At 30.6% G+C, this 286,999-nt stretch overlaps 13 protein-coding genes and 2 long non-coding RNA genes across 20 annotated transcripts; 8 read left to right on the top strand and 7 right to left on the bottom strand.

The window, feature by feature from the left end:
• The first annotated feature begins 20,468 nt into the window (after positions 1–20,468).
• spdi (sperm antigen with calponin homology and coiled-coil domains split discs) lies at positions 20,469–42,164 on the top strand. Its single transcript, XM_075302658.1, has 10 exons — positions 20,469–20,624; positions 26,190–27,135; positions 27,214–27,357; positions 33,543–33,719; positions 33,780–35,064; positions 35,157–35,305; positions 39,875–40,009; positions 41,070–41,274; positions 41,362–41,636; positions 41,705–42,164. The coding sequence occupies exons 2-10, from the start codon at positions 26,416–26,418 to the stop codon at positions 41,792–41,794; spliced, it is 3,180 nt and encodes a 1,059-aa protein (XP_075158773.1). The 5' UTR covers positions 20,469–20,624; positions 26,190–26,415; the 3' UTR covers positions 41,795–42,164.
• Positions 42,165–47,572: 5,408 nt separating this feature from the next.
• On the bottom strand, positions 47,573–48,522 carry Vlet (COMM domain containing 10 protein valette). Its single transcript, XM_075302657.1, has 2 exons — positions 48,389–48,522; positions 47,573–48,321 (listed from the first exon to the last, which is right to left on the bottom strand). The coding sequence occupies exons 1-2, from the start codon at positions 48,418–48,420 to the stop codon at positions 47,706–47,708; spliced, it is 648 nt and encodes a 215-aa protein (XP_075158772.1). The 5' UTR covers positions 48,421–48,522; the 3' UTR covers positions 47,573–47,705.
• A 3,811-nt stretch (positions 48,523–52,333) lies between these two features.
• Positions 52,334–110,936, bottom strand: PhKgamma (phosphorylase kinase gamma). 3 transcript variants are annotated; one of them, XM_075298756.1, is made up of 9 exons: positions 109,859–110,936; positions 69,494–69,672; positions 69,138–69,422; positions 68,985–69,075; positions 68,783–68,919; positions 65,176–65,273; positions 63,215–63,634; positions 53,128–53,286; positions 52,334–53,048 (listed from the first exon to the last, which is right to left on the bottom strand). In XM_075298756.1, the coding sequence occupies exons 1-9, from the start codon at positions 109,948–109,950 to the stop codon at positions 52,914–52,916; spliced, it is 1,596 nt and encodes a 531-aa protein (XP_075154871.1). In that variant the 5' UTR covers positions 109,951–110,936; the 3' UTR covers positions 52,334–52,913. The 3 variants fall into 3 exon arrangements, with proteins under 3 accessions (XP_075154871.1, XP_075154872.1, XP_075154873.1); XM_075298757.1 differs by lacking the exon at positions 63,215–63,634 and adding an exon at positions 64,529–64,612 and having other exon boundaries at positions 109,859–110,935; XM_075298758.1 differs by lacking the exon at positions 63,215–63,634 and having other exon boundaries at positions 109,859–110,935.
• A 2,116-nt stretch (positions 110,937–113,052) lies between these two features.
• LOC142231497 (uncharacterized) lies at positions 113,053–113,543 on the top strand. Its single transcript, XR_012720809.1, has 2 exons — positions 113,053–113,293; positions 113,361–113,543. It is a non-coding gene; the product is annotated as an uncharacterized LOC142231497 (long non-coding RNA).
• A 3,075-nt stretch (positions 113,544–116,618) lies between these two features.
• LOC142230121 (decapping and exoribonuclease protein Rai1-like) lies at positions 116,619–118,310 on the top strand. The gene is made up of 3 exons (XM_075300756.1): positions 116,619–117,370; positions 117,441–117,672; positions 117,727–118,310. The coding sequence occupies exons 1-3, from the start codon at positions 116,703–116,705 to the stop codon at positions 117,955–117,957; spliced, it is 1,131 nt and encodes a 376-aa protein (XP_075156871.1). The 5' UTR covers positions 116,619–116,702; the 3' UTR covers positions 117,958–118,310.
• A 1,050-nt stretch (positions 118,311–119,360) lies between these two features.
• LOC142230299 (E3 ubiquitin-protein ligase PHF7-like) lies at positions 119,361–121,426 on the bottom strand. Of its 2 annotated transcripts, XM_075300950.1 has the most exons (4): positions 121,087–121,426; positions 120,895–121,032; positions 120,226–120,838; positions 119,361–120,077 (listed from the first exon to the last, which is right to left on the bottom strand). In XM_075300950.1, the coding sequence occupies exons 2-4, from the start codon at positions 121,024–121,026 to the stop codon at positions 119,533–119,535; spliced, it is 1,290 nt and encodes a 429-aa protein (XP_075157065.1). In that variant the 5' UTR covers positions 121,027–121,032; positions 121,087–121,426; the 3' UTR covers positions 119,361–119,532. The 2 variants fall into 2 exon arrangements, with proteins under 2 accessions (XP_075157065.1, XP_075157066.1); XM_075300951.1 differs by lacking the exon at positions 121,087–121,426 and having other exon boundaries at positions 120,895–121,073.
• Positions 121,427–134,848: 13,422 nt separating this feature from the next.
• On the bottom strand, positions 134,849–193,567 carry Septin1 (Septin 1). Of its 2 annotated transcripts, none has more exons than XM_075298149.1 (5): positions 193,380–193,567; positions 192,912–193,209; positions 143,216–143,667; positions 135,769–136,134; positions 134,849–135,699 (listed from the first exon to the last, which is right to left on the bottom strand). In XM_075298149.1, exons 2-5 carry the CDS (start codon positions 192,927–192,929, stop codon positions 135,453–135,455), a joined length of 1,083 nt encoding a protein of 360 aa, XP_075154264.1. In that variant the 5' UTR covers positions 192,930–193,209; positions 193,380–193,567; the 3' UTR covers positions 134,849–135,452. The 2 variants fall into 2 exon arrangements, with proteins under 2 accessions (XP_075154264.1, XP_075154262.1); XM_075298147.1 differs by having other exon boundaries at positions 192,912–193,380; positions 193,457–193,541.
• Positions 193,568–196,302: 2,735 nt separating this feature from the next.
• Sirt4 (Sirtuin 4) lies at positions 196,303–197,733 on the top strand. The gene is made up of 2 exons (XM_075300442.1): positions 196,303–196,564; positions 196,892–197,733. Exons 1-2 carry the CDS (start codon positions 196,384–196,386, stop codon positions 197,638–197,640), a joined length of 930 nt encoding a protein of 309 aa, XP_075156557.1. The 5' UTR covers positions 196,303–196,383; the 3' UTR covers positions 197,641–197,733.
• Positions 197,734–214,225: 16,492 nt separating this feature from the next.
• Positions 214,226–241,685, top strand: AANATL7 (Arylalkylamine N-acetyltransferase-like 7). Of its 2 annotated transcripts, none has more exons than XM_075299842.1 (4): positions 214,226–214,288; positions 237,136–237,377; positions 240,721–240,990; positions 241,052–241,685. In XM_075299842.1, exons 2-4 carry the CDS (start codon positions 237,180–237,182, stop codon positions 241,223–241,225), a joined length of 642 nt encoding a protein of 213 aa, XP_075155957.1. In that variant the 5' UTR covers positions 214,226–214,288; positions 237,136–237,179; the 3' UTR covers positions 241,226–241,685. The 2 variants fall into 2 exon arrangements, with proteins under 2 accessions (XP_075155957.1, XP_075155956.1); XM_075299841.1 differs by having other exon boundaries at positions 214,238–214,381.
• On the bottom strand, positions 234,759–235,441 carry LOC142228372 (uncharacterized). Its single transcript, XR_012720147.1, has 3 exons — positions 235,178–235,441; positions 235,030–235,084; positions 234,759–234,957 (listed from the first exon to the last, which is right to left on the bottom strand). It is a non-coding gene; the product is annotated as an uncharacterized LOC142228372 (long non-coding RNA).
• A 5,746-nt stretch (positions 241,686–247,431) lies between the features above and the next one.
• LOC142229426 (uncharacterized) lies at positions 247,432–249,504 on the top strand. Its single transcript, XM_075299988.1, has 2 exons — positions 247,432–247,569; positions 247,629–249,504. Exon 2 carries the CDS (start codon positions 247,700–247,702, stop codon positions 249,230–249,232), a length of 1,533 nt encoding a protein of 510 aa, XP_075156103.1. The 5' UTR covers positions 247,432–247,569; positions 247,629–247,699; the 3' UTR covers positions 249,233–249,504.
• Positions 249,505–250,011: 507 nt separating this feature from the next.
• Positions 250,012–250,434, bottom strand: LOC142229427 (uncharacterized). The gene has a single exon (XM_075299989.1). The coding sequence runs from the start codon at positions 250,338–250,340 to the stop codon at positions 250,116–250,118; it is 225 nt and encodes a 74-aa protein (XP_075156104.1). The 5' UTR covers positions 250,341–250,434; the 3' UTR covers positions 250,012–250,115.
• Positions 250,435–250,963: 529 nt separating this feature from the next.
• eIF3f1 (eukaryotic translation initiation factor 3 subunit f1) lies at positions 250,964–252,200 on the top strand. Its single transcript, XM_075299676.1, has 3 exons — positions 250,964–251,131; positions 251,201–251,347; positions 251,434–252,200. The coding sequence occupies exons 1-3, from the start codon at positions 251,020–251,022 to the stop codon at positions 252,012–252,014; spliced, it is 840 nt and encodes a 279-aa protein (XP_075155791.1). The 5' UTR covers positions 250,964–251,019; the 3' UTR covers positions 252,015–252,200.
• A 6,166-nt stretch (positions 252,201–258,366) lies between these two features.
• LOC142230397 (uncharacterized) lies at positions 258,367–259,106 on the bottom strand. The gene is made up of 2 exons (XM_075301044.1): positions 258,962–259,106; positions 258,367–258,858 (listed from the first exon to the last, which is right to left on the bottom strand). The coding sequence occupies exons 1-2, from the start codon at positions 258,971–258,973 to the stop codon at positions 258,568–258,570; spliced, it is 303 nt and encodes a 100-aa protein (XP_075157159.1). The 5' UTR covers positions 258,974–259,106; the 3' UTR covers positions 258,367–258,567.
• A 13,526-nt stretch (positions 259,107–272,632) lies between these two features.
• LOC142230810 (large ribosomal subunit protein P1-like) lies at positions 272,633–273,007 on the top strand. Its single transcript, XM_075301435.1, has 2 exons — positions 272,633–272,735; positions 272,811–273,007. Exons 1-2 carry the CDS (start codon positions 272,633–272,635, stop codon positions 272,990–272,992), a joined length of 285 nt encoding a protein of 94 aa, XP_075157550.1. The 3' UTR covers positions 272,993–273,007.
• The last annotated feature ends 13,992 nt before the right edge of the window (positions 273,008–286,999 follow it).

Here is a 286,999-nt window from a genome sequence, read left to right as displayed (position 1 = left end):
AGAAGTAAAAATTTAGAACTGGAATATTGGGAATTTACAAAATTATATAGAAAAAGTGAAGATTTTAACAATCTTAAAACAATGATTTTATTATTTTTTAAAAAAACTTTTAAGTAATTTTCCAAGTATTTAAAAACGACCCGAAGCCCCAAAATTTTGTTAAAATTTTATTTCTCTAGAAAATTTTGTCAAACTTTTATTTCGATAGAAAATTTTGTCAAAATGTTATTTCTATAGAAAATTTTGTCAAAATTTTATTTGTATAGAAGATTTTGTCAAAACTTTATTTGTATAGAAAATTTTGTCAAAATTTTATTTCTATAAAAAAATTTATTTCTATAGAAAATTTTGTAAAAATTTTATTTCTATAGAAAATTTCATCAAAATTTTATTTCTCTAAAAATTTTGTCGAAATTTTATTTCTCTAAAAAATTTTGTCGATATTTTATTTCTATAGTAAATTTTGTCAAAAATTTTAATTCTATAGTAAATTTTGTCAAAATGTTATTTCTATAGAAAATTTTGTCAAAATGTTATTTTCATCGAAAATTTTGTCAAAATTTTATTTGTATAGAATATTTTGACCAAATTTTATTCCTATAGAAAAATTTTTCAAAATTTTATTTCTATAGAAAATTTTTTCAAAATTTTATTTCTTTAGAAAATTTTGTGCAAATTTTATTTCTATAGCAAATTTTTGCCAATATTTTATTTCTATAGAGAATTTGGACAACATTTTATTTCTACAGAAAATTTAGACAAAATTTTATTTCTATAGAAAATTTTGTCCAAATGTTATTTCTATAGAAAATTTTGTCAAATTTTATTTCTATAGAAAATTTTGTAAAAATTTTATTTCTATAGAAAATATCGTCAAAATTTTATTTTTCTAAAAAATTTTGTCGAAATTTTATTTCTATAGAAAATTTTGTCAAAAATTTTAATTCTATAGAAAAATTTTGTCAAAATTTTATTTCTTTAAAAAATTTTGTCAAAATTTTATTTCTATAGCAAATTTTGTCAAAATTTTATTTCTATAGAAAATTTTGTCACAATTTTATTTCTATAGAAAATTTTTGTCAAAATTTTATTTCTATAGAAAATGTTTGGCAAAATTTTATTTTGATAGAAAATGTTGTCGAAATGTTATTTCTATAGAAAATTTTTGTCAAAATCTATAAATATTTTGTCGAAATTTTATTTCTCTAAAAAATTTTGTCGAAATTTTAGATATGTTTGTATTATTTAGGCATAAGCCGGCTATCATGCAAAACCTTTTTTCGGAAGGTTCAAGTGTGGTTCATTGTTGGGTTTAATGAACTGCCTGAATTTATTCTGATAATTGGTTGATAGTTTTGCTGTAAATAGAGGATGCTGATGAGGAATGTGGTAATTCCGAAACGTGCGTCCATCCAACCATCTTGCAGTCAATAGCGCTTTGCCCAAATAAATTTGACAAACATCCTTTTCATCTGTTGGTTAAGCTACACTTGTAGTTTAGTTAATGTATGGTTTTAAGCTGAAATCAAAAAACAACAACAATGCTTAAAGAACAAAACCAACAATAATAAAACAAAACGAAATTTTATTTCTATAAAAAATTTTGTCAAAATTTTATTTCTATAGAAAATTTTGTCAAAATTTTTAATTCTATAGAAAAGTTTGTCAAAATTTTTAATTCTATAGAAAATTTTGTCAAATTTTATTTTTATAGAAAAACTATGTCAAAATTTTATTTGTATAGAAAAATTTTGTCAAAATTTTATTTCATCAAAGAATTTTGTCAAAATTTTATTTCTATAGAAAAACAATGTCAAAATGTTATTTGTATAGAAAAATTTTGTCAAAATTTTATTTCATTAAAGAATTTTGTCAAAATTTTATTTCATTAAAGAATTTTGTCAAAATTTTATTTCTATAGAAAATGTTTGGAAAAATTTTATTTCGATAGAAAATGTTGTCAAAATTTTATTTCTATAGAAAATCTTTGTCAAAATTTTATATCGATAAAAAAATTTTGTCAAAATTTTTAATTCTATAGAAAATGTTGTCAATATTTTATTTCTATAGAAAATTTTTCGTCAAAATTTTATTTCTATATATAATTTTGGTAAAATTTTATTTCTATACATAATTTTGGCAAAATTTTATTTCTATACATAATTTTGGCAAAATTTTATTTCTATAAAAAAAGTTGTCAAAAATTTTTTTCTATAGAAAATGTTTGACAACATTTTATTTCAATAGAAAATTTTGTAAAAAAATTTTTGTCCATGAAAATTTTGTCAACATTTTATTTCTTTAGAAAATTTTATCAAAATTTTATTTCTGTTGTTTTTTTGATTTCTATTCCTCTGTTGGTTATGCTACACTTGTAGTTTAGTCAATGCATGGTTTTAAGCTGAAATCAAAAAACAACAACAATGATTAAAAGAAAAAAAACAACAATAACAAAACAAAACGAATGAAAACAAGTATATACAGCAGTAAATTCGGCCGGGCCGAATTTTAAATACCCACCACCATGAATATAAGTATAATAGTTTACTATGAAAACTCTTCGTCGTAGTGGGTTACTTGATAATATATAGAATTGTAGGGGGTTTGATGACAAATCTTCTCCCAAACGAGCTAGCTCCCGAAGACAAACTTTAAAGATTCTACCTATGAAGACCAGATAAGATTCTGGATTTATGAGAACCAATTTTGTTAGAGTTTTAAAGAAAATATAAACATATCGTTGAAATTACGCCTGGATTTAAAATCTTAAATCTGTAGATTTTTCCGCATTTATTTAAATACGATGAGTAAAATCTGGAACTTTTACTTTCAGTTTGAAGCAATTTTCATGATCAGTGCGTCTGCTATACCCTGAAAGAAGTGTATTCTTTTTTGAGAAACGTAATTTTAGACAAGCAAAGTTTTCTTTTGACACAAATTTTAGAGACAATCGTTGAATAAACGAAAACACTTAATAAGAAAAAGAAATTTCGTTTGTCTAAAATTTTATTATAGATTACTAATTTCCAGCAAATCGGATAAAAACTACGGATTCTAGAAGCCCAAGAAATAAATCCGGGAGATCGGTGTATATGGGGGCTATACCAAAACATGGACCGATAGGCACCATTTGCTACTCACATATTTGTGATCTTAAAATATCTCCAGATTTTCCATTTTAAACAAATCGACCAGAAAATATATACCTCAATTTCGGCACTCTTATTTGTAATCTAAAAATACCTCTAGATTTCGAATTTCAGGCAAATCATGTAATAAATACAGTTTATTATAGCTCAAGAATTCCAGGCAAAGCGGATGGTAAATATAGTTTCTAGAAACCCAAGAAGCAAAATCGGGAAATCAGTCTCTATGGGGGCTATATCAAAACATGGACCGATGAGCACCATTTTCGGCACACCTTTTTATGGTCCTCAAATACCTCTAGATTTCCAATTTCAGGCAAATCGGATGGTAAATATAGTTTCTAGAAGCCCTAAAAGCAAAATCGGGATATCGGTCTATATGGGGGCTATACCAAAACATGGACCGATGCGGACCATTTTCGACACACCTCTTTATGGTCCCAAAATACCTTTAGATTTTCAATTTTATACAAATCGGATAGAAAATACTGTTTCTAGACGCGTAAGAAGCAAAATCGGGAGATCGGTCTATATGGGGGCTATACCAAAACATGGACCGATATGGACCATTTTCGACACACCTCTTTATAGTCCCACAATACCTCTAGATTTCCAATTTCAGGCAAATCGGATGGTAAATATAGTTTCTAGACGCCCAAGAAGCAAAATCGGGAGATCGGTCTATATGGGGGCTATATCAAAACATGGACCGATATGGACCATTTTCGACACACCTCTTTATGGTCCCAAAATACCTCTAGATTTCCAATTTCAGGCAAATCTGATAAAAACTACGGTTTTTATAGGCCCAAGACCCCAAATCGGGAGGTCGGTTTATATGGGGACTATATCAAAACTTGTACCGATATAGCCCATCTTCGAACTTGACCTGCCTGCAAACAAAAAACTAATCTGTGCCAAATTTCGGGACGATAGCGCCATTATTGAAGGCTGTAGCGTGATTACAACAGACAGACAGACAGACGGACATGCTTATATCGTCTTACAATTTCTCCCTGATCAAGAATATATATACTTTATATAGTCGGAAATCGATATTTCGATGTGTTACAGACGGAATGACAAACTTATTATACCCCCGTCACCATTTTATGGTGGTGGGTATAAAAAGAGGAAGCAAGCTCAAAATAAACCCATCCAACTGCACTCAAATCGATGATTTGACGGTGGCAAAGGAAAAGAGATATGTTTGTACGAATTTATTTCGGCATAAGCCGGCTATCATGTAATGCGCTTTACAGACTATCAGTTATTCCGGACGGAATGTCGGTGTTTGTAAAGAAGACTAAATAATCGGTAAATGTGTTATAGATCCTATAAACATGCAGCAGTATCGATTATGCCTTCGGACTTAACTTATAATGTGCACAATATATGAGATATGTTCGACAAGAGCACTGTCGTCCGGAATAACTGATAGTCTGTAAAGCCCATAAAAACTTTTTTTCGGAAGGTTCAAGTGTGGTTCATTGTTGGGTTTAATGAACTGCCTGAATTTATTCTGATAATTGGTTGATAGTTTTGCTGCAAGTAGAGGATGCTGATGAGGAATATGGTAATTCCGAAACGTGCGTCCATCCAACCATCTTGCAGTCTATAGGGCTTTGCCCAAATAAATTTGACAAACATCCTTTTCATCTGTTGGTTAAGCTACACTTGTAGTTTAGTTAATGTATGGTTTTAAGCTGAAATCAAAAAACAACAACAATGCTTAAAGAACAAAACCAACAATAACAAAACAAAACGAATGAAAGTTTTATTTCTATAGAAAATTTTTGTCAAATTTTATTTCTATAGAAAAATTGTATCATAATTTTATTTCTATAGAAACATTTTGTCAAAATTTTATTTCTATAGAAAATTTTGTCAAAATTTTATTTCTATAGAAAATTTTGACAAAATTTTATTTCTATAGAAAATTTTATCAACATTTTAATTCTATAGAAAAATTTGCCAATATTGTCCAGTCTAACTTGTTTTGAGCTCTTGCACTTTTTGGAACTTGAATATCTTTAGTCCAAGCTCATTTTTCAATATGTGTTGCATCCGTTCTCGCATTATGTTCAGTTCACGACCATGTTTCCTACCACTGCGGCGTTAGAATATCGGCTATATATGATAAAGGGGTTAAGTTTATATGTCAGAAACTACAACAGATAAATAAACCAAATGACATTTATTATAAATTATTCTTATTCGGTGTTACCAATACCATAGTCATACTTATTTCTGTTTAAGTTTGTTGTTGAATGGAACGACGTAGATGTTATTTTTATGTAGTAAAATACTCGTAGTACCTTGACAAGCAGTTTGATTTAAAATTTTTTATGCTAGTCTTTGAAATAGAGGAAATATAGAGATATCGTTGAGATGATATTCCACACTCTCGAATGGTTGCTTTTCCTCATTCATGATGCTACAGTTGATTTACTGTTGTAATTCTGTTTTTTTATGATGGTTATCGCTATTGTTACGATTCTTTCTAGGGTCGTCACATCTTTTATTCTTTTTTCATCATCGTATTGATTGATCATTTTGATCGGATTATGGATAGGTTTTGTTTTTTTGTTTACTAACGGCAATTAAAAACTAATAGTTGTGGACGAAAGAAGGCTGAGAATGTTTTCAAGTTTTTTGTTGTTGTACTAAAGTTCTTTGGGGCCTATTTGAAAGTTTTAGTGTTTTATGTTATCTCAATTAAAATTTGTAGAATGCCTGTTTTTTATGGCCAAAGAAAAATATGTTTTGGTTTCGATTCCAGAAGATTCGAGAAGACAATGTTTAACAAAATTTTTTTTTTTAGGAAACATTCCATCTTTAAGTTAAGGGTTTTGAAAATCGGTATACAGCTCTCATTACCTAAATGTTCCATATTTCCATTATATACGACTGAAAGTTCGGTCCTTAATCGTGTATGTACCCTCCCCATAGATGATTTTTTTCTGGAGAACCGCAAGGGGCTATCGTTTGAGAATGGATGCAAAAAAAAAATTCTCTCGCTCTATAGCCATTGAAGTTCTCCGATGAGAAGCCATTCCAAACTGAGAAGTTTGTGAACAAAAAAATAATCGTGTTTACTTGCCAAAGAGTAAAAATCTTCAATTGGCCACCCGAGCTCATGCGCCGGCGATGGTAATGGTGAGGTTCGCAGCAACGGCCAACGGTCGGCGCGACCGTATTTATCGAGGTTCCTCGCTTCATTTCTACCGTATAATGGCCACCACAATATGTGGATTTCAATCCGTTGGATTTTTGCTCCTGGGGTATTTTGGGGAGTAAGTTCGGCACAAAAAAACGCTAAAGTATTGATCATCTCGTATTCAAGAGGATTATCCTCGTCTCATTACTACCACACAATGCCTACCAATATCTGCGGATCTCAATACGTTTGGGCTTTTGCTACTGCAGCATTTTGGAGTTTTTCGACTTTTGACAAAATTTTCTTAGAAATAAAATTTTGACAAAATTTTCACAAAATATTCTATAGAAATAAAATTTTGACAAAATTTTCTATAGAAATAAAATTTTGACAAAATTTTCTATAGAAATAAAATTTTGACAAAATTTTCTATAGAAATAAAATTTTGACAACATTTTCTATAGAAATAAAATTTTGACAAAATTTTCTATAGAAATAAAATTTTGACAAAATTTTCTATAGAAATTAAATTTTGACAAAATTTTCTATATAAATAAAATTTAGACAAAATTTTGTATTGAAATAAAATTTTGACAAATTTTTGTATAGAAATAAAATTTTGACAAAATTTTCTATAGAAATAAAATTTTGACAAAATTTTCTATAGAAATAAAATTTTGACAAAGGTTTCTATGGAAATAAAATTGTGATAAAATTTTCTATAGAAAATAAATTTTGACAAAATTTTCTATAGAAATAACATTTTGACATCTTTTTGATAAAATTTTCTATAGAAATAAAATTTTGACAAAATTTTCTATAGCAATAAAATTTTGACAAAATTTTGTATAGAAATAAAATTTTTGATAAAATTTTCTATAGAAATAAAATTTAGACCAAATTTTCTATAGAAATAAAATTTTGACAAAGGTTTCTATGGAAATAAAATAATAAAATTTTCTATAGAAAATAAATTTTGACAAAATTTTCTATAGAAATAAAATTTTGACAAAATTTGCTATAGAAATAAAATTTTGACAAAATTTTCTATAGAAATAAAATTTTGACAAAGGTTTCTATGGAAGTAAAATAATAAAATTTTCTATAGAAATAAAATTTTGACAAAATTTTCTATAGAAATAAAATTTTGACAAAATTTTCTATAGAAATTAAATTTTGACAAAATTTTCTATATAAATAAAATTTTGACAAAATTTTGTATAGGAATAAAATTTTGACAAAATTTTCTATAGAAATAAAATTTTGACAAAATTTTCTATAGAAATAAAATTTTGACAAAATTTTCTATAGAAATAAAATTTTGACAAACTTTTCTATAGAAATTAAATTTTGACAAAATTTTCTATAGAAATAAAATTTTTAAAAAATTTTCTATAGAAAAAAATTTTGACAAAATTTTCTATAGAAATTAAATTTTGACAAAATTTTCTGTAGAAATAAAATTTTGACAAAATTTTCTTAGAAATAAAATTTTGACAAAATTTTCTATAGAAAGAAAATTTTGACAAAATTTTCTATAGAAATAAAATTTTGACAAAATTTTCTATAGAAATAAAATTTTGACAAAATTTTCTATAGAAATAAAATTTAGACAAAATTTTCTATAGAAATAAAATTTTGAAAAAAGTTTTCTATGGAAATAAAATTTTGACAAAATTTTCTATAGAAATAAAATTTTGACAAAATTTTTTATAGAAATAAAATTTTGACATAATTTTCTATAGAAATTAAATTTCACAAAATATTTTATAGAAATAACATTTTTACAAAATATTCTATAGAAATAAAATTTTGACAAAATTTTCTAAAATAAAATAAAATTTTGACAAAATCTTCTATAGAAATAAAATGTTCACAAAATTTTCTATAGAAATAAAATTTTGACAAAATCTTCTATAGAAATAAAATGTTCACAAAATTTTCTATAGAAATAAAATTTTGACAAAATTTTCTATAGAAATAAAATTTTGACAAAATTTTCTATAGAAAAAAAATTTTGACAAAATTTTCTATAGAAATAAAATGTTTACAAAATTTTCTATAGAAATAAAATTTTGACAAAGTTTTCTATAGAAATAAAATTTTGACAAAGTTTTCTATAGAAATAAAATTTTGACAAAATTTTCTATAGAAATAAAATTTTGACAAAATTTTCTATAGAAAATAAATTTTGACAAAATTTTCTATAGAAATAAAATTTTGACAAAATTTTCTATAGAAATAAAATGTTGACAAAATTTTGTATAGAAATAAAATTTAGACAAATTTTTCTATAGAAATAAAATTTTGACAAAATTTTCTATAGAAATAAAATTTTAACAAAATTTTCTATAGAAATAAAATTTTTAAAAAATTTTCTATAAAAATAAAATTTGTATAAAGTTTTCTATAAAATAAAATTTGTTTAAAATTTTCTATAGAAATAAAATTTTAACAAAATTTTCTATAGAAATAAAATTTTGACAAAATTTTCTATAGAAATAAAATTTTGACAAAATTTTCTATAAAAATAAAATTTTGATAAAATTTTCTATAAAATAAAATTTGTATAAAATTTTCTATAGAAATAAAATTTTAACAACATTTGCTATAGAAATAAAATTTTTCATAAAATTTTCGAAAACAATTTTTGACCAAATTTTCTATGGAAATAAAATTTTAACAAAATTTTCTATAGAGATAAAATATATATAGGAATAAATTTTTGACAACATTTTTCTATAGAAATAAAATTTTCTATAGAAATAAAACATTTTCTATAGAAATAAAATTTTAAAAAATTTTCTATAGGAATAAATTTTTGACAAAATTTTTCTATAGAAATAAAATTGTAGCAACATTTTCGATAGAAATAAAAATTTGAAAAATTTTTCTATAGAAATAAAATTTTGACAAAATTTTCTATAGAGGTTAGAGGACGCATACTGATATCATATGCTGATCAGTGGCAATAACGGCGAGAATTAAACCGTCGATATGTTTTGAAAATTTTGTGATGAAAAATACATCACTATAACAATAGGTTTTTTTAGGCTAAATACGTATTTGGACCACCCTCGTGATCTTTGTGGTTATATTATATTCACTAAATAATATTTTAATGTTTTTATTGTGACTTGGTCTCAAGTATGGCAAAGAAACCACAAAGCCTTACATGTACTTCTGGTTGTAATGGATAACGTTTATGTTTGACGACATTATACATGGTGGTTCTTATTATTTTGCCTACCAAACGCATTCCCTCCCTCTATGGTTTCCTCCCAGAATGGATTGTGTTCATATGGTTACTATGACTATGGTATATGTTACATGAAACAAACAATTGTACATTTTCGCAAAAAAAACTGTACATTTTCCCTCCTTTGATTGTCACATTCCTAAGACTAAAAATAGTATTCTGATGGCTATGGGTGGTGAATCTATTGTCCATATTTAATTTTCCTATGTTGTACTATCAACATTATATCTATCTATTCTACATTACTATCTGATGATTGCTTTGAATTGTACTAACTATTCACAGTTTGATGGTTGTACAGTTTTGTAATTGATATGCATGTAGTTTGCTCATAATTGTACCCTGTTCTGACACGCAAAACAATAAATGCTATATGCTGCTATAACTACATTAACCAACTACTACATATTTATATCATGTTCTGATATAGAAATAAATGCAAAGACATAATTCAACAACAAAATAAAGACGACCACTCTTTTTGACCATCTATCGCACAGTAGCTTGTGAAAACAATACCAAAATAAGGAGATCTGAATTTGATAAATTTGTAACAACTTTAATCGGTGTTACCGTTGAGAATTTCAAAAAGGTTGCAAATACAGTGTCATTCGCTTTAGAGCGTGGCAAAAAAGTACCACACTTTTACATAAAGCAAAAATGCGATTTCATCCATTTTTATGTTATACCCTTTGGTACTTCAGATTGTAGCCAGATCGAGGAACTTTGCGACTTAGGTGGGGTGTGTCCAGAGTGATCTGGTGGTAAGTTAGGTTGGTTTAGCCGGACAAGAAAAAAGATGACGCGTGTCATGTGGCCCTTGGCTGCAAATTGGACACACGTCACCTATGCTGCCGATAGGTAGGAATTGAGGCGGCTGCACTTGCCTGATCTTAATTGGGCTAAAACTACCCTAATCTGCCGTGGGAGGTATCTTTCCTCCGGCGCTATGGGCGGTGGTCGGACTCCGAGAACAGGATTAACCTTGTAGCTTGTCACCGCTTCAGCTACAGTATCTTCATGAATCCTGTTCAAACCTGCCTTGTACGCTGCTTTATCTAGAGGCTTTATCTAGTTGTCTCCACGCACAGGGATGATCTTTGTCTCCACATAAAGCTGATCCAGGGGTGTGCTGCGGAGACTCCCAGTCGCAGTTCTAAGGGCAGCGTTCTTGTAAGTATGTATGTTATTCCACTGCGTATAGCTGGTCTGCGGTGTCTACACTGGAGCTGCATAGTTTACCGTTGATCGGCCAATTGCCTTATAGGTAGTTAATAAGGTTTCTTTGTCCGCACTCCAAGTGCTGCCGGCAAGTAACTTGAGGACCTTGTTTTTACCGCGGAACTTATTAAAAGTTGCAGTGGAATGGGCAGACGACCTGGCGCCCGCACAGATAATTAGGAACCCAACGCTTAATTCCTGCCGGTGGCGACGTGTTCTCGATGTCCTCCAAAAATCTGGCATGGTAGGAGTATCTGAGGACCAATCAGATATCATATCTTCCACTGACTCTTTCTTCTTCCTAAAGGTCAAAGAGGCTTTTAGGGTGAGGCTGAAACTAGAGGGCAAAAAGGGCAAACTTTCCGAGACGGAGACCGTGCCTTACTAATATTAGAAAATTGGTAGAAGAATACGAGAGACGCAAGGGGAACCCTATACACGCAAAGAAAAAAAACGTTTGGAAAACGTGTACCGAAAACGTTTTTCTTTTGTTAGAGTTTTTTGAATTGCTTCGGAAATTTTAAACTTTTATCACCAAAAAAATTCGTTTGTTACAAAATTTTTATTTTTTCAATAAAAAAAGTTATTTTTGAAACAACAACAGAGTCCATTTCGTTTGTATCAAACACTGTTCTTTTCTGACTTTAGGTCTTTAATAAGACACATTTTACAGTTCAAGATTTAATATAGTACAATGTAATGTTGAACATTTTTTCGGAATCTTCCGAACATATGTGGAATGTATGTAAAAAAAAAAAACTTTGGTCGCAGCAGGGATCGAACCCACGACCCTTGGCATGAGAGTCGGACGTAGCAACCACTGCTCCACGGTGCCAAACTAAATGTTTGTTTCTGTTAAATAAACTTTGTTTATTCGGTTCGTGGGCGCCGCAAGCTATGCTATATAAATATAACTTATATGGATATTTATCTATTGATGACCATAACAGGTACATAGCTCAGTGGTTAGTGTGTTGGCTTACAAAGTGCATGGTCCGCGTTTCGATTCTCCATCCAGGCGAAAGGTAAAAAAATTTTAAAAATTTATAAATTCGTATAATTTCTTCTACATTGTTGGTATTACAGAAAAAGTTGTTAAGAACTAAAAAACTTCGTGGAATTGAGAAAGATGTGAGAGGAAAATGCAATTAGCCAAAAAAAATTTTTTTGAGTTAGTCTTTGTAAAATTGTTTTTACATCCTGGAAAAGAATAAACGTTTATCACAAAAAGTATATACTTTTCTTCCAAATACACTTCCTTACAGCGAAAAGCAAATGAGAAACGAACTTTGTTTGTCTAAAATTTCGTTTGGGAGGAAAGAATTATTTTTTTGCGTGTAGTACCGACCAGTGATAATTGATCGCCTGTGGAAGCCATGCGGGATGTAGGAGTATCTGAGGACGAATCAAATGGTATATCTTCCACTGACTCCTTCTTCTTCCTAAGGGCCACTGACTCCTTATTCTTCCTTCTTCTTCCTAAGGGATTTTAGGGTGAGGCAGAAGGTAGAGGGAAAGACGGATATGTCTGAAGATGACGGAAGACGCCTATTTAAGGAGAAGGAGACTATAAAAAACTTGGAGGTCACAATCAAGGAAATTCTGAAAGGTTATGAGCTTTCTAAAGTGGATAGCAATTTGAAATTGAACTTTCGACCAACCTCTTGCGCCGATTTAACCATAGCTAAACATGGTGCAACATGGAAGGGATAGATGAGCCAAGCTCATATTCTCGCTCCCAAGGGAAAGAAGGCAGCACGGAGATATTTTGTGCGTCCAGCGACCTCGAAGGGAATGCCGAGCCTAGTTCGAAATCCAGCCAAGCAGTCTAGTGGTAAAAAGATTCCGGTAGATGATGTCTCACGTAACCCTGATTCCAAAAGAGGAAAAGGACAAAATAAATTAACAATGATAAAAGTGGCTATTGTGGACGACTCAAGTGCGGATCGAAGAATAAACTAAGAAAATTGGTCTCGGAACAGATATGGCATGGGGCGGATGAGGCACCCTACTTTGGGATCATTTATACTGAGCGGAGACACAAGATCTTGCACTGTAAGACAACAGAAACCCTCGCTTGGCTATGAAGGACCACAAAAGGGCTGAAACTATGGGAAGGAGCCAAATTGATGGTTATTCCCGAAACGGAACTTAAGAGACAACTCAGAGTGCGAGTCTTCATGACGGAGCCCATTCTGCCGCATATTTGTGGTTCTAAAATACCTCGAAATATTCATTGTCTGGAAAATCGGATAAAATTTGCGGTTTCTAGAAGCCTAAGAAGCCAAATCGGCAGATCGGTCTATTTGGGGACCATGCCAAACCATGGACCGATAGACAACATATTCGGCACAGGTATTTTATGGTTTGTAATAACCTCTGGATTTTCAATTTTGGGCAAATCGTATAAAAAATACAGGTACAGTTTGAGCAAATAGGTAATAACTGCGGTTTCTAAAATCACATGATGTTTGGTCTGTATGGGAATTGTATCAAAACATGAACCGATACACACCCCACATTCGGCACATCTATTTGTGGGCCTAAAATACCTCTAAATATCAATTTTCAGGACAATATGATAAAAATTCCGATTTCTATAAATCCAGGAAGTAAAATTGGACGCATCTATCAATGCAGAGTCTATACCAAACCATGGACCGATACACACACACACCATATTCAGCTCCTCAAATACCTCTAGGTGTAAATTTTCAGGAAAATCGGATAAAAGTTGTCATTTCTAGAAGCCCAAGACCCCAAATGATCGGTCTATATGAATGAATCATGAATCAAATACGCCCCAGAGTTACTCCGGTACATTTCTACTCTACTTTATACTAATAGTGACATCTGTCGTCTCATTTGTACAATGACAAAGCGGAGTCGTGTAGCCATGGTTGCCACACGAGCCAAACATAATCTACTAAAATTTGGAGAAAATTTTACCAGAAAACTACCAAACTACCAATTTTATTTCTATAGAAAATTTTGTCAAAATTTTATTTCTATAGAAAATTTTGTCAAAATTTTATTTCTATAGAAGATTTTGTCAAAATTTTATTTCTATATAAAGTCTTGTTAAAATTTTATTTTTTTTTAGAAAATTGTTGTTGTTGTTTTTTTATTTCAGCTTAAAACCATACATTGACTAAACTACAAGTGTAGCTTAACCAACAGAAAATTTGAAAATTGTATCACAAATTTTATTTCTATAGAAAAATTTTTCAAAATTTTTATTTCTATAGAATCTTTTTTCAAAATGTTATTTCTATAGAAAATTATGTCAAAATTTTATTTTTATAAAAAAATTTTATCAAAAATGTTATTTCTATAGGAAATTTGTTCAAAATTTTTTTTCTTTAGAAAATTTTGTAAAAAATTTATATCTATAGAAAATTTTTTTCAAAATTTTATTTCTATAAAAAAATTTGTCAAAATTTTTATTTCTATAGAAAATTTTGTCAAAATGGTATTTCTATAGAAAATTTTGTCAAAATTTTATTGTTATAAAAAATTTTATCAAAAATGTTATTTCTATAGAAAATTATGTCAAAATTTTATTTTTATAAAAAATTTTATCAAAAATGTTATTTCTATAGGAAATTTGTTCAAAATTTTATTTCTATAGAAAATTTTGTAAAAAATTTATATCTATAGAAAATTTTTTTCAAAATTTTATTTCTATAAAAAAATTTGTCAAAATTTTTATTTCTATAGAAAATTTTGTCAAAATGGTATTTCTATAGAAAATTTTGTCAAAATTTTATTGTTATAAAAAATTTTATCAAAAATGTTATTTCTATAGAAAATTTTGTCAAAATTTTATTTTTATAAAAAATTTTATCAAAAATGTTGTTTCTATAGAAATTTTTGTAAAAATTTTATTTTTTTGGATAATTTTATCAAAAATTTTATTTCTATAGACAATTTTTTCAAAACTTTATTTTGTCAAAATTCTATTTCTATAGAAAGTTTTATAAAAAATCAATTTCTGTAGAAAATGTTGTCAAAATTTTATTTCTATAGAAAATTTTGTCAAAATTGTATTTCTATAGAAAAATTTGTCAAAATTTAATTTCTATAGAAAATTTTGTTAAAATTTTATTTCTATAGAAAATTTTGTTAAAATTTTATTTCTATAGAAAATTTTGTCAACATTTTATTTCTATGGAAAATTTTGTCAAAATTTTATTTATATAAGAAATTTTATCAAAAATGTTATTTCTATAGAAAATTTTGTAAAAATTTTATTTCTTTAGAAAATTTTTTCAAAAGTTTATTTTGTCAAAGTTCTTTTGCATAGAAAGTTTTATAAAAAAAATTTATTTCTATAGAAAATTTTGTCAGGATTTTATTTCTATAGAAAATTTTGTCAAAATTTTATTTCTATAGAAAATATTATTTCTATAGAAAAATTTGTCAAAATTTAATTTCTATAGAAAATTTTGTTTAAATTTTATTTCTATAGAAAAATTTATTAAAATTTTATTTCTATAGAAAATTTTATCAAAATTTAATTCTATAGAAAATTTTGTCAAAGTTATATTTTTATAGAAAATTTTGTTAAAATTTTATTTCTTTAGAAAATTTGTCAAAATTTTATTTCCATAGAAAATTTTGTCGAAATTCTATTTCTATAGAAAATTTTGTCAAAATTTTATTTCTATAGAAAATTTTTTCAAAATTTTATTTCTAGAAAATTTTGAAAGTACCTCTTAGTTGGAGAGGTATATTTAACAAAATCTACCAAATCATCAAGAATTCTACCAAACAGTAAAAAAATTACGATATTTGGTAGAATTCTACCAACTGTGGCAACCGTGCGTGTAGGTCAAAAGTCTTCGTTTCTAAGGATAAGTATCCAATTTCTCTCTATCTAGAGCTTTACTAATTGTCAAAGCACAAAACGCAAATGTTTCATTTCTTTTTAACTTCGACCACTTCTCATTTCCCTCCAATTTTGTGGTTATTACTTTCCAATAACATTTGCTCTAGCAACATAATAGCTAGAGTGAGTTCAAACCAGAAATCCATTAAGAATTTCCCATTAAGTATGCAGTTCAAGTTTTTGCCGCTGATGGCTCACACTTCTTTTTCTTACATTCAATTATAATTCAAAGCTTGTCTCATATCACATTGGTAAAATTATTCGCTATTATAATACACTTTGCTATTCCTTCTCGGTATTGTTATATTTGTTCATCTCTTTTCTAATTCGTTATGAGCAATTGCATTCCAAGTTTATATACTGAAGAAATCGGAGCAATAGAATACACTTGAATCAAATTGACTTTAATTTCAAAAATGATGGCTGTCATTTAAAAAGTTTGTTATGAAATTCCGAAGGTCCTCAAATGTTTTTCTCTACGTATAAATATTTCTGTGAAATATAGATATTTTTGATTATACTCATAAACGGACTTTCAAAGTCTCTGAATATGAAACTAAAAGACTTTATTTCTTGGTTATATCCAAGGTTTTGTTGTATTTCCATTTTCTTCCAAATTCTATTTAAAGCTATTTTTCTTCAATTTTTGTCCAACCATTAAAATTTTAATAAATAAAAGGAAAATATAGAATTCCCTCTCTGATTGCAATCCCCCAAATTGTTTGCAAAAAGTCATGTAAGTTTATGAAAATAGTATTTTCTTTATATTAATATTGTCTTTTTTTATAACAATTTATGTTTGTAAGTCACAGTCTTCTAAAATTATTATTATTATTTATATCATAAATTTGGAATATAAATAATAAACATATTTAAGATCATATTTAATCCCATTGGGAATTAAAACCCGTAGCTGTGTTTCATATGATTATCTATTGTGAATGTAGAGTTGTATCCGAATATGCAATATCTTTGTTATTGTGAATGTGGTAAATGTTTTTCTATCCCTTTCAAGTTGAGAGAAACCCGGTGTCTTACTCTTTGGCATTTGCTCTTTCGCTTTCATTCGCTATTTGTTTATTTTGTTTTATATTTTCTTGCCTCCCCCTCCCCCTTCTGGGGTGGAGCACGAAACCCCTCCATAGCTAGAAAAAGAATTTTGTCGTGACAGTATTAGTCACATTGAAAATAAATAGATTTGTTTTTGCTTGCTACGAATGCACATGCATACAAATGGCCATGCAAGTACATAATTTGTTTATGCCGTTTTGCCTGTAAAATCATGTTTTCCCATGTGCTGCTTTTCTTTTGGGGTGTTGTCCCCTACCTTTTCCATATTGCTGTAAAATTACATTGCATGTTGTTTTTCTGGTTATTTTTTTTTTTAACACGAAGTTGTTCTGTTTTTATCTTATTTCATTTTCCCTTTTTCCACTTAGGTTGTTGATTCAGTAGCTCACGTGAGAGAGCCATGTTGCATTGTTGTTGGGCGAAGTTAACGCTCAGTTGTTGGTAGTTTTAGAAATGTTGCCAGATGCGTTTTTTTGAGATCAGGAGATAATATTTGAAAATATCATCGGTGCCAATAATTCGATGAGTTTAGACGAAGAAAGGAAAGTTGAAAATTATGTTATATGATTTTAATGTTTTGTGTGAGGTTATAATAATATTGTTAATATTTATAACAATTAGTGAAAAATTTAATTAAGTGATTACAGCCTCGATTACAAAGGGTTATGGGTTCATTTGTAGTTTCGGCCGAAGCACACAAACACGCCATTCGGACTCGGCTGTAAAAATGAGGTTCCTTGTTATTGAGCTAAGCATAGAATCGGACCCCACTCAATGATTAGAGAGTTCGCCAGCTCCTGTACTATGATGGACTTTATAGTCTGAGTGGGCCAAAAATATTTAGCTGCGTTTTTTTCTTCACATGCACATAAAAATAATTGAACCCTCCAGGGCACTAAAGCCAATTTAAATCTTTTTTTTATCATGAAAATTATTAAATTTTTAGTTAAAAATGCTCCAATACGAAAAACCAACAAATCAGGGCTGTTATTACATTTAAAATTGTGAAAGATATATTGGTGAAAAGTTGTCGAAACTAGAAATGGAATAAAGATATACAGTGGGGAGCAAAACCGAATGCATGTTTGCCACATACGAGTATGTTTTATTTGCTTAATAAAAACGTCTTATTTCCTGACAAACAAAACTATACATTCTGATAAAGTATGCACCTATACTATTGCATTTATTAAAGTAAAATACAAACAAACCTGCATCCAGTTTTGTATTGTTCTCATAATACATTAACCCCCATTTTCAGGAAGCTCCGTCCGTTAGTGCTACGTTAGCTAACGAACTTTTAAACCGCACTATGGACATGTCTGTCATCTTGTATATATTCCATATATCAGGTAGGAACTTAACTGCAAAAAATGTTTCAGTTAAAGTTAAACGGAGAGAAGATATTTCGATTTTACTTTTTGTTAACTGGGAGTTAAAGTCTAACGGAGATACATGAAAATGGCCAAAAAAATCAAATGTTTTAGTATTTAGCCCATAGACCTTTGTTTCTAATTACGGGCTTAACTCGTCTTGACATACCTTCTCTAGAGCTCATCGCTATATTTGGTGCTCTTTAGTGTAATCTCAAGCTTCTTTTAACCAGAGACTTTTTGGTGGCTATTGGAGCATTTGAAAACTTTTCTCCGACAACCATTACTTTACTATTTGGGAGCCACCGTGGTGCAATGGTTAGCATGCCCGCCTTGCATACACAAGGTCGTGAGTTCGATTCCTGCTTCGACCGAACACCAAAAAATTTTCAGCGGTGGATTATCCCAACTCAGTAATGCTGGTGACATTTCTGAGGGTTTCAAAACATCTCTAAGTGGTTTCACTCAGAGATGGTCTGTATCAAACATTTTAAGGTTTGCGACTGTCGCAAAGTTGCAAACGTCACATGTCGTAAATGTAGAAAAAGTAGCAAACGTCGCAAACTCCAAATACTTCAGATAGGCAGCGAATGATATCCAAGATGATGATATATGCGAAGAAGTTTCATAAAATTATTACGAGTTTAAAAAACTTGAGAATATAGTTATTTCTATTAAACACACGAAGCCAAAATTACTATAAACTACTCGATGGTGCAGAAAACGTGACGGTCGGTCATAGTTAACCTTTCACAAATTACTGCAGAAACTGGAAGGAAGGAAAACTACTTAAGTCTTATATAAGTGAATTGCTGTTTAGAGAAAATTTTATAAAATCACTTTTTGGCTTATTAGAGCCAATTTCCATACTAATTAAAAATTTTCAAAATTGTAGCTAGTCATTCGTTGATGCAGCTAAAGCTTGGACCACGAAAACCAAGAATAGATCAAAGTTGTGAATGAGAGATGTAAATCTAGAAGAGTTTTGAATAAATACAATATAAAACATTTTTTGCAGACCTTTTATCGACGAGCTTAACTAAATTAAATTAAAAAATATTCACAATTTCTTTAATTCCAAATTAGGTTTTCTACACTGGGTTTACGACTTTTGCGACATACGTATTATACCGTCGTAAACGTATGTCGCAAAAGTCACATTTTGCAACAGGCCAACCCTGGTTTCACTGCAATGTTGAACGCCGTTCGGACTCGGCTATAAAAAGGAGGTCCCTTGTCATTGAGCTTAACATGGAATCGGGTAGCACTCAGTGATAAGAGAGAAGTTCACCAATGTGGTATCACAATGGAATGAATAGTCTAAGTGAGCCTGATACATCGGGCTACCACCTAACCTAACCTAACTATTTGGAAAGGATTCTTGCGTTTGCCGTCTTGTAAAAAACTTGCTCCTCAGGATAATCTTCTTTTTTATGATTCCTTATTATTAACCAGCGGCCAAGTGTGCCACCATCCCCATACCATGAGGCGTCTCCCTTCATGTTCAATGGTTTGCCCGACGTGATGTTTTTGGGGATTTTGTCGTTATCAGGTCATAACCAGTAATATTCTGAAGTCCTTACCGGCAATGTTCTTTTGCAACGGATGGAAAACGGGTTGTTTTTGTTTCATCTGGCCATATAACTTATTTTCAGTCATCAATGGTCCCATCTTTGGGGGTTTAACTACATTTTCTATTTAATAAATATTGCAAAAAGTGAAAACATGCACTCAGTGTGCTCCCCACTGTATATTCAAAACATACTGCCCTGATCAAGGATACAAACACGGGTTTGTTCATCAGCATCGCTAGGAAAACGAAATTAACTGTTGTTGTGATAGGGGTATGCTAAGAAAATAAAATGGCTGAAATATGACTTTTATAATAATTTGCCTGAATTCCATAGTTTTAAGGGCGTGTGTTATGTGGCAGCCCGATGTATCAGGCTCACTTACGAGTATTCAGTCCATTGTGATACCACAGTGGTGAACTTCTCTCTTATCACTGAGTGCTGCCCGATTCCATGTTAAGCTCAATGATAAGGGACCTCCTTTTTATAGCCGAGTCCGAACGGCGTTCCACATTGCAGTGAAACCACCGTGGTGCATGCTAACCATTGCACCACGGTGGCATCATGATTTTTCTTTAAAAATTGTGTTGTTTATTTAACCTAACCTATGATGCAGTCAGAAAGATGCATTTAATATTAAAACAAACAATCCAATCTCAACTCTAAACATTATCCCCCATTTTGGGAATAAATCTCCAATCCGACAACTCTGTACATATATGTGTATGCTGTCAAGGCATTTTGGTCATGTTCAACAGTGAGACTTCTCACCACACGATTTGTGCGAGCGAAGTTAGTCGGATGTGTGGCGCGGCGGGTGATCGACAGTAGTTTTTGCGTGTTGTTTTTAACTTTTCTCCCTGTGTAAATGGAGTTTGGTGTGATTTTGGCTCGTTTTTATTTTCCAATCTTCAACTTTTACAAAATAATTGGTGCTGTATTTGTGTTTCGAATTACATACAAAGAGTTCCTCTTTCCTTTACAAAATAAAATGCAGAATTTCCCCTAGGGCAATTGATAACAGTTTTTTGTGAAATATATCTTGAAGATAGAAAATTCCATAGAAATATTTTGGAAAAATTATAATTGGCATTCAAATGTCAATCAATTAAAAAAATTGTGATGCTGCTGACTGACTGGTTGGTTGGTTGGTTGGATGGTATAATATGGTTTCTCGACTTCAATAACAGTGGCAACCTTTGTAATAAAATTAACTACATAACTCACGATCGCTTACATCGGTGTTGTTCGTGTGTGTATGTGTGTGCGTGTTTGTTACTTGATGCCTGCGTGTATGAGATGAAGAAAAAAAAAATAAGAAAAAATTGTCTTTTTTTTGTAAGGCCATCTCTCTCATTCTCTCTCTTGTGTTTGCTCAGTATAAAATGAAATCAACAAAAACACAGTGTTGTTCAATTTGATGTGACGCGTCAAATTAAATTAAACTATTATGAGAAGTTATGCATATCACCTTAACAAAAACCGATGTTTTTTTTTAATTATAGACACAATCACTCGATCCGTTATATTTACTGTGCTACATGTTAGAGGTCGTTTAAAACAAAACAAGAGCTAATAAAGTTCAATGAAATCATATGTTAAATTATACAACCTACATGCAAACAAAACCATTGTTAAAAATTATGATGTGAAAACTAAAATAACTCGAATCTTCCGATAATGATGCATATCTTCAAAGACTATAGGAGTAATCTTGCTTGAAATTTATGGTTAGACAGGAAATAAATGTCAAACATATTTCTATAAAAATATCTATGAGATGGATGCAACAGTTCGATGATATGAGGGCCAGCAACAAAATGAAAGAACATTGGTGATTGGATGTGTTCTGGGTTTCACATGAAGGGCTGAAGGGTAACTTTTCCCCTAAGGGTCTTCTACAAGCTGTTTTTCGCCTCACAAATGGAAATACAACTCATATAATTTTCATGGAGGCGAAGGAAATCTTTCTTATTTGCAAAGAGGATAATTTGAACACCCAAAAAAATCGTATGTCAAACTTATTTCTATAAAAATATGAGATGGATGCAACAGTTTGATATGAGGGCAAGCAACAAAATAAAAGAACATTGGTGATTGGATATGTTCTGAGTTTCAAATGAAAGGCTGACGGCTTTTCTTTTTTACCCTAAGGTTCTTCTACAAGCTACTTTTCGCCCCACGAATGGAAAAACAAATCATATAATTTCGATGGAGGCAAAGGATATCTTTCTTATTTGCAAAGAGGAGGATTTGAACCCCAAATTCTTTTAACCCAAAGTCTTTTAATATTAATTTTTTCATAAGTTTTTTTCTACTTGCTTAACATACTTGATAAGTATTGTATGATAAAAAAGCATAGAAGCCCACTAAAAATAAGATAAAAAATATACCACAAAAGATTTTATTTTAATTTGCTGCTAGAAATTGGGGATTAATTAAAGACCTCTGACACATAGTATTGTAAGATTTTGAGATTTAAAAACGCATTCAATTGATTTAAAAAAAAGTTTCATATAAAGTGAGAAATGTTTGTAAAATTTGTGTTTCTACTCTCCCTTTTCTTGTTTTGTGAAAGTAATGCGTAATTGCTTTTACATATGATACAATTACCTCCTTCCCAACAACCACCACAAACCCACTATGGAAGATAAATACATAGATAAAATTTGAAACAACAATACGCAAGCAATCTAAATCGCAGAAATGTCATTACTACTTGCGTTTATCGCTTTTGTCCAGCCAAACAAGTTAAGATTAATTTATGTACGTTTTTTTTTATTTTGTCTACATTCCTATTGTGGTCATAATAACACATATACGTATTGTTGTCAATTTTTTTTTATTTATATTAAAGAAAAACTGGAGTTTTATACATATAAGATGGCTAATGAAGGCGTTAGGAACGAAATGTGGACAAAACCATTTCCTTTATGAGGGTATTGGATATACAATAAATTTATGATATAAAATAAATTGCGAAATTGATTAAAATGTAACATACAATCCTGTCATTATCCATGTTTAAGTAAATAAGGGAATACTTAAATTTTCATTTTATTGAACATATTTGTAATATGAAGCCAAAATGGTCAATAATATGTATTAAAATAAACAACAATATCTGAGTTATTGGATATATCTTAAATAGCTAGAATAAAGCAAAAGGAAATAAAAATTATAATACTAAACTTGATTCAAGGCTCCCCAGCCATTAAAAAAAAAGTAAGCAAGAAATCATAAAAAGGCAATACCTATAGTTTGTGGTCCACGAGCACAGAAACTCCAGGGTAATAAATATATATATATATATATAGAACTATGCAAGATCATCATATTGAAATAACAAGACTTCAGACGAAAAGGCTTGAAGTAATTTCAAGCGGAACACATTGTTAGTATGGAAAAAAATTCTCAAAGCATAAGGCAGAACATTCCAACTTCTAGCCACTCTCACCAAAAATGATCTAGCATATATATTGTTCCTAATTCTAGGAATAAAAATTTGTGGATTCCTAACCGATCTCGAAAAAATAAACGAACTCCTGAGAGGAATCGACCTGGTACTGGTTATTAATGTATAAAAGAAGGATAAATTGCGGTAATCAACAAAGTTTCTAAATGAACAGCCAAGAAAATTCCTCACAAATTCCGAAATATGAATCCTTCGACGTACCCTGTATACAAAACGGATAATCACATTGACTACACGCTTAACCCTATCTAGGTCCATCCTAATACATCCCGAATAAACCTCAAAACGATAAAGAACTTGGGACATCATTAGGGCATGAGCAACTATATGTCTGACGGCAAAAGGAAGATATAACAGGTTGGCTGATAAGTCCCCGGTCTAATAGAGAAGAACACATTTTTTGTCAAAATTCTTTTTTATTATTCAACATAGTTCCCTTCAAGAGCGATACAACGATTATAACGACCTTCCAATTTTTTGATACCATTTTGGTAGTACTACTTCGGTTTTGCCTCGGCGATCACCTCTTCATTACAGCCAAATTTTTCCCTGCGAGAATCCTTTCGCTGGGGGCCAGATCTGGAGAATACGGTGGGTGGGGAAGCAATTCGAAGCCCCATTCATTCATTTTTGCCATCGTTCTCAATGACTTGTGGCACGGTGGTGATCTGCGTTGCTTCTTACCTAACATTAGGGCCTTACATTTAGACAAATTGACAGTGAGGTAGTTCTCTGTATTTACAATTCATTCATCTATCTTCTTATATATATAAAAATGAAATGTCCTCGATGCGCTCCTAAACCACTGATCAGATTATTATGAAACTTTGGTAGGGGCTTCTCAGGACATCCGAGGTGATTTATGGCTCACAAAATATTTGCTCGGACCAAGGGTGCGTGGTACCTCCCATACAAATCGCAAATAAAAACTCCATTACTTCACTTCCTATTGCCTGTATTTCAACAAAATTTTGTTTGTCGCTTTGGTGTGAATTTTCGAAGTTATGCTGCAAATATGGGCGGGATTGTACAAAGGAGCGTGGTACCTCTTATACAAATCTATATATATAAAATTTAATCTATGTTTGTTTGTTTATTTGTTTGTATGTTCCGAGTTGGCTCCGAAACGGCTGAACCGATTTTCTTGAAACTTTCAGAGATGGTAGGGGGCGTTCATGTGGTGAAATAGGGTACCTCATTTTTTGACACCTGTTCGCGGAGGGGGACCTCCCCTTTGTTCGACTTTTTTTAAAGTACAGTGAAAAAACTAAAATTCTCTAAATTATCTGAGATTTACAGAGAACATGCGGTGAGGTTATGGAATTAATATGGGGTACCTGATGATTTCATATGTGCAAGGGGAGGGGGACCTCCCCCTTGCCCTACTTTTTGAAAGTTGGAACAAAATTATACGATTTGCTTGACATTTTCATTGAATGTTGGCGTTGGCATCTAGACAAAAATCAGCTACATTATTTTTCGATATTTGGTCGGGGAGGGGGACCACCCCTTTGCCCGACTTTTTTTTAAAGTACAGTGAAAACAAAACTAAATTCCCCCGACTGAAATTTTACGGAAAAGAATGGATGAGGTTATGAAATTTATATCAGGTTCCTGATTTTTTTAATAAAAATAAAAGGGCATAGGGAGACATCCGCTTATCTTAAGTACATACAGAGAAACAATTAAACTTTACCGAATTACTTGAAATTTACAGAGGACTGGGGAGAGGTTACGATATTAATAGTTGATACCTGATTTTGTGATATTTGGACGGAAGAGAGACCGCCCCTTTAGGCTTATAATTTGCTTGACATTTTCTGGGACGTTTAAAAAAGATGCGCTACATCACTTATCTATACTTGGTGTGGGAGGAGATCCTCCTCTAAAACTGCAAAAAAATCTTAAGTTTTCTTGAAATTTATACCCTATTTATACCCTGCTCCACACTATGGAACAGGGTATTATAAATTAGTGCATATGTTTGCAACGCCCAGAAGGAGGCGAAATAGACATATGGTGTCTTTGGCAATATTTCTCAGGGTCGGCCCCAGAATCGATCTAGCCATGTCCATCTGTCAGTGAACACATTTTTATACCCTGCGCCACACTGTGAAACAGGTTATTATAAGTTTGTTTGCAACACCCAGAAGGAGACGAGATAGGCATGTGGTGTCTTTGGCAATAATGCTCAGGGTGGGTCCCTGAGTCGATCTAGTTATGTCCGTCTGTCTGAGAACACATTTTTGTGATCAAAGTCTAGGTCGTAGTTTTAGTCCAATCGACTTCAAATTTGGCACAAGTATGTGTTTTGGCTCAGAATAGAACCCTATTGATTTTGGAAGAAATCGGTTCAGATTTAACATATTCGAATATCGAACGAAATTAAACTTGAAATAATGAAAATGTGAGGTGGTTACTAATGATTTTGCTATTAAGACATGGGAAAACTTAAAATCGACATGTAACATAACACATAATTATTTCTTTGTCTCTTATCATGTGTTGGTAAGGAAATAACAACAATGAAAACAATTGTCTTTCTTTGATCGCCCCCCTCCTTCCTCCTATGAATTTAGGTTTTCTTTCTAGATGTACTTCATGTTTAAATATAATCCAGTGACGATCTGTTTTATATGCATAACACGTTGGTGTTGAAACCAATCTATCTCAATATTATTTCACTGTTATATTCTTATCCAGTACATTCATCGTATTTACATTTTGTGGAGATTTATTTTCTTTCGCCCATTGCCTAGTTTACAATAAGAAACAACTATAACAATATTCTCATAAATTTGTTAACAAATATGATAATATCTGAAAGAGATTTGGAAATTCAGCCTTTGTTCTAATCTGTTTTTGTGACGTGTAACAATTTAAAGATTTAGGCATGTATTTAGTTTTACTGGGGAAATTAGCTTAAATAAAATACAAATGTTCTAATCCCCACCAACCAACCAATCACGCACCGAACTCAGTGAGCATGTTTTATTTATTTTATGATTTTTGACAAAAATAGATGAATATTTACGATGATGAACTTAAATAAACAAAAAACATATGTTTAACGAACAATAAAATTGAAATATTCACAAAAAAATATTTTGACATCAGCAAAAGCTACGCATATCAAAAGCGTAGACCAACGAAATCGAACCATCCTGGGATTTTTTTGTTTTATAAAAATTTTCAAATTACAACGAATTCTTTAAATAACACCACAATATCAACCACAAATTGCAAATATGATTAAATTAAAATCACTATTTCGCAGAGGACAAACGCCCTCGTCGCAATCTTCATCAAAACATTCCAGCAATAATAGCAGTAACAACAATCGCAACAAATCCCAATCAACACAATCTCTGAATACTGCCATCGAAAACGAAGACAAAAAACAACAAACTGCCACTGGATCATCAACAAAGTTCTATCCCAATGTTCCAAATCCTCCGTCCATTGTTCAAATCGAAGGATCTTCGAGTGAGCGTGGTGTAGATGTGGGTGATGATCACTTAAGCAACAGTTATCATAGTTTGGAAACAAATCAATTGGCCCAAGCTAGCAGTGGTCTTCCATCGGGACAACAACAACACGCTCATACCTTACCCCACAAGAAAAATAAGGGAGCCGTTACGAAGAAGGGACAAAAACAACCAAAGCCTTTACCAGTTGTTCCAAAGAGTGCTGCACCAGCGGTTATTGCTCCTCCTCCACCAGGTGTTGGCGGCGATGTAGTTATGTCTTCAATGGCTGCTGTGGCGCAAGGAACTCAAAGTTCTACTGTTCAGCCAGGCTCGGCCACTTCATTATCAACATCACACTCTAATCCGGCATTGTCAGGAAATTCGGCTAATGCCGCTGGCAATGCCAATGAATTGTATGCGCTGAATCCTGCATTTATGGCTGCAGCGGCAGCGGCCAGCTATCAATTTATCAACAACGAACAGCAACAGATTTTAGAGGTACACTACTTCCCATTTGTTTTTTTTTTTGTTTTAATTTTTCCATATTATAAAATATTTTGTTTTATTTTTTTCAAGGCTTCAAATATTAAAATGCAAGAGCTCCAATCTCAAATTGACCGTTTGGCACGTGACAAAATGCTGGCAGAATCTCGTGTCACAGAATTACTGCCCTATCAAAATGAAGTTAGCAAACTAAAGAACGATTTAGTAAAAATGCAGGTAAGAATATGCTAGAATAGAAATAAACAATAATTATGTCTATATCATCATCGAAAAAAAAGAATGATAATTTCATTAGGCCTTAGATTGGAATTTACGAAACTTTTTGAAATATTTTTATATACTGCCAGAGTATAGCATATATTTTGGCTTACATATAGGAGGGATCTGGAAATAGGATGAATTGGTAAAAACTACAAACTTCTTTACATATTCCATGGGTTCTATAATCTATGTAAGAATGCCGGATAGGGAGTTTGTAAAAGCTAACTACAATATTTAAAAGATATGGTACTATAATTTTTTCCTACACTAAAATGAAAATGATGACATGATGGTTCTCCTAATTGATGATAGCTTAGGTTAGGTTAGGTATAGTGGCAGCCCGATATTTCAGGCTCACTTACGAGTATTCAGTCTATTGTGATACCGCAGTGGTTCTGTCTTATCGCTGAGTGCTGGCCGATTCCATGTTAAGCTCAATGACAAGGGACCTACTTTTTATAGCCGAGTCCAAGCGGCGTTCCACCTTGCAGTTAAACCACTTAGAGAAGCTTTGAAACACTCAGAAATGTCACCAGCATTACTGAGGTGGGATAATCCACCGGTGAAAAACTTTTTGGTATTTGGTTGAAACTGGGTTTGAAGCCACGACCCTGTGTATGCAAGGCGGTCATGCTAACCATTGCACCACGGTGGCTGCCTATGATGGTAATCATTCCTTCAATTATTCAGTCGAGTCCAGTTTTCAAGTTATTGTTAAACCCAGCTTAGCCAAAAAAGCAATAAAAATGTTGTTTTTGGATTCTGAAGTGGTGCAAAATTGTCTCCGAGGCAATGAATTTTACATGCGCTTGTTATAGAGAGGAAGTCTTCTTTTTTTTCATTTTTTATAAATAGCTTAAAAATTTAATTGTTAAGCATCCTCTTCATTATTTCGGTATTTCGGATGTCATTTTTAAAAAATTAATTTATTTGTTTTTATTTTTTTTACTTTCATCTCTACGTAAAGACGTTTTTTATACCCTCCACCATAGGAGGGTTGGAGAGGGGGGTGTATATTAACTTTGTCATTCCGTTTGTAACATTTGTAACATAAAATTACTCTAAGACCCCATAAAGTACATATATATTCTGGGTCATGGTGAAATTCTAAATCAATCTAGTGAGGTCCGTCAGTCCGTCCGTCTGTTGAAATCACGCTAACTTCCGAACGAAATAAGCTATCGACTTGAAGCTTGGCACAAGTAGTTTTTATTGATGTAGGTCGGATGGTATTGCAAATGGGCCATATTGTACCACTTTTACGTATAGCCCCCATATAAACCGACCCCCAGATTTGGCTTGCGGAGCCTCTTGGAGGAGCAAAATTCATCCGATCCGGTTGAAATTTGGTGCGTGTTGTTAGTATATGGCCTCTTACAACCATGCAACAATTGATCCATATTCACATATAGGCCCCATATATACCGATCCCAGATTTGACCATCGGAGCCTCTTGGAACGGCAAACTTCATCTGATTCAGTTGAAGTTTGGTACGTGGTGTTAGTGTATGGTCTCTAACAAGCATGCAAAAGTTGGTTCATATCAGTCCATGATTATATATAGCCCCCATATAAACCAATTCCCAGATTTGCCTTACGGAGACTCCTGGAGGAGCAAATCTCAACCGATCCGGTTGAAATTTGGTACCTGATGTTAGTATATACCTTCTAATATCCATGCAAAAATTTGTCCATATTGGCCCATATTTAAATATAATCCCCATATATACCGATCCCCAGATTTGACCACCGGAGCCTCTTGGAATGGCTAATTTCATCCGATTCGGTTGAAATTTCGTACGTGGTGTTAGTGTATGGTCTCTAATAACCAAGCAAAAATTGGTTCATAAATATATATAGCCCCTACATAAACCGATCCCTGGATTTGCCTTAGGGAGACTCCTGGAAGAGCAAATCTCATCTAACCCGGTTGAAATTTAGTACGTGATGTTAGTATATACCCTCTAATAACCATGCAAAAATTTCGGTCTATAATAATAAATAACCCCCATATAAACCGAACCCGAAATTTGACCAACGAAGCCTGTTGGAAGAGTAAATTTCATCCGATCCGGTTGAAATTTGACCTTTTAATAGCCATAGCCATACATAACTATTTATAGACTCCCTTATATAAAAAACGATCAAGAACTAGAGAGGCATACATATGTAGTATATATTCTGCCATTATTTATCTAACGTAGATTCCATATGGACTAACAAACAATTTAGGAGAAAATGTTAAGGAGGTTTAATAAACCTTGCCATCGGTAACTGTTACTACAACCCTAGTAATTCGATTGTGGTTGACAGTCTTTAGTAGAATTTTATATGTAATCCATGGTGGATGGTACATAAGATTCGGCCTGGCCGAACTTAAGGCAGTATGTACTAGATTTTGGTGATTTGTGCACCCAGGGGATTACAGAAAAGTTCAAAAAAGGCCGCGGAATGTATGTTCGTGGAATGTTTAAGATCGTGGATTTGTTGTGAATAGTAGAAATGAAATTGAAGCAGTGTTGCCAGGGAAAATTTTCGCTTTACCCTACAAGGACAAAAAAGTTGCCTACATTCCCAAAAATCTTTCCCTACAATATTTTTCGTTAAATTTAAATAAAATTTACAAAACAAAAATGGTTCTATGCGCTTTATTGAAAATATATTTATTAAAATATATGAAAATGCAACGTATATTTCGTAAAAATAAATTTATATTACCACCACGATTGCCACAGTTGGTAGAATTCTACCAAAAATAGTAGATTTTTTTCTGTTTGATAGATTGGTAGAATTCTTGATATTTTGGCAGATCAAATCTCTATAGAAATAAAATTTTGAAAAAAAAGGTTCTACAGAAATAAAATTAAAAAAAATATAGAAATAAAATTTTGACACAATTTTCTATAGAGATATTTTTGTCGGCTAAGCCGATATAAATTAGTTTATTCGGCGGCGGGCAATTATTCCTTATTATTATAAAATAAATTTGAAGTTATGCGCCTTGCACGACCAGACAATGAAGCCGACCCATTTTTGTCGACGGAGGCTGACACTAAATTTTTGACTCCGGCGGCGGCGGCTTGACGGCTAAGCCGATATTTATCCATTCGGCGGCACACAATTATCCATTATAAAATCAATTTGACGTCATCGAAATGGTAATTAGATTAATTGTACAACCTAAGCTTACAATCAAATTTACATTTCATTAAAATTGTCGGAGCTAAATTTTTGCAAAATTATTATAGCAATTTGATACTGATCAATTGTGGGTGGAAAGTTCAAAATTTTAGCAAAAAATACAACAATTATTAATAAATTTCTCTGATTTATATCAATATTCAATATTTTTGGTGGCCAAGTTTGAGTCGAGATGAGCCGACGTATTCAGCAGCGGCGTCGACTCGCAAAAACTGGACGGTGGCGGCTAGAATTGGCGGCGCGACTCGGCGGCTTCATTCTCTGTGCACGAAAGTGGTCATGTCGAAGAAATCCCATATATTGGCCACATTATAAGTTAAGTCCGAAGGTATAATCTATACTGCTGCATGTTTATGGGATCGATAACACATTTACCGATTACTTAGTCATCAACGAATTGTCGTATCGATTGGACACACTGCAAGATTCTTCCGTCCGGAATAACTTCCCAGAAAAAAAAGTGTCGCCAAAAAAGTAGTGAAAATATTCTATTTGGATCCGGAAGTGTTGCAAAATTGGCGCAGAAGCGATGAATGTAACATGGACTTGTCATAGGACGGATCTCCACCATTTCAACAGGCGTTGCACTGAATTTGCACCACTTCATAAGGTGTAGTCCGAATTGAATGTTTCGGTTGTGAATTATAAAATTGTGTCATATTTTGCCAAATAAATAATTCTTAATTTTTTTTTAAGATTTTTAGTGCATTGTGCAATTTTTCTACAATGGATTTTGAATTATTTAGAATTGAGAATTGAAATATGGGGGTCGCTTATATGGGGGCTATATAGAATTATGAACTTGATATGGACCAATTTTTGTATGATTGTGGACCAATTTTTGCATGGTCATTAGAGACCATATACTAAATTTCAGCCGGATCGGATGAAATTTGCTTCTCTTAGAGGCTCCGCAAGCCAAATCGGGGGATCGGTTTATATGGGGGCTATAAGTAATTATGGACCAATTTTTGCATGGTTGTTAGAGGCCATATACTAACACCATGTACCAAATTTCAGCCGGATCGGATGAAATTTGCTTCTCTTAGAGGAATCGCAAGCCAAATTTGGGGGTCCGTTTATATGGGGGCTATACGTAAAAGTGGACCGATATGACCCCTTTGCAATACCATCCGACCTACATTAATAACAACTACTTGTGCCAAGTTTCAAGTCGATAGCTTGTTTCGTTCGGAAGTTAGCGTGATTTCAACAGACGGACGGACGGACGGACATGCTCAGATCGACTCAGAATTTCACCACAACGCAGAATATATAAACTTTATGGCGTCTTACAACAATATTTCGATGTGTTACAAACGGAATGACAAAGTTAATATACCCCCATCCTATGGTGGAGGGTATAAAAATATGAAAAAAGCGAGTTTTAAAAAAATTGAATCAAAAGAACTTCCTGTGTAGTTAAAATAAAGAACATCTTTGGGAGGGCATTTTTGGAAGTGCTTTTAAAGTAGGGCCTTTAGAAGAACTTCCAATTTTTTTGCTGGGTTATAGTCTGTAATGTGCTTTACAGACTATCAGTTATTCCGGACGGAATGTCGGTGTGTCGGATCGATACGACTTATCGGCGATGACTAAATAATCGGTAAATGTGTTATCAATCCCATAAACATGCAGCAGTATCGATTATGCCTTCGGACTTAACTTATAATGTGCACAATATATGGGATATGTTCGACACGAGCACTGTCGTCCGGAATAACTGATAGTCTGTAAAGCGCATAAGAAGCATTACGCGAATGGCAATCAGATTAGTTGTACAACCAATCTTACAATCAAATTTCCATTTCATTCACATTTTCTGAGCTAAATTTTTGCAAAATTATTATAGCAACTCGATCCTGATTGATTGTGGCGGCTAAATTTAAGTCGAGATGAGTCGACATATTCGGCGGCGGCGTCGACTGATTCGGATCATACCTTAAGAAGTGAGGCAAAATTTTCTCACTAACCTTTTTTGGCGACGATTTTTTGCTGGGTCTTTGATCGATCCCTCACACGAGGGGTAGACATAAGAAATAACTTCTTATCACAGGACCGCAAGACCTCCCACTGATGGCATATGTTTTTTTCGGATAAATTTCATGATAAATAGAAATCGAGCAGATTTGGTCCCACACAATTAGGGGTCTCTCTACCAAATTCAGTTATTTCAAGACCTCCCGCTGAAAACATATGTTTTTTTGTTTATAATTTTTTTCTAATAAATTCAACGATACATACAAAAAAATAAAATTCTATTAAGGGTAGCATAATGGTAGATTTTTATTTTTTAACAGAGATCATAGAAATTATATGCCAAGGGATTTTTACTATGCGAAAATTGGCCATAGTACTTGAGATTGAGATTTCTGAATGATTCACCACGAGGTATTGGAAAACAAAAATTTCCACTTAGCTATTATTAAATAAAATATATGCATACATATGATGATATTTAATGCACATGCTGTGAAAACGAGACATGTGTTGTACTGGGGTTTCCTCAATCCCTTGCTACCTCCCGTCACATCTTCCGGCTCATAATATACAACACATTTGTTATGTTCAATCAGTCATAAAACCACAAAACGAAAACATTTCATTTGAGATCAATGCAAATTTAGATCTATATCTGTCTGTCTGTCCGTCTACCTATCTATCTTCGAATCAGCTCAATAACAAATCAACCACAAATCTATCAAGAATATTGCAGCGAGGGAATTAAACAGCGACAACGACGAGCATACAGTTATTTTTCATCCCATGCCAATAGCTCAAAATGGAGGAATGTATCCTCCCAGTAATATTGGCCTTATACAGATAATAGTTAATAATTGTTAGTGGCATATGAGGGTTGGACAACATTCCCTTTGTTGGGGTTTTCAATTACTTGTTTTTTTAATCTTATGTTTGCTGTTGTTGTTGTACATTTTTAGAGTGCCCAAGAGAAGAATCAATTGGAAATAGCCAATTTGAAATATGAAAATGAGTCTTTGAGAACACGTTTGAGAGACGTTGTCAATTCACCATTATCCGATGCGGAAAAGCATCAAATCATACAAGATTCACAGCGTCTACATAGTTCAGCGCCAGCCTCTATTGCATTACCAACAGTAAGTTATAATGATATAATGACGTTTTTTTTTTTTGGTTAATCATTAATTTCTTTGTAGTCCTCAGATAATGATAATGGTGGAACGCCTTGCCTCACACCTGACTGGGATAAACATTCCTCGTCTAGTGAAATATCTGTAGCTTGTCTACAAGATAAAATCATACAAATGGAAGAGACCCACTATTCAACCAATGAAGAACTACAAGCTACTCTCCAGGAACTTTCCGATTTGCAAGCCCAACTAAGTGATGCCCAAACCGAGAATGAGCGTTTGGCTGAAGAAAAGGATGTCCTATTTCAATCGTTGTGTCGACAAACTGAGAAACTCAATGATTCTCGCACACAAATCAATAATCTCCAAGAGCTTTTGCTAAGGGATGCTAAACAAAATACCGCTGAAGAGGCTGTTTCCTCCGAAAGGGAAAAGAAATTAATGGATCTTATTAAAACTGCTCAAGATGAGCGAGAAGCAGCCTTAGTCAAACAGGAAGAACTCAATGCTGAACTTCAAGAACTAAGGCAAAGCAACGAAAATCATACCATAGAACAATCACGTTTAAGAGAACGCATTGCTCTCCTGGAGTCCTCTATAGATGCTGAACATGTTCAGCGTAAACAAATGGAAATACAATTGCAAGCAGCCAAAGAAGAGATATCCCATGGAATCATCGAAATTAATCGCTTGACAACTTTACTAGAGAATGCCAAATCGAAAATTGAGGAGTTGGAACAGGATCTGGCTCGTGGTGATAAAACCGATTTGAGTGATCTTTTAGATGCAGCACGCAAAGAAAAAGATTTACTCGAAGAAAAAGTAGCCGAAATCCAAGATCAATGGTCTCGCAGTCAAGCCGAAGTTCGACGCCTTAAAGACCAACTGGCCGATTTAAGTGAAGAACTTAAAGTTTCCAAAAACAATTCAAAATGTGCCCTCTCCCATCTCGAATATCGTCTCGATCAAATGCAACAGGAAAAGGATAAACTATCGATGGAACATCAACAACTCTGTGAAAGTACCAATGAATTACAAGTGCAATGCAAATGTCATTTGGAGGACAAAAATCAACTTCAGTCATTGTTGAGTGAAAGTCAAAAACATTATGCTGACGTAGAACGTAAGCTAAACGAAACACAACAACAACTGGAGGATTTGCAACAATTACGCAAACAAGAAGCCGAAGAATGGCAACAATTCCAATCGGATCTATTAATGACCGTGCGGGTGGCAAATGACTTTAAGACTGAAGCCCTTAGTGCTAGAGAACAATTAGTATTGGATAATAAAACGCAAAAGGAAAAAATACGCATGTTGGAACAACAAATTGAGAAATTAACCAAACAACGTAAGTTTGCTTGTTTGTTTTTTTTTTATGCGATTTTCTTTACAGTTCTTGCTTGCAAATAATGTATAAAAAATATACACAATTTTCTATAGAACAACAACAAACTGAGACACAGCAATCGGTATTAACGACTGTCCAACAAGAAATGGCCTCAAGACGCAGTAAAGTAGGCAGCTTTTCCAGGCAAGATTCACGTTTGTCTGTTAAAACTTTAATTGAAAGTATAGAAAATAATAAACAGGTGAGTAAAACCCCAACGATAAGATTTAATTTTAATTATAGCGCTTGTAGATTACAAAAAAAAAAAAACAATCTTAAATACCCAACACCATAGATTTTCGTCTTCACTGCAATCGAGACTACAGTCCGGGGTGGACTAGGGGTTTTAACGCTGTCCCAAATCTGCAAAGCCCATTTTGTGTATGTTTATGTCCTGAAAAAAATCGAAAATGCAACAACAACCACAAGATTTTTTGTTAGAACATCCTCTTTGTAGCGTATTACATGACCGTTATACGACTAGTTTTCCAACGCAAGTGGTGGTAATCTGGTCTCTATTTAATTTTGGAGCTTTATTAGAATATGGGCTAATATTAACCAAAATTTCGCATGGTTTTTTATAGACCTAAAATACCAACATTTGCAGTATTGGATGCTCAAGAAATCAAATCGGGGGCTGGGTTTATATGTTCGAAATTGCTGCTATGCTTGAAAGCATAAAAACGAATATGTGCTAAATTTCAGCGCGATAGCTTCATTATTGAAGACTCGCATAATTACAACGGATATATACCGACAAGCCGACTTCGTTACACCATCTTGATTTTCTACTCTCCATATTCACTGAAATTCGTTCATGAAATTATTTCACTAGCATAAGTCATGGTAAAAGCTAAATTATATCAAATCGGGGGGCTGGGTTTATATGGAATATGTGCTAAATATCAGCTCCATAGCTTCATTATTGAAGGTCGATAGCTTCATAATCTCAACGGACATATAAGGACAGCCGGACTTTATTACACCATCTTGATTTTATACTCTCCATATTCACTGAAAATTTTCATGAAATTATTTCACTAGCAAAAGTCATGGTAAAAGCTAAATGATGTCTGTGATGAATGCATATCGGGTTAGAAAAATACTCACTAAAGGAATTTGTTAGCTTTTGTGTATAATCCATGAGTTAAAAAAATATTTGATTGAAAATAATAAATTAAACAAGTATATACAGCAGTAAGTTCGGCCGGGCCGAATCTTAAATACCCACCACCATGAACCAAATATTAGGAGTTCTTTTGAAATTTCAGGAGGGCTTGAGGACTTGAGGACACTTCCCGAAGATAAATTTAAAGATTTCACCTATGAGGACTATATCAGATTCTGGATTTATAAGAACCATTTTTGTTTGAGTTTTAGAGGAATCATCAACATCTCTTGTGAGTGTGCAAGAAAATTATAAAATAATGTCTTGATTTGAAATCTTAAATCTGTAGAAGTAAAATCTGGAAATTTTACATTGAGTTTCAAGCAATTTTCATGATCAATGCGCCTTCTACACCCTCAAGAAGTGAAGTCGGTCTATATGGAGGCATTACCAAATGGGCCGATAAAAACTTAATCCGATACACGTTTTTGTGAGCCTAAAATACCAGAATATTGACAATTTCAGGCAAATCAGATAAAAACTACGGTTTCTAGAAACCCAAGGAGTTAAATCGGGAGATCGTTCTTATGGGGGCTATACTAAAATATGGACCTATACTCACCGTTTTCGGCACACCTCTTTATGACCCGAAAATACCTCTAGATTTCCAATTTCAGGCAAATAGGATAAAAACTTCGGATTCTAGAAGCCCAAGAAGTAAAATCGAGAAATCGGTCTATATGGGGGCTACACCAAAATATGGACCGATACTCACCATTTTCGGCACACCTCTTTATGGTCCTAAAATACCTCTAGATTTCCAATTTCAGACAAATTGGATAAAAACTACGGTTTCTACAAGCCCAAGACCCCAAATCGGGAGATCGCTCTATATGGGGGCTATACCAAAATATGGACGGATACTTACAATTTTTAGCACACGTATTTGTGGTCCTACAATACCTCTAGATTTCAAATTTCAGGTAAATTGAATAAAAACTACGATTTCTATAAGCCCAAGACCCCAAATCGGGAGGTCGGTTTATATGGGGACTATATCAAAACCTGGACTGATATAGCCCATCTTCGAACTTGACCTGCCTGCAGACAAAAGACGAGTTTGTGCTAAATTTCAGCACGATTGCTTCATTATTGAAGACTGTAGCGTGATTACAACAGACAGACAGACGGACATCGTTATATCGTCTTAGAATTTCTCCCTGATCAAGAATATATATACTTCATATAGTCGGAAATCGATATTTCGATGTGTTACAAACGGAATGACAAACTTATTATACCCCCGTCACCATTCTATGGTGGTGGGTATAAAAAAGAACTATTGAGATAGTTCATTAAAAAGGCGGGATTTTTTTGTTTTCAAATTAAGAAATTATTCCGAAAAAATTGCAATAGACTGATCAATCGAAGAATTGTCCATCGCTAGCCTCTACTTTTTCCAATCTATGTGGCAACATACGGATACCGTGACGAAGAAAAACACATGTCGTTTGGATTGGCCCAATTTTTGTCTTCCTCGGATGAAAATGCTAAAATCGATAATGCTGATCAGCCCTAAGAACTAAAATGCTAATCAGCCAGGTCATATGCCAACGAACGGAACAACTGGTAATCTGTGCTAAACAGCAGGTGGGGTAGGACTTCCCACATGAGCGTTTCCAAATACGTTTTTATGGGTTTCACAACATGTGGGCCGAGCGTTAGTTATTGTGTTGCAAAATCAGCTTGTCGTACACTCATAGAAAATAGTCTGCTAAAAACAGCCATCGATATCTTCTGTTATATTTTTGTACTTCTGGGTCTAACGAACAACAAATTATAAAATTTTTAGGTTATACATTTTTCCCCAAAGCATATTTAAGAACCAAAAGTAGTTTTTGGTAATATAATTACAAGCTTCTAGAATTTGATAAATTTTCCGAATTTTGGGCAAATACTATAGATATTCATAAAATATTGTTTGGATTGTGTTACGATAGCCCCTAAGTTGACATTTTTATTTGTTTCAGCCAAACTAAAACAGCTTAAAAAATAGCAGACAATGTTTGCCATTTCAGCGAACAGTGCCGGATTTCCCTTTTTCAGCAGACTTTTCTGCTGTTTCTACTAACAAATTTCTTTGGGTGTATTTTTCAAATATTATGACCGTTTATAACGCAATTCTAAGCACGAACGTATCTATTGAGTTCGATACTAATCACATTTGGTTGCTCCACTCGGTAGCTCATAGTACATCACACCACACTAAGCTGGCTCCACTAAATACACAGCATAAACTTCTTTCTATGGATATTCCGCATTGCCGTCTATGTTGAGGCATGAACGGGGTTACCATAAGATTTTTTCTCTTGGAATTGTAGTAGCTCCAGTTTTTATCACCATTAACGATGGGATGCAAAAAACAACTTTTATGTATTCGTGTATTATTTTTTTCGAATTTTGTCAAAATTTTCTATAGAAATAAAATTTTGAGAAAAGTTTCTATAGAAGTGAAATTTTTAGAAAATTTTCTATAGAAATGAATTTTTGAGAAAATTGTCTATAGAAATAAAATTTTGTCAAAACTTTCTATAGAAATAAAATTTTGCCCAAAATTTTCTATAGAAATGAAATTTTGACAAAATTTTCAATAGAAATAAAATTTTGACAAAATTTTCTATAGAAATAAAATTTTGACAAAATTTTTTATGGAAATAAAATTTTGACAAAATTTTCTATGGAAATAAAATGTTGACAAAATTGTCTCAAGTTTCAACCGTGACTGTAATGGTTCGCATTATTTTAGTACGCAATCCATAACTTCTTATCTAGAAAGTGTTCGTATGGAAGCGTAATATAGAATCTCATGTCTTTTCCGACCAAAAACATACTTGAAATTGAAGAAAATCGTGTTTTTGACTTTAAAAAATCGACTCACGCGTGAGTCACGACAATTTCGTATCACGTGCACACCTCCACTACCAAGGGTGGGTATAAAAATAAATCCACATAATATTTATCCGTACATGTAATAGAAAAATCATGGGGCTATGTTTGTATGTCCGTCTTGCAGATGATCATTCCAACTCTGAGAAAACAAGAAAACCTGTTCATGAAAGGATAAACCGTGGGAGAGGAAAAATTAAAAAAAATATATATATATATATATATATATATATATATATATATATATATAATATGAGATATAAAATAACGTACTGTGCTACCAAAGGCCATCCTAGTCCCTCGGGGAAAATTAAAACAAAAAATGTTGTATAATGGATATTTTCATCAAATATTAGTTTTTTTCAATATAAAATATAGTAAGTATACTAAATGTTAATATGTATTTAACATTTAGTATACTTACTATTTATAAATATATTTTATTATTAATTCTGTTTATAACACCGTTGTCTTTAAGATTTTTATCTACTTTTTTGTATACCATTGTTGAAGTTTATAATTTTATTACAATTTTGTGTGATGCAGGATTTAGGTCTATTTATTGACTTTTGCATCACTTTGTACGATAATAAATGAAATGAAAAAAAATATATATTATTATAATTCTATATAAAAATAGATAAACCTAATTAATTGACCTAAAAGAAAAACAATTTTTAATATTCTAAAATTTATAATTTCCTATTTTACTTTTAGACTTCAAAGCCAGAAGAACCAGAGTCTCGTTATAGCTCGTCATCAAGCTTAAATAGTAGTAGTACACCGGAAATAACACCCAGTGCTATACCTTTAGTCACTACAAATACCGGCAATCCAGACTGGTCTGAAAATGTGAGTAATGAAAAAAAGAATACAATGATTTTCAAACTCAAATAGGTTTTAATTAATTTATTATCCCTAATTGTCGAGATATCGATGCCAACATATTGTATGAAAAATTCGATTAAATTCAAATTTTCTATGAAAATTCGAATAAATTTAAATCTTCTATAAAAATTCGAATGAATTCAAATTTTCTAAAAAAAAACGAATAAATTCAAATTTTTTATGAAAATTCGGGTAGATTCAAAATTTTATAGAAAATTCTTATGGATTCAAATTCTCTATAAAAATTCGAGTAAATTCAAAATTTCAATAAAAATTCGTAAATTAAAATTTTTTATAAAAATTTTCGAATAAATTCAATATATTCAAATTTTCTATAAAAATTCGAATAAAGTCAAATTTTCTATGGAAATTCGAATAAAATCAACTTTTCTATGAAAATTCGACTACATTCAAATTTTCTATGAAAATTCGAGTACATTCAAATTGTCTATGAAAAATCGTATAAATTCAAATTTTCTATGAAAATTCCAATAAATTCGAATTTTCTAAGAAAATACGAATAATTTTTTTTATGTAAATTCGAATACATTCAAAATCTCCAAGAAAATTAATATGAATTCAAATGACAGTTCGAATAACTCCAAAGTTTCGTATCAATTCAAATTTTCTATGAAAATTCTAATAAATAAATTTTCAACTTTACAATTACTATTAATGTATTACTATTTTTAAGAACAATACGATTTATTGGCCACGAAGGCTTACTGTATTGTTAAATAAATGAAATGAAATTCGAAAAACTCCAAATTTTCTATGAATTTATTCAAATTTTCTATAAAAAAACGAATGAATTCAAATTTTCTATGATAATTTTCCAATAAACTCAAAGTTTCTATGAGAATTCGAATAAATTCAAATTTTCTATGAAAATTCGAATAAGTTGAAATTTTCTAAGAAAATTCGAAAATTTGAATTTATTTATCAAATTTTCTAAAAAATTAAAATATAAAAATTTTAAAATGTTTTTTGTTGTTTTTTTTTTTCATTCCATGCATGTATCCAGGTTTCTAGACTTACACCTTTAATTGGCAGCTTAAATACAACAACGACGGCAGCTTCATGTACACCTAGTAATACCACAACACCTATGGTATCCTCATTAACAACAGCAACCAAAGGTCCATTAAGAGAACAACAGCAACAACAATCTGTAGTATCCAATTTACACATCAGTAGTCTCAACAATGTTTCCAAATCTTTATTAAGTGGTACGCCCTGCAAATAAAATAAATTCCTGGACTGTAATCATTGAAATATATATATATATTTTTTTTTTTGTTATATAAAAATTACAGGAGAACGCAAAGATCCTTTGAATATGTTAGCAAAGAATGGTGGTTCAAAACGTAATGCTCTACTAAAATGGTGTCAAAATAAAACTGTTGGTTACCGCAATATCGAAATCACAAATTTCAGTTCATCCTGGAATGATGGCTTGGCATTTTGTGCAATTTTACATTCCTATTTACCGGATCGCATTCCTTATGATACTTTAAGCCCAGCCAATAAAAGACGTAATTTCTCTTTGGCCTTTGCCGCAGCTGAATCTGTGGGAATAACCACAACTTTGGTGAGTATGACAAAGAAAACGCCCTTGTCCGCATTGTTGTAACTGATGATCTCTTTTTATATTTTCAGAACATTAACGATATGTGTCAAATTGAGCGTCCCGATTGGACTCAAATAATGTCTTATGTTACAGCTATTTATAAATATTTTGAAACTTAAGTACATCGCATATTTAGCATTTATAATTTTTTTAATTTCATTTTTATGATTACTATTTTAAATAACTGTTGGCTAATATTTTATTGTTAACGAAATGAAAATGTTATTATTTTTTATTTAGGGAATCCCAATTTATTTCCACGCGTATATTTTTTTAAACCTAGAAGCCAAATTTTCTTCATTTAATTAATGTTTATTATTTATTTTTTTCCTTTACTTTTAATTTCCAAAATACAATAATAACATACAATAAATTCTCATTTAAGAATATGTAAATATTTTGCAAAACAACTCCCATATAAGCTAATAATAAAATAAACTATTATTTATTTTTGATAAAAAAATATGAATATATATAAAAAAAACAAAATGTTTTTTTTGGGGTAATTGGGAAAATAAAAGAAGGCGAAATGAAATAAATTGTTTAGTAAATGTATGGCGTTCCCGTTATATAATATTGGGAGTATAATCTCCCAATAAGATATAAAGTGGGATATAGTGATGTAGCACGAACAGGAACATTGTGACGCCATATAGAAAACAGTTGCTCTAACCATATAGTGGTTAGAGAACTACATTTTATAATATTGACGGTGTCGAATCTTCCAAAAATTGTTATAGCCGCCGCTTTAATACCAATTAGTGAGTATGCCAAGTTGGTAAAAGGTCCTCCACACTGCATGAAAAATTGGACATACTCATCGATCGTTGCTAAAATAAAAAAATAAATATAATATATATTGAGATAAATTAATATATTCACCTATATCGTTATAGACCATTTTTTTCAAATTCATATTTTGCAAAATTTGAATTTAAAAGGTTTTGCATTTTTCTTAAAATACCCCGAACCTCTTCTGTGTGGGATTGATAATTGACAATTTCTGGGGAGAAAAACTCTCTATTAAATGAATATGTTCCCTGATTTTTGTCGTAAAAATGTTGAAAACGTCCACTAGCAACTCCATATTTTAATAGAAATCTCTCAGGCATTATATTCGCGTCAATGAGGTCTTCAACAATATGCTTTCTTACTAAATTAATACTATGTATTATATCAAAAAGGCATATAATTGTATGGCCTAGAGGATTTATTTCTGAAATAAATATCAAATTAAATAAGAAAAATTGGAAATAAATGAATATATATATATATATATATATATACCTACCTGGTCTTAATTGAAAGATGTGGGCTTCCTCAATGCAGGCAGCTCGGATTTGTGATAATATATCACTACAATAAAACAATGGATGAAATCCTGCCTTGCCCTACCGCTTGCAGAACATCTTTAATTTGTTCTGGATTTAAACCAGCTCCTTCTGACCTTCTAAGTGCATAGTAAGCCACCACTATTGACCACTGTCCCTTCATCGCAACACTGCTCATGGAGAAGACCCTTATTCTCTCTACATGATTGAAAGGGCCCCCCAAAGCATTAACAGTCTTTTCATCAGACGCTATGCATACCCATTTTTCAAATGTAGCTAAATTTCTTGCGAAATAAGCCAAAAAATTTTTCATGCGTATTGAAATTCCTTCTTGTGGAATTCTTTCAGGAGCATGTCTTAGGTTAGGTTAAAGTGGCAGCCCGATTAAGATTCAGGCTCACTTAGACTATTCAGTCCATTGTGATACCACATTAACTAAAAGTACCTATTACATATGGGCACTTCTAGTTTTAACCGCTGAACCTTCTTGATTATTTTTCTTTGTTGAACCAACCAGATTGTTCCAAAAATATTAGCAGGCTGCTTAAGTTAACGTTTTCCAGATCCGCCAGTAATCTGAAGCTATATGCTCCTAAAAGTTGCTTGCGCTTTACACAAAATGCAGGACACTCACACAAGAGGTGTTTAATTGATTCTTTTTCCTCCGCATCATGACAGCTCATACAATAGTCATTATACTTCGCGCCAATAGTTTTTGCAAAATCTCCTATCAGGCAGCGACCCGTTATAGCAGATATCAGGAGTGATATCTGACGTCTCGAGAACATTAGCATATCTAGTGTGCGGTTTAAGTTGAAATGGGGCCATATTTGCTTGGTGTCGTTACAACCCTTGCAATTCTCCCATCGAACATTTGCCATCATAACAGCCTTCTCACGCAGCATGAGCTTGCAGGTTGCTAGGGGCATACCAACAAATTCTAGTTCCCCTGGAATATGTAAGGTAGTCCCTAGCCTTGCCAACTCATCCGCTTCGCAGTTCCCCGGTATGTTCCTATGGCCAGGCACCCATATTAGGTGAATATTGTACTGCTCAGCCATCTCATTGAGAGATTTGCGGCAATCGATGGCCGTTTTCGAGTTGAGGAACACAGAGTCCAAGGATTTTATTGCAGGTTGACTGTCTGAGTATATATTAATGCCCACATTTTTTGGAACATTACTTCTCAGCCAATTCGCCACCTCTCTTATTGCTAATATTTCAGCCTGAAAAACACTACAGTGATCAGGTAATCTTTTCGCTATTCGAAGTTCCAGATCTTTAGAATATACTCCGAAACCCACTTGGCCATCCAATTTGGAGCCATCAGTGTAGAAATCTATATATCTTTTATTCCCCGGGGTCCGTGTACACCACGCCTCACTGTTGGGAATTAGAGTCTCAAACTTTTTGTCGAAAAGTGGGCTCGCCAAAGTGTAATCCACTACGTTAGGCACATCTGGCATTATTTTGAGGACCGAACTGTGACCGTAACTTTTTTCCGACCACAGCGATAGCTCGCGCAACCGCACAGCCGTTGTTGCAGCTGACTGTTTGGCCAAAATGTCTAAAGGCAATAGATTCAGTATGACATTAAGGGAGTTTGTTCCTGTCTTGCTGAATGCACCTGAGATACACAAGCACGCCATACGCTGAACTTTGGAGCATGTCTTAAAAGGGTTTCAACAGATGGGCCTTAAAAATACATAGTATTATCTTATTAGCATATTGAATATTTTTATGAAACAAAAAATATTTCAAAATACTTATAAATACATACCTGATAAGTTGAAGCTAATATAATCATTACTTCCATGTAAATAGTACTGACGTAGCATTGAAATTATTGAGTTGTTGTAAGGTGGCGGTCTGCTCCCTTCATTGTGGTGACTAAGGCCATCGGCTGTATGGAAAAGTTTGATGAAATTTTAAATATGAAATTAATAATGTGACTTACATGAGGTTGAACTGCTATTGGTCGTCAAATCCATTTGCTGTGGATTCATACCTGCAGCGTCTGGATTTCTACGGACAGTTGCTGACGATGTTGCTGTCGGGAAATAAAAATTAGTCCAATATACTATGTATTTATAAAATATATCTAACTTACATGGACGTACATCAATATCAGCCTCGTCTTGATGCAGTTCTGCCTCTGGATGCAGTTCTGCTTCTGGATGCAGTTCTGCCTCTATATTTCTACGGACAGCCGCCGCTGAGGATGTTGCTGTCGGGAAACAAAAGTTAGTCCAATATACTATGTATTTATAAAATATCAAACTTACATGGACGTTCATCAATATCAGCCTCGTCTTGATGCAGTTCTGCCTCTGGATGCAGTTCTGCTTCTGGATGCAGTTCTGCCTCTATATTTCTACGGACAGCCGCCGCTGAGGATATTGCTGTCGGGAAACAAAAGTTAGTCCAATATACTATGTATTTATAAAATATCAAACTTACATGGACGTACATCAATATCAGCGTCTGGGTTGCTGTGAGCTTGTCCTGTAGACCAAGTTGGACCAGCCTGACGAGACAACTGTATGTACTGCGAAAAAACGCAAAAATCACTCCTACATAGAAAATTTTAAAAGAAAAGTAATACTCTTACCAGCCGTTATTGATGGTTTATATATGATATATCCCTCCATTAGCAGCGTCGGTGTCCCATATGGTTTCATTTGGTTCCTGTGCGGTTTCAGTTGTGTGAAATGTTTGTCACATATTTTATAATAGTGCGGAACTTGAGTTGGATTTAATCCAAGTACCGCACAAATTTCGTGATAATTTTCCAATTTGTTTAAAAGAAACAAATTGCCTTGTTTTTTCTTATCACGGCAAATTACGCACATACGGTTCATGTTGCTCAATCTGTGAAAAAGAAGTATATTATTTATACTTATAACTTAACTTAACGGTATTTTCAATTGAAAATCAGTTTACTGACCATAACTATATTAGCTGCTTGTTACAAATAGAAAACAGTACCAGTGAGATACTAGATGAACAGTTTTGCAGATTTGATTATTACAAAGTTGGAGAGTACTTCGATCAACATATGGGATTAAATGTGTCTATATCTGACCCAATAAAAATTTGTAATGAATTTGTTGAATGTTTTTCAGAAGCTCTCGGTGTATGGCCAAATTTTGGAAAAATATATATGGAACTCATACATATATAAGGGGTAATTTTTTTCTCGGTGTATGGCCAAATTTTGGAAAAATATATATGGAACTCATACATATATAAGGTGTAATTTTTTTCTCGGTGTATGGCCAAATTTTGGAAAAATATATATGGAACTCATACATATATAAGGGGTAATTTTTTTCTCGGTGTATGGCCAAATTTTGGAAAAATATATATGGAACTCATACATATATAAGGGGTAATTTTTTTCTCGGTGTATGGCAAAATTTTGGAAAAATATATATGGAACTCATATATATATAAGGCGTAATTTTTTTTTCTCGGTGTATGGCCAAATTTTGGAAAATTGGGTCATACATATATATGGGAGCTATATCAATATATATTTATATGAGATATGATGGTGATGGTAGGTAAGTAAAAGTGTCATTCGCTATCAAGATATCTAAGTGGAAGGATCTACCAAAATTAAAATCATTCGCTATTCTGCTTTCAGGAGAGAAGGTTTAACCATGATGGTAAGTAGTATCAATTATTATTATTACACAATTTAAGTATATTAATATATTTTTAAATATATTTTTTTCAGTCTCAAGAAGTACTTAAAAAGGTTTTAAAAATAAACCAGATCCAGTTGGACACGTTCAACAAAATCAAGGACGAGACGGCCCAGTTCCTCCAGCAACAAGCATACAAATTGAGTAAAATTCAATCATACAATTTAGCAAAGTTGCTGGGAAGAGGAGATGGTGGTGCGGTTGTCGGTGGAGACTACAACGCTGCGACTCCAATGGACATTGATGTTGAGGATCTTGGAGATTCTCAGGAACCTGAGAAACCTCAGCTACCTGAGAAATCTCAGGCTCCTGAGAAATCTCATGTTCCTGAGAATTCTCAGGAGCCTGAGATTTCTCAGGTTGCTGAGAAATCTCAGGAACATGAGAATTCTCAGGAGCCTGAGATTTCTCAGGTAGCTGAGGTTTCTCAGGTTCCTGAGAGTTCTCAAGCTCCTGAGAAATCTCAGGCTCCTGAGAATTCTCAAGATCCTCAATATGCCGCGCTCATTGCCAAATCATGTAAGTTTTTTATTTATTAATTATTTATAATAATTTATTATATTTATCATATATGTATTAACATTTTATTATATTTTATTTATATTTATTTATTTAGTTTATTTTAGTTATTAATCTAATTTATTTTTTTTATTTGCAGTGTCTATCCGGAATTACCCCATGTGGCTCCGAGCAATAAATTTGTTGGATGAGGAGCCCGCTATCTCGAACAAGACAGCACACTTCTCCACTTCCACACTTCTTCTTAAAATTGCCAAATACCTTTAATAAAAACATTTCTCCTTGAATAAACTATCCATTCGCCCATTCGTAAATGCATAAACCGAAAGCATGGTAATTTCCTATATGTAAATTTATTAACATACAACATGCAGCGTATAATATATTTAATAGTTTGTTAATCTAACAATAATTGTAAACTCCTATCATCTTAATACTGTATGCGTTAAGCATGCCCATCTTCAATTCTTTTATTGTGCTTCAATTTTAGGCTGGACATTCATAGCATCTAATTCATTTTGAATGCACTCAAACTGCTGGTACAACTGCAACAGTTCATCATGATTCATTTCTAAATTGATGTCCTCTCCAGCTCCGGTTTTAAGTTGCAATACCGCTAATGCTGTCTTTTGCCTTTGCTGACAATGTGATGATATTTCAACATTTAATTTCCATGCTACATCGCTAATTTCGTTCGATTCATAGCATTCTCGGGCCAAATTATTCATAATTGGAGATGTTTGTCGAACCCACAAACGAACTATGGCATCGATTTTTGCTTCGTCTTCCAATTTCAATTTGTCCCTTAACTCTGATTGAAGCAATGAGGGTTTAATGATATATGTGCTTGTACGACGCAGTATGTAGGAGAAGGTTTTAATCAATAGCAAAAAATCTGGTCGTGGCACACCCACAAGACGTTCCAACTCTTCTAAAGCATTCTCGTTTTCGGCACTCGAAGAAACATTTTCACCTTTGGAATCGCCTCCACCCCCTGTTGTGACCATTTGCCTATGGACATATTGAAGCACGGTACTGAATGTATTATAGGGTAGGGCATTAATAATCTTAATCCCTTCGCGTGCTCTGTAAAATACGTATTTTTTATTAAAATAATTTATTTAAATAAATAAGCTAATATATCCATACACACCTATCGGTTATTTTTATCCAATTTATACTCATTGTCGTCCTTTATGGAAATCTAGTTGAAAAATAGCAGTAATAATAGAGAGCACTAGCAGTAACAGCTGATCAGTGATGGCAATATAACAGTAGTGGTACAAAATCTGTTTACAAAACGTACTTTATTTCAATGGTAGATATTGGGGATGTTCGTGTAGCTACAAAGCAAAAATTAATAACCGGCAAGTTACACTTACAAATATTTTTTTTGTTTCTGTTTAAATTTTGGAAAACGCTTACATGATGGGCTATTTGTTTAAAAATAGACGATTTTCGTGTACATGTCTAAATTAAGATCTCCTTAAGCGACAAGAAATGTAAAGAAAATATGTCATTTTTATTAAGGGTCATGCTAATGTTGTTTCTTCGATGCCTTAAGAAAAGCATACAAGAAAAAACGACGCTATTTGAATTTCCATTTTCTTAAACGTTATTCACATTTGTTCCTTCTTAAGGTGGGTATTAAGTTCGAGTTTAGCCGCTAAAACCGTAATTTTTTCATTATTACTTTTCGGTAATAATCCATTTTAAGGAATAAAAACTTTGTGAAAATTTGCTTTGGGCTATTCCCCATAAAATTATAATAACATTTGCAACAAATATGCCTTTTTATGTCTTGTTTTACTGATTTAGTTTTCACTTTAGCGGCTAAACTCGAACTTTGTACTCACCTTTAAAGATATATTAATTTATATAAATGAACTTATCTTAATAATCACAATGGACTGAATAGTCTAAGTGAGCCTGAATCTTAATCGGGCTGCCACTTTAACCTTTTAACCTTTAATAATTTCAATAAATAATGTAATTTAAAAACATATCACAATGGACTGAATAGTCTAAATGAGCCTGAAAATAAATCGGGCTGGCACTGTAACTTGACCTAATTTAAAAACAACAAAAACAATGTAATTTAATTTGGCAATTTCCAATGTTGTTGCTGCATAGGCAACACTAGTTTTTCTTTTTGAAGTTGGTAACATGGGTTCATCGAATGAATTGATGTCGTTTGGGATTAATACAACTAAAGTGTAGATGGCGCTTGTCGTAAGTTCTTGACTCTTCTCCAATAATCGTAAATTTGGAGACTTTCTTAATTTCAACCTGTTTTCAAATATTTTTCAAAGCTTAAAGACGTCATTAACACTGTATTGGATGCACGGTTGCTACACGTGCCAAAAATAATCTACCAAATTTTGAAGAAAATTTTACCAAACATCTACCAGATTTAAAAAATTTTATTTTGAAATGTTTGATCAAATTCTTGTGGTTAGAATAAAAAAATGTTTTTACTTTGAAAGAAATATTTTATTTTTTTATTTTAGCAACAATTTTTTGTATGTATAAATACCCCTTGAATTGTGTGTCGAATTTTAAATGTTTTAACGATTTTAGATTGCATCAACAAGGGAAAGAAACTATTTCTACAAAAAAGATGGGTATTAAGTTCGAGTTTAGCCGCTAAAATCATTTTTTCACGATTACTTTTCTTAATTAATCCACTTTAAGGAATACAAACTTTGTGAACATTTGCTTTGGGCTATTCCCCATCAAGTTATAAAAATTTGCAACAAATATGTATAACTTTATGCCTCTTTTACTGATTTAGTTTTCACTTTAGCGATTTTAGCGGCTAAACTCGAACTTAGTACCCACCTTAAGGTAAGATATATGTTCGCTTTTCGCGGTTGAAATTTTCGCGGTTAAATATATAAAGCAGATCTCAATTGATGAGCAGTTTCTTGTTCATCTAGATTTCGGCAAGACTTTACAGGAATATGTTTGTTTTCATTTCATAATTTTGTTTATTTAAGGAAAGGTAATCGCGAAAATAAAGCGGTTATCAACTCGGAAACCGAACATAGTACCCACCTATAAGGGACCATTTACAATGGACTTTGATAGTATGGCCGAAATTTAAAAAGATATTTAATTTTTTTATTTGTATAGAAAATTTTGACAAAATTTTATTTGTATAGAAAATTTTGTCAAAGTTTTATTTCTTTAGAAAATTTTGTCCAAATTTTATTTCTATAGAAAATTTTGTCAAAATTTTATTTCTATAGAGAATTTTGTCAAAATTGTATTTTTTTATTAATTTTCTTTTTATTCGACCTTTATCAATTTATAATGAAATGATTAATCAAGCTCGAGGTCTGTGTGTTTTTATTTATTTATTTGTCGACATTTCGCCTTAAGGTAAGTACTATATTCGACTTTCGCGTTGAAAATTCGTGGTTCTTTATCTTTTGAATCTGTTGAATATGAAGTTCTATGCAGTATTCATGATAATTCGTTTCGGATGTTTGGAATAATAATTGAGTAATCTTCCCGAAGATGTAGGTTTCTGGCACCAGTCAATTAGTATATTGTTCTTGTCTCTTGTCAACCGCATATCCAAATACGGTAGGGAGCCGTTTCCTTCTTTTTCTATTGTAAACATAAATATTATTTGCGTCAAAACTATTGAATGTCGTCAAAATTTTATCTATTGCACTATTTTTAATTATTCCAAAGAGGTCGTCCACATATTCGACCAAAAACAACACCAAAAAGTTTTTCAGCGGTGGATTATCCCACCTCAGTAATGCTGGTGACATTTCTGAGGGTTTCAAAGTTTCTCTAAGTGGTTTCACAGCAATGTGGAACGCCGTTCGGACTCAGCTATAAAAGGGAGGTCCCTTGTCATTGAGCTTAACATGGAATCGGGCAGCACTCAGTGATAAGAGAGAAGTTCACCAATGTGGTATCACAATGGACTGAATAGTCTAAGTGATCCTGATACATAGGGCTGCCACCTAACCTAACCTAACATGGGCAAATCCTTCTTTTGCATGTAAATATTGTTATTGCATCGAAAATAACGGTTGTCCTTTATGCAAAAAGTGAGTATTTTCAGGAAATAGAAAATTATGTCAAATTTTATTTCTATAGAAAATTTTGTCACAATTTTTTTTCTATAGAACATTTTGTCAAAATTTGATTTCTATAGAAAAAATTTTGTCAAAATTTTATTTCTATAGAAAATTTTGCCAATATTTTTTTTATAGGAAATATTGTCAAAATTGTTTCACTAGAAACAAATTTTACTTCAATATAAAATTTTGTCACAATTTTATTTCTATAGAAAATTTTGTCAAAATTTTATTTCTATAGAAATAAAATTTTGTCAAGATTTTATTTCTATAGAAAATTTTGTCAAAATTTTATTTCTATTCTATTATTTCTGAAAATTTTATTTCTATAGAAAATTTTGTCAAAATGTTATTTCTTTAGAAAATTTTTTAAAAATTTTATTTCTATAGAGAATATTCTGAAAATTGTATTTCTATAGAAAATGTTGTCAAAATTTTATTTCTTTAGAAAATTTTCTGCAAATTTTATTTCTATAGAAAATATCAAAATTTTGTTTCTATACAAAAATTTGTCAGAATTTTATTTCTGTAGAAATTTTTGTCAAAATTTTATTTCTATAAAAAATTTTTGTCAAAATTTTATTTCTATAAAAAATTCTTGTCAAAATTTTATTTGTATAGAAAATTTTGTTAAAATTTTATTTCTGTAGAAAATTTTGTCAAAATTTTGTTTCTATAGAAAATTGCCAAATTTTATTTCTATAGAAAATTGTGTCAAAATTTTATTTCTATAGAAAATTTTGTTAAAATTTTATGTCTATAGAAAATTTTGTCAAAATGTTATTTCTATAGAAAATTTAGTCAAAATTTTATTTATATAGAAAATGTCAAAATTTTATTTCTATAGAAAATGTTGTCCTTAATTCATATATTTGTATTTATTTTTTTCCTATTTATTACTTTTACAATGACATCCGAAATACTGAGATAAACCGTGAGAACCAGATCGCCTTAAGCGCTTAGTTAGCAATGCCAGTTTCCATTAAAACAATATGTGATTTGATACAACAAAACATTTTATTTTATTTGTAAAATAAATAGACATATTTATAGCATATTTAAAGATTGAATTCTATTTTTTTTTTAATTCTATAGATATGGTCGTTGATTTTAACAAACAACTTTTATAAACTTAAAACTAAAAATTTAAGCCTTAAGAATTCACTCTATTTCAAGGCTAATTCTAATGATAGAATTAAAAAACAAAAAAAAAATGAGAACTAAATAAATCTATTATTAAACAATAAATTACAAGTAAAAACTAATTAATAATTTTGTTTTGCAGTTTAAACAAAAATAATCTCTTATCAACAATAGGATTTTTGATCAATGAGTTGCCGAGCCTATAGCGTTTCTTCAATATTTGTAGACATAAAATTATATAAATATTTTTGGATTTGTGTTTTAATATTCATTTATATATCTAAGTGAACAAAGTGAACAATATTGTCAGGTCTTTTTGTGTTTTTTTTCTTTGTGCATACAAGTACAATACAAAAAATATCAAACTAGGAACAGAAACGGATAGCATGAAATCGAAACATGAATGAAAAAAGAAAAAAAAGAACATGCTATAAACTATCGACTTAAATTATTGATATACAAAGCATGTAATTCAGTGCGGGGAGTGTTTTCAAAGAGGGCGGCACGATTTTGACCTTCACCCTTCTTAACCCAATGACCATAAACTCTAAAGGCACAGCCATCAATAACCTGCAAAAAGATGCAAAATTTTTGGTTTTGTTAAAATGCCATAATTTAAATGATTTTTCTCAAGATTTTATTTACTTACTTTACGTAAAACTTTAACTCTATAAGGATCACGTATAGCCTCTTCAACATGCAGTGGTTCTGCGGTGTATCGTAATCTGCGAATACGTATAACTGCTCTTATTACCAATATGGCAAATTGGAATTTCTTGCGGGCATTAAAACGACTCTGTTTACGAAGCTGTAGATTAGATAAAAAAATTAAAGAAAAATAAATTAATTAAATTAAGCATATATTTCAGAAAAACAAAAAAAACTTATCACACTGACTTAACACTACACATACAACATTGCACAAAAGCCAAGGAAATATTATGGGAATATTTTTTATATATTTTTATAGGTAGGTAATTTGTATATATCGTATATTGTTCTTTATTAATTCTAGATTAAATTAGCAAATAATGTTATATAATAATAAAAAACTGACTGCTGAAAATTCAAAAATTGTGTTTTGTCTAACTGAAACCTGTAATCGAAATTTTTCTTTTATCGAATTAGAATTGTAAGAATAAAAAAATTTCCATATTTAATTCACAATACATGCAAGGCAATATCGGAATGTTTTCTTTCATATGTACTAGAATAAATATCAGTGGACTTTTGACAAAATAACATAAATAAGTCTATTCATTTGACAAAACATTTTATTTCATATTTTCTAAAAATAAATTAAAAGTAAATTATTTTTTTTATGAGATCTTACTAGAGACTATGGAAATGTCGATTAGCCAACACTGAAACATATGTATAGTCAGGCTTGTAAGATGGGTATCTGACATTTTCTTTTCAATAGCATAATAATACCAATTCCTTAATTCTCATGTCCAATGAGCTCTCATTTAAAATTGTAATTAATGTAAAGTAATTGATTTGGAGGAAAAACCAGCCTGCGTTGATATCAGGCTAACATAAAAATAGTATTTTTTTTTGTAAATCAGAGCTTAAAAAATTATGATATTAATATTTTACCATTTCTTAAATGAAAATACATCTAAAAAAATCCTTCAAAATTATAGCATGGGTCCTTCCCTTCGCATCAAAAAAATGAAAGCCATTTCTTTTTATGTTCATAAAAAATGCTCTTCTTCAGATGGACTTATGGTTATCTTCACATGACGATCTTTTGAGATGATTTATAAAAAATCGTTGCAATAAATTTAAATATTCTGAATTTTACTGCACAGAAACAATTTTCATCAAAATATTTCCAATTAAAATTTTTAAAAATATTCAATTAAAAATTTAATTGAGTCAACAATTTTTTTTAATTAAAACAAAAACCAAACACAAAAATTAATAGTAGAAAATAATTAAAATAAATTGGATCACTTAATTTTTTAATTGACTTCGATGATTGATACAATATAGTATGATAACAATATCATTGCTATGATTGAAGATATTTCAATTAAAAAATAATTGGTACAATTAATTTCGTGATTGAATCTAAAAATTATTTTTGTGCGTGTGTATAAAGTGCACTAAGAAAAAATAAAACAATGAAAATTTCCAAAAACAAAAAATAAAAAAGTTTACCGATCCATTTCTCAGCAAACATGGAATTTGCGAAAAAAAAACTTTGTTAGTATTATTCTAAAACTCTTTACGTAGAAATAGCGATCAAAAAATTAAAAAAATACAGAATTAACATCGCATCTCAAGAACTAATGCGAAAGTAAAAGTTTACTTTCGCCCTATGACATGTCTACACATAATTTTTTTTTTCAATAACGAAATTAATTGATCCAATTAATTTTTTAATTGGAATTTCTTCAATCACGAAAATGATCAATTGCACTAAAAATTAGAAATAAAATATGTACTTGTTTCAAAAATTTATTGATTTCTTACAGCACTTTCATTCAATAAACTTTTTAATTGGTTCAATTAAAAATTTAATTGATTTTGTTGGAAAAATTCAATTAGTTTTTAAATTTAATTTTTTTTAATTATTTTTTATTTATTTTTATATTTTTATTTTTTTTTATTTTTTTTAATTATTTATAATTATTTTTCCTTTAGAAAATATAATTTACTTGTAATTTTACAAGAGTTTATACTTTCTTATGAATTTTCCGGCTATAATTATAGTTGAATTTTCCAACCAATAAAATTAATTATTTACGAATAAATTAGTTTAAAATTATTTTATTTTTTTTTAATTGGAAATATTTTTTTTGTTTAGTTAAAATTTTAATTGGGTTAACTAATAATTAAATCAAAAATGTAAAAATTTTCAATCATTTTCTTAATTGGCTTTATTTTTAAATTTGATTAAAAAGTTAATTGTATCACTTTTTTATTTTCGGGTTATAATTATAGTTGGATTTTCCAACCAATGATACTAATTTTTCCAAATATTTTTTTTAAATTAGTTTTTTAATTGGAAATAATTTTTTTATTTAGCTAAAATTTTAAGTGGGTTAATTAATAATTAAATTTGGCTTTATTTTTAAATTTGATTAAAAAGTTAATTGTATCACTTAATTTTTTTTTTAAATTTCGGGTTATAATTATAGTTGGATTTTCCAACCAATGATACTAATGTTTCCAAATATATATATATATATTTTTTAATTGGAAAGAAGTTTTTTGTTTAGATAGAATTTTAAGTGGGTTAATTAATAATTAAATTAAAAACGCAAACATTTTCAATCATTTCCTTAATTGGCTTTATTTTTAAATTTGATTAAAAAGTTAATTGTTTGTTAAAATTAAGTGATAATTTTTTAATTGATTAATTTTTAATCTTCGATTAACTTTTTAATTGGAAGTATTTCGGTGATATTTTTTCTGTATATATAAAATTCATAGCTTCTGATCAAATTTGGCACCACTTCCGGATCCAAGTTATCAGTTTTTTGGTGCGTTGTTATCCGGATAATTTCTAATGAATTTAACAGAAGTACTCAATTTTCGGATTCTCTTCATTGCTTTAAAAGACATGCCTTAAATATGTGTGATATTAGTGCCATCAAGGCATAACATTCTAAGTACTTTTCGAAATCTTCTTTATTATTATGAATAAAAAAATAAAAACGCAGTTTCAAACCTTACCAGGATTTATTATTATTATTTGTTTAAATAATTTTTTTTTACGCTATTAAAAGTATTTACATTGAAAAAAAATATTGGACTAATATGAATGATTATGCAATCTAAATTTCAAAACGATTAACTTGCATAATATTGAGGATAATATTATTTAAAATAAAGTTTTATTAATTTACATATTTATTATAATTAAAAATTACAATAAATAAATATTTAAACACTAGCAATTGAAGCTATTGACAAAAGAAAATTTTCATTAAAAGAAAATTCATTAAAGAATTTCAAAGTTAATCAACAAACTTAGCAGTTTGCGTCACTTCGCTAAAGTCGTATGTCTTTCAAGTAATGCAAAATTTTCTTAAAGTAATGAAAACATTATTGATTTAAAGAAATAATATTTAAATTAACTGAGATATATATTGAAGGTAAAAAAGCATTAAATATAGACTAAGACTTATTTTGAGGATTTTACATATTTGGTTTAGTTTTTTTTTTAACTGTGAAAACATTTTTTACATTGAAGAAGTGTTTGAAAAATGAGGCGAAAAAAACATAAAAACCCTTTTTTATTTGAGAACCGGAGCACACATGAAGATCGGCACTTTTAAAAAAGAACGGGCAGACGTGACAGCTCCGCTCACAAGTGCCAATGAAATGAGCAGGAGGTTCGGAGCCACTTTGAAGTATCTGGTATAATTTTAAGTTTTAACCTGACATTTATTTTTAAGTGAAAAGCTTTTGTAATATATATAGCAAAGAGGGAATGAAAGTTCGATAAATAAGGTCGATATACTAATTTTAATATTATAGAACCAAGATTTAAAATTAAATAGCTCCCCAAAAATGTATTTTAAAGAGATTACATTCTTACACAGAACAATTTTTTTTGATTGAAATTAATTGATCCAATGATTTTTTTGTTAAAATGTCTGCAAAAAAGTGTTGTTCCACCAAGACAACGCACCGTGCCACAAGTCATTGAGAACGATGGCAAAAATTCATGAATTGGGCTTCGAATTGCTTCCCCACCCACCGTATTCTCCAGATCTGGCCCCCAGCGACTTTTTCTTGTTCTCAGACCTCAAAAGGATGCTCGCAGGGAAAAAAATTGGCTGCAATAAAGAGGTGTTCACCGAAACTGAGGCCTATTTTGAGGCAAAACCGAAGGAGTACTACCAAAATGGTATTAAAAAAATTGGAGGGTCGTTATAATCGTTGTATCGCTCTTGAAGGGAACTATGTTGAATAATAAAAACGAATTTTGACAAAAAAATGTGTTTTTCTTTGTTAGACCGGAGTGTATTTATAATTTTATTCGGATCAGCAGAAGAGCTCAGCACACGGCTAACATTTCAGCACTATGTTTGTTTTTCCAAAATAGCAGATTGTTTGCTGTTTTAGCAAAAAAAAACTGTTTGTTATTAACAGCAGCCTCCCAGCAAAAAAATTGGAGTTCTTCCAAAGGCACAACTTTAAAAGCACTTCCAGAAGATGCACTCCCAATGATGTTCTTTATTTTAACTACCCAGGAAGTTCTTCTTTTTTTATAACTTACGTTTCTTCATACTTTTAATGGGTAATTTTAAGTTTTTTTTTGTTTCAAATACGTTAAAAACGGAGTAAGAATTCAAATTTTGTCGAAAAAAATGCTAAATCCAATCTGAAAAAATTGTGAATTTTTGAAGATATTTGAGGTCAAACGTTTCCGACAAGCGTTATAATCCATTAAAAATTATAAAAATTATTTATTTGACAAAATATCACAGAATTTTTTAATTTACATCCAAAACATTGTATTCGGATCACACCAAAAGAAGTGATGCAAATTCAGTGCAACGGCTGTTGAAATGGAGGACTTTAGTCCTATGACAAGCCCATGTTAAATTCATCGCTTCTGCGTCAATTTTGCACCACTTCCGGATCCAAAAAGAACATTTTCATTACTTTTTTGGCGACGCTTTTTTTGCTGGGCTAGGACGGATGCCCACCATTTCTGTAGCCGTTACACCGAATTTGCATCACTTCTAAGGTGTGATTCGAATTCAGTGTTTTGGATGTGAATTAAAAAAATTTTGTAATATTTTGCCAAATAAATAATTTTTATAATTTTTTTATGATTTTTAATGCTTTCTAATGTTCGTCTGAAACGTTTGTTCTTAAATATTTTCAAAAATTCGCAAATTTTCTAGACTGGATTTAATATTTTCACACTCTGTTTTTAACCTATTTGGAACAAAAAAAGTTAAAATTACCCATTAAAAATATGAAAAAGCGAGTTATAAAAAATTAAATTAAAAGAACTTCATGTGTAGTTAAAATAAAGGACATCTTTGGGGGTAATTTTTGGAAGTGCTTTTTAAGTTGTGCCTTTGGAACAATTTCCAAATTTTTTTGCTGGGAATCTTTTTTCTATGATTATGCTATATTATATGATATTCAAATAAAATACGTAACATAAATTGTAACTAATTAATTCATTTTCGAATACTATTATTAATAATTAGAATTAATAAGTTTATTTATTTTAGTTTAAAGTTATTTTGTACTTTGTTATTTATTTTAAAAAAATGTTATATTTTATTTATTATAAATAATAATCTATATTTTTGCACGTTTACTTTATTTCTATGATGTTTATTTATGGACTGAATAGTCTAAGTGAGCCTGATACATCGGGCTACCACCTAACCTTTATTTTTTATTATACTTTATATAATTTTAAGCGTTAGGGTCTCATCGACTTTGTTACTTCCATAAAGAAAAAAAGAAAAAAAAAATACTAAAATAGCTCTCCTGTAAAATAAATGTTAATGTTGTTTTGTCAAAAGCCATTTTTTACCATGTGCATAAGAGAGCAAGAGAACCACTTTGTAAGAATTCCCATATATTTCTTTTTTTTAGTTGGGCATTATTAATAATTCAACAAATAATTGCAATATTTTTTTTAGTATGTATATATAACGTATGATGATAGCACAGGGAATAAAAATTAGAATTGGTAGTATTATAAATATATTTACAAATTATTTCACGTGCAAATAGTTATATTGTAGTAAAGCAATAGTTGCAATATTGTTATTTTTTGCAAAATCTAATTTTGTATTTTTAGTAATTTTGTATTTGTTTGTGTTCAGTTAATAAGTCAGTTAGTGTTAGATTTTGTACTTTTGTTAAGCACTTTATCCTCTGATCAATATAAAAATTTAATAAAAACTATATAAAATAAAATTGAATTATTTAAGTCTTGTAGAAGATAAAACAATTTAATACACACAAAAAGAAAATGTCTCACTTAATCACGAAATTAATTGAAAGTTAATTGATCCAATTAAAAAATTAATTAATACTATTAATTTTTGTGATTGATTTTTGTTTCAATTAAAAAATTTGTCGAATCAAATAAATTATTAATTGAATATTTTTTAAAACTCAATTAAGACTTTAATTGGAAAAATTTTAGTGAAAATTTTTTTCTGTGTACAAATAATAAAGGAAGGCTTCGAAAACATCGTAAATTCGTTATCGAATCTTATATAAATATATACCCCCATAATAAAATTAAACTTTAAACCTACTTTACCCGTATAAATGCCATTCGATAAACTGTTAATACATCAGTCAAGAAAAAATCTGAAATAACAAACAGCCAGTGGCTGCTTCCACGCAATTGAATCTATTCATTGATTCTGATTCAATCACGAAAGTAATTGATCCAATTAATATTTTAACATTCTATTGGAATGTCTTCAATCACAGAAATGATAGTATCAATTAAAAATTAATTGAAAGTCAATTAAAAATTAATTGATTCAATTAAAATATTAATTGATACAATTAATTTTTGTGATTGATTTTTGTTGCAATTAAAAAAATTGTTGAATCAATTAAATTTTTAATTGAATATTTTTTAAAACTCAATTAAGACTTTAATTGGAAACATTTTCGTTATTTTTTTTTCCGTCTAGAGCAAAAGAATTCGAAAAATTTTGAGTTTTTATCAGATTTTGTTTATTTATTGAGTTTTCATAAACCAAAAGATATTTTTTTTATTCTAGATTAAAACTTCACTCACAATACTTTCGCTATTAATAACAGACATAATCTGCTGAATTTTCAGCATTTTTTTTGTTATTTCAATTTAAAAACTTATTTTCGTAGATTAGTCGAAAAATTTACTTTAAGTCGAAAATTCGAAGTCCACTGTTTGTAATATTCAAATCACCTTATCGACTTTTGAATTTTTTGAAACCCGAATCATATCGATTTATATTGTGACTAATCGAATTCTAACGAAAAAAGTCGAATTTGAATAGAAAGGGGAATGTGATTAAGCTCCTTTTATGCTGAAATATTACCAAAAAGTTAAAAGGCGTGACTTCAAAAGTTGGCTTTCCAATAATGACAAAACTGTCGACTTTATCAATTTTTTAAAAAAGTCAAATTTTGAGTTAATTGGGAGAAGGACCATACACTGTGTAACGTTCAAAAATAGGTTGAGGAATAACACGAAAATTAAAAATTTTAAAGATATTGAATTAAAAAAAAATCTTTTTATAGAAAATTTCCTCAAAATTTTATTACAATAGAAAATTTTGTCTAAATATTATTTCTATAGAAAATTTTGTCAAAATTTTATTACTATAGAAAATTTTGTCAAAATTTTAATTCTATAGAAAATTTTGTCAACATTTTATTTCTATAGAAAATTTTGTCAAAATTTTATTTCTATAGAAAATTTTGTCAAAATTTTATTTCTATAGAAAATTTAGTCAAAATTTTATTCATATAGAAAATTTTGTCAAAATTTTATTTCTATAGAAAATTTTGCCAAATTGTATTTCTATAGAAAATTTTGTCAAAGTTGTATTTCTATAGCCAACATTTTATTTCTATAGAAAATTTTGTAAAATTTTCTTTCTATAGAAAATTTTAGCCAAAATTTAATTTCTCTAGCCAAAATTTTTTTCTATGGAAAATATTGACAAAATTTTTTTCGATAGAAAATTTTGTCAACATTTTATTTCTTTAGAAAATTTTGTCAACATTTTATTTCTTTAGAAAATGTTGTCAAAATTTTAATTCTATAGACAATTTTGTCAAAATTTTATTTTTATAGAAAATGTTCTCTTAATTTTATTTCTATAGAAATTTTTTTTTAAATTGTATTTCTATAGAAAATGTTTGCCTAATTTTTTTTATTTCTACAGAAAACTTTATCAAAATTGTATTTCTATAGAAAATGTTCTCTAAATTTTTATTGTCAAAATTTTATTTCTATAGAAAATTTTGTCAAAATTTTATTACTATAGAAAATTTTTTCTAAATTTTATTTCTATAGAAAATTTTGTCAAAATTATATTTCTACAGATTTTTTTTGTCAAAATTTTATGTCTCTAGAAAATTTTGTCAAAATTTTATTTCTATAGAAAATTTTGTCAAAATTTTATTTCTATAGAAAATTTTTTCAAAATTTTACTTCTATAGAAATGTTTTTTAAAATTTTAATTCTATAGAAAATTTTGTCAAAATTTTATTTCTATAGAAAATTTTGTCAAAATTTTATTACTATAGAAAATTTTTTCTAAATTTTATTTCTATAGAAAATGTTGTCAAAATTTTATTTCTATAGATAATTTTGTCAAAATTTTAATTCTATAGAAAATTTTGTCAAAATTTTATTTCTATAGAAAATTTTGTCAAAATTTTATTTCTATAGAAAACTTTTTTAAAATTTTATTTCTATAGAAAATTTTGTCAACATTTTATTTCTATAGAAAATTTTATTTCTACAGAAAATTTTGTAAAAATTGTATTTCTATAGAAAATTTTGTCAAAATTTTATTTTTATAGAAAATTTTGTCAAAATTTTATTTCTATAGAAAATGTTTTCCAAAATTTAATTCTATAGAAAATGTTGTCAAAATTTCATTCTATAGAAAATTTTTGCCAAAATTTTATTTCTATAGAAAATTTTATCAACTTTTTATTTCTATAGAAAATTTTGTCAAAATTTTATTTCTATAGAAAATTTCGCCCAAATTTCATTCTATAGAAAATTTTGTCAAAATTTTATTTCTATATAAAATTTTTGCCAACTTTTTATTTCTATAGAAAATGTTGTCAAAAGTTTATTTCTATAGAAAATGTTTGCCAAAATTTTATTTCTACAGAAAATTTTGTAAAAATTGTATTTCTATCGAAAATTTTGTCAAAATTTTATTTCTATAGAAAATTGTGTCAAAATTTTATTTTTATAGAAAATTTACTCTAAATTTCATTTCTATAGAAAATTTTGTCAAAATTTTATTTCTATAAAAAATTTCGCCAAAATTTCATTCTATAGAAAATGTCAAAATTTTATTTCTATAGAACATTTTCTCTAAATTTTATTTCTATAGAAAATTTTTTCAAAATTTTATTTCTATAGAAAATTTTGCCAAAATTTCATTCTATAGAAAATTTTGTCAAAGTTTTATTTATATATAAAATTTTTGTCAAAATTTTATTTCTATAGAAAATTTTCGCTAAATTTTATTTCTATAGAAAATTTTGTCAAAATTATATTTCTATAGGAAATTATTGCCAAAATTTTATTTCTATAGAAAATTTTGTCAAAATTTTATTTCTATCGACATTTTTTCCCTGAGTTCCATATACAGCCTATAAGGAAACGTTAGGTTTCTCTCACGACAATCAAACGTTTGGACCTCCTGAAGCTATGGACGTAAAAATCTAATATTGTATAGAAAAATTGTTTGGTGTATTAAACTTAAGCCTTTAACATGCTTTCCTATTCTAAATTATTTTTTTTTTAATTCAAAGATATTAGTAAAAAAAAAATTATATACATATATATACAACTGAAAAAGCGTACAAAACATACGCACATACATGGACAATATATACACACACACATACACACACAATACAAATAAAAGGTGCATATAGAGTACTTTCTACTTTTTCTCCAAAAGTAACAACAACAAAAAAATTGTGCCGCCAAAAAATTACAACTTAAAACTAAAATTTAGATAAAGAAAAGAAAAACCTGCCTGGGGTGTATAGAAAAAATCTTGATGGGAAGGACATTTATGTAATTGGGAGGACAACTGATGATATGCTGACGTTTGATGCTGCAGTTGTTGCTGTGATAATGGATCCGGCGCCGGGATTTGTGTCGAATTTTGACAATAATCCATGTATCCACTATGATTTTGGCAGCCATATAAATTGTTGTTGGTGTTATTACTTGTATTGTTATTTTGACTGAAAATAATCTGCTTTTCTCTTTGCTGCATATTGCCAGTGGGGTATGAGGGTTGTCCAGGATGATAATTATTGGAATTCAATAGGTTTGTGTTAGTGGAATTAGTTTGATAGAATTTGGAATATTGTCGAATTGCATGGATGCTTTGTTCGCGCAGATGATAAGTGGTTTTTTGGCCATCAAAAGAGGGTTCGGGTAATAAAACCTAAAAATGTTTTTTATTTGTTGGATTTTATAAAAAAAAAATAAAGAGAAATTGATGTTGTATTTAAAAAAAAATAAACCAAAAAAATTAATAATAATTTTCACTAGGAAAAATCAATGAAGAATTTTTAGCAAGGATGGCAAAAATGATCTATATCAAAATCTAATGACATTAGCTATTTATTATGAGGATGACTTAAATAGTAAATGATAGGAGGAGAAAAACGATCATGAATTGTTTAAAAAAAGCAATGATATATAATGAAGACGAATAGGAAAATATTTTTTATATATTAGAATGGAATGGCAATCGTCAATTCCGAAATTTAGCTGAAAACTTCTATATGTCTTTTTTGATTAACCCATTTTGTTTTTTGAATTCGAGAAAAACTTCCCTTCCCTTACCAACACCATTAAGATAGTCCTCAATGACGATGATGATCTATCTTATCACAAACATCATATCCATGAATAAAAATTCAGAATTAATTTTTCATGATTTGAACTCGTTTTTTCAAAAAACTCAATTTAGTTTCCTATATATGCACCTTTGTATTAAGTAAAAGAACAGACATAAACAAAATTCAATGCTTCTTGTTGGAGGAATCAGGCACAAACATGCTTATATATACATATCCTTGATAAGATAACATAAAAAAACACTAAAAAAGGATACGTAACATAAACAAAAGTAAATGGGACAATAAACAAACAAAGGATAATAATTTGTATAAAAACAAAACGGAAATTAAACAGAATTAAAAAAAAAAAAACTTTTTAAATTATTTTGGACGAACGGAAGGAGTTAAGAAAATTAAATTATAAAGAAAACAATCACTCGTTGCGTATTGAGACAGCAGTGACAGCTTTTGTTAACCCAAAAACAAATCTTTACCATTGTTATCTCGGCAATGCGACTCATTCTCCTAGATTTGGTCGAGAGACTGCGCTTGAGACCATCGATATTTTGCTCGAACAACTTTAGTGTGTGATTGTTGTGTACATCATTCAAACAATTTGATATACACATAAATATTTTTTTTTATTTTATTTTTTTTTTTTATTTTTTTGTACGAAAACAAAAAATAAAGATATTGGAGAACATCATCGACAAACGAGGAGAAAAAGAATAAAAAATAAATATTAGGAAATTAAAGTCATAAAAATATAAAAAATAAATAAATGATAATAGAAAGATCGAAATGAAAGTGAGTGATTTATAAAATTCAAAAATATATGTATTACAAAAAAATGGACGAAATGTTGAAGAAAATTTATTAATTTGGAATGTTTGAACTAATAATGCTATACAAAACTACTGAAATGAATATGATATCTATATTTTACAGAGAATAGAATTTTTTATATATGTTTACATCCAAATGCTTTTCACCATTTGGAATCGAAAAAAACTATAGCAAGAAATAATGATTGTGGGCTATTAAGATTGATGTGGGTTGATTCGTTTGTTTTGTTTTTTTTTTATAAATTACCAAACAATCCACAACCGATATTTGTTTCTAAAGATGTAAAAAAACTTACCATTTGATTGAAGAAGGGATGTTGTAATACTTCATGGACTTTTATTCTTTGGGCAGGATCAACGACTAGGCATTTTCTTATTAAATCTTTTGGATCCTCTGTTTTGGGAGAGAAATTATACACAAAAGAATGTATAAATATTAAAGTTTAAAGGGTTAAATTAAGAGAAACGATATTTTATTTTAAATATTTTAAAATGCAGTGCTAAATATTTGCTATGTTTTAATCCAATCGACTATCACTCGAAGTGATATAAAAACCATTAAAAAAAAAGCTATTATAAAAAGGCAAATGAAGTCAAAAGCAAAATTTGTTTTTGTCGGTTTTATTGTGTGCGCCTTGCATAAAAATAGTTATGGCTTTTTGTTTATGCCTCATGAACACTTAAATCTTTCTTAATATTTATAATTAATAATTAATATTTTTCCCTTTAACAACTTCCCTGCTGGGATTTCGAGAATACTTAAGATACTTTTAAAAATTGATAAGTAAAATTGTTGATGCCTTGGGCATCTCACCACGCTGTCAAACAATTTCAAAGTACAATTTCCGCAGCAATTAAAAAAATTCTGTTCTGTTCAAATTTTTAATTCATACTGCTAAAACCATTATTCAAGAAAATAAATCCAATATTATTCCACACATCTAAAATTCATTTTTTTTTTGGCTCATGAGATCCTCCCTGCATCAAATTGGTCATGCTCCCACATACATAAATAGTTCTAATAAATGAGTTCTAAAACCGTTTCGGCCGAACACCAAAAAAATGTTTCAGCAGTTCCTTATCTTCCCTCAGTAATACAGGCGATATTTGGAATTGTATTGGGGACTAAAAATTGATTTTTCGATATTATCAAAATTTAGAAAATTTAGTTTTATTCTTTTTTGAAAAGGTTGATTTTTAAAATTTTTGTTTGTTTTTTCCAAAAGGTGACTTTTAAACTTTTGTGACTTCTGACTTATGTCAACACTTTAGTGTTGTTAAAAAAAATAAAAATCGATTAATCGAATTTGAAGATTTGTTAAAAAAAAACTAATAAACTATTAGAAAAATTTGTATCCCTATTCAAAAAAAAAAAAACAAAACAAAAAGATCACCAAAAACTTTCCAATATGGAATTCTATTGATTGAAAACCTTTTGAAAATATCACCAAAAAATGTTCCAATTAGAAATTTAATTGAATTTTTAAAATAAATAAAATTTAAAATGAATTGATTCAACAAATTTTTTAATTAAAATTAAAATCGATCGCAAAAATTATTTTTATCAATTTGTTTTTCAATCGACGTTGGTGATTGATACTAGAGGTCTGCACAATTCCATTTGTAAATGCAGAGTACACGTGTACTTGCTACATGAGTACATCTATTTGAGAGAGTCGCAAAATAATTGGTACACATTTTGATGAACACCAAAAGCCACGAGTAACTTCTTGTTGCTACTCTCATGTCTTCATGTGAAAATGTGACATACATACATATCTATGATTAATAATAACGGAAAGTTTTCCTTTGCACATAACTGAGAAATACTTGTGGTACCACGTGAAGTGAAGAGAATCCATGTTGTACTTTTTCTCAAGTACTTACATTTGTATTGTTCCTTTTTTTTGGAACACATATTGTTTCGGATAAGTACTTGGTGGTATTTGACAAGCAAGTGTTCTCTTCACATCACTACTTGCGCTCTGAGAGAAAGACAGTGTATGTACTATATTCGACAACGAATTGCATACATGTAGTGAAAAGTTATTCGATGCAGATTGATACTATCATTTCGGAGATTGAAGAAATTTCAATGAAAAAATAATTGGACCAATCAATTTCGTGAATGAAGACAAAAAATATTTTCCTGTGACATTTCAGAGTATTTCAGAAACTATCTCTTTATTTTATTTATTTCCAAATTTATTATAATTAAAATTACAATAATAAATAAAAAAAAGATTTAAGCACTAGCAACTAAAGTCATCGGCTTAACCCTTAAATGCACACTGTATCTTTTAAAATACAACCAGAAAAAAAATCGTACGCTTTAAAAATTTGACCGAATCAAGTTTGTTGGATTTAATACATCATAACGATATTTCTAAAAATATGGGTTTCCAGAAAATTTATTGTACTTCTGAGTAATCTGCAGTCAAAATTAAAAATCAAATTTTGACCAAAATTCAAAAAAACTACAAATTGGAAGTTAAATAATATTTACCAGAGATGAAAGTAATGTTGGTAAAAAAACTGTGTAGTGTAAAAATATCTCTATTCTCTACTGAAATCAAAATGTTTATTTGTAAATATAAACTTAATTTAATGCGCACTGTTATTTTTAAGAAACAACCACTATTTTTTCAAAAAAAAAAACATATTTTTTTTTTTAAATGTGGTAGGCAATGTTCTTTATTTACATTTTGCATATTATATACTTTTTTCGGAGGAATCAATCTTGTGCATTTAAGGTTTGAACTATCTTTTTAGTTTCACATATGATAGTCTGACTCGCCTAAAAAAGAAGATCCTAAAATTTAATATAGGATCGACCATGGTTTTACGAAATAAAATCTGTACCAATGCTGCCAGTATTTCCCAAGCTCTTGTCCCGAAATTTGTATGCTTTCTTTCCCAAAAAATCACAAATTTATGTCTGCTGTAAAAAACCGTAATAATTTACAAATTGAAAAAAAAATCAAATCGGTTCATCCGATACAATCCGTCTTCAGAATTATTTAATGTTAGATCTCGTCGTGCATGGAATTATACATAACCATATCTGAAGGGGCCAATTTTGAGATCTAATCATGCCTATTTGGATCCCCCAACAAGGGTAACATCAAAAGTCGATTTAACTCGATTTTCCCAAATTTCAAAGTCAAGTTTAAACTTTACGAAAAGTCGACTTAGAAATTTCAATTTATTCTATTACTGGCCAATTCGATCGATTTTCGACTTTTGTATTACTAGATCAAATGAGTCGATTCACGAGCTCCTTAATATTTTAAGTACATATTTAAAATTTCGAAAAAATCTAATATTCGAAATTTCTTGTATAATGTGTAGCAAGTTGATTTGTTGATTTAAAATAATTAAAAAAAAATCGTCCAAAATTTCATGTTATGGGTCAAGGAAAGTCGACATCTGCTATCTTATTTTTATAAGTCGATTCGACTTTTGTATCCCTAGATATAATCAGTCGATTTAAAAGTTTTTTAATATTTTGATTATTTAAAATTTCGAAAAAATTGAATATTCGAAATTTGGGATCTTTTGTAAATTTATCTATTCACATACGGTAAATAACTTTTAAAGAATTCTTGTATACACATGTTAATTTACCATATTAAGACAAAATTGATCAAAATTGATTAGTTGATTTAAAATCATTTTTAAAACTCATGAAAATTTCATGTTGCAATGTCCCCCTATTGGGAGGAAAAACTTGTATTTTAAGTCCTTAAACTTAGTTTTCTAAATCAAATAGTTTCAATGTAAAAAATATCAAACGCAGAGGGTCTTTACACTTTAGATTTAAATGCCTACATAAAAAGCCCAAAAATTAAAAAAAAAAACTAGCAGTAGTTTGGCCTAATTAATTTACAAAATTTCAATTACCAGATATGTCCGCCCATTCGGGTGATGTAAAACTATATTTGCCTTCCATTATATTGCGCAGCATTACCATTTGCTTGCGATGCCAAAATGGTGGACATCCAACAAGTAAAGTAAACATTATAACACCACAAGCCCATCTAAAATAAAAAAAAATATTTTTTTTTAAATTCAATTCATAGGGAAGTTTAAAATGAAAACTTACATATCTACTTCTTGACCATATCCAGGAGAACCCTCAAACATATTGCATTTAAGGGTTTCGGGAGCCAAATAACCAGGCGTCCCACACAGATCTAAAATAAAAACAAATTAATATTTTTGTTTATTTACATGATTGTTAATTTCATGAACCAACCCGTTAACTTTTCTCCATCCTTCAACTGTCTTGCAAAACCGAAATCGGTTATTTTTACATTATGATTTTCATCCAAAAGAATATTTTCTGGTTTTAAGTCTCTATGTACAATATTTTTAGCATGTATATACTCAACACCTTCAAATATTTGTCTCATAATTGTGCGGGTCTTCTTTTCCGAAAGTGTTACAACGGATGTTAGATAATCAAAGAGTTCACCTTTGGGACACAATTCGAATACTAAAAATACAAAGGCATCCGATTCAAAGACATCCTGTAAGTCAACTGCAATTTGAGAAATAATATATTAATAATAAAAATAAAGATATATATTTTTAAGCAGAATATGGGCTTACTGATATATGGATGACCCATGACTTGTCTGAGTATTGAGATTTCTTGTCTAGTAGCTTCTAACATATGATGTGGATTTGTATCACCGCTCTCTGTGCCAGCACCTAAATCGATGATTTTTGCAGCAAATTCTTTGCCAGTTTCTTTTTCGATACATCTTCGAACTGTGGAACTAATACCTCTGAAAATAAGAGAAAAATAGATAGATATAAAATTTTTTCAATTAAAATGTTTATTTTATATGTGGATTTTGAATCATAAGTTACGACTAAAAATAATACTCCATTGTCCCTAAAAAGAGTAATGCACGATAAAAGGACTTTATAACAAAAAATATTTTATTTAAAAACAAAAATATTTTGTGTATAATAAAATTCTAAAATTCAAATTATAGGTGGGTACAAATGTTGAGGTCTTCCACCAAAACTCTAAATTAAAAGTTCAAAAATATATAAGACAATGATTGTATTTTTTCCAATCTTGTCAAAACTTGGATGGAAAAGTTCTAAACCATTGATTGTGTGCAATTTCATATTTTAAAATTAATAAAAGTTTTTCTGTTTTTTCGAGCTTGAGATCTAAACCACCACCAATCTTATTTTAGTATATTTTATAATTCCATCAGCTCTTTTGCTTTTTAAGTTATAGATTTTCAATTATAATTTTTTTATGAATTCTCAAATCAATTGTATCGTCTTAAAAACCTAAGTGGAAAGTAATTACCCATATTACTGATAATAAATATAGAGACATTTTCCCCCGTCACATTTCATAGACATTTATATAAATGTTATTTGCAATAATTCACAGAACAAATAAACAAAATATCTTTATTGCTCTAGTTACAACGTAATTAGAGATAAGCGTTTGGTAAATAGAAATTTCAAAAATGATATAAACTATGAAAGTAATTTCGCCATTCATAAATGGAGTAAAGGCAAAGAAGATCTATCTCGAAAATCATAATTCAGATCGTAGTGGCAAGCTTAATACACCTCATTTGATATAGGACACTGCTGTTAGAAGGTCTAAAGTGAGTGATTAATGAGCAGTACCAGTACCACCAGTTTTTTTGGGCTCTTGTCCTTAAATTGGGACTTTTGATGTCCTAAAAAATTCCACACTTAAATTAAACTTCCTCACAAAAATCCCCAATACATTGACAACTTTTTATAAAAGATTATCTATTAACATTTACATTCATGGAACAAGCGAACGTTAGAATTTATCACTTGAAGGAATAAGCTCTGCTTCAGAAAATTCTTTCTAAAACAAAATTTGGAAAACTTGGAATAAAGTCATTCGCATGGCAGTTTTTCAATAAAATCGACATTTCAGAACACACAACTAGGAGACCGGAGATCAAAATGTCATAGGATACAAATCGTCATAAGAGTACGAATTTATGGAAAACCTTTTTTCTGATTCAATCACGAAATCAATTGATCCAATTGTGGTTTCTCAATTATAGTTCCATATGTATTACTTTCTAAAAAAATACAATTTACGCTATAACATCTAAAGGATTATTATCGTGCTGACGCACGTTTCATGTTTTGTTTCACTGTCAAACATCTTCATCCACACTGCATGGGTCGGTCAAAAAAAAATCAAAAATCAAAAAAGTAAACAAGTAATCAAACTAGTTTATGATCCTTCGTTGACGTTATTGCAACCAATTAATGCAGTATAGATGCATGAAAAGTAGTGCTAGTTTTCTTCATACTAACAATGCTATAAAATATGCAACTCCGTGCAATTATACTAAATCGAGCATCTTTTTTACATGTATAGGCTGCACTAATGTACCATAAGCCTGAAAACGCAAAATCATTAACGAAAAAATAAGTTACTGATTCGGTTGTGCCGTAGACCTGCATGTATCGGGTGCAATAACGTAAGACAAAGCGATAAAACATTTCGTGCTTATTTTCTGAATGCAAACGATGACGAAAATTAATAAAAAAAACATTGGATTTACTCTCTTTCCAGTAATTTTTTGTAATATGGAATGTTTAAATCCCATATGAAATACTTTAGTTTTTGTTTCATATAATCTACACATAGATTTCTTACTACAATACATGTATAATAGGCCTTCATTGGCTTCTTTTTTATTGATGACTGAATAAATAAATACAATATTTTTATTTCTATAGAAATAAAATTTTAACAAAATTTTCTTAGAAATAAAATTTTGACAAAATTTTCTATAGAAATAAAATTTTTACAACATTTTCTATAGAAATAAAATTTTTACAAAATTTTCTATAAAAATAAAATTTTGACAACATTTTCTATAGAAATAAATTTTGACAAAATTGTCTATAGAGATAAAATTTTAACAAAATTTTCTATATAAATAAAATGTTCACAAAATTTTCTATAGAAATAAAATTTTGAAAACATTTTCTATAGAAATAAATTTTGACAAAATTTTCTATAGAAATAAAATTTTAACAAAATATTCTATAGAAATAAAATTTTAACGAAATATTTTATAGAAATAAAATTTTAACAAAATTTTCTATAGAAATAAAATTTTAACAAAATTTCTATAGAAATAAAATTTTAACAAAATTTTCTATAGAAATAAAATTTTGACAAAATTTTCTATAGAAGTAAAATTTTGACAAAATTTTCTATAGAAATAAAATTTTGACAAAATTTTCTATAGAAATAAAATTTTGACAAAATTTTCTATAGAAATAAAATTTTGACAACATTTTCCATAGAAATAAAATATCGACAAAATTTTCTATAGAAATGAAATTTTGACAAAATTTTCTATAGAAATAAAATTTTGACAAAAATTTTTATAGAAATAAAATTTTGACAAAATTTTCTATAGAAATAAAATTTTGACAAAATTTTCTATAGAAATAAATTTTTACAAAATTTTCTATAGGAATAAAATTTTGACAACATTTTCCATAGAAATAAAATATCGACAAAATTTTCTATAGAAATGAAATTTTGACAAAATTTTCTATAGAAATAAAATTTTGACAAAATTTTTTATAGAAATAAAATTTTGACAAAATTTTCTATAGAAATAAAATTTTGACAAAATTTTCTATGGAAATAAATTTTTAAAAAATTGTCTTAAAAAAAACTTTGACAAAATTTTCTATACAAATAAAATTTTGACAAAATTTTCTATAGAAATAAAATTTTGACAACATTTTCCATAGAAATAAAATATCGACAAAATTTTCTATAGAAATGAAATTTTGACAAAATTTTCTATAGAAATAAAATTTTGACAAAATTTTCTGTAGAAATAAAATTTTGAAAAAATTTTCTATAGAAATAAAATTTTGATAAAATTTTCTATAGAAATAAAATTTTGACACCATATTCTATAGAAATAAATTTTGACAAAATTTTCTATAAATATAAAATTTTGACAAAATTTTCTATAGAAATAAATTTGGACAAAATTTTCTATAAAAATAAAATTTTGACAAAATTTTCTATAGAAATAAAATGTTAACAAAATATTTTATAGAAATAAAATTTTAACAAAATTTTCTATAAAAATAAAATGTTGACAAAATTTTCTATAGAAATAAAATTTTAACAAAATTTTCTATAGAAATACAATTTTAACAAAATTTTCTATAGAAATAAAATTTTGACAAAATTTTCTACAGAAGTTAAATTTTCTATAGAAATAAAATTTTGACAAAATTTTTTATAGAAATAAAATTTTGACAACATTTTCCATAGAAATAAAATTTTTTCTTGACAACATTTTTTATCATACTTGTTGTTTTTGATTTCTGCTTAAAACCATGCATTGACTAAACTTCAAGTGTAGCTTAACCAACAGAGGAAAATAATGTTTGTCAAATTTATTTGGGCAAAGCCCTATAGACTGCAAGATGGTTGGATGGACGCACGTTCAGGCAGTTCACTAAACCCAAAGTGAAAAGCACTTGAACCTTCTGAAAAAAGGTTTATATTAGCCGGCCTTTGGCGAAATAAATTTGTACAAACATATCTCTTTTCCTTTGCCACCATCAAATCATCGATTTGAGTGCAGTTGGCTGGGTTTATTTTGAGCGTGCTTCCTCTTACTTCATTCGTTTGTACATTGCATGGTTTTCAGCTGAAATCAAAAACAACAAAATGATTGAAGAATAAACCAACAATAAAAAAACAAAACGAATGAAATAAAATTTTGACAAAATTTTCTATAGAAATAAAATTTTGAACAAATATAAAATTGATTTTAAATTAAATTAGACATTTCAATAGTCATTACTTATAATATGATCTGTTTTAGTGATGTAGCTATTTCAAAAGGTATAATAAGTGTCAATACTACACGCAGAGAATGAATATGATCACCCCAAACATGTTTCAAGAGCAAAATGTTATTTTTGGATGGTGACCATGTAACATGTTTCTCGCAAAAATGTTGTTTTCTCGCCAAACATAACATGCTCGCCGAAAACAATTAATAATTTCCTAGAAATAACATGGTTGCGACAAACATATTACATGGTTACCATCCAAAAATAACATTTTGCTCTTGAAACATGGTTGAGGTGATCACATTCCTTCTCTGCGCTTACACTCAAAAAAAAGTGAACTCACTATTTCACTAAAGTCAATTTAACTATATTTTAGTTCATGAAATTATCATATTTGGAGAAAGTTTCATTTACTCTAATAATTTTTTGCGTACGTTAGTTAAATGAACTAAAAGACGGGAAAAAATTATATACAAATGAAGTAAAAAGTTTTACTAAATTCGTACTTCTCAAAAAATAGTTCATTATTTCTTTAAATTTGTAAATTTTACTACAACAGCGTCCATCATGAACTTCGTATGTCACTAAAGACATTCTTGCAATTTTGAACTCCAATTTTTTCCTACAAACTACAAAATTTTCTTTAAAAAGTGAAAAAAATCATTTATGTCTAATAAATTTTCTTGAATTTTTCGAAAAAATTTTACTTATTTTTGTGATATCGGCGTGACGCCAGCGCTTGTAATACTGTTTAGTTAAAAATTTCTAAAACTATTCAAAATTTTCTAAAATTAATCAAAAGTTTTCTTCCTGGTGGGTTCACTGTTTTTTCAGTGTAATATCTTAAAATCTGTGCTTTAAAGTAGCATTTAAATCTACGCTGTCTCTAAATGTGCTACTGTTAATGCCTCTCTCCCTTACAATCCTGCTGAAATAGTGCTTCTTTTTTGCTGGGAGGTTGGTCTATAACACTGTGACGCAATATTCAACTTTTTGACTCAAAACAAACAATTACTTATCCCAGCCGAAAGTAATCTATGCTAGGAGGAAAGTAAATTCAAGATTTTTCTAGATTGGCTGCCATTCTTTTTTTTTCTATGAGTTTCATAGTTTTTTCTCCGAATTCGATTGTAAGCACTTTTTATGCAATTTTCTTCTATTTTTTGGATGGTTATAGCTTGCAAGATGTTGTGAATTTGTTTTACAGTCTTCAACAATGTTGTAGCGCCTGGATCGTGAGATTTTGTGCCTTTAGACTATATTTTGTTGGGCTGTTTTAAATCTCATATCTATAAAGACAAGCCCGCTTCAATTGGCGCATTGGAAAAGAACAGGAAATACCGGCCGAAATGTTGGAAAGAGTATGCCAAAATTGCATTGGACCATTTGAGCACAGTAGCGGTCAACATTTACATGACAAACATTAAATTATAGTACGATCCATAGTACTATCGATTCAAAAAAAGATTTCATGCGTTTTTATGCATTTTATGTATTGTTGTTTACTCTCATATAGCTCTTAAAAGATCAGCCTATATTTCACAAAATGTATGTCAAAACAAAACGCTTTCATTTAAAAATTAGGAAATCTTTATTACCACTCACTTTGATTGAGAGTGTCTACTTTCATAAACCCCATAACCAACATTTCCTCATTGCCATTTTTATCATCGGTCATTCACTTATCTTGCGTTTGTACTTAACGACTTCTTATCAAATTGATAATGAAAGTGACGTTTTATACCCCACGGTAAGTAGACAAATTTTAATAAACAAATAATATATACTAAACAATTGGAGATAACTTTGTATTATTATGATTCTATGGAATTCCCAATTTCATATTATTATTAATGCATAATAATTGTTAGGTTACAATTTAAGAGAAATTAGATAAAGGATAGTTTCCGGTCAAATGTAATGTAGGTAAACTATATCCTAAGAAATGAGTTTCTCTTCACATCAAATTGTTTATAAAATTTACCAACTCTATGCACTCTAGCAATATAGTCTTCTAAGAACAAAAAAAAACTTATTACACCCCAATCACCATTCTATGGTGTTGGATATAAAAAGAAAAACTCAAAAAAGAAGTTGGCCAATCTCCACAAGACATGCACGTTCCATGCCACAATCATTAACAAAATTAATTTGTTTACAATTAAGTTAATTTTGCTAACTAGACGCAAAACTGTAAAACAACCCTCTAGTTTTTATTGTTTGCTTTTTGTGTTTGTAAACAATATTAGTCATCACGCTTGACTTTTTACCATGAAAAAGTTGATCAAAAAAATATTAATAATGCATATAAAATATTTAAACAGATTACATACGTTGTTAAAACCGTTGTTCCCGGTTTTAACAACGCTTTATGGAAATCTCAAAATGTGCAGTACAATTTAGTTCAATTTTCGCACGAGGTAGTTCCTTCTTCCTATAAACATTTTCATTAATAATGAATAATATGATTTCATTAATAATGAACAATTGTTGAGTTGTATCCAAGTGTACCAAAGTCGAATGAGAGGGTGTTTAACCCTTGTGTATGTGATAACACTGGAAGCGATACCAGCGTGATGAGGTCCCGTGGGACCTACAATAAAAAAGGATGGTAGAGAGGTTATCCCTACGATATTTGTCGATCATTTACTGTAGGTGGACTCTTCTATGATGCACAAATTGCAAATATAAATATTTCGTTGTAAATATAGAGTTTTATTTAATTTTTAATAGGATACAGCTAATGTTTAAAATTTTGATAAGTAACATATACTAGAGGCACTGATGTTCGTCGCAGGCATGGTACCTATAAGTATCCTTATACGTACCAAGCAACAATATATTGTTTTGGTAGTTGAATGTTCTTTACAAACTTTTTGAAGGAAAAACAATACGATTTTTTTTAGTGGCGTTCGTTTTGTTCGCAGTATTATGTGCATAGTGGTTGTTTCAAACTTGGTCCAAATTGAGGCACATCTTGCCAAATTCCAGGAGCTGATTGGTCTGGAACATGTATAGAAATATAAAAACTTAGAGCGACCAAGATTTCCATGAAGTTCAAATAACTTTTTTTGCACTTTTAGTTTCACTATAGTGGATATATCCACGGAAGACATAAAATTATGTACTACCAAGCAACGAAACCAATGGAAACTTCAAAAATGACAGATTCTTCCAAATAACTGTATTTTCCGAAAAGAATGTTAGTGTTATTAATTGTTCCAAATACGAAAATCGCAATATCTTTACGCTGCTTTTTAAACTGTGCTAAAACCACTAATGTAGGCAGTGTTGTTAAGGGATTTAGGGGATTTTTTCCCCAAACTGGGGATTTTTTCCCGTAGTTGGGGATATATTTTTCACTTTGGGGATCTGGCGATTTGACTGGGGATAAAGTCGTGATTTTGGGAATTTTTCTAGGGATATTTCCACTTTCAATCACAGTATTAAATTTGTTATAGAAAGTATAACAGCGAAGTACGATAACGTTTAAGGGCTTTGGTAGATTTTGCAAAATATTCCTCTCCAACTAAGAGGTAATTCACAAACTTTCTATAGAAATAAAATGTTGACAAAATTTTCTATAGAAACAAAATTTGGATAACATTTGCTGTAAAAAACAAAATTTTTAATTTTCTATAGAAATAAAAATTTGACAATATTAGCTATAGAAATAAAATTTTGACACCATTTTCTATAGAAGTAAAATTTTGACAAAATTTTTTAAACGTATAAAATTTTGACAAAATTTTTTATAGAAATGTAATTTTGACAACTTTTGCTGCTATAGAAATAAAATGTTGACTACATTTTCTATAGAAATAAAATTTTTACAAAATATTATATAAAAATAAAATTTTGATACAGTTTTCTATAGAAATAAAATTTTCACAACATTTGCTATAGAAATAAATTTTTTAAACATTTCTTATAGAAATAAAATGTTGATAATATTTGCGATATAAAAAAAATGTTGACACAATTTTCTGTAGAAGTAAATTTTTGAAAAAAATTTTATAGAATTAAAATATTGACAAAATTTTGTAAACGAATAAAATTTTGAGAAAATTTTCTATAGAAATAGAATTTTGACAATATTTGCTATAGAATTAAAATTTTCTATAGACAAAAACAACAACAATGAAATAAAATTTTGACAAAATTTTCTATAGATATAAAAGTTTAAGAAAATTTTCTAAAGAAATAAAATTTTGACAAAATTTCTTATAAATAAAATTTTGACAAAATAATTTTTGTTTGGATTTTCTCCAATTTCTGTAGATTATTATTATATAATTATATGAATTTTCCTTTGGGGATATTTCATGGGGACACATATTTCAGTTGGGGATTTTTTGGGGATCTCTTTCGAAAAAATCTGGCATCCGTGGTGGTGGGTCCCATTGGACCTTATCACGCAGAATCGCACTAAACTTTTTCAAATACCTATAAAAACCGATTTAATGATTCAATTAGATAAAAATTTAAAGTTTTCAACTTAAAACAGTTCAGTACAAGAAGTCATAAACCATCAAGCTGCAAATCATATAAAAGATAAAGTACTCGGAATTACTCCCTTAGTAGTTCTATACCTATAAGCCTGACTTGGGTCAATTGGCCCATTGGCACGGTTGCCACAGTTGGTCTACGAAAAATGGTAGGTTAGGTGGCAGCCCGATATATATATCACTTAGACTATTCAGTCCATTGGTGAACTTCTCTCTTCTCTCTTACCAAAAATGCTAAATTTTTTACTGTTTGGTAGAATTCTTGATGTTTTGGTAGATGTTACGAAACATTCCTCTTCAATAAAGAGGTACTTCAATTCTCTATAGAAATAAAACAAAATTTTCTATAAAAATAAACTTGTGACAAAAATTTCTATAGAAATAAAAATTTTCTATAGAAATAAAATTTTGACAAAATTTTCTATAGAAATAAAATTTTGAAAAATTTTCTATAGAAATAAAATTATGAAAAAATTTTCTATAAAAATAAAATTTTGAACAAATTTTCTATAGAAATAAAATTTTGACAAAATTTTTTATACAAATTAAATTTTGACAAAATTTTTTATAAAAATAAAATTTTGACAAAATTGTCTATAGAAATAAAATTTTGACTAAATTGTCTATAGAAATAAAATTTTCTATTAGACATAAAATTTTGACAAAATTTTCTATAGAAATAAAATCTTGACAAAATTTTCTATAGAAATAAAATTTTGACAACATTTTCTATAGAAATAAAATTTTGAAAAAATTTTCTATAGAAACAAAATGTTGACAAAATTTTCTATAAAAAAAAATGCAAAATTTTCTATAGAAATAAAAATTTTGACAAAATTTTTTATAGAAATAAAATTTTGACAAAATTTGATAAATTTTTCTATAGGACAAATTTTTCTATAGAAATAAAAGTTTGACAAAATTTTCTATTGAAATAAAATTTTGACGAAATTTTCTATAGAAACACTCGTAAAATATTGACAAATTTTTCTATAGAATAAAAAATTTTCAAAGAAATAAAATTTTGACAAATAAATATTGAAATTCTATTGAAATAAAATTTTGACAAAATTTTCTATAGAAATAAAATTTTGACAAAACTTTCTAAAGAAATAAAATGTTGACAAAATTTTCTATAGAAATAAAATGTTGACAGCATTTTGTATAGACTCTTCTTCTTCCAAAGAAAAAGTTGACCAAGATTATAATTATATAATATAACCTTCTTTGGAAATCAATAGAAACTGGAAATGGAGATTTTTATATAGAAATAAAGCATGCGTTCCAATTTTAATTTCCTGCTATATTACATTGCAGTTTATTATTTTGCTTAATCTAATTGGAGAAATTTTGTAATCTACGTTATGTATGTTCGTAACAAACATGTCGTACACTCAAGGAAAAATTAATCCATTCGGTAACGATAATGAAACATCTCTGTATGGCATTAAAATCATAAAAGTTTGGTTCATAACACCATTTTTTTTGCTGGTGTACCGTATCAATGTTATATACTAATTTATTTGAAATCCCCATCATATACAAAACAATTGCAGATTAAATTTATTTATTGTTTTTATCAGGATCATGAAATTGTCAGACATTTCTCACGAGACTTTAATTTTTTTGTTTAACCCAAAAACACTAAGTCAATATTAATTTCATTTATTATTATTCTTCTTCTGAGTTCAATGCAAAGAATTATTGCTAATAAAATATTTGAATTTCTCATGGAAATCTAGCACATTCGACATATATTTACTTATAGTGGCACTGTATTAGTTACATTACTCTCAACTTTAGTGATCTCAATTCCTTTTCCGATATTTTTTCACGAGCATTGTTCTATTGACAAAGACAGCTTTCACTGTCAATTACATTCTTTGTATTTTTATATTAAAATCTATTGACATCGTTTGAATATCATCGGAAGAGGTTAAACATGAGACTTTGATCTTCCCCTGGTAATATCCCCCCCTCCTTTTGAAATCAAAAATTGCGTTTTAATTAATATGTTGTCAAGACAAAAAGGGCCATAAAGAATATGACAATATTTCAAGTGTCCCACAGAAGGTATTCAAGTATTATTGGAAGTGTCATAACAATAACTTATTTATCAACTTAATTTATTAGTTTGGGTGAGTGGGCTAAATCTCTTGATTTGTTTCTTCAATTGCAACTACATTGAAATTATTGTGAATTTATTTGAAACAAAGGTCTTACCAAATCGAAAGTGGAGTACCATCCATAAATGACTGATAACAATATTGAGTTTCACAATATATTGGGAAGACGTAAGAATTTTTAAAAGTGGCTTCAAGAGCCAAAATAATTTTTTTATATAAAACATTAACATTTTTCATATAAAATATTTAAGTTGCATTAAAAAAAAAAAACCTTTACATGTTACAATTAATATCAACAAAAATACCTAAATATACAACAGCGCCTCTAATGGAAAAACTAAAAAATTAATTAGATACCGGGAATCATAAGAACTCAACAAAAAAACAATGAGCTTCCAAAAAAGTAGTTTGAATCCCCAATTTGGGATCCAGAAGTTGTGGAAATTTGGATCGTCTCCAATAAATTTTACATGGGCTTGTCATACACAGGGAAAAAATATCACCAAAATTTGCCCAATTAAAATTTTAATTGAATTTCAAAAAATATCCCATTAAAAATTTAATTGGTTCAACAAATTGCTTAATTGAAACAAAAATCAATCACAAACATTTATTGAATCAATTAATTTTTTAATTGGAACAATAAAATTTTTAATTGACTTTGCTGATTGATACTATCATTTCTATGATTGAATACATTTCAATTAAAAATTAATTGGATCAATTAATTTCGTGATTGAAGATACAAAATTTTTGTTTTTGTGTAGGATTGAATATTATTTTTTTTTCAAACAGGCATATATTTTTTCCATTTAATCTCAACAAAAAAAATTGAAAGTTCTCCTAATTTGCAAAACCTTTTCAAAAGAACTTCCATGCATTTAAACAAGTCAAACGGCACAGATTCAACCCCCAGCGGGTGAAAAATTTTTAATTTTATTATCATTTTTTTTTTAATTGTCTATTCTTTTCTATAAAAATCGCTTCTGTAACATATGCCCCAAACACATTTTCTTCAAGCATATATATTTTCAGGATTGGTCCAAACAAAATATTGTTTGTACTGTTAAAACATATTATGCTTCACCTCAGGCATACACTGGTAGTAACAAATTTTAATGAAATTTTCTTTGTGTATATATATTTTTAAGGCGCCAATTGGTTACATCCATTATTTTACTTGCAGCATACTCTCTAGGTCTCTCTTTCTAAACACATATATATTTATAGGCTATTTCTACATTCATATATTTTTGCGTCCAAGCATATTATATTTACAAACATTTTATGTCCCAAACTTAATATGTTCTGACATATTAACATATATGTCCCAAACATGTCATGCTAGTTTATGAACATTATATGCTTGCACTTAAAAATATTGTGTTAAAAAAATTGAGTTCCAAACATATAATTTTTACACCCAAACATATGAAAAACAGTCTTTTTCGTCCGTGTAGCATCTTGCCTAAAAGAACTTCATCGGAAGTGGACAACAGTTCATGGAGGATCCCGGGATGCCAAGGGAAGTAATGAGGGTCTCACAATGGTCAACATATGCACAAGGATTTTCATTTCAGATGCTCCAAACTGAAGCTCTGAGTGATATTTAACGCCCAATATCGAGAGACATAAGAATAAATGATAACCTTCCTTGGAGCCCAAGTGAAATCAACAGACGGATTTGCCATAAGAACGTCTAACGAATATTTTAAGACTTTTCATCACCATAGAAAACTGTTCATAAAATCGTGAACGACCGTGAACATTCCGTTTTGATTTTATGTGAACTTTTCCGTTTAATTTTGTTTCCATCCGTTCACGAATTTGGAACTTGTATATTCACACAAAAATTTTTTTTTGATTCAATCGCGAAATTAATTGATCCAATTAATTTTTTAATTGAAATGTCTTCAATCATAGAAATGATAGTATCAATTAAAAATTAATTGAAAGTCAATTAAAAAAATTATAAATCCAATTAATTAAAAACTTTGTTGAATCAATTAAATTTTTAATTGAATATTTTTTAAAACTCAATTAAGAAATGGAAAAATTTTCGTGAATTTTTTTCTGTGTATGCATTATCGCCTAAGGTTATCCTAGCTACAGAATTGAATGAGGATTAATTCCTGCCTCCACACTGAAAAAATATTGTCGTGAGGCCAAAGATTTCATGTCTTTAAAATACGAATGCAAATGTTGCTTAGAATAAAAGACGCATTTTTCTAATTTAAAGTTTTTTCTTTATCCAAAAGTCGATAAACTTTTCAATGGAGTCATATTGTCCTTATAATTAAGTGATTTGACTTAAAAATGGGTATCATAACATGAAAGAAACATTTTTTGGGGTAAGGTCAACTTGACTTTAATAATTCAGAAAAATTTTTTAAAATTAATGAAATTGTCTTTAAATTTGTTGTCTTTTTGCATCTTGACTATAAAGCAAATAATCGTTCAAAAATAGCGCATGTTTTTCAACACTTTATTTTAAAGACGTTTTTTTTACTTGAAACATAGCATAATTTCTAGTGGGAGTCGAGTCTGAATTTGGAAAATAAAGTTGCCGTTAACCCGTTTTTACGAGGGCAGTTCGGAAACTTCTTAGCCTAGCACAAAAAGCGCAGTATAAACAGAAAAAAGTTAAATGTTTTGGAAACTTCCATTTCTGTTATGAACACATGTTAAATTTTGTTTCGACCTGGCAATTCCTTCATATAGTAACAGGTGTTCAAAAAAGACGCATCCGCAATTTTTTTGTGCTGTCATTGAATATTTACATAAAAAAGGTTTATCGGGACAATAAATCCATAATGATATGGTGAATGTGTTAGGTAAAAATGCTCCTTCATATGCAACAGTAAAAAATTGGGTTGCTGAATTTAATTCAGCAACATTGAAGATGAACCACGTAGTGGACGTCCAAAAACAGCAACAACAACAGAAATTGTAGCCAAAGTGCATGATATGGTATTAAATGATCGACGAATAAAAGTGCGTGAAATTGCTAATATCATGGGCATCTCAAATGATCGAGTTCATTTAATTTTGCATGACGAACTACAGATGAAAAAGCTTTCTGCAAGATGTGTGTGCCGCATTTGTTAACATTTTCAAGCTTGTTTGGATCGTTTTAAGCGAAATAAAATGGATTTTAAGCGTCGTTTCATAACTGTTGATGAGACATGGATCCACCACTATACTCCAGAGACAAAAGAACAATCCAAACAATGGACTGAAGCTGGAGGAAGTGCCCCAAAGAAGGCAAAAACAATTCAATCGGCTGGTAAGATTATGGCAACGGTTTTTTGGGACTTCAAAGGTATTTTATTGATTGACTATCTGCAAAAGGGTAAAACAATAAATTCAGAGTCCTATTGCAACCTTTTGGATCAATTAAATATACAAACTTGAGAAAAACGTCCTGGCTTACAACACAAAAAAATAATTTTTCATCAAGACAACGCACCAGCGCACAAGAGTGTTTTAACAATGGCTAAAGTCAACGAGTTGCTTGACCACCCACCTTATTCTCCTGATTTAGCTCCCAGTGACTTTTACTTGTTCCCAAATCTAAAAAATTCCTTGCTGGCAAGCGTTTTACCTCAAATGAAGATGCAATTACAGTTGTAAACCACTATTTTGAAGACCATGAGTAAAACTATTTTAATCAAGGGATAAAATTGCTAGAAAAGCGTTGGACTAGGTGTATTGAAGTTTCAGGAAATTATATTGAAAAATAAAAATACTTTCGAAAAACTAACTATTCTCTTTCATTGATAGGCTAAGAAGTTTCCGAACCGCACTCGTAATAGCTTAATTTCTATGTGAAATTTTAGGTTGTCGTTAACTCGTCATAAAGGAATCTGGTTGCACATGAAGAAAAAATCAGCAAAAATAAATTATATACATTTTGTCTCCAAGTATCAAGTATTCAAAACTCAAATTTAAAAGATAATTGTGTCATTAATAAATCCTCATATAAATTTTGGAATCAATAACAAAATCATTAGTCTAAAGATAAGAAACCAGATTATATCATTTACAAAACTATTTTAAACTATTTATACTGACGTACAGCGAATGTGTAAAACTATCCGGTATAAACGAAGTTAATAAATTACAAAAATTGATTTTTCCAAATTCGTCGAAAGAGAGAAAAAATCAACCTTTCCAAATTAAACAAATAAAAATAAAAAATTTTTCACAATTAAAAAAATCGAAAAATTTAGCTATTTCTTTTATCATCTATTTCAAGTGTGGTGGGATATTAAGCCACCATGCAGCGAAATTCCAAGTCATCCACTGGGTTGCTAACTTCAGGGCCCAGTGGACGGGTATCGACTGGAGTTATAAATCTGGGCAATGACCAAGAGTTAGGCCCAATTAGTCGAAAGGGATCAAAAGATCGTTTGCCTCAGTTGCTAAAGATAGCCTTGTGATGGCTATCATTAATAAAGGAGCATTGGACGGTATGGTTCCAAAGCAAAAATGGGGGGAAATTGAGAATGCTCTGTCTGTCGTCTACTCACAGGTGCTGGAAAAGTTTCCCGGCCCAGATCCTCGACACCAAGAGGCTGGTTGGTATCAAGGACGATTTAAGCTAGTCGCATTTGAGGACCAGAGGTCTATAGAATGTTTTAAAGCTGCTCTGATACTAATTGGTGAAGTTTGGGAAGGAGCTGCTCTAGAGTTAGTCGAGAAGAAAGACATACCGGCTAGACCTAGAGCACATGCCTGGATACCTGCAAACCCTTCTGACCCTGAATCTATTTTAAATAGACTGAAACGATGCAATCCAGATCTTCCAACAGCTGATTGGAAGGTTGGCCGTTTGGATGAAGTGGATGGACCAAGACGGCATGCAGTGTTTATATTGAACACTCAGTCTTTGCCACATCTGGCAAAGTCCCAGGGCCGTGTATGTTATGGCTTTCATTATATCCAAATGAAGGTGTATAAAAACGATCAGCTAAAGGATTCAGAAATGGACAAGCCTCTGTCTGAATCAGAAGTAAGCGGATCCTCTTGCGAAGTCGAGGGAGATACCAAAGTTGAAGACATGGATAGATACCGTATGCGTGAGGAGGCTTCTAATGCCTCAGAACTCACCAAAGTCGCACCTATGGTTATTGCGAGAGTCACCGATATCTCTGAAGAGGACATTCTTGATGACTCGATTGAAGCGGCTGATGTGACGGTTGTTGAAAATCTCGATGGTCCTACGGATCCTCCAGATAAATCTTCATCATTGTAAGGCTGCATGTGCTGCCTTAAAAGTTCTCCTGATGAAAGGGGACATAGACATAGTTCTTATTCAAGAACCATATGTTTATAGAAACAAAATATGTGAATTAAGTACTCCGGGGTTCAAACTATTGCAGTATACTGGTAATGATGTAATTCGAGCCTGTATAATTGCTAAAAACGAGCTTAACTTGTTTCTGCTTCCCTCAATGTGCAATGCAGACACTGTCGTTGCCAATTTAGAAATAGCCAAATGCAAATATTGGGTATCTTCGGTCTATATGGGACATGACAGGGAGATGCCTCCATGTGCCGTTAAGACCTTAGTTGAGGAGTCACTGAAAACAAAGACGAAACTCATTATGGGATGCGATGCGAATGCGCATCATAGTATATGGGGAAGTAGTGATACTAATGCAAGGGGAGAGTCGCTAATAGAGTTTATTTTGCGTACTAATCTGGTAGTTTGCAACAAGGGAGATGCCCCAACCTTTGTCACTAAAAACAGGCAAGAGGTTTTGGACATCACCTTGGCCTCGCAAGAACTGAATGAAATGATATCTGAGTGGCATGTTTTAAGTGAACACAGCTTCTCAGATCATCGCTACATCAGTTTCAAATTTGATGTTCATATCACCAAGACCATATTTTCGCCAAATGTTAGGAAAGCTGACTGGAATAGGTATAGGGAATCGTTCAATATGATGATACCGGAAATAACAGAGACAAATATGAGAAATGTGCAAGATATCGAACACGCAGTGGAGCGGATTACTAAGGCCTTCAACATCTCACTGAAAGCTGCATGCCCTAGAGGAAAGCCAAGGGGGAAACATCGACCACCATGGTGGTCTACGGAATTAAGTAATATGAGGAAATCCTGCAGGAAGCTCTTTAACAAGGCAAAGTCCACCAGAGCCCCTGAGGACTGGGACGCTTACAAGAGGAATCTGAGAGGATACAAGCGAGAACTGAGAAAGGCTCAGCATAACTCTTGGAATGACTACTGCAGCAGTATTGAGAATACGTCCGAGGCTTCCAGACTACGGAAGGTTCTAGCATCCACCAACTCCGCTCCAGGTTTCATTAAAACATCGGAGGGAAATTGGACAACGTCCAGTGAGGAGACGCTGGAGGTACTATTGGACACACATTTTCCTGGAAATCAGACGGTTGAACCATGTACTGGCGGTGCCACAGTTGCTCAGCGGTCGTTTCCTGTCGAGGAAATTGTATCGGAAACTAGAATAAGATGGGCGCTAAATAGCTTTGGACCATTCAAATCCCCCGGACCTGATGGAATTACTCCGGCGGAGTTACAAGCTGTAACTGACAAAATTATCCCCTGGTTGTCAGTGATATATAAAGGATGTATCAACTTATCATATATCCCAGGAAAGTGGAGGGAAACAAAAGTCGTTTTCATACCTAAAGCGGGAAAAGCCTCTCACTCGAGGGCGAAGGATTTCCGACCAATCAGCTTATCCTCATTCCTACTTAAGACTCTGGAGAGGATGATAGATATTTATCTTAGAACTAGCATCGATTCACGGTTGTTCTCGAAAGGACAGCATGCATACTCGAAGGGCAGGTCTACTGAGACCGCACTACATGAACTAGTCAGCTTTATTGAAAGCTCACTATCTGTCAAAGAATACACAATCGTGGCGTTTCTAGACATCGAAGGGGCGTTCAATAATGTCCATCCGAGCTCGATATTAAATGGACTGACAACTCTGAATGTTGATCCATGTATACTCAGGCTGTTAGACGAACTGCTAATGAAGAGACGTATTTCAGCCACACTAGGACAAGCAAACATACAAAGGTATGTGAACAGAGGCACTCCCCAAGGAGGAGTTCTATCACCTCTTCTTTGGAATGTTGCTATAAATAGCCTTCTGGTTACTCTAGAAAAAGAAAGGATAAAAGTGGTGGCATACGCAGATGATGTGGCTCTGGCAGTCAGGGGAAAATTCCCATCCACAATCAGAGATATTATTCAGAGGGCCCTCCGGATGACTGAGAAATGGGCGAAAGACAATGGTCTTGGGGTAAATCCTGCAAAGACAGAATTAGTCATGTACTGCAACGATCGCAAAACTCCCACGGTTAGGCCTATTTCCTTAGGGGGTATTGAAATTCCCTTTGGTGAATGTGCAAAATACCTTGGCGTTATTTTGGACAGGAAGCTGAACTTTAAGCTTAATATTGAAGAAAGGGCGAGAAAGGCAACTGTAGCTTTGTACTCGTGCAAAAAGGCAATAGGAAAAAAGTGGGGACTGAAACCAAAAATTGTGCATTGGTTATACACGGCAGTGGTTAGACCTATAATGCTATATGGTGTTGTAGTCTGGTGGCCGGCACTTCAGAAACCGACATGTTTAGATAAAGTTCAGCGTATGGCGTGTTTGTGTATTTCAGGCGCATTCAGCAAGACAGGAACAAATTCCCTTAATGTCGTGCTGCATCTATTGCCTTTAGACATTTTGGCCAAACAGTCAGCTGCAACAACGGCTGTGCGGTTGCGCGAACTATCGCTGTGGTCGGAAAAAGGTTACGGTCACAGTTCTGTCCTCAAAATAATGCCAGATGTGCCTAACGTAGTGGATTACACTTTGGCGAGTCCACTTTTCGACAAAAAGTTTGAGACTCTAATCCCCAACAGTGAGGCGTGGTGCACACAGACCCCGGGGAATAAAGAATATATAGATTTCTACACTGATGGCTCCAAATTGGATGGACAAGTGGAGTTCGGAGTATATTCTAATGATCTGGAACTTCGAATAGCGAAAAGATTACCTAATCACTGTAGTGTTTTTCAGGCTGAAATATTAGCAATAAGAGAGGTGGCGAATTGGCTGAGAAGTAATGTTCCAAAAAATGTGGGCATTAATATATACTCAGACAGTCAACCTGCAATAAAATCCTTGGACTCTGTGTTCCTCAACTCGAAAACGGCCATCGACTGCCGCAAATCTCTCAATGAGATGGCTGAGCAGTACAATATTCACCTAATATGGGTGCCTGGCCATAGGAACATACCGGGGAACTGCGAAGCGGATGAGTTGGCAAGGCTAGGGACTACCTTACATATTCCAGGGGAACTGGAATTTGTTGGTATGCCCCTAGCTACCTGCAAGCTCATGCTGCGTGAGAAGGCTGTTATGATGGCAAATGTTCGATGGGAGAATTGCAAGGGTTGTAACGACACCAAGCAAATATGGCCCCATTTCAACTTAAACCGCACACTAGATATGCTAATGTTCTCGAGACGTCAGATATCACTCCTGATATCTGCTATAACGGGTCGCTGCCTGATAGGCGATTTTGCAAAAACTATTGGCGCGAAGTATAATGACTATTGTATGAGCTGTCATGATGCGGAGGAAAAAGAATCAATTAAACACCTCTTGTGTGAGTGTCCTGCATTTTGTGTAAAGCGCAAGCAACTTTTAGGAGCATATAGCTTCAGATTACTGGCGGATCTGGAAAACGTTAACTTAAGCAGTCTGCTACTGTTTTTGGAACAATCTGGTTGGTTCAACAAAGAAAAATAATCAAGAAGGTTCAGCGGTTAAAACTAGAAGTGCCCATATGTAATAGGTACTTTTAGTTAATGTGGTATCACAATGGACTGAATAGTCTAAGTGAGCCTGAATCTTAATCGGGCTGCCACTTTAACCTAACCTAACCTTTATCATCTATTTAATGAATGCTACAATAGCGGTAGCAGCTTTTATAAAGTGAATGTCATATCTTTTATTTTATTTTCTATTATGCATTCAAGTATCTAGTATAACAAACTTTATTATTAGATAAATTGGAAGACCAAACAAAATATTTGCCAAGAAATTTTTAATGGACCTACATTTTGATACTATTATTGTTGTTGACATTTTTTTTAGCAAACGTCCGACCTTGACTGAGAATTTAAACATAATGTAGAATTTTTGCAAATAGTTTGTGAATATGTATTTATGGAAAAGTCAATTGAATATAAAAACCATAACCATAAATTAAACAAGGGAACTAATAATGGCCTTGAGGAAAAACAAATAAGATGCGAATACTGGTCAACATATTTTTTAGGGAGATGTGTGTGTTTTTTTTATTTTTTTTTATTTATTATTTTTTTTTTTGGTAAGCTATTGTGGCTATTGTCCCAATAATGACACACAAGTTTAGTGACTTCTTAAAAAGTGACACATTATTTACAATGTTCTGTAGAAGGGGACAAAAATCTATACACAGTCTCACAAAACTTTACATACAATTTAAATAGTCAAATTTTAAAAAATATGCATATATTTATATCCTTTCGTTTTAGTAAATTAATTTGAAAAAACAAAGTATTTGTTAATTTTCAAGGAGATTTTTTTGGTGTGGGTTATAAACAGCAACAAGAAACATGTTTACTTAAGAGGTAAAAAACTCAGGGGTATGTAAACTTATGTGAGACTGTGTATAACATGTCGGCCAGATTGTTTTGTCATCTGGGATTCGAATATTGACAAACATTAATATCGCAATGTGCTTGTTTAAAAAAAACCATTCAATCTATTTCTTAGGTCAATACACTCACAAAAAATAAGCAAAAAACAGCAATCTGCTGTTATATTATTGGATTTCATTCAGTAAACAACAATTTGTAAAATTTTTCAAATTTAAAATTTTATTTAAGTGCTAAGGACTAAAAATATTTTTTTTTTCTATATTCCAGACCTTTAACACAGAAAAAAAATTCACGAAAAAATTTCCAATTAAAATTTTAATTGAGTTTTAAACAATAGTCAATTAAAACTTTAATAGAATCAACAAATAATTGAAATAAAAATCAATAATAGTGTAATAGTATCAATTAATTTTTTAATTGGATCAATTCATTTTTTAATTGAATGTCTATTAAATTTTTCTTTAAATTTTTTCATTTCCGTGATTGAAGACATTTCAATTAAAAAATTAATTTGATCAATTAATTTCGTGATTGAATCAGATTTTTTCTTTGTGTGAATATACTTACAAAGTCAAATAAAAGCCTATAAAAATTATTGCATCAGAAAATAATCTTGAGTCGTAGAAAAGCATGCAATTAAAATTACAATAAATATACAATTGCAACTAAAGAAGGAAAATAAGAAGAATTAATGTAAATCAGAATATAGGACCTGTATATATTACAGATTATTATAAAACCAAGAATTCAAGAGAATAAAATATTAATATATGTTAAGCAAGACATTTTTTATGACAAAATTGCATCTAGTATTGTTTCCAGAAAATTAGAAATATTTATAAAAATATAATTTTATTATAATATAGCACACGTGGTGCTAATAAAAGTCAATGGCCGAGTTCCATTGTAAACCACATATGTCTATAAAACTACTATAAAACAAGAAAACTGTACATATTCCAAAAATATTATTGTTTCTCTTGGCGTACAAAGTTTTTAATGATTAACAATTATTTGACGTACTATATATGATGATAAGATTCATGACGTATTGCATGTACGATTTGAATCTTAGACTTTCAGAAATTTTACAGTCTCATTATTATGAGACTATAAAATATATTACAAAATTACGCATAACATCAAAGCGATTATAAATATTGTTCTAAACATAAATTATACTGTGGAAGCCTTTCATAAATTAATTGGTATGGATATTGTGGAAATTTTTAAAAAATCCAATACAGTAGATAAAAGATGTAAGGACGTCAGAAAAACACAAAAATTGTTTTGTGGAAGCATATAATGTTCATAAATTAGCATAATATGTTTGCGACATAAATGTTAATATGTTAGAACATATAATGTTTGGGACATAACATTTTGTTAAATATAAGATGTGTGGATGCAAACATATATTAATTTAGAAATTGCCTATAAACGTATATATGTTATGTTTCGAAAGAGAGACCGAGAGAGTATGCTGCAAGTAAAACAATGGAAGTAAGCAATTTACGCCTTTAAAATATATATATACACACAAAGGAACTTTCATTAAAAGTTTTTTCTACCACTGTATACACGCTCACAAAAAATCGCTTCTGTAACATATACTCCCAAACATATTTTGCTTCAAGCATATATATTTTTGGGTATTGCCCAAACATTTATATGTTTGATCTCTTCCAATATATAATATGTTTGAAAGCATATTGGTCTAAACAATATATGTTTGGGTAGTCTAAGCTCCAAACATTTTGTATTTTTGCATCCAAATTCAATAATGTTGTCTTCCAAAAAACAATATGTTATTATGTGAACATATAATATGTTTGGAAGCATTTTGCACCCAAAAATATTATATCCTTAAAAAAAATCTCCCAAACAATATTGTGCTCAAAATTTTATTTATTTATTTATATATTTACAATCATAATGAATTATGAAAATAAACAGGTAATATAGGTGCTAACAACAGAGGTTTTCGACCTGAATGCTCAAAATTTTGTTTCTGCCCAATTGTATATTCCCCCACATCTTTCTCACTTCCACGAGATTTTTTAGTTCTTAGCACCTTTTTCTGTAATACAAACATTGTAGAAGAAATTATTCAATTGTATGATTTTTTTATTTTAATTTTACCTTTTGCCGGACGGGGTTTCGAACAGCGGACCACACAGTTTGTAAGGATCAAAGCAGTAGCTGATCAATTGCCCAAGGAAAAATAAAATGTTAATTTTGTAATAACAAGCAACAACCACCAACTTATTTCAATATCGCTCCCTGTTAAATAGCGCTCCAAGCTACTAAACACATATATGTTTATAGGCTATTTCTAAATTAATATATGTTTGCATCCAAGCATATTATATTTACAAACATTTTATGTCCCAAACATAATATGTTCTAACATATTAACATATATGTCCCAAACATGTTATGCTAGTTTATGAACATTATATGCTTGCACTCAAAAATATTGTGTTTAAAAATTTGTGTTCCAAACATATAATGTTTATAGCCAAACATATGAAAAACAGTCTTTTTCATCCGTGTACCTAAGATGAAACATAATATGTTTGAATAACACAAACAATTTTTTGTTTGGACCAATCCTACTTGATGCAGAATGTGTTTGGGAGTATATGTTACAGAAGCAATTTTTTAATGTTTTTTTATGTGAGAAGTACAAATTTAGTAAATCTTTATGCTTCATTTGTGTATAGAGTAAAGGAAACGTTCTCCAAACATAATGATTCCATGAACTAAAATAAATTTAAATGGGCTTTAGTGAAATAGAAGTTTCACTTTTGTTTGAGTGTTGAAGTCGGGTCTGATGCCACGTTTCTGTATATCGAACGAAAGCTTTCTTTCATAATCCAAACGAAAGAAAACTGATTTTGGTTCCTCTATTTCGAAAGGCAAATCACTTTACATTTTGTTGTCGAGTACGAAAGGAAAATATACAATATGTGGCAAGAAAAAAAAAGAGAAGAGAGAAGAGTTAGAATTTTAATGAATTCTCAGGCCAAAACTTTGAAAATGCTCATTTCTGACAATCATACAATACGATCTTTCAAAAAAAAATTGATTCGAATTCGAGTGTTTTTTTTCTTTCGTTTTCATTCGATATACAGGAAGGCAAAGGGCATTAATTTCGAAATTTAAGTTGTCGTTAACACGTTCTTAAAGGATTTTGATAGCACATGAAGAAAATGGCTAAAAACCGAATAAATTAAAATTTGTTTCCTAGTATGTAGTACGCAAAACTCAAATTTAAAAAAGGCTGTTTTAAAGACATCCTTACTCCAATTCTCCGTTTCTTTGGCTCGTATTCAATACCAAAATTATTAATGTAAAGACAAAAATCATTGGAAACGGGAATGCTTTTAGATAATTGAACTATCGAATATAATATTGCCTTACAGTGATTCTGGGATTATCGCCAACAATTTTTATGGAAGTTAAACAACTGATCTCTGGAGGTGATTCATTTTGTCATTTGTTTTTGTTTTTTTGCAAGATGGCAATCAAGAAAACAATTCTTATCCGATCTTCATAAAATTTGTCATTGATTTTTTTACAAGGAGAAACATCGAATTTTATCCAATTTATTAACTGATTTTCTTCGTATTTGGTACAAGGTAAAATTTAATAGTTTTACTCATATTTGTAAAATGTAACCAACATACTAAGATCATATATTGATGTAGCACCCATTAATTAAATTATTAATTATAATTGTAATTATAAATGAAAAATTATCCAGATTTTCATAATTATTGTACTTATTTTGAAAAACTCGAAAAGTAGACCGTAGAACTTTCCAAATCTCGATAAGTTGAAAGTCGACTTTTACAAAGTTCCAAAAAGCCGGCTTTTCCAAAATTTAAGGATATCCAAAGGTGGAAAAGTTAAATTTTTGTTTCTAATTACCATTTCTATGGTTATTATTAAGTTCATTTATTTACCGATTTTTTTAACATGCAAGATAACTTTTCAAATTTTGTGTTCATAGTACTCTGCTGATATTGTCTACGTGATTTTAAAAACGTCTTTTATTGTGTCTGCGACAATACACGCATGTATCAAATTGTTCACCATTCAAAGAATTCAAATATAAGCGATTTATGTCAGTTAAATATTTAGTGTAAAAAGTCTATTTAATTCCTAGAATTGCCAGTCATTACGCGTAAATTTCTTTGTCAATGTAATAAAATACCCAGAAAAGGTATTTAAACTTTATCATAAATATGTTGTTTTTGGCAAAATGAAATATGGACAAAAAAATTACTATAGTTTCTTTTGCTGCTTTTGATATCGTTTCTTTTTTGCAGAATATGCTTTACACTTTTGTAATAATAATGACTATATTTAGAATACAGTCATAGCTTGTTTTGATAATAATTTAAATATGACACCGAAAATTGCAATTCCACAGAAATCAGGAAATGCCTATAGATTTACATTAACATTTCTCCAAAACTGCATATTGTATTCCTCCTAGGTACCCAAAATGTAGTGATTGTTTTGTTTTGTTTTTTTTATTTTATAAAGTTTAGTCTAGTCAATAATACTTCCAATTTATATTGGTTATCAATAAACTACAATTACAATAATAAAGGACAGTGACCTTCAATTTTAGCAAATTAACTAAATAAAAAATGACTAAAAGAACAACAATTCCATAGAAGCCCAACTGTAATCGAAGTTCAATAACCCAAAAGCTCTCACGCTATGGTGAGACCAAAACAAATACTCAAAATATTACGAAATTTGCAAAGTTGGCTAAAGTTTATAATATTTGTTAACATAGTTACTATTTACTCCTGCTATTCGATAATACTCATTTTTATTCCCATATAAAATATTCGTTCAGCAAGATTTTCATTCATGTTTAACTGATAAAAAAATGTATTTAGGTTGATGACATTTTCTTTTTTAATGGCAGCTATCAAATGATTGATTTTGCATATTTCCCATATTTCACAGATGTTTTCCTATATGAAAAAAATCAGTGAAAAGAAAATCAGAAATAAAATTCAAGTTATGAAAAAATATTCAGTTTAAAATTGAATTTATTGCAGATCGGATGAACAGTTAAAAAGGCAACTATGAATGGTTAAGCCGGACTGTAGCTTAAATACTTTCCACTATGGATTTTTAGAGATTAAAAATTAAAATGTAATGGAATCTGGTAATGCATGTTGGATAACCGAATTCCGGTTATAGTGAATTTTTTTTCTGTTCTGTGTATATTAATAAAGCTATTCACATACAAATTAATGCCAATTTCAAAATCCAAATTATAACGGATACTTCAAAGTACAAAATCTTTTCTTAGTTAAAAAAAATCTTTAAACGAAAGAATCCTCAAAATAAGTCTTAGCCCACACAGAAAAAAATATTATCAAAATATTTTCAAATAAAAAGTTTATTGAAGTTAAATTTTTTTTTCAATTAATAAGTTAATTGATACAATTAACTTTTTAATCAAGATGGAAACATTAAGCTGATTAAGTCAATGATTGAACATTAAAAAATTTTTAATTTAAAAATTAATTGAAATAATTTACAATTTGAAAATCCAAGTTATAACGGATACTTCAAAGAAAAAATGTTTTCTTAGTTAAAAAAATCTTTAAACCAAAGATGCTTAATCCTCAAAATAAGTCTTAGCCCCAGGGTTGATAAAGTTGCCACTTTTGTGCTTAATATATCAAAAATATTATCAAAATATTTTCAAATAAAAAGTTTATTGAAGTTAAAATTTTTTTTTTCAATTAATAAGTTAATTGATACAATTAACTTTTTAATCAAGATGGAAACATTAAGCTGATTAAGTCAATGATTGAACATTAAAAAATTTTTAATTTAAAAATTAATTGAAATAATTTACAATTTGAAAATCCAAGTTATAACGGATACTTCAAAGAAAAAATGTTTTCTTAGTTAAAAAAATCTTTAAACCAAAGATGCTTAATCCTCAAAATAAGTCTTAGCCCCAGGGTTGATAAAGTTGACACTTTTGTGCTTACATTTCGACTGCCAAAAACACCGCAGCACAACCGTGAGCCATTTGGTACTTTTTCATCACAATTACTCTCTTTAGAGTCATTCTGCCCTAAATGTGAACGTTTCTCAGATATCAACTCAACTCTAAAAATTATAAATAGCGGACATTGAAGAAATAAACATATTCCAAAATGAGGATATTTTAGTTTTTATTACAGGATATCAAAGTTTTTGAGAGGAATATTGTCTATACCACATTATCCGACAACTATGTGAAACGTGAAAAGTGATTTTTTTCCGCCACACTGAGGAACAGAGTATTATAAGATAGTACATAAATTTGAAATGCCCAGAAGGAGACCAAATACACACACGGTGTCTTTAACAATAAGGCTCAGAGCCGTCCCCTGAGCCGGTTGCCACATTTGGTAGAATTCTACAAAAAATTATAAATTTTTTACTGTTTTATAGATTGCTAGAATTTTTGATTTTGATTGATTTTGCAAAGACATATTTCTTCATATATTTTCTATTGAAATAAAATTTTGCTATAGAAAAAAAAATTGGAAAAAACTTCTATCAAAATAAAATTTAGAAAAAAATTTCAGTAGAAATAAAATTTTAACAAAATTTGGTATAGAAATAAAATTTTTACAAAATTTTCTATAGAAATAAATTGTTGACAAAATTTTCTATAAGAACAAAATTTTTCCTATAGAAAAACTTTTCTATAGACTAAACATTGGACAAAATTTTCTAAGGAAATAACATTTTGACAAAAACTTCTATTAAATTTTGACAAAACTTTCTATAGAAATAAAATTTCGACAAAATTTTCTAAAAATATAAAATTTTCACAAAATTTTATATAGAAAACAATTTTGACAAAAATTTCTATAGAAATAAAACTTTGACAAAATAAAATTTAGAAAAAAATTTCAATAGAAACGTTTACAAAATTTTTGTATAGATATAAATTGTTGACAAAATTTTCTAAAACAAATTTTCAAACAATTTTCTATAGAAATAGAATATTGGCAAAATTTTCTATAGAAATAGAATTTTGGCAAAATTTTCTATAGAAATAAAATTTTGGCAAAGTTTTATATAGAATTAACATTTTGACAATATTTCCTATAGAAATAAAATTTTGACAAAATTTCCTATAGAATTAAAATTTTGACAACATTACCTATAGAAATAAGATTTTGACAAAATTTCCTATAGAAATAAATCTTTTACAAATTTTTCTAATAAGATTTTGACAAAATTTCCTATAGAAATAAAATTTTGCCAAATTTTTTTATAGATATAAAACTTTTACAAATTTTTTTATAGAAATAAATTTTTGACAAAATTTTCTACAGAAATAACATTTTGACAAAATTTTCTGTAGAAATAAAATTATAGAAATGAAATTTTGACAAAATTTTCTATAGAAATAAATTGTTTACAAAATTTTCTATAGAAATAAAATGTTGACAAAATTTTCTATAGAAATAAAATTTTGACAAAATTTTCTAAAGAAATAAAATTTTGACCAAAAATTTCTATAGAAATAAAAATTTGACAAAATTTACTATAGAAATAAAATTTTGACAACATTTCCTATAGAAATAAAATTTTGACAAAATAAAATATGGGAATAAAATTTAGAAAAAAATTTCAATAGAAATATTTACAAAATTTTTATATAGATATAAATTGTTGACAAAATTTTCTATAGAAATAGAATTTTGGCAAAATTTTATATAGAAATAAAATTTTGGCAAAGTTTTGTATAGAATTAAAATTTTGACAACATTTCCTATAGAAATCAGATTTTGACAAAATTTTCTATAGAAATAAAATTTTTACAAATTTTTCTATAGAAATAAAATTTTGACAAAATTTCCTATAGAAATAAAATTTTGACAAAATTTTCTATAGAAATAAAATTTTGACAAAGTTTTATATAGAATTAAAATTTTGACATTTCCTATAGAAATAAAATTTTGACAAAATTTCCTATAGAAATAAAATTTTGACAAAATTTTCTATAGAAATAAAATTTTGACAAAATTTTCTGTAGAAATAAAATTTTTGATAAAATTATAGAAATGAAATTTTGACAATATTTTCTATAGAAATAAAATTTTGACAAAATTTTCAATAGAAATAAAATTTTTACAAAATTTTCTGCAGAAATAAAATTTTTACAAAATTTTCTATAGAAACAAAATTTTTACAAAATTTTCTATAGAAATAAAATTTTTACAAAATTTTCTATAGAAATAAAATTTTTATAACATTTTCTATAGAAATAAAATTTTTACAAAATTTTCACAGAACTAAAATTTTTACAAAATTTTCACAGAAATAAAATTTTTACAAAATTTTCGCAGAAATAAAATTTTATTTAGAAAACCTAAAAAAATTTCCAAATCGGTCTGCATTTAAATATACGTATACTGTTACAATAGTCTTTAAATTTGATATGTAATTTTGACAACTTTTAGCTTCGAAAAGTACAATTTTAATACATTTTTAGTACTTTTTCCTCAACATCATTTATCATCCCGCTTAGCCCACACAGAAAAAATATCACACACATATTTCCAAATAAAAAGTTGATTGAAGTTTAAAAATATTTTAATTTATAAATTGATACAATTAACATTTTAATCAAGATATAAACATTAAGCCAATGATTGAACATTTATTAACCCCCATTTTCATGAAGCTCAGTTATTGCTACGTTAGCTAACGACATTTTAAACCATACACTCAAAAAAAAGTTTCCTTGGATCCAAAGATTTTTCTTTAAAATGAAGACATTTTTTAGCGACCTATCTGGCTTTAAATCTAGGACCAATAAAATTGAAATTAGGATACAGATCTCATTTATCAAATTCTCTTTTCGCGGTTTATTAATAAAGGTACTCACATAGAAACAAATGTCAGTTTAAAAATCTAAACTATAATGGATACTTCAAATTAAAAAAAACTTTTTCTTAATTCCAAAAAAACTTTAAACCAAAGACGCTAAATCCTCGAAATAAGTCTTAGCCTATATTTGAAGCGTTTTTATCTTAAATCTAAAGTTTCAATATTGCAGTTAATTTAAGGACAATTTCTTTAAATCAAAAATGTGTGTTTTTACTTTAAGGAAAATTAGCCTTAGTTCAAAGGCATGCGACTTTAAGGGAGGGACGCAAATTTACAAAATTTGTGTCCTAAATTTAATTTAAAAAAATTTTAAAGCAAAGATTATAAGCTTTATTTTAATTAATATTTTATTATTTTAAAGATATTTTATTTTAAAGAAATTTGTCCTTAATATTTTGTACATTTTGCATTCTAAAATTTAGGTTGCGAAATCTTTAATATCACGTAAATATTTTTTACAGTGTACTATGGACATATCTGTTATCTTGCCTATATATTCCAAATGGCTAAAAAATTTTCAGTTAAAGTTAACCCAAAGCTTCTATGAGTGGTTTCACTGCAGTGTGGAACGCTGTTCGGACTCAGCTATAAAAAAGGAGAATCGGGCAGCACTCAGTGATAAGAGAGAAGTTCACCAATGTGGTATCACAATGGACTGAATAGTCTAAGTGAGCCTGATACATCAGGCTGCCACCTAACCTAAAACTAAATGTTCATAATAGGAGCTAGATGTACATCTGGACGTACACACAAAAAAAGTCCAAAGATTTTTAAGGATTTTGGTATTGATTCCGAGCCAAAGATGCTGTTTCTTTAATATAAATACATTTTGAGGGATCTATCTAGCTTTAAATCTAGGCTCTATATATTTAAAATTAGGGAAAGCCAAATCTTTGGATACAACTTTTTTTTAGTGTAGGACCAATATTTATGGTAGGAAAATGCGGATCTAAATCCGTTTTCCTTCAGTGATTGCTGGCAATTATACATAAGTTTGGTTTCAAAGGACATTGGAGTTATCTAAAAAATAGACAATCCTACACCCTCATAAAAAATCGCTTCTGTAACATATACTCCCAAACATATTTTGCTTCAAGCATATAAATTTTTGGGTATTGCCCAAACATTTATATGTTTGATCTCTTCGAATATATAATATGTTTGAAACCATATTGGTCTACACAATATATGTTTGGTTAGTCTAAGTTCCAAACATTTTGTATTTTTGCATCCAAATTCAATAATGTTGTCTTCCAAAAAACAATATGTTATTTTGTGAACATATAATATGTTTGGAAGCATTTTGCACCCAAAAATATTATATGCTTAAAAAAATTCTCCCAGACAATATTGTGCTCAAAATTTTATTTATTTTTTTATATATTTACAATCATAATGTATTATGAAAATAAACAGGTAATATAGGTGCTAACAACATAGGTTTTCGACCTGAATGCTCAAAATTTTGTTTCTGCCTAATTGTATATTCCCCCACATCTTTCTCACTTCCACGAGATTTTTTAGTTCTTAGCACCTTTTTCTGTAATACAAACATTGTAGAAGAAATTATTCAATTTTTTTTATTTTAATTTTACCTTTTGCCGGACGGGGATTCGAACAGCGGACCACACAGTTTGTAAGAATCAAGAAGTAGCTGATCAATTGCCCAAGGAAAAATAAAATGTTAATTTTGTAATAACAAGCAACAACCACCAACTTAATTCAATATCGCTCCCTTTTAAATAGTGCTCCAAGCTACTAAACACATATATGTTTATAGGCTATTTCTAAATTAATATATGTTTGCATCCAAGCATATTATATTTACAAACATTTTATGTCCCAAACATAATATGTTCTAACATATTAACATATATGTCCCAAACATGTTATGCTAGTTTATGAACATTATATGCTTGCACACAAAAAAATATTGTGTTTAAAAATTTGTGTTCCAAACATATAATGTTTATAGCCAAACATATGAAAAACAGTCTTTTTCATCCATGTAAAATGTTTGCATTTTGTTTTCCTAGAGCAGATATTAGTAAAACACCATCAATAGTTCAAAACGAATGAGCAAAATGAACATATATCGGTGTATGGATATTTTTACTGCTTACTGGCGATTAATGAATGAATAATTTCCACTTTCAGATATCGGTTGACCAGAGATTTTAAGACTTTTAATTAATTATAAATTATTTAATGAACAATAAAATTTTCTCTATACCATGTGGTAAAAAAAATCAAGAAAGATTTGTTACTTGTTTTTGTATAATATAATCAATTCTCCCTCCAGGCTGTCTTTCTGTAGATAATATATATAAACAAATGATTTTATACCACAAATAACCCCATTTCCTTTCAGTTTTTCTTTTGTATTTTTAATTTTATTATTCATTTCAATTCGAACAAATACTGTTACTTGTTAGGATGGGTCAATGTAAAATCTGTATACTGAATTCTCCTGTGCCATAGTTCAGTGTTTCCCAATCCATTTGCGGCTCCTCCTCGATCCAAAATGCTTAGAGTAGAATTAGATACAATGTGTGTGTAATTGTTCAATGCTTTATTAAACATTAGCACTTGGGCATAGTGCATTGTTTTCCACCCACCTGTAGGGAATCACTGCTATATGGCGAACGAATTATATAAACATATTTATATACATGGGATGATGGGAGAACGATAACGTTTCCATTGACTGATTATGGAATGTTATACACACGCATATTTTTATTGTTCTCCCTACAAAAGTCCAAGACCTCTTGGCTTTATCCAGAAGTTATATTAATGTCCAAAAATTATTATTGTATAATGCATACCGAAATTTGACCATTAACCGTAAATTATTTATTTGTTTTTTTATGTGACGCATATTTTTCGACAGGGTCAATGAAATATATTTCTGTGGGGTTAGTGTCCATTGTCTTTGAAGCACATATAAATAACACAAATCATTAATATAAATCCTTATAGAAAATTTTGTCAACATTTTATTGCTATAGAAAATGTTGTCAAAATTCTATTTCTATAGAAAATTGTATTTCTATAGAAAACTTTATTTCTATCCAAAATTTTGTCAAAATTATATTTCTGTAGAAAATTTTGTTAAAATGTTATTTCTATAGAAAATTTTGTCAAAATTTTATTTCTATAGAAAATTTTGTCAAAATTTTATTTCTATAGAAAATTTTGTCAAAATTTTATTTCTATAGAAAATTTTGTCAAAAGTTTATTTCTATAGAAAATTTTGTCAAAATTTTATTTCTATAGAAAATTTTGTCAAAATTTTATTTCTATAGAAAATTTTGTCAAAATTTTATTTCTATAGAAAATTTTGTCAAAATTTTATTTCTATAGAAAATTTTGTCAAAATTGTATTTCTATAGAAAATTTTGTCAAAGTTGTATTTCTATAGAAAATTTTGTCAAAATTTTATTTCTATAGAAAATATTGTAAAAATGTTATTTCTATACAAAATTTTGTCAAAATTTTATTTCTATAGATTTTTTTGTCAAAATTGTATTTCTATGGAAAATGTTGTCTAAATTTTATTTCTATAGAAAATTTTGTCAAAATTTTATTTCTATAGAAAATTTTGTCAAAATTTTATTTCTATAGAAAATTTTGTCAAAATTTTATTTCTATAGAAAATTTGTCAAAATTGTATTTCAATAGAAAACATTTTCAAATTTTTATTTCTATAGAAAATTTTGTCAACATTTTTTTTCTATAGAAAATATTGTCAAAACTTTATTTCTATAGAAAATTTTGTCAAAATTTTATTTCTTAAATAATTTTAAATCTTATTTCTTAAAAAAAATAAAAAAAACTGCCAAAATTTAATTTCTAAAGAAAATTTTGTCAAAATTTAATTTCTATAGAAAATTTTATTTCTATAGAAAATGTTTTCTATAGAAAATTTTATTTCTATAGAAAATTTTGTCAAAAGTTTATTCCTATAGAAAATTTTGTCAAAATTTTATTTCTATAGAAAATTTTGTCAAAATTTTATTTCTATAGAATATTTTTGTAAAAATTTTATTTCTATGGAAAATTTTGTCAAAATTTTATTTCTATAGAAAATTTTGTCAAAATTTTATTTCTATAGAAAATTTTGCCAAAATTTTATTTCTATAGATTTTTTTGTCAAAATTGTATTTCTATAGAAAATTTTGTCTAAATTTTATTTCTATAGAAAATTTTTCAAAACTTTTATTTCTATAGAAAATTTTGTCAAAATTTTATTTCTATAGAAAATTTTGTCAAAATTTTATTTCTATAGAAAATTTTGTCAAAATTTTATTTCTATAGAAAATTTTGTCAAAATTTTATTTCTATAGAAAATTTTGTCAAAATTTTATTTCTATAGAAAATTTTGTCAAAATTTTATTTCTATGGAATATTTTTGTAAAAATTTTATTTCTATAGAAAATTTTGTCAAACTTTTATTTCTATAGAAAATTTTGTCAATATGTTATTCCTAAAGAAAATAGTAGAGGAATATTTAGTTGTGGAGGAATATTTTGCTAAATCTACCAAAACATCAAAAATTCTACCAATTTACCAAACAGTAAAAAATTACCATTTTTGGTAGAATCCTACCAACTGCGGTAACCGTGGTTTTGTATCCTAATTTTTGATTTAATTGATAATTGAAAATTTCTTTGTTTTAAAGAAGCCACATCTTTGATTCGGAATTGATACCAAAATCCTTAAGGATAGTTCAAAATCTTTGGATCCACGTAAACTTTTTTTGAGTGTAAGATTTTGTCGTTTGATTAAAAAAATTAAATTGAATAGAAAAAAATAAAAGCGTGAAAATAAAATAAGCTACTTTTCGGAGTATAAACCAAACATAGTATTAGTGAAGAAAAACACAGTCATCCCAAAACATTGTCCGACTGACGTTAAGCAACCAGGTCATAAAGACATCGACCATTGAGGTTATTGTTCTCAGTTGTAAATTGTTATCTCAGATTTTTTTTTGTTTTGAGGGCCATATAAAAATTGGCAACTCTCTGAAAATCTCTTTATGATAAATAAAAACTTCTTTCGAAACCGGAAAAGATTTGAATGGTATTTTCAGCAGTATGTACGCCAGTATGTCAGCGCTCTTACGGCAACACATTATAAATTACAAATGAACCCGTATGGACCAATTTTTGTGTGATTGTGGATCGGTTTATCTGGGACTATATATAACTATAGATCGATATGGACAAGTTTGGCATGGATGTTAGCGGCCAAATACTAGCACAATGTACAAAATTTCAACCGAATCGGATGAAATTGGCTCTTTCAAGAGGCTCCGGAGGTCGGTTTTTATGGGGTCTATATATAATTATGGACCGATATGGACTAATTTTTGCATGGTTGTTACAAAATTTCAACTGAATCAGATGAAATTTGCTCCTTCAAGTAACTCCAAAACCAAATCTGGGGATCGATTTATATGGGGGCTATATATGATTTTGGACCAATATGGGCCAATTTTTGCATGGTTGTTAGAGACCACATACTAACACCACGTACCAAATTTCAACCGGATCGGATGAAGTTTGCTCCTCCAAGAGGCTCCGGAGATCAAATCTGGGGATCGGTTTATATCGGGCCTGTATACTATTATAGACCGATATGGACCGATTTTTGCATGGTTGTTAGAGACCACATACTAACACCACGTACCAAATTTAAACCGAATCGGATGAAATTTGCTCCTCCAAGAAGCTCCGGATGTTAAATCTGAGGATCGGTTTATATGGGGGCTATACTATATAATTATAGACCAATATGGACCAATTTTTGCATGGTTGTTAGAGACCATATACTAACACCAAGTACCAAATTTCAACCAGATCGGACGAAACTTGTTTCTCTAAGAGGCTCCCCAAGCCAAATCTGGGAATCGGTTTATATGAGGGCTATACGTAAAAGTGATCCGATATGGCCCATTGCAATACCATCCGACCTACATCATTAACAACTACTTGTTTCAAGTCGATAGCTTATTTCGTTCGATAGTTAGCGTGATTCCGACAAACGGACGGACGTGGCTAGATCGACTCAGAATTTGACCACGACTCAGTATATACTTTATAGGGTCTTAGAGCAAAATTTCGATGTGTTACAAACGGAATGGAAACAAAGTTAATATAAATGTATGCCAATTTTTTAGAAGTGCGTTCGGAAAAACGTTGGCATAAGGTTAACTTCTTCATTAGCTGCACCATATATGTGACATCTCACTTACTCAAATATGGTCATATTCAAATGTCAAAATGTTGCGAATGTCATCTATGGTCATCTATGAAATGGGATAAGCGCCTATATTTCCAATTTTTGTAATAAGCAGATTTGTATTATTCGGTCACTGAGAAGACACGTGTACACGTGCTTCTCTCAGCAACTGTTAACAGCAACTGGATTCTGGGGTAAAATTCCATTGATTTCATCAAATAATTGTCTATGCCAAACCATTGCCGGTATAAGAGTGTTTTCTATGGTATAGGACTACTGCGCGTCTGATGTAAACAATAAAAATTCATTGACATAGTAGTATTGCCATATTTATAAAACACTTGGCAATGTCGTCGGTTTGTAAAATGTCGGTGTTTGTGGGTTTGTACAACTTGACTCTAAATTTTCGATGTTTGAATGTTTTAGTGCTAGAAGATATGCATGTATGTATGCATGTGGTTTTTAGCGTTTTCGTTTCTTGTGTTCAAGATTTTTAAATTAGAGGGGCCTGTCTTCTTTTCATTATATTGTGGGCTCGTCGTAGTACAGCAATGGGTTGGTCTTGCTTTATGGTTGTCTGTGTTTTATTTATAAATGATTTGCGCGGGTTTTGGCACGTAAAGTTGTATGACAACTTACGAAATCATTCAATTAAATGGCAAGAGAACTGTAAAGGAATATTATAACTACAAACAACAACAAAAATCAATTAATAAATTGATCATAAAACTATAAATATGCACCCAGCTCCAGTAAAGAGAATCAGACTGAATCAGGTCGAATCTGAAGGAAAACGTTTAAGAAAAAATGGTTTGGTAATATTGACAAATTCTAAGAAAATGCCTATCTTTGTCAATTTGGATAGTAATGGGCACATTTGAGAGGCATTTTATAAAATAAGACTTTGTGCCGTATAGGCGATTATTTATATTTAAGAATATTATGTCTAACTTGAAGAAGAGCGGATAAAAATTGCAATAATAGGGAAATTGTTAAAAAGGATGATGTATGACATTATTCAGATTTAAAAGATATTAATTGCTCAATAGGACCGCTTCTGTACAAATCGGGTGAAACCACGTATGATCTATATCCAAACATACTGGGATGGTTTTTGGCAACTTTAGCATTTATACAGAGGATTACCTTCCGCCACATTTAAAGAGTTCGCTTAATAAGTATTGATTATGTTGATACATGTATTCAACTAGAAGATTTTGATAGAAAATTGTGTATAGGAGCAATATTTAAACTGGTTCTGATATATTTCCAGTTCAATAGCGTTTCAATAGGGTAGTACCCTAACGATTATTGTTAGTTGTGAAATAATTTTATTTTAAAAATATTTAGTTTTAGTTTTATAAATAAATTAATTTTTTTTAATATAGAATTATCCCAAAAATTTGTATGATAATAGACAAAAAGTATAAGTAGGTATTTTCCCATGTGGTAGAAATTTAAAGCAATATAAAGCTTTTATATTAAGTTAGGTTATATTAAGTTAGGTTAGGTGGCAGCCCGATGTATCAGGCTCACTTAGACTATTCAGTCCATTGTGATACCACATTGGTGAACTTCTCTCTTATCACTGATGCTGCCCGATTCCATGTAAAGCTCAATGACAAGGGACCTCCATTTTATAGCCGAGTCCGAACGGCGTTCCACATTGCGGTGAAACCACTTAGAGAAGCTTTGAAACCCTCAGAAATGTCATCAGCATTACTGAGGTGGGATAATCCACCGCTGAAAAACTTTTTGGTGTTCGGTCGAAGCAGGAATCGAACCCACGACCTTGTGTATGCAAGGCGGGCATGCTAACCATTGCACCACGGCGGATCCTTATTTTATATTGAAAATCGGGGTCTCATACCGAAAATTTCCTATTTTTTAAAGAAAAATTCTGCATTGATGTTATAACTATTGAATTCTAAAGCTGCAAGTCATAAAACATTTTTTTTTTCAATCACGAAATTAATTGATCCAATTATTTTGTTAATTGAAATGTCTTTAATCACAGAAATGATATTATCAATTAAAAAATTAATTGAAAATCAATTAAAAATGTAATTGATCCACAATTAATTGACGTTATTAATTTTTGTGCTTGATTTTTATTTCAATTAAAAAATTTGTTGAATCAATTAAATTTTTAATTGAATATTTTTTAAAACTCAATTAAGATTTTAATTGAAAAAATTTTCTTTTTTTTATTCGATGAACTCATCAATTTATCTGCGTTTTCCATTTCATCCATTATATATTAATAAAAATACTTTAGCGGCATACAATTGATAAAAAAATATTAAATCGGGAAAATACCTCGAAATGAAGAACACATTTTTCGTATTGTATTCTTACATTAGAATTAGGCAACCTTAAGGGTGATACTAAATTCATAATTCATATATCCTGGAAGGAATGGTTCCAGAGCATGTGTCCATATATTCGAAAAATTAAAAGGGGCGTTCGGTCACCATGTATTTATGGACAAAAATTCAAATGCTTCATTTGCACCGTTTTGTATTTTTATTTATTTATTCTCTTAACGAATCCAAGCCGCAAGGCCATATACGGATTCCAAATCTACAAAAACACAGCAACAATTATAAATTATAAAAATTATGTGCTTAAAAACTATAAAAAAGTAAAATAAATAGTATTAATAACTTACTAACTGAATTTAAAACAAACAGATACACAATAATTAAAACAATTAACAAAAATATTATAAAAAGTACGAAAAAATTATTAAAATTACGAGAAAAAATATGTAAAAAATATAAATTTAATTAATTATTAATTTAAAAAACTAAAAATAAGAAACAATAAAAAAATAAAAATAAAACATGAATATAAAACTAATCCGTGAGTAAGACAGAATTACTAACATAAAAAGCTAGTAATGAGACTCAATAAATAAATAAAAAATAATTGATATAACATAAAGCTGAGTACTATGTTCAGTTTTCAAGCTGAAAACTAGCTTGTTTTCACGGTTACTTTTTTAATTAATTAATTTAGAAATATAAAATTATTTGCAATCAATTACTTGGGTCTTTTCCATCCGTTATTTGGCAAGACTCGATCAAAATATAATCGTCTTCATAAATATATTTGTAGTTTTAATTTAGTGTTTTGGTGAAAACCGCGAACATTGTACTCACCTTAATACATAACTAAATAAAAACATATAAATAAATAAAAATTAAACAAATGAATTAAGGAATTTAAAAATACTCATAGTAACTAGTCTGCTAACACAACGTTAGGGATGAGACAATTCATGCAGCATAAAAATGAAATTAACATTTAAAATAAAAAAAAAAAAAAAAAAAATAATATGTAAATTAATATTTGACATAAATTATATATGACTTAATACTTATCACACATTTGACTCATGAATTAGAAAAATTAACGTATAGTCTTTTACGAAATGTAGTTGTGGAACAATTAAATATCTTGAGAGCAATAGGCAAAGCATTGAAAATGCGAGCAACTCGGACAAAATATGAATTTTCTAATGAAATCGTTAAACTAGGTATAAATATTTACGGGTTCCGAGCTGACCTGCAGAAGGTGAACAATTCCACAACGTATTTAGGCAAATGCAACAAAACAAGTATATCCACAAATTTGCGAAATTCACACCCCAAAAAGTCAATGACACATGGTGTCACATGCTCACGAACATTGAGAGCATAAACAAATCTAATAATTCTATTATAATAAGAATTCTGAATACTCTTGAAGAAACTTTCTAACGTCCCAGAAAACATCTCTAAACAATACAAAATGACAGGCATCAACAAGGCATAAGCTACACTCTTCCTAATCACAAAGGGTATATGCAATTCCCATCGGCCCAAGCACAGACACCTGTGGAACACCACTAACTTAATATGTAAAAAAAAAACGAAGTATTTTAAAGTCATTATTGCAACCTGATTTATTATACTGAATGAATGTCGAGAAAAACTCCAAATGTATGGATATTTCCCACCAAATCTCCAAGTCTCCGACTCAAAATTTTCGTCTCCATTCACGAAAAAATATCCCCAATACTGGCAACACCGCCAACTGTTTCCAAATTTGGCTAAATAGATTTTCCCTTTCAATGAAAATTCGACTTTTGCTTTAAAGTTCGCTTACTGAAAGTCGATTAGTCGGATTTTACCTACATCAAAAGTCTTTTAGTCGATTTTTTTTTTCCTAAAAATTCAAAAGTGGATTATTCGATTTTCAAGATTAGAAGAAGCTGATTTCAAGTTTTTTTTGCAAAAACTCCAATAGTCTCTAAGAACAAACAAATGGTAGGACCAGCAGCCATTGGTAGTTCACCCAAAAATGAAAATCTGGGTCGACCCTACATATAATATGACATAAGAAATCAATATTTTTGATAGGCTCATTTACACATGGATCAAAGTTCTTTCCCCTGACCTTATATCGATTCAGGTTAATGAAAATACCATTCTCCTACAACGTATTTAGTAACCTATGTAATATAACTGGTAAACTGGTTTCAAATTATTTCATATACATAAACATGGTTAGGGTTTTTTGTTCTTAAACTTACCTGCCCAATATCTCTTTGGGTTCGTATTTTGCATAGAAACCTTTAGCGGCATCCTTGTCAGGCAACAAATCATCTTCTTCGTCCTTAGCCATTGGAACTGGTGGTATTTTGATTGTTACTTATTAACAAACAATATGTAGTATTCTATTGATACGCCCACGCAGTAAACTGTCGTATAACACTGATATGCTGCAGATGGAATTACGGGACACACACACGCACACCAATACTGTATGTCAATTAACCGCTACGAAGGTCAACAAATTTATTGTTGTTGTCTCTAACTTCCGAAATATTCAGTGGAAGGAGTTGACTATGGAAAATTCCCAGTAGCAGCTAGCTTGTTTAATATTGAATAGTTTTGTCGATTTGGGGTGTGTATATATGTGTTTGTGACCAGGCCCACGTCTTTATTTTCTTTAAAACATCGATGAGTGATTGTGGCTATGTTTGAATTTGCACGCACACCTTTTGTTTATGGTTGATATGTCCTTTTCAATTACGACTGCGATGCCTGCTGTGACTTTAGAAATACGCCATAAAAATCATGGGGATAGATAGAATTTAAGTTTAATTTTTTTCCTGATTACACAACAGAATCTTTGCATTCTCTTTAATTATTTTATGCACTTTTCAACTTTTCACTATCTCTTTTTTATCATATCTTTACGATGAATTTTCTTTTACTAATGTTTTGGTACTCAAACATTCTAGAGATTCTAAAACCGCTAAATTATATTTTCACTTTTTGCATGGACATATACATCCATCACGTCAATTTGTTTCCATTAATTATTTTTAGTCAATGGTGGCACTGTGTATGATTTTTGATGGGTGTTGTGTGTCTCTGCCGTCGTTCAATGTCATAAAAGGTTACAAGAAGCTCTTTCACAATTGCAGCTAGTTGATGAATTGAGTGTTCTAAGCTTGAATATTGTTACACCTTTTTAAATGTCCATAATATTTCGTAAATTATTTTATATTTATATTTTCATATTTTCGAAATTCCGAAGAAAGTAAAAGCAATTTAACACTCGCTGTTCCAACTTCGATCTCTCGCGGCGCTGTTAGAAATGATATAAAATGAAAATAAAATGACAGCAAAACATCGTAGTTAAAATGTTCGTCATCGACATCGGGGTGTATCCATTAAACACAGGTAGTGTCATTTCTACACAAACATTCATTCTATGTAAGTATCCAATGAGCACAGCAATTAGAGAAGTGCTTGTATTCAACACGGTTTCAAACATTTTTTCACAGGATTAGTCAAGACTTGCATTAGAGAAATTGTTGAGAAATCGCTTTCTCAACAAAACCAAAACCTATATTACCAACAACTTCCGTACAAAGTGTTTGTGTGCTCAAGAAGAATTATCGGCGATAAGTAAAAAAAGGATAAATGTGTAAACTTTCACATTACTAATACTACGGTCGAACTCGGCACAAAATCTCGCTAAATATCTAATTTAATTCTATATTTTAGGTATATTATAAATTAGGTGTTGTTTTTAAAACTTCTCAATCTTAAATTAGGGCTGTTTTCTTTTAGCACTGGATATGCTAAGCCGTTAAGGACTAAAAGAAAACAGAGTACTCGTTTATCCAGGAGATGTTCTGGATAGAACACCAGTGCAACGATGTTCTGGATAGCCCATACAAATGTTGCATCCAGTGCAAAAAGAAAACAGCCCTATTGTTGTGATACTAAATCTAGGTTTTTTACTACCTTTTTCCTATAAATCAGTTTTTTTAATGCTTTATTGTTGTACAAGTTATATGTTTCGTTTTAAGGCCGGTACTCTGTTTGTTGGTGCGAAAAAAGTTCTCCTAAATCATTGTTTCGCGTTGAAAAATGATAGTGTTGACAATATATTTTGAGGGGAAAAACAGCCATTTTGGGACTTTTTTGCGTTTATTTCGTCGAAATGTATTGACAACATCGCAACTAGTTGCTCGATTTACACACACACACGCATACACAATAAATAATTTGAAAAAGAAGAAGCGGGCGAAGTTATTTTACAAATACCTTTGGAATTAAAAAATTAATTTTACAGTGCTGCATTTTATTTTTTGGAACATAGCAATTAATTCTTGTGATACCATTCATTGCTACCTCGGTACTATACATGTTGGTTGAAGTGCTAATGCTTGTTTGGAACATCAATTGCCGTGCCTCCTTTTGTTTAAATTATGTTTTGTGTTTATTATCCCGATGCCCAGTACAAATGAAACGATTGTAAAATATAATTCACCAAATAAAGGCCGGTACTATGTTCATTCTTGCGAAAATTTTTTATAGAAACCATTATTTCGCACATAGAAAGCGGTGTTTATTTAGGTAACTTGGAGCGCTATTTTACAGGGAGCGATATTGAATTAAGTTGGTGGTTGCTGTTTGTTATTACAAAATTAACATTTTATTTTCCTGGGGCAATTGATCGCTGCTCCTTTGATCCTTTGTATAGTTTCGGAACAAAAATATAATCCGTGTTTGATTTATAAACCCACACAAATAGTTTTAATAAATAAATTATTTCTTAATTCACATTGCAAATGGCGCCATGCTATAAACGTCAGGAAAAAAACAAAGTACCACAAATGGAAAAATTTCGCTAGTTTTTCGCATTTTTTAATTTTGTATGGAGTTTCAACGCGAAAACCGAACAGAGTACCGGCCTTAAAGCTTTTATTTTGTTAACATTTGTGTTTAAATTTCATATTATATAAATTATTTATATTCTACCATATAGTAGGGAGCGGCTAGATGTTGGTTGCTAGTTTATTATGGAAATACAACTCCATGTTAGTTTTATCAATCATCAGATTACATTTTTAAATAATAATCAGATCCACTTTTGTGTTATAAATTCACAAAAATCAGTTTAATAAATAAATTATTTCTTAATTCACATTGCAAATGGCGCCATGTTATGAAAATACTGAATACGCGAGTTACGTCAGTTTTTCAACTCGAAAAAAAAAACAAAGTACCACAAATGGAAAAAATTTCGCTAGTTTTTCGCATGTTTTGGTTTTGTATGGAGTTTCAACGCGAAAACCGAACAGAGTACCGGCCTTTATTTGTTTATTTATATTTTTTATACTTTATTTATGTTATATTTTGTAATATGTGTCCAAATAATTATAATTTTAATTTTGTTATACCCCTGCCAGCATTTCAAAGTTCCATTTCATCTTCATCGCTACCACAGACTCGTAAATGTCACTACAACCATCCTACTGTGATGGGGGGCAGCATATCATAAAGTACAAAATGTACTTCATACATGTATTTTGCCATCACTACTTTTACAAAAGCCATTTTATTTTTTGTGAAACGCCAAGCGCAACCAGCTTGTTATATTTTATTTAAATAAAAACGAAAATAAACTTCTGAAAACATAGATTTTACGCTTAAAATTGTGAAAGGTATATTGGTGAACAATTTTTGATTTTCCAAATGGAATAAAGTGATTGTTTTTCAAATATTTTACAGACACGCTGCCTCCATCGAATAAAAACACTGGCTGATAGACGCTGCAACATGTAACTCGCTACTTGTAACTCTACCTCATCATTAATGCAAAAAATTATGTTAAATGTGATGTGATAGTGGTATAAATGTTATATTTTTAAGAATTTGTAAATAATTAATCAAATTATTAAATATCTAAACAAACGTGTTTTACTCGACCACAATGATTCTTTTACCACTATCTTAAAATGTGCTTTTTCTGATTGTTTGGAGGGTCTCTTATTGGCGTCGTTCTAAATTGATCTATAAAGGCACCTAATAATTGCACTCATGCGAAACCTTTTTGTAGTAACTTGGCGTGGTACAACTTCTCAATAGTGGCGGCGCTTTTCCGACGAGTTTTTGATATCGTATATGATTGTTTTCGACGTACTGGGGATTCTCAGAAGCGCCCCCAAATTCAAAAAATGTTGGCAGGGACATTGTAATAGCCCTGCCAGCATTTCAAAGTTCCATTTCATCTTCATCGCTACCACAGACTCGTAAATGTCACTACAACCATCCTACTATGATGGGGGGCAGCATATCATAAAGTACAAAATGTACTTCATACATGTATTTTGCCATCACTACTTTTACAACAGCCATTTTATTTTTTGTGAAACGCCAAGCGCAACCAGCTTGTTATATTTTATTTAAATAAAAACGAAAATAAAGTTCTGAAAACATAGATTTTACGCTTAAAATTGTGAAAGGTATATTGGTGAACAATTTTTGATTTTCCAAATGGAATAAAGTGATTGTTTTTCAAATATTTTACAGACACGCTGCCTCCATCGAATAAAAACACTGGCTGATAGACGCTGCAACATGTAACTCGCTACTTGTAACTCTACATCATCATTAATGCAAAAAATTATGTTAAATGTGATGTGATAGTGGTATAAATGTTATATTTTTAAGAATTTGTAAATGATTAATCGAATTAATAAATGTCTAAACAAACGTGTTTTACTCAACCACAATGATTCTTTTACCACTATCTTAAAATGTGCTTTTTCTGATTGTTTGGAGGGTCTCTTATTGGCGTCGTTCTAAATTGATCTATAAAGGCACCTAATAATTGCACTCATGCGAAACCTTTTTGTAGTAACTTGGCGTGGTACAACTTCTCAATAGTGACGGCGCTTTTCCGACGAGTTTTTGATATCGTATATGATTGTTTTCGACGTACTGGGGATTCTCAGAAGCGCCCCCAAATTCAAAAAATGTTGGCAGGAAGAGTAGTATTCTGTTGTTGCTGTATTATTATTAGTATATTAATGTTAGAAATAAGAGAATTGTTTTGAGTAGTATTTAAAATGTTGTTTTAAGTAATTGTATACGGCCTTTGTAAGGCTTAGTTAAGGCCGGTACTCTGTTCGGTTTTCGCGTTGAAACTCCATACAAAACCAAAAAATGCGAAAAATTTGCGAAATTTTTTCCATTTGTGATACTTTGTTTTTTCGTGTTGAAAAACTGACGTTTATAGCACGGCGCCATTTGCAATGTGAATTAAGAAATAATTTATTTATTAAAAACTATTTGTGCGGGTTTATAAATCAAACACGGACCATATTTTTGTTCCTATACAAAGGATCAAAGGAGCAGCGATCAATTGCCCCAGGAAAATAAAATGTTAATTTTGTAATAACAAACAGCAACCACCAACTTAATTCAATATCGCTCCCTGTAAAATAGCGCTCCAAGTTACCTAAATAAACACCGCTTTCTATGTGCGAAATAATGGTTTCTATAAAAATTTTTGGCAAGAATGAACATAGTACCGGCCTTTACATATGAATATAAATAAATTAAATTAAATTTAAGATATGCTAGTTAGGAAATGTATTACAAATTGTTTTAAATATCTTTATGATAGAAACTCAAAACAATGTTAACTGTTCCAATTACATATACTCATGATAGATTAATAATAAAACAATAATAAATTCTCTCTAATTAAAATCTCTCTATATATTTCAAGTGTTCAGACAGGCAAAATATGTAGAGTTGGTTCATTTGCGTATTTGACAGCTTATTTCGTTTATAAACTGAGAAAATAAACATTGGGAAAATTTATAATTCATATTGAAGAATTATGTCCATACGATTTTTTTCTCCTATAAGGCCGGTACTATGTTCATTCTTGCGAAAAATTTTTATCGAAACCATTATTTCGCACATAGAAAGCGGCGTTTTTTTAGGTAGCTTGGAGCGCTATTTTACAGGGAGCGATATTGGATTAAGTTGGTGGTTGTTGCTTGTTTTTACAAAATAACATTTTATTTTCCTTGGGCAATTGATCTGCTATTCCTTTGATCCTTTGTATAGTTTCGGAACAAAAATATAATCCGTGTTTGATTTATAAACCCGCACAAATAGTTTTTAATAAATAAATTATTTCTTAATTCACATTGCAAATGGCGCCGTGCTATAAACGTCAGTTTTTCAACACGAAAAAACAAAGTATCACAAATGGAAAAAATTTCGCAAATTTTTCGCATTTTTTGGTTTTGTATGGAGTTTCAACGCGAAAACCGAACAGAGTACCGGCCTTTAGGCCGGTATGCACCTCTAGCGAAATTTTCGGTAGCAAAAATTTATTTAAGTCTACAACAAAAAAACAGGGCTGTGTATACAAATTTTAAACCAGCTAATCGCTTTTAAAAATTGTTAATATATGTTCCAAATATTCCTCAAATAAATTGTTTATTATTTACAGACCGTTTAAAACTTTTACGCACACAATGATTGTAATAAATTAAATGTTTGCTGCCAAAATATGCTTTTGACAACCCTGTTATTTTCATTAGAGTTGCGTACCAGCTTACGAAATTGAACGCTACCGAAAATTTCGTTAGCATAAATAGGAATGCATTTCTTATGGGAATGAAATTTTTCGCTAGAGGTGCATACCGGCCTTATTGATAGTTCCCTATTGCAAATCTACTTAAAATCCGTTCAGACTATAAGTTTATTCGGATGAAATTTCTGTATTTGTAAAGAATTTTACAATGTGGCCAAATGCTAAGATTTTGTCGGCGATAACTTATAAACTTGTAAATGGTCACAAATCTTATAGTGTGGCTATTTTCTGGGATATTTCTCTAAAAGTTGGACACGGGCATTATCGTCTGGATAAACTTATAGTCTGAACAATTCATAACATGAAAGACCAAAATGTTGTAAAATAAATATAACTATGTGAACTGTCCACAACAAACAGATGTTACTCTACCTCACGCTGCCGAAGACGGACGTACATCACGTAAACAACAAGCCGGAGGTTTTTGGGAAACAATCTATTGGCCAAACTGTAGAATGGATCGTAGCAAGGATTTTGAGCTTTCCTGGATACGTCCTCCAGAAACGGAAATGCCTTTTCCAGACATAAAAAAACCACAACCCATAGGATTTTTTAGCCTAGACTCAGAGCGTTTATTCACTGCTAATGATAGTCAGCTAAAATATTATAAACCGCCAACGGTTGAAAAATTCCCATTGGATTTAAATTGTGGTTTGGAAAGCGCAATAAAAAAACCAGAATCAGCGAGGAATGAACTACTGGACAATCTATTGAAATTTTTGTATGATCACCAAAGAAGAATTTTTGCAAATGGCCCCTTTCCAGAGTTTGTTTCTTGGAGGGGCCTTCTGAGATTGCTGATGTGTACGCCATACGAATACCGTCAAGATTGGTGTATTCATGTCACTCGTTTTCAAAACACTATTTATTTAGTTGAAAGAGAAACAGAGCAAAAGAGATACGAGCGATCACAGGAGAGTGTTTACCAAAAGAATTGTAGTGCTTGGGGATTTAAATTTGAACAATACTGTCTATCAGATTCGATATTCAGAGAATCGGACACTAGTTATCCTGTAAATGAGTGTGAGGAATTCTCAATGGTATTTCAGACCAGATTAGGAGGTATGAATCTATTGTATGGAGCTGAGATGGACGGTGTCATAAGTGACCAACCTTTGCAATTGTGAGTTTAGGGGGAGAGCAATCAATTATGTTTGGTTCTTGCCACTAAATGAATTTAATTTTATTTTTAGAAATTATGACAGACCTGCATTGGACAATATAAAATTTGTGGAATTGAAAACTCGTATGGCACATACAAATGAACGTCAACGGATACCTTTCCTGAAACACAAGTCACGAAATTGGTGGTGTCAATCATTTCTTGTTGGTATTGAGGATCTTTATGTGGGGATACGCAACGACAAGGGTTTCGTAAGAAGCATTGAGCATGTTGAAACTAGATCTCTGCCGAAATCGGGAGCGGTGAGTTAGATTAAATTTTAGTTTTTATTTAAATTCTAATTTTTCTGGTTTCAGCAAAATCACTGGTCACCCTCAGTCTGTGCAAATTTTCTTTTGCATTTTTTAGGCCGTATAAAACAACTTACTGCCCATGAGAATTGTCCCTATAGTGTCCATGAGTTTTACTTCAGTGCTAGCACTGGACAAATCAATTACAAATTTCTTCAGGGAAAAACTGAATACTCATTCCTTCCAAGCTGGTATATAGATTCAATAAGACGCCACAATAAAAATAATTATAAATAATATACCATAGTTCCATATGTCTTTGCAGCCTTTTAACAAGTGATTTATGTACTTTGTAGGCTATGTAAATAAGTATTAGGCATAAGGAATTAGATTTGTATCACAAACAATTTGTGTAATATATGTTAGGCAATTTATAGACTATAGGCCGTATTCTCAATATCAAAGGGCGTCAGAATAATATATCATTACACTGTGAAATTATCCTAATTGGTGACATATCGTAGTATGATAAATGTTATTCCGGAAAACCCTCGGTAATAAAATAGAAAATCAGTTGATATTAACTCATTAATATTTAACTTTCAAAGTAAATAAAAAAAAAAAATAAATGCAAATGCGTTAAAAACAAATTAGTTTTATATTATTGCCCCAGTAATTGTATTCTTGACGCGTGATTACCAAATAAATCTTCCACAAAACATCAAATTAACATTAAATTTTGACAAAATTTTCTATAGAAATAAAATTTTGACAAAATATTCCATAGAAATAAAATTTTGATAAAATTTTCTACCGAAATAAAATTTTGACAAAATTTTCTATAGAAATAAAATTTTTACAAAATTTTCTATAGAAATAAAATTTTTACAAAATTTTCTATAGAAATAAAATTTTGACAAAATTTTCTATAGAAATAAAATTTTGACAAAATTTTCTATAGAAATAAAATTTTGACAAAATATTCTACATAAATAAAATTTTGACAAAATTTTCTATAGAAATAAAATTTTGACAAAATTCTATAGAAATAAAATTTTGACAAAATTCTATAGAAATAAAATTTTGGCAAAATTTTCTATAGAAATAAAATTTTGACAAAATTTTCTATAGAATTAAAATTTTAACAAAACTTTCTATAGAAATAAAATGTTAACAAAATTTTCTATAGAAATAAAATTTTGACAAAATTTTCTATAGAAATAAAATTTTGACAAAATTTTCTATAGAAATAAAATTTTGACAAAATTTTCTATAGAAATAAAATTTTGACCGATGCATAGCGTCGGCCACAGGCTGACTCTATATATAATCTAACATTGATTTGAAAACTTTAAACATGGAAACATTTAATGTACTCTAATAACACTGGTGAAGCTGAGGGTTATTGGCGATAATGCTAGCTCTAAAACGTTTTGGACCTCCAGAGAAAATTTAATATCTGTCCTACCTTTTAGCTTGGTGCATCTATGTAAGTGTCTGTACAATCGATTCCGTAAAGATTTTAGCGCTTTGTGGTTCTACTTAGGGTGACGAGTAATAAAAGAGGAATCGAAGCAAATCAACGTATGCTCTCTATTGGCTATAGACGCTTCATATAAATAGGAATTACAAATATATGAAAATAGGGTGACAGAAAAAATCCTTGTGTGAATTTGAATAAGTCTGGCGATACATGCCGATTTCATATTTTGTTAATTTCATTTCAATCATTTATTATTTTTCTGAGTAATATGTGAAGCCAAACATGGCTTCATTAACAATACATTACAATGATCCGATTCTGACTATTACTCAAAAGGTTTCGAACATTTGCTATAAAGTAAATAATCATCGAGTTTTTGTAACTAGATCTTAGTCGTCGAATAAGGCCATCATACGGTCAACAGCAAATTTTATAAAAGGACTAGATGATACATTTTCCGTTTCCTTTTCATCAACATTTTGCAATGAAGTATCTATTCTAGGTATACAACTTTCTACATTAGTTTTAGTACTTTCAAAAGCTAATGGAATATTGTCATTTGTCGTATCAACGCACTGCGTCAATTGTGGAACTACAATATCTATATTGGAATTACAGTATGCAGCTAAACCTTGATTTACTATCGTTATTTGTGATGTCTCCGATTCTTCTGACATGTCAGTACTTTCACTGTCTCTGGATACTGAGGAATTTACAATAGATTTCGGTACATACAGAGTAGAATTTATATCAAAGAGTTCCATTTCATTTCGAGAATCATTTCCAGTTTTTATCATTGTATGTTCTGTTACGGAGCAAGTGTCACATTTAAATTCTTCAGTCGGCTTCTTATTGTTTTCCAAACCAGGAATGCAGAAAGGATTATGGGCTCCGACTAAACCACATAAAACGCATTTTATAATCGACCATTTACCTGTAATAGAAACCAAAGGAAGCATATATAAAAATTCCTAGTTTTTGTATGGGGATTGGAATACTATCAGCTCGAATACTATTAAATTATAATTTTATTAAATAGTGTACGATTGTACATTATTATTATTATTCTCACATCTTCTTACCTTTTGAATAGTCACGACCTTTGCCACAGTGGCATGTCTCCATATCACAACGACTATATGACCGATGTAATTCACTGTAGGCGCCTTTTTCTCTTTCCCAGTTTGCATCTCGATCAGGCACAAAAATACCTTGATATTTTACATCTTCCCGAAAATCTTTACTTCGACACCAAATACACTTCAAATAATAACCCGAATTCAGGGCATACTTTTTCATGCAGACACTGTGAGCGTAACCATTGTTGCAGCACTTGGAACGAATCCATACAGTAGGTCTATAGGCACCCATGAATGATTTACAAATGGCACAATTATACTTTGAGGGCCTTACATCACTTGTCAACATTTTCTGTTGGATATCATCAAGTGGCAAACAAGATCTGCAATACGATTTAAACTCTCCGATAAATTCAGATAGACATAAATTGGTCTGTCCACATGGAAGATGGTAGTATTTTTTACAATTACTACACATGATTGTAGCACTGCCTTTCTGGCAGTACATACAAATCCTTCGCTTAGCGAAATGGATCTCTTTGCGAATGTCACGCAACAGGAATCCCAATATTCCGCCATGATCTTCACCTTTTTGTGGCAAATTAGTAGACAATAACTGAAATATGATTATTACGAGGGAAATATAGAAAAGAGTTCGAAAACTAAACTCACCAAACAAAAGTAATGGACTGTTATATCGCCTTTTGTCATCCATTCGCCAAAATGCAATGTATCCTCAGACTCTGTGCTTGATGTCATTTTGCATAGATCACAAGTTTTCTCCATTAGCTCATGTTTCGCCATCGTCCACTGTAAAAAAATTCTTCTTATTTTCCCCTATTGAATCGATAAATTATGGTTTACCCAGCTTATGAATGAAAACTTTATGTTTGCAAAAATTTAATTGTGCCGGGAAAACAAAAACATTAGTAAATAAACAGCAAAGACCATTAATAAAGAAGACGTGAATTGGGCTTTGATAGTGTTAGCATAGACCAAGGAAGTTATAGACATATCAAGTGAATTCACAGCGCTGTAGTTTGTCTGCACACCGTAGATGCCTCTTTTTCGTCTGCAATTGAGTGATTTTTTAATTTGGCTTTAATTTGTTTTCTTTCCTTTGTTCTCTCGTTGAAACACCAAATATTGTGAAAGTTTATAAAATACTATTCATCCACACCTTTTTTGTAATGCAAATTGACTAATTTATACGGTTATTCTCGTTTTCCAAAAACAAATTGAGTTACTTGACTGCGCAATTGAGCATAGACCAAGGAAGGTATAGACATCTCAAGTGAATTCACAGCGCTGTAGTTTGTCTGCACACCGTAGATGGCTCTTTTTCGTCTGCAAATGAGTGATTTTTTAATTTGGCTTTATTTGTGTTTTCTTTCCTTTGTTCTCTCGTTGAAACACCAAATATTGTGAAAATTTATAAAATACTATTCATCCACACCTTTTTTGTAATGCAAATTGACTAATTTATACGGTTATTCTCGTTTTCCAAAAAGATATTGAGTCACTTGACTGCGCAATTGAGTGGAGTGACTGCGCACTGCAAATAAACAAAACCATGGTGAATTATCAAGATATGTCTCTATATTTTCTTGGTCTATGAATTGAGTGGAATGACTGCGCACTGCAAATAAACAAAACCATGGTGAATTATCAAGGTATGTCTCTATATTTTCTTGGTCTATGGTAATACCATAATTGCCCCTTCCTAACAATTCACAATCAATTATCTATCCCCTCCAAAATATTATCTAAACAACGCCATCTACGGTGTGCAGACAAACTACAGCGCTGCAAAGTCAATTGAGATGTCTTTATAAATTAATTGGTCTATGCAGATGTCAGTGGCACAATGCTGCCAAGTGATTTGTGAACGCCTAAAGGTATGCTTCGATTATCATTAAAGAAGTTATCAATACAAACCACCCTGCATCTTACCGTTGAATTCGAGTTTTTAAATATTACAGTCCACCCTGTTGTTTGCAGTTGAAATTTTAATGAATCCAACTGCCTGCTTCAAATATTGTTAAAAATAAATTTAAATTGAATTGGTGAGTTTAAAAATAAATTTAAATTCAATTGCTGCTTCATGTGTACTAAAAATGTATCTAATGTTATTCTAGAAAATTTATCCAGAGAATTGTGTTTTTAATTTTTTGCAAAAAAATCTCAGGATATAGGCCGATAAAGTAGCCAGTTACTCTAATGAGAAAACCAAAAACGTTAACTGGCTACCAAAAAGAAAGCCAAAAACGTTAACAGGCTAACTGGAGCCACCGTGGTGCAATGGTTAGCATGCCCGCCTTGCATACACAAGGTCGTGGGTTCGATTCCTGCTTCGACCGAACACCAAAAGTTTTTCAGCGGTGGATTATCCTACCTCAGTAATGCTGGTGACATTTCTGAGGGTTTCAAAACTTCTCTCAGTGGTTTCACTGCAATGTGGAACGCCGTTCGGACTCGGCTATAAAAAGGAGGTCCCTTGTCATTGAGCTTAACATGGAATCGGGCAGCACTCAGTGATAAGAGAGAAGTTCACCAATGTGGTATAACAATGGACTGAATAGTCTAAGTGAGCCTGACACATCGGGCTGCCACCTAACCTAACTGGCTATTTTAATGCAAGCGAACCAACTCCTTGGCACTTTCTTTGTGCATTGGTGAGCTTTTGCACTTTTTAGAATTTCAATGGCTTTGGTACAAGCTTATTTTTCGATATGTGTTGCATCCGCTCTCCGTTTTTTCGTCCACTTTTTGAAAGCGATGCAACATTGCCAATATCATGGTAATAAGCAATGGTACGAGAAACAAAAGATTTATTAATGCTGAGGGCTCTAAAGATTCCTACTTTTTTCCGGCAAATATAAAAATCACAATATCACGCTTGAATTCACAAATATCTTTATTTCCTAATGCAATAGATCAAAATGCTTTTCTAAGCTTGTATACAATAAAATTAATTTTAACAAGTATATAGTTTGGTCAGGCCGAATCTTATGTACCCTCCACCACAAATTGCTTAGAAACTTCTACTAAAGTATGTCATCCACAATCGAATTGCTTGGGTTAAGGTATCTTAAAACTCCTTAACATCGTCTTCTAAATAGGAAGTTAGTCCATACGGGGTATATTTTAGGCAAAAAAAAAGGCAGATTACAAACCCATATAATTCAGTTCTTGACCGGTATGATTTTTTTGCGCGGTAAAAGAGGGGCAGAAGTGAAATATGGGGGTTGGTTTATAAGGGGGCTATATAGAATTATGAACCTATATAGTCCAATTTTTGTATTAGTAGCAAATTTTAGCAAGAGCAAATGAAATTTACTTCCAAGAAGAAGTAAAATCTGGGGATCGGTTTATCTGGGGTTATATATAAATTTGGACCGATGAGAATCACTTTCGGCATGGTTGTTAGCGACCATATACTGACACAACGTACCAAATTTCTGCCGAATCGGTTGAAATTTGCGTCTCCAAGAAATTTGCTCTTCCAAGAGGCTCCCGAGGTCAAATCTGGCGATCGGTTTATATGGGGGCTATATATAATTATAGACTGATATGGACTAATTTTTGCATGGTTGCTAGAGACCATATACTAATATAACGTACAACATTTTAACCGAATCGGATGAAATTTGCTCCTCCAAGAGGCACGGAAAGCCAAATCTGGGGGTCGGTTTATATGGGGGCTATATATAATTATGGACCGATATTGACCAATTTTTGCATGATTGCTAGAGACCACATAATAACACGATGAAATTTGCTCCTCCTAGAGCCTCGGCAAGCCAAATCTGAGGGTCGATTTATATGGGGGCTATACGTAAACGTGGTCCGATATGGGTCATTTTCAATACCAACCGAAATACATTAATAACAATTACTTGTGCCAAGTTTTTAGCGGGTTTTACACAGACGGAGGGACATAGATAGTTCGACTCAGAATTTCACCACGAGCCAGAATATATATATATACTTTATGGGGTCTTAGACCAATATTTCGGTGAGTTACAAACGGAATGACAAAGTTAATTTTCATCCCAATTATTTAAATGACTACCATAAGGGAAATCGGTCTATATGGAGGCCTTACCAAATGGACCGATAAAATTAAATCACTTTGTTATGGGTCTAAACTGCCAGTATATTTTCAATTTGTGGCAAATCGGATAAAAACTACAATTTCTAGAAACCCTAGGAGTTAAATCGGGAGTTCGGTGTAACGGGGGCTATACCAAAACATGGACCCATAAACACCATTTTCGGCACATCTCTTTATTTTCCTAGAATACCTCTACATTTCCAATTTCAGGCAAATTGGATAAAAGCTACGGTTTCTACAAGCCCAAGAAGTAAAATCGGGAGATCGGTCTATATGGGGGCTATATCAAAACATGGAGGGATACACACAATATTCAGCACATTTAATTGTAGTTCTAGAATCTAGACCCCAAATCGGAGGGCCGGTTTATTAGCCCCCTAATCAAAAACTGTACCGATACTCAATATATTCGGCACACCTCTTTATGGTCCTAGAATACCTCTAGATTTCCAATTTCCGGCAAATTGGATAAAAACTACGGATTCTAGAAGCTCAAGAAGTAAATCTGGAGATCGGTCTATATGTGGGCTATATCGAAACATGGTCCGATAATCACCATTTTCAGCACATCTCTTTGTTTTCCTAGAATACCTCTAGATTTCCAATTTCAGGCAAATTGGGTAAAAACTAAGGATTCTAGAAGCCCAAGAAGTAAAATCGGGAAATCCCTCTATATGGGGGCTACATCAAAACATGGATCGGTCTCACCATTTTCGGCACACGTCTTTAGGGTCCTAGAGTGCCTCTAGATTTCAAATTTCAGGCAAATTGGATAAAAACTACGGATTCTAGAAGCCCAAGAAGTAAAATCGGGAGATCGGTCTATGCGTAGGCTATATCAAAACATAGACCAATACTCACCATTTTCGACACACCTCTTTATGGTTCTAGAATACCTATAGATTTCCAACTTCAGGCAAATCGGATAGAAAATACACTTTCTAGACCCCCAGAAGCAAAATCGGGAAATCGGTCCATAAGGGGGCCATACCAAAACATGGACCAATAGGCACCATTTGCGGTAACTTTTTGATGATTCTAAAATACCTCTAGATTTCCAATTTCAGGCAAATTGGATAAAAACTACAGTTTTTATAAGCCCAAGACCCCAAATCGGGAGGTCAATTTATATGGGGACTATATCAAAACTTGGACCGATATAGCCCATCTTCGAACTTGACCTGTCTGCATACAAAAGACGAATCTGTGCCAAATTTCAGGACGATAGCGTCATTATTGAAGGCTGTAGCGTGATTACAACAGACAGACAGACAGACGGACGGACATGCTTATATCGTCTTAGAATTTCTCCCTGATCAAGAATATATACTTTATATAGTCGGAAATCGATATTTCGATGTGTTACAAACGGAATGACAAACTTATTATACCCCCGTCACTATTCTATGGTGGTGGGTATAAAAAAATGTTGTCTGATTTAATCACAAAATAATTGATCCAATTAATTTTTTAATTGAAATGTCATACGATAGTATCAATCACAGATTTAATTAGAAATTTAAAAAAAAAAAATTCGTTGAAAATTTCTATTAATTTTTTAATTGATTCAATTAAAAATTTTATTGATGTTGATTGCAAAACTCAATTAATTTTTTCATTAAAAACTTAACTATTTTCAATTACTTTCACAACTGACTTAATGTTTTTAGTTTGATTAAAAAATTAATTGTTTGAAATAAAATTTTTTTGTTAAAAATTTTAAAAATTTCCATCACGTTTTTTAATTGAATTATTTTTTTGATTAAAAAATGTCAATCACTGACTTAATTAACTTAATGTTTCAATCTTGATTAAAAGGTTAATTGCATCAATTAATTTATTAATTGAAAAAAAATAAACTTTTTAATTGGATATATTTTGGTGATATTTTTTTCTGTGCATGTCATCCGATTCCGAATATGGGAACATGAAGGATTTTAACATACTTTGCTGTTGTATGAAGTGCCTTGCCTTTTTGCTTTGAATGGCAGACGTTTTTCTATGAGTGTTGGGTAAAAATAAAAGTCTTATTTTGTATGTATAAAAAGCGCATATATTTAATATATATAATTTTGGTTTAACATAGACATAATGCAGTTCTATGTATTTGTTTTTTTTTTTCTTTTAATTAACTGTCTTGTTTTTTTTTCGAGTTTGATAATAATCTAGTGTAAGAAAATGTCTTAAATATGTCGATAATATCGTATATAATATTTAGCAGATTATATTAATGATATATAAAAAGATGATATATTTTTTGTAAGTTTTGCATGAGTTTAAGATATTTCGAAAAACAAAAAAAAAATATTTATAAATTTATCGAATAAAAGACACATATTTATAAGAACATTTAGTTTTGTGTAGTAAAATGGACAATAAATAGATAAGCAAAAAAGCAAAGCGAGTTAATATCGAAAAAAAGTAATTACAAAGAAACTTCAATAGTTAAAATTAGAAAAAAGTCGCTATATTCTGAGGCAGTTGAAATTCCTTTTATAAATTATGGTGGTTCAATTAGTTGCATATCGAATTTGTTATAAAAAATAACCAGTCATTTGTATTTGAATTGAAAATGTATCTACTGATTTTGCTTCATGAGCCTAGAGGTCAATTTGTAACATATATGTTAATGTCCTTAGGGATGTTTTCCCCCGCTGTCTTCATATCTTTACAGGATTCATGCCAAATGTGATGAAACTATGGCGAAGACATGGGTTCACTTCGAAAAGTTGCGGACAAACCATGTTGATATGGGACTAAAAGAACCATAGGAATTGCGAAATTCTGATGACTATGAACAAACAGGAACTGAGACCTTTAATTGGATCATAGACATAACACACTTCGGAATCATATGGTAAGAATTGGGTTAAAAGATGATGATATTTGCAGATGGTGTCTGGACCACGGTTGACATTCGAGCCAAAAATAAAAATGCAAAATCTTATTTTGCAAACTTTTATTTCTAAACAAAATTTTCTATAGAAACATTTGTTAAAATATTATTTCTAAATTTTGCCAAAATTTTATTTCTATAGAAAATTTTGTCAAAATTTTATTTTTATAGAAATTTTGTTAAATTTTATTTCTATGGAAAATTTTATTTCTATAGAAAATTTTTTCAAAGTTCTATTATTATTATTTATTTCTATAGAAAATTTTTTTAAAATTATATTTCTATAGAAAATTCTGTCAAAATTTTATTTCTATAGAAAATTTTCTCAAAATTTTGTTTCTATAGAAAATTTTCTCAAAATTTTATTTCTATAGAAAATTTTCTCAAAATTTTATTTCTGTAGAAAATTTTGTCAAAATTTTATTTCTATAGAAAATTTTGTCAAAATTTTATTTCTATAGAAAATTTTGTCAAAATTTTATTTCTATAGAAAATTTTGTCAACATTTTATTTCTATAGAAAATTTTGTCAAAATTTTATTTCTATAAAAATTTTTGTCAACTTTTTATTTTTATAGAAAATTTTGTCAACATTTTATTTCTATAAAAAATGTTGTCAAAATTTTGTTTCTATAAAAAATGTTGTCAAAATTTTATTTCTATAGAAAATTTTGCCAAAATTTTATTTTTATAGAAAATTTTGTCAAAATTTTATTTCTATAGAGTTTTGTAAAAATTTTATTTCTATAGAAAGTTTTGTCATAATTTTATTTCTATAGAAAATTTTGTCAAAAATTTATTTCTATAGAAAATTTTGTCAAAATTTTATTTCTATAGAAAATTTTGTCAAAAATTTATTCCTGTAGAAAATTTTGTCAAAAATTTATTTCTATAGAAAATTTTGTCAAAATTTTATTTCTATAGAAAATTTTGTCAAAATTTTATTTCTATAGAAAATTTTGTCAAATTTTTATTTATATAGAACATTTTGTTAAAATTTTATTTCTATAGCAAATTTTGTCCAAATTTTATTTTTATAGAAAATTTTGTCAGAATTTTATTTTTATAGAAAATTTTGTAAACATTTTTTCCTATAGAAAATTTTGTCAAAATTTTATTTCTATAGAAAATTTTCTCGAAATTGTATTTCTATAGAACATTTTTTGAAAATTTTATTCCTATAGAAAATTTTGTCAAAATTTTATTTCTATAGAAAATTTTGTCAAAATTTTATTTCTATAGAAAATTTTGTCAAAATTTTTTCTATAGAAAATTTTGTCAAAATTTTTTCTAAAGAAAATTTTGTCAAAATTTTGTTTCTATAGCAAACTTTGTTAAAATTTTATTTCTATAGAAAATTTTGTCAATTTTTTTCAAAATTTTATTTCTATAGAAAATTTTGTCAAAATTTTATTTCTATAGAAAATTTTGTCAAAATTTTATTTCTATAGAAAATTTTGTCAAAATTTTATTTCTATAGAAAATTTTGTCAAAATATTATTTCTATAGAAAATTTTGTCAAAATTTTATTTCTATAGATAATTTTGTCAAAATTTTATTTCTATAGAAAATTCTGTCAAAATTTTATTTCTATAGAAAATTCTGTCAACATTTTATTTCTATAGAAAATTTTCTCGAAATTGTATTTCTATAGAACATTTTTTGAAAATTTTATTTCTATAGAAAATTTTTTGAAAATTTTATTTCTATAGAAAATTTTGTCAAAATTTTATTTGCATAGAAAATTTTGTCAAAATTTTATTTGTTTGTATAGAATTTTTTTTTTCAAAATTTTATTTGTATAGAAAATGTTTTCAATATTTTATTTGTATAGAAAATTTTGTCAAAATGTTATTTGTATAGAAAATTTTGTCAAAATTTTATTTCTATAGAAAATTTTCTCGAAATTGTATTTCTATAGAACATTTTTTGAAAATTTTATTTCTATAGAAAATTTTTTGAAAATTTTATTTCTATAAAAAATTTTGTGAAAACTTTAGTTCTATAGAAAATCTACAAAAACAAAGAATTCTACCAATCTACCCAACAGCAAAAAATCGGCCATTTTTGGTAGAATTCTACAATTGTGGCAACCGTGGTCTGTACCCGAAAGTTATGGAAGACGGGTACTACTTCCTGTGCCAGTGTCCAGCATTATCCTTTAGGAGAAACAAAATACTGGGCCCCTTTTCCTTTCAGGCCCTCACCGATCTGTAACATACTCGTCTTCATCAAGGCCTCTGATTGGATGTTTTAAACGATTTTAAGGAAGACAGATAAATAGAAGTTCTTGTGTTAAAGTCGCTCAAGGAGACCACTTCAGGAAGAAGTTGAGAAAATGACCTTGAGGAATCGCAATGTAACTATAGTGGGGTATAGTGGACATCATTTCGGTCCAAGAAATTTTGTTATTCTCTACAACCTAACTTAACATAACGTTAGCGGAAGAGGGTTTATTTACGTGGGTCCAGCCTAATTGTGATTTCACACTCATAGAAAGCCTCTTGACCAACAATACTCTAGAGTACATTTTCGCTCATTCTAAACTGTATATATTAATGACCTCACAGTCTCTTGATAAATCTACTGAGTTTACATTTCGATCATCTGAACTTTTTTAAAACAAATAACAGGCATAACCGGTTTTAATAGAAACACGCAATTTTGAAAAGAAAATCTAATTTTATTGTCACAAAAAATTGAGGACAATTGGACCCAATGTTTTTTGATTCAAATGTTCGTCGTACCTATTGCGGTATCAAAATACCCTACTGTATTTACCTAAATTTGGCATTAAATTGGCAATTTTACAATGAAAACATAAAAACCGAGAACCGGTTGTTGAGACCTTGAAAACACCGATTCTACTGGTCCACCGAAAATGGGATTTTCACGAAAACCGACAATCGGTGTAAGAAGATAAACCGGTCCACCGGTTTTGATCATTCTAGGTGGAATCAAGAAACTTTCTCTAATTTATTATTTTTTTTTTTAAATAAATAGAATATTTTTTCAATAAAACTTGTTCATTTCAAATTCAATATCAAATGAGTAGTTATTTTAACTGGATGTATTATCCATTCTGGACATACTTAAATTTTCACTATGACTTCTGCTAGTGAATTAATTTGAAAAGACAGCATCTACAACAGAAACCCGGTTTTTGTAAAAAAATCTTTAGTATCTCCAAGGATTGGGCATTTTTTAAGGAAATCTCATGCTCATTTTGCTTTTCGGGTTTTGGCGACACGAACGGCAATCTATAATAGGAATTAGACAATAAAATTTATATGTATTTTTTTAAGGCTGAAACAAAGCATTTTTAATTGCAAGCATTGCACAAAAAAACGAAAAACTCTCTGGAAACAAATTTTCCTCATATAATTATCGATTTTTTTATATTTTTACTTAAAGTAAAATAAAATAATTAATTTTATTAATAGATTTTGTATTGTTGGTGTTTACATTTTTATTTTTAATTATTTTGATTGTAGGTTGAGCATAATTCATTCGATTTTCTTATGTTATTTAGTTTATTCTGTTTGTATCGAAAATTAAGTCTGTTTTTTTTTTGATAGGATTCAGGATTAGGACGTAATTGAGAATTGTTTTATGTTGAGTTGAGTTGGACTTTTAATTTTAGGATCTCTAATTTTTTTCTAACTTCTTTCATTTGTATATGTATTTAATGAGTATGTGTGTATATTATATAACAATTGTTTAACAAACAAGAAGTTCGATTTGTTTTGTTTTTATTTTGTAGTTTAGGTAATTTTTTTAATGCGTTTCCTATTTACGCTTATATACTATGACTTACAAAAAAATTATATATTGATTATGTGTAAATGTGTGGCTGAGGGTAGTTAGTATGCATGATAGGTCTTGAATGTCAAAGGAAGTTTGTAACAATGCCTAATTGAAATCAGGAGATATGGAAATCTATTTTTATTGGTGTTTTCTCTCTAAGTAGGATCTCAGAGAAAATAATTTCCAAATAAAATCTTAATTATTATTAAAAAAAAAAAATGAATTAAAAAAGTAATTGATTCACTGAACTTTTTAATCAAAACAAAAATTCAATTACAAACAAAATAATTGATCCAATTAATTTTAATTAATTAATTAATTTTATTGAATTAATTAATTATTTTTCTTTTAATAAGCTTTGTTGATTGCTTTTCAATAAACCAATTAAATTAAATTAATAAAATAGTTACTGGTATTTTCTCATCAATTAGGATCTCTCAGAAAATAATTATTATTTAAAATCTTAATTATTATAATTAAAAATAATAAATTCAAAAGGTAGATTCAATTAATTTTTTAATCCAGACCAAAATCAATCACAAAATAAAATAATTGGACCATATAAATATTAGTTGGCTTTCTTGATTTTATAATTTTCCATTAAAAAAATGGGTTCAATAAATTTATTGATGGAAGCCAAAAAATAGTTTTCTGTGTACGGCAGCTTTAACTATATAATAGCCCATTCACATTAGCCTCGAAATCTACTAAAAGTAGATTTTAAATCCCTTTTTCTAAGGCAGTTGAAATCTACTTAAAGTGGATTTTGGAAGTGTAATGTGTATGAGGTATAATAGTTTGGTTTGGAGTGGAGTGGCAAAAAATGACGAAGCGTCTCTCCGGACCTTTGTATATCGTAAAGGTTGACTAAGTTTGTATTTTAAAGCGACAATATTTTTTTAACTTGTTCAATTGGCGCTTTATGGGAATCTGTTTCGAGCTGTATGATATGCAAAAATGTAGATACTAAAGTAGATTTTAAATCCCTTTTTCTAAGGCAGTTGAAATCTACTTAAAGTGGATTTTGGAAGTGTAATGTGTATGAGGTATAATAGTTTGGTTTGGAGTGCCAAAAAATGACGAAGCGTCTCTCTGGACCTTTGTATATCCTAAAGGTTGACAAAGTTTGTATTTTAAAGCGACAATATTGTTTTAACTTGTTCAATTGGCGCTTTATGGGAATCTGTTTCGAGCTGTATGATATGCAAAAACGTAGATTTTTAGATAGTCTTAAAAATCAGTCCCAATATGGTTCTCAAATTAAGAACGAAATTATTGATATATGGGTGTACAGTTTTTTTAGCAAGTCCAAGAAGTGCAGTAGTTTAACTTACCTGTGGGTAGTCATCATTCAAATTAATTTAAAATTAATCCAGCAGAGCAATGGATCTCGGAGATTCCACTATCCACCATTGCTGGTTCACAAAAATAAAATTTCCAACTATATTGTAAATTAAACTAAGAAAACAACTGTAAGGCTTAGTTACATATGATAATAAATTAAATTAAACAAGAGCGCCAAATAACCACTTTTCCACTTTTTTAATTCTCTTTTTCTTCAAAAACCAGAGATTCGTACCATATGTTTCTCTTTTCATTTTGTATTCGTTACAAAACTCCAATGTTGTTTCAAGAATGCAAATTATGAGATAGGTATAGAAAAGCCAAACGTTTACTTTTGTATAAAACTACTTTTTGTAAAAAAAAAATAAAGTCGAAAAATTGACTTCTGTAATTAGTCGAACTAATCCTTATTAGACATTTTTGAAAATCTAGTCAAGTCCACTAAGCAAATCACGATAATTACCAAAACAGGCGAATGGACATTGAAGAAAAAACTCGACATGCCGATAGCAGATATGCTGACGATTTTTCCTGAGAACTTATAAAAAAAAATCATTAAAAAGTGAACTATTCCAATATGTCGAAGGTCGACTTTTTAACATATACCCTGCGCCACACTGTGGAACAGTTTATTATAGTTAGTGCATATGTTTGTAACACCCAGAAGGAGACGAGATAGACATATGGTGTCTTTGGCAATATTGCTTAGGGCCGGCCCCTGATTCGATCTAGCCATGTTCGTCTGTCTGTGAACACATTTTTGTAATCAAAATCTAGGTCGCAATTATAGTCCAATCGACTTCAAATCTGGCACAAGTATGTGTTTTGGGTCGAAATAGAATCCTATTGATTTTGTAAGAAATCGGTTCAGATTTAGATATAGCTCCCATATATAACTTTCGCCCGATATGGACTTATATGGCCCCAGAAGTCAGAATTTTAGCCTGATTTGCTTGAAATTTTGCTCAAGGAGTATCATTAACGGTCATTTTCATGTAGCTCCGTTAGACTTTAACTGCCAGTTAACAGAAAGAAAAATGGAAATATCTTTTCTCCGGTTAACTTTAACTGAAAAATGTTCAGTAGTTAAGTTTCTAACTAGTATATGGAATATATACGCAAGATGACAGATATGTAGATATCACGGTTTAAAAGTTCATTAGCTAACGTAGCACTAACGGAGCTTCATGAAAATGGTGGTAAGTGTGCTAAATTTGATTGAGAAATCGGTTCAGATATAGATATAGCTCCCACATATATCTATCGCCCGATATGGACTTATATGGCCCCAGAAGCCAGAGTTTTAGCCTGATTTGCTTGAAGCACAAGGAGTACAATTAGTAGTATCGTCAAGTGTGCTAAATTTCGGTTCCGATTTAGATATAGCTCTCGTATATATCTTTCGTCCGATTTAGTAGAATTTATTTAGTATTTAGTAGGATTTAGTAGGAGTAGAATTAACATTATAACTATGCATGCCAAATTTGGTTGAAATCGGTTCAGATTTAGATATAGCTTCCGTATATATGTTTTTCTGATTTCGACAAAAGTGGGCAAAATACTTATAAAGAAAACTTATAAAAATGACTCCATTCCTATACTTCCAATACATATCTATCGACCGATAAATCATAAATACATTTTTGCAAAGTTGCCTTCAGATTAAAATGTTTCCCATATTTTTTTACTAACATTGTGTTCCAACCCAGGGCATTAGAATTAAATTTTAAGTTTTTAAATTTTGTAGAAGTCTAAAAAATTTTGTCCAAATCGAGTCAGAATATATATTTGGGACAAATATGGTATGGTATGGAAAATATGGATCTACAACTACGACTTTAGACTTTCCTTACTTGTTTTAAATTACAAAAAGTCAACTTTTCTAAGTTTGGAAAAGGTGATGAGCTCAAAAGTCCACTTTTTCAAAATATATAAAAAAAATCATTTTTACCAAATTTGGAAAAAAAAGAAATCGATAGGCCCAAATGTAGACGTTTTGATTCTCATTACAATGCCTAATCTGAGAGTATGTGAGAGTATGTGATACATTTACATTCATACTTCTCTTCAGCTCTCTCTCTCTGTAATGAACAAATTTCAAAAACACTGTTTTTTTCAAACATTGAAAACATTTGAAAGGTCGCCTTTTTAAATGATCGCAAGAGTCACAAAGTCGTCCTTTCGAAATTTAAAAAAAGTGGAAAGCTCAAAATGTTGCCTTTTCCAAATCTTGAAGGTGTCTAAAACTCGAAAAGTCGACTTTTCCAAATTTTGGTAGAATCGAAACGTAGACTCCATCGATTCTGATTACAATGCCAAACCTTTAACAAAATATAACGATTGTTGGTATTTCCATATATTTCTATTTGTCTACTTCATTCTATAAGCTATAATAATAATGAATTATTGAAGGAACTGATTCTACTACAAAAACAAGGTCCTTGGAACAAAAAAGAAAATGAATATATGGAACAAGAGTTTTTTTATTGAATTTATAAATTTTAATTATTTTAGCCCTTAAAACGTAACGGATTTTTGTTTGGTTTGACATATCGGAACTTCATTGGATATAGAAAAGGCCTATAAACGGAACCATAATAGATTTTAATATTGAATCATTTACAATGCAGCCTCTAGCGTATTGTAAAATTCAATTTGTTCATATCTCCTAAATTCAATTAGCAAACATTACAATTGTGTTTTTGTTTTTTGAGACATATCGTTTTAATATGTTTAATACTTACAAATATATATTTATATAATGTATATGTAATTTTGTTGTTTGTTTTTGGTTGAAAATAAGATTCTTTTCTTTTTTACGATTTTTCACAAAACTTATGCATAAAAAATCTAGAAAACATTACAAACATATAAGAGATTTAATATAGTCTACACTTTATAGAAAAATAAACATTTGAAATTCGGCACCATTTCTTTTTTGTGAGTGTATTATAATTGTAAAATGCCTATATGCCTAAAGATAAAAGGTGAGTGTGTGTGTGTGTTTGTTTGTGTGTTGAGGGAGGAATTTGTCTGTATTGCCCCCATAGAGGGTGGAGTAATGATTTTATTGTTGCGCTTGCATTTTAGCTTGCATTTGTGCCAACATTTCCTGCATACGTCTAAGTTCGGCTTCTTTTTCTTGTAATATTCGATCTTTTTCATTCAAAACTATCTGTGTGGGTACAACTGAATCACGCTCTGGTTTAATAATACCATTCTCTTTGCCTTTAATACCCTTGGCCAAACGATCTGAACGATAGTTTTCATAGTGAACTTCTTGGGTTACTTCTTGTAGATCTTGCATGTGGGTTCTGAAAAAAAAACAACAACAAAACGGGATAAGTAATTGCCCAAAACAACAAAATCATCCTTTTACATACATTAGCATTGTCCTCAATTTTATGAAATCGCAATGTTCTGGATTTTCAACCTCCACCACACCCCATGGATATAAACGTCCACGGACCTTTTTGCCTTTAACTTCTAGTAGAGTATTTGCTCCACATACCGCAAATGGCACTGCTGCTTTTAATTGCTTTACCTGTTCTTTGTAGTCTTCATCCTCATCGGAATCACAATCGGGCAGGGGATAGATTTTAATGCCATGATCTTCAATTTCTTGCATTATACGACATTTTAAGCGAAGTATTTCCTTTTTGGTAAGGCAATCTGCTTTGGCAATCACAGGCACTATATTGACTTTGGAATGTAGTTTTTTCATGAATTCTACATCGAGAGGTTTTAAGCTATGTGGTGAAGAAAGAAAAAGAAAAATAATATAATATTAACATAAAAAAGAAAAAAAACAAGTATATACAGCAGTAAGTTCGGCCGGGCCGAATCTTAAATACCCACCACCATGAACCAAATATTAGGGGTTCCTTTGAAATTTCAGGAGGGCTTGAGGACTTGAGGACACTTCCCGAAGATAAATTTAAAGATTTCACCTATGAGGACTATATCAGATTCTGGATTTATAAGAACCATTTTTGTTTGAGTTTTAGAGGAATCATTAACATCTCTTATAAGTGCGCTTTCTACACCCTCAAGAAGTGAAGTCGGTCTATATGTAGCATTACTATATATGGCATTACCAAATGGACCGATAAAAACTTAATCCGATACACGTTTTTGTGAGCCTAAAATACCAGAATATTTACAATCAAGGCAAATCAGATAAAAACTACGGTTTCTAGAAACCCAAGGAGTTAAATCGGGAGATCGTTCTTATGGGGGCTATACTAAAATATGGACCGATACTCACCGTTTTCGGCATACCTCTTTATGACCCGAAAATACCTCTAGATTTCCAATTTCAGGCAAATAGGATAAAAACTTCGGATTCCAGAATGTAAGGGAAAATAAATCCGTATATGAAAATTCGTTTCAGCGCCACCTATATGTGAAAAAATGAGTTATATACGAATAAAAAATTTTTTTTTGGCGATATAATCCTCCGTAGAAATTGGCATAAATTGGCCAAACGGGAAGAGATAGAAAAGCCAAATTTTAACCAAAGATAAACTGAAACGATAGCTTTCGATTGGAATGAAAACCTTTTGCCAGAAATCTTTCGAATCGGAGTAATGTTGCATATACGAAACAGAGAGAAAAGTGACCACTGTGGCCAAGTGGAAAAAGATGGGGTTCCAGATTTATATGTGAAAGATAGATCTAAAAACGGATACAGCTAAATGTGTTTGGGAGTCTCAATATATGGCTTGGAAAAAAGTGGACGCACTTCACCTCAAGAGAAAAGTGACTACTGTGGCCAAATGGAAAAAGATGGGGTTCCAGATTTATATGTGAAAGATAGATCTTTTAGTGCTCTATCCGATGGTAAAAACGGATACAACTAAATGTGTTTGGGAGTCACAATATATGGCTTTGAATAACGGTTTATATGGGGGCTATATATAATTATGATATGATACTGAACTGATATGATGGTTGGAGACCACATGATGATGGTTGGAGACCACACACTAATTTCACGTACTAAATTTTAACCGTATCTGAAATTTGGTGTTTCACAAGGCTGCGGAAATCAAATCTGGGGATCGGTTTATATAAGGGCTATACCTAAATACCATCCGGCCTACATGAATAACAACTACTTACGCCAAGTTCCAAGTCCATAACTTGTTTTGTTCAGAAGTTAGTGTGATTTCACCATACGGAGATAGGTAGATCGACCGCACATTTCACGACGACCTAGAATATATAGACTTTATAGGGTCTGAAACCAATATTTCGATGTGTTAAAACCGGAATAACGAAGTAATGGCGAAAGGTATAAAAACACAAATTATTTGAATTACTTGATTTCTTCGGAACTTGTTAATTAATATTCTATTTGAATTAAAAATTTTACTAATTTTGGTCGAAATATTCTAGACCTCGGTGTACGTGGCAGATACGTTAAGTTTTAAGTTTTTAATTGAGGAAATTATTTGTTTTTTGTTCCATTTTAATTTATTTATAATTAATTGTCGGTTAGATGAATTAATATTCTTATAATCTTACAAAAGTTTAAATTTTTCATAAATTTGCGATTTTAATTATAGTTTGATTTTTCTTTAGATTTGCGTCAAAGTTTTATTAAAAAATGTGTAGTACGCTGAAAAAAATATTTGCGATTTTAATTATAGTTTGACTTTCCTTTAGATTTACGTCAAAGTTTTATTAAAAAATGTGTAGTACACTGAAAAAAATATTTACGTGATATTAAAGGTTACGCAACCTAAATTTTAGGATACGAAATTTACAAAATATTAAGGACAAATTTCTTTAAAATAATGAAATTTTAATTAAAAGTTTATAATATTTGCTTCAAAAATTTTTTCATTAAATTTAGGACACAAATTTTGTAAATTTGCGTACCTCCGTTAAAGTGGCATGTCTTTGAACTAATGCAAATTTTCCTTAATGTAAAGAAACGAATTTTTTATTTGAATATATTGTCCTTAAATTAACTGAAATATTGAAACTTTAGGTTTAAGGTAAAAACGCTTCAAATATAGGCTAAGACTTATTTTAAGTACGTGAGTACTTAAAATAACGTGAGTACTTTTATTAATAAACCGCGAAAAGATAATGAAAAATTTGATAAATGAGATTTCTTTATTTTAAAGAAACCGCATATTTGGCTCGGAATCAAACCAAAATACTTAAGGGAAGGTCAAAATCTTTGGATCCAAGTAATCTTTTTTTGAGTGTATGTAGGTTTGTTTCCGAGAAAAATTTTGTTTATTGAATTAAAGTGTTAAAAAACATTCACTCATTTTGTTTACAATATGTTTGAATTTTATTAAAAAGTTAATTTTTTATATGATTGCGTTTTCAATTTAAAATATGTTAATGATATTTCTGTGAATGGAACCCCATCTTTTCTATTTTTCTCTACGAGCAGTGCCCCCATTTTTTTCCAACCCATATATTGAGACTCCCAAACACATTTCGCAATATCCGTTTTTACCATCGGATAGAGCACTAAAATATCTATCTTTCACATATAAATCTGGAACCCCATCTTTTTCCATTTGGCCACAGTGGTCACTTTTCTCTCCAGGAGCAGTGCGTCCACTTTTTTCCAAGCCATATATTGAGACTCCCAAACACATTTTGCTGTATCCGTTTTTACCATCGGATAGAGCACTAAAAGATCTATCTTTCACATATAAATCTGGAACCCCATCTTTTTCCATTTGGCCACAGTGGTCACTTTTCTCTCCAGGAGCAGTGCGTCCACTTTTTTCCAAGCCATATATTGAGACTCCCAAACACATTTCGCAATATCCGTTTTTACCATCGGATAGAGCACTAAAATATCTATCTTTCACATATAAATCTGGAACCCCATCTTTTTCCATTTGGCCACAGTGGTCACTTTTCTCTCCAGGAGCAGTGCGTCCACTTTTTTCCAAGCCATATATTGAGACTCCCAAACACATTTAGCTGTATCCGTTTTTACCATCGGATAGAGCACTAAAAAATCTATCTTTCACATATAAATCTGGAACCCCATCTTTATCCATTTGGCCACAGTGGTCACTTTTCTCTTGAGGTGAAGTGCGTCCACTTTTTTCCAAGCCATATATTGAGACTCCCAAACACATTTCGCAATATCCGTTTTTACCATCGGATAGAGCACTAAAATATCTATCTTTCACATATAAATCTGGAACCCCATCTTTTTCCATTTGGCCACAGTGGTCACTTTTCTCTCCAGGAGCAGTGCGTCCACTTTTTTCCAAGCCATATATTGAGACTCCCAAACACATTTCGCAATATCCGTTTTTACCATCGGATAGAGCACTAAAATATCTATCTTTCACATATAAATCTGGAACCCCATCTTTTTCCATTTGGCCACAGTGGTCACTTTTCTCTCCAGGAGCAGTGCGTCCACTTTTTTCCAAGCCATATATTGAGACTCCCAAACACATTTAGCTGTATCCGTTTTTACCATCGGATAGAGCACTAAAAGATCTATCTTTCACATATAAATCTGGAACCCCATCTTTTTCCATTTGGCCACAGTGGTCACTTTTCTCTCCAGGAGCAGTGCGTCCACTTTTTTCCAAGCCATATATTGAGACTCCCAAACACATTTCGCAATATCCGTTTTTACCATCGGATAGAGCACTAAAATATCTATCTTTCACATATAAATCTGGAACCCCATCTTTTTCCATTTGGCCACAGTGGTCACTTTTCTCTCCAGGAGCAGTGCGTCCACTTTTTTCCAAGCCATATATTGAGACTCCCAAACACATTTCGCAATATCCGTTTTTACCATCGGATAGAGCACTAAAATATCTATCTTTCACATATAAATCTGGAACCCCATCTTTTTCCATTTGGCCGCAGTGGTCACTTTTCTCTCTGTTTCGTATATGCAACATTACTCCGATTCGAAAGATTTCTGGCAAAAGGTTTTCATTCCAATCGAAAGCTATCGTTTCAGTTTATCTTTGGTTAAAATTTGGCTTTTCTATCTCTTCCCGTTTGGCCAATTTATGCCAATTTCTACGGAGGATTATATCGCAAAAAAAAATTTTTATTCGTATATAACTCATTTTTTCACATATAGGTGGCGCTGAAACGAATTTTCATATACGGATTTATTTTCCCTTACATGATTCTAGAAGCCCAAGAAGTAAAATCGGGAAATCGGTCTATATGGAGGCTATACGAAAATATGGACCGAAACTCACCATTTTCGGCACACCTCTTTATGGTCCTAAAATACCTCTGGATTTTCAATTTCGCGCAAATTGGATGAAAACTACGGTTTCTATAAGCGAAAGACCCCAAATCGGGAGGTCGGTTTATATGGGGGCTATACCAAAACATGGACCGACACTCACCATTTTTGGCACACCTCTTCAAGGTCCCAAAATACCTCTAGATTTTCAATTTCGCGCAAATTGGATGAAAACTACGGTTTCTATAAGCGAAAGTCCCCAAATCGGGAGGTCGGTTTATATGGGGGCTATACCAAAACATGGCCCGATATAGCCCATCTTCGAACTTGACCTGCGCGCAGACAAAAGACGATTCTGTGCCAAATTTCAGGCCGATAGCTCCATTATTGAATGCTGTAGCGTGATTACAACAGACAGCCAGACAGACAGACAGACAGACGGGCATGCTTATATCGTCTTAGAATTTCTCCCTGATCAAGAATATATATACTTTATATAGTCGGAAATCGATATTTCGATGCGTTACAAACGGAATGACAAACTTATTATACCCCGTCACCATTCTATGGTGGTGGGTATAAAAAAATGTTACAAATATCTCAAGTTGAAAATTAAATTATTTTTTTATTATTTATTTAAAATTAAGAAAAAAATATTTTTTGTCAAAATTTTATTTCTATAGAAAATTTGGCCAAAATTTTATTTCTATAGAAAATTTTGTCAAAATTCTATTTCTATAGAAAATTTTGTTAAAATTTTATTTCTACAGAAAATTTTGTAAAAATTTTATTTCTACAGAACATTTGGTCAAAATTTAATTTCTATAGATAATTTTGTCAAAATTTTATAGAAAATTTTGTCAAAATTATTTTTCTATAGAAAAATTTGTCAAAATTTTATTTCTATAGAAATGTTTATTAAAATTTTATTCCTCTAGAAAATTTTGTCAAAATTTATTTCTATAGAAAATTTTGTCAAAATTTTATTTATATAGAAAATTTTGTCAAAATTTTATTTCTATAGAAAATTTTGTCAAAATTTTATTTCTATAAAAAATTTTGTCAAAATTTTATTTCTATAGAAAATTTTTTCAAAATTTTATTTCTATAGAAAATTTTGTCAAAATTTTATTTCTATAGAAAATTTTGTCAAAATTTTATTTCTATAGAAAATTTTGTCAAAATTTTATTTCTATAGAAAATTTTGTCAAAATTTTATTTCTATAGAAAATTTTGTCAAAATTTTATTTCTATAGAAAATTTTGTCAAAATTTTATTTCTATATAAAATTTTGTAAAAATTTTATTTCTATAGAAAAATTTGTCAAAAATTTATTTCTATAGAGAATTTTGTCAAAATTGTATTTCAATAGAAAATTTTGTCAAAATTTTATTTATATAGTGACTTTTGCCAAAATTGTATTTTAATAGAAAATTTCGTCAAAATTTTATATATATAGAAAATTTTTTTAAAATTTTATTTCTATAGAAAGTTTTGTCAAAACTTAATTTCTATAGAAAATTTTGTCAAAATTTTATTTCTATAGAAAATTTTTTCAAAATTTAATTTCTATAGAAATTTTTTTCAAAATTTTATTTCTATAGAAAATGTTGTCAAAATTTTATTTCTATGAAAAATGTTATCAACATTTTATTTCTATAGAAAACTTTGTCAAAACTTTATTTCTATAGAAAATTTTGTCAAAATTTTATTTCTATAGAAAATGTTGCCAAAATTTTATTTCTATAGAACATTTTATCAAAATTTTATGTCTATAGAAAATTTTGTCAAAATTTTATTTCTATAGAAAATTTTGTCAATATTTCATTTCTACAGAAAATTGTGTCAAAATTGTAGTTCTATAGAAAATTTTGTCAAAATTTTATTTCTATAGAAAATTTTGTCAAGATTTTATTTCTATAGAAAATTTTGTTAAAATTTTATTTCTATAGAAAATTTTGTCAAAATTTTATTTCTGTAGAAAATTTTGTCAAAATGTTATTTCTAAATGTTGTTAATACTTTATATCTATAGAAAATTCTGTCAAAATTTTTATAATTGTATTTCTATAGAAAATTTTGTCAAAATTTAATTTCTATAGAAAATTTTTTCAAAATTTAATTTCTATAGAAATTTTTTTCAAAATTTTATTTCTGTAGAAAATGTTGTCAAAATTTTATTTCTATGAAAAATGTTATCAACATTTTATTTCTATAGAAAACTTTTTCAAAACTTTATTCTTATAGAAAATTTTTTCAAAATTTTATTTCTATAGAAAATGTTGTCAAAATTTTATTTCTATAGAACATTTTATCAAAATTTTCTCTAGAAAATATTGTCAAAATTTTATTTATATAGTAAATTGTGCCAAAATTTTATTTATATAGTAAATTGTGCCAAAATTTTATTTCTATAGAAAATTTTGTCAAAATTTTGTTTCTATTAAAAATTGAAGTACCTCTTAGTTGGATTGTTTCCCAAAATCTACCAAAACATCAAGAAATCTACAAAACAGTAAACAAATCTACCAGTTTTGGTAGAATTCTACTAACTGTGACAACCGTGTTTGCGATTCTGAATTTCTGAACTTGGGGGATAGTTTTAAACTCTACACTTACCCATGACCAAATGGCGATATGAAGTAGAAACAACAGTGTATACGATTATCAACAATATTGCGTCGATTCAAACCACTTTCATCACGTAAAAATCTTTCGTATTGTTCATCGATGTATTCCAATATGGCACTAAAACTGTCCGAGTTATCGATTGCATCACCGAAACCGGGTGTATCCACAACCGTTAAACGTAACTTAACGCCACGTTCTTCAATTTCCACCGTTGAGGCCTCCAATTTGACAGTTTGTTTTTGTTTCTCTATGGCATCGGGTATTATGCGTTCAGGATAAAGATCTGTTAGGAATAAGCTATTGACCAATGTGGATTTTCCAAGGCCGGATTCACCAACGACCATTAAGGTGAATTCGAATCCCTTTTTTACAGATTTCCTATGCACTTGATTGGGTAGATTGGCAAATCCCACATAGCCAGGCGTTTCAATGCTGGAAAACTGTAAGAGAAAAAGACAAAAGGCATGAGTATTTAATGGATACTTTACATATTCGAGATAAAAGGTATGGGGACAAACAAATGTTTTTTCACCTTCATGGTACAACACACAAAACAATATTAATTTCTTTCCATCGCACGGAAATGCACTAAAGGTGGCACACAACAACGAATGACTGTAAGGGGAACTTTAACTGTTTGTTCAGAACAGAATTTCAAAAGAAACGTGATGCCACTTCAAATGCGAATCGTCGTGTAAGTATAACTCCATTAAAGGTTCATGTGTGCGACAAGCAGTTGAGGGGAACATCGGTATGCCCATATTCACCACATGTGGTTTCCATTCAGGTTGTCTTTGTGGCCGCATTACGTATCATATGTTTGGTCATAAAGTGCAAGTTTCTTTTGTGGTTTGTTTTTATTGCATTGACATATTATGCGTTGCAAGTTGAAGGTGATAATGCAAGTCTCGAGCTCTGCTAATGACTTTTGATTGAATCGTCGTTTTTTACGTCTCCCTTTTGTTTCTATTATCAATGAATGGTGGGTATATATGTGAAGAAATGTCTGAGTAGCAATAGATTACCGCATGTGCTGGTTTCTATCATAGCCTCAGCCAAATACTAAATAGGGGAGTTCGAAACCCTCTCCGGATATTCGACTCTGGTAAGGTGAAAACATGGCTAATACAAGGACCAATCGCATTATCTATCGATGACTACGCGACTGTGTTTTTATTTACATTTTACAGTAGTAGTCAATAGATAGATATAAAAATCGAAAATAAATTTTTGTCTAACTTCTGGTCCAAAAAGGGAATTTTACAACAGTCGAATAGCTGAAAATCAACTCTTTCATATTTAACAAGTAAGGAAAGTCTAAAGTCGGGCGGGGCCGACTATATTATACCCTGCACCACTTTGTAGATCTGAATTTTCGATACCATATCACATCCGTCAAATATGTTAGGGGCTATTTATAAACGTTTGTCCCAAATACATACATTTAAATATCACTCGATCTGGACAGAATTTGATAGACTTCTACAAAATCTATAGACTCAAAATTTAAGTCGGCTAATGTACTAAGGTGGAACACAATGTTAGTAAAAAAAGATGGGAAACATTTAAATCTGAAGCAATTTTAAGGAAACTTCGCAAAAGTTTATGATTTATCGCTCGATATATATGTATTAGAAGTTTAAGAAAAATAGAGTCATTTTTACAACTTTTCGACTAAGCAGTGGCGATTTTACAAGGAAAATGTTGGTGTGTTGACAATTTTTGTCGAAATCAGAAAAACATATATATGGGAGCTATATCTAAATCTGAACCGATGTCAACCAAATTTGGCACGCATAGCAACTATGCTAATTCTACTCCCTGTGCAAAATTTCAACTAAATCGGAGTTAAAAATTGGCCACTGTGGTCTATGAGTGTAAATCGGGCGAAAGCTATATATGGGATATATCTAAATCTGAACCGATTTCAACCAAATTTGGCACGCATAGCAACAATGCTAATTCTACTCCCTGTGCAAAATTTCAACTAAATCGGAGTTAAAAATTGACCTCTGTGGTCTATGAGTGTAAATCGGGCGAAAGCTATATATGGGATATATCTAAATCTGAACCGATTTCAACCAAATTTGGCACGCATAGCTACAATGCTAATTCTACTCCCTGTGCAAAATTTCAAACAAATTGGGGTGAAGCTCTGGCTTATGGGACCGTATTAGTCCATATCGGACGAAAGATATATACTAGTCTTGTGTCGTTCCGGAACGAACTAGTTCCAATGAACGGTTCACTAAAAGGAACGATTGTCACTAGTTCCATCTCTTTCGTCCTCATCGTTCCTTTTGTCATTTAGTTTTATGTTCAACTTACGCTCCATAGTTCCGCATATCGCAGTTTGATTTTTTGACTTTTGTTTGAGCTATATGACAATTTATTCATTTTGGCGCGTATGTATATGAAAACATTGTTTGGTATGCTGCTATTCAATAGAATCATTAGTTCCATTTCAGGAACTAATGATTCTTAATTTCTTGCAATGAGTTTAGTTACTTCTTTAAATTTTTCATTCAATATTTTTTCTTCCTATATTTTTATAAACTATTTTAAGTAATTTTATTCAATTTTTAATATTTTTTTGTATCTTTCATTTGACCACGAACTTCGTTGCACAAAGTAAACAATGTCATCTCTGCCTTTAGTAGATGACAGTGATGACAAATATAAAAAGCTAGAACGAAAAGGAACGATGGAACGATTTGAAGGAACTAGTTCCTTTGTACAAAAGGAACGACGAGTCCGAATCATTATGGTGAACGATTTTGCCCAAGACTAATATATACGGGAGCTATATCTAAATCTGAACCGATTTCAATAAAATTTGGCACACTTGACTATAGTACTAATTGTTCTTCTTGAGCAATTAGTATAAAACTCTGGCTTCTGGGGCCATATAAGTCCATATCGGGCGAAATATATATATGGGAGCTATATCTAAATCTGAATCGATTTCTTTCAAAATCAATAGGGTTCTATTCTGAGCCAAAACACATACTCGTGCCAAATTTGAAGTCGATTGGACTAAAACTGCGACATAGACTTTGATTACAAAAATATGTTCACGGACAGACGGACATGGCTATATCGACTCAGGAGCCCACCCTGAACATTTTTGCCAAAGACACCATGTGTCTATCTCGTCTCCTTCTGGGTGTTGCAAACATATGCACTAACTTATAATACCCTATTCCACAGTGTGGCGCAGGGTATACAAATATATATTGCGGTATAAATAGAATTAATTTAAAAGTGGCACAGTATGGCAAAAAGTGGCATAAAAATGAAAAAAAAATCATGGCATTAAGTGGCACAATGAAACAGTATGTTAGCAAATTTACCACTAATGTGGCTAAAAATTGAAATTTCGTATAACAAACTTTTGTCAAAAAAGGTTGAATAGTTGAAGACAACTTTTCGTTTTCTACAAAATCGTCTAATCGATCTTCTGCAAATATTTTATCGACAAAACGCCACTAGTAACGAGATAGCTTTCGCTTTACAGCAAGCGCAAAGCTGTTTAAGCCACTAACAATTTTTGCTGTCCAATATTCTACATAAATTTTTGATTTTTTAAATAGCTTCAAGTGAAGTTTTAATTACTTTAGTCTCTCATGCTTCTCCACTACTTCTTTTTAGCAAATAGAAATATAGCTTGCTAAAATAGATTCGCATAAAGTAGGCCTTACACAAAGTATGTGACTATTACCAGTGCTAGACTCATATTTATTGTGGAAGTTAAACAATGCTGAATAATTGTACTTGTTCAATTGAAATAAATTGTTGTAACACAATTGTGGAAAACACACACAAAGAAAGAATGATAAAATATGTAAGGGTGTGAAGTTAGATTTAAAATCGCGGTTGGTGTCTCGGCTAAATAGAATTCAAATTTGTGGTACGAAAAAAATAAATAAAATTTAGCAACTTGCAAAAAATTTTTTTTTCTTAACCGTGGAAAGTCATCCTTATTTTTGTACACTAACGTCATCCTTAGTCATTTTGACAACGGCCTATTTTAAGACGTGAAAAATGCATTTTTGATCGAAAATGAAATTACGCGTCATTTTGACGAAGGATGGCTGTCTAGGGTTAAAAAGACGCATTCCAATTTTGGAAATTCTGCCAAATAGCGTCAATTATGGTATGCTTACATATAAATTTATTTGCTGTGTTTGAAAAAGCGTTCAAAAAATAGTAAAAATAATGTTAACTTTAAAATTTATACTAACATTGCCTTAACGTTAACAGAGCACTGCTAAGAGCTTAAGAGAGAAAAAATAAAGTTAACTTTAACAAGTATATACGGCCGTAAGTTCGGCCAGGCCGAAGCTTATGTACCCTCCATCATGGATTGCGTAGAAACTTCTTCTAAACACTGCCATCCACAATCGAATTACTTAAGTTGCGGTAACGCTTGCCGATGGCAAGGTATCTTAAAACCTCCTAACACCATCTTCTAAATTGTATGTAAGTCCAAACGTGGTATATATTAAATCAAAAAAGATCGATCCAATACGTATATAATTCAGTTTGACAAAGTAGACATAAAATTTTGACAAACTTTTCTACAGAAATAAAATTTTCTATAGAAATAAAATTTTCACAAAATTTTCTATAGAAATAAAAATTTTCACAAAATTTTCTATAGAAAGAAAATTTTGACAAAAATTTCTACAGAAATAACATTTTAACAAAATTTTCTATAGAAATAAACTTTTGACAAAATTTTCTATAGAAATAAAATCTTGGTAGATTATTTTTGGCTCGAGCGGCAACCATGATTATGAACCGAATAAAATTTGAACAAAATTTTCTATAGAATTAAAATTTTGACAAAATTTTCTATAGAAATAAAATTTTGACAAAATTTTCTATAGAAATAAAATTTTGACGATGATGAACATTTCATTATGAACCGAATAAAATTTTGACAAAATTTTCTATAGAAATAAAATTTTGGTAGATTATTTTTGGCTCTAGTGGCAACCATGATTATGAACCGATATGGACCTATTTTTGTGTGATTGGACCAATTGTTGTATGCACCAAAAAAAAAGTGAACCCAGCGTGGAAGAAAATGTAGGTTTATTTTAGAAAATTTTAACTAAAATTGTTTTCTAATTGCAACATGTTACAAATAAGTTAATACTTTTTGTAAAATTGAAGAAAATTTATTAAAAATAATTAATTTTTTTCTCTTGCTTAAGAAAATTTCATATGTTGAAAGAAAAACTTGGATTTAAAAATTGTTAAAATATCTTTAGCGCTATACGAAGTTCATGACAGGTACAATTTTAGTAAAATTTACTCATTTGAGAGACTTATGAACTCAATTTAAGCAAACTTCTGGCATTTTAAGAAAATATGAACTATTTTATTTTTTAGTAAAATTGTGCACTATATTTGTATACAACTTTTTTTCTTATTTTTAGTTCATGTCATTAAAGTTAGCAAAAAATTATTCAACTAAGGAACATTTACTCATATTGTGCAAAATTTAACTAAAATCAACTAATCTTCATGAACTAACATAAAGTTCAGTTGGCATTAGAGCCCCTTTTTTCTGGGTGTGGTTGTTAGCGACCATATACTAACACCACGTTCCTAATTTGAACCAGATCGGATGAATTTTGCTCCTCCAAGAGGCTCCGGAGGTCAAATCTGGAGAACGTTTTATATGGGGGCTATATATAATTATGGACCGATATGGACCAATTCTGGCACGGTTGTTAAAGATCATATACTAACACCATGTTCAAAATTACAACCGGATTGGATGAAATTTGCTTCTCTTGGAGACTTCGCAAGCCAAATCTGGGGATCGGCTTATATGGGGGCTATATATAATTATGGACCGATGTGGACCAATTTTTGCATGGTTCTTAGAGACCATATACCAACATCATGTACCAAATTTCAGCCGGATCGGATGAAATTTGCTTCTCTTTGAGGCTCCGCAAGCCAAATCTGGGGATCGGTTTATATGGGGGCTATATATAATTATGGACCGATGTGGACCAATTTTTGCACGATTGTTAGAGACTATCTACCAACACCATGTACCAAATTTCAGCTGGATCGGATGAAATATGCTTCTCTTAGAGGCTCCACAAGCCAAATCTGGGGATCGGTTTATATGGGGGCTATATATAATTATGGACCGATGTGGACCAATTTTTGCATGGTTGTTAGAGACCATATACCAACACCATATACCAAATTTCAGCCCGATCGGATGAAATATGCTTCTGTTAGAGGCTCCACAAGCCAAATCTGAGGGTCCCTTTATATGGGGGCTATACATAAAAGTGGACCGATATGGCCCATTTTCAATACCATCCGACCTACATCGATAACAACTACTTGTGCCAAGTTTCAAGTCGATAGCTTGTTTCGTTCGGAAGTTAGCGTGATTTCAACAGACGGACGGACGGACATGCTTAGATCGACTCAGAATTTCACCACGACCCAGAATATATATACTTTATGGGGTCTTAGAGCAATATTTCGATGTGTTACAAACGGAATGACAAAGTTAATATACCCCCATCCTATGATGGAGGGTATAAAAAAGGGTAAACAGTTAAAAACACCCATATACCAAAATTTTGGGCACGATGAGTAGAATCTATGGATTTCGTATGGAACTTCTTAGTGAGATTACTTCAGCTTCGAATATTGAGCCATATTCATTTGTTTTTATATTGAAAGTTCCAATTTAAGATAATATATGGGGGAAGGAGTTCTTCTATTAAAATATTTGTTTGAATATTTGGCCATATTCATGTGCGTGAATATAAATTCCGAATGTAGTTAGCACATATACAAACCACAGTTTTGGCAGAGCTCTGTTAATTTTTTAACAGATCTTCATAAAGGCATTAACAGAGCACTGTAAAGAGTTAACAGAGGTATGATCTGCCCTAATCAATGAGAGATTTATTTTGTCATCACCAGGAATGATATTAAATGGTGACCAATTTACTTGGCCTAAAATTAAACCACTGTGGTTTGTGCCTGTGCTAACTAAATTCGGAATTTATCTTCACGCACATATTTTTTATAGTTCTGATTGAAGATGGTATAGTGGTAGGGGTCTTCTTTATAAATATCTGTTCGATTAACCCGATTATATTTGTTTTTTCAACCGGTTAAATTTCGATTAACCGTCCATCGCATAATCCAAAAATTTGAATATTTCAGCATACTTCTTTCAGTATTCGATATTTTCTTATATAGAACTTTTCTATTACAAAATCGATACTTTTATACCCTCCACTATAGGATGGGTGGTATATATAACTTTGTCATTCCGTTTGTAACACATCGATTTATTGGTCTAAGACCCCATAAAGTAAATATATTCTGGGGCGTGGCTATGTCCGTCCGTCTGTCCGGCTGTCCGTCCGTCTGTGGAAATCATGCTAACTTCCGAACGAAACAAGCTATCGACTTGAAACTTGGTATAAGTAGTAGTTATTGATGTAGGTCGGATGGTATTGCAAATGGGCCATATCGGATCATTTTTACGTATAGCCCCCATATAAACGGACCCCCCAGATTTGGATTGCGGAGCCTATTAGAGAAGCAAATTTCATGCGATCCGGTTGAAATTTGGTACGTGGTGTTAGTATACGATCTCTAACATTCACGCTAAAATTGGTCATATCGATCCATAATTATTATAGCCCCCATATAAATCGATCCCGATTTGATTTCCGAAGCTTCTTGGAGGAACAAATTTCATCCGATCCGGTTGAAATTTTGTATGTGGTGTTTATATATGGCCTCTCACATCCACGCAAAAATTTGTCCAAATCGGTCCATAATTATATATAGCCCCCATGAAAACCGATCCCCAGATTTGACCTCCGTAGCCTCTTGGAGAAGCAAATTTCATCCGATCCGTTTGAAATTTTCTATGTTGTGTTAGTATATGGCCTCTAACACTCATGCAAAAATTGGTCCAAATCGGTTCATAATTGTATATAGCCTCCATATAAATCGAGCCCCATTTCCACTTCAGGCTCTCTAATTACCACGCAACAGTTTATTTCGGTTCGTAATTATTTATAGATACACCGATCAAGAACTGAATTATATACGTATTTAATCGGTTTTTTTTGTCTAATATATACCCCGTATGGACGATGTTAAGAAGTTTTAAGATACCTTGCCATCGGTTAGTATTACCACAACCCCCGTCTGTCTGTTGTAATCACGCTACAGTCTTCAATAATGAAGCTATCTTGCTGAAATTTTGCACAAACTCTTCTTTTGTCTGCAGTCAGGTCAAGTTCCAAGATGGGCTTTATCGGTCTAGGCTTTGAAACAGTCCCCCATATAAACCGACCTCCCGATTTTGGGTCTTGGGCTTATAGAAACCGTAGTTTTTATCCAATTCGCCTGAAATCGGAAATCTAGAGGGATTTTAGGACCATAAAGAGGTGTGCCAAAAATGGTGAGTATCAGTCCATGTTTTGGTATATCCCCCATATAGACCGACCTCCCGATTTTACTTCTTGGACTTATATAATACGTAGGTTTTATACAATTTGCCTGAAATTGGAAATCTTGAAGTATTTTAGAACCATAAAGAGGTGTGTCAAAAATGGGGAGTATCGGTCCATGTTTTGGTATAGCCCCCCATATAGACCAATCTCCAGATTTCATTTCTTGGGCTTATAGAAACCGTAGTTTTTATCCAAATTGTCTGAATGTGGAAATTTAAAGGTATTGTGGTATAGCCACCATATAGACCGATCTCTCGATTTTACTTCTTGGATTTCTAGAATACGTAGATTTTATCCAATTTGCCTGAAATCTAGAGGTATTATAGAACCATAAAGTGGTGTGTCAAAAATGGTGAGTATCGGTCCATGTTTTGATATAGCCCCCATATAGGCCGATCTCCAGATTTTACTTCTCGGGCTTATAGATAGCGTATTTTTTATCCAATTCGCCTGAAATTAAAATCTAGAGGTATTTTAGGACCATAAATACGTGTATCGAAAATGGTGAGTATCGGTCCATGTTTTGGTATAGCCCCCATATAGACCGATCTCCAGATTTTACTTCTCGGGCATAGAGAGCGTAGTTTTTATCCAATTTGGCTGAAATTGGAAATCTAGAGGTATTGTAGGACCACAAATACGTGTACCGAAAATGGTGCGTATCGGTCAATGTTTTAGTATAGCCCCCATATAGACCGATCTCCCGATTTTACTTTTAAGTTGTTGCCCAATTTTCCTGAAATTGAAAATCTAGAGATTTTTTAGGACTATAAATAGGTGTGCAAAAATAATTTTATTGTTTGGGTTTCTAGAAACCGTAGTTTCTATCCAATTTGCTTGAAATTTGAAATCTAGAAGTATTTTAGGACCATTAAGAGGTGTGCCGAAAACGGTGAGTATCGGTCCATGGTTTAGTATAGCCCCCATAAGACCGATCTCCCTATTTAATTCCTTGGGTTTCTAGAAACCATAGTTTTTATCCAAAATTGTAAATATACTGGCCTGAAATTGTAAATATACTGGTATTTTAGACTCACAAAAATGTCCATTTGGTAAGGCCTCCATATAGACCGATTTCACTTCTTGAGGGTATAGAAGGCGCACTAATCATGAAAGTTGCCTGAAACTGAATGTAAAATTTCCAGATTTTACTTCTGGTTGAAATCTACAGATTTCAAATCCAGGCGTTATTTCATCATTTTCTTGTACACTTACAAGAAATGTTAATGATTTCTCTAAAAGTCAAACCAAAATGGTCCTTATAAATCCAGAATCTGTTATAGTCTTCATAAGTAAAATCTTAAAATTTATTTTCGAGAAGTGTTCTAGTTGAACTGCTCTGTTTGGAAGAATATCTGTCATCAAACCCCCCTGAAATTTTATATTGTATCAACCCCCCATAACGAAGAGTATTCCATGGAAACTATTATATTTGAATTTACTGATGTATATAGGGTAAGTGCAGCAAATGTGGTATAGGCTGGTAATGTGGTATAGTAGCGTTTTTCTCTATCTAACAACATACGAATAACTAAACCAAGCTGAATAGATTGTGGATGTCAGAAAATGAAGCAATCAAAGATCAATTTGATTTTTGCAACTATTTCTTTGTGCCAGTTGAAAGAATTCACATTTATCCGTGCTCGAAGTTTTTTTTTTGGTGGTTCTTAATTATTTCGTTTTGTGTGAAGATATATTTTAAATTTATTAATTTTCGGATGTAAATACATGACGAGAACTAAATAACAAAGACTATTAATAAAGAAGACATGAGATCAGCTTGCTCTTCCTCTTTTTCTTGAAAAAACAGAGATTAATATCATACATGTTCCATGAGACGTTGCAACTTTTTTTCGGTTTCTCTTTTCATTTTGCATTCGTAACAAAACTTAATTCGCTTATTTTAGCAATTTTTTTAACTCTTAAACGAACAAAAACACTTTGTGAAACATTTTATTAATAATTTAGTGCAACCGACACAGAAATTTGGGTGAAATGTTGGAGAAAATAGCTAAATAAAAATTGTCTGCATCAAACCAGTAAGTTCGGAGTGCTTTTCCAACAAGTATGATATTAATCTCTGTTTTCTAGTACTAACACTATCAAAGCCCATTTCATGTCTTCTTTATTAATAGTCTTTGCTAAATAAGCATAAAATGTATGCAATTGCGATACACATATTGCATTTATTTTTTTTTTACAAAAAAATCTACTTGATGGTGTACCACATTACCTGCACATTTTATGAATTCGTGCTTAATGTGTTTTTTAATAAATTCGCAAATATATCCGAAATTTTGGGTTTCTAATTTTTCGCCCATAGTTGCGTGGATGGCTAATACTAGTAAAATGAATGTGGTAAAATCATGTGTGTGAAGATAAATTTTAAAATTTAACTTTAACAGAGCAATTTTAACAGGTTAACAGAGCTATGTTAACGGTTAACAGAGCTCTTTTGTGTTAAAAAATAGCGCATTTGAATTTAATTTTAGATTAAAACTTAAAAAATGGCGTTGTATGTGCATTGCAATTAAAAAAACAAATCAATAATAATAGAAAACACAATGAGTAATAACTAACTTAAAGGAATATTAGGAATATATATCTCAGAACTGTTAAAGAATGGCTGGTTGCAAAAATAAGTGGTAATAAATTGATTTGTTTAAAGTATGAAATTGGAGATAGATAGGTTGATAAAACTGGTACCACATATAGCTCTCGTCGAGTGCTATCAGAAAGTACAAGAGTTATATTCCAAATTCCTTTCAGATGCGAGAAATTTTGAAATTTTAGAAATCTGGAATGGCCCACTGTGCTGGAATGGAAAAAGATAGGTTAATGAAACTGGTACCACATATAGCCCTCGTCGAGAGCTATCGGAATATATACGTGTTGTATTCCGAATCCATTTCAGATTCGAGCAATTTTGAATGTAAAGTTAAATGATAAAAATCTAAAGTGGCCCACTGTGCTGGATTACAAATAGATAGGTAAATGAAACTGGTACCACATATAGGCCTTGTTGCGCGCTATTAGAATCTACAAGAAATATATACCGAATCCATTTCAGATTCGAGAAATTTTGACTCTAAAATTAAATTTTAAAAATCTAAAATGGCCCACTGTACTGGAATGGAAAAAGATAGGTCAATGAAACTGGTACCACATATAGCCCTCGCCGAGAGCTATCAGAATATATAAGCATTATAATTCAAGTCCATTTCAGATTCGAGAAATTTTGATTCAATAGAAAAATTTTGTAAATATGAAATGGCCCACTGTGCTGGAATGGAGAATGATAGGCCACTGAAACTGGTTTCACATATAGCCCTCGTCGAGAGCTATTAGAATGTATAATCATTACATTCCAAATTCATTTCAAATTCAAGAAATTTTGAAATTAAAGTTTAATTTAAATTTGAAAAATATAAACTGGCCCACGTGCTGGACACGAAAAAGATAGGTCAACCAAACTTCTACCACAAATAGCCCTTGTCGAGTGCTATAAGAATCTATAGGCATTATAAAGGGTGATACGGTCAAAATTTGGTCAATATAAACTTGACGTATTTCTATCAATTTTGCATTTAAAAAACCTGAACACCCCTCATTTTGAAGGTGTGTGTGTGTAGAATGTTGCTCCTATTTTGATTTTGGAATTCACTCTTCAGTTGTCAAAATGCCGTCCAAGCAAGAAGAGCAGCGTATCAAAATTCTGCTCGCGCATGGCGAAAATCCGAGCTACTCGCACGCAAAGCTGGCAAAATCGCTAAAAGTTGCCAAATCAACCGTTACAAATGTAATTAAAGTGTTTGGGGAACGTTTGTCGACAGCCAGAAAGTGTGGATTGGGGGGAAATCGAAAACCGGAAGCCGCTGAGACGACAAAGAGAGTTGCCGGTAGTTTCAAGCGAAACCCTAACCTCTCTCTGCGAGATGCCGCAAATAAGCTGGGTGTATCGTCTACAACCGTGCATCGAGCCAAAAAACGAGCCGGACTATCGACTTACAAGAAGGTAGTGACTCCAAATCGCGATGATAAACAAAATACGACGGCCAAAGCGCAATCCCGGAGGCTGTACACGACGATGCTGACGAAGTTTGACTGCGTGGTAATGGACGATGAAACCTACGTCAAAGCCGACTACAAGCAGCTTCCTGGACAGGAGTTTTATACGGCAAAAGGAAGGGGAAAGGTAGCAGATATTTTCAAGCACACAAAACTGTCAAAGTTCGCAAAGAAATATCTGGTTTGGCAAGCCATCTGTACCTGTGGCTTGAAAAGCAGCATTTTCATGGCTTCCGGGACTGTCAACCAAGAAATTTACGTGAAAGAGTGTTTGAATAAACGTCTGCTGCCTTTCCTGAAGAAACACGGATGTTCCGTACTGTTTTGGCCGGATTTGGCATCTTGCCATTACGGTAAAAAGGCCATGGAGTGGTACGCCGCCAACAACGTGCAGGTGGTTCCCAAGGACAAGAACCCTCCCAACACGCCAGAGCTCCGCCCAATTGAGAAATACTGGGCTATTGTCAAGCGGAACCTAAAGAAGACCAAAAAAACTGCTAAGGACGAGCAGCAGTTCAAGGCAAACTGGCTTTCTGCGGCGAAGAAGGTGGACATGGTGGCTGTACAAAATCTGATGGCAGGTGTCAAGCGTGAGGCCCGGCAATTCGGATTTGGAAAAGCGAAAGCCTAACTGAATATTTTTCCTGAATTTTATACTAATTGAACTTGAAAAAGAAATTTAATTTGATTTTTTAAATAAACGATTTCACCGATTTACACGCGTTTTCCCTTGACCAAATTTTGATCGTATCACCCTTTATTACGAATCAATTTCAGATTCGAGAAATTTAGAAATTAAAGTTAAATTTTAAAAGTCTGAAATGGCCCACTGTGCTGTGGAATGGGGGAAAGACAGGTCAATAAAACTGGTACCACATATAACCTTCGTCGAGAGGTATCAGAATATATAATTGCTATATTCTAAATTTATTTCGAATTATTGTCAAAATTAGAAATAAAATAGACATATTCCTTTTGAAATTTACCTCTGTGACTGCGTAGCAAAATGTGTTAAACCTCGCTGTTATTAATATAACATAACATACTTTACTCTGAGAGTCGCTCTCTTGATTCGACTTTCAACAGATATTGTGAAAATAACATAGCAGTGTCTCACTATTAACTCAAGTATTTTTGAAATTAAATTTTAAAATAGAAAAATTAAATTTTTTCAAAATCGTAAAAAGATAGGCGAATGAAATTAACGTCAATAATAGATTCGAGAAATTTTGAATGTAAAGTAAAATTGTAAAAATCTCAAATGACCCACTGTGGTGGACACGAAAAAGATAGGTTAATGAAACTAGTACCATATATAACCCTCGTCGAGATCTATTAGAATATATAAGCGTTATATTCCAAATCCATTTCAGATTCGAGAAATTTTGAAATTAAAGTTAAATTTTAAAAATCTCAAATGGCCCACTGTGCTGGAATGGGGAAAGATAGGTTAATGAAACTGATACCACATATAGCCCTCGTCGAGAGCTATTGGAATATATAAGCATTATATTCCAAATTCATTTCAGATTCGAGAAATTTTGACTCTAAAGTTAAATTTTAAAAATCTCAAATGGCCCACTGTGCTGGAATGGGGAAAGATAGGTTAATGGAACTGGTACCACATATAGCCCTCGTCGAGAGCTATTAGAGTATATAAGCGTTATATTCCAAATCCATTTCAGATTCGAGAAAATTTAAAATTAAAGTTAAATTTTAAAAGTCTCAAAGGGCCCACTGTGCTGGAATGGGGAAAGATAGGTTAATGAAACTGGTACCACATATAGCCCTCGTCGAGAGCTATTAGAGTATATAGGCGTTATATTCCAAATCCATTTCAGATTCGAGAAAATTTGAAATTAAAGTTAAATTTTAAAAATATGAAATGGCCCACTTTTGCTGGAATGGAGAAAGATAGGTCAATGAAACTGGTACCACATATAGCCCTCGTCGAGAGCTATCAGAATATATAATTGCTATATTCTAAATTTATTTCGAAATATTGTCAAAATTAGAAATAAATTACGAAATATTTTCCTTTTGAAATTTAACTCTGTAACTGTGTAGCAAAATGTGTTAAACCTCGCTGTTATTAATATAACATAACATACTTTACTCTGAGAGTCGCTCTCTTGATTCGACTCTCAACAGATGTTGTGAAAATAACATAGCAGTGTCTCACCATTACCTCATGTATTTTTGAAGTTAAATTTTAAAATAGAAAAATTCAATTTTTTCAAAATCGTTAAAAGATAGGCAAATGAAATTAACGTCAATAATAGCTCTTATCAAGATCTATCAGAATATGTAAACATTATATTCCGAATCCATTTCAGATTTGAGAAATTTTGACTCTAAAATTAAATTTTAAAAATCTAAAATGGCCCACTGTGGTGGACACGAAAAAGATAGGTTAATGAAACTAGTACCATATATAACCTTCGTCGAGAGCTATCTGAATATGTAAACATTATATTCCGAATCCATTTCAGATTCGAGAAATTGTGACTCTAAAATTAAATTTTAAAAATCTCAAATGGCCCACTGTGCTGGAATGGGGAAAGATAGGTTAATGGAACTGGTACCACATATAGCCCTCGTCGAGAGCTATCAGAATTTATAAGCATTATATTCCAAATCAATTTCAGATTCGAGAAATTTTGAAATTAAAGTTACATTTTAAAAATCAAAAATGGCCCACTGTGCTGGAATGGGGAAAGATAGGTCAATGAAACTGGTACCACATATAGCCCTCATCGAGAGCTATTAGAGTATATAAGCGTTATATTCCAAATCCATTTCAGATTCGAGAAATTTTGAAATTAAAGTTCAATTTTAAAAATATGAAATGGCCCACTGTGCTGGAATGGGGAAAGATAGGTCAATGAAACTGGTACCACATATAGCCCTCGTCGAGAGCTATCATAATATATTATTGCTTTATTCTAAATTTATTTCGAAATATTGTCAAAATTAGAAATAAATTACGACATATTTTCCTTTTGAAATTTACCTCTGTACCTGTGTAGCAAAATGTGTTAAACCTCGCTGTTATTAATATAACATAACATACTTTACTCTGAGAGTCGCTCTCTTGATTCGACACTCAACAGATGTTGTGAAAATAACATAGCAGCGTCTCACCATTACCCCATGTATTTTTTAAGTTAAATTTTAAAATAGAAAAATTCAATTTTTTCAAAATCGTAAAAAGATAGGCGAATGAAATTAACGTCAATAATAGTTCTTATCTAGATCTATCAGAATATGTAAGCAGTATATTCCGAATCCATTTCAGATTGGAGAAATTTTGAATATAAAGTTAAATTTTAAAAATCTCAAATGACCCACTGTGGTGGACACGAAAAAGATAGGTTCATAAAACTGGTACCATATATAGCCCTCGTCGAGAGCTATCAGAATACATACGCGTTGTATTCCAAATCCATTTCAGATTCGAGAAATTTTGAAATTAAAGTTAAATTTTAAAAATCTCAAATGGCCCACTGTGCTGGAATGGGGAAAGATAGGTTAATGAACCTGATACCACATATAGCCCTCGTCGAGAGCTATTGGAATATGTAAACATTATATTCCAAATCCATTTCAGATTCGAGAAATTTTGACTCTAAAATTAAATTTTAAAAATCTCAAATGGCCCACTGTGCTGGAATGGGGAAAGATAGGTTAATGAAACTGGTAGCACATATAGCCCTCGTCGAGAGCTATTAGAGCATATAAGCGTTATATTCCAAATCCATTTCAGATTCGAGAAAATTTAAAATTAAAGTTAAATTTTAAAAGTTTCAAAGGGCCCACTGTGCTGGAATGGGGAAAGATAGGTTAATGAAACTGGTAGCACATATAGCCCTCGTTGAGAGCTATCAGAATTTATAAGCACTATATTCCAAATCCATTTCAAATTCAAGAAATTTTGAAATTAAAGTTAAATTTTAAAAATCTCAAATGACCCACTGTGGTGGACACGAAAAAGATAGGTTCATAAAACTGGTACCATATATAGCCCTCGTCGAGAGCTATCAGAATACATACGCGTTGTATTCCGAATCCATTTCAGATTCGAGAAATTTTGAAATTAAAGTTAAATTTTAATAATCTCAAATTGCCCACTGTGCTAGACACAAAAAATATAGGCGAATGTTATTAACGCCTATAATAGCTCTTGAATAGGCCTACCAGAATATATAAGCATCATTTTGGAATTAAAGTAAAATTTTAAAAATCTCATGAAGACCATATTAAATATTAAATAAATGTGTACCTGTCGATAGTACACACAAAAAATTATCACCAACATTTTTTCAATTAAACACTTAATTGAATTTGGAAACGGATTCAATTAATATGTTAATTGATTCAATTAATTATTTAATCAAATCCGAATAAAACCCAATTAAAAAAATGATTGATATTTGTTACGTTTCCAATTAAAATATTAATTGATTCAATCAATTTGTTAATCAATTCGGAAATAATTTTCAATTACAAACGTGATTGAAATTTTTTCCGTTTCCAATTACACATGTGATTGATCCAATCACTTTTCTGATTGAAATTGAATAATTTTGAGCAATGGAAAGAGCGAAAAGAGAACAAGAGAATGGGTATTTATTCAACATTGTATGATGGAGAGATCAGTCTGTAGAAGTAACTTGTAACGAACGGTTGGGTTTTTGTTTTTCGCGTAAATTGAAAAACATGATTGGCGACATTCTGTCTGCTGCATTGAAAATGTGTACATAAATATTTTGAACGCAACAACAAATCATAGCAAAGGGTTGAAATAAATAAAGTGTGCAACAACAAATGGCCACGTGGTAAAGGGTTGAAAAAATATATGAGAGAACGCATTTGAAATTACCTGTGTTTGTGTTTTGTGGTATTGTAAAAATGGAAAACAATCTACGTTTATTGAAGGTAAGAAATGTGAATACCGTTTTCCATTGAAGCCTGTTTACATAAAACGCACTAAAATAATATATTTTTTATTCATTTCTTTTAGTAACCAATTTTATTTCGTGAAATTGACCAATCAATCCCATCAACTCCATCATTTTATCAAATATGTAAGAATATGTTTGCAACAAAAAAGTGGGTACCGTATTGATCTTTTAAAATTAGAATTTTTTTCACTCCTAGTTTTCTTAAAACCAAGAGCGGTATGGGTTTGTTGGAAGATTCACCTTGAAGTTGCGAAGTGGCGTTGGCATTAAATTGTATTTTTGTTTTACCTGCCTTTTTCAGTTTGAACCCAAGTAGAGAGCAGTATATCTGATATATAAACTAGTGAGCTGAATTATGTAATGGTAAAAAAGTTCTTTCTTTTGGATTTAAAAAATGAAAAATATCCGAAAATAATAAAAATATGTATTTCCCATTTATATATTTTTTCTATTTTTAGAATTTGAAAAGTATCATCAATATAATACCAAATATTACATTGCTTTCCCATTATTTTTGTCTATGATTGGTTCAAATTTTAATAGACGATTTCAATGTGCGGAAATTTTGGAAAGGAATTGTTACTAAAATTAAATTACCGAGCTCCTTAATACACCTTTTTATGCTAAAAGACTACAACTGCAAAAGAAGATTATAAATCTGCAACCTGGAACTAAGAATTGAACTTGATATTCTATGCAGGTAATGTTTAACAAAATTAACTTTTAATTTAACAAAATTAAATTCGAATTATTCTGTTTACTTTCAGAAAAACTAATTTAGCTTACAGGCTGCTGATTTATTGGAAATCGAGGCGCATCTACATATTAGAAGGACCATGCTAACATGGTTATTATATAAGGAAAATAATGATTTATATAATTTATGTAATTGTATTTGTAAGTTATGTTAGAACAAACCACAAATGACAAGAACCAAATTTATTTGTCTATTGCATAATTCAAAAAATAATAAAATATTAAATATGTTTTATAAGAAACACATATTTTCTTTTATTTCAAATAAAATTAAATACGATTTTGGGGTCGCAATATATAAATTTTTTGATTGAAATTTATAGCCAATTTCAATTAATTATTTAATTGAATGAATCAAATAGTTGATTGATTTTTGTCGCGAAATTAATTAAAATTTTAATTGATTCAATTAAAACTGTGATTGAATTTTATGTTAAAAATCAATCACGTTTTTAATTGATTCAATCACACAATTAATTGATTCCGTGACAAAAGTCAATTAAATTTTTAATTGAAAATCGTGTTGGTTTTCAATCAAAATGGGTGATTGATACTATCATTTTCGTGATTGAAGACACTTCAATTAAAAAAATGATTGAATCCGCGATTTTCGTGATTGAAATCAAAAAAAAAATTTTTTGTGTGTAGTGATATATGCGTTTAATGTAAAACGAGGCTATATTCTATATTCAAAAAATCCATTATTTAGTTTTGAATTCTTAAATATCCTAAATCTCCATTAATTTTTTTATATGATATTTTTTTACATTAAAAAACTTATTGTCAATGATATTGTCTATATATAACATAAAAAATTGAACACGCAATAAACAATACTATGCAATGCCGATTTTTATATATAAGTCATTTTAATTAAAATAGTATAAATATAAAGTAAGTACTTAAAGTATTCCCCATCCCAGCACAGTGGGCCATTTCATATTTACATTCAAAATTTCTCGAATCTGAAATGGATTTGGAATATAATGCTTATATATTCCAATAGCTCTCGACAAGGGCTATATGTGGTATCAGTTTCATTAACCTATCTTTCCCCATTCCAGCACAGTGGGCCATTTGAGATTTTTAAAATTTAACTTTAATTTCAAAATTTCTCGAATCTGAAATGGATTTGGAATACAACGCGTATGTATTCTGATAGCTCTCGACGAGGGCTATATATGGTACCAGTTTTATGAACCTATCTTTTTCGTGTCCACCACAGTGGGTCATTTGAGATTTTTAAAATTTAACTTTATATTCAAAATTTCTCCAATCTGAAATGGATTCGGAATATATTGCTTACATATTCTGATAGATCTAGATAAGAACTATTATTGACGTTAATTTCATTCGCCTATCTTTTTACGATTTTGAAAAAATTGAATTTTTCTATTTTAAAATTTAACTTCAAAAATACATGAGGTAATGGTGAGACACTGCTATGTTATTTTCACAACATCTGTTGAGAGTCGAATCAAGAGAGCGACTCTCAGAGTAAAGTATGTTATGTCATATTAATAACAGCGAGGTTTAACACATTTTGCTACACAGGTACAGAGGTAAATTTCAAAAGGAAAATATGTCGTAATTTATTTCTAATTTTGACAATATTTCGAAATAAATTTAGAATAAAGCAATAATATATTATGATAGCTCTCGACGAGGGCTATATGTGGTACCAGTTTCATTGACCTATCTTTCTCCATTCCAGCACAGTGGGCCATTTCATATTTTTAAAATTGAACTTTAATTTCAAAATTTCTCGAATCTGAAATGGATTTGGAATATAACGCTTATATACTCTAATAGCTCTCGATGAGGACTATATGTGGTACCAGTTTCATTGACCTATCTTTCTCCATTCCAGCACAGAGGGCCATTTCATATTTTTAAAATTTAACTTTAATTTCAAAATTTCTCGAATCTGAAATGGATTTGGAATGTAATGCTTACATATTCAGATAGCTCTCGACAAGGGTTATATATGGTACTAGTTTCATTAATCTATCTTTTTCGTGTCCACCACAGTGGGTCATTTGAGATTTTTAAAATTTAACTTTACATTCACAATTTCTCCAATCTGAAATGGATTCGGAATATAATGCTTATAAATTCTGATAGCTCTCGACGAGGGCTATTTGTACTACCAGTTTCATTAACCTATCTTTCCCCATTCCAACACAGTGGGCCCTTTGAGACTTTGAAAATTTAACTTTAATTTCAAAATTTCTCGAATCTGAAATGGATATGGAATATAACGCTTATATACTCTAATAGCTCTCGACGAGGGCTATATGTGGTACCAGTTTCATTAACCTATCTTTCCCCATTCCAGCACAGTGGGCCATTTGAGATTTTTAAAATTTAACTTTAATTTCAAAATTTCTCGAATCTGAAATGGATTTGGAATATAATGCTTATATATTCCGATAGCTCTCGACGAGGGTTATATGTGGTACTAGTTTCATTAACCTATCTTTCCCCATTCCAGCACGGTGGGCCATTTTTTATTTTTAAAATTTAACTTTAATTTCAAAATTTCTCGAATCTGAAATTGATTTGGAATATAATGCTTATAAATTAAGATAGCTCTCGGAGAGGGCTATATGTACTACCAGTTTAATTGACCTATCTTTCTCCATTCCAGCACAGTGGGCTATTTTAGAATTTTAAAATTTAACTTTAATTTCATATTTTTTCGAATCTGAAATGGATTCGGAATATAATGCTTACATATTCAGATAGTTCTCGACGAGGGTTATATGTGGTACTAGTTTCATTAACCTATCTTTCCCCATTCCAGCACAGTGGGCCATTTGAGATTTTTAAAATTTAACTTTAATTTCAAAATTTCTCGAATCTGAAATGGATTTGCAATATAATGCTTATATATTCTAATAGCTCTCGACGAGGGTTATATATGGTACTAGTTTCATTAACCTATCTTTTTCGTGTCCACCACAGTGGGTCATTTCAGATTTTTAAAATTTAACTTTATATTCAAAATTTCTCCAATCTGAAATGGATTCGGAATATAATGTTTACATATTCTGATAGATCTAGATAAGAACTATTATTGACGTTAATTTCATTCGCCTATCTTTTTACGATTTTGAAAAAATTGAATTTTTCTATTTTAAAATTTAACTTCAAAAATACATGAGGTAATGGTGAGACACTGCTATGTTATTTTCACAACATCTGTTGAGAGTCGAATCAAGAGAGCGACTCTCAGAGTAAAGTATGTTATGTCATATTAATAACAGCGAGGTTTAACACATTTTGCTACACAGGTACAGAGGTAAATTTCAAAAGGAAAATATGTCGTAATTTATTTCTAATTTTGACAATATTTCGAAATAAATTTAGAATATAGCAATTATATATTCTGATATCTCTCGACGAAGGCTATATGTGGTACCAGTTTCATTGACCTATCTTTCCCCCATTCCACAGCACAGTGGGCCATTTTTGATTTTTAAAATTTAACTTTAATTTCAAAATTTCTCGAATCTGAAATGGATTCGGAATATAATGCCTATAGATTCTTATAGCACTCGACAAGGGCTATTTGTGGTAGAAGTTTGGTTGACCTATCTTTTTCGTGTCCAGCACAGTGGGCCAGTTTATATTTTTCAAATTTAAATTTAACTTTAATTTCAAAATTTCTTGAATTTGAAATGAATTTGGAATGTAGTGATTATACATTCTAATAGCTCTCGACGAGGGCTATATGTGAAACCAGTTTCAGTGGCCTATCATTCTCCATTCCAGCACAGTGGGCCATTTCATATTTATAAAATTTTTCTTTTGAATCAAAATTTCTCGAATCTGAAATGGACTTGAATTATAATGCTTATATATTCTGATAGCTCTCGACGAGGGCTATATGTGGTACTAGTTTCATTGACCTATCTTTTTCCATTCCAGTACAGTGGGCCATTTTAGATTTTTAAAATTTAATTTTAGAGTCAAAATTTCTCGAATCTGAAATGGATTCGGAATATAACTCTTGTAGATTCTAATAGCGCCCAAAAAGGCCTATATGTGGTACCAGTTTCATTTACCTATCTATTTGTAATCCAGCACAGTGGGCCACTTTAGATTTTTATCATTTAACTTTACATTCAAAATTGCTCGAATCTGAAATGGATTCGGAATACAGCACGTATATATTCTGATAGCTCTCGACGAGGGCTATATGTGGTACCAGTTTCATTAACCTATCTTTTTCCATTCCAGCACAGTGGGCCATTCCAGATTTCTAAAATTTCAAAATTTCTCGCATCTGAAATGAATTTGGAATATAACTCTTGTACTTTCTGATAGCACTCGACGAGAGCTATATGTGGTACCAGTTTTATCAACCTATCTATCTCCAATTTCATACTTTAAACAAATCAATTTATTACCACTTATTTTTGCAACCAGCCATTCTTTAACAGTTCTGAGATATATACTCCTAATATTCCTTTAAGTTAGTTATTACTCATTGTGTTTTCTATTATTATTGAGTTGTTTTTTTAATTTTAATGCACATACAACGCCATTTTTTAAGTTTTAATCTAAAATTAAATTCAAATTTAAAATTTTTTTACATAAAAGAGCTCTGTTAACCGTTAACATAGCTCTGTTAACCTGTTAAAATTGCTCTGTTAAAGTTAAATTTTAAAATTTATCTTCACACACATGGTAAAATCTTAGCCTCGTCGAAGAAAAACAAAAAATTGGCTTTCGAAAAACAAATGGGTATACCACATTTGCTGCACTTACCCTACTTGTTTAATTTTAAAACAAAACAAAAAAAAAATAATAGAAAATAAAACACAAAAAAGAAAACCGAGGAATCTAAATATAACAGATACCAAAAATAATTTACCATTTTTGCAAAATTATGAAGACTTCGAGTTTGTGTGAATTAAATTTTCTGGGAATACCTTCCCCAACGGTTAACTTACGTCATAGTTTGTTTTTTGAATAATTGGATTAAAAATATTCATATTCATTTGACAAATTAACAATTTACATTAATTGACAACCTTAATAACTAATGCAAGAATGCAAATTTCCAGTAGATGTTTAGATGGCAATGGTAGTATGTAAATGTAGCAATTAAAAGTAATTGCAAAAGATAAAGCGACTAAAAGTAGCGCAAAGCTGGCTCTATGATAAAGATTGTAAAAAGAATTACATATCGAATTAACATTTAATTGTTAACATTTTGGAAAAACTTTTGCAAAAACTGACTTTAAACTTTTTAATAAGCCGATAGCCTTTGTAGCTAGTGTTTTAATGTTTATTATAGTTTTTAGAATTCTAATAAATAAATAACTTTTTAATTTTTGAACAATCAGTTTTTAATTTTTTCAAATATTAGTGAAGTAGGCTTTTCCAAATTTTAAAATTATTCGCCTTTAACGGCCATTTTCATGTAGCTCAGTTAGGCTTTAGCTGCCAGTTAACAGAAAGAAAAATGGAAACATCTTTTCTCCGGTTAACTATAACTGAAAATTTTTCAGCAGTTAAGTTTCTAACTGACATATGGAATATATACGCAAGATGACAGATATGTAGATATCACGGTTTAAAAGTTCGTTAGCTAACGTAGCACACGCAAAAAAATAATTCTTTCCTCCCAAACGAAATTTTAGACAAAGTTCGTTTCTCATTTGCTTTTCGCTGTAAGGAAGTGTATTTGGAAGAAAAGTATATACTTTTTGTGATAAACGTTTATTCTTTTCCAGGATGTAAAAACAATTTCAGAAAGACAAACTCAAAAAAAAACATTGTTTTCTTGCTAATTGTATTTTCCCTCACATCCACGGGGTTTTTTAGTTCTTAACACCTTTTCCTGTAATACCAACAATGTAGAAGAAATCATACGATTTTATAAATTTTTAAAATTTTTTTACCTTTCGCCTGGACGGAGAATCGAACCGCGGACCCTGCACTTTGTAAGCCAACACACTAACCACTGAGCTATGTACCTGTTATGGTCATCAATAGATAAATATCCATATAAGTTATATTTATATAGCATAGCTTGCGGCGCCCACGAGCCGAATAAACAAAGTTTATTTAACAGAAACAAACAGTTAGTTTGGCACCGTGGAGCAGTGGTTGCTACGTCTGACTTGCATGCCAAGGGTCGTGGGTTCGATCCCTGCTTCGACCAAAGTTTTTTTTTTTGTTTACATATATTCTAGATATGTTCGGAAGATTCCGAAAAAATGTTGAACATTACATTCTACTATATTAAATTTTGAACTGTAAAATGTGTCTTATTAAAGACTTAAAGTCACAAAAGAACAGTGTTTGATATAAACGAAATGGACTGTGTTGTTGTTTCAAAAATAATTTTCTTTATTGAAAAAATAAAAATTTTGTAACAAACGAATTTTTTTGGTGATAAAAGTTTAAAATTTTCGAAGCAATTCAAAAAACTCTAACAAAAGAAAAACGTTTTCGGTACACGTTTTCCAAACTTTTTTTTCTTTGCGTGCATTAACGGAGCTTCATGAAAATGGGGGTAAGTAAGGTAAATATTTTGACTTTATGAAATATTCAGAATGTGGAAAAGATGGACGAAGTTTTCAATGTCAAAAATAGGTACAAACACAAAAACGCCAAGAAATATTTGACAAGTTTTTATGAAAATAAAAAAACTAGTGATAAAGACTCTGCTGTGGAAAATCAAATTTTTTTTAAAAAGAAAATTCCAACCAGCTGCAAAAAGATCAAGATTTCGAAACACAAAACCAAGAGACCGAGGTTCGTCCTCCAAGTTCTCGAGAAATGAAAATCGGACCTCGATCACCATGAAAATTTACTTCTAAATAATTAGACCTAGGAGCCGTAGGTTATTGGTGCCTGCTACCTTATGAAGCCACTTAATTATTACATACATATTTTCTTTTTTGGTTACACTATTCAAAGGTAATCTAAACCACACCAATAAAGGCGAATTCGATCAATATTTATAGTTTTTGTTTATCCCATTTGTACTTTATGGACCAAGTGCCATTGTAAACAAGGCCATGGTATTTTAACAAACAAAAAACACCAAAAAGCATACAATATAAATATTCTAAAATAAACTAAAATCAGCATTAAAAGCAAAGCAACAAAAAGAAATAGTAAAAAAATATTACCAACGTTTATTAATGGCCCAGAAAAATTCAATATGTGAATGGGGTGAGAGGTAGGAGAAACCAAAAATAATAACAGAAAAACATGAAGGAAAGCTCATTATCGACGAAATGGTAATGAGTTTCGTAGGTTTTAGTGTTGGTACAAAATTCCTAGATGCCTAAAACAATTGATATGGAATGTGTAGGATGAGTTTTTTCGTTTCAAGAGTACATGCTGGTAAATTATAGTACTAACTAATGGTGAAAAAAATAAAAGATATGGGTTTTCGCATACCACATAAATAATTAGAAACAAGTGAAAATAAGTGAAGTGTAAAAAAATAACTAGAAAACTAAAATAAGAATTAAAAAGAAAAACAAAAATAACTCATTTGTGGCTATAATAAAATCCATTCGCTGGGTAACCAGCGTTAAATACTTTATGGAGGAAGGTTTGTAATGGGATATAACTTTAAGAAAAAACACAAACATTTTGCAAAAAAATTTTTTTCAAAATTATATTTCTATAGAGAATTTTGTCAAAATTTTATTTCTATAGAAAACTTTGTCAAAATTTTATTTCTATAGAAAATTTTGTTAAAATTTTATTTCTATAGAAAATTTTGTCAAAATTTTATTTCTATAGAAAATGTTGTCAAAATTTTATTTCTATAGAAAATTTTGTCAAAATTTTATTTCTTTAGAAAATTTTGTCAAAATTTCATTTCTATAGTAAATGTTGTCAAAATTTTATTTTTATTGAAAATTTTGTCAAAGTTTTATTTCTATAGAAAATTTTGTCAAAATTTCATTTCTATAGAAAATTTTGTCAAAATTTTATTTCTATGGAAATTTTTGTCAAAATGTTATTTCTATAAAAAACTTTGTCAAAATTTAATTTTGTCAAAATTTTATTTCTATAGTAAATGTTGTCAAAATTTAATTTTTATTGAAAATTTTGTCAAAGTTTTATTTCTATAGAAAATTTTGTCAAAATTTCATTTCTATAGAAAATTTTGTCAAAATTTTATTTCTATAGAAAATTTTGTGAACATTTTATTTCTATAAAAATTTTTTTCAAAATTTTATTTCTATAGAAAATTTTGTCAAAATTTTATTTCTATAGAAAATTTTGTTCAAATTTTATTTCTATAAAAAATTTTGTTAAAAATTTTATTTTTATCAAAAATGTTGTCAAAATGTTATTTCATTAGAAAATTTTGTCCAAATTTTATTTCTATAGAAGACTTTTGTCAAAATTTTATTTCCACAGAAAGCTTTGTCAAAATTGTATATCTATAGAAAATTTTTTCAAAATTTTATTTCTATAGAAAATTTTGTCAAAATTTTATTTCTACAGAAAATTTTGTCAAAATTTTATTTCTATAGAAATCTTTGTCAAAATTATATTTCTATAGAAAATTTTGCCAAAACTGTTACTTCTATAGAAAATTCTTCTAAAATTTTTACTTCTATAGAAAATTTTGTCAAAACTTTTACTTCTACAGAAAATTTTGTTCAAATTCCTACTTCTATAGAAAATTTTGTCAAAACTTGTACTTCTGTAGAAAATTTTGTAAAAACTTTTACTTCTATAGAATTTTTTTTTGTTAAAATTTTATTTTTATCAAAAATGTTGTCAAAATGTTATTTCTATAGAAAAATTTGTCTAAATTTTATTTCTATAGAAAATTTTGTCTATATTTTATTTCTATAGAAAATTTTGTCTAAATTTTATTTCTATAGAAATACAATTTTGACGCAACATTACGGTGATTCGGAACACAGAAAAAAATGTCACGAAAATTTTTCCAATTAAAATCTTAATTGATTTTTAAAAAATATTCAATTAAAAATTTAATTGATTCAACAAATTTTTTAATTGAAATAAAAATCAATCACACAAATTAATAGTATCAATTAAATATTTAATTGGATCAATTAATTTTTTAATTGACTGTCAATTAATTTTTCATTGATACTATCATTTCTGTGATTGAAGACATTTCAATTAAAAAATTAATTGGATCAATTAATTTCGTGATTGAATCAGAAAAATTTTTTTTGTGTGAAGATTTTTGGTATAAAGTTTTATACTAGTCGAAAGCTACCGTTTCAGTGTAACATTCTTGCAATTTTTAACTTCACATTTTTCCTTCAAATTACAAAATTTTCTTTATTTAAATTACATATGCAAGATCTATATCTAAATGTGAATAAGAGATCGGTTCATAAATATGATTTTTATGGGCAAATTTTGGCAAATTTAGAAATGATGAACGTGGAAAACCTCCAAAAAAGTTTGAAGACGCCGAATTGGATGGATATGACACATTGAGTCATATTATTATGACCAATGGATCTAAACCATTGGCCAAAAATCATCCTCAGACCCTGATATGTCCCTCCATGCTTGGCAGCCTTAGCACAACACTGTAGCCTATTTCCTCTCTTGTCGTTTTTCTTTCGTATTATGCCCCTCACTATTCAGTTATCATAAGCTTCCATAACTTTGGTGCCAAATACGAAAGTAGTGATTCTGAGTCGATCGACTTTTTTGTAGATCAAATAAAGTTATATATAAATATAGTATAAAAATTTACTAAAATTAAATTTTCTACAAAATTGTGCAGAATTTACAAAAAGTTGTAAATTTTACCAAAAATTTGTAAATTTTACCAAAAATTGCGTCCATCATTAACGTCGTATGACGCTAAAGATATTTTTGCAGTTTTAAACTCCAAATTACCTGCAAAGTACAAAATATTTTTGAATTTGCCGAAAACTATATATACTTATTTTTATCATGTCGGCATTTGTAATATATTTTAGTCAAGAATTTATAAAATTATCTTACATTTTCTAGGGCTCACTTTTTGTGGAGTGTAGCTATGTATCTACAATTTACTGCAATCTTTACATTAACCGAATTTTCATCATTAAATTTGTCGAAAAATATGTATGTACTTATTTTTTATCATATCGGCGTTTGAATATAATCAAGAAAAAGATTTCATGAAGTAAAATAGAATTAAATTGGCTTTAGTGCCATATAGAGTTCACATTTGTTTTAATGGAAATTGTATGCTTTCCATGGTGGTGGTTATTTAAAAGGCGTCCAGGCCGAACTTTTTGCCGTATATTCTTCTATTCCTTCTAGTTATTGCAAAAATAAATACTAACCCATATCATCCAGGTTCCAAGTAGTTGATCATCGTATAATAGCTAGAGAAAGCTTTGTGAATCAACCCATACATGGATGGACGATCCAATTTTTTTCTTATATTTTCTTTATTTTTTTTATAACTTTGACTTAACGATTCAATTCCTCCCATTTTTATATTCAACATCGCTAGTAGAAGACTTCTTGTTTTTCAGCAAATCCACTTAAAGTCTCTTCACCAACACCATTCAATCTAATCAAATAGCATATGAAATGGGGGCTTTAACACTTCAGACCAAACAAAAGCAAAATAAAACAAAACAAACAAACAAAAAAAAAAAATATTAAATTAATTCCAAACAAGAATGTAGTCAAATGATGCGCATGTGATGCATCAAAGCAGAGCACAGAGAAAAATATGAATGAATTTACCAGAACGCCCCCCTTCATTCCATAATAGGTTACTGGTCGTTTTTGGTGGGATTTTTTTATGTAGGATTTTATCATCGTCGGCAATATGATGGCATCAAAATGTTGTTGCTACTTACTACCGCGTCACCCTACATTGGCAATTGGATGACGCTTCTGTGGTTTTAATTGATTTATGACTGCTGGTTGGTACTACAATTTAAATAAAATACAAAAATAAAATCTGAAGTGATTTCTTATACAAGCTAACTGGAATTTGAGCATGCATTTATATTTGGACAAACAAATACTGAACTTTGAATAGAACAGACAGACTAAAAACAATCACTCAATTCAATTTATGTTTTTATTGCTTTTGTTATTGTTGGTCTTTTTTTCCCCAATATAAAAAACAACACCAGAAATACAGTGGCAATTGTGAGTCGCCATACAAAACTCACTAAGTGATGGAATAACAATAGAAAGTCTGTCTTTGAACAAGCTTGTGAAATATGATCAGAATGGAGAACTGTGTAATATTTTAATTGAAATGCTTTGCACACATTTCAATGCAAACGTCGTTACCTTTCAATTGCTGTTATTTAGTTTTTTTTAAATAAAATTTTTTCATGTGTAAATTGAAAGAGACGTGATTGGCTATTGGGAAGACACTTTTTTGGTGAGTGAAAATATTGCATTTCATTTTGTTGGTTTTGCGCCACATATATAGGGGAAGACTTTCTCTAATAAAAGCAAAAGAAATTCGATTATATTTTTGGGCATTTAGTTTCTTGATCAAAGTTTTTTTTTTTGTTATATTTTTTTTCAAAAATTCTGTATGCTGAAATTTTTGAAAATCTAGGTATTAATCGACTTCTGACCTTGTCAAAAATTTTAACGAAATACTCAAAAATCCGACAAGTCCAAAACGACATTTTCCATTTTTATTAAAAAATATGACTTTTCCAAAAAGTAAAAAACTCGAAAAGACAACACAGTGGTCACATTTTTCTCGAGGAGCAGCCCATATATGGAGACTTCCAAACACAATTTGCAATATTCGTTTTTAACCCTTCTGTGCGTGATGAGGTCCCGCTGGACCTTTTTGATTTTTATTCATACATAACTTTATCTTTTATATGAATTTCAGCTTGATGGTTAATGACTTCTTGTACTGAAGTGTTTTAAGTTGAAAACTTTAAATTTTTATGTGATTGAATCATTAATCGGTTTTTATAGGTATTTGAAAAAGTTTAGTGCGATTCTGCGTGATGAGGTCCAATGGGACCTATTACTAATTACATTAGTGGTTTTAGCACAGTTTAAAAAGCAGTGTAAAGATATTGCGATTTTCGTATTTGGAACAATTAATAACACTAACATCCTTTCAGAAAATACCGTTATTTGGAAGAATTTGTCATTTTTGAAGTTTCCATTGGTTTCGTTGCTTGGTAGTACATAATTTTATGTCTTCCGTTGATATATCCAATATAGTGAGAGTAAAAGTGCAAAAAAAGTTATTTGAACTTCATGGAAATCGTGGTCGAAATAAGTTTTTATATTTCTATACATTTTCCAGACCTATCGGCTCCTGGAATTTGGCAAGATGTGCCTCAATTTGGACCAAGTTTGAAACAACCACTGTGCACATAATACTGCGAGCAAAACGAACGCCACTAAAAAAATCGTATTGTTTTTCCTTCAAAAATCCAGTTTGTTAAGAACATTCAACTACAAAAACAATATATTGTTGCTTGGTACGTATAAGGATACTTATAGGTACCACGCCTGCGTCAAACATCAGGGCCACTAGTATACTAATCAAAAATTTTAACATTATCTGTATCCTATTAAAAATTAAATGAAACTCTATATTTACAACCAAATGTTTATATATGCAATTTGTGCATTATAGAAGAGTCCACCTACAGTAAATGATCGAAAAATATCGTAGGGATAACCTCTCTACCATCCTTTTTTTATTGTAGGTCACACGGGACCTCATCACGCTGGTATCGCTTCCAGTGTTATTTCATACACAAGGGTTAACATCGGGTAGAGGACCGCTTCATAAGTCAGGGAGCCCCTTTGATAGAGGGACAGCAATATTGAGTGCTATTCCCAAGGTTTTTGAGAGGATGGTGACGGATGTTTTGTCACATGGCATTTCTTCGATATTGGATCCTTGCCAGCATGGTTTTCCTAAGGGCCGTTCAACTACTACGAACTTAGTGGAGTTTACTTCTCATATTATTAGTCAGTTTGTTGTTGGGAATCAGACTCATGTTATTTATAACGATTTTAGTAAGGCTTTTGACCGGGTGAATCATAAGCTGTTGTTATATAAGCTGGATAGGATTAGATTGACCGGTACTGTTTTCAATTGGATTTCGTCGTATCTTGGGTGCCGTACGCATATTGTATCTTTTGGGGATTCCTATTGAGGTGTTTTGAGGTCCTATCGGGTGTGCTTCAGGGTCGTCATTTGGGGCCTATCCTATTTTTGTTGTTTATAAACGATTTAGCAGTTTAGTTAATTCTAGAATTTTGATGTGTGCTGATAATGTTAAGTTATTCTCCTCGTTCGATGATTCGGTTCGAGCGCATTTATTACAGGATGATTTGGATAGCTTTGGTGACTGGTGTAGGGTGATCTAATGGATTTGAACTTGAAGAAATGCAAGTTTATGCGATTCTTCAGGTATAGTTATTGTAAGAGGTCAATTCTTTTGTTGATCTTGGTAGTGTGTACGCTGTCTCTACGTTATGGGGACGAGGCCCCCACGGTCGGAAGAGGCGGGAAAGTAGGCGATGGGATCGTTCGAGGGCTAAAAGATCTATCGTTCACATATAAATCGGTTTGTCCATCTTTTTCTAGACCAAACACGGTTGCCACAGTTGGTAGAATTCTACCAAAAATGTTAGATGTTTGGTAAATTTTCTATAGAAATAAAATTTTGACAAAATTTTCTATAGAAATAAAATGTTGACAACATTTTCTATAGAAATAAAACTTTGACAAAATTTTCTATAGAAATTTTGACAAAAATTATGCGATTCTTCAGGTATAGTTATTGTGAGAGGTCAATTTTTTTGTTGATCTTGGTGGTGTGTACGCTGTCTCTACGTTATGGGGACGAGGCCCCCACGGTCGGAAGAGGCGGGAAAGTAGGCGATGGGATCGTTCGAGGGCTAAAAGATCTATCGTTCACATATAAATCGGTTTGTCCATCTTTTTCTAGACCAAACACGGTTGCCACAGTTGGTAGAATTCTACCAAAAATGTTAGATGTTTGGTAAATTTTCTATAGAAATAAAATTTTGACAAAATTTTCTATAGAAATAAGATGTTGACAAAATTTTCTATAGAAATAAAACTTTGACAAAATTTTCTATAGAAATTTTGACAAAAATTATGCGATCCTTCAGGTATAGTTATTGTAAGAGGTCAATTCTTTTGTTGATCTTGGTGGTGTGTACGCTGTCTCTACGTTATGGGGACGAGGCCCCCACGGTCGGAAGAGGCGGGAAAGTAGGCGATGGGATCGTTCGAGGGCTAAAAGATCTATCGTTCACATATAAATCGGTTTGTCCATCTTTTTCTATACCAAACACGGTTGCCACAGTTGGTAGAATTCTACCAAAAAAATTTGAAAAAATTTTCTATAGAAATAAAATTTTGACAAAATTTTCTATAGAAATAAAATTTTGACAAAATTTTCTATAGAAATAAAATTTTGAGAAAATTTTCTATAGAAATAAAATTTTGACAACATTTTCTATACAAATAAAATTTTGACGAAATTTTCCATAGAAATAAAATTTTGACAAAATTTTCTATAGAAATAAAATTTTGCAAAAATTTTCTATAGAAATAAAATTTTGCCAAAAATTTTCTAAAGAAATAAAATTTTGTTACAATTTTCTAAAGAAATAAAATGTTGACAAGATTTTCTATAGAAATAAAGTGTTGACAAAAATTTTCTATAGAAATAAAATTTTGACAAAATTTTCGATAGAAATAAAATGTAGAAAAATTTTCTATAGAAATAAAACTTGGTTACAATTTTCTAAAGAAATAAAACTTGGTTACAATTTTCTATAGAAATAAAATTTTGACAAAATTTTCTATAGAAATAAAATTTTGACAAAATTTTCTATAGAAATAAAATTTTGACAAAATTTTCTATAGAAATAAAATTTTGACAAAATTTTCCATAGAAATAAAATTTTAACAAAATTTTCTATAGAAATAAAATTTTGGAAAAATTTTCTATAGAAACAAAATTTTGCCAAAAATTTTCTATAGAAATAAAATTTGGTTACAATTTACTAAAGAAATAAAATGTTGACAACATTTTCTATAGAAATAAAATTTTGACAAAACTTTCTAGAGAAATAAAATTTTGACAAAATTTTCTATAGAAATAAAATTTTGACAAAATTTTCTATTGAAATAAAATTTTGACAAAATTTTCTACAGAAATAAAATTTTGACAAAATTTTCTATAGAAATAAAGTTTTGACAAAAATTTTCTATAGAAATAAAATTTTGTTACAATTTTCTAAAGATATAAAACTTTGACTATATTTTCCATAGAAATAAAATTTTGACAAAATTTTCTATAGAAATAAAACTTTGACAAAATTTTAAATGCAAATAAAATTTTGACAAAATTTGCTATAGAAATAAAATTTTTACAAAATTTTCTATAGAAATAAAATTTTGAGAAAATTTTCTATAGAAATAAAATTTTGACAACATTTTCTATACAAATAAAATTTTGACGAAATTTTCCATAGAAATAAAATTTTGACAAAATTTTCTATAGAAATAAAATTTTGCAAAAATTTTCTATAGAAATAAAATTTTGCCAAAAATTTTCTAAAGAAATAAAATTTTGTTACAATTTTCTAAAGAAATAAAATGTTGACAAGATTTTCTATAGAAATAAAGTGTTGACAAAAATTTTCTATAGAAATAAAATTTTGACAAAATTTTCGATAGAAATAAAATGTAGAAAAATTTTCTATAGAAATAAAACTTGGTTACAATTTTCTAAAGAAATAAAACTTGGTTACAATTTTCTATAGAAATAAAATTTTGACAAAATTTTCTATAGAAATAAAATTTTGACAAAATTTTCTATAGAAATAAAATTTTGACAAAATTTTCTATAGAAATAAAATTTTGACAAAATTTTCCATAGAAATAAAATTTTAACAAAATTTTCTATAGAAATAAAATTTTGGAAAAATTTTCTATAGAAACAAAATTTTGCCAAAAATTTTCTATAGAAATAAAATTTGGTTACAATTTACTAAAGAAATAAAATGTTGACAACATTTTCTATAGAAATAAAATTTTGACAAAACTTTCTAGAGAAATAAAATTTTGACAAAATTTTCTATAGAAATAAAATTTTGACAAAATTTTCTATTGAAATAAAATTTTGACAAAATTTTCTACAGAAATAAAATTTTGACAAAATTTTCTATAGAAATAAAGTTTTGACAAAAATTTTCTATAGAAATAAAATTTTGTTACAATTTTCTAAAGATATAAAACTTTGACTATATTTTCCATAGAAATAAAATTTTGACAAAATTTTCTATAGAAATAAAACTTTGACAAAATTTTAAATGCAAATAAAATTTTGACAAAATTTGCTATAGAAATAAAATTTTTACAAAATTTTCTATAGAAATAAAATTTTGACAAAATTTTCTATAGAAATAAAATTTTGTTACAATTTTCTAAAGAAATAAAATGTTGATAAGATTTTCTATAGGAATAAAGTTTTGACAAAAATTTTATATAGAAATAAAATTTTGACAAAATTTTCTATAGAAATAAAATTTTGACAAAATTTTCTATAGTAATAAAATTTTGAGAAAATTTTCGAGAGAAATAAAATTTTGAGAAAATTTTGCTAAAGAAATAAAATTTTGACAAAATTTTCTATAGAAATAAAATTTTGACAAAATTTTCTATAGAAATAAAATTTTGTTATAATTTTCTAAAGAAATAAAATTTTGACAAAATTTTCTATAGAAATAAAACTTTGAAAAAAATTTCTATAAAAATAAAATTTTGCCAAAAATTTTCTATGGAAATAAAATTTTGTTACAATTTTCTAAAGAAATAAAATGTTGACAAGATTTTCTATAGAAATAAAGTTTTGATAAAAATTTTCTATAGAAATAAAATTTTGTTACAATTTTCTAAAGAAATAAAATTTTGATAAAATTTTCTATAGAAATAAGATTTTGACAAAATTTTCTATAGAAATAAGATTTTGACAAAATTTTCTATAGAAATAATATTTTGACAAGATTTTCTATAGATATAAAATTTTGACAAAACTTTCCATAGAAATAAAATTTTGACAAAATTTTCTATAGAAATAAAATTTTGTTACAATTTTCTAAAGAAATAAAATGTTGACAAGATTTTCTATAGAAGTAAAGTTTTGACAAAAATTTTCTATAGAAATAAAATTTTGTTATAATTTTCTAAAGAAATAAAATTTTGCAAAATTTTCTATAGAAATAAAACTTTGAAAAAAATTTCTATAGAAATAAAATTTTGACAAAATTTTCTATAGACATAAAATTTTGACAAGATTTTCTATAGAAATAAAATTTTGACAAAATTTTCTATAGTAATAAAATTTTGACAAAATTTTATTATTATAGAAATAAAATTTTTATAAAATTTACTATAGAAAAAAATTTTGACAAAATTTTCTATAGAAATACTCGATAATCTTGGATCACCTACCAACCTCGTGTTAGTAGTATTGCTTTGTTGTGGTTGATTTAGTAAATAATCTTTTCATATTTTGTCTTCTTTTAATTATATTGCGAACCTAAAATGTTTTGTCATATTTCATATTATTAATTTATTTATTTTTATACTATTTTATACATATTTATATTTATTATATACACGCATATGTTCTCACATTGTCATAACTTGAATTGTACTTTATTCATAGTTAGTGGTCCGTTGTAATTTATATAAATTGGCCGCTATGTGGCTTAAAATTACATGATGAAAATAAAAATAAAATAAATAAAAAATACAATTTTGACAAAATTTTCCATAGAAATAAAATTTTGACAAAATTTTCCATAGAAATAAAATTATGACAAAATTTTCTAGAGAAAATTTTGACAGAATTTTATATAGAAAGAAAATTTTGACAAAATTTTCTATTGAAATAAAATTTTGGATAATTTGAGTTTATTCCATCTTTTTGTATCAAATAGCAAAAAAAAAAAAAAAAATAAAAATGAATAAATATTTTCTATTTGAAACAAATTTTAGTAAATTTTAAAGAAACATGCAAAACTAACACACTTCCACTGTGCCTCCGAAGGCCATAGCGTTTTGAAGTTATTGTTGCTTTATTCAGTATTTGTAAACCAAAATATGGGGGATACTCCGCAAGAAAGACTAAATGAACTTTAAGGTATAACGTAGTCGACTGGGATGTTTTATGTCTAGTAAATAATGACCCTATGGAAATAAAATGAATGTACCGATGTTTCTGCTTTCTCCCCCAGTATCAAGAATTTAAATCACTTCTAACAAAAACACTTTGCATTTTTATAATATTTTACTGTCTGGCACCCTTTCTATTGTTGTCATTTCTATGAGGTATATAAGCATAAATATTGTCCTGTGACCTGCCTTTACGTAAAATAGGGTGATACCACGGGCTCAGGTGCTTTTTTGACGGTCTGTGTCGGCTAGGTTATTTCACTAATGTTTAGCTATGAGTTTTCAATTGCCAATGTCACATGGAAGTAATTGTTGGTAACACCCCTAACCATTTCTTCATGCATGTGCAGCAGAGCTTATTGAAACTCCCAACACGATTCCTTTTTTTTTCTGTTTCGAAACAAGAATGTTTTCTCATCACAAACACTCTGCACTTCACTCAAATGTAGAAGCAAACAAATATTGACACTTGCTTTCTGTCTCTTTGAATACAGAGGGTGATTGCATAAAAGGATTTAAAGGGTTGATGTGGTTACTATGGGTATTTTTTTTAATATGTAGATAGGTGCAATAACCTTGGTGTTATGATTTGATTAAATTCATTTATTAACACTTGGTGTGGCTTGGAAAAACTGTCTGTAAACATATATGGGCTTGGTTGTACGTAAAATGAGTTAATTAAAGAAATAAATACCTTGAATACACATTAATATTTTTAAGGTTAGTTAGTTTGGTTAGGGTTTTAAAAAAGATACTGAATATTCTGGTAGACATACATCTTGCCCAGCATTCGTTTTGTTATACCATTATTCAGGCTTTTCGACATATTTCCTAAAATATCATTAGCCAAGCCTGGATCTAGGCTTGGTTTTATTTGCAAAGTTTCTTCGTCCTCTACACAGGTCTTAAATTTGGCTTCGTTAGTAATTTCTATTCGCTAACTTCTCATCTTTATGCGTTCTATAAGATTTCTCTTGGCCCCCTATGTCGTTCTCTTTTTCTATTTCAGTATATCCAGCGCCCAGTTTTAATTTGGTTTAAGTTGCATCCTGCTTTGTTTTTCAGGCTCGATTACACTATTCAGTCCATTGTGATACCACATTGACTAAAAATACCTATTATGTTTGGGTACTTCTAGTTCCTGACAGCAAGGTCTCTATCGACCTTTGGTTCTATAACTTTTTCCCCCTTGCCTTAACAGCCGCGATATACTTTTTTACATATAGGTCTACATGCCCATCTTTTTCCACTTGGCCACAGTCTTCCACTTTTTTCTATACCATATACATTGGGATTCCCAAACAAATTTTGCTATACCCACTAAAATATCAATTTTTCACATATAAATCTGGATCCCGATTTTTTCCATTTGGTCACAGTAGTTACATTTCTCTTGAGGAGCATATATTGGTATACCCATACACATTACTCATTGCATAGAGGACTTAAAAATCTATCTTTTACCTATACCCCCATGTTCTGATATTCGGAATTGCAAATCGCGAAATTTTCGTTTCGCGATATCTTCTTAGCCCTCAAACATATAAGCTTTAATGTTTTCAATATAATTCACTTTAATGATAAGTTCAAATTGGAATTGGTTTCAAGTCCGAGAGTATGTATGTTATATTTTTTCGTTATATTAAAAAAAATTCTTGCGATTTGTGATTCCGAATATCAGAACAAGAGGGATAAATGTGAATGGCCATCCTTTTCCATTTCGGCACAGTGGCCACTTTTCATTTGAGGAGCAGTGCGTCCCAACATCCAAGTACAGTTGTTTTTTCAAATTGTCCCAATTTGTCCTAAAGCTTCTAAATATTATCTGTAAGCATTTTGTTTGCGGCATACATTGATTTGAAAAAAAAAAAAAGATTTTTATGCAAATTTAAGAGATATCCTGAACTTATTATTTTGCGATAGCCCCTAGATTACATTTTTGTTTGTTGTTTGTATCAGCCGAACAATTTCAAAGAACGAGATGGAGACCCTCTCAAAATCGGCCTAGTACCTGGAAGTGGTCTTGTACTCCAGACTAAATTGGCTGGAAAATACGACTGTTCGTCTAAAAAAGGTGGTACTGTACGCGTGCCAAAAGCTGGTCGGGGAACGCTGGGGGATGAAGTCATCCCTCTTTCACTGGCTTTTTAAAGCAGTTATGAGACCAGTATGGATGCCACGTCTGGTGGACCATTACGAACCATCAGAATCATATACATAAATTCACAGGATGAACAGAACGGATCTTATTTATATATGACTGGAGCAATGAAAACGACGCCCACTATGGCTCTGGAGATTCTAATGGGGAATTGCCCGCTTGATCTGCATATCACAAAGACAGCTGAAGTGATACTTATGAGGCTGAAGAGCCTGGACTCGCTTGGAAACGCGGCAGGCACACGGAACTTGTTGCTTCAGTTAGGCAACACCTAAGAACAGGCTATATGGCGATTCGGCATGAATATGAGGGCAGGCTGAAATTGATTATATGCGACTGGAAGGAAAGGCGCACACTTCTGATCTGAACATTTATAAAGATGGATCGAAAATGGATGAAGGTACGGGCAGTGGTATTAACTGCGAAGAGTTAGGAATCAGGGTGTAATATAAAATGGATAGCGCATGCAGCATCTTTCAGGCGGAGGTACTTGCTATTACCAAAGCTGCGAAGCTCCTGTTGATGAGGTCGATATTAGAAGGGATATCTGCTTATTCATCAACAGACAGGCAGCAATAAGGGCCTTGGATAATGAGAACATAACGTCGAAAATAGTCAGATGCATGCAGCATCTCTCAGGCATAGGTACTTGCTATTACCAAAGCTGCGGAGCTCCTATTGATGAGGCAGACAGCAATAAGGGCCAAGGATAATGAGAACATAACGTCGAAAATAGTCAACCGCTGTCGTAGAGAGCTTAGAGCTCTCACGGAACAGCATAATGTTACTCTGTGCTGCACACAAAAAAATTTCACAAACATTTTTCCAATTAAAATTTTAATTGAGTTTTAAAAAATATTCAATAAAAATTTAATTGATTCAACAAATTTTTTAATTGAAACAAAAATCAATCACAAAAATAATAGTATCAATTAATTTTTTAATTGGATCAATTAACTTTTTAATTGACCTTCAATTAATTTTTTAATTGATACTATCATTTCTGTGATTGAAGACATTTCAATTAAAAGTTAATTGAATCAACTAATTTCGTGATGGAATCAGAAAAAAATTTTTTGTGTGTGGGTACCACCTGGACACTTTAGAATAAGGGACAATGAGGAGGCGGATGTACTGGCTAAGGAAGGTGTTCGCCACAGGGATGACATGGCTAAGGACGTTCTTCCTCCGCTATGTTTTTATACTTATGGAGCCAATGTCAAGTACAATGATTTATGGAAATAACGATGGGAGTCGTATGCGGGTTGCGAGCAAATCAAACAAATATGGAACGACAAGAGTAGTAGAAACTCTGGATTTCTAATGACGACGCATAGAGATGATTTGAGACCGTTAATAGGCATCATACCAGTACACAACACACTGAAGAAACAATATACTGGGTTCATTTTCCTCTCAGGATATTACGGATGTGCGGGAATATAATCTGTAGGATATACATACTTGCTTTTATCAAAGTTTCTGGATGGAAAACCTAGAATCCCTGTCGAAAACGAAAATGATATGGATTGAAATTGCTTTGAGGAATCAGAATGGACCATCCTGGTCTAAGTGGAAACCAAATTCTCTTTATACGAATTCATTCCACATTTCATTTGTTGCATTTTTTTTACTTTATAAATGAATGAAACCCATCATTTGCAATATTTGTATTTTTTTTTAATTCCATACATTTACATTTTACTTTTACTTATCAAAGGCTTCTTATTGTTATGTAAGTATTGAACACCTTAAGGCTTAATACTTTTTTTTTCGCTGTACTCCCCCACTACTGTGAAATGGAACAGCATACTCAGTATTAATGTTATTGTATATTTACATTAGCGCAATTTTCATTGTTCATCTTTAAAGAAAAATAAAAAAAAGAGTTCAATTGACTACGGGAGTAATGAGGCGAGAGTACTTCTTTATTGCCTTTTGTACCGCCGACCGTCCCTCAAACGTTTTTTGTTTGATTTTATTTATTGGGCTCCCAGTAGCATTGGTGGATAACATATTTACATCAGAAAATATATTGGGGTTGTTCGTAGAAAAGTTACAGATTTCAGAATTCTAAAAATGTTTGTATTTAATTTTTAAAATTTTTTTTTATGTTGATAAATAGATTGTTCGCCTTTTGTAAGTCCAAGAAATGAAATTTCTAGGAGGAAAATATTAGCATTCTAGAATCCCCATAATTTTCTTATTTACCTTTCAAAATAAAAATACTTTCTGAAGTGACTTAGCCCGGAGGATTCAAATGATATAGCCCGGAACGGAATGTGGTAGGTATAGCACCCCGAGTAAAAATTGAGAGATCTAATATGATACAATTAGATATGAGTAGATCCGAAAAATGGTAAGATCTAATCATATCTAATTACTATGGAAGTAGATTTGCTCAAATCTCAATATTGGCCTAGATCTTATGTCTTGGATATAATTACATCTATCTCTATATATAGTTGGATCTGATGTTCGATATCGTCATATGTGGAATTATATATAATTGTATCTAATTCTATCTCATGATATCTGGGTAAATCCGCATAGATCTAAAGTGGCCAATTTTGACATCTAATCATATCTAATTAGATCCTCCAATTTTTACACGGGACATATTTATACCATCCTTAACCTTGAAATTAAATTGAATGTATTATTAAAACTTGATGCGCGAAATGTGAGTCTCAGTATGTGAGTCTCAGTATTTTATTTGAAAAAGATCCGATTAAAAAACATAATCCCAAAATATACTCAAATATTTTAAAAATATTAAAAATTTTAATATGAATCTATAAAAATACGTATAAAATGTTCCATTTTACTTAATTTTGGAAATATTCTCCTTCAATCCCATCGCATATGCAGTAAATTAATGAGTTGATTTCTATATACATTCATATCCCACCATGCCTTTGTTTATGCGTTTGATTCGCGATAAGCATGTGATGGCATGTGTAGATGGATTGCAGCATTGAAGTAAATTTTTCCAATGTAAACAAAACAATGATTCATTTAATGGATTGGTTTATTGGAGAGCTACTGCAATTGCTTATGTAAGGGAAAATAAATCCGTATATGAAAATTCGTTTCAGCGCCACCTATATGTGAAAAAATGAGTTATATACGAATAAATTTTTTTTTTTGCGATATAATCCTCCGTAGAAATTGGCATAAATTGGCCAAACGGGAAGAGATAGAAAAGAATTTTAACCAAAGATAAACTGAAACGACAGCTTTCGATTGGAATGAAAACCTTTTGCCAGAAATCTTCCGAATCGGAGTAATGTTGCATATACGAAACAGAGAGAAAAGTGACCACTGTGGCCAAATGGAAAAAGATGGGGTTCCAGATTTATATGTGAAAGATAGATCTTTTAGTGCTCTATCCGATGGTAAAAACGGATACAGCTAAATGTGTTTGGGAGTCTCAATATATGGCTTGGAAAAAAGTGGACGCACTGCTCCTGGAGAGAAAAGTGACCACTGTGGCCAAATGGAAAAAGATGGGGTTCCAGATTTATATGTGAAAGATAGATCTTTTAGTGCTCTATCCGATGGTAAAAACGGATACAGCTAAATGTGTTTGGGAGTCTCAATATATGGCTTGGAAAAAAGTGGACGCACTTCACCTCAAGAGAAAAGTGACCACTGTGGCCAAATGGAAAAAGATGGGGTTCCAGATTTATATGTGAAAGATAGATCTTTTAGTGCTCTATCCGATGGTAAAAACGGATAAAGCTAAATGTGTTTGGGAGTCTCAATATATGGCTTGGAAAAAAGTGGACGCACTGCTCCTGGAGAGAAAAGTGACCACTGTGGCCAAATGGAAAAAGATGGGGTTCCAGATTTATATGTGAAAGATAGATATTTTAGTGCTCTATCCGATGGTAAAAACGGATACAGCGAAATGTGTTTGGGAGTCTCAATATATGGCTTGGAAAAAAGTGGACGCACTTCACCTCAAGAGAAAAGTGACCACTGTGGCCAAATGGAAAAAGATGGGGTTCCAGATTTATATGTGAAAGATAGACCTTTTAGTGCTCTATCCGATGGTAAAAACGGATATTGCGAAATGTGTTTGGGAGTCTCAATATATGGCTTGGAAAAAAGTGGACGCACTTCACCTCAAGAGAAAAGTGACCACTGTGGCCAAATGGAAAAAGATGGGGTTCCAGATTTATATGTCAAAGATAGATCTTTTAGTGCTCTATCCGATGGTAAAAACGGATACAGCTAAATGTGTTTGGGAGTCTCAATATATGGCTTGGAAAAAAGTGGACGCACTTCACCTCAAGAGAAAAGTGACCACTGTGGCCAAATGGAAAAAGATGGGGTTCCAGATTTATATGTGAAAGATAGATCTTTTAGTGCTCTATCCGATGGTAAAAACGGATACAGCTAAATGTGTTTGGGAGTCTCAATATATGGCTTGGAAAAAAGTGGACGCACTGCTCCTGGAGAGAAAAGTGACCACTGTGGCCAAATGGAAAAAGATGGGGTTCCAGATTTATATGTGAAAGATAGATCTTTTAGTGCTCTATCCGATGGTAAAAACGGATACAGCTAAATGTGTTTGGGAGTCACAATATATGGCTTTGAATAACGGTTTATATGGGGGCTAATATATAATTATGATATGATACTGATATGGACTAATTTGTTCATGATGGTTGGGGACCACACACTAATTTCTCGTACTAAATTTTAACCGTATCTGAAATTTGGTGTTTCACAAGGCTGCGGAAATCAAATCTGGGCATCGGTTTATACAATGGCTATACCTAAATGTGGTCAGATATGGCCCATTTGCAATACCATCCGGCCTACATGAATAACAACTACTTACGCCAAGTTTCAAGTCGATAACTTGTTTTGTTCAGAAGTTAGTGTGATTTCACCATACGGAGATAGGTAGATCGACCGCACATTTCACGACGACCTAGAATATATAGACTTTATAGGGTCTGAAACCAATATTTCGATGTGTTAAAACCGGAATAACGAAGTAATGGCGAAAGGTATAAATACACAAATTATTTGAATTACTTGATTTCTTCGGAACTTGTTAATTAATATTCTATTTGAATTAAAAATTTTACTGATTTTGGTCGAAATATTCTAGACCTCGCTTTACGTGGCAGATACGTTAAGTTTTAAGTTTTTAATTGAGGAAATTATTTGTTTTTTGTTCCAATTTTAATTTATTTATAATTAATTGTCGGTTAGATGAATTAATATTCTTATAATCTTACAAAAATTTAAATTTTTCATAAATTTGCGATTTTAATTATAGTTTGATTTTTCTTTAGATTTGCGTCAAAATTTTATTAAAAAATATGTAGTACGCTGAAAAAAATATTTGCGATTTTAATTATAGTTTGACTTTCCTTTAGATTTACGTCAAAGTTTTATTAAAAAATGTGTAGTACACTTAAAAAAAATATTTACGTGATATTAAAGGTTACGCAACCTAAATTTTAGGATACGAAATTTACAAAATATTAAGGATAAATTTCTTTAAAATAATGAAATTTTAATTAAAAGTTTATAATATTAGCTTCAAAAATTTTTTCATTAAATTTAGGACACAAATTTTGTAAATTTGCGTCCCTCCGTTAAAGTCGCATGTCTTTGAACTAATGCAAATTTTCCTTAATGTAAAGAAACGAATTTTTTATTTGAAGATATTGTCCTTAAATTAACTGAAATATTGAAACTTTAGGTTTAAGGTAAAAACGCTTCAAATATAGGCTAAGACTTATTTTAAGTACGTGAGAACTTAAAATAACGTGAGTACTTTTATTAATAAACCGCGAAAAGAAAATGAAAATTTGATAAATGAGATTTCTTTATTTTAAAGAAACTGCATCTTTGGCTCGGAATCAATACCAAAATACTTAAGGGAAGGTCAAAATCTTTGGATCCAAGTAATCTTTTTTTGAGTGTATGTATGTTTATTTCCGAGAAAAATTTTGTTTATTGAATTAAAGTGTTAAAAAACATTCACTCATTTTGTTTACAATATTTTTGAATTTTATTAAAAAGTTAATTTTTTAAATGATTGCGTTTTCAATTTAAAATATTTTAGTGATATTTTTGTGAATGGAACCCCATCTTTTCTATTTTTCTCTATGAGCAGTGCGTCCACTTTTTTCCAAGCCAAACACATTTAGCTGTATCCGTTTTTACCATCGTATAGAGCACTAAAAGATCTATCTTTCACATATAAATCTGGAACCCCATCTTTTTCCATTTGGCCACAGTGGTCACTTTTCTCTCCAGGAGCAGTGCGTCCACTTTTTTCCAAGCCATATATTGAGACTCCCAAACACATTTAGCTGTATCCGTTTTTACCATCGGATAGAGCACTAAAAGATCTATCTTTCACATATAAATCTGGAACCCCATCTTTTTCCATTTGGCCACAGTGGTCACTTTTCTCTTGAGGTGAAGTGCGTCCACTTTTTTCCAAGCCATATATTGAGACTCCCAAACACATTTAGCTGTATCCGTTTTTACCATCGGATAGAGCACTAAAATATCTATCTTTCACATATAAATCTGGAACCCCATCTTTTTCCATTTGGCCACAGTGGTCACTTTTCTCTCCAGGAGCAGTGCGTCCACTTTTTTCCAAGCCATATATTGAGACTCCCAAACACATTTAGCTGTATCCGTTTTTACCATCGGATAGAGCACTAAAAGATCTATCTTTCACATATAAATCTGGAACCCCATCTTTTTCCATTTGGCCACAGTGGTCACTTTTCTCTCTGTTTCGTATATGCAACATTACTCCGATTCGGAAGATTTCTGGCAAAAGGTTTTCATTCCAATCGAAAGCTGTCGTAAAAAAAAAATTTTATTCGTATATAACTCATTTTTTCACATATAGGTGGCGCTGAAACGAATTTTCATATACGGATTTATTTTCCCTTACATCAATTGCTTGCTTATGAAGTTATTTGCAATTTTATTTGTATGTATTGTATTTAAGGCAAATTCTACATAAAATTTGCAGGAAATAATTTAAATAAATTGAAATATTTTTGTGATAATAAATTCTTATTTAAAATAGCCTACAAGAGCAAAGGAAAAAATAACAATCGAGTCAATGATCCAGCCTAATACAATTTGGTTAAGCAATTTATTTTCATAATTTTACCAAACCGATTTTTACCAGATCAAGATCCCACAACATTTTTCTGAATATAGTATGCAAAGACTCCAATAATCGAAAAATTATTGTTATTACCACACGGGAAATTGCTGAAAATTAAGCCACTAGTGGATTTATCACAGGACTGTTATCGATGCTCCACTTTATCGAAATTTTATATATATTATGATCTATATCCTGTTGATATTAAAACTGGTCCTGGGGTTGATAAATTTCTCATACGGTATTTAATTTAAGTGGATCTCCAGACCTTAAAAAAAAATTCACATCATAATTTCAATACAGATGTTTTCTCTAGAAAAAATTAATAAATTTTCCTTTTGTAAGAAAACACTATCTTCATTTTATCAATTTTTTGGCCGAATTTACAAAATTGATGGCGATTGTTTGGCCGAGCTCTACAGGTTAGTACCATATTATTCGAATTTTGCGTTAATTGAATCGATTTGTTTCATTGTTTTTTACTAATGGACACTTGCTCATCTAGAATAATTTTTTTTTTGTTTGATCATATTTCATATTCAGAAATTAAATATCTAGGAGGAGAAAATCACAAATTTCGACATCTGCTTTTTAGCGAGGTAAAAATGCCTAATACACCAGGGACATATGTAAAGTGTACAAACACAAAAAATTTTTTTTCTGATTCAATCACGAAATTAATTGATCCAAAAAAAAAAAAAATTTAATTGAAATGTCTTTAATCATAGAAAAATTAATTGACAGTCAATTAAAAAATTAATTGATACTATTAATTTGTGTGATTGATTTTTATTTCAATTAAAAAATTTGTTGATTCAATTAAATTTTTAATTGAATATTTTTTAAAACTCAATTAAGATTTTAGTTGGAAAAAATTTCCTGAAATTTTTTTCTGTGTACTTTATGGAAATGATTCGCGTGATGTTCGGAAATGGCTATTTTGACCTTGAAGATACATCTCGAAGGAGGCAACATGCAGAAGTGTATTTCTTTCAACAATTTTAACCCTTTAATGTTCAAGTCCATTTTTACTAACTAAAACGGGAAGCTTTTAGTGAATCTCGCTTTAACAAAACAAATTTTTCATAGTGTTAAAATTTTAAAACTCTCTAAAAATAAAATGTACTAGATTTTACCGATTACCTTGTTCTAATCTACTACCGCAGTTATGAGTTATGAGCAGTTTGTTTAAAAAAGAAAAACTCATCAGAGAAGGGTTAATCTCAAGTTCTCAATTTACGGAAAATACTACCAAACGTGATGGACTATATGGCGATTGAGCATGTTTATCACGATAGGCCGGAATATATTATACCAACAATGGAACAGTGGGAGGAAAGAAGACTACATTTCAGAACTCTGAATTTGGACTGGTATCTGCAGCGAACTTGGAATACGGAAGTCTTACACATTAGATAGCGATTGCAGTATATTACAGGTAGGAACTTCTGCAATCATAAAAGCTGCTGAGTCGCTGTTGATGAGGCCGCTTTTCAGAAGCGTTAACAGCTTCTCCATCGAAAGTTAAGCAACTATAAAGGTTTTTGGCAATGCAGACATGAGATCTAAGGTCGTCAGCCATTGTCGTAAAAAGCTTAGGCTTCTCACTGAACAGTATGTGAAATAATGAAGAAGCAGATGTGCTGGCTAAAGAGGAGGGCCCTCGTGAAACGAATAATGTCCTTTCCTCTGCTGTCTTCGTATCTTTACACGATTCATGTCAAATATGATGGACTATGGCGAGGACGTTGGGTCTATTCCGAAGTTTGTGAGCAAACCAAATTGATATCGATTGAAAATTACAGTAGGAATTGCAAAATTCTGATGACGCAGAACAGTCAGGAATTGCGGCATGTAATAGGCATTATAACTGAAAACAACACACTTGGGAAACATGCTAACATCACACACTTGGGAAACATAGCATTTATAGATGATGACATTTGTAGATGGTGTTTCGACCTGGAAGTTACGAAAGACTCGTACCACTTCTTGTCCCAGTGTCCAGCATTATTCTTTAGAAGAAACAACATACTGGACTGCTTTTTTCAGACTCTCACCGATCTGTGGAAGTGTAGATTACGGAAAATACTCTGTTTGAATGTTTTGGGCAACTTTAAGAAGGACTAATGTAAGTTTTTACGCGGCTTCAAATGAGACTACCTTAGGAAGAAGTTAAGAAAATTGCCAGAATTTTTGTCATCATCCACAAACTAACCTAGCTAATAGAAAAACAATTCATAAATAACCTTAAGTTAGTTACAGTGACAGCCCATTATTTTCTTACTTGAGTTATTCACTCCATTTTTGTTCTACAGGTGATGGACTTTTTTTCTTATCAATGAGTTGTGTCCTAATCTATATTTAGCTCAATGACAAGGACCTGCTTTTTTATGGCCAAGTACGAACGGTGCTTCACGTTATTGTGAGAACATTAGAAATGCCTCCAGCATCAGTGAGAGTTAATAATCCAACGCTGAAAAACGTTCTGGTGTTCAATCGAAACTTTGATTGAACCTAAGATCCTTTGTATGCATTGCGTGACACAGAATTAGGTTAGAAAGAGGATCCAAGTCTCCCTACCTGATTTCATATGACTTACAGCGTTCTACCTGATTTCATATGACCTACAGCGTTCTACATATCGTGTGTTCAAACGGACCCTTTGTTTTCATTGTATACTTATTTATTCCAGGAACTCGATGTCAACTATTTCCCCAATTTTTCCCACAAAACTCATAGTCATCGCAATTATATTGCTATGGATTTGAAAAGCGGACCAACGTTTCCCTTTTATTTTGACCATAGAATGTACATATCTCCAGGTTCCATTTGAATGATAATTAATATTCAGTTTAGTTGATTTAACCTTTAGCGGCAAATGGGTATATTTTTCGTTTGCTGGGACTATAATATGTTGGATGGGAAATGGAATCAAATGGAAAAGGAGAGCCTTTGTAGCTGGTGCTTTATTATTTTTTATAGCAATAAATAACAAATAACAAAAATGAATACAATAAATATTAGGAATTAATTTGAAAGTCCATTAATTTCACAAAGGAATGGATGCAAATACTCAGATTTACCAATTGTATTAATTACTTCCCATATACACCTATAGTAGATCACTGCTTGAATTTACATAAATAGATTAGTACTATTTTTTACTTATGTTACAAAGTTACACCTCTTAACATTTCCTATTCCCGCTTTGACTGTCACAGGAAATAGGTCTTCGCCTTGACCTACTTCAAACTATATAAATAGTCTTCGATTCCTATTCTTCTTCTTATCTATTAACGAATATAACAACAACATCAAACATACATCACAAATCTGCGTCATACATTCCTTTATTTTGATGACGATGATCCTTGAAAAGAGAGAACTGAGTAAAAATTACAGTGTGTTAATGCGGCGGCCACATACATGCGTCGGCCACATACATGTGAAGTAGCAGCAACTATGAAATATGACTCAAATTGTGAAGTGTGTAGAACGAAGAGAAACGAACCAAGTAAAAGGAGCAACAAAAAACACGTTACTGTAACGAAAAGGCATTTTGACAATTGTATGAGGAAAAAAAAAACAAAACTATAACGCAGCAAAACAGGAGAGATCCACAAAAGCAAATAACCGACAGAAAAAAAGCGCACACACTCACTCAAACATACGTGAATAAAAATCCATGGACAAACTTGTTCGTTGCAGCAAACAAACCGCGCCCTTGATAACAAAAATACGATACTTGGAACAGGGAATATCATTTTTTTAAAACATATGTATGTAATCTCACATAAAATTTATGAATATATATATACTTACACTTTTCGTTTCAGACATTTTATTTTTCTTTTTTAACTAGAAAATCTGCTTCTCCAGTAGTTTTTATTATCTCAAATTTTTTTATTCCTTCTTTCTTTTAAGAAATTGGTCGTCGTTAGATGGCTCCGGCAATAACGGGATATAATGCACTTCCAAGTATGTAAATAGGCTTCTTGACGTGTAGCTATTGTTCTTACAATTCGATTTAGATTCCAATGATGGTCACACAGACAACACAAAAGTCGAAAAGAAAACAAAACACATATACACACAACTACTGCAAGCAGTGCCCAAGAAACTGAACTCCAATATATTTAAAACAAAATAAATGCAATTAGCTGCTGCGCTCAACGATGACACACAAAATTTTTCTTTCTTCACTTTTCGTATAGCGTCGTTAAGTTATCACTCTTTTTCTTTGTTTCTTCCATAAATATTTCCAATTTCTGTCGTTTTATTTTTTCTCACCCTTCAACATTAAAAAAACAAACTTATTAAACAATGCCTCTAACTGGAAAAACAGTCTGTTTTGCATTTATTCACACCTTCACCACCACCGCGCGTAATAATTGCTACTCCTACAATTTATGGTTATTAAAAAACTGTGACCGGTATCCGATTTGTTGCTTGTCTCTCTCCCGTTTAAGTTCGAAAAAACAAATCTTCCGACAAAGGCATAGTGTTGGGAAAGTAAAGAGTATTTGATTACAAGTACTCGTTACTGACTATTTTTTTGAGTACTCGTTACAATTAAACGAGTACTCAATACCAAACCCAATAAACACAACCGCTTGAAAAATGCTAAAATTCAAATGTTTTTTAAACAATTAATTAATTTCAGGATTTAAATTAATTTTTGTAATCAAAAGACCGTTAGAATATAAATAAAATATCCCACGGGAATTTGGATGATGATGCGTAAATATCTGAAAGTTCCAACATGTGTCTCTATTCATCGAAAGAAAACATAAAACGACATCGTAAACAATAAGAATTTTCTTAATATAAAGAGAACCTTTTTAAAAACTAATTTATGAGACTTTTATTTATTCTAATTTCTTTCATTTTTCAAACAATAAAGGTTAACATGCCTCAAGAGACGGCATTCACTCACCGAGACATTTGAATCGAGTTCTTTAGGAATTAATTAGGAAGGAAAATGCCTGGCTTTTCATTTCCCAAAGGCGAATCGTATAGGAAAACCACAAAAAATAGATATCAGCACATGCACGCATCTTTTTAAGAATTCCATCATCGGCAAGACAATGGTAGGAAGAAACATTCAAAAGCCATGAAATGGCAAAAGACTATCATCCACAATCGTACTACTTGGGTTGTGGTAATACTTACCGATGGCAAGGTATCATAAAACTTCCTAACATCATCTTCTAAATTGCAAGTTATTCCATACATGGTATATATTAGACAAAAAAACAAGTAAGAAAAGTCTAGCGGGGCCGACTATATTATACCCTGCACCACTTTGTAGATCCACATTTTCGATACCATACACTGAAAAAACAGTGAACCCACCAGGAAGAAAACTTTCGGTTAATTTTAGAAAATTTTGAATATATGTAGACCATTTTAACTAAACAGTATTACAAACGTTGGCATCACGCCGATGTCATAAAAATTAGTAAATATTTTTCGAAAAATTCAAGAAAATTTATTACGACATAACTAAGTTTTTTCACTTGTTAAAGAAAATTTTGTAGTTTGAAGGAAAAACTTGGAGTTCAAAATTGCAAGAATGTCTTTAGTGGCAGTTCATGTTCATGATGGACGCATTTAAAATTTACAAATTTAAAGAAATTCTGAACTATTTTGTGGAAGACACGAATTTAGTTAATCTTTATGCTTCATTGGAGTATATTTTTTCCTCGGTTTTAGATAATTTAACTTACGTACACAAAAAAATTATTAGATTAAAGGGAACTTTCTCCAAACATAATAATTCCATGAACTAAAATAAAGTTAAATTGGCTTTAGTGAAATAGAGAGTTCACTTTTTTTGAGTGTATCAAATCCGTAAAATGTGTTGGGTGCTATATATAAAGATTTTTGTCCCAAATACATACATCTCAATCTGGCTCGATCTGGACACAATTTATTAGGCTCCTACAAAATCTGAAACGATTTCAACGAAACTATAAAAAATCTGGCTGAAATTCTGGCTTCTGGGGCCATATTAGCAGATATCGGGCGAAAGATATATGGGAGCTATATCTAAAACCGAACCGATTTCTTCCAAAATCAATAGGGTTTTATTCTGGTAAAAACACATACCTATGCCAAATTTGACACCGATTGAACTAAAATTGCGACAGAAACTTCCATCTGCTCGTTCTCTTTGAAAGAAATCTCAGAATAACCAACCAGAGGCCCTGATGAAGGCAAGTATGTTCCTTCCCGTAGATCAGTGAGAGTCTGAAAGAAAAAGGAGCCCAGTATCTTGTTTCTTCTAAAGGATAAAGCTGGGCACTGACACAGGAAGTGGTACGAGTCCTCCGTAACTTCCGGGTCCAGGCACCATCTACAGATATCATCGTCTTTAAGTCCTATTCTTACCATGTGTTTCCCAAGTGTGTTGTGTCCTGTTATGATACCAATCAATGGCCGTAATTCATCTCTGTTCATCGACAACAAAATTTCACAGTTCCTACGTTTCTTTTCATCCCATATCAACTTGTTTTGCTCGCAACCATCCGAAGAGACCCAGCGTCTTCGCCATTGCTCATCATATTTAACCTCTATCCTGTAATGATAAGAAGATAGTGGAGGAAAAACGTCCGCTAGGACGTTGTTCGTTCCACGAGCACCCTCCTTAGCCAGCACATCCGCTTTCTCATTTCCTATTATCCCATAGTGCCCAGGTACCCAGCACAAGTAAAAAAAATAATTATGTCTAATAATGCTTCTTAAATCGAAAAATATTAAATTTTCTAAAATTAACCTAAATTTTCTTTTCAGATGGGTTCACTGTTTTTTAGTGTATATACCAGCTTTTCAACATTTTTATTTTATTTATTGCAAAAATTCCGTAATACAAAGCCTATAAGGCCAATTAAATTATATTACTTATAACAAAACCTGAGTAAATCATTACTACATTTATAAAGTCAATTACTCAAAATATTCTATATACGCTTATAATATTATTCTTGTAGTATTAAAATGGCTCCCCAGCCATAAACAAAAATAAGAAAAAATAATCATCAATATAAGCCCATAACATGGTAAAGAAAACATGTTTACCATTTATTAAGTATTTTTGAATTTAATTGCCGTTACAATTGTGTGCCAAAAAAACACTCACTTGTGAATGTTAACACGCAATTAGACAATGTGTTTAGAGACAGCTGTTCCAATACCTGGCCACTTATATGATTATTTTGTTATGTAGTGTTTACCAAACAAGAACCCTATCTGTAAGAGCAACATTCTTATTTTGGAAATTAAAAACGTAAATATGCGTTTCACACAAATACTAAGGATAAGGCTAAAATGTCCAGAATTATCAGCAGCCAAACAACAATATGTTCCTAAACATCAGCCTGCTGTTGAGAAAGACATAAGAAAACTTGAAGAATTTCTTATGGACAAACCGAATATCGTAGTATTGACTGGGGCTGGTATATCAACTGAATCTGGTAAGCGATATGAGTATATGTCTAATTAATACGAATACATAAGAGTGCTCTCTAATGAATTTTGAGAATAAAACTGGAGGAAGTGGCCTTAATTGTGTTTTCTTATCGTTGGGCGAAGGAAACAAAATATTTGTGAAGTCGAATGTCAATGTTAAGGTCTGTGAATAGAGTTGCCATAGGTGATGGTGGTAAATTGAAATCAATGTTGCCATCTGTAGTGAAAATGTATGTTGTTTTCCGTTATTTTTAAATAAATGATAGCTTTCAAGATTATATTATACACCTTCTATTAAAATTTTAACAAATATGTATTTCTTCTATTTCCAGGTATTCCCGATTACCGTTCCGAAGGTGTTGGTCTATACGCACGGAGCAATCATAAGCCAATTCAACATATGGAATTTCTACGTTCTCCTAGCGTACGTCAAAGATACTGGGCTCGTAATTTTGTGGGTTGGCCAAAGTTTTCCTCTACTGAACCAAATGGTACCCATCATGCTCTGTCTCGCTTCGAACGAGAGGGACGAATTCAATGTGTAGTAACACAAAATGTCGATCGTCTACACACAAAGGCGGGTACCAAAAATGTTATCGAACTCCATGGTTCTGGTTATGTTGTGAAGTGTCTTTCATGTGATTACAGCATTGATCGTCACGAATTTCAGAACATCTTGAATGTAATGAATCCAGAATTTAAAGATGCCCCCGATATGATACGGCCTGATGGCGATGTGGAAATACCTCAGGAATATATTGACAACTTTCGTATACCTCCTTGCCCTCAATGCGAAGATAATCGCATGAAACCTGAAATTGTATTTTTCGGCGATAATGTACCAAAAGCTCGGGTCAATCGTATAGCAGAAATGATTTATGCCGGAGATGGCCTTTTAGTTTTGGGTTCAAGTCTTCTGGTGTTCTCTGGATATCGTATGGTTTTGCAAACGAAAGATCTTAATTTACCCGTGGCCATTGTTAACATTGGCGAGACAAGAGCCGATCATTTGGCTGATTTAAAGTTGTCAGCCAAATGTGGTGATGTTATACCAAAATTATTTGATTTCAAAAAGAAATGACCATGATGATGTATGAAGTATGTTTACTTTACTTAGTTAATTTGTATGAAGTTGTTATTAAAATATAATAAAAATGTTTACAATATATGGAAATATGCAAATTAATTAATCAAGTCAATTTCGCTCGACTCCAACTTTAGTATTTTTATCAGCCTCAACTACGATTCCGGCTCCAGGTATTGTAACTAAATCCAACATTTGTAATTCTATGGAGGGTACCAAAACTTGACCGATATAAATGAACTTATTTGATATATGTACACCGAAAAAAATCCGTAGTTAAATTAACGCTAAATTTATCTTATTTTTTTTTGCAAAAAAATCATTAGTTTGTAGTTAAATTTTATTATTTTTTTTTGTTTTTTAATTTTCAATAGCCCAATGAAATGTTCCTTTTTTAAGTATGTCTCAAAAAATATTTTATGAACTAAACGTGGGTATAAAGTTCAATGACCGTATGCATACTTTCAATATGAACTAAAGCAAAAGACAATTTTCATACGATTCCCAAAAATAATAAGAACTACTGTATGGTTAAAATGGTCATGATTTGGTGCCAATGATTTTTATACCTACCACCATAGAATGGTGACGGGGGTATAATAAGTTTGTCATTCCGTTTGTAACACATCGAAATATCGATTTCCGACTATATTAAGTATATATATTCTTGATCAGAGAGAAATTCTAAGACGATATAACGATGTCCGTCTATCCGTCTGTCTGTCTGTTGTAATCACGCTACAGTCTTCAATAGTGAAGCAATTGTCCTGAAATTTTGCACAAACTCGTCTTTTGTCTGCAGGCAGTTCAAGTTCGAAGATGGGCTATATTGGTCCAGGTTTTGATATAGTCCCCATATAAACCGCCCTCCCGATTTGGGGTCTTGGGCTTATAGAAATCGTAGTTTTTATCCAATTTGCCTGAAATTTTAAATCTAGAGGTATTTTATGACCATAAAGAGGTGTGCCAAAAATGGTGAGTATCGGTTCATGTTTTGGTATAGCCCCCATATAGACCGATTTCCCGATTTTACTTCTTGGGCTTATAGAAACCGCAGTTTTTATTCAATTTACCTGAAATTGGAAATCTAGAGGTATTGTAGGACCACAAATACGTGTGCCAAAAATTGTGAGTATCGGTCCATATTTTGGTAGAGCCCTCATATAGACCGATCTCACGATTTTACTTCTTGGGCTTATAGAAACCGCAGTTTCTATCCAATTTACCTGATATTGGATATCGAGAGGTACTTTAAAATCGTAAAGAGGTGTGCCAAAAATGGGGAGCATCGGTCCATGTTTTGGTATGGATCCCGATTTGGGGTCTTGGGCTTATAGAAACCGTAGTTTTTATCCAATTTGCCTGAAATTGAAAATCTAGAGGTACTTGAGGACCATCAAAAGGTGTGCCGAAAATGGGCCGTATCGTTCCATGTTTTGGTATAGCCCCCATATAGACCGATCTGACGATTTTACATCTTGGGTTTATAGAATCCGTAGTTTATATACAATTTGCCTGAAATTGGAAATTTATAGGTATTTTAGGACCATAAAGAGGTTTGCAACAAATGGTGAGTATCGGTCCATGTTTTGATATAGCCCCCATATAGACCGATTTTACTTCTTGGGCTTCTAGAATCCGGAATCCAATTTGCCTGAAATTGGAAATCTAGAGGTATTTTCGGGCCATAAAGAGGTGTGCCGAAAACGGTGTATATCGGTCCATATTTTAGTATAGCCCCCATAAGAACGATCTCCCGATTTAACTCCTTGGGTTTCTAGAAACCGTAGTTTTTATCCGATTTGCTTGAAATTGTAAATATTCTGGTATTTTAGGCTCACGTGTATCGGATTAAGTTTTTATCGGTCCTTTTGGTAATGCCTCCATATAGACCGACTTCACTTCTTGAGGGTATAGAAGGCGCACTGATCATGAAAAATGCTTGAAACTCTATTTAAAATTTCCAGATTTTACTTCTCGGGTGAAAATCTACAGATTTAAGATTTCAAATCAAGACGTTATTTTATAATTTTCTTGCACACTTACAAGAGATGTTAATGATTCCTCTAAAACTCAAACAAAAATGGTTCTTATAAATCCAGAATCTGATATAGTCCTCATAGGTGAAATTTTTAAATTTATCTTCGGGAAGTGTCCTCAAGCCCTCCTGAAATTTCAAAGGAAACCCTAATATTTGGTTCATGGTGGTGGGTATTTAAGATTCGGCCCGGCCGAACTTACTGCTGTATATACTTATCTTCTTTACTTTTAGTTAATTTTTTCTTCTATGAGATGATGTAATTTCGTGAACTGCAGTTAAAAGTATAACAGGACATTAAATTTTCCTGATTTTAACAACGCTTTGTGGAAATCTCAAAATGTGGAGAACAATTTTCGTACGAGTTAGTTCATTCTTCCTATAAAACTGTTTACTTTTTTTCGGTGTTGAATTTAAAATTTTTGGAGGATGATCATGAATTAATCTTCGTTTCGCTCTAGGACGCTTAGCTTATGGGATATGAGCAAAATAAATTTTTCATATAGAAATTTCGATTTCTCCCGTATTTCCATGGATTTTGTTGATTTTTGGGGAGTAATCACGAATCAACCTGGCTGATAAGTCCCCAGTCTAACAAAGAAAAACACATTTTTTTTGTCACAATTAGTTTTTATTATTCAACATAGTTCCTTTCAAGAGCGATACAACGATTATAACGACCTTCCAATTTTTTGATACCATTTTGGTAGTACTCCTTCGGTTTTGTCTCAAAATAGGCCTCAGTTTCGGCGATCACCTCTTCATTGCAGCCAAATTTTTTCCCTACGAGCATCCTTTTGAGGTCTGAGAACAAGAAAAAGTCGCGGGGGCCAGATCTGGAGAATACGGGGGGTGGGGAAGCAATTCGAAGCCCAATTCATGAATTTTTGCCATCGTTCTCAATGACTTGTGGCACGGTGCGTTGTCTTGGTGGAACACCACTTTTTTCTTTTTCATATGGGGCCGTTTTGCCGCGATTTCCACCTTCAAACGCTCCAATAACGACATATAATAATCACTGTTGATGGTTTTTCCCTTCTCAAGATAATCGATAAAAATTATTCCATGCGCATCCCAAAAAACAGAGGCCATTACTTTGCCAGCTTACTTTTGAGTCTTTCCACGCTTCTGAGACGGTTCACCGATCACTGTCCACTCAGCCGACTGTCGATTGGACTCAGGAGTGTAGTGATGGAGCCATGTTTCATCTATTGTCACATATCGACGGAAAAACTCGGGTGCATTACGAGTTAACAGCTGCAAACACCGCTCAGAATCATCAACACGTTGTTGTTTTTGGTCAAATGTGAGCTCACGTGGCACCCATTTTGCACAGAGCTTCCGCATATCCAAATATTGATGAATGATATGACCAACACGTTCCTTTGATATCTTTAAGGCCTCTGCTATCTCGATCAACTTCATTTTACGGTCATTCAAATTCATTTTGTGGATATTTTTGATGTGTTCGTCGGTAACCACCTCTTTCGGGCGTCCACTGCGTTCACCGTCCTCCGTGCTCATTTCACCACGCTTGAATTTTGCATACCAATCATTTATTGTTGATTTCCCTGGGGCAGAGTCCGGAAACTCATTATCAAGCCAAATTTTTGTTTCCACCGTATTTTTCCCCTTCAGAAAGCAGTATTTTATCAAAACACGAAATTCCTTTTTTTTGCATTTTTTCACAATAACAAAAGTTGCTACACAAAAGACACTCTATCTCACAAACTAATTGACTTACAGACGTCAAATTTTGACACGAATCATTTGAAGGTTGACACTAGCGACGTCATCTATGTGTCAGACCGGGGACTTATCAACCAACCTGTTACATTTTTGTTTAGTATTTGGATGGAATTTTATGTATCTAAATCTAGACCGGCATTAAAATGGATCGATTCAGCTCATTTTCTAGTCCAACTTTATAGAATATATGGAAGTTACATCCTAACAATATCGCTATAATTTCACCCCTTACTTATAAACGTTATATCGTTTGAAATAGAAACAAAAAATTTTAGGCATGATATGTGCATCACGAAATAAAAAAACAGTTCGCACGCACACTCACGTACGAACTACTAAAGGGTGGTGGTTTTCAAGGGCCGATGTTGATTTTGAATAAAACACAAACTATTTAGAAAATTATTGTAATTTTATTTTAAAGGGTGATACGGTCAAAATTTGGTCAAGGGAAAACGCGTGTAAATCGGTGAAATCGTTTATTTAAAAAATCAAATTAAATTTATTTTTCAAGTTCAATTAGTATAAAATTCAGGAAAAATATTCAGTTAGGCTTTCGCTTTTTCACGCTTGACACCTGCCATCAGATTTTGTACAGCCACCTTGTCCACCTTCTTCGCCGCAGAAAGCCAGTTTGCCTTGAACTGCTGCTCGTCCTTGGTCTTCTTTAGGTTCCGCTTGACAATAGCCCAGTATTTCTCAATTGGGCGGAGCTCTGGCGTGTTGGGAGGGTTCTTGTCCTTGGGAACTACCTGTACGTTGTTGGCGGCGTACCACTTCATGGCCTTTTTACCGTAATGGCAAGATGCCAAATCCGGCCAAAACAGTACGGAACAACCGTGTTTCTTCAGGAAAGGCAGCAGACGTTTATTCAAACACTCTTTCACGTAAATTTCTTGGTTGACAGTCCCGGAAGCTATGAAAATGCTGCTTTTCAAGCCACAGGTACAGATGGCTTGCCAAACCAGACATTTCTTTGCGAACTTTGACAGTTTTATGTGCTTGAAAATATCTGCTACATTTCCCCTTCCTTTTGCCGTATAAAACTCCTGTCCCGGAAACTGCTTGTAGTCGGCTTTGACGTAGGTTTCGTCGTCCATTGCCACGCAGTCAAACTTCGTCAGCATCGTCGTGTACAGCCTCTGGGATCGCGCTTTGTCCGTCGTATTTTGTTTATCATCGCGATTTGGAGTCACTACCTTCTTGTAAGTCGATAGTCCGGCTCGTTTTTTGGCTCGATGCACGGTTGTAGACGATACACCAAGCTTATTTGCGGCATATCGGAGAGAGAGGTTAGGGTTTCGCTTGAAACTACCGGATACTCTCTTTGTCGTTTCAGCGGCTTCCGGTTTTCGATTTCCCCCCGATCCAGACTTCCTGGCTGTGGACAAACGTTCCCCAAACACTTTGTAACGGTTGATTTGGCAACTTTTAGCGATGTTGCCAGCTTTGCGTGCGAGTAGCTCGGATTTTCGCGATGCGCGAGCAAAATTTTGATACACACACACCTTCAAAATGAAGGGTGATCATTTTAAATGCAAAATTGAAAGAAATACGTCAAGTTTATATTGACCAAATTTTGACGGTATCACCCTTTATTATGATATATTGGTATTACTCAATTATGTATGGAACAAAATATCGGCCAAATGGGCGCCGCGACCTCGGTGGCACACCTTCATCCGTTGGTCCAAATTTTCGATGACGCTGAGGCATAATGGAGGTTCTATGCCGTTAATGTACCGAATTATCTCATCATTTAGCTCTTGAATTGTTGCTGGCTTATCGACGTACACCTTTTCTTTCAAATAACCCCAAAGAAAAAAGTCCAACGGTTTCAAATCACATGATCTTGGCGACCAATTGACATCGCCATTACGTGAAATAACACGGCCATTGAATTTGTTGCGCAAAAGAGCCATTGTTTCATTAGCTGTGTGGCAAGTGGCACCGTCCTGTTGAAACCACACATCGTCCACATATCTTCCAATTTGGGCCATAAAAAGTTCGTTATCATCTCACGATAGCGAACACCATTCACAGTAACTGCCTGACCGGCCTCATTTTGGAAAAATTACGGCCCGATGATGCCGCCAGCTCATACACCGCACCAAACAGTCACTCTTTGTGGGTGCATTGGTTTTTCGACAATCACTCTTGGATTCTAATTTATTGACGAATCCACTAAGGTGAAAATGTGCTTCATCACTAAATATGATTTTCTTCGAAAATTTTCATAATAAGCCTGGATAACTTTAACACGTTGTTGATTTGTGTATCTCTCCATGGTTCAAATTGAGTAAGTCTAAATAGAGGAATGTCAAATAAAATTCGTAAAAAACTTGGCGTTTAGGCGTGGTTCACATTCAACATCAGCCCTTACAATTTAACCACCCTTTATTAAAGACTCACACTCACGCATGATTCTAGATAACGACTCACTACAAATTCACGACATTTTCCAACCGGGAATGAGCGAAGGTAACAAAAATTCAAAAATATATATGTAGCTCGACAGCTAAATTAAATTAAGTTTTTCATATAACATTAACGTACGTGTAAGAATTAAATCATGATTTTTTTCGTGAGCGTAATTTTGCAGATATTTTATTCACGAAACGATTTTATTTCTCACTCATGCTAACGCACGACATATTTGTTTTAGTCCCATCCACGAGAGTTGTTTTGAATTTTTTGTTCACAACTCGCGTGATTCATGCGTGAATCATGCGTGTCACGCGCACACCTCTAATGTGAAACCTATTTTCGATACGGGGAGATGCTTTATTCGGCGACTACATTTTTGTTGTTCGTTTGAAGAATTCAGTGAAATCTAATTTATGAAGATATTTGTTTTAATTCAAAAAATATGAAGTGTTTTTAAAATATTGGTTTGACCGGGGTCGAGCAAAATTTTTATGACTCTGAGACGAGTAAGAACTTCAGCATCTGACTTCACAGCACGGTTACCGCAATTGGTAGAATATTACCAAAACAATTTAGAATTTTTACTGTTTGGTAGAATTTTATTTCTATAGAAATAAAATTTTGACAAAATATTCTATAGAAAGAAAATTTTAACAAAATGTTCTATAGAAATAAAATTTTGACAAATTTTTCTATAGAAATAAAATTTTAAAAAAATTTTCTAAAAATTCAATTTCATTAAAAATTTTAATTTTCGTGTTATTTCATCAAAGTCCATTGTGAGTAAGTTCTTCCCTTTTTGTACAAGTAGTAAATTTCCCTTATTGGTGCAAAGTAAAACCGTTAAAGCATTTAAAATTGGACACATTTATAATTCAAGGGATATTTATATACCCATAATATTGTCGCTAATACGAAAGATCATACTTTCATTCGAAGAAAAAACATGTTTTTCATTCCGACCACAAAAATTTGATCAAAAGCTTCAAAATAAGATTTTTTTTAAATTTGGTAGATTTGTGGTAATATTTTCTTCAAATTTTGGTAGATTATTTTTGGCACTAGCGACAACCGTGCTCCACAGTTCTGTGCACTAGCTTATATAGTATACTACCCTGTGTCACTGTTGTGTGTCATATATGCTGTACAAGGGGACGTATACGTTTTACCCTTGTGTTCAAATAAAATGAATATTAAGTATACGCTCCAGTCGACGTTATGTGCAAAAATATGAATAAGATGAATATGATACAAAATAACAGAAAAATCGAGCAAATGATCTTTAATTAATAATTACTAACAAATTCACATTATTTGTGAATTTATCATAAAAAGGGTATAAAATTAAAGTGAACAAACTGGTAAAATTGGGCAAAATTCCCAAAATTAGTATACCGATCGTCTTAGAATTCAATTCTGAGTCGATTTAGCGATGTCCGTTTGTCTGTCCGTCTGTCTGTCTGTTGGTGTATTTTTGTGTGCAAAGTACAGCTCGCAGTTTTAGTCCGATTGTCCTAAAATTTGGTATAAGGTCATGTTTCGGCTCAAAGACGATCCCTATTGATTTTGGAAAAAAATCGGTTCAGATTTAGATATAGCTGCCATATATATTTTTCACCGATCTGGTCATAATTGGGGTGTATATCAACCGATCTTCCTCAAATTCCGTACATCCGAATATTTTATGAGTCTCGAAAAACTTGCAAAATATCAGCCAAATCGGTTCAGATTTAGATATAGCTCCCATATATAGCTTTCGCCCGATTTACACTCATTTGCCCACAGAGGCCAATTTTTTGCTCCGATTTAGTTGAAATTTTGCATAGGGAGTAGAATTAGCATTGTAACTATGCGTGCCAAATTTGGTTAAAATCGGTTCAGATTTGGATATATCTCCCATATATATGTTTTTCTAATTTCGACAAAAATGGTAAAAATTCCAACATTTTCCTTGTCAAATCGCCACTGCTTAGTCGAAAAGTTGTAAAAATGACTCTAATTTTCCTAAACTTCTAATACATATATATCGAGCGATAAATCATAAATAAAAAATCCTTAAAATTGCTCCAGATTTAAATATATTTTTTTTACTAAAATTGTGGAGTATACTTTGGCTTTTTAGCTTTGGCAAGTATACACACAGTGTATTTGGGTGTATTTTTATGAAAAAAATAAAAAAAAAATATTTTTACGTTCTGAACAAATTGCACACATACACTTAACAAACACTGAAACCACTAAGAAAGAAAATTTTAGTAAAATTTAAGAAAATTAGGTTAATTAACTAAAATGTATTACAAACGCAGACGTCATGCGGATTTCACAAAAATAAATAAATTATTTTCGACAAATTCAATAATATCTATAAGAAAAAAATTATTATTTTTCACTTATTAAAGAAAATGTCGTAGTTTGAAGGAAAAAAATTGAAATTCAAAATTGCAAAAAATGTCTTTAGTGCCACACGAAGTTCCAGATGGGCACAGTATTAGTAAAATTTACAAATTTTAAGAAATTCTGAACTATTTTGTGGGAGACATTAATTTGGTTAATTTTTATACTTGATTTGTCTATAATATTTTCCTCCGTTTTAGTTTATTTAACTAAAGTACGCAAAAAATTATTAAAGTCCTGGGAAGTTTCTTAAAACCTAATAATTCCATGAACTAAAATAGAATTAAATTGGCTTTAGTGTCATAAAGGGTTAACTTTTTTAGTGTAATTATTTTCAGCGTAGGACAGTACAACTAATCCGAACCGTTTCGACTTTGTCCAGGTTACTGAATTGTCCGGACTGCAGTACAAATAAATTTAAAGTGGTTGGGGATTAATACACGGTTGCCACTCGTGCCAAAAATATTCTAGCAATAATTTAAGAAAATTTTACCAAAAATCTACTAAATTTCAAAAATCTTATTTTTAAGCTTTTGATCAAATTTTATTTCTATAGAAAATTTTTACAAAATTTTACTCCTATTGAAAACTTTTGCAAATTTCTACTTCTATACAAAATTTTGTCAAAAGTTCATTTCTATATAAAATTTTGTGAAAATTTTATTTCTGTAGGCAATTTTGTTGAAATATTATTTCTATAGAAAATTTTGACAAAATTTTAATGCTATAGGAAATTTTGTTGAAATATTATTTCTATAAAAATGTTGTCAATATTTTATTTTTATAAAAAAATTCATAATCCACCTAGACATGAAGATTTCTACCAATCTACCAAACAGTGAAAAATCTACCATTTTTGGTAAAATTCTACCAACTGCGGCAACCTTGGTTTTACATTCTCTTCAGAAAAAATGTGGGCATATTCATTTTTATCACGAGTCTATTTGTCAGTTTCGGAACTGCTTAAGCCGCAGAAAGTTCAGAGGTGTAATGAATGTATCATTACATAATTAAATTCCAGGTACTGAAGTATCTGTTGGAGAACCCATATTTTTGTCAAAATTTTATTTCCATAGAAAATTTTTGCAAAATTGTATTCCTATAGAAAACTTTTACAAATTATACTTCTATACAAAATTTTTTAAATTTTTTTTCTATAGAAAATTTTGTCAACATTTAATTTCTATAGAAAATTTTGCCAAAATTTATTTCTATAAAAGATTTTGCCAAAATTTAATTCTATAGCAAATTTTACCAAAATTGTATTTCTATAATTTTCCCAAAATTTTGTTTCTATAGAAAATTTTGTCTATATTATATTTCTATAGGAAATCTTGTTAAAATTTCTATATACACACAGTCTCACACAAGTTTACAAATTAATTTCAAATTAATTTACTAAAACTATGTATGTAAACTTGTATGAGACTCTGTATGTTAAAATTTTATTTCTATAGAAGATATCGTCAAAAATTTTTTTTGTATGACAAATTTTATCGACATTTTATTTTTATAAAAATTTGAAAATCTACGTGGCAAAATTTCATTCCTATAGAAAATTTTTGCAAATTTTATTTCTATAGGGAATTTTTTAATTTTTTTTTCTATAGAAATTTTTTTCAAAATTTTATTTCTATATAAAATTGTATCAGCATTTTATTTCTATACAAAATTTTGCCAAAATTTATTTCTATAGAAAATTTTGCCAAAATTTATTGCCTGTTTCGGTATCAGGCTAACATGTAATATAACAAAATTTATTTCTATAGAAAATTTTGCCAAAATTTATTTCTATAGAAAATTTTACCAAAATTGATTTCTATAGGAAATTTTGTCAAAACTTCTATATATGTGTTACAATTTTATTTCTATAGAAAATTTTGTCAAAATTAAAAAAAAATTGTTAAATTTTTTTATAAATATGTATATTCTATTTTTAAGCTTTTGGTGATATTTTCAAATTTTTTTCTATAGAAAATTTTGTTAAAATTTTATTTCTATAGAAACGTTCGTCAAAAATGTTGTCAACATTTTATTTTAATAAAAAATTGAAAATCTACGTTTGCAAATTTTACTTTTATACAATTTTTTTTTCATTTTTTTTCTATAGAAAATTTTGTAAATTTTTTTTTTCTATATAAAATTGCATCAACATTTTATTTCTATAGAAAATTTTGTTAAAATTTTATTTCTATAGAAAATTGTCTCAAAATTTTATTTCTATAGAAAATTTTCTCAAAATTTTATTTCTATAGAAAATTTTGTCAAAATTTTATTTCGATAGAAAATTTGTCAAAATTTATTTCTATAGAAAATTTTGTCAAAATTTTATTTCTATAGAAAATTTTGTCAAAATTTTATTTCTGTAGAAAATGTTGTCGACATTTTATTTCTATAGAAAATTTTGTCATAACTTTATTTCTATAGAAAATTTTGTCAAAATTTTAGTTTTAATTTTTTAGTTTATTTTTGTAGGCAATTTTGTTGAAATATTATTTCTATAGAAAATTTTGACAAAATTTTATTTCTATAGAAAATTTAGTTGAAATATTATTTCTATAAAAATGTTGTCAAAATTTTATTTTTAAAAAAAATTCGTAATCCACCTAGACATGAAGATTTCTACCAATCAACCAAACAGTGAAAAATCTACCATTTTTGGTAAAATTCTACCAACTGCGGCAACCTTGGTTTTACATTCTCTTCAGAAAAAATGTGGGCATATTCATTTTCATCACGAGTCTATTTGTCAGTTTCGGAACTGCTTAAGCCACAGAAAGTTCAGAGGTGTAATGAATGTATCATTACATAATTAAATTCCAGGTGCTGAAGTATCTGTTGGAGAACCCATATTTTTGTCAAAATTTTATTTCCATAGAAAATTTTTGCAAAATTGTATTCCTATAGAAAACTTTTACAAATTATATTTCTATACAAAATTTTTTCAATTTTTTTTCTATAGAAAATTTTGTCAACATTTCATTTCTATAGAAAATTTTGCCAAAATTTAATTCTATAGCAAATTTTACCAAAATTGTATTTCTATAATTTTCCCAAAATTTTGTTTCTATAAAAAATTTTGTCTATATTATATTTCTATAGGAAATCTTGTTAAAATTTCTATATACACACAGTCTCACACAAGTTTACAAATTAATTTCAAATTAATTTACTAAAACTATGTATGTAAACTTGTATGAGACTCTGTATGTTAAAATTTTATTTCTATAGAAGATATCGTCAAAATTTTTTTTGTATGACAAATTTTATCGACATTGTATTTTTATAAAAATTTGAAAATCTACGTGGCAAAATTTCATTCCTATAGAAAATTTTTGCAAATTTTATTTCTATAGAAAATTTTTCAATTTTTTTTCTATAGAAAATTTTTTCTAAATTTTATTTCTATATAAAATTGTATCGGCATTTTATTTCTATACAAAATTTTGCCAAATTTTATTTCTATAGAAAATTTTGCCAAAATTTATTTCTATAGAAAATTTTGCCAAAATTTATTTCTATAGAAAATTTTACCAAAATTGATTTCTATAGGAAATTTTGTCAAAACTTCTATATATGTGTTACAATTTTATTTCTATAGAAAATTTTGTCAAAATTAAAAAAAAAATTGTTAATTTTTTTTTTATAAATATGTATATTCTATTTTTAAGCTTTTGATAATATTTTCAAATTTTTTTCTATAGAAAATTTTGTTAAAATTTTATTTCTATAGAAACGTTCGTCAAAAATGTTGTCAACATTTTATTTTAATAAAAAATTGAAAATCTACGTTTGCAAATTTTACTTCTATACAAATTTTTTTCAATTTTTTTCTATAGAAAATTTTGTAAATTTTTTTTTTCTATATAAAATTGTATCAACATTTTATTTCTATAGAAAATTTTGTTAAAATTTTATTTCTATAGAAAATTTTGTCAAAATTTTATTTCTATAGAAAATTTTGTCAAAATTTTATTTCTATAGAAAATTTTCTCAAAATTTTATTTCTATAGAAAATTTTGTCAAAATTTTATTTCGATAGAAAATTTGTCAAAATTTATTTCTATAGAAAATTTTGTCAAAATTTTATTTCTATAGAAAATTTTGTCAAAATTTTATTTCTGTAGAAAATTTTGTCGACATTTTATTTCTATAGAAAATTTTGTCATAACTTTATTTCTATAGAAAATTTTGTCAAAATTTTAGTTTTAAAATTATATATTTTATTTTGAAGCTTTTGATGAAAATTTTGTCCAAATTTTATTTCTATAGAAAATTGTTGCAAAAGAGTATTCCTATAGAAAACTTTTGCAAATTTTACTACTATACAATTTTTTTCATTTTTTTCTATAGAAAACTTTGTCAAAATTTTATTTCTATATAAAATTGTGTCAACAAGAAAATGTTACCAAAATTTATTTCTATAGAAAATGGTAACAAAATTTATTTCTATGAATTTTTTTTCTTCAACATTTTATTTTATATTTAGTTTACTTCTATACAATTTTTTCAATTTTTCTATTCTATATATTTTGTCAAAATTTTATTTCTATAGAAAATTCATTTTGATACCACATAACCTAAAAATATCTATGACGATAGGGACTTGTAGATTTTTTTACAGAATATTTTCTTTAAGAGCAAATAAATACAAAATTTTTACAAGCGTTGCAACGATTGTCCCAAATCTGTTTTTATTCCCTTTGAAAGAAAAAAATTGTGAGTCGAAAAAATATCCCTTGTCTAAAAATTATTTCAGTGTATCTACTGTGCCATTGTATAAAAGAGAAAGTTGTATTCACGTACATATACTTACATATATGAGTGTGTAAATGTATATAAACAGTGTACATAGCGATATTGGGTATGAGAAAAATGTATAGCCCCACACAAAAACAACTACAAAATCCTTTTGTGAAAGCAACAGTTGGCCTTAACAGGTCACATAGAAAACAGCTGAAAAGGGAAATGACTTTCTCATTTTTGTTTTTCAAAATAAAAAAGTTAATGGAGGAGAAAATGAGAGAGGGAGAGCATTGAAAAAGCAATCAAAATTTGAAGGTTAAAGAACAATTGAAGAAGATTTATGAGTAGAATGTGAACATTTCAATTGTTCAAATAACCCCGAGAAATATAAATGCGGTTTAGAATTTGTATGTTAGAGAATTATCACTTAAAATCATTATTCAAATAACCCCAAGAAATATATAAACAGGGTTTAGAGTTACTAAAGAAACATCATTTAAAGCCGCTGAGTAGAGATTTCTCGTTAGTAGCTCTAAGAGGGAAATGTATTCCAAAGAATAATTCCCCACTAAATCCTTTCAAATGGTTTTGAAACAGATTTGAATAAATCTATTTAAAATGTCAAAGTAATCTCATTTACCCAATTTCTATGAATATAACTCTATTTATTTTCGATTTCTCCAAAAGGGGCTTGAAATAGGTTAATTGCTTTGCTCTTTTTCTCTTTTAATTAAAACCAGTCTAAGAAAAAAAAAAATAACTCGACAATTGAAAAAATTTCATATTCTCATAATTACTTCTTTGCCTACTCCTTCCCCCTAAGAGCATTTTTCCTGTAACCCCTATTGGGTATTTCTATTACTTTCCCTTGTCATTTTATATGAGGGAGGGCTGCTTGTTGGAATTGCTAAGTTCAAAACCCATTAGTAGTAGTAGAAGGAGAAGAATCAAAGAACAAAAATTGTTTATCAACAATAAAAACTCACTTTAGCCCATCAGAAACATTCACTCACATACATTTATTGTGTATAAGATCCATATACACACATCCTTATACCATCTATAAATGACAGGAGTGACATTCAGTCATCAATTTATGCTCTTGGGAATGTTTTATTTGAAAACCTAACCTAGTTACTGATAACCGCATAAATTTCTTACTGGCAAATAATGGACATGCCCTCAATGTGATAAAAGAAAGAATGTTGCCAGATTTTTTGCTGTATGTAGGGGATGTTGTATAAAGGTTCTAATGCCTTTAACAAAGGTCAGGTGGGAAGACAAGAGACCCCATGAGACGGTTTTTGGCCTGGCTACATCCAAAGAAAAAATACTTTTCTCAAGAACGAAATTTTAGACAAACGAAAATCCCATAACTTATGAAGTATCTTTTAAACCAAACAATCCCAAATTTATGATATGCGATTCAACGTATATCTCTAATTCTTTTTATTTGACTTAAAAAAAAAATCTTTAGCGTTAAAAGAAAAATTTACTTGACTAAAATTTCGTTCCTCAGAAAAAAAAATTTTCAGTGTAATGCTATTTCGAAGTGATATAAGTGGGGGTTAAAGGACTTTCTCGTTTCTTCCGGACAGAGTCTACCGTGGGCTAATACGACTCCAAAGTGCTCGACCTTCAGTCGGACAGTGTGGTCGGCATAAGTGGTCGGGTTTGGGCCGGAGTTTAACACTTTCTTCTATGGAAGCAGTCCATACGGGGTTTCGAATGCACAGTGATATGAATGGAAGACTTTCTCCTATAGATACCCCAAAAGTGAACGGCCCTTGGCCGGGCTAACGCGATTTCAAAGTGATATAAGTGGAGGTTCAAGACCTTCTCCTATGGACTGAGTCTACAGTGGGTTCGAAATGACGATTTCGAAACGACACAAGTGGTCTGTCTTCAGGTTTTGAGACTTTTTGCAGAAAAAAATTTGCAAAAATTTTCTACGAGTATAGAAATAAAATTTTGCAAAAATTTTCTATAGTAATACAATTTTGCAACAATTTTCTATGGAAATAACATTTGGCAAACATTTTCTATAGAAATAAATTTTTGCAAAATTTTTCTATAGAAATAAAATTTTGCAAAAATTTTCTATAGAAATAAAATGTTGAGAAAATTTGCTATAGAAATAAAATTTTGAGAACATTTTCTATAGAAATAAAATTTTGGAAAAATTTTCTATAGAAATAAAAATTTGCAAAAATATTCTATTAAAATAAAAATTTGCAATCATTTTCTATAGAAATAAAATTTTGCAAAAAAATCTATATAAATAAAATTTTGATAAAATTATCTACAGAAATAAAATTTTGACAAAATTTTCTATAGAAATAAAATTTTGACAAAATTATCTATAGAAATAAAATTTTGAGAAAATTTTCTATAGAAATAAAATATTGGGAAATTTTTCTATAGAGATAAGATTTTAAGAACATTTTCTATAGAAATAAAATTTTGACAAAATTATCTATAGAAATAAAATTTTGAGAAAATTTTCTATAGAAATAAAATATATTGGGAAATTTTTCTATAGTGATAAGATTTTGAGAACATTTTCTATGGGAATAAAATTTTGAGAACATTTTCTATAGAAATAAAATTTTGCAAAAATATTCTATTAAAATAACATTTTGCAAAAATTTTCTATAGAAATAAAATTTTGCAAAAAAATCTATATAAATAAAATTTTGACAAAATTATCTACAGAAATAAAATTTTGACAAAATTTTCTATAGAAATAAAATTTTGAGAAAATTTTCTATAGAAATAACATTTTGGGAAATTTTTCTATAGAAATAAAACTTTGAGACATTTTTTTATAGAAATAACATTTTGGGAAATTTTTCTATAGAAATAAAATTTTGAGAAAACTTTCTATGGAAATAAAAGTTTCCGAAATTTTTCTATATTAAATACAACCATCAACATAAAAATGATTTCGTGGTCGAAAAAGTAACCGTTATATAAATATGGCAGTTTGGTCGCTCATTCTATTTCCTCTGTTGGTTGTTGGTCCCCTACTCTATTGCGTATGCGATTCGAATGTATGTAAGTATGTGCTAATATCACAACTCATCACACAATCAAACATTTAGGCATTCATTTGGTTTTTGTTGTTGTCTCAGCATCACTTTCTCTGTTTACGAGTATTTATATGAGTGTGTAGGGAGAATTTTCTCTGAATATTTCCATCACTTTACTTTTCAATTTTTAGTCTATTGACGAATTCCGAACGGTACGGATTACTTACGACAATAAATAACGCAGGATAAAAGAAATTAAAAAGTAACTGAATTTTTATAAAAATAAAACTCTACAAAGTGAATAATATTGACAAATTTTGTACCCAGAAAATATATATTTAATATTGCGAAAATAGTAAGATTTTAAATCTATGGAATTTTATTTTTTTTTATTAAAAAAATAATTCATATTTTGTGTATTCGTGTTTTTTATTACAAAAAATGTAATAGCACTTGTTGGGTTCCCACAAAAAACAAAGGAGTAAGAGTTGGACAATGTGATTTGAATGTTTGTGTGTATGTGAGTCACACAACACATTCCTATTAGTTTATTCTCGTTCTCTTGGTATTTCATTGTACTCTCAGAAATATCTCGCTCACAGTCTTCTACCTTTCAACATACAGTATATTTCAATGTGTGTATATGCGTATATCCTGTTATAACAGACATTCGTACATATAAGCACACATAAGCCTTAAATGCCATTCAATTAAACATTGAAGTGATTATAATGGGATTATGAGAATGGAGGAACCAAAGTTTCCAGTAATGCCACCAGCAACAATAGTGGAATTTTAATAAAGACATTTCAACGGCAATCAATGTCCTTCCCAATATTCTATAGTACATGTCCATATATTGTTGATGTCCCAGCGTCTCTGGAGTTTACAATGAGAGTCAAAATAAATTGAAGCCATCTATCGCAAATGGCAAGAAACTTTTAACAAATTATATTGCATATGTACGTAAATAGATAAAGTGAACTATTTTTATATACAGGGTAGCTGAAGTGAAGTGTTACTATTTGCACAATTGTATATCTAGCAAACTACACCCAAAATAAGGTGAATTGGAACATGAAAGAAAATTTTTAAAATGTTTTATTAACATATTTTACTAAGAGCAACATGATACAAATAAGTAAATACTTTTTGTGAAACTGAAAAAATATTAATAATAATACATTTAATTTAATTGTTTAAAAAATTTACTATTTGCACAATTGTATATCTAGCAAACTGCACCCAAAATAAGGTGAATTGGAACATGAAAGAAAATTTTTAAAATGTTTTATTAACATATTTTACTAAGAGCAACATGATACAAATAAGTAAATACTTTTTGTGAAACTGAAAAAAAATATTAATAATAATACATTTAATTTAGTTGTTTAAAAAATTTACTATTTGCACAATTGTATATCTAGCAAACTACACCCAAAATAAGGTGAATTGGAACATGAAAGAAAATTTTTAAAATGTTTTATTAACATATTTTACTAAGAGCAACATGATACAAATAAGTAAATACTTTTTGTGAAACTGAAAAAAAAATATTAATAATAATACATTTAATTTAGTTGTTTAAAAAATTTTGAAGAAAACAAAAAAAACAAAAATAAATCGTTAACATGTCTTTAGTGCTTTCCTACACGCTCACAAAAAATCGCTTCTGTAACATATACTCCCAAACATATTTTGCTTCAAGCATATACATTTTTGGCTATTGCCCAAACATTTATATGTTTGATCTCTTCCAATATATAATATGTTTGAAAGCATATTGGTCTAAACAATATATGTTTGGGTAGTCAATTTCCAAACATTTTGTATTTTTGCATCCAAATTCAATTTAGGTTTTCGACCTGAATGCTCAAAATTTTGTTTCTGCCCAATTGTATATTCCCCCACATCATTCTCACTTCCACGAGATTTTTTAGTTCTTAGCACCTTTTTCTGTAATACAAACATTGTAGAAGAAATTATTCAATTGTATGATTTTTATACCCTCCATCATAAGATGGGGGGTAACACATCGAAATATTGCTCTAAGACCCCATAAAGTATATATATTCTGGGTCGTGGTGAAATTCTGAGTCGATCTAAGCATGTCCGTCCGTCCGTCCGTCTGTTGAAATCACGCTAACTTCCGAACGAAACAAGCTATCGACTTGAAACTTGGCACAAGTAGTTGTTATCAATGTAGGTCGGATGGTATTGAAAATGGGCCATATCGGTCCACGTATAGCCCCCATATAAAGGGACCCTCAGATTTGGCTTGTGGAGCCTCTAACGGAAGCATATTTCATCCGATCCGGCTGAAATTTGGTATATGGTGTTTGTATATGGTCTCTAACAACCATGCAAAATTTGGTCCACATCGGTCCATAATTATATATAGCCCCCATATAAACCGATCCCCAGATTTGGCTTGAGGAGCCTAAAAGAGAAGCAAATTTCATCCGATCCGCCTGAAATTTGGTTCATGGTGTTGGTATATGGTCTCTAACAATCATGCAAAATTTGGTCCACATCGGTCCATAATTATATATAGCCCCCATATAAACCGACCCCCAGATTTGGCTTGCGGAGCCTCAAAGAGAAGCAAATTTCATCCGATCCATCTGAAATTTGGTACATGATGTTGGTATATGGTCTCTAACAACCATGAAAAAATTGGTCCACATCGGTCCATAATTATATATAGACCCCATATAAACAGATCCCCAGATTTGGCTTGCAAAGTCTCCAAGAGAAGCAAATTTCATCCAATCCGGTTGTAATTTGGAACATGGTGTTAGTATATGATCTTTAACAACCGTGCCAGAATTGGTCCATATCGGTCCATAATTATATATAGCCCCCATATAAAACGTTCTCCAGATTTGACCTCCGGAGCCTCTTGGAGGAGCAAAATTCATCCGATCCGGTTCAAAGTAGGAACGTGGTGTTAGTATATGGTCGCTAACAAACATTTCGGTTCATAATCATGGTTGCCACTAGAGCCAAAAATAATCTACCAAATTTTATTTCTATAGAAAATTTTGTTAAAATTTTTTTTCTATAGAACATTTTGTCAAAATTTTATTTCTAGAGAAAATTTTTTTAAAATTTATTCGGTTCATAATAAAGTTTTCATCATAGTCAAAATTTTATTTCTATAGAAAATTTTGTCAAAATTTTATTTCTATAGAAAATTTTGTCAAAGTGTTATTTCTATAGAAAATTTTGTTCAAATTTTATTCGGTTCATAATCATGGTTGCCACTCGAGCCAAAAATAATCTACCAAGATTTTAATTCTATAGAAAATTTTGTCAAAAGTTTATTTCTATAGAAAATTTTGTTAAAATTTTATTTCTGTAGAAATTTTTGTAAAAATTTGTATTTCTATAGAAAATTTTGTGAAAATTTTATTTCTATAGAAAATTTTGTTAAAATTTTATTTCTGTAGAAAATTTTGTCAAAATTTTATGTCTACTTTGTCAAACTGAATTATATACGTATTGGATCGATCTTTTTGATTTAATATATACCACGTATGGACTTACATACAATTTAGAAGATGGTGTTAGGAGGTTTTGAGATACCTTGCCATCGGCAAGCGTTACCGCAACTTAAGTAATTCGATTGTGGATGGCAGTGTTTAGAAGAAGTTTCTACGCAATCCATGATGGAGGGTACATAAGCTTCGGCCTGGCCGAACTTACGGCCGTATATACTTGTTTTATTTTAATTTTACCTTTTGCCGGACGGGGATTCGAACAGCGGACCACACAATTTGTAAGGATCAAAGAAGTAGCTGATCAATTGCCCAAGGAAAAATAAAATGTTAATTTTGTAATAACAAGCAACAACCACCAACTTAATTCAATATCGCTCCCTGTTAAATAGCGCTCCAAGCTACTAAACACATATATGTTTATAGGCTATTTCTAAATTAATATATGTTTGCATCCAAGTATATTATATTTAAAAACATTTTATGTCCCAAACATAATATGTTCTAACATATTAACATATATGTCCCAAACATGTAATGCTAGTTTATGAACATTATATGCTTGCACTCAAAAATATTGTGTTTAAAAATTTGTGTTCCAAACATATAATGTTTATAGCCAAACATATGAAAAACAGTATTTTTCATCCGTGTAGAATATTGGTTCTCTCTTGTTAATTTGCCCAATTCTAAAAGGTAATTGGGAAATTATTTGAATTCAGTATTTAATCAGAAATTATGACAACGAATGCCATAATCCGTATATGGCCTTGAGGCTTGGATTCGTAAAGAGAATAAATAAATAAAATAAAATAAAACAACGAAAATTTTCTCATATTTGTTAAAATTTAACCAAACCAATTATCGAAATTTTCGTTAACTTTTTCTGAGTGTACATAATATGGTTTTTACACCGAATTATATTTCTTAAAGGCTACACAGAAAAAACGTAAACAGTTTTGTAAGAAAAATGAAATACTTCGTGCGAAAATTGAACTAAATTGTACTTCATTTTTCGAGGTTTCAACAATGTCCGAGCAAAATTTTGAGGTCTTGTGTGTGCATAGGAAGTTCTTTTATTTCAATATTTTTTTATAACTCGGTTTTTTCATATTTTTAATAGGTAATTTGAACTTTGTTTGTTTGCTTAAAAACTCGAGTACAAAAAATGGTACAAATTATTCAAATTTTATCGAAAAAGCTGCTGAATTCTTTCCGGAAAATTTTCGAATTTTTGGAAATATATGAGGTCACACGTTTCAGACGAGCGTTAGAAAAAAAAATCATAAAAAAATATTTATTTTGGTAAAATATCATAAAATTTAATTCACACCCAAAATTCTTAATTCTCACCACACCTTAAGATGTTAACCACACAGTAATTCATTCTTACTATTTTTGGAAATTGTAAGAAAATTTTCCTCAACTTTAGTTCACTATGAACGGTAATTGATCTTTATACCCACCTTTAGTTCATTAACTTTTTTAGACATACTTGGGATAAGAGCCCAATGGACTTTGGGCTGTGGAAAATTTAAAAAAAAGTAATACTATTTAACTACTATCAAATATTTTTTTGCAATAAAAATATATTAAATTGAGCCTTAGTTTAATTATATTTGTTTTAAAGCTGCCCATCTGCCATTAATTTTAGTACGGCATTATGCAGTTCTGTGATACATACCGTTGCTGTTGCATCGGAACAGTACATAGAAAAAAAGTCTGTTGTAAAACTGATGCTAAAATTAACTTATATTTATTGCAAATATTTTATTTTGTTTTAGTTTATTTTTAAAATTTTGTAAAAAATATTCCGATTTTTTCTTTATTCCAAGTATGTCTCAAAAATTTTATGTATGTTATTTATGCAGTAAAAAATGAAATATAAATAAGTTCAATTCGAACTAAAACAAAAGAAGTTTTTCGTACACTTCTCAAAAATAGTAAGAATGAATTACAGCATGTTTAAAATGAGACTGATTTTGCGCCTAAGATTTTTTCTTTATTTTTTGTTCGTTTTTTCTTTTCGAGAAATATGCATTTCGTAAATGTTAATTAAAATCCAAAAAAAGTCGGAAAATTTTTGTTAATTTAATGAATCTCAAAATTTGGAATACATTTTAGTTCAATTTTCGCAGATAATTCATTTTTCCTATAATAACATATATTTTACTTTTTTTCTGTGTATATCAGTAGATGCAACATAATATTAAGGGTCTGTTTCGGTTTTTCTATTTTTCTTTTGAGACATACTTGGGATAAGAAAAAGTACATTGGGCTGTGGAAAATTTCGAAAAAAAATAATAAAATTTAACTCCAATCAAATAATTTTTGGAAATAAAAATATGTTAAAATTAGTGTTAGTTTAACAACATTTGTGTTGCAGTTGCCGATCCGCCATTATTTTTATTAAAAGATAATTTTTACAAAATAATCGATATTCATCACAGATTTTTGTGGCTAATATTGTTAAAGTGAAAAAATTAACTTATGTTTCGTAATTATAATAAGGCTCGAAAAGCCATATTGTAAGTAATCTACTTTCGATAAAAAATTAAAAATTTCCTACTTGTTGTTGTTGTTTTTTTTTTGGTTTTTTTTTTTTTTTTTTTTTTTTTGTCACTTTGGTAAGATCGCACTCATCAGGAATAATTTTAACTCCAATAATTCCATTTTTTGCATTCGTTTTCGTTTGGTATTTGTCTGTCAATTCTCCCCATGTTTATGTGGAGTTCATAGCTGGATTTACAATCGCATACACAAACATATACTCTATTTTGACGTTCTCCGTGTGTTCGTATTTGTACATGGTAGTCATATACAAAATATTTGAATGGTAGTAAATGGGGTATTGGTAGTGAAATTACATATGATTTCTCATCGCCACAATGGCGACAGGTGGTTGCTGGCTCGCTCTCCAGTTATTCCAAATATTTTCAAAGCCAAGTAGGGGTATGGATGTAATATATTCTGTTCCTAATTCTTGCAGGTATGAATTAAAAGATTTTAATTTGAAGGGTTCCGAGCTAAAGATGCGGCGTAGTAAAAACTAGACATTTTAGAAAATTAGTCCTAATTTAAACCAATGTAGTTTACATGTAAAATTGGCATAGAAATCTCGTATACCAAAATTTCCTTAAGTGTATAGCTAACCAGTAAATTATATTTGTACACACTGAAAAGACAGTTAACCTACCAGGAAATAAATTATAGCAAATTTTGTTTAATTTAGAAAGTTTTAACTAAACTGTATTACAAGCATCGATATCATAAAAATAAGTAAATATTTTTCGACATATTCAAGAAAATTTATTAAACATAAATATTTTTTTCACTTGGTAAAGAAAATTTTGTTTAGCAAATCTCTATACTTCATTTGTGTATAATATTTACCCTTGTTTTAACCCTTAAATGCACACTGTATCTTTTAAGATACAACCAGAAAAAAATCTTACGTCTTAAAACACAGATGTTCTTTTTTTACCATGGCCACATTTCGTTTACATCCATATCTTGAAAATTTGGCAACAAAACTTCATTGTGAAATTATAATTAAAAGAAAGTTGTTTGCTTCAAAAACTTTTTTTATTAAATTTAGGATTTTCATTCAACCGTCGAACTGAACGGACGTGTTTTCTAATAGCGGAGTATTTCATCGTAATAAGTACTTATTACGAATTTCACGTGTGGTGGAAATAATAAACCACCATGCAGCGAAATTCAAAGTCATCCACTGGGTTGCTAACTTCAGGGCCCAGTGGACGGGTAACGACTGAAGTTATAAATTTGGGCAGCGACCAAGAGTCAGGCCCAATTAGTCGACCTGTAGACGGGTCGACTGGCGGTGACACTTTGGCAAGTCGAACCTTTTCTAAGGTGACGACATCAAAAGGAGGCAATCCCTCTCGAAAGAGATTCAAGGAACGAAGAAATGCTTTGTTTATCCTAAAGAAATTAGGATCAGTCGACCCAAGCACGTTGTCGGCTAAGCAAAGCGATTCCTTAAAATGGGCTCAAGGAATTCTTGAAGCTGGAAAAAGGGAACGATCACCGGATGAGCTGCCATCCTCTAAACGGGATCAAAGATCGTTTGCCTCAGTTGCAAAAGACAGCCTTGTGATGGCTATTATTAATAAAGGAGCATTGGACGGTATGATTCCAAGGCAAAAATGGGGGGAAATTGAGAACGCGATGTCTGGTGTCTACTCAGAGGTGCGAAAAAAGTTTCCCGGACCAAGTCCTCGAGCTCCGGAGGATTGGGACACTTACAAGATGAATCTGAGAGCATATAAACGAGAACTGAGAAGGTCTCAACAAAACTCTTGGGATGATTACTGTAGCAGTATTGAGAATACGTCAGAGGCTTCCAGACTACGGAAGGTACTAGCATCCACTAACACCGCTCCAGGTTTCATTAAAACATCGGAGGGAAATTGGACAACGTCCAGTGAGGAGACGTTGGAGGTACTTTTGGACACACACTTCCCTGAAAATCAGACGGTTGAACCATGTTCTGGCGGTGTAACAGAGGCTCGGAGATCACTTCCTATCGAGGAAAATGTGTCGGAATCTAGAATAAAATGGGCTTTAAATAGCTTTGGACCATTCAAATCCCCCGGACCTGATGGAATTACTCCGGCGGAATTACAGGCAGTGGCTGAAAGAATTATCCCCTGGTTGACGGTGATATATAAACGATGTGTAAACTTCCATATATTCCAGAAAAGTGGAGGGAAACAAAAGTCGTCTTCATACCTAAAGCAGGAAAAGCCTCTCACTCGAGTGCGAAGGATTTCCGACCAATCAGCTTATCCTCATTCCTACTTAAGACCCTGGAGAGGATGATAGACATGTATCTTAGAACTAGCGTGGATTCAAGTTTGCTCTCGAAACGACAGCATGCATACTCGAAGGGCAGGTCTACTGAGACCGCATTGCATGAACTGGTCAGCTTTATTGAAAGCTCACTATCTGTCAAAGAATACACAATCGTGGCGTTTCTAGACATCGAAGGGGCGTTCAATAATGACCATCCGAGCTCGATATTAAATGGACTGACAACTCTGAATGTTGATCCCGGTATACTTAGGCTGTTAGACGAACTTCTAATAAAGAGACGTATTTCAGCCACACTAGGGAAAGCAAACATACAAAGGTATGTGAACAGAGGCACTCCCCAAGGAGGAGTTCTATCACCTCTTCTTTGGAATGGTGCTATAAACAACCTTCTGGTTTCCCTAGAAAAAGATAGGATAAAAGTGGTGGCATACGCAGATGATGTGGCGCTAGCAGTCAGGGGAAAATTCCCATCCACAATCAGAGATATTATACAGAGAGCTCTCCGGATGACTGAGAAATGGGCGAAAGATAATGGTCTTGGTGTAAATCCAGCAAAGACAGAACTAGTCATGTACTGCAAAGATAGCAAAGCTCCCACGGTTAGGCCCATTTCCTTAGGGGATACTGAAATTCCCTTTGGTGAGTGTGCAAAATACCTTGGCGTTATTTTGGACAGGAAGCTGAATTTTAGGCTTAATATTGAAGAGAGGGCGAGAAAAGCCACGGTAGCTTTGTACTCGTGCAAAAAGGCAATAGGGAAAAAGTGGGGACTAAGACCAAAAATTGTGCATTGGCTATACACGGCAGTGGTTAGACCTATAATGCTATATGGTGTTGTAGTCTGGTGGCCGGCACTTCAGAAACCGACTTGTTTAGATAAAGTTCAGCGTATGGCGAGCTTATGTATCTCAGGAGCATTTAGTAAGACAGGAACAGACTCCCTTAATGTCATGCTACATCTATTGCCTTTAGACATTTTGGCCAAACAGTCAGCTGCAACAACGGCTGTGCGGTTGCACGAGCTATCGCTGTGGTCGGAAAAAATGTACGGTCATAGTTTGGTCCTCAAAGTAATGCCAGATGTGCCTAACGTAGTGGATTACACCCTGGTAAAACCACTTTTCGACAAAAAGTTTGAAACTCTAATTCCCAACAGTGAGGCGTGGTGTACACAGACCCCGGGGAATAAAAGATATATAGATTTCTATACTGATGGCTCCAAATTGAATGGACAAGTGGGGTTCGGAGTATATTCTAAAGATCTGGAAATTCGAATAGCGAAAAGATTACCTAATCACTGTAGTGTTTTTCAGGCTGAAATATTGGCAATAAGAGAGGTGGTGAATTGGCTGAGAAGTAATGTTCCAACAAATATTGGCATTAATATATACTCAGACAGTCAACCTGCAATAAAATCCTTGGACTCTGTGTTCCTTAACTCAAAAACGGCCATAGACTGCCGCAAATCTCTCAACGAGATGGCTGAGCAGTACAATATTCACCTAATATGGGTGCCTGGTCATAGGAACATACCGGGGAACTGTGAAGCAGATGTGTTAGCAAGGCTAGGAACTACCTTACATATTCCAGGGGAACTAGAATCTGTTGGTATGCCTCTGGCCACCTGCAAGCTCTTACTGCGTGAGAAGGCTGTTATGATGGCCAATATTCGATGGGAAAATTGCAAGGGTTGTAACGACACCAAGCAAATATGGCCCCATTTAAACTTAAACCGCACACTAGATATGCTAGTGTTCTCAAGGCGTCAGATAGCACTCCTAATATCTGCTATAACGGGTCGCTGCCTGATAGGCGAATTTGCAAAAACTATAGGTGCGAAGTATAATGACTATTGTATAAGCTGTCATGATGTGGAGGAAAAGGAATCAATTAAACACCTCTTGTGTGAGTGTCCTGCTTTTTGTGTAAGACGTAAGCGAATTTTAGGAGCATATAGCTATAGATTACTGGCTGACCTGGAAAATGTTAACTTGAGTAGTTTGTTAATGTTTTTGGAGCAATCTGGTTGGTTCCACAAAAGTAAATAATAGAGAAGGTTCAGTGGTTAAGACTAGAAGTGCCCATATGTAATAGGTACTTTTAGTTAAACGTGGTATCACAATGGACTGAATAGTCTAAGTGAGCCTGAAATTTAATCGGGCTGCCACTTTAACCTAACCTAACCTAACCTAGGACACAAATTATGAAAATTTGTTAAAATCGCATGACTTTGAATTAAGGCACATTTTCCTTAAAGAAAAGAAACTAACTGAATTTGAATTTTTAAATTTAAGATAAAAACGCTTCAAATATAGGCTAAGACTTATTTTGAGGATTTTGTATAAAGTTAAAGTTGTTTTGGAATTAAGAAATCATTTTTTACTTTGAAAAATGGTTTCTTAATTATGTTATAATTGGAATTTTTTGTACGTGAATAGCTTTATTAATATGTATATCGAAAGAAAATGAAAATTCCATAAATGAGGCCTGTGTCAGAATTTAAATTTTATTGATCCTTGATTTAAAGCTGGGTAGCTTTAAATCCCTAAAAAATGTCTTTATTTTAAAGAAGTGGCATCTTTGGCTCGGAATCAATACCAAAATCCTTAACCCTTAAATGTGCACTGTATCTTTGAAGATACAACCAGAAAAAAATCTTACGTCTTAAAATTTTGACCGAATTCTATGAAATCAAGTTTGTTGTATTTAATACATTATAGTGCTATTTCTAAAACTATGTTTTTCTGTATTTTTGTAATTTGTATTTCTGAGTAATTTGTAGTCAAAATTAAAAATCAAATTTTGACCAAAAATTCAAAAAAAAAACTACAAATGGGAAGTTAAATAATATTTACCAGAGATGAAAGTAATGTTGGTAAAAAACTGTGTACACTGAAAAAAATATTTACGTGATATTAAAGATTACGCAACCTAAATTTTAGGATGCGAAATTAACAAAATATTAAGGACAAATTTCTTTAAAACAATGGAATTTTAATTAAAATAAAGTTTAGAATATTTACTTCAAAACTTTTTTCATTAAATTTAGGACACAAATTTTGTATATTTGCGTCCCTCCGTTAAAGTCGCATGTCTTTGAACTAAGGCTAAATTTCTTTAAAGTAAAGAAACACATTTTTGATTAGAAGAAATTATCCTTAAATGAACTGAAATATTGAATCTTTAGATTTAAGATTAAAACGCTTCAAATATAGGCTAAGACTTATTTTGAGGATTTAGCGTCTTTGGTTTAAAGATTTTTTGGAATTAAGAAAACATTTTTTACTTTGAAGTATCCGTTATAATTTGGATTTTTTAACTGACATTTGTTTGTACGTGAGTACCTTTATTAATAAACCGAGAAAAGAGAATGAAAATTTGATAAATGAGATCTGTATCCTAATTCAAATTTTATTGGTCCTAGATTTAAAGCCAGATAGGTCGCTAAAAAATTTCTTTATTTTAAAGAAGCCGCATCTTTGGCTCGGAATCAATACCAAAATCCTTAAAGGAAGGTCAAAATCTTTATATCCAAGTAAACTTTTTTTTTGAGTGTAGATTTATTGGGATGCATTGGTAATTCTTGATAGGCGTGTGGATTATCTTTGTTCCAAATAAGGCAAATTTGCTGTTGACATATCCATTCAACCAAAAATGCGCCTCATCACTTAAGGAAATTTTGCGGTAAAAAAGCGTATCTTCGTGCTCTATAAACATTTTTAATTGAACACTCTTTTTGAAAATAAATTTCCACGAGTTGGGAGCATTGTTCTGGAGTTAAGCTATTCATAATGATTTGCAAAACAATACTGAGTACACGCAAAGAAAAAAAAAAACGTTTGGAAAACGTGTACCGAAAACGTTTTTCTTTTGTTAGAGTTTTTTGAATTGCTTCGAAAATTTTAAACTTTTATCACCAAAAAAATCGGTTCTTACAAAATTTTTATTTTTTCAATAAAAAAAGTTATTTTTGAAAAAACAACACAGTCCATATCGTTTATATCAAATACAGTTCTTTTCTGACTTTAATAAGACACATTTTACAGTTCAAAAATTAATATACTACAATGTAATGTTGAAAATTTTTTCGGAATCTTCCGAAAAAAAAAACAAACAAAAAACTTTGGTCGAAGCAGGGATCGAACCCACGACCCTTGGCATGCAAGTCGGACGTAGCAACCACTGCTCCACGGTGCCAAACTAAGTGTTTGTTTCAGTTAAATAAACTTTATTTATTCGGTTCGTGGGCGCCGCAAGCTATGCTATATAAATATAACTTATATGGATATTTATCTATTGATGACCATAACAGGTACATAGCTCAGTGGTTAGTGTGTTGGCTTACAAAGCGCATGGCCCGCGGTTCGATTCTCCGTCCAGGCGAAAGGTAAAAAAAAATTTATAAAATCGTATAATTTCTTCTACATTGTTGGTATTACAGGAAAAGGTGTTAAGAACTAAAAAACCTCGTGGATGTGAGAAAGATGTGAGGGAAAATGCAATTAGCAAGAAAACAATGTTTTCATACCCTCCATCATAGGATGGGGGTATATTAACTTTGTCATTCCGTTTGTAACACATCGAAATATTGCTCTAAGACCCCATAAAGTATATATATTCTGGGTCGTGGTGAAATTCTGAGTCGATCTAAGCATGTCCGTCCGTCCATCCGTCCGTCTGTTGAAATCACGCTAACTTCCGAACGAAACAAGCTATCGACTTGAAACTTGGCACAAGTAGTCGTTATCAATGTAGGTCGGATGGTATTGAAAATGGGCCATATCGGTCCACTTTTACGTATAGCCCCCATATAAAGGGACCCTCAGATTTGGCTTGTGGAGCCTCTAACAGAAGCATATTTCATCCGATCCGGCTGAAATTTGGTATATGGTGTTGGTATATGCTCTCTAACAACCATGCATAAAATGGTCCATATCGGTCCATAATTATATATAGCCCCCATATAAACCGATCTCCAGATTTGGCTTGCGGAGCCTAAAAGAGAAGCAAATTTCATCCGATCCGGCTGAAATTTGGTACATGATGTTGGTATATGGTCTCTAACAACCATGCAAAAATTTGTCCATATCGGTCCTTAATTATATAAAGCCCCCATATAAACCGATCCCCAGATTTGGCTTGTGGAGCCTCTAAGAGAAGCATATTTCATCCGATCCGGCTGAAATTTGGTACATGGTGTTGGTATATGGTCTCTAACAATCATGCAAAAATTGGTCCACATCGGTCCATAATTATATATAGCCCCCATATAAACCGATCCCCAGATTTGGCTTGCGAAGCCTCAAAGAGGAGCAAATTGGATCCGATCCGGCTGAAATTTGGTACATGATATTGGTATATGGTCTCTAACAACCGTGCAAAAATTGGTCCACATCGGTCCTTAATTATATATGGCGCCCATATAAACCGATCCCCAGATTTGGCTTGCGAAGTCTCCAAGGGAAGCAAATTTCATCCGATCCGCCTGAAGTTTGGTACATGATATTGGTATATGGTCTCTAACAACCATGGAAAAATTGGTCCACATCGGTTCATAATTATATATAGCCCCCATATAAACCGATCCCCAGATTTGGCTTGCGAAGTCTCCAAGGGAAGCAAATTTCATCCAATCCGGTTATAATTTGGAACATGGTGTTAGTATATGATCTTTAACAACCGTGCCAGAATTGGTCCATATCGGTCCATAATTATATATAGCCCCCATATAAAACATTCTCCAGATTTGACCTCCGGAGCCTCTTGGAGGAGCACAATTCATCCAATCCGGTTCAAATTAGGCACGTGGTGTTAGTATATGGTCGCTAACAACCATACCAAAATTGGTCCAATCACACAAAAATTGGTCCATATCGGTTCATTTCTATAGAAAATTTTGTTAAAATTTTATTTCTGATTTCTGTAGAAAATTTTGTCAAAATTTTATGTCTACTTTGTCAAACTGAATTATATACGTATTGGATCGATCTTTTTGATTTAATATATACCACGTATGGACTTACATACAATTTAGAAGATGGTGTTAGGAAGTTTTAAGATACCTTGCCATCGGCTAGCGTTACCGCAACTTAAGTAATTCGATTGTGGATGGCAGTGTTTAGATGAAGTTTCTACGCAATCCATGATGGAGTGTACATAAGCTTCGGCCTGGCCGAACTTACGGCCGTATATACTTGTTTTTTTTTTGAGTTTGTCTTTATGAAATTGTTTTTACATCCTGGAAAAGAATAAACGTTTATCACAGAAAGTATAAACTTTTTTCCAAATACACTTCCTTACAGCGAAAAGCAAATGAGAAACGAACTTTGTTTGTCTAAAATTTCGTTTGGGAAGAAAGAATTATTTATTTGCGTGTAGAGACGTCACTTTAAACTGTCAAAACAGCTGTCAGACAACAGTCCTGGGAAGACAAACATTTCGACCGCAGACTATGGTCATTTCAACAAGACTCATCGCATCATCGCCCGCAGGACGCGTCATCCAAGTATGGTTTGAAAAGGAAGTTCCTCGTTTAATTTTACATCAAAATGGCCACCAAAATTTCCCTTGCACTGAAAATTTCTGGGCCATTTTGAAGATTAAGGGCTTCGCCGGGAATGGACCAAAATGACGGCCATTTGAAGGACGCATAGATTAGGAGATATGAGCAAAAGTAGTTTTTCGTGTATGTATTTCGAATTTTTCAGGAATCCGATTGAATTTTGAATTTTCTAGGGTTGATCACGAATTAAGGACATTTTCGCTCTAGGACGCAAAAGAAATTTATCATATAAAAATTTCGAAATTTTCTGGATTTGGGTGGAATTTTGGATTTTTTAGGGTGATGACGAATTAAGCTACTTTTCGCTCTAGGACGCATAGTTAAGGGAGTCAAAGAAGTTTTTCATATAAAAAATTATAATTTTTCGGGATTTGGGTAGAATTTTGGATTTTCTAGGGGTGGGTTAAAGGCTTCGGCGGGAATGGACCAAAATTACGGCCATTTGAAGGACGCATAGATTAGGAGATATGAGCAAAAGTAGTTTTTCGTATAATTATTTCGAATTTTTCAGGAATCCGATTGAATTTTGAATTTTCTAGGGTTGATCACGAATTAAGGCCTTTTCGCTCTAGGACGCAAAAGACATTTATCATATAAAAAATTCGAAATTTTCATGATTTGGGCGGAATTTTGGTTTTTTTAGGGTGATTACGAATTAAGGGTGCCAAAGAAGTTTTTCATGTAAAAAATTCGATTTTTTCGGAATTTGGGTAGAATTTTGGATTTTCTAGGGGTGAACCCGAAATAAGCTCATTTTCGCTCCAGAAAGGCATAATTAGGAGCTTGAGTAAAAGATATGCCAATAAAATACAATATTTTCTGTATGTACAAAACAAATTTTTTTTTTGCTATTAAAACTTGTTCTAGTTTTTACCACATTTTCATTTTTCGATCAAAATTAATTTACGCCATGTAGTAAAAATTATCTTTTCACTTTACCGACTGCATCAATTACCATATACAGAGGGAATAGCAACAATAGGCTGGACCAAGGGACTGTGAATAACAGGGAATGTGAGTGTGTGTGTCTGTCTCTTAAAACAATTAACGTCAGTAATGTATCGCTGGTCCAACGCATACAGGCATTCCATTCTGCCCAACCGCATCACCCAATTCGGTACTATTTATTGCAAATTATTTAAGAATTATTGCCATGATACTAAAAGCAATTAATAATAGTTGGCGTTTAAAATGGAAAGGCTCGGAAAAATTGCCTAATAAATTAGCCAATTAATAATTTCAAGAAAGAAGAACACTGATGCTGAAATTTATGATTCACTTAATAATTCTGAGAAGTTTTTGGAAATTGTCCAAGACAATGCATTTTATACAAAAAATAAAATACGTTTTCCCAGAAAAAAACATTGCTTGAGGTGCAAGTATACTCAAAAACAAGTAATAAAAGAGCTATGGTCAGACCAAGCTGACTATGAAATTTCTTTGAAACAAATATTTTGTGGGAAAAGTTGTCACTGTAAGGCAAGAAAACTTTTGTGAAGAAAAATGTAGAAATGTTTGGAACAAGTTAAAGTTTTTGCTCTAAAAGAAACAATAAAGTAATTTAGGGGCTGTTCCAAATGGAATCCTAGATTGAGAGTAAGAGCTCTTGTAATTGATTAAGCGAGTTGTACCGTAAACCTGTGAATTCCTCTGGAACTGTAGATCATATAGAGTTCAATATTTTATCTCATAAATATGATAGAATATCGATATAGAATATTGCACCACGGGAGCCACCGTGGTGCAATGGTTAGTATGCCCGCCTTGCATACACATGGTCGTGGGTTCGATTCCTGCTACGACCGAACACCAAAAATTTTTTCGGCGGTGGATTATCCCACCTCAGTAATGCTGGTGACATTTCTGAGGGTTTCAAAGCTTCTCTAAGTGGTGTCACTGGAATGTGGAACGCTGTTCGGACTCGCCTATAAAAAGGAGGTCCCTTGCCATTGAGCTTAACATGGAATCGGGCAGCACTCAGTGATAAGAGAGAAGTTCACCACTGTGGTATCACAATGGACTGAATAGTCTAAGTGAGCCTGATACATCGGGCTGCCACATAACCTAACCTAACCTATTGAAAATGAAAAAAGACAGGTTAAAACCCTACACGGACGAAAAATACTGTTTTTCATATGTTTAAGTATAAACATTATATTTTTGGAACTCAAATTTTTAAACACAATATTTTTGAGTGCAAACATATAATGTTCATAAACTAGCATAATATGTTTGGGACATATATGTTAATATGTTAGAACATATTATGTTTGGGACATAAAATGTTTGTAAATATAATATGCTTGGATGCAAACATATATTAATTTAGAAATAACCCATAAACATATATGTGTTTACAAAGAGAGACAAAGTGTATGCTGGAAGTAAAATAATGAAAGTAACCAATTGGCGCATTACAAATATATATATACACAAAGAAAATTTCATTAAATATAGGAAAAATACTATGTGTGAATATAAACAAGTATAAATTTACATATTATGAGTAAACATATATATGTTGTGATATAAGACTTCGCCAAAAATTGTATATGCTTAAGTAAAATATTAAAATGAGCATTCGGAGAGATAATTCATTCGGAACCAAGATAAAATATATTTGAAACAAAGAGCATGAGTTTTGTTTATCATTTTCGCATTACGGACACATTTTTTTTGTTTCATCAAAACAAATCGGAACGTAGGACGAGTAAGTCAAAATATTCAAACAAAGGTAATTAAAGGGATCTTCATAAAAACTAACGAAAGGGCACTATACACTGAACAAAAAGCATGTCCGGTTCCAAAGATTGTGTCTCCACTTTTTTTATACAATTTTAGTATTGATTCCGAACCAAAGAAGCGGAGAATACAAGTAAGGATGCTTTTAAGACACAATTCTCTTTTAAATGGGGTTTTGTGTACTTGACTCTACGAAGCACATTTTAATTTTTCGCTTTTTCAGCTTTTTTTTAAAATGAACATATCCTTTTCTTTAAAATGAACATATCCTATTTTTTAATGATTTTTGCCTTGTAGTCAATATGCAAAAATGCAACAAATTTAAAGACAGTTTCATTAATTTTAAAGAATTTTTCTGAATTATTAAAGTCAAGAATTTGTTCTTTCATGTTATGATACCCATTTTTAAGTCAAATCACTTAATTATAACGACAACACGACTTCATTGAAAGTATCGACCTTTGAACATGGAAAAAAACTTTATATTAGAGAAATGAGTCTTCTAAGCGAAGCAAAAGTTGTATTCTTATTTTAAGGACATGAACTCTTTGGCCTCACGACAATATTTTTTCAGTGCACTCTTTTTAGAGTTGTGAAAGTAAAATGAAAACAGGTGAAACAGTGAAAAATTAAACAGTAAGATCTATAAAAACAAAGATTAGTTCCTCTTTATTAATGAGTAGTCCAAGAGGAGTTGACGGATTTTTTCGAAAATAAAAGCGGGCATTGAGTTCGAGTTTTGCCGCTAAAATTATTTCTCATTTTAGCGGCAAAACCAGAATAACATTACAACTTTTTCCGGTAAATTGTATTATAACATGGTGGGGAAAGATCAAAAGCAACAATTGAATAAGTTTATTTTCTTTAAGTCTTTTATAAAACACACTTTACAATTTCGTAGTAAAAATTTAATATAGTACTATGTACTGCTGCCTTTTCGGGAACTTCCGAACGTATCTGGAATATATGTTAAAAATATATTTAAAAAAATAAATAAAAAAATGGTGTTGGTCGAAGCAGGAATCGAACCCAGGACCCCTGTCACGCAAGGCGGACGACCAACCACTGCTCCACGCTGCCAACAAATCGGATAAAAACTGCGGTTTCTAGAAGCCCAAGGAGTTAAATCTGGAGATCGGTCTATGTGGAGGCTATACAAAACATGGGTCGACAAACACCATATTCGGCTGACCTATTTGTGGTCAGCCGGATTCCAGAAGTCCTAGAAATAAAGTCGAGAGTTAGGTCTATATGGGGGCTATACAAAAAAACATGGACCAATAATCACCACCTCTTAATGTTCCTCAAATACCTCTAGAATTCGACTTTCAGACGAATTGGGTGAAAACTACGAATCTAGAAGCCCAAGAAGTAAAATCGGGAGATCAGTCTATATAGGGGCTATACCAAAACATGGACCGATGCGGACCATTTTCGACACACTTCTCTATGGTTCTAAGATACGTCTATATTTCTAATTTCCGGCAAATTGGACAAAAACTACGGATTTTAGAAGTCCAAGAGATAAAGTCGGGAGCGCGGTCTATATGGGGGCTTTACCAAAATATGGACCAATATGCACCATTTGCGACACACCTATTTGTGATCTTAAAATACATATAGATTTTCAATTTCAAGCAAATCGGCTAGAAAGTATAGTCTCTAGACACCCAAGAAGTAAAATCGAGAGATCGGTCTATATGGGGGTTATACGAAAAAATGGACCGATACACCTCAATTTCGGCACACATATTTGGGGTCCCAAAATACCTCTAGATTTCCAATTTCAGGTAAATCGGGTAATAAGTACAGTTTATAGAAGCCCAAGAATAAAAATCGGGAGATCGGTCTATATGGCGACTATACCAAAACATGGACCCATACGGACCATTTTCGATACAACTCTTTATGGTCCTAAAATACCTATAGATTTCCAATTTCAGACAAATCGGATAGAAAATACAGTTTCTAGACGCCCAAAAGGCAAAATCGGGAGATCGGTCTACATGGGGGCTATACCAAACCATGGAACGATACGGACCATTTTCGACACACCTCTTTATAATCCCAAAATACCTCTAGATTTCCAATTTCAGGCAAACCGGGAGAGCGGTCTATATGGTGGCTATACCAAACCATGGACCAATTCGGACCATTTTCGACACACCTTTTTATGGTCCTCAAGTACCTCTAGATTTTCAATTTCAGGCAAATTGGATAAAAACTATGTTTTTATAAGCCCCAAGACCCCAAATCGGGAAATCGGTTTATACACACAAAAATTTTTTTTTTATGATTTCAATCACGAAAATCGCGGATTCAATCATTTTTTTAATTGAAATGTCTTCAATCACGAAAATGATAGCATCAATCACCCATTTTGATTGAAAACCAACACGATTTTCAATTAAAAATTTAATTGACTTTTGTCACGGAATCAATTAATTGTGTGATTGAATAAATTAAAAACGTGATTGATTTTTAACATAAAATTCAATCACAGTTTTAATTGAATCAATTAAAATTTTAATTAATTTCGCGACAAAAATCAATCAACTATTTGATTCATTCAATTAAATAATTAATTGAAATTGGCTATAAACTTCAATCAAAAAAATTATATATTGCGACCCCAAAATCGTATTTAATTTTATTTGAAATAAAAGAAAATATGTGTTTCTTATAAAACATATTTAATATTGTATTATTTTTTGAATTATGCAATAGACAAATAAATTTGGTTCATGTCATTTGTGGTTTGTTCTAACATAACTTACAAATACAATTACATAAATTATATAAATCATTATCTTCCTTATAATAATAACCATGTTAGCATGGTCCTTCTAATATGTAGATGCGCCTAGATTTCCAATAAATCAGCAGCCTGTAAGCTAAATTAGTTTTTCTGAAAGTAAACAGAATAATTCGAATTTAATTTTGTTCAATTAAAAGTTAATTTTGTTAAACATTACCTGCATAGAATATCAAGTTCAATTCTTAGTTCCAGGTTGCATATTTATAATCTTCTTTGCAGTTGTAGTCTTTTAGCATAAAAAGATGTATTAAGGAGCTCGGTAATTTAATTTTAGTAGCAATTCCTTTCCAAAATTTCCGCACATTGAAATCGTCTATTAAAATTTGAACCAATCGTAGACAAAAATAATGGGAAAGCAATGTAATATTTGGAATTATATTGATGAAAAAATACAATTTAATGCCAACGCCACTTCGCAACTTCAAGGTGAATCTTCCAACAAACCCATACCGCTCTTGGTTTTAAGAAAACTAGTAGTGAAAAAAAATATAATTTAAAAGATCAATACGGTACCCACTTTTTTGTTGCAAACATATTCTTACATATTTGATAAAATGATGGAGTTGATTGGTCAATTTCACGAAATAAAATTGGTTACTAAAAGAAATGAATAAAAAATATATTATTTTAGTCCGTTTAATGTAAACAGGCTTCAATGGAAAACGGTATTCACATTTCACAATTTCTTACCTTCAATAAACGTAGATTGTTTTCCATTTTTACAATACCACAAAACACAAACACAGGTAATTTCAAATGCGTTCTCTCATATATTTTTTCAAACCTTTAGCACGTGGCCATTTGTTGTTGCACACTTTATTTATTTCAACCCTTTGCTATGATTTGTTGTTGCGTTCAAAATATTTATGTACACATTTTCAATGCAGCAGACAGAATGTCGCCAATCATGTTTTTCAATTTACGCGAAAAACAAAAACCCAACCGTTCGTTACAAGTTACTTCTACAGACTGATCTCTCCATCGTACATTGTTGAATAAATACCCATTCTCTTGTTCTCTTTTCGCTCTTTCCATTGCTCAAAATTATTCAATTTCAATCACAAAGGTGATTGGATCAATCACATGTGTAATTGGAAACGGAAAAAATTTCAATCACGTTTGTAATTGAAAATTATTTCCGAATTGATTAACAAATTGATTGAATCAATTAATATTTTAATTGGAAACGTTACAAATATCAATCATTTTTTTAATTGGGTTTTATTCGGATTTGATTAAATAATTAATTGAATCAATTAACATATTAATTGAATCCGTTTCCAAATTCAATTAAGTGTTTAATTAAAAAAATGTTGGTGATAATTTTTTGTGTGTATGGGGACTATATCAAAACTTGGAGCGATATAGCCCATCTTCGAACTTGACTTGCCTGCAATCAAAAACCGAATCTGTGCCAAATTTCAGGACGATAGCGCCATTATTGAAGACTGTAGCGTGATTACAACAGACAGACAGACAGACATGCTTATATCGTCTTAGAATTTCTCCTTGGTCAAGAATAAACTTTATATAGTCGAAAATCGATATTTCGATGTGTTACACACGGAATGACAAACTTATTATACCCCCATCAACATTCTATGGTGGTGGGTATAATTGAGTTTTGCAATCAACATCCACTATTTTCCTGATTGAAGACATTTCAATTAAAAAATTAATTTGGTCAATTAATTTCGTGATTAAATCACAAATGTTTTTCAAACACAGGTTTTTATCGAAGAGCATCCATTACCGCGACATGCTCATTTCTCGAGCAGGTTTTATACCATTGCGGCGGAGATTTCGATCACATCTGGCTTTTAGTTTTCGGATCATTTCTGGTGTTGTTACCATTTTTTACGCGATGCACAATTGCCAGTTTATCGGTAATGAGTAATGGTACGAGAAACAAACTAGATTTATTCACATTTATGTTAAATGCTGGAGGGCTCTAACTATGGCCACTTTTAGTTATCACACATGAATTCCATCACGAATATTTATTTATTGCTGAATGCAATAGATCAAAATGCATTTGAAGGCAAAAAATTTGTTTACACAACAAATAAGTTTTTAAGTCCTTAATAGCCCTCTTTAACAAAAAAAACTAAAATTTTGACAAATATTTCCATAAAAAAAAAAAAAAAAAAAAAAAACAACAAAAACAATGATTAAAGAACAAAACCAATAATAACAAAACAAAACGAATGAAAGAAGAGGCACGCTCAAAATAAATAAATAAACTGCACTCAAATCGATGATTTGACGGTGGCGAAGGAAAAGAGAGATGTTTGTACGAATTTATTTCGGCATAAGCCGGCTATCATGTAAAACCTTTTTTCGGAAGGTTCAAGTGTGGTTCATTGTTGGGTTTAATGAACTGCCTGAATTTATTCTGATAATTGGTTGATAGTTTTGCTGCAAGTAGAGGATGCTGATGAGGAATGTGGTAATTCCGAAACGTGCGTCCATCCAACCATCTTGCAGTCTATAGATTTGACAAACATTCTTTTCCTCTGTTGGTTAAGCTACACTTGTAGTTTAGTCAATGCATGGTTTTAAGCTGAAATCAAAAAAACAACAAAATAAAAAATTTATTAAAATTTCTATAAAAATAAAATTTTGACAAAATTTTCATTTCATTTCAGAAACTACATACTCTCTTACTTATTCTTCGAAATTGTTTACCATAATGGAGTATAAGCTTATAACCGAGGATCGCTACGACGATGTCATACGGCATTTAAAAGAAAACTTCTTTGCCGATGAACCCTTAAATAAAGCGGCTGGTTTATGTCAACGAGGCTTAGGCAATCGTGATTTGGAACATCATAGCTTGGAGACTTTGGAGGACAATTTAAGTTTAATGGCTGTAACTGATAACAATGAGGTAATATTATTGAGTTTAATTTCCATTATTATCTCCCTCGCAAAATTTTATTTATGCAATAGAAACTTTCACAAGAGCTGCGTATCGGACTGGCTTATAGCAGTGAAATTTTTGCTTTCATATGCCCTTAAGAGATACATAGTCACTTTAGCTAAACGATGTTACCTGTTTTTTTCAGTTTCTCCTATAAGAAACATAAACAAAACAGTCTTATCGGCAAGCAAAAAAGGGGTGCATTATGGGCATGCGAACGATACTTCCATTGGAGGTATTTATGAAGGCTTAGAACAGCGAAAATTATTGACCTTAAGAAATACATAGTCACTTTTGCTAGCGAAATTTTCGTTAAGTTTTTTCTAATTTTTAGCAATTTTTCCGACATTTTTGGATTTTTAATTGCTATTTGCGAAATTCATCTTTCTCGAAAAGAAAAAATGAACTAAAAATAAAGAAAAAAAACTTAAGCGGCAGATCATTTCCATTCCCACCACGCTGTAGTTCATTCTTACTATTTTTGAGAACTGTACGAAAAACTTCTTCTGTTTTAGTTAGGTTAGGTTGTAGAGGATGACTTCAATTTTGTGTTGAATTGATGCCCACTTAGACCAGTATAAGTCCATTGTGATTCTTCAATGTGATTTTTCCATCTTCTTCTTTCCGATGCGGTCCGCTTTGTCCCAGAACTTCCACCTGCTCGTTTTCTTTGAAAGACATTTCAAAACAACCAGTCGGAGGCCCTGATGGATGCAAGTATGTTCCTCAAGCTACACTCAGGCAGATCAGTGAGAGCCTGAAAGAAAAAGGAGTCCAGTATCTTTTTTCTTCTAAAGGATAAAGCTGGACACTGGCACAGGAATTGGTACAAGTCCTCTGTAACTTCCGGGTCCATGCACCATCTACAGATATAATCGTCTTTAAGTCCTATCCTTACCATATTCTTCTGTTTTAGTTAGAATTGAACTAATTTGTATGCCATTGAAATTTTACTGCATTTAGTTCATACATTATTTGAGACATTCATGGAATAAAGAAAAAATCGTTCATCTGGGGAAAATTTCTTACAAAATTTTAAAAATAAACTAAAACAAAATAAAATTTTTGCAATAAATATTAGTTCATTTTAGCATCAGTTTTACAACAGACTTTTTTCTGTGTGCATTTTTTCCCAACAGGAATTCTCGCAAGAATCCACTATGCGGCGTAAACATTAATCCCGGTTAAATTTCCTCTAGCGGTAATGACGTTTCCGTTTTGATTTATGGCAGTCAAATTTTTGACCTCATAGGCCCGGTATGCAAATTTAGCAAAATTTATTCTGCCCACAAGAAATGCATTTTTGCATTAGGCATTAGGAATTTACGCATGCGCTGTATACCGGGGTTTTGCATTAAAACAAAATTTTCGCTAAGAAAGGCATTGTTACTTTTGTTAACGAAAATTCCGTAATTGAAGGTAATTTTCGTTCGCATAACATATATAGCAATGCCTTTCTTATGGGTAGCGGAAATTTCGTTAGAGTTGCATACACGGTTGCCACAGTTGGTAGAATTCTACCAAGAATGCTATATTTTCCACTGCTTGGTAGAATTCTTCAGTTTTGGTGCAAAGTATTCCTCATCGACAAATTTCTATAAAAAAACATTTTTTTTGAAAAAATTTTCTATAAAAATAAAATGTTGACAAAATTTTCTACAAAAATAAAATTTTTGGCAAATATTTCTATGAAAATAAAATTATGATTAAATTTTCTATAAAAATAAAATTTTGACAAAATTTTCTATAATAATAAAATTTTGACAAAATTTTCTACAAAAACAAATTTTAACAAATTTAACAAATTTTTCTATAAAAATAAAATTTTGACAAAATTTTCTATAGAAATAAAATTTGACAAAATTTTCTATAAAAATAAAATTTTGACAAAATTTTCTATAGTGATAAAATGTTGACAAATATTTCTATAAAAATAAAATTTTGACAAAATTTTCTACAGAAATAAAATGTTCACAAATTTTTCTATAAAAATAAAATTTTGACAAAATTTTCTATAAAAATAAAATGTTGACAAAATTTTCTATAAAAATAAAATTTTAACAAAATTTTCTATAAAAATAAAATTTTGACAAAATTTTCTATAAATATAAAATTTTGACAAAATTTTCTATAAAAATAAAATTTTCTATAAAATAAAATGTTGACAAAATTTTTTACAGAAATAAAATTTTGACTGAAAAAAAAATTATAGAAATAAAATTGTGACAAAATAAGATTTTTTGTTTGTTAGTTTTTGGTAAAATTTGCTCCAAATTTTGTTTGATTATTTTTGGCTCAAGTGGCAGCATACCGGCCTTTAGTACAAATTTTCTGTGAAAAACGAATATCAGCATGTATCACCGTGAATAAGATTCCGAACACAGGACTGTTAATTTATTTGTGCGAAATAATGTGCATGCGTTTTTTTTTTCTAGCGAAAATTTGAATCGCATTAATAGTGTTCGAAAAAGTTCAAAACCAAGATTTCGCAATTATTCCGTAATTATTATATGGAGCAAAACAGTTTTGCGTATGATTAGTTTATCTTAGTATTGGGCTTAAAATCCAGTATATAGCTAGAGAACTTTTTGCTGCCCATAGGAAATGCACAAATGTCAAATGAAATTTTCATTCTATTTTATCCGTAAGCTCGGTATACATATCTAGTGAAAATTTCTGATACGTACCGACAAATAAGAAATGCATTGCTATATTTTCTACCGGAAATTTCATCAATCGTTTTTTCCCCATTGTTTAATTGACAAAAAAATTTAAAAAAATCCGTTAAAATTGCTTTCCAGAATTAAAGCCGATATTCACCGCTAACGAATTTTTCGCTACCAATAAGAAATAGGTGGATGTTTTTCCTACGGAAAATTCCGTGAGACGCTGTTATCGATTGTTTACATTTTTCCAAAAAAAAAAATCATGGACAATTTGCATTAGTGACTTACAAGATACATGGACGGTTTGCGAAAGTTCCTGTTGCATGCGAATAAGGCAATTTTTCCATGTGATTTGAACAGTCGATAGCATCGTCCTAACGAAAATTTCGTTAGCAAACAAATTTGTTCTCTCTTCCCATAAGAAATTATATTTCGAAGGGAACCAAAAATGAAAAGAATCGATAATAACATCTCACGAAATATTCGCCATTATATATTTTCATATGTACGAGTAGCTATAGGAAGAACACGTAAACACTGTTTTATCGACAGCGTTTATTTGAATTCAGATCGAAAATTATCAACAATTTCTCAAATAGATTTTTGTTTATGAACAGAGCGCATTTATTTTTATTCTATTTCAGATTGCTGGTGTCATTCTTAATGGAATATTGCGTCCAGGTGATATTGAGGCTTCACAAAAAAAATTGGAATTAAATGATGATGAGAAATTCAAAAAAATTTTCCGGCTCTTGTACACAATAAATTTAAAAGAGGATATGTTCCAAAGATTCGATGTGGATAAAATATTTGATGTGCGCATATTATCCGTGGATGGCCGATTTAGAGGTCAAGGTATAGCCAAACATTTGGCAAGTCACAGTGAGGACATTGCAAGAGAATATGGATTTAAGGTGAAAATATATTAATATTGTAAAATTAATTTGACAGAATACATTATTTTTATATTTTTAGCTTATGAAAACCGATGCCACGGGTATTTTCTCGCAAAAGATTTTTAAATCCCATGGCTTTGAAGTAGCCTTGGAGCAATACTATAATAAATATGTGGATGAACTCAGTCGACCCATTTTAAATGTGGAATCTCCACACATCAAACTACAATTACTCTACAAAGTATTGGACTAAGTACAGCAACGGCAAGAACAAAAACATACAACTTGACTTTTTTATAAATGTCCCCTTTTATGAAGAAGACGAATCCTCAATGCTAAAGTTACTACGTATTTTTTACATCACACCAAAGAAATAAAAGACCAAATATCGCAAAAAAGAACCCTTTTGTTCAGTCATCCAAAATGTGCGTTCTTTTTTTCTAATTTAAGACAATAAAATAATAATATACCCATTATATATTTAATACAAATACAAAAGTATTTATATATTTATGAAGTGTATAAGCATATATTTATATATAAAAAACAAATAATGAAAGTATACTGATAATGTATATTCAAATCTAACCCGTAAACAGGAATGTTTAAGAAATTGAATGTGAGTTAATATTTATTTTGTATGTATGTTTGTAATGTGTTTTAGAAAAAAAAATCGTAAACAAATAATAAAAAACAAATATAATATAACCTAATTGGTGAGAGTTTTCCATTGTTTGATTTTTTTTATTGCCCCTGATATTAACCGCCACAGTTTTCTAGGAGTAACATCAACATTTTTCTTATATTTGTATATTGAAAATTTTTAATTTAAATAAAAAATATTTGAAAATTTAGGTTGAAAATTCTATATATATAATATTCAATAAATTTCGACCCAAATAATAATAGAAAAATACAAAATAATATGTTACATTAATTATTATTAAATCACAAGAAAATTATTTCATCTAATGATTGGCACTAAAGGTGAGTATTAAGTTCAAGTTTAGCCGCTAATTTTCACTAAAGTGAAAATTAAATCAGTAAAAAAAGTTATAAAATTATACATATTTGTTGCAGATTTCATTATAACTTGATGGGCAATATCCCAAAGCAACTTTTCACAAAGTTTGTATTCCTTAAAATGGATTATTAAAGAAAAGTAATCGTGAAAAATAACGATTTTAGCGGCTAAACTCGAACTTAATACCCACCTTAAGTTCGAGTTTAGGCGCTAAAATCAAAACTAAATCTGCAAAACAAAATAAAATTATATCTTTTTGTTGCCAATTTTATTATAACTTGATGGGAAATGATCTAATGCAATGCAAAAATGTTTATTTTCGATTATATGAATTATTAAAAAAAGTAACCGTGAAAAATGACGATTTTAGCGGCTCAACTCGAACTTAATACTCACTTTTAAGTGAAATAATAATTATAAATAAATAATTTATTGTCTCTATTAAAAACGTAATTAGGGGTTGCGATCAAAATCGATTAAATTTTTAATTAAATAAATATTTAATTGATTAATTTTTAATTAATTTTTTTAAACAGAAATATTTTCTATTTCTAATTAATTCTGAGATTGATGCTATCATTTTCGTGATTAATGCAGTTTCAATTAAAAAATTATTTGGATTTCGTGATTGAATCAGAAATGTTTTTTTGTGAATTATAAGACCAGCCTTGTACATCTATATTTACTAATGAAAATTCCATTATTATCGGTTGTTTAATTTTTGCTTTTGCGATACATACCAATTTTTGGCTCAAAATCTACTAAAAGTCGATTTGAAATCCCTTTTTTATGAGACAAATGACAGTTGAAATCTAGTTAAAGCTGTCTTCGGAAGTGTAATGTGAATGAGGTGTTAGACGTTATTATCGATCGTTCGCCTTTGCTCCCATAAGAAATTTATGGCAAAATTGCTTTAATATTAATTTTCATACAATAGGAATTTTCATGAGAGCTACATACTGAGAGCAAAATGTAGACAAACCATAACAACGCTCCACGGAATTTTCGGTAGAAATATAATCAATGCATATCTCACGGGTAGCAGGTTTAATGTTCAATGAAGAGAGAGAGAGAGCCTTATATGCTAAGGATAATACCATTATCGATTGTTTACGTTTTGCTTCGGGTTTTAAGGTCGACACGAACCTTTAATGACATTTTTTTACATTTTGCTACCATAAGAAATACGTGGCTAAACTGTATTATCGGCATGTGACAGCAATTATTGTAAGAGCTACGTACTAGAGGTGTGCACGTACTAGAGGTGTGCACTCACGAAAATTTTCGTGACTCACGCTCATGTCAACGGCGTGAGTGTGCGTTGCGTGAGCGTGATTAACAAACCAAAATGTCGTGCGTGAGTCACGAAAACAATATCTTCGTGAGTGTGCGTGAGTAACGAATTACGCTCACAAAAATAATCCCGCTCTCCAACATAAAACGCTTAAAAGTTAAATTCATTTGCAATTTTAGTGACACCCATAGACCTTATAATACATAGATTATAAGGTCTATGGTGACACCTAGGATGTTAAGAGTTTAATAACGCTCTCGATTTAATCGTGCTCATGATTGCAGACAAGTCCCTCAGGTAAATTACTCATAAAATTATTCGTGAGTCACAGTATTTTTCGTGAGTGTGCGTGAGCGTGATTGTGCGTGAGCGTGATTGATTGTTCTAACAAATAAATTCGGTAACAAAATTTTGTTATTATATATTTTATATGTAGCTACATATACACACCGTTTTATAGACATTTGTAATAAATACAGACAATTATCAATAATTTCTCAAATTGATTTTTATTTCTCAAATATTTCAGATTGCTAGTATCATCCTAAATGGAATCTAACGTCCAGGTGATATTGAATGATGATGAGAAATTCAAAAAAAAAAAAGATTCCGGTTCTTGTAAACACTAAATTTAAAGGAGTATATGTTCCAAAAATTCAATGTGGATAAAATATTTGATGTGTGCATATTTTCCGCGGATGACCGATTTAGAGGTCAAGCCAAACATTTGGCAAGTCAAAGTTAGGACATTGCAAAAGAACATGGATTTAAGGTGAAAATATATTAATATTGTAAAATCAATAATTAATTAACGGAATACAATATTTGTTTATGTTTAAGCTTATGAAAACCGTTGCTACGGTTATCACAAAAGATTTTTAAATTCCTTTAATATAAAAACAATCTATCAAAATTTGAAGAAAATGTTACCAAAAATCTACCTATCTATTTTAGTTAGTAGTAGAGGTGTGCGCGTGAGGGAGTTTTCACGCACGCTCACGCACGCCCACAAATTCAAAATGTCATTCACGCACGATCACGCACGCCTGTTTTAGAATTGCTCACACTCACGCACGCTCACGAATGAATTCGTAACATTCACGCACGATCACGCACGCCCGTTTTTGAATTGCTCACACTCACGCACGCTCACGAATGAATTCGTAACATTCACGCACGATCACGCACGCCCGTTTTGGAATTGCTCACACTCACGCACGCTCACGAATGAATTCGTAACATTCACGCACGAAGGTTTTTATTGATTCACGCTCACTCACGTTCACGAACCAAAATCCTGCAAAGATAAACACTCACGATTGCAGAATAGTGACTACACGCTCACGACGGGATATATCAACTCACGCACGTTCACGAACAACAAACTTATTCACGCACACTCACGATTCGAAAAAAAACTATTCACGCACGTTCACGAACAACGAAACATACTTCCACACACTCACGATTCATAAAAAAAACTATTCACGCACGCTTACGATGTAAAATGCAACTCACGCACGTTCACGACTATTATACTTACAAAACAAACGAAAAAATGTAATTCACGAATGAGTACGAACTTAAAAACTTACTCTCGCTCGTGATACAAATGAGCTACCCACACAAATTCGCCAAAATATTTCTAATTAAAAATCTGAAGTTGAAAACGTACTCAATTAAAAAATTAACAGATACAATTAACATTTTAATCAAATCAAAATATAAATTCAATTAAAATTTGGATTGATTTTGGCCGAAAACCTTAATTAATTTTTAATTGAGGCAATCAATGATTTATAGTGTTATTGTTTACTTATTTTATTTTTTATTATATTATAATTACATATATTATAATTATACTATATAGAATTATTTTTTTTACATCTAAGCCAAAATTTAATGAACCAATGAAACCAATTATTTCCGAAAATTATTAATTTGTTATTTGGAAGTATGTTTTCAATTTAAAAATGTAAAAATGTTCAATCATTATTATACCCTTCACCACTACTGTGGTACAGGGTATAATAAGTTTGTGCATTTGTATGTAACACCAAGAAGGAAAAGTCTGAGACCCATCGTTTAGAATACCGATCGTCTTAGAATTAAATTCTGAGTCGATTTAGCGATGTCCGTCTGTCTGTCCGTCTGTCTGTCTGTTGGTGTATTTTTGTGTACAAAGTACAGCTCGCAGTTTTCGTCCGATTGTCCTAAAATTTGGTATAGGGTCCTGTTTCGGCTCAAAGACGATCCCTATTGATTTTGGAAAAAATCGGTTCAGATTTAGATATAGCTGCCATATATATTTTTCACCGATCTGGTCATAATTGGCGTGTATATCAACCGATGTTCCTCAAATTCCGTACATCCGAATATTTTATGAGTCTCGAAAAACTTGCCAAATATCAGCCAAATCAGTTCAGATTTAGATATAGCTCCCATATATAGCTTTCGCCCGATTTACACTTATTTTCCCACAGAGGCCAATTTTTTGCTCCGATTTAGTTGAAATTTTGCATAGGGAGTAGAATTAGCATTGTAACTATGCGTGCCAACTTTGGTTGAAATCGGTTCACATTTAGATATAGCTCCCATATATAGCTTTCGCCCGATATGAACTTATATGGCCCCAGAAGCCAGAGTTTTACCCCACTTTGCTTAACATTTTGCACAAGAAGAACGTGAATTTCATCGTGAGCGTGAATTTTTCGTGAATGTGAGTTTCTTCGTGAGCGTGAATTTTCTCGTGAGCGTGAATTTTTCGTGAACGTGAATTATTTCGTGAACGTGAATGTGAATTTCTTCGTGAACGTGAATTTCTTCGTGAGCGTGAATTTTGTCGTGAGCGTGAATTGTTCGTGAATGTGAATTTTTTCGTGAACGTGAATTTTGTCGTGAGCGTGATTTTGAAAAAAATTTACTCACGCACATTCACGAACAGAATTTGATGTTCACGCACGATCACGCACGACACATTCTTGTTCAGTCCCATTCACGCACATTCACGTGATTTGGTCAAAATTTCATTCACGAATCACGTGACTCACGCGTGAATCACGCGTGTCACGAAAATTTCGTGTCACGCGCACACCTCTAGTTAGTAGTCCATTGTAATTTATATGAATTGGCCGCTTTGTAGCTTCAATTTAAATTAAATTTAAAAAATCCTATTTTTAAGTTTTCGATCGAATTTTTCTGGTTAGTATGAAAAAAACAATTTGTTCTTCGAAAGAAATGTGTTATTATTTTATTTTAGAAGTTTATTATTATATATTTTGTTCTTTCCTACTAGCGACAATTGTTTGGGTGTATAAATATCACTTTAATTGAGTCGAATTTTAAATGTTATAACGATCTAACACGAAAATTGAGAATTTTAAAGCTACTGAATTTATAGAAAATTTTGACAAAATTTTATTTCTTTCTAAATTTAACATCTATTTGAAATTTTGTCAAAAGTCTTACTTCTACAGAAAATTGTGTCAAAATTTTTACTTTCACGGATAATTTTGTCAAAATTTTATTTCTGTAAAAATTTTCTCAAAATTTTATTTCTGTAAAAATTTTCTCAAAATTTTATTTCTGTAAAAATTTTCTCAAAATTTTATTTCTATAGGCAGCACTCGCCTATCTGAAATATTTATACAGTACACAGAAAAAAATTTCACGAAAATTTTTCCAATTAAAATCTTAATTGACTTTTAAGAAATATTCAATTAAAAATTTAATTGATTCAACAAATTTTTTAATTGAAACAAAAATCAATCACACAAATTAATAATATCAATTAATTTTTTAATTGGATCATTTAATTTTATAATTGACTATCAATTAATTTTTTAATTGATGTTAGCATTTCTGTGATTGAAGACATTTCAATTAAAAAATTAATTGGATCAATTAATTTCGTGATTGAATCAGAAAAAAATTTTTTGTGTGTACTTATCTCATCAAACACAGATTTGAAAAATATATGAATTCAGTATGATTTCACATAATAATATGAATTCTCTTTTTATGGAATTGTTCAACGTATTTTGTTGTGTTGTTGTAGCATATTCTTCTGTATAGAGAAAAAATATTTTCATATAGAGAACTCATCCACTCATCCACCTACAATGTTAAGCTCTCAATTCTCAGTGCATGTCATTGTTTAAGAAGAAGAAGAAGCTGAAAAGATTTGTTTACCAAAGAATATTAGAATTTTTCTAAATTTGGAAAAATAAGAAAAATATACTAATTTGGAGATTTGCCATATGTGACGTCTTCAAAACTTGTAATTATATCCAGAATGTTTTTAAACTTTTACGTTATATTCCCAAGTTGTAATTACAGGTAATTCAAGAAGCGATTTCATACTTCCAAAATCTTTACTAAAGAATCTGGGGGCTTGTGGTGTCTCACTCATGGAGGTCTGTGAACAACTTAAATGTGATCAATCAACTTTTTATAATAATCCACCCCATGAACAAATCCCAGTGGAATCGGTCAAGGAAGAAAAAAATGTTGGTCGCAAGCGTGCGGCTATGGTCATTTACAAAGAAATCGAAGAATCTTTGAGTAAATGGGCACAAGAAATGAAAAGTAATAATATCCATATAACAGCAGCAGCTGCTAAAGAAAAGGCAGAAGAAATAGCACGATGTTTAGGACAAGATTTCAAACCATCAGCAGGATGGCTTTATGGTTGGAAGGAAAGAGAAAATGTCCAATTTGGGAAAAAAATAAAACGAAATGACGAATCTTCAACATCTTCTGGGAATGAGGATATTTTGAAAGGTCTGTTAGAGAGTCGACAAAGAATCAGTGAAATGGCAACGTCTCAACATCAAAGATTTAAAATGGCTTGCAATGGAGAAGAGGAGAAAGCAAGGCATTTTACTAATCAACAAAGTTCTCAAGATCTTCCAACGTCAGAAAATCTTGATCAATCGACGACTTTATATCTCGGTGCTGGCTCAGCACAAATAGATCAACAAACAGCCACAAGCATGTTTGAAAATTCATCACCAATGCCAAATGCTAAGAAAGTTCCTTACAGTTATGATCCCGTTTATGTTCTTACCAGCACGGGTCGATATCGTAAAGAAAAAACGTTTCTAACTCTACTGCAAAAATTAGAAATACTGCAACGCATGAAACACGGTGAAAGGCGACAAGACCTAATAATTGAATATAAACTATCTCAATCAGCCATGTCACAAATAGTCGCAGATGAGAAAAAGATACTTCAATTTGCTGCAATAGGCCACAATTTGCAAATGAAAAGAGTTCGGGGAGGTATATTCAAAGAGGGAGAGGTGGAATTAAACGAATGGGTTTTAAATAAAATGGCACAAGGTGAAACCATAACCCGATCACAAGTAAAGGGAAAGGCTAAAGAAATTGCAGACCGTATGCAAATTGATTTTAAAGCTTCTACGGGATGGCTAGAGAAGTGGAAAGCACGTATGAATATGGACTTCAATGAAAATCAAATTTTACATCGCAAAATACCATCATATGTATCGAATGCAGATGAGGATGCAAGTCCTTCGAATACGGCCCATGTTCCAGAAGCTATTTATTGCAATCAAGGACTTGATGGCGACAATGACGAGCCCGAAATTGATATAAAAAAAGAACTAGCCGAAGCTGAAGAATGTAGCTTTGTCCATGGTAATGACGACATAGATATCAAACCCATATTCATGGGACAGCATCAGTATATTGATTTATCCGATTCGGATAGTGAGCCCGAGGATATTAAGCCAACGATATCCCATTCACCATCATTATCAACTACATCCAAAGATACATTAGAACCACAAACTGCTGCTACAGAAACGTTGCATCAAAAAATACTAAATTGGCTCAGTAAATATAACATTGGACCCACAGCTTCAATTGAACTACTTACGTTATTACATCCGATAATAACTGAGGTGACCAATCCCTAAACTAAATTGTATATGTTCTCCCACCAGGCAAAGGGCCCAACCATGCTGGTTAATCGCAATAATTATCACTAGTTTATAGTACTTTATATTAAAGTAATCCTTATTTATTAGTATATTGTTATGAACTCTAAAAATAATTGTGGTGTGTTCTTGGCATCTCACTTTCATTTCATTATTAGTTGTTTTTGATTTTATGTCCCTTAATTATAGCTCATAATACAAAAATAAAAACATGAGATTTCTCAGAAAATGTAGCTGGAATTACAAAATAATAGTTTTTTATTTGTTTTCTGGATCATGCTAGACATATAGAGGTACTTATATGTATATAAATTAATCAAACCTCTTTATTATAATCTGTAGGTTCTTCCATTTAGTCATCAACAAGATAACATTGAAGGAGTCATTTCAAGCATTAACAGGCTTTCAATTTATTTGAAGCCAGATCAAAATTACTCCAAGAACAATCCCTATAAGAAACACATCAGTCAGTGATATCCAAGATTAGAAATTGCTGTTAAGTATAGGTCAATTATCACCTTTATTTTCTGTGGCCTTTGGAAACACGAACAAGGCCGCGAAGGCGACAGAAACAGCAGACCTGGATTCATTGTTTACAAGATAGAGTTAATAAAATAAAAAGAAATTACTCCATAGAGTAAATTAAACGATTCCACCAATGAGCTCTGCCTCAATCTGTTCTTAGTTATTACATAAAATTGTACATACTCTTCGAAAAATAAAGAACACACTTCGCCGGTTAACCCAAACGACATGGCTCTAATTCATAGAACTTTTCAATAAAGTATTAATTATTTATTAGTATAACATTACGACCATTAAAAAAAAAAAAAAAACAAAATCTAACAAATAATTATGTTATTCAAAACTTTAGTTCTTTTGCTGTGTCCCTGTCGTTTGTGGACGCTCCTTCCTCTAACATTTTTAATTCTGCCTTTTGCCTTTCAGGACGAACCACTGTGTAATAGCGCCAACCTCTCATGCCCAATAAGAAGGTTCCATATAATGTTATGCCCACACAGGTGTAAACAGCACCTCTATGTAGTTTGTCCAGTAAACTGGAACCACCAATACGTTTCTTTTGCATATTTATATAAAGTTTTGGAAAGATACAGCACAGACTACAAAGTGTTTTATAACCTTCAAGTAATTTTTTGAGGACAGCTGATTTAGTTCTGCATTCACAAGAATTGACAACATTTACTCATAGGGTACATTTCTTCAGGGTATACTTTCTTTTAGGTTGTGCATTGACGGCAGAATCATAATAAAAAAGAGGCTTCTTTTAGCTCTTTTCTCTTGGTTTGCAGACGAACTATATGCCCGGTATGCAGCTCTAGCGGAAATTTCGTTTGCGTGCCAGTACCACAGTTTTGCAGTGTACTTCTTATGAGAGCAAAATGTAAACAATCGATAATAACGACTCACGGAATTTCATTGGCAAATATATAGTATATACATATTGTATATACTACCGCAAAGAAATGTTTGGCAATATTTCCTAACGAAATTTCCTTGAGAGGTTGTTATCGACTGCTTACGTTGTGCTCCCATAAGAAATATATGGCAAAACTATATTATCGGCAAGAATTTTCGCCAAAGCAGAAACTTCACTAGAGTTGTTTACACGGCCTTACCTGTAAGATTCCATGTAATCGATAATGTATATCGTTATCGTTATCACACATTAGTTTTCATGTCGCTTCTTCTTCTTTCCTTGAGAAATTCTTTTTTTGCATCGAAAACATTTTTTGCAACGCCACGCAATGTCGGGACTTAATTTAGTGGTAAAAGTGCATCCAGTAGTGCTCTTCCAGGTTGTAGATGCTTATGAAAGGCGTAACGCAGACTCGCACCGTGTTATTGGCACTCTCTTGGGTATGTATAGGCTTTATTTTCCTTTCATTGATGACTGTGAGATCAACACGCTGCTTTATTTGATTGTAGGCTCCGTTGATAAAGGCGTAGTCGAGGTGACCAATTGCTTTTGTGTACCTCACAAGGAACATGACGATCAGGTGGAAGCTGAATTGAGTTATGCATTGGATTTGTATGATTTGAACCGTAAAGTAAATCCAAATGAAAATGTTGTGGGTAAGTAAACATAACCTCAATAGGGGTAGTAAGAATATTTACCGTGCCGTTTACTTTACACGTACATATTCATTTTTCACTTTTAGGTTGGTGGGCTACTGGCAACGAAGTAACCAATCATAGCTCCGTCATTCATGAATATTATGCTCGTGAATGTAATAATCCAGTTCATTTGACCGTCGATACCTCCTTGCAGGGTGGACGTATGGGTTTGTGTGCTTATGTTTGCATTCCATTGGGTGTTCCAGGTGGCAAAACTGGTTGTATGTTTACCCCAATTCCCGTGGAAATGACCTGTTATGAACCGGAAACTGTTGGATTGAAATTGCTGCAAAAGACTATTGGTCATTCGTCTCACCGCACTAAAACCGTATCTCCAATGTTGGATTTAGCTCAGATCGCAGAAGCATCAACCAAATTGCAAAATCTTTTGGAACTTATCCTTAAATATGTTGAAGATGTGATTGCTCACAAACAACCTCCAGACAATGCTGTTGGCCGTCAATTGTTGGATCTCATTCATTCAGTGCCTCATATGAACCATGAACAATTCACTCAAATGTTTAATGCCAACGTACGTGATTTGTTAATGGTCATCACCTTGTCCAATCTTATTAAGACACAATTACAATTGAATGAAAAACTAACTTATTTGCCAACAAATTAAGATAACCACGATATAATTTTATATATTAGTTTTATTGTTTGGAGAAACGAAAAAATCAAGTGACAAAATCTACGAGTAGTTTGAAGTTGACATCGGTGTAATTTTTACATTTTGTAAAGTATTGTAAGAAATAATAGCTACAAAGCAAAAACAAATAAATTTTATGCACTTTTGTCTACTTCCTAATTGCCAATATTTTAATATCTCCAAAGGTCATGGAAAAATAGTTGTCAAACTTTTTATCGTAAAAACCAGTAACGGCCATATCAAACATATCAAAGAACTGCAAATTAGATGAGTTGCCAAGAACATGAACACGGTTGCCACTCGAGCCAAAAATAATCTACAAAAATTTAGAGCAATTTTTACCAAAACACTACCAAACAAATTTTATTTTGTCAAAAGTTTAGTTCAATAGAAATTTTAATAAATTTTGTCAAAATTTTATTTCTATAGAAAATTTTTGTAAAATTTTATTTCTATAGAACATTTTTGCAAAATTTTATTTCTATAGAAAATTTTTGCAAAATTTTATTTGTACAGAAATTTTTTGCAAAATTTTATTTCTATAGAAAATTTTTGCAAAATTTTATTTCGAAATAAATTTTTGCAAAATTTTCTGTAGAAATAAAATTTTGACAAAATTTTCTATAGAAGTAAAATTTTGCAAAAAATTTCTGTACAAATAAAATTTTGAGAAAATTTTATTTCTATAGAAAATTTTGTCAAAATTTTATTTCTATAGAAAATTTTGTCAAAATTTTATTTCTATGGAAAATTTTGTCAAAATTTTATTTCTATAGAAAATTTTTGCAAAATTTTATTGGTATAGAAAAGTTTTGCGAAATTTTATTTCTATAGAAAATTTTTGCAAAATTTTATTTGTATAGAAAAATTTTGCGAAATTTTATTTTTATACAAAATTTTTGCAAATTTTTATTTCTATAGAAAAATTTTGCAAATTTTATTTTTATACAAAATTTTTGCAAATTTTATGTATATAGAAAATTTTGTCAAAATGTTATTTCTATAGAAAATTTTGTCAAAATTTTATTTCTATAGAAAATTTTGTCAAAATTTTATTTCTATAGAAAATTTTATCAAAATTTGATTTCTATAGAAAATTTTGTCAAAATTTGATTTCTATAGAAAATTTTGTCAAAATTTTATTTCTTTAGAAAATTTTGTCAAAATTTTATTTCTATGGAAAATTTTGTCAATATTTTATTTCTATAGAAAATTTTGTCAAAATTTTATTTCTATAGAAGTCAAAGTTTTATTTCTATAGAAAATTTTGTCAAAATTTTATTTCTATAGAAAATTTTTGCAAAAGTTTATTTCTATAGAAAATTTTTGCAAAATTTTATTGGTATAGAAAAGTTTTGCGAAATTTTATTTCTATAGAAAATTTTTGCAAAATTTTATTTGTATAGAGAAATTTTGCGAAACTTTATTTTTATACAAAATTTTTGCAAAATTTTATTTCTATAGAAAAATTTTGAGAAATTTTATTTTTATACAAAATTTTTGCAAATTTTATTTATATAGAAAATTTTGTCAAAATTTTATTTCTATAGAAAAATTTTGAGAAATTTTATTTTTATACAAAATTTTTGCAAATTTTATTTATATAGAAAATTTTGTCAAAATTTTATTTCTATAGAAAATTTTGTAAAAATTTTATTTCTATAGAAAATTTTGTCAAAATTTTATTTCTATAGAAAATTTTATCAAAATTTTATTTCTATAGAAAGTTTTTGCAAAATTTTATTTCTGTAGAAATTTTTTGCAAAATTTTATTTCTATAGAATTTTTTTGCAAAATTTTATTTCTATAGAAAATTTTTGCAAAATTTTATTTCTATAGAAAAATTTTGCAAAATTTTATTGGTATCAAAATTTTATTTCTATAGAAAATTTTGTCAAAATTTTATTTCTATAGAAAATTTTATCAAAATTTTATTTCTATAGAAAGTTTTTGCAAAATTTTATTTCTGTAGAAATTTTTTGCAAAATTTTATTTATATAGAATTTTTTTGCAAAATTTTATTTCTATAGAAAAATTTTGCAAATTTTATTTTTATACAAAATTTTTGCAAATTTTATGTATATAGAAAATTTTGTCAAAATGTTATTTCTATAGAAAATTTTGTCAACATTTTATTTCTATAGAAAATTTTGTCAAAATTTTATTTCTATGGAAAATTTTGTCAATATTTTATTTCTATAGAAAATTTTGTCAAAATTTTATTTCTATAGAAAATTTTGTCAAAATTTTATTTCTATAGAAAATTTTATCAAAATTTTATTTCTATAGAAAATTTTTGCAAAAGTTTATTTCTATAGAAAATTTTTGCAAAATTTTATTGGTATAGAAAAGTTTTGCGAAATTTTATTTCTATAGAAAATTTTTGCAAAATTTTATTTGTATAGAGAAATTTTGCGAAACTTTATTTTTATACAAAATTTTTGCAAAATTTTATTTCTATAGAAAAATTTTGAGAAATTTTATTTTTATACAAAATTTTTGCAAATTTTATTTATATAGAAAATATTGTCAAAATTTTATTTCTATAGAAAAATTTTGAGAAATTTTATTTTTATACAAAATTTTTGCAAATTTTATTTATATAGAAAATTTTGTCAAAATTTTATTTCTATAGAAAATTTTGTCAAAATTTTATTTCTATAGAAAATTTTGTCAAAATTTTATTTCTATAGAAAATTTTATCAAAATTTTATTTCTATAGAAAGTTTTTGCAAAATTTTATTTCTGTAGAAATTTTTTGCAAAATTTTATTTCTATAGAATTTTTTTGCAAAATTTTATTTCTATAGAAAATTTTTGCAAAATTTTATTTCTATAGAAAATTTTTGCAAAATTTTATTGGTATCGAAAAGTGTTGCGAAATTTTATTTCTATAGAAAATTTTTGCAAAATTTTATTTGTATAGAGAAATTTTGCGAAATTTTATTTTTATACAAAATTTTTGGAAAATTTTATTTCTATAGAACACTTTTGAGAAATTTTATTTTTATACAAAATTTTTGCAAATTTTATTTATATAGAAAATTTTGTCAAAATTTTATTTCTATAGAAAAATTTTGAGAAATTTTATTTTTATACAAAATTTTTGCAAATTTTATTTATATAGAAAATTTTGTCAAAATTTTATTTCTATAGAAAATTTTGTCAAAATTTTATTTCTATAGAAAATTTTATCAAAATTTTATTTCTCTAGAAAATTTTATCAAAATATTATTTCTATAGAAAATCTTGTAAAAATTTTATTTCTATAGAATATTTTGTCAAAATTTTATTTCTATAGAAAATTTTGTCAAAATTTTATTTCTATAGAAAATTTTGTCAAAATTTTATTTCTATAGAAAATTTTGTCAAAATTTTATTTCTACAGAAAATTTTGTCAAAATTTTATTTCTATAGAAAATTTTTGCAAAATTTTATTGGTATAGAAAAGTTTTGCGAAATTTTATTTCTATAGAAAATTTTTGCAAAATTTTATTTGTATAGAGAAATTTTGCGAAATTTTATTTTTATACAAAATTTTTGCAAAATTTTATTTCTATAGAAAAATTTTGAGAAATTTTATTTTTATACAAAATTTTTGCAAATTTTATTTATATAGAAAATTTTGTCAAAATTTTATTTCTATAGAAAATTTTGTCAAAATTTTATTTCTATAAAAAAATTTTGAGAAATTTTATTTTTATACAAAATTTTTGCAAATTTTATTTATATAGAAAATTTTGTCAAAATTTTATTTCTATAGAAAATTTTGTCAAAATTTTATTTCTATAGAAAATTTTGTCAAAATTTTATTTCTATAGAAAATTTTGTCAAAATTTTATTTCTATAGAAAATTTTATCAAAATTTAATTTCTATAGAAAGTTTTGTCAAAATATTATTTCTATAGCAAATCTTGTAAAAATTTTATTTCTATAGAATATTTTGTCAAAATTTTATTTCTATAGAAAATTTTGTCAAAATGTTATTTCTATAGAAAATCTTGTCAAAATTTTATGTCTATAGAAAATTTTGTCAAAATTTTATTTCTATAGAATATTTTGTCAAAATTTTATTTCTATAGAAAATTTTGTCAAAATGTTATTTCTATAGAAAATCTTGTCAAAATTTTATGTCTATAGAAAATTTTGTCAAAATTTTATTTCTATAGAAAATTTTGTCAAAATTTTATTTCTATAGAAAATTTTGTCAAAATTTTATTTCTATGGAAAATTTTGTCAAAATTTTATTTCTATAGAAAATTTTGTCAAAATTTTATTTCTATAGAAAATTTTGTCAACATTTTATTTCTATAGAAAATTTTGTCAAAATGTTATTTCTATAGAAAATCTTGTCAAAATTTTATGTCTATAGAAAATTTTGTCAAAATTTTATTTCTATAGAAAATTTTGTCAAAATTTTATTTCTATAGAAAATTTTGTCTAAATTTTATTTCCATAGAAAAGTATGTCTAAATTTTATTTCTATAGAAAATTATGTCAACATTTTATTTTTATAGAAAATTATATCAACATTTTATTTCTATAGAAAATTTTGTCAAAATTTTATTTCTATAGAAAATTTTTGTAAAATTTTATTTCTATAGAAAATTATGTCAACATTAGAAAATTTTGTCAAAATTTTATTTCTATAGAAAATTTTGTCTAAATTTTATTTCTATAGAAAATTATGTCAAAATTTTATTTCTATAGAAAATTATGTCAAAATTTTATTTCTATAGAAAATTTTGTCAAAATTTTATTTCTATAGAAAATTTTGTCTAAATTTTATTTCCATAGAAAAGTATGTCTAAATTTTATTTCTATAGAAAATTATGTCAACATTTTATTTTTATAGAAAATTATATCAACATTTTATTTCTATAGAAAATTTTGTCAAAATTTTATTTCTATAGAAAATTTTGTCAAAATTTTATTTCTATAGAAAATTTTGTCAAAATTTTATTTCTATAGAAAATTTTGTCAAAATTTTATTTCTATAGAAAATTTTGTCTAAATTTTATTTCTATAGAAAATTATGTCTAAATTTTATTTCTTTAGAAAATTATGTCAACATTTTATTTCGATAGAAAATTTTGTTTAAATTTTTTTTTTTATTTTTTTGTCAAAATTTTATTTCTATAGAATATTTTGTTAAAATTTTATTTCTATAAGAAAATTTTGTACGTCTTATTTGGAGAGGAATATTTTGCAAAATCTAACAAAACATGAAGAATTCTACCAAACAGTAAAAAATCTAAAATTTTTGGTAGAATTCTACCAACTGTGGTATCAGTGAGCACGAAATTACGATAACTTTCAAATGAAAATAGCTATCGATCTTCGTCCACTAGATACCATGTCAATATCGGTTCATAATTATATAGTCCCCATAAATGCCGATCCCCAAATGTGACTTCTTGAGCGTCCTGAGTCCCCAATTTTCATCTAACTCTATTGAGCCTCGTTATGTGAAGTCAGTATTTGTTATCTGCTTCATTTTTGTATAATTTTATCCTACTTTTTTTTAGTTAATTTTACTAACATTCACAAAAAATTATTAAAGTCAAGGAAAATTTCTCAAAAACATATTAATTCAATCAATAAAAAAATACACCCAAGGAAATTTGTTAGTAGAAAGAGCAGAAAAGTCTGCTAAACCAGCAAACAGTCTGCTGCAAAAGGGTAAGCAATCACTGTTTGCTGAAATAGCAAACATTGTCTGCTATTTTTTAAGCTCGATTACACTAAAACATGTTTTAGTTTGGCTGAAACAAATATAAATGTCAACCTAGGGTCTATCGTAACACATTTAAAACAATATTTTATGAATATCTTGTGGGGCCCACTCTGTATTTAAATACTTTATGTTTAAATATTTGTTTCCTACAAAGTAATTTTATGTTCAAAAAAATTAGTAAAGAATTTTAATTTTGTTTTTGAATTCGACTTTGAAAAAGTTAACAATTTTTTTCACTCTGTCGGATACCTATAAATTTTAATTTTGTTTTTGAAAAAAAAAAATTAAATTCTTTATTATTATTTTTTTTTTTTTGAACATAAAATTCTAAAATTCTAACTTTGTAGGAAACAAATATTTTGTCAAAAAATCCGAATATTTATTAAATTGAGCCATAAAAGCCAACCAAATGTTTGCTGATCGCATTTAGGACCTTGTAAGGATATTATGTTACAGTGCAAAAATATACCAAAAACTACTTTGGGGAAAAATGTATAACCTAAAAATTTTATAATTTTTTGTTGGATTGCTGTTTTTAACAGACTTTGTTCCCAGGCGTGTATATTCAGGTACGGTAATTAAAATCAAATTTGTTTTATAGAAATTAAATTTTTATTTACAAAAAGATTTTTCTGTTTGTTTGTCACTGCTCTCCTATGTCATTGGTATGCTTTTTATGGTTTCTTGGGGAAACCTTTACTGACCCCTCTTATGAATAGTTGTTTAAGTTGATGTTCTGTTTTCACAAAAAAAAAAAGATTTTTCTTTTGCATACGGCTACCGTGTACATCTAATGATATAAACCGTGATGATAGTGGGGATAATAGCCATGACCTCCATAGTAGGGAGCAATATATCCATGATGATAGGAACCATAACCGCCATAATGAGGATAACCAAAGCCATGACCACCATAGTAGCCACCAGCATAGCCTCCATAGCCGTGACCAAAACCGTAAATGCCACGTTTTTCTGTCTTCTTCTCGGCTAAAGATGCGTCGGCCACATCGACCTGGCTGGGTTCCGAGGTGGCGGCATAGCAAGCCGCCAAGGCAATGATAACAAAAATGTACAAAACACTCTGAAATAAAACACATATACGAATACACATAAGTCCATTGGTTATTTCTTGTTCTTAATTTTCCTTTTTTTATTAAATGTTATCCTTTGATATCGGCACTTACGAAATATTTCATTGTGGTGTCGTTTAGAATTCGCTAAGATTTCGATCTTATTTGTACGATGTCTTAAATGCTTTTGATGCTTAGAGCTTGTACTACAGCATTATTTATAGTGCATCAATATTAGATGCATTGATGCAAGCGGCAAAATGTAAACAGCATTGGGTGCAGCAAACTATGGAGAATAACTACTATGTGTAATCGAGAATACCTCTAAGTTTGCTCCAAGCAATAAACCTTCCATGATTGTCGTCACCCCCATCCACAGTAAGATCATCATAATAGAGTTTGTAAAAAAAACAAATACAAACACTGTGTGTATCGATTCCATTACGGGCTAAAGAGTAACTGTAACAGTTGTAGTTGTACTACAACAGTCTCTCTTCCATGTTGGCCAGAATTTCATTCATGAGATTAAACAATCCCTTTAAAACGGTAGAAGGGTCTAACTACCCATAATGCATTTTAAAATGTATCATCGACTTGCATATGCAGTTGGTGATACCATCAATTATAAGCATTTGCTAGTCTATTGTCTAAATTTGACCTACTGCTGTTGTCAGTCATATTTTCCAACACTTTAACTGCAGCAAAGACCAAAAGACACAAAAAATTGATTTCCAAATGGATTTCCATTGTTTCAGTTAGAATGGCTAAAAGATATCAAAAAATTAGATTGACCCTGGAATCTCATACGCAATAGTTTATATGCCCTAAAATTTTCTATAGATATAAAATTTTGACAAACTTGTCTATAGAAATAAAATTTTGACAAAATTTTCTATAGAAATAAAATTTTGAAAAAAAAATCTATAGAAATAAAATGTCGAAGAAATCTTCTATAGAAGATTTTGACAAAATTTTGCATAGAAATAAAACATTGAGAAAATTTTCTATAGAAATAAAATTTTAAGAAAATTTTCTACAAAAATAAAATGTTGACAAATTTTTTAATAGAAATAAAATTTCAGTAAAATTTTCTATAGAAATAAAATTTTGGCAACATTTTCTATAGAAATAAAATTTCGGCAAAATTTTATATAGAAATAAAATTTTGGCAACATTTTCTATAGAAATAAAATTTCGACAAAATTTTATATAGAAATAAAATTTCGACAAAATTTTCTATAGAAATAAAATTTTGACAAAATTTTCTATAGAAACAAAATTTTAACAAACTTTTCTATGGAATTAAAATTATGACAAAATCTATAGAAATAAAATGTCGAAAAAATTTTGACAAAATTTTCTATAGAAATAAAATTTCGACAGAATTTTAACAAAATTTTCTATAAAAAGAAAATTTTGACAGAATTTTCTATAAAAATAAAATTTTTGACAAAAACTTCTACAGAAATAAAATTTTGACAAAATTTTCTATAGAAATAAAATTTTGACAAAATTTTATTTAGAAATAAAATTAAAAAAAAAAAACTGTCTATAGAAATAAAGATTTGACAACATTTTCTATAGAAATAAAATTTTGACAAAATTTTCTACAGAAATAAAATTTCGACAAAATTTTAACAAAATTTTCTATAAAAAGAAAATTTTGACAGAATTTTCTATAAAAATAAAATTTTTGACAAAAATTTCTACAAAATTTTCTATAGAAATAAAATTTCGACAAAATTTTCTATAAAAAGAAAATTTTGACAGAATTTTCTATCAAAATAAAAATTTTGACAAAAATTTCTACAGAAATAAAATTTTGGCAAAATTTTCTATAGAAATAATATTTTGACAAAATTTTCTATAGAAATAAAATTTCGATAAAATTTTAACAAAATTTTTTATAAAAAGAAAATTTTGACAGAATTTTCTATCAAAATAAAATTTTTGACAAAAATTTCTACAGAAATAAAATTTTGGCAAAATTTTCTATAGAAATAAAATTTTGACAAAATTTTATTTAGAAATAAAATTTTTAAAAAAATTGTCTATAGACATAAAGATTTGACAAAATTTTCTATAGAAATAAGATTATGACAAAATTTTCTATAGAATTAAAATTTTGACAAAATTTTCTATAGAAATAAAATTTTTACAAAATTTTCTATAGAAATAAAATTTTGACAAAATTTTCTATAGAAATAAAATTTTATTATTGTTTTTGATCTCAATTTAAAGCCATGCATTGACTAAACTACAAGTGTAGCTTAACCAACAGAGGAAAAGTATGCTTGTCAAATTTATTTGGGCAAAGCCCTATAGACTGCAAGATGGTTGGATGTACAGTTGTTTCGGAATTACCACATTCCTCATCAGCATCCTCTACTTGCAGCAAAAAAAAAAATTTGACAAAATTTTCTATAGAAATAAGATTTTGAGAAAATTTTCTATAGAAATAAAATTTTGAGAAAATTTTCTATAGAAATAAAATTTTGAGAAAATTTTCTATAGAAATAAAATTTTGAGAAAATTTTCTACAGAAATAAAATTTTGGTAAAATTTTCTATAGAAATAAAATTTTAACAACATTTTCCATAGAAATAAAATGTTTACAAAATTTTCTATAGAAATAAAGTTTTGACAAAATTTTCTATATAATAAAATTTTGACAACATTTTCTATAGAAATAAAATTTTGACAAAATTTTCTATAGAAATAAAATTTTAACAAAATGTTCTATAAAAAGAAAATTTTGACAGAATTTTCTATAAAAATAAAATTTTTGACAAAAAATTCTACAGAAATGACAAAATTTTCTATATAAATAAAATTTCGACAAAATTTTCTATAGAAATAAAGTTTTGACAAAATTTTCTATAGAAATAAAATTTTCTATAGAAATAAAATTTTGGCAAAATTTTCTATAGAAATAAAATTTAGAAAAAAATTTCTATAGAAATAAAATTTTGAGAAAATTTTCTATAGAAATAAAGTTTTGAGAAAATTTTCTATATAAATAAAATTTTGAGAAAATTTTCTATAGAAATAAATTTTTGACAAAATTTTTCATAGAAATAAAATTTTGACAAAATTTTCTATAGAAATAAACCTTTGACAAAATTTTCTATAGAAAAAAAATTTTGAAAAAAATCTATAGAAATAAAATGTTGACAAAATCTTCTATAGAAATAAAATTTTGAGAAAATTTTCTATAGAAATAAAATTTTGAGAAAATTCTCTATAGAAAAAACTCTTCGACATAATTTTCTATAGAAATAAAATTTTGTTGCTTTTGATTTCAGCTTAAAACCATGCATTGACTAAACTACAAGTGTAGCTTAACTAACAGAGGAAAAGTATGCTTGTCAAATTTATTTGGGCAAAGCCCTATAGACTGCAAGATGGAATTACCACATTCCTCATCAGCATCCTCTACTTGCAGCAAAACTATCAACCAATTATCAGAATAAATTCGGGTAATTCACTGAACCTCCCGAAAAACAACAATAATGATTGAAGAGTAAACCAACAATAATAAACAAAACGAAATAAAATTTTGATAAAGTTTTCTATAAAAATAAAATTTTTACAAAATTTTCTATAGAAATAAAGTTTTGACAAAATTTTCTATATAATACAATTTTGAGAAAATTTTCTATAGAAATAAAATTTTAACAAAATTTTCTATAAAAAGAAAATTTTGACAGAATTTTCTATAAAAATAAAATTTTTGACAAAAAATTCTACAGAAATGACAAAATTTTCTATATAAATAAAATTTCGACAAAATTTTCTACAGAAATAATATTTTGATAAAATTTTCTATAGAAATAAAATTTTCAAAAAATTTTCTATAGAAATAAAATTTTGACAAAATGACATTGAAGTTAAGTACCACCTTTCTAAATTTACCAGGACTTTTTCTATATGTGTAGATTTTAATGTGTCTATAACACAACCAACACTTTGTTTACGACTGTTTCATATGCCTTCGAATGAAGTTATCAATTAATACAATTATTTTAAAATATGTAGTGTGAAATTTCTAGAGCAATTTGCTGATCAATGAAATGGCATTACTACAATATGGTGTTTACAATACAATTTGCCTTTCTACATGGTAATTTGGAGCATATTAATTTTATCAATTACAAAGAGGGATTGGCCACAAGTACTTCCAATATTATCACACAATTATTTCAAAGTGGAAAGGTTTTCCACTTGTGTCGATTAAACTATAATTATGGAAGGTCGACCAATTAAAAGTACATAAAGAACAGTGATATTTTCAGTTCAATGTTGCAGAAAAGATCAATAAGTGATTAAGAACAGATATGAAATATACACAGAACAGATTTGAAATATACACAGAAATATTAAAAGTGCTACTGCGAAATCCATCAATGTACTGAAAAACAAGCTTACTCAAAAAGTTCTAATGACTTTGGTGGTATCAAAGTCCTTCTTAAACGTCTGAAGTGATTCGACTTTAAACTGGATATCTTTACATAAAAAAAAGTTGTTTGACTAAGGCCAACTTGACCAATTCTGAAAAATTCTTCAAGATTAATGAAATCGACTTTAAATTTATTGAATTTTTGTAAACAAGCGTTGAAAAATACGAGAGGTTTCTCAGTAGGGGTTTTCTTAAAACTTAGTTTAATTACTATTTGAAGTCGAGTCTGACTTCGGACATTCAAGCACGCAGTCAAAAAAAGTGAACTTTCTATTTCACTAAAGCCAATTTAACTTTATTTTAGTTCATGGAATTATTATTTTTGGAGAAAGTTTCTTTTACTCTAATAGTTTTTTGAGTACCTTAGTTAAATTAACTGAAAAACGGGAAAAAATTATACACAAATTAAGCATAAAGATTTACTAAATTCGTATTTCTCACAACATAGTTCATTATTTCTTTAAATTTTTAAATTTTACTACAAATGCACCCATCATGAACTTCGTATGTCTCTAAAGACATTCTTGTAATTTTTAACGCCATTTTTTCCTTCAAACTATAAAATTTTCTTTAACAAGTGGAAAACATAGTTATGTCTAATAAATTTTCTTGAATTTGTCGACAAATATTTACTTATTTTTGTGATATCGGCGTAATGCCAGCGTTAGGTTAGGTTAGGTTAAAGTGGCAGCCCGATTAAGATTCAGGCTCACTTAGACTATTCAGTCCATTGTGATACCACATTAACTAAAAGTACCTATTACATATGGGCACTTCTAGTTTTAACCGCTGAACCTTCTTGATTATTTTTCTTTGTTGAACCAACCAGATTGTTCCAAAAATATTAGCAGACTGCTTAAGTTAACGTTTTCCAGATCCGCCAGTAATCTGAAGCTATATGCTCCTAAAAGTTGCTTGCGCTTTACACAAAATGCAGGACACTCACACAAGAGGTGTTTAATTGATTCTTTTTCCTCCGCATCATGACAGCTCATACAATAGTCATTATACTTCGCGCCAATAGTTTTTGCAAAATCTCCTATCAGGCAGCGACCCGTTATAGCAGATATCAGGAGTGATATCTGACGTCTCGAGAACATTAGCATATCTAGTGTGCGGTTTAAGTTGAAATGGGGCCATATTTGCTTGGTGTCGTTACAACCCTTGCAATTCTCCCATCGAACATTTGCCATCATAACAGCCTTCTCACGCAGCATGAGCTTGCAGGTAGCTAGGGGCATACCAACAAATTCTAGTTCCCCTGGAATATGTAAGGTAGTCCCTAGCCTTGCCAACTCATCCGCTTCGCAGTTCCCCGGTATGTTCCTATGGCCAGGCACCCATATTAGGTGAATATTGTACTGCTCAGCCATCTCATTGAGAGATTTGCGGCAATCGATGGCCGTTTTCGAGTTGAGGAACACAGAGTCCAAGGATTTTATTGCAGGTTGACTGTCTGAGTATATATTAATGCCCACATTTTTTGGAACATTACTTCTCAGCCAATTCGCCACCTCTCTTATTGCTAATATTTCAGCCTGAAAAACACTACAGTGATCAGGTAATCTTTTCGCTATTCGAAGTTCCAGATCTTTAGAATATACTCCGAAACCCACTTGGCCATCCAATTTGGAGCCATCAGTGTAGAAATCTATATATCTTTTATTCCCCGGGGTCCGTGTACACCACGCCTCACTGTTGGGAATTAGAGTCTCAAACTTTTTGTCGAAAAGTGGGCTCGCCAAAGTGTAATCCACTACGTTAGGCACATCTGGCATTATTTTGAGGACCGAACTGTGACCGTAACTTTTTTCCGACCACAGCGATAGCTCGCGCAACCGCACAGCCGTTGTTGCAGCTGACTGTTTGGCCAAAATGTCTAAAGGCAATAGATTCAGTATGACATTAAGGGAGTTTGTTCCTGTCTTGCTGAATGCACCTGAGATACACAAGCACGCCATGCGCTGAACTTTGTCTAAACTTGTCGGCTGGTGAAGTGCCGGCCACCAGACTACAACACCATATAGCATTATAGGTCTAACCACTGCCGTGTATAGCCAATGTACAATTTTTGGTTTTAGTCCCCACTTTTTCCCTATTGCCTTTTTGCACGAGTATAAAGCTACCGTTGCTTTCCTCGCCCTTTCTTCAATATTAAGCTTAAAGTTCAGCTTCCTGTCCAAAATAACGCCAAGGTATTTTGCACACTCCCTAAAGGGAATTTCAATACCCCCTAAGGAAATGGGCCTAACCGTGGGAGTTTTGCGATCTTTGCAGTACATGACTATTTCTGTCTTTGCAGGATTTACCCCAAGACCATTATCTTTCGCCCATTTCTCAGTCATCCGGAGGGCTCTCTGTATAATATCTCTAATTGTTGATGGGAATTTTCCCCTGACTGCTATCGCCACATCATCTGCGTATGCCACAACTTGTATCCTTTCTTTTTCTAGGGAAACCAGAAGGTCGTTTATAGCAACATTCCAAAGAAGAGGTGATAGAACTCCTCCTTGAGGAGTGCCTCTGTTCACATACTTTTGTATGTTTGCTTGTCCTAGTGTGGCTGAAATACGTCTCTTCATTAGCAGTTCGTCTAACAGCTTGAGTATACATGGATCAACATTCAGAGTTGTCAGTCCATTTAATATCGAGCTCGGATGGACATTATTGAACGCCCCTTCGATGTCTAGAAAAGCCACGATTGTGTATTCTTTGACAGATAGTGAGCTTTCAATAAAGCTGACTAGTTCATGTAGTGCGGTCTCAGTAGACCTGCCCTTCGAGTATGCATGCTGTCGTTTCGAAAACAAACTTGAGTCGATGCTAGTTCTAAGATAAATATCTATCATCCTCTCCAGAGTCTTAAGTAGGAATGAGGATAAGCTGATTGGTCGGAAATCCTTCGCCCTCGAGTGAGAGGCTTTTCCCGCTTTAGGTATGAAAACGACTTTTGTTTCCCTCCACTTTCCTGGGATATATGATAAGTTGATACATTCTTTATATATCACCGACAACCAGGGGATAATTTTGTCAGTTACAGCTTGTAACTCCGCCGGAGTAATTCCATCACGTCCAGGGGATTTGAATGGTCCAAAGCTATTTAGCGCCCATCTTATTCTAGTTTCCGATACAATTTCCTCGACAGGAAACGACCGCTGAGCAACTGTGGCACCGCCAGTACATGGTTCAACCGTCTGATTTCCAGGAAAATGTGTGTCCAATAGTACCTCCAGCGTCTCCTCACTGGACGTTGTCCAATTGCCCTCCGATGTTTTAATGAAACCTGGAGCGGAGTTGGTGGATGCTAGAACCTTCCGTAGTCTGGAAGCCTCGGACGTATTCTCAATACTGCTGCAGTAAGCATTCCAAGAGTTATGCTGAGCATTTCTCAGTTCTCGCTTGTATCCTCTCAGATTCTTCTTGTAAGCGTCCCAGTCCTCAGGGGCTCTGGTGGACTTTGCCTTGTTAAAGAGCTTCCTGCAGGATTTCCTCATATTACTTAATTCCGTAGACCACCATGGTGGTAGATGTTTCCCCCTTGGCTTTCCTCTAGGGCATGCAGCTTTCAGTGAGATGTTGAAGGCCTTAGTAATCCGCTCCACTGCGTGTTCGATATCTTGCACATTTCTCATATTTGTCTCTGTTATTTCCGGTATCATCATATTGAACGATTCCCTATACCTATTCCAGTCAGCTTTCCTAACATTTGGCGGAAATATGATCTTGGTGATATGAACATCAAATTTGAAACTGATGTAGCGATGATCTGAGAAGCTGTGTTCACTTAAAACCTGCCACTCAGATATCATTTCATTCAGTTCTTGCGAGGCCAAGGTGATGTCCAAAACCTCTTGCCTGTTTTTAGTGACAAAGGTTGGGACATCTCCCTTGTTGCAAACTACCAGATTAGTACGCAAAATAAACTCTATTAGCGACTCTCCCCTTGCATTAGTATCACTACTTCCCCATACACTATGATGTGCATTCGCATCGCATCCCATAATGAGTTTCGTCTTTGTTTTCAGTGACTCCTCCACTAAGGTCTTAACGGCATATGGAGGCATCTCCCTGTCATGTCCCATGTAGACCGAAGATACCCAATATTTGCATTTGGCTATTTCTAAACTTGCAACGACAGTGTCTGTATTGCACATTGAAGGAAGCAGAAACAAATTGAGCTCGTTTTTAGCAATTATACAGGCTCGATTTACATCATTACCAGTATACTGCAATAGTTTGAACCCCGGAGTACTTAATTCACATATTTTGTTTTTATAAACATATGGTTCTTGAATAAGAACTATATCTATGTCCCCTTTCATCAGGAGAACTTTTAAGGCAGCACATGCCAGCGTTAGTAATACTGTTTAGTTCAAATTTTCTAAAAATATTTAAAATTTTCTTAAATTAGATTTTGCAAATTATATCTCTCCAAATAAGAGGTACATCAATTTTCTATACAAATAAAATTTTGGCCAACTTTTCAGTAAAAATAAAATATTGACAAAATTTTCTATAGAAATAAAATTTTGACAAAATTGACTATAGAAATAAAATTTTGACAAATTTTTCTATAGAAATAAAATTTTTACAATTTTTTTACAAAATTTTCTATAGAAATAAAATTTTTACCAATTTTTTTACAAAATTTTCTATAGAAATAAAATTTTGACAACATTTTTTATAAGAATTAAATATTGACAAAATTTTCTAAAGGAGTAAAATTTTGATAAAATGTTCTATAGAAATAAAATTTTGATAAAATTATTTATAGAAATAAAATTTTGATAAAATTTTCTATAGATATAAAATTTTGACAAAAATTTTATAGAAATAAAATTTTGATAAAATTTTCTATAAAAATAAATTTTTACAAAATTTTCTATAAAAATAAAATTTGAATAACATTTTCTATAGAAATAAAATTTTGACAAAAATTTTTTTTAGAAATAAAAGAGAAATAAAATTATACAAAATTTTCTATAGAAATAAAATTTTGACAAAATTTTCTATAATAATAAATTTTGACAAAATTTTCTATAGACATAAAATATTAACCAACATTTTTTATAGAAACAACATTTTGATAAAATTTTTTATAGAAATAAAATTTTGACAATTTTTTTTATAGAAATAAAATTTTACAAAATTTTCTATAGAAATAAAATTTTGATAAAATTTTCTATAAAAATAAATTTTTACAAAATTTTCTAAAGAAATAAAATTTTGACAACATTTTTGTAGAAGTAAAATTTTGATAAAATTTTCTATAAAAATAAATTTTTACAAAATTTTCTATAGAAATAAAATATTAACCAAAATTTTTTATAGAAATAAAATTTTGATAAATTTGTTTATAGAAATAAAATTTTACAAAATAAATAAAATTTTGACAAATTTTTCTATAGAAATAAAAATTTTACCAAATTTTTTACAAAATTTTCTATAGAAATAAAATTTTGACAAAATTTTTTATAGGAATTAAATATCGACAAAATTATTTAAAGGAATAAAATTTTGATAAAATTGTCTATAGAACTAAAATTTTGATAAAATTATTTATAGAAATAAAATTTTGATAAAATTTTATATAGAAATAAAAAATTGTCTATAAAAATAGATTTTTACAAAATTTTCTATAAAAATAAAATTTTAATAACATTTTCTATAGAAATAAAATTTTGACAAAAATTTTTTTTAGAAATAAAAATTTGACAAAATTTTTGAGAGAAATAAAATTATACAAAATTTTCTATAGAAATAAAATTTTGACAAAATTTTCTATAAAAATAAATTTTGACAAAATTTTCTATAGAAATAAAATATTAACTCAAATTTTTTATAGAAACAACATTTTGATAAAATTTTTTATAGAAATAAAATTTTGACAATTTGTTTTATAGAAATAAAATTTTACAAAATTTTCTATAGAAATAAAATTTTGATAAAATTTTCTATAAAAATAAATTTTTACACAATTTTCTAAAGAAATAAAATTTTGACAACATTTTTATAGAAGTAAAATTTTGATAAAATTTTCTATAAAAATAATATTTTACAAAATTTTCTATAGAAATAAAATAATAACCAAAATTTTTTATAGCAATTAAATTTTGATAAAATTTTTTATAGAAATAAAATTTTGACAAAATTTTCTATAGAAATAAAATTTTGACAAAAAGTTTTTATAGAAATAAAAATTTGACAAAAGTTTCTATAGAAATAAAATTTTACAAAATTTTCTATAGAAATAAAATTTTGATAAAATTGTCTAAAGAAATAAAATTTTCTATAAAAATAAATTTTTGCAAAATCTTCTATAAAAATAAAATTTTGATAACATTTTTTATAGAAATAAAATTTTGATAAAATTATTTATAGAAATAAAATTTTGATAAAATTTTCTATAGAAATAAAAATTTTTTATAGAAATAAAAATTTGACAAAATTTTCTATGAAAATACATTTTTACAAAATTTTCTATAAAAATAAAATTTTGATAACATTTTTTATAGAAATAAAATTTTGATAAAATTGTTTATAGGAATAAATTTCTACAAAATTTTGTATAGAAAATAAAATTTTGACAAAAATTTTTTATAGAAATACATTCAAATCGATGATTTGAGTTTGGCAAAGGAAAAGAGATATGCTGGCAAATTTGTTTAGGCAGTAGCCGACTATCAAACCCTTTTTCGGGAGGTTCAAGTGTAGTTCACTTTGGGTTGAGTGAATTACCCGAATTTATTCTGATAATTGGTTGATAGTTTTGCTGCAAGTAGAGGATGCTGATGAGGAATGTGGTAATTCCGAAACAGCTGTACATCCAACCATCTTGCAGTCTATAGGGTTTTGCCCAAATAAATTTGACAAGCATACTCTTCCTCTGTTGGTTAAGCTACACTTGTAGTTTAGTCAATGCATGGCTTTAAGCTGAGATCAAAAACAACAATAACGATTGAAGAGAAGCCAACAATAACAAACAAAACGAATGAAGATAGAGGAAGCACGCTCAAAAACAAACCCAGCCAAATACATTCAAATCGATGATTTGAGTTTGGCAAAGGAAAAGATATATGCTGGCAAATTTGTTTAGGCAGTAGCCGACTATCAAACCCTTTTTCGGGAGGTTCAAGTGTAGTTCACTTTGGGTTGAGTGAATTACCCGAATTTATTCTGATAATTGGTTGATAGTTTTGCTGCAAGTAGAGGATGCTGATGAGGAATGTGGTAATTCCGAAACAGCTGTACATCCAACCATCTTGCAGTCTATAGGGCTTTGCCCAAATAAATTTGACAAGCATACTTTTCCTCTGTTGGTTAAGCTACACTTGTAGTTTAGTCAATGCATGGCTTTAAGCTGAGATCAAAAACAACAATAGAAATAAAAATTTGACAGAGTTTTCTATTAAAATACATTTTTACAAAATTTTCTATACAAATAAAATTTTGAGAAATTTTCTATAGAAATAAAATTTTGACAAAATTTTCTAGAGAAACAAAATTTTCACAAAATTTTCCATAGAAATAAAATTTCTAATGTTAAAGGAAAAGAGATGTACACATTTATTTCGGCAAAGACCGGCTATCATAAACCTTTTTTCGGAAGGTTCAAGTGTGGTTCACTTTGGGTTTAGTGAACTGAAGTGAATTTATTCTGATATTTGGTTGATAGTTTTGCTTGCAGTCTATAGGGATTTGCCCAAATAAATTTGACAAACATTCCATTCCTCTGATGGTTAAGCTACACATGTAGCCACCATGGTACAATGGTTAGCATGCCCGCCTTGCATACACAGGGTCGTGGGTTCGATTCCTGTTTCGATCGAAAACCAAAAAGTTTTTCAGCGGTGGATTATCCCACCTCAGTAATGCTGGTGACATTTCTGAGGGTTTCAAAGCTTCTCTAAGTGGTTTCACTGCAATGTGGAACGCCGTTCGGACTCGGCTATAAAAAAGAGGTTCCTTGTCATTGAGCTTAACGTGGAATCGGGCAGCACTCAGTGATAAGAGAGAAGTTCACCAATGTGGTATCACAATGGACTGAATAGTCTAAGTGAGCCTGATACATCGGGCTGCCACCTAACCTAACCTAACATATATATATTAAGGTTTATATAGCTATCTCTTCCATTATTTTGCTGCCTTTTTATATTGAACTGTATTCTACTTATGGCAATAAAAAAATATTTTCCATCTTCAGAATATTGGTGATTGTGTCTTAAGTCTTTTGTTTTGCATTGCTATGTTATTTATACCATACGCTTTTCTCACAGCCTACTCCAAATAGATATTGTGTAGTAGGTGATTGTTTTTTCCTTTTTTTGCAAGCGTGAAAGACAGGTTACTGGTAGTTACACATATGTAAATGGATATGTTTATAAAATCATCGTAGAATTCATACAGTTGACAAACCCATTAAAGAATGGTAAAAACAATATGAATTGGCAAATACAATAAAAATAATAGTAAAGGGTCTCCATAATTAGTGTAACGATCAAAGGAGAAAACCCTTATATGAGATGGCAGCTTGTGGCTGTAATTCAATACCACTTTACCAAAGACCATCTAAAATTACAATGCGTTATGTTGTTGGTTGGTTTTCTATAATTTACTCAATAAAGGCAATGCTATGAAGAACATGAAAGTAAAACTATTATTTCTTTGCATAAATAATACATTGATTACACTATGTAACAAGTGGCAAAGAGGTTCTATTTAATCTTGTTCCACACAAAAAAAAGTAAAATCGCAATGACAGCAAATACATGGCTACGGGTTTCCTTTCCAAATTTTGTTTCATGAAGAATCTTCCGATTAGCTTGATGCAATAGCATTGATATCCCATAGTTTGGATGTATCCGCAATTTTATCGGCCACTTGTGCCAATTGATTCAAAGATTCGCTACTTACGCATAATATAACTTGGGTTTGTATAGGTAGACGCTGCGTCCTTAGGGATTGCCTCGCATTCAAAAAGTGGACAAAAACGTTAACATTGCCAGAAATTATCAGAAAAGTGAAGGCGAGATTTTATAAAAATCCACAACGCGGTGAGTTATTTAATAAGATTGCTCGTGAGTTGAACATATCGCGAAAACGGATGCAACTCATATAGAGTTTAGTACATATGTTGTGTACTGAATTTGGTTTTCTTCACGAGAAGCCGTTACAAATTCAGCAGTTTGTGAACAAACAAGAGGTCACGTAATAATTTACACCTTCGTTTGGCCACCAATGATCGCTCCTCTCTCGTATTGGGTCCAACCCAAATTACTAAAGACAATATTGAAATGCTGTGCAGACAAACATTTCGGCCGCAGACAATGGACATTCCAACACGATTCCACCATCGTGCTCAGCACGCCTCTACCGTGAATGGTGCTTCCGGGAACGGACCAAAATTCCGCAGAGCCACTTTCGTGCAGCGTTTGACGGCTTTGTATGTTATTACCGACATTTTTTGCTTATGAACAATAAAATTAAAAAATAATAATAAACAAGGTGTCAATGTTAAGGATTTGATCACCAACATTGGTTCCGCTGTCGGTGCTGCTCCCGCTGGTGGTGCTGCCGCTCCTGCTGGTGGCGCTGCTCCCGACGCTGAGACCAAGAAGGAAGAAAAGAAGAAGGAAGAGGAACCTGAGGAATCTGACGGTGATATGGGCTTCGCTCTCTTCGATTAAATGGACAATATGTTTGTTTTTAATTGTTTTCAACAATATCGAATCTTATGTACTCTCCACCATGGATTGTGTAGAAACTCCTAGTAAAGACTGTCATCCACAATCAAATTACATGGGTTGTGGTAATACTTATAGATGGCAAGGTATCTTAAAACTTCTTAACATCGTCTTTTAAATTGAAAATTAGTCCATACGTGGTATAAATTAAACAAAAAACAAGTACATACGGCTGTAAGTTCGGCCAGGCCGAAGCTTATGTACCCTCCACCATGGATTGCGTAGAAACTTCTACTGAAGACTGTCATCCACAATCGAATTACTTGGGTTGCGGTAAAACTTGCCGATGGCAAGGTATCTTAAAACTTCCTAACACCGTAATATATACCACATAGTCCATATATATATATATATATATATATATATATATATATATATATATATATATATATATATATATATATATATATATATATATATATATATATATATATATATATATATATATATATATATATATATATATATATATATATATATATATATATATATATATATATATATATATATATATATATATATATATATATATATATATATATATATATATATATATATATATTTACCTAAAAGATGACGATTAAATACGTATATAATTGAGTTTAAAGTTTCTATAGAAATAAAATTTTAACAACATTTTCTATACAAGTAAAATTTGGAAAAAATTTTCTATAGAAATAAAATTTGGATACTATTTTCTATAGAAATAAAATTCTGACAAAATTTTCTATAGAAATAAAATTTTGACAAAATTTTCTATAGAAATAAAATTTTGACAAAATGTTCTATAGAAATAAAATTTTTACAAAATTTTCTATAGAAATAAAATTTTGACAAAAGTTTCTATAGAAATAACATATTGACAATGTTTTCTATAAAAATAAAATTTTGGTAGATTATTTTTGACTCGAGTGGCAACCATGATTATGAACCGATAAGGACCAATTTTTGTGTGATTGGGGATCGCCTATATATAACTATAGACCGATATGGACCAATTTTGGCATGGTTATTAGCGGCCTTATACTAACACCACGTTGTAAATTTCAACCGGACCGGATGAATTTTGCTCCTCCAAGAGGCTCCGGAGGACAAATATGGGGATCGATTTATATGGGGGCTATATATAATTATGGACTGATATGGACCAATTCTTGCATGGTTGTTAGAGACCATATACTAACACCACGGACCCAATTTCAACCGGATCGGATGAATTTTGCTCCTCTAAGAGACTCCGGAGGTCAAATCTGGGGATCGGCTTATATGGGGGCTAATTATGGACCGATATGGACCAATTCTTGCATGGTTGTTAGAGACCATATACTAACACCACGTACCCAATTTAAACCGGATCGGATGAATTTTGCTCCTCTAAGAGACTCCGGAGGTCAAATCTGGGGATCGGTTTATATGGGGGCTATATATAATTATGGGCCGATGTGGACCAATTTTTGCATGGTCATTAGAGAACATATACTAACACCATGTACCAAATTTCATCCGGATCGGATAAAATTTGCTTCTCTTAGAGGCTCCGCAAGCCAAATCGGGGGATCGGTTTATATGGGGTCTATATATAATTATGGACCGATGTGGACCCATTTTTGCATGGTTGTTAGAAACCATATACTAACACCCTGTACCAAATTTCAGCCGGATCGGATGAAATTTGGTTTTCTTAGAGGCTCCGCAAGCCAAATCGGGGGATCGGTTTATATGGGGGCTATATGTAATTATGGACCGATATGGACCAATTTTTGCATGGTTGTTAGAGACCATATACTAACACCATGTACCAAATTTCAGCCGGATCGGATGAAATTTGCTTCTCTTAGAGCAATCGCAAGCCAAATTTGGGGGTCCGTTTATATGGGGGCTATACGTAAAAGTGGACCGATATTTTCAATACCATCCGACCTACATCAATAACAACTACTTGTGCCAAGTTTCAAGTCGATAGCTTGTTTCGTTCGGAAGTTAGCGTGATTTCAACAGACGGACGGACGGAGGGACGGACGTCCATTCTCAGATCGACTTAGAATTTCACCACGACCCAGAATATATATACTTTATGGGGTCTTAGAGTAATATTTCGATGTGTTACAAACGGAATGACAAAGTTAATATACCCCCATCCTATGGTGGAGGGTATAACAAAGAGATAAAATACGTATATAATTCAGTTCTTGATCGGTGTATATAGGAAGTCTACAAATTATTACGAACGTATATGAAGTAGAGGTGTGCACGTGAGTAATATTTTACTCACGCTCACGCACACTCACGACGGAAAAATCTTACACACGATATTGTTTGGTAGGACTCACGCTCACGCACACTCACGAAAAGAAAATTTGTACTCACGCACGAAAATGTCGTGACTCACGAAAAATACCGTGACGCACGAAAAATATCGTGACTCACGAACAATTTTATGAGTAATTTACCCTAGCGACGTGTCTGAAAACTTGGGCATTTTTAAAATCGAGAGCGTTCTTACACTTTTAACATCCCAGGTGTCACTAAAATTGTAAATGAATTTAACTCTTAAGCGTTTTATGTTGGTGAGTGGTATTATTTTCGTGAGCGTAAATCTTTACTTACGCACACTTACGAAGATAATATTTTCGTGATTCACGCTCACGCACGACATTTTGGTTTGTTAATCAAGCTCACGCACACTCATGCCGTTGCCATGAGCGTGACGCACGACTCACGCGTGAGTCACGAAAATTTTCGTGAGTCACGACAATTTCGTGTCACGTGCACCCCTCTAATATGAAGTTTCGCTTTATATGAGGTTCGCTTTATATGGGGGCTATATATAACTATAGACCGATATGGACCAATTTTGGCATGGTTGTTAGCGGCCATATACTAGCACAATGTACCAAATTTTAACCGAATCGGATGAAGTTTGCTCCTCCAAAAGACTCCGGAGGTCAAATCTGGGAATCGGTTTATATGGGGACTATATATAATTATGGGCCGATATGGATTAATTTTTGCATGGCTGTTAGGGACAATATACTAACACCACGTACCAACTTTCAACTGAATCGGATTAAGTTTGCTCCTCCAAGAGGCTTCGGAGGTCAAATCTGGGGACCGGTATATATGAGGGCTATATGTAATTGGACCGATATGGACTAATTTTTGCATGGTTGTTAAAGACCTAATACTTAGATCACGTACCAAATTTGAACCGGACCGGATGAAATTTGCTCCTCCAAGAGGCTCCGGACGACGAATCTGGGGATCGGTTTATATGGGCACTATATATAATTATGGACCGTTATGGATAAATTTTTGCATGGTTGTTAGAGACCATATACTAACTCCACGCACCAAATTTCAACCACATCGGATGAAATTTGCTCCTCCAAGGGGCTCCTGAGGTCAAATCTGGGGATCGGTTTATATGGGGACTATATATAATTATGGACCGATATGGATACATTTTTGCATGGTTATTAGGGACCATGTACTAACACCACGTACCAAATTTCAACCGAACCGGATGAAATTTGCTCTTCCAAGAGTCTCCGGAGGTCAAATCTGGGGATCGGTATATATGAGGGCTATATATAATTATGGGCCAATATGAACAAATTTTTGCATGGTTGTTAGAGACCATATACTAATACCACGTACCAAATTTCAACCGAACCGGATGAAATTTGCTCCTCCAAGAGGTTCCGGAGGTCAAATCTGGGGATCGGTTTATATGGGGCTATATATAATTATGGACCGATAAAGATAAATTTTTGCATGGTTGTTAGAGATCATATAATACTAACACCGCGTGCAAAATTTGCTCCTCCAAGAGGCTCCGGAGGTCAAATTTGATCGGTTTAGATGTGGGCTATATATAACATAATTATGGACCGATAAGAATAAATTTTTGCATGGTTGTTAGAAACCAAGTACAATGACATTTTCTTTATTTCTAGTATGTCGCAAAAATTTTTGAACTAACCGTGAGTATAAATTTCAAGGACCGTACAATGCTAACTAAAGCTGAATAAAATTTTATATTTTGTAGCACTATTCTAGAAATTCGTTTTAGGTACCTATTACGGTAAAAGCCAACTTAAAAATTTTAATTACTAAAACGCGTATGCTATGTTCACCTAGAAAGTTTAATTGCAATTCCTTTATTCGCAATATGTACTTTAGCATCAGACTCCGTTCTGTTTAGCAGAACGGAAGGTACCTATTACAATCAAATAAAAAAGTATTGGGCGTGATGTAATAAAAAATATAAAATTCAAACGCACAAAACATTTTGTTGGTTTTTTTTTCTTCAAAACCAGCCAAGAAAAAATTTTTAGCCATCTGACCGAGATTTGAGTTACATAGTGTTATTGAATGCATTTTGTGAAATCTTTTATTGCAATTCGAAATTATGACGTATATCTTATTTTATTGAATGGATTACATCAAAGTGAATGACTAAGAAGAGTTAACAAAAAACATGATCTGTTGATATTATTTAATTACATCAATTATGCAATATTCAGTTAAGAATATTTAAATATAAGTTATAATATAAGGGAGCTTAGTTTCAACATCTGTTATTGGATTTAAATAATGTTAATCACGATTTTTCTATTGTAAAATCTTCATTATTTCGATTAATCTTAATTGGTTTTATGCTTCACCCGTTAGATTTACTAAAGAATAAATAATTAAATTCAAACTAAATAAAAAACTACGATACTGGTATAACCCAATACAATTTGAATAGGATACTTAAAATTAAGGGAAGGCAAATTTAAAAGGTGTAAGAATGCAACATTTGGATAAAGCGACTTAAATACACCCTCAGGTAACGATAAATAAATGATCACTTCATTACGATTCTAAAATATGTATACGAGTTAATAAAAATAAATAATAATATTATGTAATATATCTAATAAAAAAGATTAAAATGTCTAATTGATTTTAGCAATATTAAATTATTTTGGCTATAATTCAGCAAAATTTTATTTAAATTAAATTTATTTTAATTAACTCCTGACATCAATGATGACAGGTGTTTAGATCACGGTTGCCACAGTTGGTAGAATTCTACCAAAAATGGTAGATATTTTAACTGATTGGTAGATTGGTATAATTCTTGGTGTTTTGGTAGGTTTTGCAAAATTTTGACAAAATTTTCTATAGAAATAAAATTTTGACAAAATTTTGTATAGAATTAAAAATTTGACAGAATTCTCTATTGAATTAAAATTTTGACTAAATTTCTATAGAAATAAAATTTTGACAAAACTTTCTATAGAACTAAAATTTTTACAAAATTTTCTATAGAACTAAAATTTTGACAAAATTTTCTATAGAAATAAAATGTTGACAAAATTTTCTATACAAATAATATTTTGACAAAATTTTCTATAGAACTAAAATTTTGATAAAATTTTCTATAGAAATAAAATTTTGACAAAATTTTCTATAGAAATAAAATTTTGACAAAATTTTCTATAGAACTAAAATTTTGACACAATTTTCTATAGAACTAAAATTTTGACACAATTTTCTATAGAAATAAAATTTTGACAAAATTTTCTATAGAAATAAAATTTTGACAAAATTTTCTATAGAAATAAAATTTTGACTAAATTTTCTATAGAAATAAATTTTTGACAAAATTTTCTATAGAACTAAATTTTTGACAAAATTTTCTATAGAAATAAAATTTAATAAAAATTTTAGAAACAAAATTTTCTATAGAAATAAAATTTTGACAAAATTTTCTATTAGAATTAAATTATGACAAAATTTTCTATAGAATTTTTCTATAGAACTAAAATTTTCTATAGAACTAAAATTTTGACAAAACTTTCTATAGAACTAAAATTTTTACAAAATTTTCTATAGAACTAAAATTTTGACAAAATTTTCTATAGAAATAAAATGTTGACAAAATTTTCTATACAAATAATATTTTGACAAAATTTTCTATAGAACTAAAATTTTGACAAAATTTTCTATAGAAATAAAATTTTGACAAAATTTTCTATAGAAATAAAATTTTGACAAAATTTTCTATAGAACTAAAATTTTGACACAATTTTCTATAGAAATAAAATTTTGACAAAATTTTCTATAGAAATAAAATTTAATAAAAATTTTAGAAACAAAATTTTTTATAAAGGGTGATTCTTTTGAGGTTAGGATTTTCATGCATTAGTATTTGACAGATCACGTGGGATTTCAGACATGGTGTCAAAGAGAAAGATGCTCAGTATGCTTTGACATTTCATCATGAATAGACTTACTAACGAGCAACGCTTGCAAATCATTGAATTTTATTACCAAAATCAGTGGCAGAAAATCCGCTTTTTTATCGACAAATTTTGTTCAGCGATGAGGCTCATTTCTGGTTGAATGGCTACGTAAATAAGCAAAATTGCCGCATTTGGAGTGAAGAGCAACCAGAAGCCGTTCAAGAACTGCCCATGCATCCCGAAAAATGCACTGTTTGGTGTGGTTTGTACGCTGGTGGAATCATTGGACCGTATTTTTTCAAAGATGCTGTTGGACGCAACGTTACGGTGAATGGCGATCGCTATCGTTCGATGCTAACAAACTTTTCGTTGCCAAAAATGGAAGAACTGAACTTGGTTGACATGTGGTTTCAACAAGATGGCGCTACATGCCACACAGCTCGCGATTCTATGGCCATTTTGAGGGAAAACTTGGGAGAACAATTCATCTCAAGAAATGGACCGGTAAGTTGGCCACCAAGATCATGCGATTTGACGCCTTTAGACTATTTTTTGTGGGGCTACGTCAAGTCTAAAGTCTACAGAAATAAGCCAGCAACTATTCCAGCTTTGGAAGACAACATTTCCGAAGAAATTCGGGCTATTCCGGCCGAAATGCTCGAAAAAGTTGCCCAAAATTGGACTTTCCGAATGGACCACCTAAGACGCAGCCGCGGTCAACATTTAAATGAAATTATCTTCAAGAAGTAAATGTCATGGACCAATCTAACGTTTCAAATAAAGAACCGATGAGATTTTGCAAATTTTATGCGTTTTTTTTTTTTTAAAAGTTATCAAGCTCTTAACAAATCACCCTTTAGAAATAAAATTTTGACAAAATTTTCTATTAGAATTAAATTATGACAAAATTTTCCATAGAATTTTTCTATGGAACTAAAATTTTCTATAGAACAAAATTTTGACAAAATTTTCTATAGAAATAAAATTTTGACAAAATTTTCTATAGAAATAAAATTTTGACACAATTTTCTATAGAACTAAAAATACAAAATTTTACAAAATTACAAAATTTTCTATTGAATTAAAATTTTGACTAAATTTTCTATAGAAATAAAATTTTGACAAAACTTTCTATAGAACTAAAATGTTTACAAAATTTTCTATAGAACTAAAATTTTGACAAAATTTTCTATAGAAATAAAATGTTGACAAAATTTTCTATACAAATAATATTTTGACTAAATTTTCTATAGAACTAAAATTTTGACAAAATTTTCTATAGAAATAAAATTTTGACCAAACTTTCTATAGAACTAAAATGTTTACAAAATTTTCTATAGAACTAAAATTTTGACAAAATTTTCTATAGAAATAAAATGTTGACACAATTTTCTATACAAATAATATTTTGACAAAATTTTCTATAGAACTAAAGTTTTAATTATATTTGCTTAGTTCGGCTTGAGGTCATGTGAATAAAAACAGATGTTGTTGTTTTTTGAGTTGTATTTTTATATTTATATTTATTTATTTTTTATATTTAAAACAACAACATCTGTTTTGATTCACATGACCTCAAGCCGAACTAAGCAAATATAATTAAAAGTTTAAAGGTCAACTAATTAAAACAACGAACTAAAGTTTTGACAAAATTTTCTATAGAAATAAATTTTTGACAAAATTTTCTATAGAACTAATTTTTTGACAAAATTTTCTATAGAACTAAATTTTTGACAAAATTTTCTATAGAAATAAAATTTCATAAAAATTTTAGAAACAAAATTTTTTATAGAAATAAAATTTTGACAAAATTTTCTATTAGAATTAAATTATGACAAAATTTTCTATAGAACTAAAAATTTGACAAAATTTTCTATTGAATTAAAATTTTGACTAAATTTTCTATAGAAATAAAATTTTGACAAAACTTTCTATAGAACTAAAATGTTTACAAAATTTTCTATAGAACTAAAATTTTGACAAAATTTTCTATAGAAATAAAATGTTGACAAAATTTTCTATACAAATAATATTTTGACAAAATTTTCTATAGAACTAAAATTTTGACAAAATTTTCTATAGAAATAAAATTTTGACAAAATTTTCTATAGAAATAAAATTTTGACAAAATTTTCTATAGAACTAAAATTTTGACACAATTTTCTATAGAAATAAAATTTTGGCAAAATTTTCTATAGAAACAAAATTTTGACTAAATTTTCTATAGAAATAAATTTTTGACAAAATTTTCTATAGAAATAAAATTTTGACAAAATTTTCTATAGAAATAAATTTTTGACAAAATTTTCTATAGAACTAATTTTTGACAAAATTTTCTATAGAAATAAAATTTAATAAAAATTTTAGAAACAAAATTTTTTATAGAAATAAAATTTTGACAAAATTTTCTATTAGAATTAAATTATGACAAAATTTTCTATAGAATTTTTCTATAGAACTAAAATTTTCTATAGAACTAAAATTTTGACAAAATTTTCTATAGAAATAAAATTTTGACAAAATTTTCTATAGAAATAAAATTTTGACACAATTTTCTATAGAACTAAAAATTTGACAAAATTTTCTATTGAATTAAAATGTTGACTAAATTTTCTATAGAAAAAAAATTTGACAAAACTTTCTATAGAACTAAAATTTTTACAAAATTTTCTATAGAACTAAAATTTTGACAAAATTTTCTATAGAAATAAAATGTTGACAAAATTTTCTATACAAATAATATTTTGACAAAATTTTCTATAGAACTAAATTTTGACAAAATTTTTTTATAGAACTAAAATTTTGACAAAATTTTCTATAGAAATAAAATTTTGGCAAAATTTTCTACAGAAATAAAATTTTGACAAATTTTCTATAGAACTAAAATTTTGACACAATTTTCTATAGAAATAAAATTTTGACAAAATGTTCTATAGAAATAAAATTTTGACTAAATTTTCTATAGAAATAAATTTTTGACAAAATTTTCTATAGAAATAAAATTTTTACAAAATGTTCTTTAGAAATAAAATTTCGACACAATTTTCTATAGAAATAAATTTTTGACAAAATTTTCTATATTCGTTTTATATCGATTTAGTCAATGTAGGGTATCAGTAGCAATATAATTTCCCAGAATACTTTAACTAATTATGTTTTATTGACGAAGATTACAAAATATGCATTCATCCGATCACGGAATATTTGATTTGTCTTTGTGAAATGACCTTGTCCAGAAAGTGGGTGTTACACAGCTAACAATAATATTGCAAGATTATTATTGCAGTTTTATAATATTTCCTCTGTTAGCTACCACACTCATACTATAGTGGCTAGATCTTCTCTTCTGGTCTGATTATGACTTAAAATTGAAATGAATAACCAATGCAGTGGAAAACAATTGTCTATTGTCTTTCAAACTTGACATCATCGGAAAACCATCAGCTGTAAAACGAAGAATTTACCAAGATTATATTAGAGTAATGTTTTTATAATTTGTTGTTTGTTCTCATGTTGCAAGATATACAACAAAAAATTGTTTCCATAACACAGCAATAAACAATATTTTTGTTCTTGTGAAGATAAACAATACAAGGTACCATGAATATGCATATCAGACATCCCTTGCAAAAATAACAATAAAAAATCTTGGCATGTAAAGTTTAGTCTCTCTGTCCATTCGTTTTTTTTTTCACTAAAGTACACGTATAGAAAATATTTCAAATAGATTATTAAAAGCAAGTGAGTTTAGTTAGTTTTCTATAGAAGTAAAAATTTGACAAAATATTTCTGTAGCAAATAAAATTTTGGCAAAATTTCCTATAGAAATAAAATGTTGACAAAATTATCTATAGAAATAAAATTTTGACTAAATTTCCTATAGACATAAAATTTTGACTAAATTTCCTATAGAAATAAAATTTTCACAAAATTTTCTATAGAAATAAAATTTTGACATAATTTTCTATAGAAATAAAATTATAATAATAATAATAAACAAACAAGGCATGTAAAGTTTAGTCTCTCTGTCCATTCGTTTTTGTTTTCTCACCAAAGTACACGTACCGAAAATATTTTAAATAGATTAAATAGATTTAAATAGATTAAAATAAACAATAAATAATAAAATTTTGAAAAAATTTTCTATAGAAATAAAATTTTGACAAAAATTTTATAGAAGAAAAATTTGAAAAATATTTCTATCGAAATAAAGAATTGACAAAATTTTCTGTTGAAATAAAATGTTGACAAAATTTTCTATAGAAATAAAATTTTGAAAATTTTTTCTATAGGAATAAAATTTTCCAAAAAATTCCCAATGGAAATAAAATATTGACATATTTTCCACAGAAATAAAGTTTAACAAAATTTTCTATAGAAATAAAATTTTGACTAAATTTCCTACAGAAATAAAATTTTGACTAAATTTTCTATAGAAATAAATTTTTGATAAAATTTTCTATAGATTAAAATTTTTGACAAAATTTTCTATAGAAATAAAATTTGGACAAAGTTTTCTAGATAAATAAAATTTTGACAAAATTACAGAACTACAGAAATAGAATTTTGACAAATTTTTTTTAGAACTAAAATAAAATTTTGTAAATAAATTTTTTAACAAAATTTTCTGTAGAAATAAAATATTGACAACAATTTTTATAGAAATAAAATTTTGCCAAAATTTTCTATAGAAATAAAATTTTGATAATTTTCTATACAAATAAAAGTTTCAGAAAATTTTCTATACAAATAAAATTTTGAGAAAATGTTCTATAGAAATAAAATTTTGACAAAATGTTGTAGAGAAACAAAATTTTGACAAAATTTTCCATAGAAATAAAAAAAATTATTTCGGCAAAGATCGGATATCATAAACCTTTTTTCGGAAGGTTCAAGTGTGGTTCACTTTGGGTTTAGTGAACTGAAGTGAATTTATTCTGATAATTAGTGGATAGTTTTGCTTGCAGTCTATAGGGCTTTGCCCAAATAAATTTGACAAACATTCCTTTCCTCTGATGGTTAAGCTACACTTGTAGCCACCATGGTGCAATGGTTAGCATGCCCGCCTTACATACACAAGGTCGTGGGTTCGATTCCTGCTTCGACCGAAGACCAAAAAGTTTTTCAGCGGTGGCTTATCCCACCTCAGTATTGTTGGTGACATTTCTGAGGGTTTCAAAGCGTCTTTAAGTTGTTTCACTGCAATGTGGAACGCCGTTCGGACTCGGCTACAAAAAGGAGGTCCCTTGTCATTGAGCTTAACATGGAATCGGGCAGCACTCATTGATAAGAGAGAAGTTCGCCAATGTGGTATCACAATGGACTGAATAGTCTGAGTGAGCCTGATACATCGGGCTGCCACCTAACCTAACCTACACTTGTAGTTTAGTCAATGCATGGTTTTAAGCTTAAATAAAAACAACAAAATATAATTTTGACAAAATTTTCTATAGAAATAAAATGTTGACAAAATTTTCTATAGAAATAAAATTTTTGTTATTTATAATTTTCTATGTAAATAAAATTTGGACAAAATTTTCTAGAGAAATACAATCTTGACAAAATTTTCTATAGAAATAAATTTTTGATAAAATTTTCTGTAGAAGATTTGTTTGTTTGGTAGTTTTTGGAAGAATTTCCTCCAAATTTTGATAGATTATTTTTGGCTCGAGTGGCAACCATGGACCGGAATACTGCGTACAACAAATACATGGATAGACGAACGGATGGACACCAAGGGCTAGATCGACCCAGGAGGTGTTTCTGAATCGATTGGTATGTATTTTATGTAGTCTAAAATCAATATTTCTGGTAGGTACATTTTTCTACAGATCAAAGTTATACCCTAACCAATACACGCAAAGAAAAAAAACGTTTGGAAAACGTGTACCGAAAATGTTTTTCTTTTGTTAGAGTTTTTTGAATTGCTTCGAAAATGTTAAACTTTTATCACCAAAAAAATTCGTTTGTTACAAAATTTTTATTTTTTCAATAAAAAAAGTTATTTTTGAAACAACAACACAGTCCATTTCGTTTATATCAAGCACTGTTCTTTTCTGACTTTAATAACCTGTTTCTGTATGTCGAACGAGCTCTATCGATCGACTGAAATGAATAGAAACAGCTGATTTTTGGTTATAAATTCAGCTGTTTGTTTCCATTTCAGTCGATCGATAGAGCTCGTTCGACATACAGAAACAGGCTATAAGTCTTTAATAAGATACATTTTACAGTTCATAGTAAAAATTTAATATAGTAGTATGTAATGTTGAACATCTTTTCGGAATCTTTCGAACATATCTGGAATATATGTAAAAAAAAAAAAACAAAAAAGCTTTTTGGAGTTCGGTCGAAGCAGGGCTCGAACCCACGACCCTTGGCATGCAAGGCGGACGTAGCAACCACTGCTCCACGGTGCCCAACTAAATGTTTGTTTCTGTTAAATAAAGTTGGTTTAATCGGCTCGTGGGCGCTGCAAGCTATGCTATATTAATATAACTTATATGGATAGTTAGCTATTGATGACAATAACAGCTACGTAGCTCAGGGGATAGTGTGCTGGCTTACAAATTGCATGGTCCGCGGTTCGATTCTCCGTCCAGGCGAAAGGTAAAATTTTAAAAATTTATAAAATCGTATAATTTCTTCTACATTGTTTGTATTACAGAAAAAGGCGCTAAGAACTAAAAAACCTCGTGGAAGTGAGAAAGATGTGAGGGAAAATGCAATTAGCCAGAAAAGATTGTTTTTTGAGTTAGTCTTTATGAAATTGTTTTTACATCCTGGAAAAAAGTAAACGTTTATCATAAACAGTATATACTTTTCTTCCAAATGAACTTCCTTACAGCGAAAAGCAAATTAGAAACGAACTTTGTTTGTCTAAAACTTCGTTTGGGAGGAAAGAATTATTTTTTTGCGTGTACGAGTTTTAAGTTGTAAGGTTTTTCGATTCTACTTATATTTGCATTTTTATTTAGATTTAAATCAGAATTTAAGGAACCAGAGAATAGTATTTCCAAACGCAATTTCCAATTATATTTTGGTAATATTTTTTTCTGTGGTGCAGCAAAAACAAAAACGCTATCCATACACGGAAAAAAATCACGAAAAATTTTCCAAATAAAATTTTAATTGATTTTTAAAAAATATTCAATTGAAAAAAAATTAATTTTTAATTAAAAAAAATCAATCACAAAAATTAATAGTATCAATTAATTTTTTAATTGATTTTCAATTAAATTTTTAATTCATACTGTGATTGAAGACATTTCAATTAAAAAAACAAGTATATACGGCCGCAAGTTCGGCCAGGCCGAATCTTATGTACCCTCCACCATGGAACGAAAGACTGTCATCTACAATCGAATTAATTGGGTTGTGGTATCTTAAAACTTCTTAACATCGTTTTCTAAATTGTGAGTTAGTCCATACGTGGGATATATTAGACAAAAAAGGTATGTATAGGTAAGTCTACAAATAATTACGAATCGATATGGTCGTTTGCACGGTACGTAGAGAGCCAGAATTGAAATATGGGTTTCGCTTATATGTGGGCTATATACAATTATGAACTTGATATGGACCAATTTTTGTGTGATTGGTGATCTATTTATCTGAGAGCTATATATAACTATAGACCGATATGGACCTAGTTAGGCATGGTTATTAACGGCCATATACTAGCACAATGTACCAAATTTCAGTGGACTATATA

Source organism: Haematobia irritans, chromosome 3 (genome assembly GCF_050003625.1).
Source record: "Haematobia irritans isolate KBUSLIRL chromosome 3, ASM5000362v1, whole genome shotgun sequence".
Lineage (NCBI taxonomy): Eukaryota > Metazoa > Arthropoda > Insecta > Diptera > Muscidae > Haematobia > Haematobia irritans.
This window is presented reverse-complemented; position numbering and strand designations above follow the sequence as displayed.

What these genes read in the sequence shown, in the direction of transcription:
- spdi (XM_075302658.1), top strand. Translation starts at nt 26,416, where the DNA reads ATGATTAAATTAAAATCACTATTTCGCAGAGGACAAACGCCCTCGTCG. An exon ending in TGAGAAATTAACCAAACAAC is followed by an intron (nt 35,065 to 35,156) that starts GTAAGTTTGCTT and finishes AATTTTCTATAG; the next exon opens with AACAACAACAAACTGAGACA. An exon ending in ATCCAGACTGGTCTGAAAAT is followed by an intron (nt 40,010 to 41,069) that starts GTGAGTAATGAA and finishes GCATGTATCCAG; the next exon opens with GTTTCTAGACTTACACCTTT.
- Vlet (XM_075302657.1), bottom strand. Translation starts at nt 48,420, where the DNA reads ATGAGTATAAATTGGATAAAAATAACCGATAG. An exon ending in TGGATAAAAATAACCGATAG is followed by an intron (nt 48,322 to 48,388) that starts GTGTGTATGGAT and finishes CGTATTTTACAG; the next exon opens with AGCACGCGAAGGGATTAAGA.
- PhKgamma (XM_075298756.1), bottom strand. Translation starts at nt 109,950, where the DNA reads ATGGCTAAGGACGAAGAAGATGATTTGTTGCCTGACAAGGATGCCGCT. An exon ending in GGATGGAGAAAAGTTAACGG is followed by an intron (nt 69,076 to 69,137) that starts GTTGGTTCATGA and finishes TTTTTATTTTAG; the next exon opens with ATCTGTGTGGGACGCCTGGT. An exon ending in ATTTTTTCTATACACCCCAG is followed by an intron (nt 53,287 to 63,214) that starts GCAGGTTTTTCT and finishes TCTAATCTACAG; the next exon opens with CTTCGTAAACAGAGTCGTTT.
- LOC142230121 (XM_075300756.1), top strand. Translation starts at nt 116,703, where the DNA reads ATGGATCGTAGCAAGGATTTTGAGCTTTCCTGGATACGTCCTCCAGAA. An exon ending in AGTGACCAACCTTTGCAATT is followed by an intron (nt 117,371 to 117,440) that starts GTGAGTTTAGGG and finishes TTTTATTTTTAG; the next exon opens with AAATTATGACAGACCTGCAT. An exon ending in CTCTGCCGAAATCGGGAGCG is followed by an intron (nt 117,673 to 117,726) that starts GTGAGTTAGATT and finishes TTCTGGTTTCAG; the next exon opens with CAAAATCACTGGTCACCCTC.
- LOC142230299 (XM_075300950.1), bottom strand. Translation starts at nt 121,026, where the DNA reads ATGGCGAAACATGAGCTAATGGAGAAAACTTGTGATCTATGCAAAATG. An exon ending in CAGTCCATTACTTTTGTTTG is followed by an intron (nt 120,839 to 120,894) that starts GTGAGTTTAGTT and finishes ATCATATTTCAG; the next exon opens with TTATTGTCTACTAATTTGCC. An exon ending in AGGTCGTGACTATTCAAAAG is followed by an intron (nt 120,078 to 120,225) that starts GTAAGAAGATGT and finishes TTTCTATTACAG; the next exon opens with GTAAATGGTCGATTATAAAA.
- Septin1 (XM_075298149.1), bottom strand. An exon ending in ATATCGCCATTTGGTCATGG is followed by an intron (nt 136,135 to 143,215) that starts GTAAGTGTAGAG and finishes TTCACCACATAG; the next exon opens with CTTAAAACCTCTCGATGTAG. An exon ending in AAATTGAGGACAATGCTAAT is followed by an intron (nt 135,700 to 135,768) that starts GTATGTAAAAGG and finishes TTTTTTTTTCAG; the next exon opens with AACCCACATGCAAGATCTAC.
- Sirt4 (XM_075300442.1), top strand. Translation starts at nt 196,384, where the DNA reads ATGCGTTTCACACAAATACTAAGGATAAGGCTAAAATGTCCAGAATTA. An exon ending in TGGTATATCAACTGAATCTG is followed by an intron (nt 196,565 to 196,891) that starts GTAAGCGATATG and finishes TTCTATTTCCAG; the next exon opens with GTATTCCCGATTACCGTTCC.
- AANATL7 (XM_075299842.1), top strand. Translation starts at nt 237,180, where the DNA reads ATGGAGTATAAGCTTATAACCGAGGATCGCTACGACGATGTCATACGG. An exon ending in CTGTAACTGATAACAATGAG is followed by an intron (nt 237,378 to 240,720) that starts GTAATATTATTG and finishes ATTCTATTTCAG; the next exon opens with ATTGCTGGTGTCATTCTTAA. An exon ending in CAAGAGAATATGGATTTAAG is followed by an intron (nt 240,991 to 241,051) that starts GTGAAAATATAT and finishes TTATATTTTTAG; the next exon opens with CTTATGAAAACCGATGCCAC.
- LOC142229426 (XM_075299988.1), top strand. Translation starts at nt 247,700, where the DNA reads ATGGAGGTCTGTGAACAACTTAAATGTGATCAATCAACTTTTTATAAT.
- LOC142229427 (XM_075299989.1), bottom strand. Translation starts at nt 250,340, where the DNA reads ATGCAAAAGAAACGTATTGGTGGTTCCAGTTTACTGGACAAACTACAT.
- eIF3f1 (XM_075299676.1), top strand. Translation starts at nt 251,020, where the DNA reads ATGTCGGGACTTAATTTAGTGGTAAAAGTGCATCCAGTAGTGCTCTTC. An exon ending in TGTTATTGGCACTCTCTTGG is followed by an intron (nt 251,132 to 251,200) that starts GTATGTATAGGC and finishes ATTTGATTGTAG; the next exon opens with GCTCCGTTGATAAAGGCGTA. An exon ending in TCCAAATGAAAATGTTGTGG is followed by an intron (nt 251,348 to 251,433) that starts GTAAGTAAACAT and finishes TTTCACTTTTAG; the next exon opens with GTTGGTGGGCTACTGGCAAC.
- LOC142230810 (XM_075301435.1), top strand. Translation starts at nt 272,633, where the DNA reads ATGGACATTCCAACACGATTCCACCATCGTGCTCAGCACGCCTCTACC. An exon ending in CAGAGCCACTTTCGTGCAGC is followed by an intron (nt 272,736 to 272,810) that starts GTTTGACGGCTT and finishes ATAATAAACAAG; the next exon opens with GTGTCAATGTTAAGGATTTG.